Genomic DNA, 288,358 nt, shown 5'->3' with positions numbered 1-288,358 from the left:
AAAACTTGGTAATTTTCAGCTAATCCCCTGTCTTCCATAATGCTATGTGCCCCTGTTGTGCATATGCTTTATTAAAGAAATGCTGTTCTATACTATATTACAGAGAGCCGCTCGTAGATCACGTGACCACCTGCCGCTCTCATCCCCTCCTCCCGACTGACGTCAGCGAGGGATTCTCAGCCCCTCCCGCTATAGCTGTCAGATTGAGAGAGGAAACAGTGGGCAGTCACGTAAGTGCTAGGAAATGAGGTATAGAACGGCATTTTTTTAATAAAACACATACACAGGGCACATCACATTATGGAAGACATGGGCATGCCTGAAAATTACCAAGTGGGTTTACAACCACTTTAAGTAAAATACTTTAGCATTGTCCAGCATGCATGTTGACGGAGCCGACAACCCTGGATGCAAACCAAGTTAAGGCTTGGACAGTGGCAGTGATCACATGTAGCCAGTAATTTGCACACAGTAGACACTTGGACCCCTCATCTCTCAGAACTTTAGATTACATATGTTACCGTAGTTGGTTTGAAAAATACCTTATTTGGAATTTTGTGGGGACCAGGAAAAAGCTTGGCCTGCATATCCACTGGCACTAGTCTGGATGTGAGGGTGAGCCAGGTGTATGTACATATTACAGTATGTGTGTACTTAATCAGAATATTTCTAGAGGGTGGGTGCAGTGCTGGCACAAAATAACTTTCTGTGAGCAAATTATGCACAACTGCAGCTAAAAAAATGGCACTGTGGCGAGGAATGGTTCCCAAATCGAATCTCTAGTGTGTGCAGTGAGTGCACAGAGGGCCCCTCCATCTTGGGCCCATGTGTACTGCAAACATTGCACACATTATCAACATGCCAATGGACATCTGGTCAGCCTTAAGCTGGCCATAGGCATTCGAATATCAGCCGGTTCAGCATGGACCTCCCGAGATTTGAACCATGTATGGGCAGACTAATTGTATCCAACTTGATCCATCGATCGACTTGGGTACAATCAGCTTGCTGGATTTTTACATGCAATTATTGCCAGCGTCTATAGCCGCTAAGAAATATCACTGTGTTCTCCCAGCAGGGACAGCTCTGTGCCCTCCCCTGTACACATTACACTTCTGAATTATGCACCTTCTAAATTATGTCAATGAAACATTCCTTGGATTGCTTGTGAAATCATTCTTACACAATTGGGGAGATTTACCAAAACTGGAGCACACAGAATCTGGTGCTGTGCTGCATAATAACCAATCAGCTTCCAGGTTTCATTGTCAAAGCTTAATTGAACAAGCTGAAGATAGAAGCTGGTTGGCTATCATGCACAGCTGCACCAGATTCTGTGTGCTCCAGTTTTAGTATTTCTCCCCCACAGCCATTCCTGTGTGCTGTCACACAGGCTTTTGATATTTTGATTAAAACATGGGATCATTGTTTTTTAAGCCATGTATGTATGCAATGCCCTTAGAGATAAAACGTATCTTCTGATGTGTGCAAACTGCTGAAGATAAGGCTGCTGCATTGATACCATATCATCTATATCTTAAAGTGAAAGTTCACCCTAGAATTACTCTATGAACATTAAACAACCATATAATACACATACCTTGATAAATACATAACACCATTTTTTATTTCCGTCTGTGCTCCTGTTTTCAAGCAATCAGCATTGGAAAACTGCTGGTATTACCAGTGACACGGTGCAGCTCATGATGTTGCTCAGTCCCCCTTGTCCTATCTACATCTTTGACAGCATTAGGGCACAGAAAAAGCACGTTCAAGCAGTTTACAGTTAGGCTTTAGGACATAGATAGCATGAAGGGGACTGAGCAGCACCATGAATTGCATGTTGTCACCGGTAAAATCAAGCAGTTGTCCAATGCTGATAGCTTGACGACGGGAGAACAGCCATAAGTCAAAAATAACAATATGCATTTATCAAAGTACATTTGTTATATGACTGTTTGATGTTCATGCAACATACACTATATTACCAAAAGTAATGGGACGCCTGCCTTTACACGCACATGAACTTTAACCACTTTACCACCGGAGGATTTTGCTGTCTTACGTCCAGACCACTTTTTGCGATTCGGCGCTGTGCGACTTTAACTGACAATTGCGCGGTCGTGCGACGCCGTACCCAAACGAAATTTACGTCCTTTTTTTCCCACAAACAGAGCTTTCTTTTGGTGGTATTTGATCACCTGAGCGATTTTTACTTTTTGCGCTATAAACAAAAAAAGAGCGTTTATTTTGAAAAAATAACAATATTTTTAACATTTTTTTATATGAAATTCCCCCCAAAAAAGATGTAAAAAACAATTTTTTTTAAAATTTTTGGCCAATTTGTTTTCTGCTACCTATGTTTGGTAAAAAAAATCACAATAAGCGTATTTTGATTGGTTTGCGCAAAAGTTATTGCGTTTACTAACAAAGGGAAAGATTTCTGTCATTTTTGGTGTTTTTTTTTTTAACGCGTAATGGCGGCGATCTGCGATTTTTTTTGCGGTACTGCGACATTGCGGCGGACAGATCGGACCCTTGACTGACATTTTTGACACTTTTGGGGTTACCAGTGACATTACTGCAGTAATCAGTGCTATAAATATGCATTGTTACTGTAAAAATGACACTGGCAGGGAAGGGGTTAATTTTATTGGAGAGGGAGGGGTTAATGTATGCCTGGTGCTTACTGACGTGTGGGGGGGGGAGGTGACTGTGTGAGACAGGGACAGATCGGATGTCCAGCTATGCTGAACACTCCGATCTGTCACTCCCTGTCACTTGGGAGATCCGCCCGCTTGTGTTTACACAGGCGGGCGGATCTCCACACTAGATCCCCGACGATCGGGGAAGAGCTGCGGCGATCGCCGCTGCTCCTCCCCTGGCCCGACTCCCGCTGTGACCGAAAACAGCGGGAGCGAGGCCTCCGGCGGCGCGCAAGCGCCGCCCAGAAGGGGGAGTGTCTGACGACGTAGTACTACGTCGTCAGACGATAACGAGCCACTCTGCCGCAGTAATATTACTGTGGGCGGTGGTAAAGTGGTTAAAAGCATCCCAGTCTTAGTCCGTAGGGTTCAATATTGAGTTTGCCCACCCTATGTAGATATAACAGCTTCAACTCTTCTGGGAAGGCTATCCACAAGGTTTAGGAGTGTGTCTATGAGAATGTTTGACTGTTCTTCCAGAAGCTCATTTGTGAGGTCAGGCACGGATGTGGATGAGAAGGCCTGGTTTGCAGTCTCTGCTCTAATTCATCCCAAAGGTGTTTTATCGGGTTGAGGTCAGGACTCTGTGCAGGTCAGTCAAGTTCCTCCACCCCAAACTCGCTCATCCATGTCTTTATGGACCTTGCTTTGTGCACTGGTGCGCAGTCATGTAGGAACAAGAAGGAGCCACCCCCAAACTGTTCCTACAAAGTTGGGAGCATGAAATCGTGAAAAATGTCTTCATATGCTGATGCCTTAAGAGTTCCCTGGACTGGAACAAAGGGGCCAAGCCCAACCCCTGAAAAAACAACCCCACAGCATAACCCCCCCCCCCCCCCCAGATGAGCTAATTTGGGCCTGCACAGTCCTGACCTCAACCCAATACAACACCTTTAGGATGTGAGCCTGTGAGCCAGGCCTTCTCATTCAACATCAGTGCCTGGCCTCACACATGCGCTTCTGGAAGAATGGTCAAACATTCCCATAGACACACTCCTAAACCTTGTAGACAGCCTTGCCAGAAGAGTTGAAGCTGTTATAGCTGCAAAGGGCGAGCCTGAATATCCCTGTAATTAAATCTCCTAACTTTCTGAGATGGCAAAGAGAACAAAGGATGTATCCAAAAAACACAGTGCTGCTACACCCCCTCTTACATGGAGCATGAGGGATTATTGCACAAAAAATAATTAGTTAAACCCACACAAAATAACCCAAAATGACAAAATCCATTAATGTAATGGCTGTATGAAGAATGTAAGGGTCAATTCACTAGGATGAATCCGTATTCATCTTTGCCATAAAATTAGTCATCTGATTATTATCCCAAATGTAGTAATTCACTAAAAAATTGTGGTACTTAAATGTGTTAAATGTTTGTTTTGCAATATTTAGCACTTAAATCTAATGTTATTATGTTGTTTTATTGCAATTTGTTTCACAGGCTAAACCCTACATCAGAGGAAGATTGTTGAATGAAGGACCAATCATTATGCATGAGGCCTCAGACCCCACTCACACTGAATGCAGCTTCGAAATCGCGCTACTTCAGCGCGATTTCAAAGTTGCTGGTCAGTGCGGTTTCATGCGCAACATCTGCGCAACTTCATACATAGATGTTTATGCAAGCCGCACATGAAATCGCCAAAAACAGTGCAGGAACCTTGTTCAAATCAAGTCTGTGTCACACTGATTTGAACCGTTCCAAAGGCACATACAGGATTCAACTTGCCATGCGATTTTAAAGCGGAGTTCCACCCAAAAGTGGAACTTCGGCTTTAGGTAGTCCTAACCCCCTGACATGTCACATTTGGCATGTCATTTTCTTTGGGGGGGGGAGCGGGTACCTAGTTTTGACAGGTACCCGCTCCCACTTCCGCTCGGCGCCCTGAGCAGAAGTTCTCCTCTCCCCCTCCCTCCCTGCAATCTTCTGGGACATGTCAGAGGTCCCAGAAGATTGCCAGCCAATCAAGACGCGCAGCGCAACTCGCGCATGCGCATTGCGTACCCGGCTGTGAAGCCGCAAGCTGTCACAGCCGGGTTCCCACACCAGTGATGCGCCGCCGAGACCAGAGGGAGAGGTTTGAGGCTTCGGGCAGCCGCATCGCTGGACCGTGGGACAGGTGAGTGTGTGTTTATTAAAAGTCAGCAGCTACACTTTTTGTAGCTGCTGACTTTTAATAAACACAGAAAAGGCTGGAACTCCGCTTTAAACTGTCAAATCGCAGGAAAAGTGAATGGAGGCTCACAGAATGATCTCCTTCTAGTAAAATGTTACAATTTATATACATTCCAGAGCTCAGGGCAGAACCTTTCCACACAGATACATTGTATATTTTGAACTTACTGGCCAGTGCAGATTTTTTCTCATTGTTACTTTGTATATTCCTAAAATATCGCCTGCCTGTACCATAGTATAAATAAGACTCCATTCACACCTTAGCGTAGCGCAGTGCCAGCTGCTGTGGCGTTTTTTAAAAATCTTTTTTGTGGAGCATTTTTTGAGTGGCGCCATTCATATAAATAGGCCTCCCTTTGATCCAAAAACACTCCAAAGAAGCTCATGTACTAAATTTTGGCACAGAGCCAGAAGCATTTGGCGTCGCAATTTATGCGGCAATTTTAGTGTGTTTTCTCACTTAACAATCGAGGCAAAATCGCAACACGTTTGGGGTACCATTAAGAATTAATAGCATCACAAACGTGTCCCACGTTTTGCCATGATTCAGGAGTCGCTGGCAAATTTGTGGCAGTTCCGCCAGCGATTCAAACCGCCTAGGTGTGAACAGAGCCTAAGGAATGCATTTATCTAATTTTTTTGAGGCATTTACATTTTTAGTGAGTTTGCGGTAGGGATTGACCGATTATCGGCAAGGCCGATATATCGAGGGCCGATATGCACTTTCCCCCATATATTTCGGAATCGGCCCCGGAGGTTACCAACATTGTCGATATTGTTGTGACGTCATTGCGTATGTTGCGCCACGCACCTCCGCGCACTGGGAAATATTCTGCCTTCTTAGGCCGCCTCCCTCAGCCTCGTCTTGAGTCGGGGAGTCTCAGGACAGTGAGTGTACAGTGCACACAGTGTGTTTAACACAGCCGCCACATACATACACCCACCCACCCACAGCTGCCCGATACCAGCCAGTCAGCAAATCACACACCCACAGGCCTGTACCAGCTAGCCAGCCACAGGCCCTGCCTGTACCAGCTAGCCAGCCACAAGCCCTGGGCCTGTACCAGCCAGCCACCCACCACACAGGGTGCCAGCCAGCCACCCACCAAAGAATACCAGTCAACCAGCCACCCCCCCGCCACAGGGTGCCAGCCAGCCAACCACCCACCACAGGGTGCCAGCCAGCCAGCCACCCACCACAGGGTGCCAGCCAGTCAGCCACCCACCAAAGGGTGCCAGCCAGCCAGCCACCAAAGGGTGCCAGCCAGCCAGCCATCCAACACAGGGTGCAAGCCAGCCACCCACCACAGGGTGCCAGCCAGCCACCCACCAAAGGGTGCCAGTCAGCCACCCACCACAGGTTGCCAGCCAGCCACCCACCACAGGTTGCCAGCCAGCCAGCCACCCACCAAAGGTGGGTTCAGTAACAGATTTGTGTCGAAAATTGTGTTTATTTTGCAAAACTTTAATTGTGCAAAATATCGGCTCATACTGATATGCAATGGCCAAAATATCGGTATCGGCAACGAAAAACCGTTATCAGTCGATCCCTAGTTTGCGGTATTTACCTTAAATTCAATATTTTACTTTGATGAATTAACTTTTTTATTATTACATGCGATATTTCCAAAGGAACACAAATATCACATGCGATAATCGTTAGTGAATTGACCCCTTAGTATTGTGTCAGAGTGTCAGAAATAGGCCTGGTCTATTGACCTGTTCACACCTTAGCATTTTTCAGCTCGTAAATTGCTCATCTCTGAAGTCTCAAAACGCCCAACAAGCAAAATCCCATTCATTTCAATGGCCCCTGTTCACATCTGAGCATTTTGTCACCTGAAGCAAAACGCCTAAAGCTCAAAAAAGTACATGAGCTTCTTTTTTGGCAGATTACAAGCATTTCCTGAAAAAATGCCAGAAAACGATACGATCAGGTGTGAATGAAGCTTAAGTGGTTAAGGAGATTCACCCACTCTATTTGTTCTGTTTACCGTTAGCATTGTGTGTAACACATTATTTATTATCCCCCTGCCAGGATTTGAAATGTGGCAGTTCCCTTAAGGTCAGCGCAGATTTGTTTGTTTTTTTGAGTACCTTTATCATTGAAAGTGAAAGTAAAAGAAAATCCCAAATTTTTAGTTGTCCCTAGAAAAATAATAGAGGGGAAATCTTCCAATGGGGACATTAGTTCTGGTCAGTGGTGGCCCGTCCATTGGGGCGCAGGGCCTCCCCCCCATCCATGCATCTGGCCCCCTAATCTATATGTTGGGAGCCGGACGCATAGATTCCAATGGGGTTTTTTTTTTTTTTTTTAAGCACCTGATAAGAGCCAGAGGGTCTAATAGGCTTCAAAAAAGGTTGGGCTGGGGGCGCAGAGCACAGCGCCCTGAGCCCAACCAGTTGTGTGACAATAGCGAATGAATATTCGCTATTGCCACACTGATTCTCCTTCCGGCCAATCAGGAAGAGGGTCCTGAGACCTGTTTCCCGATTGGCCAAAAGGAGAAGGCATGCTATTGGCAAAGAAGGGGGGAGGAGACGGCCGCCGAGAAGGGACATGAAGGAGCCTGATGGGGAAGCCGCCGCCGCCTGTCATTCCGGGGGAACAAGGTAAGTAAACAGACTGACTGACTGGCGGGCAGAGAGATGTGGTGGTGCAGGCTGGAGTGATATGGGGGGGGGGGGGGCAGCGCCACTGGTTCTTTGTGAGCTGGGAGTCCCCAAGAAATTCCCTTAATTTGTAGAGATTTCTGCTCACTTCCTGTTTGGCTATGGGACAGGAAGTGAAGGTAAATCTCAGCAATGGGACACAGATGGTGAAAAAAAAATCGAACAGGGGTGATAACCCTCTCTTGCTCTAGTCTATTCAAAATGAAAAAAGATACTTTACAAAGACCTATACGTCAGCCATGTTAGAGGGGAAGTAGGGAGTGTGCGGTGGAAAGTTGGCTAGTGAGGTGTCTTGATGGTGGGGTTACCAGAAATAGATGCGTGACATCGTAAAAGTTTAAAACTGTCCTTTACCCTCATGTAATGTGAGCAATGAATGCACTTAATAACGCCATTTAGCTTGCACCAATCTCCTCATCCGCCTTCATCTCCTCAATAAAGCTAGCACAATCACAATGATTAGGGCATGTTACATTGTACATTCCATTTGACAATGCGTCTCCAAAACAAGAGTGTGTTCTTCTCTGCCTCTCTCTATTTTTCTCCATCACTCATTCTCTCAACCCACAAACAGGAAAAGGATGTGATGTCAGAGGAAATAACCACCAAAATGCATAGCAATTTAACGCACATAAAAACGCATGTCAAGAGGCATTAAAATGCATGCCAATGCACATAAAAGTGCGTGCCAATAAACGTTAATAGAAGGCAATGCACATTTTTCAAGCATTTATATGCTTACTGCATGTTTATGTGTGAATAGGACCTTAGAAGAGTGCATGTGTATTACAGCAGGCCAAATGTACAGGAGAAGATTGCAGAGAGTATTACAGAGGGAAACAATGTGCAGCAGAGGGTATGACTGTAGGCAGTATTTGCAGAAGAGGGATGCAGAATGTTTGAAATTGGGTAGCACGTACATTAATCGCCCACCGACCAGCCACTGTAGTTTTACTGTAGAAGTTCGGCTCTGTCCTGCGAAACAACGTACCTGTACACCGCTAGCGGGGGCGTGCGTACCCATCGACCACAGGGGGAACCAATCTGCGGGTCTAGCAGCCGCAAATTGCCACCGGGCACCCGTGATCGCTCCCCGTGGAGGCAGAATAGCGGTCTGCCATTGTAAACACAGCAGACCGCTGTTCTGTCAGTAATGTACATAGGGATCCTGTGTTCCTCTTATTTAGAAACACAGGTCTCTGTGTTCATGCAGCAAGTTCATACCCCCCCAACAGTTAGAAAGCACCCCCTAGGGACACGTTTAACCCTTTGATCGCCCCTGATGTTAACCCCTTCCCTGCCAGTGTCATTAGTACAGTAACAGTGCATATTTTTAGCACTGATTACTGTAGCATTGTCACTGGTCCCCTCAAAAATGTCAGTTAGGGGTTCGATCTGTCCGCCACAAGGTCACAGTCCCGCTAAAAATCACTGATTGCTGCCATTACTAGTAATAAAAATATATAAAATGACATAAATCTTTCCCCTAGTTTGTAGACGCGTTAACTTTTACGCAAACCAATCAATATACGCTTAGTGGGATTTTTTGTTTACCAAAAATATGTGGCAGAATACAAATTAGCCTGAAATTATGAAAAAAATTGATTTTTAATTTTTTTTTATTGGGAATGTTATATTGCGGAAAGTAAAAAATATTGTGTTTTTTTTTCAGAATTGTCGCAGCTTTTTTGTTTATTGAGCAAAAAAAAAAAAAAAAAAAGGTGATCAATTACCCCCAAAAGAAAACTCTATTTGTGGGAAAAAAAGGACATCAATTTGTCCATTAAAGTAACGCAGTGCCGTATCCAAAAAATGGCCTGGTCATTAAGGGGGTAAAACCTTCCTGTCCAGAAGTGGTAGAAGGAATCTGGAGGATATGACAGATGCCAGGATGTGAAATATTTGTTGTTTATAGCCTCATTCATCCCCCGATCCACACAAATATTTGCAAAAAACCTTATGAAGCCCTCCTAAAAAAGGCCCTCCCCAGACATTCGGAATGAACGCTAGCTTCCCATATTTTTGCGACAAGCAGGCTAATTATAGCCAAAGCATGGAAAACCCCAACCCTTCGCTTTGAAGACATTATGATAAATGAAAAGCTCATTGCTATTATGAGGACACGCAAACTAAATATACCCAAGTCTGGCAACCTTGGATCTCCTATTCTCAACCCCTGTCCTTTGACTAATCACTTTTATCCATCTAACGATAATAAGAGTGTGCGCCCCCTTGGTCTCCTCTACCCCCCTCCCTTTTTCTTATGTTTGTCTTTTCCTACATCTTATACTCCGCCATGTCTCTTCCTTCTTAGCTACTCCACTTCTCTTTATTCTTTCTTTATTTTGTCTAATTGTGAAGTCATGATTGTTATGTATCAATGCCTCCAATCAGGACGACTTGTTTTTTGTACTTGTTTGATAAATACTATCAAATATTTAATATATGTAAAGTTATGTAAAGTTCCCCGCTGACAGCTGAATGTAAAAAAACAAGAGTTGACAGCAAAAAAAATTTGTGAAAAAAAATGGCGTTGAGTCCTCCCCCAGCTCCATACCAGACCCAAAGGGATTTGGAGGGGAGAACCCACAATTTAAAAAAAATGGCGTGGGATCCCTCCCAAAATCCATACCAGACCCTTATCCGAGCATGCAGCCCGGCAGGTCAGCAAAGGGAGGGAAAGAGCGAGTGCCCCCCTCCTGAACCATACCAGGTCACATGCCCTCAACATGGGGGTATGGTGCTTTGGGGCAGGGGGGCCATGTTGATGGGGACAAGGGCCTCTTCCCGACAACCCTGGGCTGTGGTTGTCGGGGTCTGCGGATGGGGGGGCTTATCAGAATCTGGAAGCCCCCAGATCTCGCCCCCCCATGTGAATAAGTATGGGGTACCTTTTCAGCAAAAGTAGTGTAGTGTGACAAAAGAAAAGAAATAGTTTTTGATAAGTCCTTTATTAAAAATGTCTTCCTCTGGTCTTCTTAACCCCCCCCCCCCCCCGCGCTTCTTCCTCCAGTCTTCTTCCTTCTCTGGTGTTCTTCTCCGCCGCCACTCCCATAGCCAGAAAATAAAAAAAACTAACCTTTGACGCTGCGAATAACATCATAAATATACCCCGCCCCCTTGTGGACATCACCACCTGGGGAATGATGGGTTTGTGATGTTACAAGGGGGCAGGGTCTCTGGATGACACAATCTGATGGCCACGCCCCATAGTTATATATGAAATGTGTGAAATCCATGCAGACAGATCGGCGGGGCGCAGCATCACAGGAGGGTCTTTTTTTATATTTTCAGCAGGTCAGCGGAGAGAGAAGAAGAATATCAGAGAAAGAAGCGGGGGAGAAAGAACACCAGAGAAAGAAGAAGATCGGAGGGATCAACGGGGGGAAAAGAAGAAATTTTTAATAAAGAACTTTCTATTGTCTTTTGTCACACTACACTACTTTTTGGGTGAATGGGAAGGGGTACGATGTACCCCATACTCATTCACATGGGGGGGGGCAGAGTCTGGGGGCCCCTTGTTAAAGAGGGCTTCTGGATTCCAATAAGCCCCCCACCCACAGACCCCGACAACCACAGCCCAGGGTTGTTGGGAAGAGGCCCTTGTCCCCATCAACATGGGGACAAGGTGCTTTGGGATGGGATGGGGGGGCTGAACCCCCCTGTCCCATAGCATTGCACTCCCCATGTTAAGGACATGTGGACTGGTATGGTTCAGGAGGGGGGGCACTCGCTCCTCCCCTCCCTTTCCTGACCTGATGGGGTGCATGCTTGGATAATGGTCTGTTATGGATTTTGGAGGTGACCCCACACCATTTTGCGAATTAGATCTGATCCAAAAAGCATAGATTCGCATATCATCTAAAAAAAAAAGCAATATTTCCAGTGAAGGCTGTTTACATATATGCGGTGCAAATTTGACCCAGTTCAGTGCCAGTTCACACTTATGCGCTATGAATTTGGTGCATTTTAAAAGCAGTGCATGGTGCAAATTTGCATTGCAATTTCTGCTTGCCATGTGCGATTTTAATGTCAATTTAGTGCGAATTTGTGAGGGGAGTGGTCACATCTGTGATTTATTTCTATAAATCTAGGCAAAAAATGTTTTTTTACAGCATTTCAACTCCAAGAACTTCTATGGGATCGGGTTAAAACTGCAGTCTAGTGTTCGCATCGCTGCAATTTTTTTATTTTTTTTGCCTAGATTTGGAGAAATAAAATCGCAGATGTGACCACTCCCCTCACAAATTTACACTAAATTTGCATTGAAATCGCACATGGCAAGCAGAAATTGCAATGCGAATTCGCACTGTGTACCTCTTTAAATTACCACTGAATTCATAGCGCAAAAGTGTGAACCGGCACTGAAGGTAGTTGTATCGAACGTGGGAGGTTTTTTCAAGATGGAACATTAATTTAACTACTTAAGGACCGCCCGCCGCAGATACACTGTGGCAGACCTCCCCTCCTGCGTGAACCGACGTAGCTGTACGACGGTCGCGTGACTGCAGCTAGCTCGCGCCCGCCCCCACTCGGCAGCGGGGACTCCGATGCACGGGGCAGGCGATTTCGATTGCCGTCTGACACCCACAATCATTCCCGCTGAGAGAGAAGGACAGCCTGCTGATGTAAACCGACCGCTCTTCTCTCTGGAAAGATCACAGAGCCCATGTGATCCTTCTATATAGGATCACAGGTCTCTACGATCATTTCGAAAGCCCAACCCCCCCACAGTTAGAATCACTCCCCACGGCTTACATTTAACCCCTGATCACCCACTGTGTTAACCCCTTCCCTGCCAGTGTCATTATTACAGTAACAGTGCTTATTTTTAGCAATGATTACTGTAGTAATGTCACTGGTCCCCCCAAAAGTGTGAAAAATGTCAGTTATGGGTCCGATCTGTCCACCACAATGTCACAGTCCCACTAAAAATCACAGATTGCCACCATTACTAGTAAAAAGAAAAAAAACAATAACAGTGACATAAATCCCGTAGTCAGTAGACTTAACTTTTGCAAAACCAATCAAAATATGCTTTTTTTTGTTTACCAAAACTATGTAGCAGAAAACAAATTGGCCTAAAATGTTAAAAAATTTAGATTTTTACATTTTTTGGGGGGAATGTTATATAGCAGAATGTGAATTTTTTTTTTTTTTTCAGAATTGTTGCTCTTTTTTTGTTTATAGCGCAAAAAATAAAAATCGCACGGGTGATCAAATACCACCAAAAGAAAGCTCTATTTGTGGGAAAAAAAATTAAAAAATCATATTTTTTTTTTCTTCAATTTAGACCAATATGTATTCTGCTACATATTTTTGGTAAAAAAACAAAAAAAACCCACAATAAGTGTATATTGATTGGTTTGCGCAAATGTTATCGCGTCTACAAACCAGGGGAAATTATTTATGTAATTTTTATTTATTCATTTTTTTACTAGTAATGGCGGCGATCAGCGATTTTTAGCAGGACTACGACATTGCGGCGGACAGATTGGACACCAAACTGACACTTTTGAGGGGACCAGTGACATTACTACAGTAATCAGTTCTAAAAGTATGCACTGTTACTGTAATAAAGACACTGGCAGGGAATGATGCCTAAAATGATGAAAACATTTTTTAATTGTTTTTTATGTTTTATAGCAGAAAGTAAAAAATAGTTTTTTTTTTCAGAATTGTTGCTCTTTATAGTGCAAAAAAATAAAAATTGCACAGGTGATCAAAAACCACCAAAAGAAAGCTCTAAAAAAGGTGAATCAATTTTTTTTTGGGTACAGCATCACAAGACCGGGCAATTGTCAGTTAAAGTAACGCAGTGCCGTATCGCAAAAAATGGCCTGGTCATTAAGGGAGTAAATTCTTCCAGTCCAGAAGTGGTTAATACACACATGGCAGGGGTTAATGCTTTTGAAGCAGATCACTACAATATTGCAGAAAGGTCACTATGGGCGTTAAGCTTATAAGCTGAGGGTGGGTGCCTGAGGAATTAAAGACAACGTAAGGCTAACATTTTTTTTTTAAAAAGTGGTTGCAAACCTCCTCTTCTCGGGTCCCCTGCTGAAGCTCCTGGCCCCTCCTCTCTGTCTAGTGCCCTATAGGAAACCACTGCCCATAGGGGCACTCATGCAGGCTTGCTCCCAAGACTCTGCCCCGCCAACTGCTCCCTGGTCACTGGCTTTGATTGACAGCACAATGGCTCCCGATGCCCCAGGATAGCCAGTGAGACCAGGAAGTGAGGGGAGAGAAGAGCTGCAGACGTGCACACCGCTGGATCGAATGAGGGCTCAGGTAAGTAAAGGAAGGTGAGGGGGGATGCTGATGCCTAAATTTTTTTTACCTTAATGCAAGGAACAGATTAAGATAAAAAATATTTAGGCTTTGCAACCACTTCTTTTATGGCACCTGATCATTGAGAGGTTAACGCACATACACTGCATACCGGTGACTGATAGCCAGCAGCAAAGTGCATGCATTAACCTATGTGTACCGGAGGGACCATTCCACTGCTTTAAAGTGGTTGTAAACTCTCCAATACAACTTCAGCACATTGCACTTCTCATAAATAAACCCATTGATCACTGCCTGTGAAATTCTCCTTACTTGTTTCATCTGCTTGCAATCCATAATGTAAAGTTTGATTACATCACTGGCGCATGCGCTTCCCGTCCTGTCATTTACAGCACGCTCTGTGTGCTGTTTCCTCATCCAAATGCATGCCATGTACGAGAGTTCCGTTGTCTGCGGCACAGCTATGCAGACACGTGACACTGGGTTTTTATTCCCTGATTCCTGATTCTCCCCTTGTGACTGTGTGACGTCACAAGGGGAGTAAACCTATACTGACAACCATCTAAAGAAAGAGGCTTGGTTAATAAACAATCGCCCATGCGCACGATTTTAACAGAGGAATTAACCACTTGCCGACCACCCGCCGCAGATATACTGCGGCAGGCTGGCTCGGCTGCACGTGCCCCCATTAGGCAGCGGGGAAGCCGATCCATGAGGCCGGCGGCCTCGATTGCCGCTGGGCACCCGCGATTGCGCCCCATGGAGAGAGAACGATGGTCTGCTGTTGTAAACAAAGCAGACCGTTATTCTCTCTGGAATGAGCACAGAGCGCCTGTGATCCTCCTATTTAGGATCACAGGTCTCTGTGTTGATTCCACAAGCCCCTCACAGTTAGAAAATACCCCCTAGGCTCACACTTAACCCTTTGATCGCCCCTGGGTTAACCCCTTCCCTGCAAGTGTCATTATTACATTAACCACTTGCCGACCGCCGCAAGTACATATACTGCGGCGGTCAGCCCCGGCCAGGCAAAGTGACGTACCGGTACGTCACTAGCCTGTGACTGGCTTGTGAGCCAATAGCGGGTAGCATAAACAAATTGGCCGAAAATGTTAAAAAATTTTGATTTTTAAATTTTTTTTGGGGAATTTCATATAAAAAAATGTGAAAATATTGTTATTTTTGCAAAATTTAGGCTCTTTTTTTGTTTATAGCGCATGATCAAAAAATCGCACAGGTGATCAAATACCACCAAAAGAAAGCTCTATTTGTGGGAAAAAAGGACGTCAAATTCGTTTAGGTACAGCGTCGCACGACCGCGCAATTGTCCGTTAAAGTCACGCAGTAAAAAATCGCAAAAAAAACCCAGGTCAGGAAGGGGGTAAAATCTTCCGGGGCTTAAGTGGTTAACAGTGCATTTTTTTTTAGCACTGATTACTGTAGTATTGTCACTGGTCCCACTAAAAGTGTCAAAAACGTCAGGAGTCTGATCTGTCTGCCGCAATGTCGCAGTTCTGCTAAAAATCGCAGATCGCTGCCATTACGAGTAAAAAATAAATTAAAATGACAAGCGCAAACCAATCAAAATATGATTATTGGGATTTTTTTAACCAAAAATATGTAGCAGAATACAAATTGGCCTAAAATGATGAAAAAATTAGATTTTTACATTTTTTTTTTATTGGGAATGTTATATAGCAGAATGTGAAAAATATTATTTGTATTTTTCAGAATTGTCGCTTTTCTTTTATAAAAAATAAAAATCGCAGAAGTGATCAAATACCACCAAAAGAAAGCTCTATTTGTGGGGAAAAAAGGACGTCCATTTTATTTGGGTACATCATCGCACAACTGCGCAATTGTCCGTTAAAGTAACGCAGTGCCGAATGGCAAAAAATGGCCTGGTCATTAAGGGGGTAAAACCTTATGGTTCAGAAGTGGTTAAGGAAGGGCAGAAATTACATCCAAAGATGAGTCAGAAAACAGTACACAGGATGGTGCAGCCTGAATCCTGGACGAGGAATTTTTTACAAACTACTAAAAAAACATAAGTAAGCAATGATTATGTATACAATATACTGTGCAAGGATTGCAAATACGTTTTTATATCACATAGAATGAAAAGCACAAAAAGGAATGCAGAGTTTACTTCCTCTTTAAGGTTCGGATCAAATTGGTGCGGGAACCCTGCGAATCCACTGCGGGTTCCCGCATCGCACCCGACTCACAGGCAGTTCACACTGCCATATATGAACCGATGGGAGTGTCAATACAAAGTTAAAGGGTAACTCCACTTTCGTGGGCAAATAAATAAAGAAAAAATATAGCGTATACAATTGCAACACAAGTCACATTGTAATTGGATGTTATTAAAAATTACCTTTTCTTTTCAATTTGCAGCCGCTGTAATTTTCTGAAAATGCAACGCAATATGGCTACCTGGAGGCATTCTGTACACAGAATGTACAGTATACTAACCACACCCCAGAAACATCATTTCCTGCTTGTGTGATTGGCTCACTGATTTTCTCAGAAGTCTGCCTGAGGCTGCATTCACACTTGAGCGTAGCTTTTTCGCGCGTTTTTTTACCGCAATTTTTACCGCAATTTTCAGGCGTTTTTGGAGGCAGGCATTGATATCTATCAAAAACACTGGTAATCAGCCCAAAAAGAAGCTCATGTACTTTTTTCAGCTACAGGCTTTTGCTTCAGGCGTTAAAACGCTCAGATGTGAACAGAGGCCATTTAAATGAATGGGGTTTTACTTGTTGGGCGTTTTGGAACATTTTTTTTTGAGTGTTTTTGGAGCTGAAAAACGCTAAAAAACGCCCAGGTGTGAATGGAGCCTTAGATAGAAAGTCAGATTTCAGGCATCCCCTGCAACAAAAATGTCATTTTTTTGTGAGATACACCCAATAGGAACACGTCTAAAGGGATGTAGGTCCAGCAGCTTCCTCATTAGTGCTCCGCAGGTGCACAGCTGTTTGATAATTATGAAACCACTCCAATTAGACCCACTCAGCGCAGAGGAACAAACAGGGATTTCTTCAGAATAACAAAAGGTAGGAATCTGCAACAAAGCTTGTAATAATCCTTATAATGTACAGAGATCACTAAGAGGGGAATGTTTTTTTCTCAACAAAAGTGGAGTTACGCTTTAACCACTTCCCCACTGCTCACTGTGCTGCTACTGCGGCACAGTGGCTCGTTATCGTCTGGCGGCGTAGGTCTACGTCACCAGACATTCCCCTCTATCGGAGGCTCGCTCCCGCTGTCTTGTCGGTGGTGATCGTCGCTGCTCTTCCCCGATCGTCGGGGAATCTAGTTTGGAGATCCGCCCGCTTGTGTAAACAGAGCGGGCGGATCTCCTAAGTGACAAGGAGTGACAGATTGCAGTGTTCAGCATAGCTGAACATGTGATCTGTCCTTGAGTCACTCAGTCACCTCCCCCCACACACGTTAGTAAGCATCAGGCATACATTAACCCCTCCCTCTCCAATAAAATTAACCCCTTCCCTGCCAGTGTCATTTTTACAGTAACAGTGCATATTTATAGCACTGATTACTGCAGTAATGTCACTGGTACCCCCAAAAGTGTCAAAAATGTCAGTCAAGGGTCCAATCTGTCCGCCGTAATGTCGCAGTCCCGCAAAAAAATCGCAGATCGCCGCCATTACGCGTTAAAAAAAAACACCAAAAATAACAGAAATCTTTCCCTTTGTAGTAAACGCAATAACTTTTGCGCAAACCAATCAAAATATGCTTATTGTGATTTTTTTTTTACCAAAAATAGGTGGCAGAAAACAAATTGGCCAAAAATTTAAAAAAAATTTGATTTTTAAATTTTTTTGGGGGGGGGAATTTCATATAAAAAAAAATATTGTTATTTTTTCAAAATAAACGCGTTTTTTTGTTTATAGCGCAAAAAGTAAAAATCGCACAGGTGATCAAATGCCACCAAAAGAAAGCTCTGTTTGTGGGGAAAAAAGGACGTAAATTTAATTTGGGTATGGTGTCGCACGACCGTGCAATTGTCAGTTAAAGTCGCTCAGCGCCGAATCACAAAAAGTGGCCCAGATGTAAGACAGCAAAATCCTCCAGTGGTAAAGTGGTTAATGACACCCCTAGATCAGTTCCCATATTGCAGTGTGAACTGTCAATTCGGACAGGAATCGGATTGCATGGGTGTGAACCCCCCATGCGATCCAATTCTGGTGCGGACCAAAAAAAGGGTCTTGCATGAGTTTGGTCTGAATGCGATGCAAATTCAGCCATACGTTCTGTATGTCGCACAGACATCGCATGTGATTTGCACAGCAATGTCTGACATCGCTACAGTGTGAACCGACCCTAACGAATACCTGAAAGGGAGTGTGTGCAAGATACAAGAGAGGTAAATGAAGGTCCTAACACACCCAAACACAATTCTGGATCCACAGAGTTCCACGCAAAGCAAGAATGAGCAGCTCACTTCCAGAGAGGAGAAAGGGAGGAGAGACTGCTGCTGATCTGAGCTTCACTCTGATTGCTGAACCGCCAAACTGTGCGTCTGGGCTCAGCGTGCGATGTCTGTAAGGAAGACATGGACGGGGTCCAATATACTATTTGTGTGTGTGGGAGAGTGTGAATGTAGACGGGAGCCTCTGGAGGAGAAACTGGAGATTGTTTGTGCTACAGGAATTATAGAGCGGAAAGACCAATGTGTGTGCTGGGGGGGGGGGGGGGATCTCACTGGAGAAATACCAATCTGTGTGCTGGAGTCATGGCTGTGATGTCACTGGGGGGGAAAAAAAGAAGAAAAAGGATGATTTGAACCATGGTACAATGAAAGTAACGGGATATATAAAATACAGGATAGGATGATGGTGGCAGATAATATGAAACCATGCTTCTACATACTGTATGTATGTATATGTATCATGCATGATCGTGTGATATCATAAGGCCCCTTTCACACAGGTGGACCGTTCAGATCCGCCTGTCCGTTTTTTTGGCGGATCTGAACGGTCCCCCCATGCATCTCTATGGGGTTCAGATGTCAGCGGAGACATGTCCGCTGACACCTGATCCGATCCGTCAAATCTGGACGGATGGAAACCCTATTTTCCATCCGTCCAGCGGATCGGATCGGATGAGAACGGACCGACGGTCCGTTCCCATCCGATTTCCCCCATAGAGATGCATGGGGAACTGACAGCTGTGTCTCTACACACAGCGCGGAGACACAGCTGTCATCCTCCTGCTCAGCGGGGGATCGGCGGCTCGATTCCCCGCTGAGAAAAACGGAGTCCGTCCGACGGACGGATAGTGTGAAAGGAGCCTAAAGGAAAGCTTTATTGAGAGAAACACACAGCTGCCTTTGAGACTTGCAATGCTGAAATTGACCTACTATTTATTAAACAGTAGAAATTTTTTAGCATTCCTATGCCCCCCCTAAGGTCTAGGACAGGGCTTCCCAAAATTTTGGGCCGAGATCCACTTTTGAATACCGTTATTTATCGGGACTCACTTGCTTGTAATTGAATATTGTAAAGGGCTACAGAATTTGTTGGCGCTGTATAAATGCAAATAATAATAATAATGCATATTTTTAACCACTTTACCACCGGAGGATTTTCCTGCTAAAAGACCAGGGGTTATTTTGCGATTTTTTACTGCGTGACTTTAACGGACAATCGCGCGGTCGTGCGACGCTGTACCTAAACGAATTTCACGTCCTTTTTTTCCCACAAACAGAGCTTTCTTTTGGTGGTATTTGATCACCTGTGCGATTTTTTGATCACGCGCTATAAACAAAAAAAGAGCGTAATTTTTGCAAAAACAACAATATTTTTCACTTTTTTTTATATGAAATTCCCCCCCAAAAAAATGTAAAAATCAAAATTTTTTAAAATTTTCGGCCAATTTGTTTTACGCTACCTATGTTTGGTAAAAAAAATCGCAAAAAGCGTATTTTGATTGGTTTGCGCAAAAGTTATCGCGTTTACTAACAAAGGGAAAGATTTTTGTCATTTTTGGTGTTTTTTTTTTTAACGAGTAATGGCGGCGATCTGCGATTTTTTTTGCGGTACTGCGACATTGCGGCAGACAGATCGGACCCTTGACTGACATTTTTGACACTTTTGGGGGTACCAGTGACATTACTGCAGTAATCAGTGCTATACATATGCACTGTTACTGTAAAAATGACACTGGCAGGGAAGGGGTTAATTTTATTGGAGAGGGAGGGGTTAATGTATGCCTGATGCTTACTAACGTGTGTGGGGGGAGGTGACTGAGTGACTCAAGGACAGATCGCATGTTCAGCTATGCTGAACACTGCAATCTGTCACTCCTTGTCACTTAGGAGATCCGCCCGCTCTGTTTACACAAGCATCAGTGCTATATATATGCACTGTTACTGCAAAAATGACACTGGCAGGGAAGGGGTTAACAGTATTGGACAGGGAGGGATTAAGTGTGTCCTAGGGGCGTGATTCTAACTGTGCAGGGACAGGTCTACTAGTGTAAAAACAAAGATCAACAGTTCTACATAGTAGAACTGTTTGATCTTCACTTTTACACAGGGAGAACTGACAGGTGGCTTGTTTACACAAGCCGCTCTGTCTTTCTCCCGCTGTACCGGCGATCGTAGTGTGACCGGCGGACATCGGGTCCGCCAGTCACACTCCCGCACTCCTCCGTGAACGAGCCGAGGCGCGCGCCCGCCCACTATTGGCTCTGGAAGGAGTGACAGGCGAGCGACGTAGACCTACGTCACTCTGCCTGGCCGGGGCCGACTGCCGCAGTAAATATACTGTGCGCAGTCGGCAAGCGGTTAAAGGGAGGGGGATGTTAAATGAAAAATATCAATTTACTACTTTTTAATTTATTATTGAATACACTTAATTCATGTATAAATAAATGTGTTGTTAAAGCGGAGTTCCGGCCACTTGCTTTTGGTCACCTGACAAAGAAATGGATAGTTACGATTTTTTTTTGTTTACTTACCTTGTTATTGAAGAAAAATATACTCACCTTTCTTCCACTTCCTCCCTCGGCGGCCGCGGCCCGCGCCGTCACTTCCTCTTTGCATTGATTCCTGGGAGCTGAACGTCATCGCTCCCAGGAATCAATGCGCCTGCACAGGCCCCGCTCGTCACTTCGGGTGCGGCGCCGCATTCCCTGCTAAACAGCTTCTGGGCATGCCCAGAAGCTGTGGAGGGATGACGCACCCGCACCGGAAGTGACGAGCGGGGCCGGTGCAGGCGCATTCTGGGAGAAGAGGACACGGAAGAGGACGCGCTGGCTTCAGCTGCCCACATCCGAGATGGCAGGGCTGGAGAAGAAATTTTGAAGGTAATTATTTCTTCTTGCAGGTAAGTGCGACCCGAGACAGTACAGAGGCTATCCATTGGAGAATGTACTAGCCCTGACTGTCCCGGGGGTATTTTTATTGAAAATAATATTTTGTGGCCGGAACTCCGCTTTAAGAGCCCAGCACACCTCACCCAGAGTCTCTATAATGAGGAGCTCTGGTCTTGGTGTCCTGGCTCTTCTCCTTCAGATACTCTACTGGGGTCACAGAAACTGCCATGAACTCCTGACAACGCTGGGCCACCTGGTCCTCCTATGACATGAGACTGCCGTCTCTGCCCGCTATAGCTGAGAGAATCCCACCGCCAGAAGGACCGAGGAGCTGGCTCTGCACCCTATGAACATATCCTACATAACAGCCCACATACATACACACTGATGCAAGTATCCTCCTCGTGGGAAATGCAGACCAGCCTCCGTAAACTGCGTGGGCGGGTTCCTGAATCCATTGCAATTTGACTGCTCTGGCTCTCTGTAATTTGCGCAGGCTTGCACAGCACAATTTTAGCGGGCCCGCTCTCAGTGATTTCCGGCTCAGCGCGACCCACTGAAACGCAGCTCGCGAACCCACCAGTGGGTCCTGACCCACAGTTTGGGAACTCCTGTGCTTTAACCTCCCTGGCGGTATGATTCTTTTGGATTTTAGGTGCTGAAAGCGGTACCATTATTTTGCATGTAATTCTTGTGAATGAGCAGCCCAAACCAACTGTATACATTTATTATATATATAATATATATATATATATATATATATATATATATATATATATATACATACATAATGTATACAGTTGGTTTGGGCTGCTCATTCAGAAGAATTACGTATATATATATATATATATATATATATATATATATATATATATACACGTGTGTGTGTGTGTGTGTATGTATGTATGTATGTATATATACATATATATGTGTGTGTGTGTGTATATATATATGTGTGTGTGTGTGTATATATATATATATATATATATATATATATATATATATATGTGTGTGTATATATATATATATATATATATATATATATATACGCGTATATATATATATATATTTACATAAAAAGTACAGTAAAACTGCAGGAAAGGGCACTGGGGGGCAATGTAATGTGATTTTTTTTTATTTTGAATGGTATCAGTGTGTTTGGTGTGTTTTACATTTGAATTTGCCGCCGGTTCCACCCCCCTGCGAACGTCACGTCGCCGGAGACGGAAGCCGGGGCTCGCAGACGATCGGGAGGAAGCTCCGCCGCCGCATACCGCCCGCATACTTCGCTGGATCCCGGAGAAAAGGTAAGTAAAGCCTCTTCCAGCATCCAGCGATCTTCCTAGCGCTACCCTGAGTGTGGCTCGGGGTTACCGCTTTTGGCTCTAAAATCTAACCCCGAGTCACGCTCGGGAATACCGCTAGGAAGGTTAACTGTTAGTGGGGAAAAAAAATAAGTATCATGTACAGTACTCAAATATGTTGTTGCAAGTGGACTAGTTCAGCTACAATTACCCTAAACAAGCTGTATGTAAATAAACTAAAACACTTAGGCTCTTTTCACACGGGTGGTTCATCCCACGGGAGTCCATTTTGCTCAGTGGGGATCGATCCGCCGATCCCCGCTGAGCAGGCAGATGACAGCTCCGTCTCCCCTCTGTGTGCAAAGACGGAGCTGTCCCCGCTGTCCTCTATGGGAGATCAGATGAGAACGGCCTGCCTGTCCGTTTTCATCTGATCTTATGCGATCAGATCCTCCAGACGGATAGAAAATACAGTTTCCATCTGTGCGGATTTCACGGACAGATCTGATTGGATAGCAGCGGGTGTCAGCGGAGATGTCCTCGCTGACATCCGCTGCTCAACAGAGGTGCATTGAGCATCCGATCCAGTTCGCCTGAAAAACTGACAGCAAGTACATGTAAAAACTCACTTTGTAAAACAACCCATTCAGTTTGAAATAAAAATGAAAGGCAAAACATTTGTGTATACATATAAAAAAAAAAAAAAACATTTTAAAAACAGTTTCCCTCTTTTTTATTATTTTTATAATTAATCACATAATCTTTGTTCTCAGCTGCATAAAGAGCTCAGAGGGCTAGGGGAAATGGCAGCACGCTGGTCTTCCCAGTGAATGGCTATGCAGGGGGGTGGGGGGGCTGTTAGGACAAGTCTGATCATTGGAGGAGAGCAGGCTGAGTTCTCATCACAACTAGAAAATTTGACCACGCTGTGTTTTCCTGCCTAGTGTGGTCAGTTTTAATAGGAAAGCAGGAGTACTGGTAGGAACACCAGTGATTTCACACAAAGGAAGCGATACAAAGAGAAAAGGATATTTTTTCATACATGTACAGTCCCTTGAACTTTTCGACCTTTTGCCACATTTCAGGCTTCAAACATAAAGATATAAAACTGTAATTTTTTGTGAAGAATCAACAACATGTGGGACACAATCATGAAGTGGAACGAAATTTATTGGATATTTCAAACTTTGTTAACAAATTAAAAATTGAAAAATTGGGCGTGCAAAATTATTCAGCCCAGGGGTGTAACTACAGGGGATGCAGGGGTTGCAATTGCAACCGGGCCCCATGCTCCAGGGGGCCTGTGCGGCTCCCCTGTGCACCTGGATAGGAGGGTTGGCGGAGGAATCATGTAGAGAAATCACTGTCCTCCTTTTTCCTCCTGTAGCTGCAGGAGGAAAATGGAGGAGATTGGTTCCTCTGTATGCTGCCCCCACTCCTCCTATCCAGTTCACTTGTGTTCTGCTGTCTCTGGGCCCCTGTGTGCTCCCCTGGTCCCCCCCGCTGTACTTCCAGCTTCCTCCCTCCCCTCTCCTGCCTGCTGCTGCAGGGGATGTGTCACAATAGAGAACCGGGAAGGGGTCGGTAAATATGTCATTTACCAGCTCCTTCCTTTTCTGAATGGACAGAGTCATAGTCAGTGACATTGTAAAAAAATAATACAATTAAAATACCAAAAAATAAAAAATACTGACACCAGTGGGTGAACTTCCAGGATCGCAAAGGTCCCACTTGAGACCGGGCCCTGGCATTCCACCATCGTGGGGAGGCCCTAAGATGGCAGGAAGGGGGCCCACTGAAGAACTTGTGAAAGGGTCCCGCTGCAGGACCGTAATAAAGGGCCCCGCAACAAGAAAAAAGGGCACCAGTATCGGTGGGAAGAGCCCCAGGCTTGAAGGAAAAGGCACCAGGCAGGGGTCCGGGGGGCCCTTCATGGTTTCTTGCAACGGGGCCCTGAAGGTTCTAGTTACGCCTCTGATTCAGCCCCTTTGCTTTCAGTGCAGCAAACTCTCTCCAGAAGTTCAGTGAGGATCTCTGAATGATCCAATGTTGACCTAAATGACTAATGATGATAAATGGAATCCACCTGTGTGTAATCAAGTCTCCATATAAATGCACCTGCACTGTGATAGTCTCAGAGGTTCGTTTAAAGCGCAGAGAGCATCATGAAGAACAAGGAACACACCAGGCAGGTCCGAGATACTGTTATGGAGAAGTTTAAAGCCGAATTTGGATACAAAAAGATTTCCCAAGCTTAATACATCCCAAGGAGCACTGTGCAAGCGATAATATTGAAATGGAAGGAGTATCAGACCACTGCAAAAGGTTGCAAAGTTCAAGGGGGCCGAATACTTTCGCAAGGCACTGTACATGGTATAGCAGGCACATATCTGAAATATCAAATGTTGAATTTACATATTCTTGAAAGTATGTCTGTGCTTTAGCCTTGCAGTGAAATGCAATGGGTACACTTTAATACCCGGCTATACTTGCCTCCCATTTTATTCCTTGCAGTATGCAAGAGGAATGTCTCCCCGCCCAAATGTGAAAGTGTTGGGTGGCTGAGTGGCTAATCTCTGGCACTGTAACTTAAAAGGAGTCCTATGATCCCCCATACCTGGAAGTACTGTACTAGGCATGTCCTTTCATTTTTCTGTGTGAACAGAGGAGCTGGGGAGTGAAGGGAATGTGAATGTAAGCAGCTGCGGGGGCTGACATTAAAGGAAATATGGATGAGCAAAAGCACAGGTTCACCTAAATATATGTTCAAATGAAAGGAGGAATTTAACCACTTGGCCTCCTGAAGATTTACCCCCCCCCCCCCTCCTTCATGACCAGGCCATTTTTTTAACTGCGTTTTTTTAACTGACAGTTGGGCGGTCATGCGACACTGTACCCAAATAAAATTTCCTCTATTTACCCACAAATAGAGCTTTCTTTTGGTGGTATTTGATCACCTTTGCGGCTTTGATTTTTTTGTGCTATAAACAAAAAAGGACAGACAAGTTAAAAAAAAAAAAAAAAACAATATTGTTTGCTTTCTGCTATAAAACACATCCAATACAAAAATTTTAAAAAATCTAATTTCTTCATTTATGTAGGACAATATGTATTTTGCAACATATTTTTGGAAAAAAAAAAAACAATAAGCGTACATTATTTGGTTTGCTTAAAAGTTATTTCGTCTACAAACCATGGGATTTTTTTTTTTTTTTTACTAGTAATGGCAGCGATCAGCGACTTATAGTGGGACTGCGATATTGCGGCAGACAGTTGGACATTAACAGACACTTTTTGGGGACCAGTGGCACTAATACAGTAATCAGTGCTAAAATATCTAAATGATGCCCTTTCACTGTACTAATGACATTGGCTGGGAAGGGGTTAACATCAGGGGCGATCAAAGGGTTATATGTCTGCCTGACCAGTGTTTTACTATACTGTGGGAGGTGCTTTTAGTTTGCAGGAACACAGGACCAATGCCTTCACTGCTGGCAGAACGGCGACCTGCCTTGTTTACATAGGCAGACTGCTGTTCTGCCTCTGTACCGAAGGATCAGGGGGTGCCGGTGGCCATAGAGTTTGTGTTACCCACCTATCAGCTCCTGCTGTGTATTATCACTGTGGGAGCAGGCTACTGGCAGCTCGCCTGCGTGTCCCCTACCCGGAAGTGTTGGATCACGTACAGTAGGGAAAATAATTATTTTGATTAGTTTTGCCCACTTACAAAGAAATGAAGGGTCTATAATTTTTAAGTGTATTTTAAATGATAGAGACAGAATATCAACCAAAAATCCAGAAAAAAAGCACATGACACAAATGTCATAAATTGAGTTGCAGTTCAGTGAGTGAAAAAAGTTTTTAATCCTCAAGCAAAACATGACCTCGTACTTTGTGGAGAAACCGTTGTTGGCAAGCACAGAGGTAGGAAGTTTCTTGTAGTCAGTGACCAGGTTATCAAACATCTCAGGAGGGATTTCGGGCCACTCTTCTTTACACTCTTTCACTCTTCTTTCTTCTCTAAAGCCCCGTACACACGCAACGATTGTTGGCCGTGAATTTTCGGCCAACGTCCGATCGGCCGATTGTCGGCTTGTTAGTATGATGCTTCCGACAACCGACTGCGACTTTTCGGCCAAAAAAAATCTGGTCTGCATGCTATAAAATTTTTGTTGGCCGTCAACAGAACGGCCGATTGTTCGTCAGTCAGTACAGATTTCAGCAGACAAAAATCAGATGAGCAAGACTGGGCATGCTCAGAGAAGAAACAACACACGGAAAGTAAACCAGCACATGACATCACTTCTGAAGTTGGTTGTTGTTGGCCGAAAAAATTTGTGTGCAGTCTAGAGCACATTTCAACCAACACAACAACACTGGACAAAAGACGGCCTATCGGTCGGCCAACAATCGTTGCGTGTTTATGAGGCTTAAATCCTTAAGGATTCTAGGCGGTCACTTGGCAACTCAAAGTTTCAGCTCCCTCCAAAAAATTTTCTAAAGAAATAAGGTCTAGCGACTGACTAGGCTGCTCCATGACCTGAATGTGCTTCTTCTTGAGCCATTCCTTTGTTGCCTTGGCGCTATGTTTTAAGTCATTGTCATGCTGAAAGACCCATCCATGACCCATCTTCAGTGTTCTGGCTGAGGGAAGAAGGTTCCCATCCAAGATTTTACAATACATGGGCCCGTCCATTGGCCTCTTAATGTGGCAAAGTCGGTCTGTACCTTAAGCAGAGGAACAGCTCCAAAGCACCTTCATGCTTTACTGTAGGGATGGTGTTCTTAGGGTCATAGTCAGCATTTTTCTTACTCCAAACATGGCGAGTCCCCCTCCTCAAGAAGGCACATGTACAATCATGCCAATGAACATCTAAATGATTCAGAGAAGGATTAGGAGAAAGTGCTGTGGTCAGATGAGACCAAAATTGAGCTCTTTGGCATTAACTCAACTCGACATGTTTGGAAGAAGAAAAATGCTAACTATGAACCTGAGAACACCATCCTTACAGTCAAGCACTGAGGTGGAAACATGATGCTTTGGGGCTGTTTCTCTGATAAATAGAACATTTCTTTTTTTTACCTTAAAGTGTTACTAAACCCAGATCCTGCATTCATTATATCTGGTCTCCTACAGTACACAGAACATGCAAATGCTATTATTTGAGTAAATGTAAACGGATAAATACCTTTTCTCGTCAGCAGTATTAAGCATTTAGACTAGAGCAATCTTGTGACTTGTATCAATGAGTGCTGATAGTTTGTAGGAGTTTTCATTTCTCCCACGATTGTCCTATCAGGCTTCAAGACCCTTAATTCTCTGTCTGAACATGTCTGGACAGTGCTGATTGGCCCTGTGCTGATCACATGTACCCTCCCAAGAAAAAAAAAATCATCAATCAAGATGTGACATCCCACCCACTGTGTTCCTTTTTTTTAGTTACTGGGCATGGAGGCGGAGGGAGGGACTTTGACTGTCATTTAGGATCTGTATACAAGCCCAAATGTGTGATGTTCATACCATGTGACCTGGTTAGCTCGGCTAAAACCAGGAAGTGTTCTCTGAGCAATAGAGACCAAACTGAGTATGTGCAGCTGAACTACACTAAGGCTCCTTTCACACGGTCCACTGTCCGGTGCGGTCCATTCTCTGCTCAGCGGGGGATCGATCTGCCGATCCCCCGCTGAGCAGGCAAGTGACAGCTCTCTCTCCGCTCGGGGTGAGGAGAGGGAGGTGTCAGAGCCCCGCTGCTCACTATGGGGGAATCGGATGAGAACGGACTAAAGTTCAAAATGAACTTCTGAACGCTGCAGAAACAATTGCCAAGATTTCTCTGTAAGATTTGCAGTATCGAGAAATGTGTCATAAGTGTTATGTGATTTTGGTAGAGTATTGGAAACACTCTGTCCCACAGACAGTGAATAAGTAAAGCACTCTTTTTAGCAGAAGGTAAGTTCTCCTGGGCAGTAAGTATGTGAAAATCCAAGAAGTAAGGTCTCATTTACCAGCCAAGGGAATGGTTGATCCGTGTGTCTAACCCCCCAGCCACCGTCCCTTAACCTAACATGGTGACCAGAGGGGTTAATACACATGCAACGGCAAAAATTATAGCACTAATCAGGTTTGTTGAGCAGTAACACTGACCAACACAACCCATTCAAGTGACTGAGTCCATGCTGCAACTTCACTGCAGCCATGTATAATGCATGTATAAATTGTGCTGCTGGTGTCTTTCAAGTGTTAAAACAGGCTTCCTGGAGGCGGGCATATCGCTTGTCAAATGCCTCTACAAGGCAATCCACTGAAGATTGCTTTTCAGAGGAGCAGTAAGGACAGCTGCAAGTTTAAATGAGACCTTAAAGCTGTAGTAAACCGAAAACCAAAAATGAAATACATGGCAGCTTCCCAATCATTGGATCTGGTGGCTGCATTAGTTTTTTTCCTCCCTCTGTTTTCACTTGGTGGTCTGGCCAGGAACACATTTCTTGTATTTGGGTTCCAACACTCTGGAGCAACAGAACCTTTGGACAGCAGCACTGTGTCAGTCTTGGGTGAGACGAGTGTTAGTTGCACTAGCAGATTTAGATACACTAATTCATTGAAGACAAACTCCAGCTAATTCTTTTTAAGCAGTTACAGAAAACCATTTAATTCTATTTGGATTGTTATGTGTGAGTGGTGTAAAAATAAAAGCTGACCATTGTAAGCACCTTTGTTGGTGTTAAATGGTTTGTTTCAGCCATCTGCAGAACAGCTTGTTCTTTCTAATAACAACAGAGTTGCTGGAAGAAAACACTGAGCAAAAATATAGGAAAGCAAGCCTTAAAAATGAAAAGGAATTCAGACATCACATTTAGGAATTGATAAGCTGTAATATGATAAACCTTTGCTTTTGGGTTTAAAGTGGTTCTAAAGGCAGAAGGTTTTTTTTCTTTTTATCTTGATTCATTCTATGCATTATCTACTGAAACCTACCTGAGCCCATCTTGATCCAGCAATGTTGTAAAAGAGACTCGGCTGCCCGGGACTCTCCTTCCTCATTGGCTGAGACCGCAGTGAAGTGCCTTTGGCTCCCGTTACTATCAATTAAAATCAGTGAGCCAATGAGGAGAGAGAGGGGGCGGGGCCTGGCCTTGGCTCTGTGTCTGAATTGACACATGGAGCTGCCATTCAGCTCAGGTGCCCCCATAGCAAGCTGCTTGCTGTGGGGGCACTCAACAGGAGGGAGGGGCCAGGAGTGTCGGCGAGGGATCTGAGAAGAGGAGGATCCAGGCTGCTCTGTGCAAGACCACCGCACAGAGCAGGTAAGTATAACCTGTTTGTTATTTTTAACCTAGAAACCCCCCCCCCCCCACCCAAAAAAAAAATGAGACTTTACCATCACTTTAATAACGCTTTAAAGACATTGCAGGCTTTAGAAACAGAATGGGCTAATTGACAATCACTTTAGGATCAATCTACTTTGCAAGCGCTTTAACAAATGTTATTGCAGATTCCTACCTGCTTCAGCTCTGAAGAAATAGCTGTTTATTTGACCATGTCCTTTGAATAATGATTCTAAATGTGGGGGTCTGAATAATTAAAATCATCGGATACACTGTCAGTGGCCTGATGAGAAAAGTTGATATGTCTGCATGCCTTTAACTATTTCCAGACTTTGGGCATGCTACACATGCCCAAAAAAGGTCATCACTGTACACAGGGTGTGTGTAGCACGTCCAATCCTTCTGCCCTGCTCCCCGCTCCCAGTACATAGCAATTCAGCTCTGATTAACCACTTAAGCCCCGGAGGATTTGGCTGCTAAACGACCAGGGGGTATTTTGCGATTCGGCACTGCGTGACTTTAACGGACAATTGCGCGGTCGTGCGATGCTGTACCTAAACGAATTTGGCGTCCTTTTTTTCCCACAAACAGAGCTTTCTTTTGGTGGTATTTGATCACCTGTGCGATTTTTTGATCATGCGCTATAAACAAAAAAAGAGCGTCAATTTTGCAAAAATAGCAATATTTTTCACATTTTTTTATATGAAATTCCCCCCCCAAAAAAATGTAAAAATCAAAATTTTTTAAAGAGGTTGTAAACTCGTTAAAAAATTTTTTTTTTCTTTTACAACCTGCAAGAAAAAGACATAATGAGCTAGTATGCATCGCATACTAGCTCATTATGAAATACTTACCTTAGAACGAGCCCCCGCCGTGCCGCTCTCTTACCTGTATGACGAGCGACATGTTCAGTCGCCCGTCTTCCGGGATCGCGGCATCCGGCCATCGGATTGGCCGGAGCCGCGGTGACGTCACTCCCGCGCACGCGCGCAGGAGCCGACGGTCACGGCACGGGGCTCTGAAGGAACGGCACGATCAGCCGTTCCTTCAGAGCGCATGCGCCAGTGACGTCACTGGCTGCATTAAAGGTAAATATCTCCTAAACCGTACATGTTTAGGAGATATTTACAGTACCTATAGGTAAGCCTTATCATAGGCTTACCTATAGGTACAACTTCCTGAGGAGGGTTTACTTCCTCTTTAACATTTTCGGCCAATTTGTTTTATGCTACCTATGTTTGGTAAAAAAATCGCAAAAAGCGTATTTTGATTGGTTTGCGCAAAAGTTATCGCGTTTACTAACAAAGGGAAAGATTTTTGTCATTTTTGTTGTTTTTTTTTTTTTAACGCGTAATGGCGGCGATCTGCGATTTTTTTTTGCGGTACTGCGACATTGGGGCGGACAGATCGGACCCTTGACTGACATTTTTGACACTTTTGGGGTTACCAGTGACATTTCTACAGTAATCAGTGCTATACATATGCACTGTTACTGTAAAAATACACTGGTAGTGAAGGGGTTAACTTTATTTGGGAGGGAGTGGCTGTGTGTGTCCCTAGGGGCGTGCTTTCTACTGTGATTGGCTGTGGATTGAGCTGTAAGGACACTGATCAACGGATCTACATAGTAGATCCGTGTGATCAGTGTCTTTACACCGAGGAGAATCACAGGCAGCTTGTTTACAGAAGCTGCCTGACTTTCTCCCTCTCCCACGCCGATCGCAGAGTGGCCGGCGGACATCGGGTCCGCCGGTCACACGCGCGGGGGGGCCCGTGACCGCGCGGGAGCGGGAGCGCGCCGCTGGCGGCGCGCGCTCGCTCCCCAGACCCTCCCAGGCTAGTGACGTACCAATACGTCACTCTGCCTGTGAGGGGCTGACCGCCGCAGTATATAGTCGTGCGGCGGTCGGCAAGCGGTTAATCAATTCCTATACAATTGCTTTGTTCACAGAGAAGGGGCAGCTTTCGCTGTCAGATTTTTTTTTTCACTATTTGTGTCCTATTGTGGAGATTTCCCTTCCTGTCCCATAGCCAAACAGGAAGTTGAGTTGAAATCCCTAAAAAAATTAAGGGAATTCTTTGGGGACCCCCAGGTCACCAGAACTAGTGTCCCCAGTGGAATATTTCCCCTTTATTACTTTTCTGGGGACAACCCAAAAATGTGTGATTTTTTTTACTTTCACTTTCACTTTCAATGATAATGGTAAACAGGACAAATAGAGAGGGGGAATTTCCAGGACACAGACAGCAATAAAAAGTGACAAGTGTTCTAATCCCTCTTCCCTGTATCCAAAACTAAAAAGGAAAGTTTTTAGTTACACTTTAATTACATATTATATAACTAGTTACATATAACATTTGAATCATTGTGTTCATTCATCTGTAGATTATGTCAGTTAAAGCAACCTGACAAGTAAAAAAAAGGCCGTTTTTTTTTTTTTTTTTTTTATAAAATGTTTCTCGGTTTAACCCCTAATTAACTCTTACTTTACTCTTATCAGCCCTAATTAACTTCTTGTTCTCCTTATCCATTCAATTATTATAATTTTTTGTTTGTTTCTATTTTAATAACCAATAATATTTAAAAACTTGTTTGTTTTGTTTGTTAATATTTTTACACATTTAACAAGTAGTTACCTGTTTTGACATTTAAAAAAAGTACAAATTGAATAAAAAAACAAACACTTTGTAATGCTTTGTACCAGAATCTTGATTTTAGCATCATTTTAAACAGGACAATGTACAGAATAAAATGTGCATTTGTTTATCTACAGTAACACTAGTTTTTTTTTTAAATAACACTGGTCCAAAAAAAGTGCATTTTTTTTTTTGTTTTTTTTTTTTTCGTTTGTCTAAAGATTACAAAAAACTAACAATAGTTGCAAGAAAATTATTTAAAAAAAGCCTTGTTTGCCCTTAAAGTGGAACTTCACTCTCTCAATCAACATGGATTATTTTTCATGTTTATGCTGCTAGCATTAGTAAATAGATAGGAAAATAAATTTACATTTTTTTAGTTACTTCCTGGTTTGCATGCCTAGGCAAATGATGTCATACATCCCAGGTGTCTTTAGGAGAGATCAGTTCTCAGTTCAACCTATCCCTGAGCTAAGGGCAGATGGATTCCATGAAGTAAATGATACATGAATCATCTGCCCTTACTCAAGATGGCCATGACCAGAAATGCTAGGGGGTGTTTTCAAAATGATTTCTTAGCAAAATAAAGCATGAGGACATGGATTGATGGTGGAGATTTCTTTAAATAATACAAATGAATTAAACAGCATTTTTGGTTTGTAGTGATCAGAGGCAGTGCAGTTCCACTTTAAGAAAACAAGTTATGTATTACCTTGTTATCTTTAGTAATGACAAACTTATCGCAGAATAAACAAGTCCATAGAAGCAGAAAAATAAAAATTGCTCTGTAGGGGGTGAACAGGTGTGAGAGGCGAAGTAAATAAACAAGTATTTCAGATATAGATATTTTCACATAGTTACATTGGTTCAGCTTGCAGGAGCTAGCGGTGGAGGGGGAGGAGAGAGAGAATTATATATATATATATATATATATATATATATATACAGTGGGTACGGAAAGTATTCAGACCCCCTTAAATTTTTCACTCTTTGTTATATTGCAGCCATTTGCTAAAATCATTTAAGTTCATTCTTCTTCCTCATGAATGTACACATAGCACCCCATACTGACAGAAAAACACAGAATTGTTGCAGATTTATTAAAAAAGAAAAACTGAAATATCACATGGTCCTAAGTATTCAGACCCTTTGCTGTGACACTCATATATTTAACTCAGGTGCTTTCCATTTCTTCTGATCATCCTTGAGATGGTTCTACACCTTCATTTGAGTCCAGCTGTGTTTGATTATACTGATTGGACTTGATTAGGAAAGCCACACACCTGTCTATATAAGACCTTCCAAATCACAATGCATGTCAGAGAAAATGAGAATCATGAGGTCAAAGGAACTGCCTGAAGAGCTCAGAGACAGAATTGTGGCAAGGCACAGATCTGGCCAAGGTTACAAAAAGATTTCTGCTGCACTTAAGGTTCCTAGGAGCACAGTGGCCTCCATAATCCTCAAATGGAAGACGTTTGGGACGACCAGAACCCTTCCTAGAGCTGGCCGTCCGGCCAAACTGAGCTATTGGGGGAGAAGAGCCTTGGTGAGAGAGGTAAAGAAGAACCCAAAGATCACTGTGGCTGAGCTCCAGAGATGCAGTCAGGAGATGGGAGAAAGTTGTAGAAAGTCAACCATCACTGCAGCCCTCCACCAGTCGGGGCTTTATGGCAGAGTGGCCCGACGGAAGCCTCTCCTCAGTGTAAGACACATGAAAGCCTGCATGGAGTTTGCTAAAAAACACCTGAAGGACTCCAAGATGGTGAGAAATAAGATTCTCTGGTCTGATGAGACCAAAATAGAACTTTTTGGCCTTAATTCTAAGCGGTATGTGTGGAGAAAACCAGGCACTGCTCATCACCTGTCCAATACAGTCCCAACAGTGAAGCATGGTGGTGGCAGCATCATGCTGTGGGGGTGTTTTTCAGCTGCAGGGACAGGACGACTGGTTGCAATCGAGGGAAAGATGAATGCGGCCAAGTACAGGGATATCCTGGACAAAAACCTTCTCCAGAGTGCTCTGGACCTCAGACTGGGCCGAAGGTTTATCTTCCAACAAGACAATGACCCTAAGCACACAGCTAAAATAACGAAGGAGTGGCTTCACAACAACTCCGTGACTGTTCTTGAATGGCCCAGCCAGAGCCCTGACTTAAACCCAATTGAGCATCTCTGGAGAGACCTAAAAATGGCTGTCCACCAACGTTTACCATCCAACCTGACAGAACTGGAGAGGATCTGCAAGGAGGAATGGCAGAGGATCCCCAAATCCAGGTGTGAAAGACTTGTTGCATCTTTCCCAAAAAGACTCCTGGCTGTATTAGATCAAAAGGGGGCTTCTACTAAATACTGAGCAAAGGATCTGAATACTTAGGACCATGTGATATTTCAGTTTTTCTTTTTTAATAAATCTGCAACAATGTCAACAATTCTGTGTTTTTCTGTCAGTATGGGGTGCTATGTGTACATTCACGAGGAAGAAGAATGAACTTAAATGATTTTAGCAAATGGCTGCAATATAACAAAGAGTGAAAAATTTAAGGGGGTCTGAATACTTTCCGTACCCACTGTATATATATGTGTGTATATATGTGTGTGTGTTTGTATATAATGTTTTTTTCTTTTTCTTTCTCTCCTCCCTCTCCACCCCTAGCTCCTCTTTGGCAATAGCTATTATGTATTTCTTTAACCTAATGATCATTGTGAACAAATGTAACCATGTTCCTTGATGATTTGTAAATTATACATATGTACTTTTTTATCCTTAGAATGTATACTTTTTTATCCTTAGAATGTATTCCTTTGGTCATGTTTTTTTATGTGGGAGATAGGAGGTCCTGAAGAAGCGGTGATCTCCACGAAACGAGTTGACCTAAATAATGTTGACCACTAGCCATGCATGTTGGCAGTGAATAAGGATTGTTGGTATTATTATGAAAGCTTTGATACACAATGTGTTTTTAGATATTTTATTGGTAGAAATAAGGTTTTGTATTTTTTTTATATATATATAATTGTATTTGTGTGATCACTGGGTCGGGTATTTAAAGTCCTTCTATTTACCCTTTTTTTGCTATACATTACTGTGACAGTGATGGTCAAAGACATCTAGTAAGCTGTTCATTTCTCCTGCACTTTTCCAATGGTGGATTGAAATTGGTTTTACACACTGGGTGACTGGAACAATTGCTTTTTTGCTGGACTCCTTTTTTTATTTGCTGTTGATTACATTGAGAAACAAGCACCTTGCACATTGGATGCTTTCATCCTGTTTTTTTCTGGGACTGTTTTTTAACTTTTAGAACTTTTTAAACAGGAAGTGACACACCAGGATGCACCAGGTGCGTCATTTAAGGTTTATTGGTCATATAGAGCGTTTAGGGTCCGGCCACCACGCCTATGAAGACGTCATTGGCTGACGAAACGTGTAAGGTGGGACGGACTGTTGGACGTAAGCACGCTACCAGACGCGGCCTATTTTCATGGTGTACACACGCTTTTTTAATCTGATAACTCTGTAAGTGTAAAATGTTTTAAATAAATGATTGACTTGTTTGGACATACTCCAATCTGGAAGTCTGTTTGCTATCCTGAGGTGATCCTGTTCCTGAGGGGACTTGTGACGGTTTCACGATATCATCATTGTATTCCCATTGATTGAGACGGACATCTTTAGGTCACTACTGGAACAACGCATAACCCTATGTTATATGCTGGCATTGACCTCTCTATAATATGAGGGTGAACACTGGTTAGCAGTTTACCTTATATTCACGTGGTGCTTGGCGATATTTTATTCATATTTTATTTGATTCTATCCCAGTAAATTTACACATGTATTATGCGTTTTTTTGCAAACATATGTATATTCTTGAACTTGAACACATTTTTCTGTTTTGATTTTACAGATCTGAACACAGCAAAATCTTTACACACCGTGTGCCTGAGCCCATAGAAAACAATAAAACTGAATTTAGATCCATAAAAAATGCATAAGGGTTCTTCCAGACAGACGGTAAGCTTACCGCCCTCTGAAAAGTGATCCATGCTGGATCAAATTTTAGAGGGTGGTATAGCAGCAGCTGACAGGCATTCAGGTGATGCCACTTCAGCCTCCTGATGTTTGTTTTATTTTTAATCCCCCAATGGCAGATTTACATTGTTGCTCAACTGTCAGCCAAGCATTTGGCTCACGATTGCGGTGTTGCCCCATTCATGTAAATATGGCATTTGACAGGCGTTGCCATCTGTCAAATTCTGCAGCCCAAGTTTAAAATGCTGCTGATGCTGTGAAGTGTGTAGAGCCCTGTCGTGTTAGAATTCAGGTGGATGGCAAAACCGTGGCTCAGCTGTCTGTTTTTACTGGCCCTTGGTCATTCAAAGGGCCCTTACTTAAAACCAGTGGCATAGCGTGGGGGGTGCTGGGGGGGCCAGCCGCACAGGGCGCAAAATCTGGGGGGGCGCATCCTGCGGCCGCCGCTGCCATTTAGGAGCCCACTCGCTCAGCCATCTGCTCAGCCATCCTGAACGGCGGGCGGCGGGAGGCTAATATCAGAGCCAGTACAGCTCCGGATGGAGGGCGGGACTTCAAGTTAACCCGCAGGTGATTGGTTGCTAGCAACCAATCACAAGCTGGTTACCTAGAAAAGTTGTGCAGATCCCGCCCTCCTTCCAGAGCTGCCCTGCTTCTGATGTTAGCTTCATGCTTGCTGCCGTCCATGCGGAGCTATCCAGCTGCTGCCTGCTCTGTGAGTATTGTGGAGGAAGCTGTGAAGGGGGAGCAGAGGACAGGGAGCTGAAGATAGGGGAAGGCTGAGGACAGGAATCTAAAGATGGGGGGGGGGGGGACTGAGGACAGGAATCTGAAGATGGGGGGGGGGCTGAGAACAGGAATCTGGAGATGGGGGGGTGGTGTGAGAACAGGAATAATCTGAAGATGGGGGGGGGGGCTGAGGATAGGAATCTGAAGATGGGGGGGCTGAGGACAGGAATCTGAAGATGGGGGGGTTGGAGGGCTGAGGACAGGAATCTGAAGATGGGGGAGGGGCGGAGGGTTGAGAACAGGAATCTGAAGATGGGGTAAAGCTGAGGACAGGAATGTAGGGGTAGTGGGGGACAGGAATGTAAAGGGGTACTGGGGGACAGGAATGTAAAGGGGTACTGGGGACAGGAATGTAAAGGGGTACTGGGGATGAGGACAGGAATGTAAAGGGGTACTGGGGGACAGGAATGTAAAGGGGTACTGGGGATGAGGACAGGAATGTAAAGGGGTACTGGGGGACAGGAATGTAAAAGGGTAATGGGGATGAGGACAGGAATGTGAAGGGGTACTGGGGGACAGGAATGTAAAGGGGTACTGGGGATGAAGACAGGAATGTAAAGGGGTACTGGGGATGAGGACAGGAATGTAAAGGGGTACTGGGGATGAGGACAGGAATGTAAAGGGGTACTGGGGATGAGGACAGGAATGTAAAGGGGTACTGGGGATGAGGACAGGAATGTTAAGGGGTACTGGGGATGAGGACAGGAATGTTAAGGGGTACTGGGGGACAGGAATATAAAAGGGTAATGGGGGTGAGGACAGGAATGTAAAGGGGTAGTGGGGGACAGAATTGTAAAGGGGTAGTTGGGATGAGGACAGGAATGTAGAGGGGTACTGGGGATGAGGAGAGGAATGTAAAGGGGTAGTGGATGAGGACAGGAATGTAAAGGGGTAGTTGGGATGAGGACAGGAATGTAGAGGGGTACTGGGGATGAGGAGAGGAATGTAAAGGGGTAGTGGATGAGGACAGGAATGTAAAGGGGTAGGGGATGAGGACAGGAATGTAAAGGGGTAGGGGATGAGGACGGGAATGTAAAGGGGTACTGGGGATGAGGAGAGGAATGTAAAGGGGTACTGGGGATGAGGACAGGAATGTAAAGGGGTACTGGGGATGAGGACAGGAATGTAAAGGGGTACTGGGGATGAGGACAGGAATGAAAAGGGGTAGTGGATGAGGACAGGAATGTAAAGGGGTAGGGGATGAGGACAGTTATGTAAAAGGGCAGTGGATGAAGACAGGAATGTAAAGGGGTACTGGGGCTGAGGACAGGAATGTAAAGGGGTACTGGGGATGAGGACAGGAATGTAAAGGGGTAGTGGATGAGGACAGGAATGTAAGGGGGTACTGGGGATAAAGACAGGAATATAAAGGGGTACTGGGGATGAGGACAGGAATGTAAAGGCGGAAGGGAGGTGATATAAAGGGGGCTAAGGACAGGAATGCAGAGGGGGGCTGAGGACAGAAATGTGAAGGAGGAGGGGCATGATATAAAGGGGCATAAGGATAGGAATGTAAAGGGGGGGGTGATGACAAGGATGTGAGGGGAGGAGGGGGGATATGAAGGTGGGCTGAAGACAGGCAGGTGATGTGCAGGGGGGACTAAGAACACTATTGTAATGACAGGATTGTGATGTGAAGGATATGAGCCTAGCTTTATAACATTGTTACCTGTGTTCTGCATGTAGGCAGCCCATTGATTTAATTTTGTGTAATTAGGTTGGCCAGTGTAGTGGTCAGGTAGGTCTCTGTAGGTGTCAGTATAGTAATCAGGTAGGTTAGTGCAGGTAACAGGTAGATCTGTGTAGTGTTCAGTGTAATTGTCAGGTAGGTTTGTGTAGTGGTCGGGTAGGTCTGTGTAGTGGTCAGGAAGGTCCATGTAGGTGTCAGTATAGAAATTAGGTAGGTCAGTGTAGTGATCAGGTTGGTTAGTGCAAGAATAAGGTAGGTTAGTGTAGGAATAAGATAGCTCAGTGTAGGTGTCTGTGTAGTGGTCAGGTAGGTCAGTGTAGGAATCAGGTAGGTCTGTGTAGTGGTCAGCTAGGTCAGTGTAGTGGTCTAGTTTATTTGTGTAGGGGGCGCAAATTACTTAACTTGCCCCGGGTGCTGACAACCCACGCTACGCCACTGCTTAAAACGCTTTTTTTTTTTTTCTTTCATTTTGCTGCAGTGTGCATAACCCCCAAAAGCTGGACTACAGAATGATATAAACAAAAATACCATTGAATAAGGTTATGCATTCCTTTAAGAACTATATTTATTTGTTTTACAACTAGCATTAGGCTTGCCATACATGTTCAATTCTCTTGTATAATTTTCTGTTAGATTTACCAAAAACCATATATTATGAGGTCAAAACTAAACAACACTTTCAATTGTATCCAATTAGGCAGGCATTTGTACTACATAGTTAAAGATAAATCTAAAGAAAATTGTAAGAAAATAGTATAATGTATGGCCAGCCTTAGTAAATAAATTGGTCTTGCTATCCGCCTCACAGTGGTCAAAGGAGAGGAAACACTAGGAGCTAATTAGTCGCTATTTAATGCACGTGCTGATAGTGAACACTGAACATGCTCACAGTAGTAGGAGGGCAGTAAAAATACATGGTTGAACTGCATTTTTACTGCCCCTCATAAGCTCCCCCCTTAGGACCATTTTACGCACACTGCTGAGACCAGTGTTTTTCTGCACTGAAGAACGTGCAGTCCAGAGGTGCTCTGAATTTTATCGCAGCATTCCAGGCAGGATCGCATGTCACTGTACATAAATGAAGTGTCACTTTGTACACTTCAAATAACTTTGGGTCAAAAAAAAAAGCGAACTGTGTGATGCGCTGAAATGTGCATTACGCTGCCCCTACCACCATCTTACTGCAGCCAGAATAGACAGCTAAAGTTTAATGTATGGCAGCTTGCTGGCCTTAGCCTTTGTAAATGGGCCTTTAAGCTGCAAATGCAACCCATCGTGGTTGTGGTGCACTGGTGCAGGGTTTAAGGGATTAAAACAGACGGGAAAGACAATGCAACGTCTCCTTGTTGCCTGCTAAGTGCCCTATAAAGAGCAAGCAATCAAATACGGCTCACTCTTCAGAGGGAAATATTGTAAACGAGGACTAAGGGCAGGGGCTTATTGGCAACTTTCGGCCCAGGGGCAAGTACAAACCAGAGGCCCATGGTGCAGTGACTGGGACCCCCTCCTACTCTTCCAAAAATAGAAAAAGATGGTCTGAGCACTGTTAATTGCAAACACCTCCATCTCAAATTTACATAGGAAAGCAAAAGAGAGCGCCCAGTGGGACTTTGAATGAGGTGGATGCAACAAATAAATAACATAAGTATGCAATAGCAGATTTATTAAATACAAATCATGTAATACATATAAAAATGCATATGAACAACAGACATCAATACATAGCATAAAAGCGTAGTAACGTAATAACATAAATATAGAAAATAGATGACATGCATAAACTCATATCTGGAGTGTAAACTCAACGCGTTTCTTGGGTCCTAGATGCCCACTCATCATGAGTGTGAAAGAGTATGCCTATACAGGAAAAAATGGAATAAATTAAAGAACGGAATGAGTCTAGTGTTGATATGCATGAAAATAGCCAGCAGGTGTGAGATTTCAACATGAATATGTATACCCCAAGTGGGGAAATCGCACTTACATGCAGCTGAATGGAAATTAAAAAATGATGGATGAACGCTCGTACCAGGGTAGAAATCAAGTCTGGTCCGGGAGCTGACGGGACATGGATGCACGGCAACAGAATGGAGGGCAAGGTGAGAAAGCGTGAGTGATGGGTACCACAGCCTGCTTGATGATATGACACTGACTGCAAAAATATATAAATATGTATATCAAGATATCGCATAATGATATCAAGGAAGGTATATAGAAATCTATATGGAGTAGCAGTGTAAACGGATCTGTGCCAGTAGAGGCAAAAGATGAGAGCAGGGAAGAGAGGGCTGTGAACCCACCAGTGAGTGCTGAGCTGAAAAAACCATAGAACCAGTGGAAAAGAAAATAATAATAATGAAAGAGAAACAGGGATAGGGAAAGTGGGGTTGGAGTGGATTGCAAAGGGCGCTGTCCAGTGGTGTATTTTGGTTTTGTGCTGCCCTAGGCAAGACTAAAATTGGGTGCCCCCTTTCCGACTCCTATGTAAATTTGCCCCACTCCTTCCTTTTTAACGGATGTGACTCCCTCCAAAATAGAAGGACTCCAAGTCCCAGCATGAACCCCTGAGATCTCACGAGAGGGGGGGTGAAAGAAGTTGGGAGAGAGAGGGAGGTGAGGGAGGGAGAGAGAGAGAGGGGGATGAGAGAGAGAGAAAGGGGGTGGGTGACGGGGGAGTGAGAGAGAGAGGGGGGAGAGAGAGAGAGAGGGGATGAGAGAGGGGGGAGTGAGAGAGAGAGGGGATGAGAGGGGGGAGTGAGAGAGAGAGGGGATGAGAGAGGGGGGAGTGAGAGAGAGGGGGGAGTGAGAGAGAGAGGGGATGAGAGAGAGGGGATGAGAGAGGGGGGAGTGAGAGAGAGAGGGGATGAGAGAGGGGGGAGTGAGAGAGAGAGGGGGGAGTGAGAGAGAGAAGGGGTGAGAGAGGGGGGAGTGAGAGAGAGAGGGGATGAGAGAGGGGGAAGTGAGAGAGAGAGGGGAAAGTGAGAGAGAGGGGGGAGGTAAGAGAGAGGGGGGGGGATGAGAGAGAGAGGGGGTGAGAGAGAGAGAGGGGGTGAGAGAGAGAGAGAGAGAGAAAAAGAGGGGGTGAAACAGAGAGAGAAAGAGAGGAGGGATGAGAGAGAGGAGGGATGAGAGAGAGTGGGGTGAGAGAGAGAGAGAGAGAGAGGGAGGAGGGGGGAGAGAGAGAGAGGTAGGAGAGGCGGCTCTAGCAACCAGAGGCCAAAAGAGTCTCAGGTGGAGGGGGGGTGGCTTTTTTGCTGCCCCCCTGCAAAGTGCTGCCCTAGGCCTGGGCCTTGTTGGCCTAGGCCAAAATACAGCACTGGCGCTGTCACAGCCTATGCCAATAAGTATAAAACATGTGTGCTGTATTGCCAAAATGGTAACAGCCAAGTGATATAAATATACATAAAATGTATTGTATAAAAAATATATATATATATATACTATTATGTTATTTATTTGTTGCATCCACCTCATTCAAAGTCCCACTGGGCGCTCTCTTTTGCTTTTCCTCCTACTCTTCCCGGCCTCCTCCTGACCCCTATTCCAGGCTGAAGCTCCACTCCAGGTACTCTCTACTCGTTGGCCGAATTCGGGTTCCCAACCTGGCCAGCAGGGGGCAGTTGGGGGAGATCTGGGACAGCTTGGTTGGGGCTGGCTGGGGGAGAAGAGTCTCCAGTGGGGCATGGACCCGGTCTCTGCTCAGACACAGTTTACACCATCCATGCTGAGGGGGGGGGGGGGGGCTGCACTCTGTCCTTGTCTTCAACCCCACACTAAGTAGGTCAGCAGCAGGGACTTTTTACTTCTCTTCACCAGGAATCCTTTAGGCATGTCTTTGGCAGAAGCAGTGCAGGCCCTTTATGGGGCATCAGAGCAGCCCAGGGGGCAATTTCTCCCCTTGCCCCCTGGCCCAGTCCTCCCCTGCCTTGAGGGTTCATTCACACGGGCAGCCAGGGATGGTAAAAGAAGGTTGCTGAGGGATGGTTTTACCATCTTCCCAATTGCCAACCTAAATAAGGGCAAACAGTCACTCAGGGCTGTACACACGCATAAAAAATGAAACTGCAGGTTGCATTCTAGCTCATTATATGTTTTTCTTTCAGGTATTAGTTTTTAAAAAAAATAAAAATCGGAGGTTTACAGCCTCTTTAAAACAGTTAGTAAGGAGGCAACATAGCTCAGTCAAGTGTATTTAAATTGTATATTTAGCTGTTTGCTTTGAGTTTTACTTTAGAGGTAATATCTAAACAATTCCTTTTCATGTGATTTATTGTATGCATTTTAAACACAATTCTGGTTGCTGCATATATGGGGCAGTACAGCAAGTTTATGTTGCATTGGGATTAAAGTGGACCTATAATTAAATAACAGACTTTAGGTTGAGCATTAGCAAACAGGTTGGGCCAGCCAGGGTTCCACTTAAAGGTACAATAAAAAAAAATACCCTAAGGCCCCTTTCACACAGGTGGACCGTTCAGATCCGCCTGTCCGATTTTTTGGCGGATCTGAACAGTCCCCCCATGCATCTCTATGGGGGATCGGATGTCAGCGGAGACATGTCCGCTGACATCCGATCCGATCCGATCCGTCAAATCTGGACGGATGGAAACCCTATTTTCCATCCGTCCAGCGGATCGGATCAGATAGGATCGGATGAGAACGGACTGACGGTCCGTTCCCATCCGATTTCCCCATAGAGGTGCATGGGGAACTGACAGCTGTGTCTCCGCACACAGCGCGGAGACACAGCTGTCATCCTCCTGCTCAGCGGGGGATCGGCGGCTCGATCCCCCGCTGAGAAAAGCGGAGTCCGTTTGACGGACTGCTGTGTGAAAGGAGCCTTCTTCTGAAAAAAGAATCCATACTTATGCACTACCTGATGGCCCTGTAATCTAGTTTTCGTGAATTGTTTCTACTATAGGTTTCTGCCTCCTTGTAATATCTTCCGTGAGCTCTTGCACCTCTCCTTTCCACCCTCACGTCTGTTTATCTGGAACAAGCATTGCACGTTAGTTGCAGTAATGTGTACTGCTTTATGTACATTACACATCTAGTAGTCCATAGTCCATCTCTGGAGTGGGCAAGAGAGGGTGGCTACATCCCTACATACAGTAGGACCATGGAGAATGAACGTAGCCACCCTCTAATAGGCAGTCAGATCACAGCAGCAAAAAAGTAATTTGGAGATTTGGAGGAGGCTGAGAGCTATAGAAGGGACCTATTTGAAAAGACATACTTTGCTCAGTGTGTGTAGAAAATGTGCTGGCATCAATGGGAGTACACAATACCCCATCATTGGCATTAGTGGGAGAATTGGTGTTCCAGTGTTGCTATCAGGGGCGGAAGGAGTAGTGTCTCATTGCAGGTATCAGGGGAAGGAATAGTGCCCTATCCTTGGTGTCAGTGGCAGGAGTTCTTCCCAATTGTTGATGTCACTTGGAGAAATAGTGCCCCGTATTAGTGGGAGAAACACTGACCAAAGGGCAGCATCTGGCGCTTTGGCCGCAGTTTTGGAGATCGCCGTCATATATTTACCTTAGACCAGGGGTCTCCAAACTTTCCAAATACAGGGCCAGTTTACTGTCCTTCAAACTTTAGGAGGGGGGGGGGGGGTGCACTATGGCCAGTAGGAGAAGAAAATGTCCTTGCATCAGTGGGAGTAAACAATGCTCCATGATTGGTATTAGGTTGTAATAGTGCCCCATCATTTGTATCAATGGAAGCAATAGTGGCCCATCATTGGTATCAATAGGAATAGTGGCCCATCAATGTAAGGAATAGTGGTCCATCATTGGTATCAATAGGAAGAACAGTGGCTCATCAATGGGAGGAATAGTGCCCCATCACTGGTGTCAATAGGAATAGTGGCCCATCAATGGAAGGAATAGTGGCTCATCATTAGTATCAATAGGAAGAATAGTGGCCCATCAATGGGAGGAATAGTGCCCCATCATTGGTGTCAATAGGAATAGTGGCCCATCAATGGAAGGAATAGTGGCTCATCATTAGTATCAATAGGAAGAATAGTGGCCCATCAATGGGAGGAATAGTGACCCATCATTGGTGTCAATAGGAATAGTGGCCCATCAATGGAAGGAATAGTGGCCCATCATTAGTATCAATAGGAAGAATAGTGGCCTATCAATGGGAAGAATAGTGCCCCATCACTGGTGTCAATAGGAATAGTGGCCCATCAATGGAAGGAATAGTGGCCCATCATTGGTATCAATAGGAAGAATAGTGGCCTATCAATGGGAGGAATAGTGTCCCATCATTGGTGTCAATAGGAATAGTGGCCCATCAATGGAAGGAATAGTGGCCCATCATTGGTATCAATAGGAAGAATAGTGGCCTATCAATGGGAGGAATAGTGCCCCATCATTGGTGTCAATAGGAATAGTGGCCCATCAATGGAAGGAATAGCGGCCCATCATTGGTATCAATAGGAAGAATAGTGGCCTATCAATGGGAGGAATAGTGCACCATCATTGGTGTCAATAGAAATAGAGGCCCATCAATGGAAGGAATAGTGGCCCATCATTGGTATCAATAAGAAGAATAGTTGCCCATCAATGGGAGGAATAGTGCCCCATCATTGGTGTCAATAGGAATAGTGGCCCATCAATGGAAGGAATAGTGGCCCATCATTAGTATCAATAGGAAGAATAGTGGCCCATCAATGGGAAGAAAAGTGCCCCATCATTGGTGTCAATAGGAATAGTGGCCCATCAATGGAAGGAATAGCGGCCCATCATTGGAAGGAATAGTGGCCCATCATTAGTATCAATAGGAAGAATTGTGGCCCATCAATGGGAAGAATAGTGCCCCATCATTGGTGTCAAAGGGAGAAATAGTGCCCCAATTATCGGTGTTAGTGGGAGGAATAGTGCCCCATTGTTGGTGTCAGTGGAAGGAACTATGTCAGTAACATTGGGGGGAATATTGCCCCAAGGGCCTGACAAAAGCACGAAAAGGGCCTCGTCTGGTCCTCAATTTGGAGACCACTGACTAAGACGATCTTGGTCCAGCCCCGTGCTTGAGAGCCATTGGCTCCCGATGCTGTCAAACAAATCAATTGACAAGAGAGCAGGGGACAGGGCCGGGCCAAACTATGTGTGTCAGAAGACCGAACCAACACGAGTACCCCCTCGGTAATTGGCTTATCAGGGGTGAGGGGTACTTGAAGGAGTGTCAGCGAAGGACCCCAGAAGAGGGGGGGTGAGGGCAAAACCTTTGCATAGAGCAGGTAAGAAAAATAAAAATCGAACCTTTAATATCACTTTAAATGGAAACTACCTATAATAATCATGGTCAATTTCCTAATTGATATGTTTTTACTGTTACACTTGTTTTATCTTTGTTTTGTAGATTAACAATCTGCTTCTTTCCGCAAATCTCAACACTGAAAAAGTGAAAAGCAGACCAGCGCACCATCTGGATGGATAAAATCATGCATACCATTAATATGCAATGTTTTCACATTTTATCTGAAAAAAAAAAAAAAAGATAAATATTATGTTTTCCTGGACCATAATAAAGAAAGTAATACATTTAATGAAATGAAATAAAAGTAATGAATTTAATAAAATAAATAAAGAAAATCTGTACAAAGCTATACATTCCTTTTAGGCTTGGTTCACATCCATTATATGCGGTGCTGGAAACCCAGCAAATCCTGTGTGTTTCCTGCACTGCATTGAAATCGCACGGCATTTATGCAGGTGTCAATGTTACAGTAACGACACCCCAAAAAGGTTTGAAAAATGCAGTGCATTTGACAGAATCGGATCGCATAGTTGTGAACACCCATGCAATCCGATTCCAGTGCAGTAAAGGAAAGGTCCTGTGCCTTTTTTTTTGTGCAGATGCCGTACAATTTGAGCCATATAAATGAATGGCTCAAATCGTACACTGCATAGATATTTGAATAGGAATGCAGTTCAATTCCTATCTGAATCACATGCGGTGTCCCGCACCGCATATATGTGAACCAAGCCTAAGGTTCATGCACATGAAAGTATTAAGCACAAATCTGCTTTATCATACAATCCTTGGAATTTCTTTTCTACGTCACAGCCAGCAATAAAAGTAAGAAAAGTATATATAGCTGCACTTAGTTAAGCTAGCACTTAGGCCATGTTCACACTGACCTGACGCAAAAGTCGAATGACTTTTGATCTGACTTTGCCCTGCAACTTTGGATCCAACTCCCATGCGACTGTAATGAATAGGATCCAATTTTGATCCGACTTTGGAATGAGTGCAACTTGTCCTTTGATCAATCAAAACGTTTCCTTGGTCTCTGGAATAAATTAAACCTCATGCCAAATTTATAAAAAAAAATAACAATGTGCCCCCCCCTCCCAATCCATAACCGGCCCTTTGGGTCTGGTATGGATCTTGAGGGGAAACCCCAAGCCAAAGTAAATTAAAAAAAAAAAACACTAAAACGGTTTGGGGTCCCCCCCAAAAACCATACCAGACCCTTTTCCAAGCATGCAGGTCCGGAAAGGGGGGGATGAGCAAGCAGCCCTTCTCCTGAACCATATCAGGCTACATGCCCTTAACATGGGGGGGTGGGTGCTGTGGGGCAGGGGGGTTCCCCCCCACCCAAAAAGGATCAGGAGCTTTTTTTGGGCGACAAGCTTCACGCAATGCAATTTGCCATGATTGCGATGCAATAAATCACGGCACAACCTCAACGCATTTTAGATGCCATGGAAAATAATGGCACCTGAACCTGGGTTTTCTGATCGTAGTTTGTTTTGAGATTGCAGGCAGAATTGCAGCGACTCTGCCATGATCCCAAAACGCCCCAGTGTGAATGGGCATCATGGGAATACGTGAAAAAAGCTCAACATGAGTGTTTTACAAGCGTTTTAAAAGCATTTTGTTGCATGTTTTATTGTAAAACAGCAGCTCTCGACCCCTAATATCCCCCCCAGTGCTTTCTATTTTCTAAAATAAAAACACCTGAAGTTTGAATACACTCGTAAAATGCTTTTGAAGTGATTCTAAAGACAGAAGGTTTTTTTTTTAATCTTAATGCATTCTATGCATTAAGAAAAAAACCCTTCTGTGTGCAGCAGCCCCCCAATACTTACCTGAGCCCACCTCGATCCAGCGATGTTGCAGGAGTGTCTTGGCTGCTCGGGACTCCCCTCCTCATTGGCTGAGACGGCAGCATGATGCCCATTGGCTCCTGCTGATGTCAATCCAAGTCTGTAAGCTAATAAGGAGAGGGAGGGGGCGGGTCTGGGCCACGGCTCCGTGTCTGAATGGACACGGGGAGCTGCAGCTTGGCTGGGGTGCCCCCATAGAAATCTGCTTGCTGTGGGGGCACTCAGCAGGAGGGAGGGGCCAGGAGAGCCGAATAGGGACCCGAGAAGAGGAGGATCTGGGAAGCTCCAACCGCAGACTAGATTAGTATAACATGTTAGTTATTTTTAACACACATACAGTAATATGCTTGCATAATTCAGAACTAAAAATGCCTAAAAACCGCTCTGCTCAGGTGTGAACAAGGCCTAAATAAAATATTTATAGCAGGTCAATTGTGCTAATAAAATCAGTATTGATTAATTGCTAGGTTTAGCAAGTGAACGCTTAACATATGTAACAAATGGCTCCCTGTGGATTACATTTTCCAAGCACAACGCAGTTTGTAGCAATCAAGCATACATGAATGAAGCAAAGATTGCCACTAAATGCTTTTATACTTGTACTTTGCTCCATAGGGATCATTTATTCCAGATAATGATCATGACTACTCTAAGAACCCTTTCACACCATTAATGTGCAATGTTAAGGAGTAACTCCACTTTTGTTGAGAAAAAACATTCCCCTCTGGGTGATCTGTATATATTGCAAGGATTTAACCTTGTTGCAGATACCTACCTTTTGTTATTCTGTAGAAACGTGAATCTGAATGGGGGGTGGTTTTTTTTTATTATCAATCAGCTGCTGTATCTGCAGGGCTCTAATGAGAAAAGTGTCAGGCTCTGCATCCCTTTGGACCCGATTTTCTTTTGAAAAATCTCACCAAAAATTACATTTTTGTTGCAGGGGGTGCCTAAAATCTGACTTATCTCACTGCAGACTTCTTGGAAAATCAGTAAGCCAGTGTAAATTTGCTGTCCCCTCAAAATACCTCAACACACAGCCATTAATGTCTAAACCACTGGCAACAAAAATGAGTACACCCCTAAGTGAAAATGTCCAAATTGGGCCCAAAGTGTCAATATTTTGTGTGGCCACCATTTTTTTCCAGCATTGCCTTAACCCTCTTGGGCATGGAGTTTACCAGAGCTTCACAGGCTGCCACTGGAGTCCTCTTCCACTCCTCCATGACGACATCATAGAGCTGGTGGATGTTAGAGACCTTGCGCTTCTCCACCTTCCATTGGAGGATGCCCCACAGACAGATGCTTAAAAGGGTTTAGGTGTGGAGGCATGCTTTGCCAGTCCATCACATTTACCCTCGGCTTCTTTAGCAAGGCAGTGGTCATCTTGGAGGTGTGTTTGGAGTCGTTATCATGTTGGAATACTGCCCTGCAGCCCAGTCTCCAGAGGGAGGGGATCATGCTCTGCTTCAGTATGTCACAGTACATGTTGGTATTCATGGTTCCCTTAATGAACTGTAGCTCCCCAGTGCAGGCAGCACTCATGCAGCCCCAGACCATGACTCTCCCAACACCAAGCTGGACTGTAAGCAAGACACACTTGTCTTTGTACTCCTCACCTGGTTGCCGCCACACACGCTTGGCACCATCTGAACCAAATAAATTTATCTTGGTCTCATCAGACCACAGGACATGGTTCCAGTAATCCATGTCCTTAGTCTGCTTGTCTTCAATAAACTGTCTGCGGGCTTTCTTGTGCATCATCTTTAGAAGAGGCTTCCTTCTGGGACGACAGCAATGGAGACCAATTTGATGCAGTGTGCGGCGTATAATCAGAGCACTGACAGGCTGAACCCCCACCCCTTCAACCTCTGCAGCAATGCTGGCAGCGCTCATACATCTATTTCCCAAAGACAACCTCTGGATATGACGCTGAGCATGTGCGCTCAACTTCTTTGGTCGACCATGGTGAGGTCTGTTCTGAGTGGAACCTGTCCTGTTAAATGGCTAAATGGTCTTGGCCACTGTGCTGCAGCTCAGTTTCAGGGTCTTGGCAATCTTCTTATAGCCTAGGACATCTTTATGTAGAGCAACAATTCTTTTTTTCAGATCCTCTGAGAGTTCTTTGCCATGAGGTGCCATGTTGAACTTCCAGTGACCAGTATGAGAGTGATAACACCAAATCTAACACACCTGCTCCCCATTCACACCCGAGACCTTGTAACACTAACGAGTCACATGACACCGGGGAGGGAAAATGGCTAATTGGGCCCAATTTGGACATTCACTTTTGAGGGGACAGCAAATTTACACTGTTATACAAGCTGTACACTCACTACTTTACATTGTAGCCAGGGCAGCCATAAGAAATTCTGGGGCCCCTTGCAAAGCTTTAGGTCTGGGCCCCTCTGGGCCTGACAACTAAAGCCCCGTACACACGTACCGATCGTCGTCATACAAACGTTCGTCTTTTCTCCCCGGGATGTCGATGTCTGTTGAAAAGTGCAAAGACAGCACAAGAATTTTGTCCGCCGACTTCAGCTGACTGCAGAAGTGATGTCATGTAATGGTTAACTTTCCCTGTGTTTTTTCTTTTCTGAGCATGCCCAGTCTTGCAAATCTGCGGTCTGTCGGCTGATTTCTGTACTGACTGGCGAACAATCGTCCGTTCTGGTGTCGGCATACAAAAATTTTTTTGTTTGCAAGAAAGACTCTTGTCCGCAGAATGTGCGCAGACAGCTGTCGGAGGCACCATACTAACAAGCGTACAATCGGCAGATCTTTCGTCCGCCGACATTTGTATGACGACGATCGGTACGTGTGTACGAGCCTTAACATTCCCCAGGGCCGTTCCTCTGGCCATCCCACCAAATCTGCCCGCTGGCAATCTCACCGAGTCCTTCAGTGCACCCATTTTTATTTAAACACTCTTACAACTTAATATATGAAAATGAATACAATCCTCCAAAAAGATATCCTCATACATTCAGCAAAGAGACATCTCAATCCAGCAAAGAGACAGACTCATGTATTTAGCAAAGAGACAGCCCAATCCAGCAAAGAGACATCTCTTCAGCTGCATCAGCTTACTCTGCGGCCATCCTGCTTTAGCAATTGCTAGTTACTACAGCAGCAACAACTTGATCTCGTTGGTTAGGCTGGGCAGCTGGGCCCCATGGAACACCTGGGCCCCCTACATGTGTATGAGCTGTCCCCCCCTGATGGCTGCCCTGATTGTAGCAAAGTGTAATTTCTTCAGTGTTGTGACATGAAAAGATATAATAAAATATTTACAAAAATGTGAGGGGCGTACTGTAGTTGTATATAAAATGCAATTTTTTTTCTTTCAGGGCTGGTTCACTCCACAAAAACGCATTCCAGATCCGTTCTGGATGCATTTCTACATGTGTTTTTAATGCGTTTGTGATACATTCTGGTGCGTTTTTTGGTGAGTTTCTGGAAGCATTCCTGATGCTTTTTTTCTCCCTGTTTTTTTTCCCCACTGTACTGGGGTCTGGTGTATTTTTGATCCATTCCAGTGCTGTCTGGTGCATTTTTTATGCACTTTACTGTGTCCAGTACAGTCCAGTACAGGAAAAATATGGTATGTTCTACTTTTTTTTATCTGGAACTGACTACACTGGTGTGAACTATGCCATTGGAGACCAAGTAACCTACTTTCCATGCATTTTCTATGCAGAAAAAAAAACGCACTGGACTGCACTGGTGTGAACGGGCCCTCAAAAAGTGTTTCCCAGTGCTAAACCTTTTATCCAATTTCTAAATTGCTGCATTTGTAAATTTCAAAAGCCGGTATAAAAGAATAGTAGTGGAAAAAAAAAAAACTTGTGGGTTTAACAAATCTTTTTTTTTTGTATAATACTCCTTTGAGGGGGAGTGGCAGGGCGTGTCTCCTATGCCTACATACTTTTTTAACCACTTTACCACCGGAGGATTTTGCTGTCTTACGTCTAGGCCACTTTTTGCGATTCGGCACTGTGCGAATTTAACTGACAATTGCGCGGTCATGCAATGCCGTACCCAAACGAAATTTACGTCCTTTTTTTCCCACAAACAGAGCTTTCTTTTGGTGGTATTTAATCACCTCTGCACTTTTTATTTTTTGCGATATTAATAAAACAATGCAAAAATTTTGAAAAAATAACAATATTTTTCTACTTTGACAGTTAAAAAATATCCAATATATTAAATTTTTGTCATATATTTTTGCCAAAATGTATTTAGCTACATGTCTGACAAAAAAATTCTCAATAAGCGTATTTTTAACAGCTTTAAGACCGGAAGATTTTACCCCATTCCTGACCAGGCCATATTTTGCGATTCGGCACTGCGTTACTTTAACAGACAATTGCGCGGTCGTGCGAAGCTGTACCCAAATAAAACTGATGTCATTTTTTTCCCCACAAATAGAGCTTTCTTTTGGTGGTATTTGATCACCTGTGCGATTTTTACTTTTTGTGCTATAAACAAAAAAAAAAGCGACAATTTTGAAAAAATAACAATATTTTTCACATTTTTAAATATGAAATTCCCCCCAGAAAAAATGTAAAAATCAAAATTTTTTAACATTTTAGGCCAATTTGTTTTCTGCTACATATTTTTGGTAAAAAAAAAATCGCAATAAGCGTATTTTGATTGGATTGCGCAAAAGTTATCGCTGCTACTAACTACGGGAAATTTATGTCATTTTTATTGTTTTTTTTTTTTTAACTAGTAATGGCGGCGATCTGCATTTTTTTTGCGGGACTGCGACATTGCAGCGGACAGATCGGACCCTTGACTGACATTTTTGACACTTTTGGGGTACCAGTGACATTACTACAGTAATCAGTGCTATAAATATGCACTGTTACTGTAAAAAAGACACTGGCAGGAAAGGGGTTAACTTTTATTGGCGATCTAAGGGGTTAATGTATGCCTGGTGCTTACTAACGTGTGTGGGGGGAGGGGACTGTGTGACACAGGGACAGATCGCAGGTTCAGCTATGCTGAATCCTGCAATCTGTCCCTGAATGTCACTTAGGAGATCCGCCCGCTTTTTTTACACAAGCGGGCGGATTTCCACACTAGATCCCCGATGATCGGGGAAGAGCAGCGGTGATCACCGCCGCTCCTCCCCTGGCCCGACTCCCGCTGTGACTGAAAACTTTGCCGCAGTACGGTCAACGTGACCGGTTGGCAAGTGGTTAATTGGTGTCCCTCGTTCCCATCTCAAAAAGTTGGGATGTATGGAATAATGTTGTGGCCCAGTCATACCTCCGTGGGGTGAGAGTCCATTGTGGCTTTTTCCATGGCTTGGATGTCCTCTGCAATTCTGGGTTTCTTCAGCAGCATCACGACTACATTCACTGATCAAGCTGTAACTCTTGGACCCACCGGTACCCGTGTTCCCTGCTCCCTGGGCTCTAGCTGTCCCCTTTTTTTATAGCATGGGTAGGCTAGCTAGGACCAAAAGCCCGGGAACAGAGTTAAAAACAATTAACCCTTTCCTCAGCCTGGGCCAGCTGCTGGCTAACTAAACTGTACACATTTTCAACCTGCCTTCATACAGAACAGGGTGGTGTGGATTAAAAAATATAAAATGCAGTGCAAAGCATAAGATGGAATGGAATATGGGGCTTCTGTCCAGTTAAGGCTGCCTGCCCCAGTACCTCTCTGTTTTTTTTTTATGGTACTTACAATCAGGGCCAGGACAAGGGGTGGGCGGAAGGGACAGCTGCCCTGTGCGCAATGGTTTACTGTAAAGATGGGGGTGCCTTCCTTCTGTTACAAAGCTGGGCAGTTTGGCATCTTTGCCTTGGGCACTTGATGACCTTGTCCCAGCACTATTTACATGCCTGTAGTATCTAAGGTCGGAAAGGCAACTGCAGGAGCAGAAGTAGCCAGCAGCTACGTTTTAGTGTGGTTATTCTCTGCCCGCTGTAAGTCAGAAGAGCCAAGTGATAGACCTGGGAAGCACCAGGGCCGGTGCTAGACTATTTTACGCCCTAGGCAAGACCAGCTACTTGCGCCCCACCCCCCCAAAAAAATAAATAAAAAGGGAAGGGGTTAAAAACTTCTCTATGTCCTACCCAGTGACCCTGATCTGATGGTTCCTCCATGTTATGCTGTCGTACCCAGTAACCCCCATATTCCTCCATGTCACACCTGGGGACCCTGATGTCCCTCTATGTCACACCCAGGGACCCTGATGTTTTTCCATGTCACATTCTGGGACCCCAATATTCCTCCATGTCTTGCTGTCATACCCACTGACCCCGATGTTCCTCCATGTGGCACCCAGGGACCCCCGTGTTCCTCCATGTCATGCTGTCACACCCAGTGACCCCAATGTTCCTATATGTCACCGTAGGGGCCCCTGATGTTCCTCCATGTCATACCTGGAGAGACCCTGATGTTTTTCCATGTCACGCCTGGGGACCCTGATGTTCCTCCATGTTACACCTGGGGACCTCAATCCCCCATGGCTTTCCCAGGGACCCCAATTCCTCATGGCACACCTGGTGACCCTGAACCCCTGTTACACCCGGTGACCCCTATCCCCCATGTCACACCTGGGGACTCTGATTCCCCATGGCACACCTGGTGACCCCAATTCCCTTTCACACCAGGGATCCTCCATGTCACACCCAGGGGACACGGATCCCCTGTTCTGGGGACACTCACTGGGCAGAATGAAGAGTGGCCTGCACTCTCCCCTTCTTCACTGTGATTCCTTTTCCCAGGACATTCCTCTTCTGGACCACAGTGCTCACCACAGCTCCAACAGGCTCCTGGTGGAGGAAGAAGCAGCAGTCAGAGAGCTCCGCACATCCTTCATCACCAACCTCCTCAGACCATTCCGGTGCCTTGTCGGCCGTCGCTTCTACTCCAGTAAAGGTGTCGCCCTCCAGTGCCAAGCTCCGGCTCAGGTTCAGCTCTCCTCCGCTCCCTGCTTAGTACCGACCCAGGGAAATGACGGCTGCCCACCAGCTCAGTGCAGAGAATCACTTCCTGCCCGGGGTTTAGGCCGATCAGCTCCAGCCGAAGAGGATCATCATGCAGGCAGCACTCTGGTGGGCTCCCTTCCTGCCTTCTGGGCCCCCCCCAAAGCCAAGGCTGGGTAGTTCCGCCACTGCCCCAGACACCTGGCATCTTCCTCTGTCCCTTCTTCCTCCCCCACTGCCGCCCCTCCCCTCAGCTCACAAGGATCATTAATAAAGGAGAGAGAGTGCCGACTCCTGGCTGCGCCCCTAGGTGGCAATGCGCCCTAGGCGGCTGCCTAGTTTGCCTAGTGGAAGCACCGGCCTTGGAAGCACCAGCCCTTCATTTTATAATTAGTGTCCTAAATCAAGAAGTACAGTGAGACCAGGGCCTGTGCAAGGGTTTTTTGTCTACTTAGGCAAAGGTGCAATTTACTGCCCCCCCATCCTAGCACCCTAAGGCAGCTGCATAAGCACCTTTAAGCCTCCGGGATATGTACGCAACTGCTGCTAACTGTCCCTACTTCTAGTAAAAGTCTGTGGTTCGTGCAAGGTCCCTTGGCTGATCCCTGCAGCTGGATTCCTCCTGAAAAAAAAAACTCTCCCCCCTTTCCTTTTGACTTATTGTGTTAAAGTTCCCACTGTGCCCCTCCCCCCCCAAACTCCTGTTCCTCACTGTACCCCCCCATGCACACCTGTTCCCCACTGTACCCCCCCTGCACACCTGTTCCCTACTGTACACTTGTTCCCCACTGTACCCCCCTGCACACCCGTCCCCCACTGTACTCCCCTGCACACCCGGTCCCCACTGTACCCCCTGCACACCTGTTCCCCACTGTACTCCCCTGCACACCTGGTCCCCACTGTACCCCCTGCACACCTGTTCCCCACTGTACCCCCCTGCACACCTGGTCCCCACTGTACCCCCCCCTGCACACCTGTCCCCCACTGTACTCCCCTGCACACCTGGTCCCCACTGTACCCCCCCTGCACACCTGTTCCCCACTGTACCCCCCCTGCACACCTGTTCCCCACTGTACTCCCCTGCACACTTATTCCTCACTGCCCCCCCCTGCACACCTGTTCTCCACTGTACCCCCCCCCTGCACTGCTGTTCCCCACTGTACCCCCCCTGCACACCTGTTCCCCACTGTACCCCCCTGCTCCCCACTGTACCCCCCCTGCACACCTGTTCCCCACTGTACCCCCCTGCACTGCTGTTCCCCACTGTACTCCCCTGCACACTTGTTCCTCACTGTACCCCCCCTGCACACCTGTTCTCCACTGTACTCTCCTGTTGTTTTTTTTTCCGTGTGATCACTACCATCGGATACAGCCACCTATAATGACCACTGTATTCTGGCGGCGGGGAAACCACCAGCTGTCAGAATACAATAGCGCAGTGGGAGGAATTCCCCCATCAACAATGACTGTTTTGATAGGGTGGTTAAAAAAATTTGCATGATCTATGGCCATCTTTACATACCACCTTCATCATGATGATCTCTTTGTCTGATGAATGGAACAATATTCAAGCAGTGTGGTAAAAAAAAATCTTTTTTAAGGCTTCTTGTAGCTATTTTTTAGCACATGAGATAACCCGCATGCTCATTCACTCAAATAGTAGCTGATTATTATAAGAACTCTGATGTTCATGTTGTATGGTGTGTAGTCAGGTATCAGATGTGCTCTTTTCACATAGTGAAGATATCTACAGCAGAGTAAGGAGGTCAGTACTGTATTAGAGACAGGCAGCAAGCAACAGCAAAGTGCTGCACAGCAGAGAGAAGAGGTGTGGCATGTAACAAAAACAGGGGGCGTGGTACAACAGGGGGCGTGGCACTTGTCACAATCATAAGGGGTGGTAAATGTCTCATCCAAGGGGGAGTGGTATTTAAAGGAGACCCAGGCTGAAATAAGTCTGCTGCTGCAGCCGACCTCCTTCGGAATATGTTAGCTCTCTGTGGCTGCAATACTAAACGAAAGCAACTGGAAGTGGATGTAATCCTAAACTGAATGGAGTTTCATGTGTGAAAATAGAGTGAGGTGAATGTACTAAGACTGGAGCAGCAGGAATCTGGACCAGCTTTGCATGTCAACCAATCAACGTCTAGCTTTTATTTTCCTTAAAGTGTAACTGAACCCAGGATCCTGCATTATCTGGTCTCCCATAGTACACAGAACATGGAAATGCAATTAATTTAGTAAATATAAACTGATAAATGCAGTTTCTCATCAGCAGCAGGGCAATCTAATGTGATTTTATTTTATTTTGTAATGTATCAGTGTGTTTGGTGTGTTTTTACATTTGAATTTGCCGCCGGTTCCACCCCCCTGCGAACGTCACGGAAAGACGGAAGCCGGGACACGGAGAGGATCGGGAGGAAGATCCGCCGCTAGACACCGCCGAGACACATCGCTGGATCCCGGTGACAAGGTAAGAAACCTCTTTTACAGGATCCAGCGATGCTTCTGGCGGTACCCCGAGTGTGGCTCGGGGTTACCGCTTTTGGCTCTGAAATTTAACCCCGAGCCACGCTCGGGAATACCGCTAAGAAGGTTAAAAGAGATGTAAGGAATTTGCTTTTTTTTCATACTTACCTAGGTGGATGCAGCATTGGTCCGATGCCGGCTCTAACACTGACAACGGAGTGATCAAACACCACCGATCGCTCGATTCTAACAGCTTCATGATTGACAGTCACCAGTGCTCTGTTCTGCCACCCTCCCCCGTGCTCACTGGTGCTCTGGGCTGTGGGTTACGTCATCGGAGACCCGATTGAAGCCGCATCCGGCTTAGATCGGGACTCCATCCAGCTGGCGGACGTGCCGGCTGGGTGCTCGGGTCTCCCGGTGGGGTAACGATCGAGCGGCTCGATCGATCGAGCAGAAAGCCGACCGCCGGCTCTAAACAACGGTACCGAGGTGATGCCTCTAGCTAGATAGTATAACCCCAGCCGACGAAAATATATGTTACTTTGCAGTAAGTGGTTAAGAAAACTGTGAGCAAACAGCTCTTTATTGCAGAAAAGACAGGCAATGTCTCTTCTGCAGTAACAAATACTTACCTGCCTGCTCACAGTCTTCTATTGAATGCACACTGGGCTGCGCATACACAGCTCAGTGAGCATTCTCAGCACACTCTGGCTGTGCCGGAATGACAGACTTCTGTGCACGTGCATGGGATGACGTCATTCTGCCATCGGTCAATCAAGAGGGCTGAAATCCCATCACCTGGAAATAGCCAGGGAGAAGATGACAGCAGTCATATAGGGATTTAAAGCGGTAGTAAATCCAGAAAAAAAAAAAACTGTGCCCCCTGCAAAATAATGGCATAATGTGCTAGCATGCATCACATACAAGCATAAATTGAAAGATTTACCCTAATACGAAGCCCTCGAGTGGCATGCTATCACCACTAATAGGGTTTTCCTCTTTACCGGTCTTCCTTCCAGGTTTGAGGGTGCCAGCCGTTTGAATGGCTGAACCATGATGACGTCACATGGGAACTATGATCGTGGCACAGTGCTCTGAAGGGATGCCGTAATCAGTATGCTGTCCCCTCAAAGCGCAGTGTGCATGCGCCAGTGACGTCATCGGCTACAAAACGGGAATATCTCAGAAAAGATGGCGGTTTAGAAGATATTACTTAAAGCGGAGTTTACTACTTACCACCACATCGCTGGAATGAGGAGATCAGTAATTTGGTGACTTTAGTTCCACTTGAAAGCACTTGTGGACATACAATGTTATAGACATTTTCTATACAGTTGTAACTCTGCAGGCACCATAACTGATTTTCCTTAGCTTCAGAAATTATTGTTTTACTGCTTTACAAATATAAAAAATTTTCTTACAGTGGGTACGGAAAGTATTCAGACCCCCTTAAATTTTTCACTCTTTGTTATATTGCAGCCATTTGCTAAAATCATTTAAGTTCATTCTTCTTCCTCATGAATGTACACATAGCACCCCATACTGACAGAAAAACACAGAATTGTTACAGATTTATTAAAAAAGGAAAACTGAAATATCACATGGTCCTAAGTATTCAGACCCTTTGCTCAGTATTTAGTAGAAGCCCCCTTTTGATCTAATACAGCCAGGAGTCTTTTTGGGAAAGATGCAATAAGTCTTTCACACCTGGATTTGAGGATCCTCTGCCATTCCTCCTTGCAGATCCTCTCCAGTTCTGTCAGGTTGGATGGTAAACGTTGGTGGACAGCCATTTTTAGGTCTCTCCAGAGATGCTCAATTGGGTTTAAGTCAGGGCTCTGGCTGGGCCATTCAAGAACAGTCACGGAGTTGTTGTGAAGTCACTCCTTCGTTATTTTAGCTGTGTGCTTAGGGTCATTGTCTTGTTGGAAGGTAAACCTTCGGCCCAGTCTGAGGTCCAGAGCACTCTGGAGAAGGCTTTTGTCCAGGATATCCCTGTACTTGGCCGCATTCATCTTTCCCTCGATTGCAACCAGTCGTCCTGTCCCTGCAGCTGAAAAACACCCCCACAGCATGATGCTGCCACCACCATGCTTCACTGTTGGGACTGTATTGGACAGGTGATGAGCAGTGCCTGGTTTTCTCCACACATACCGCTTAGAATTAAGGCCAAAAAGTTCTATTTTGGTCTCATCAGACCAGAGAATCTTATTTCTCACCATCTTGGAGTCCTTCAGGTGTTTTTTTAGCAAACTCCATGCAGGCTTTCATGTGTCTTACACTGAGGAGAGGCTTCCATCGGGCCACTCTGCCATAAAGCCCCGACTGGTGGAGGGCTGCAGTGATGGTTGACTTTCTACAACTTTCTCCCATCTCCTGACTGCATCTCTGGAGCTCAGCCACAGTGATCTTTGGGTTCTTCTTTACCTCTCTCACCAAGGCTCTTCTCCCCCGATAGCTCAGTTTGGCCGGACGACCAGCTCTAGGAAGGGTTCTGGTCGTCCCAAACGTCTTCCATTTGAGGATTATGGAGGCCACTGTGCTCTTAGGAACCTTAAGTGCAGCAGAAATCTTTTTGTAACCTTGGCCAGATCTGTGCCTTGCCACAATTCTGTCTCTGAGCTCTTTAGGCAGTTCCTTTGACATCATGATTCTCATTTGCTCTGACATGCATTGTGATCTGGAAGGTCTTATATAGACAGGTGTGTGGCTTTCCTAATCAAGTCCAATCAGTATAATCAAACACAGCTGGACTCAAATGAAGGTGTAGAACCATCTCAAGGATGATCAGAAGAAATGGAAAGCACCTGAGTTAAATATATGAGTGTCACAGCAAAGGGTCTGAATACTTAGGACCATGTGATATTTCAGTTTTTCTTTTTTAATAAATCTGCAACAATGTCAACAATTCTGTGTTTTTCTGTCAGTATGGGGTGCTATGTGTACATTCATGAGGAAGAAGAATGAACTTAAATGATTTTAGCAAATGGCTGCAATATAACAAAGAGTGAAACATTTAAGGGGGTCTGAATACTTTCCGTACCCACTGTATGTGACCATGCATCTTTTCTTCCTGACAGTAGGGGGCAGGGGTTACAGGACACTGTGCAGACACCCCATGTGCCTGTACTCTATAGTCTGCTCAGTCTGAGGCAAGATGCTAACTGAGCTTGAGCAGGGGGCGTGTTCAAGAGCAAGCTGGGAGGGTCTGTGTGCCAGAGGTAGGCTGTGATTGGTTGGAGGGTGTGGTGGCTGAACAGACTACAAAATATGAGCATGCTGAGTGTCTGCACAGTGCCCTGTATCTCTCAATGTCCAGTCAAAGGATGAAAACTGACCACGCTAAAACAGATCAGGTTCTTTGCTTTGTGTGGTCAGTTTAGAACAAGGAAGAAAGGTGATTGTTAGGACCAAACTAGGTACTTCAGATGAAAGAAGTACACAAAAATGAAAGAGACTACGATTTATAAAATACACACAAAAAAATCTTAAAGTAGTACGAAAGCTCATATTGTTTTTTTACCTTAATGCATTCCTTGCTTTAAGGTTAAAAAAAAAAAACATTTTATATTTCTATGCCCTCCCCCTTCCCTGTGTGAAGGGGAAGGGAGAAGAGATCCAGCGATGTACACGTCTGCATCTCTTCTCCCCTCTCTTCATCTTCAGGCAAAGACTTAAAAAAGGAGCAGAAGCCATTGGCTCCTGCCTGCTGTCAATCAAATACAGTGAGAAGGAAATGGACCCTGCTGTGTCTATGGAGCAAGCAGACACCGTGTGTCCCCATAGAAAACAGTTTTCTATGGAGGCACACCAAAAAAAGGATAAGCCAAGATTGCCAGTGGGGGACTGGAAAAGAGGAGGGCTTGGGCCGTTCTGTGCAATAACATTGCACAGAACAGGTAAGTGTAACTTGTTTGTTATTTTAACCACTTCCGGACTGCTCACGCTGCTACTGCAGCAAAGTGGCAGCCCTGGGTCCAGCGAGGTAGGATTACGTCGCTGGATTCCTCCCTGTCTGGCTCGCTCCTGCTGTGTTTAGACACAGCGGGAGTCGGGCCGGACAAGGAGAGGTGGCGATCACCGTCTCTCTTTCCCGATCGTCGGGGAAAGAGTGAGAAAATCCGCCCGCTTGTGTAAACAAAGCAGGCGGATCTTCTCCGTGACAGACAGGGACAGATCACAGGATTCTGAACCTGCGATCTCTGTCTCTGTCACAGAACCCCCTCCCCCCACACACGTTAGTAAGCATGAGGCACACATTTAACCCCTTGATCACCAACAGTGTAAACCCCTTCCCTGCCAGTGTCATTATTACAGTAACAGTGCATATTTTTAGCACTGATTACTGTAGTAATGTCACTGGTCCCCCCAAAAGTGTCAAAGATGTCAGTTAGGGGTCTGATCTGTCCGCCGCAATGTCGCAGTCCCGCAAAAAAAAAAAATCGCAGACCGCCGCCATTACTAGTAAAAAAAAAAACAATAAAAATGACAAATATTTCCTGTAGTTAGTAACATTTGCGCAAACCAATTAAAATAAGCTTATTGTGATTTTTTCTACCAAAAATATGTAGCAGAAAACCAATTGGCATTAAATGTTAAAAAATTTTGATTTGTAAATTTTTTTGGGGAATGTTATATATCAGAATATGAAAAATATTGTTTGTTTTTCAAAATTGGCGCTCTTTTCTTCAAAAATTAAAAATCGCACTGGTGATCAAATACCACCCAAAAGAAAGCTCTATTTGTGGGGGAAAAAAAAAGGACGAAAATTTCATTTAGGTACAGCGTCGCACGACCACGCAATTGTCAGTTAAAGTAAAGCAGTGCCGAATCGCAAAATATAGCCTGGTCAGGAAGGGGGTAAAATCTTCCAGTCTTAAAGTGGTTAAAAATACGCTCATTGAAAATTTTTTTGTCAAAGACATGTAGCTAAATACATTTTGGCCTAAATATATGACAAAAATTGAATATATTGGATATTTTTTAACTGTCAAAGTAGAAAATGTAAATTTTTTCGCTAAATTTTTTCTCTTTTTTTATTCATATCACAAAAAATAAAAAAAAATCGCACAGGTGATCAAATACCACCAAAAGAAAGCTCTGTTTGTGGGAAAAAAAGGACGTAAATTTTGTTTTGGTACAGCATTGCATGACTGCACAATTGTCAGTTAAAATCACGCAGCGCCAAGTTGAAAAAAGTGGCCTCATCATTAAGCAGGAAAATCCTCCGGTCTTAAAGAGGAAGTAAACTCTGCATTCCGTTTCAAGTTTTTCATGTACAGTCCTTATAAAACATATTTTCAATCATTGCACAGTGTAATGGATGTAAAAACACCTCTTACTTGCTATTTTTTAGTAGTTTGTTTTCCGGGATTAGGCTGCGCCATCTTGAGTAATGTTGCCTGCCTCCCCTCTGGACGTAACTTCCGCCCTTCCTTCTTTCCCCTGCCGAAATCTCATCACACGGTCACTTGAGAAGCAGCAGGGATCGGGGAATGACTGCCAGTATCGCGAGAGTTCTAAGCTGTGCCACTGAGAGCGGAACTCACATACACGGCATGATGTCAAGTGGGAGACGTCACACAGAGCGTGCCGTGAATCTAAGGACGGAAAGCGCATGCGCCGCTGACGCAATCAAACATTGCAAGACGGATTGCAAGAAGATTAAACAAGTAAGGAGATTATGACAGGCAGCGATCAATAGCTTTAAAAATTAGGATTGCAATGAGCAGAAGTTTTTATGGCGAGTTTACAACCTCTTTAAAGTGGTTAATTTAAAAATATTAACCTTTTGTAACAATTTAAGGGAAAAATACACTTTAAGGCCCCTTTCACACAGGCGGACCGTTCAGATCCTCCTGTTCGTTTTTTTGGCGGATCTGAACGGTCTCCCCGCGCATCTCTATGGGGCATCGGATGTCAGCAGAGACATGTCCGCTGACACCCGATCCGATCCATCAAATCTGGACGGATGGAAACCCTATTTTCCATCCGTCCAGCGGATCGGATCGGATGAGAACGGACCGACGGTCCGTTCCCATCCGATTCCCCCTGTGACACCTGTGTCTCCGCACACAGCGCGGAGAGCAGCTGTCATTCTCCTGCTCAGCGGGCGATCGGCGGCTCGAAAAGCGGAGTCCGTTTGACGGACAAACTGTGTGAAAGGAGCCTAAAGCCCCATACACACGTGCAGATTATCTGCAGACTTTTGTCTGCAGACTTACCAAAACCATATACAGTAAAACCTTGGTTTGAGAGTAACTTGGTTTAAGAGCGCTTTGCAAGACAAGCAAAATTTTCAAATAAATTTTGACTTGGTTTACAAGCGATGTCTTGATATACAAGTAGCTTCAAGTCACAGCTGAGTATAAAAGAGAAGAGAGGCGCCTCTAAGTGTAGCAATATGGTTACATTTAATGAAGGTACAACATTTATCAACTCACATGGTTGAGGATTGGAACAGGCACATCTAAGTATGCAGGTATCCGGGGTAAAGCTGTCCACATAGACCATCCTCTGCACCACCATCTACGTCATCCCTTCCATGCTGCCCCTCGCTTTTAGATCGCTTTACTGCAGCAGTCTTCCCGGTCAGGATTACAGACTGGCAGCCGGCGGTGCAGAAGATAGTCCATGTGGACAGCTTTACCCCGGATGCCTGCATACTTAGATGTGCCTGTTTTATTCATCAACCATGTGAGTTGCTAAATGTTGTACCTTCATTAAATGGAACCATATTGCTACACTTAGAGGCGCCTTTCTTCTCTTTGATACTCTGTAGCTCCAACTAGATTTTGCTTCTTATCCCCTTGTGGAAGTGGCTATTTGTGGATGGACATTTTATGGTTATATAACCTATCGCAATGCTATAATCTTTTTATATAGACTATAAACTGAAGGACTTGTGGAACGAATCATCTGAGTTTCCATTATTTCTTATGGGGAAATTTGCTTTGATATAAGAGTGCTTTGGATTACAAGCATGTTTCCAGAACGAATTATGCTCGCAATCCAAGGTTTTACTGTAATATGAGGTCAAACCTAAACACTTTCAATGTGTATGCAATCCGGCAGGCCCTTGCACTACATAGAAAAGGTAAGTCTGCAGACAAAAGTCTGCAGATAATCTGCAGGTGTGTATGGGGCATTAGACTATTTAGGCGTATTGCTGGAATTCCACTTTAGGTCTAAAGGTAGAGAAATAAACTGTAATACCTCCAGGAGGCCCTAGCGATCGCCCCTTCTCTCTGATCAGTGTTGGGGTAGTTACTCAAAAAATGTAACTAGTTACTAGTTACTTCTGTAAATTGTAATGAGATTACTTTACTAGTTACTGCATTTGAAAAGTAACTTCACTACTTATTACGTTACTTTCCTCTTTCTTAATTGACCGTGTAGAAAAAGATACATGACACTCTTTCTGCATAGAGTTTATTGTATAAACACAGGCTTTGGGAAACATGAGAACAAAACCTGAAAAAACAGAATAAAACATAAAGTGCAACAAAAAGTCATAAACTTCATCCTTCTCTATTCTTCGAAATAACGATTGTATCGCACGGCTTGGGTAACGCAGGAAAGCACGTTCCTATAGCCTAGTAAAGTAGTGTAGTTACCAATATTAGTATTGTAACTAGTTACTTTACTTAGTTACCAAAAAAAGTAATTTAGTTACTGTAATTAGTTACTTTGTAACTCGTTACCCCCAACACTGTCTCTGATGCTCTGGGTTGTGGGTGTGCCTTTGCCATCCTCACATACAATGTAGGACTTTTGGTCCTGCATTGTACTTGATGATGTCACTGTGCAACTGCCAGCTTCAGCACCTTAGAGAAGAGGCTTTTGGAACCAGCAGCACAGATGGAGGGAGCCTGCTGGAGTCAGTAAAAAGGTAAATATTACAGCATATTCCCCTTCCCCTAGACCAGGGGTCTTTAAACTATGGCCCTCCAGTTGTTCAGGAACTACAATTCCCTTCATGCCTAGTCATGTCTGTGAATGTCAGAGTGTGTAGTTCCACAACAACTAAAAGCAGAGATCCACCCTGAAAAACATTTTTTAGATAAAAATACCCCCGGACAGTCAGGGCTAGTGCATTTCAGCAACGATAGCCTCTGAACTGTCCCCGGGTTCACTTACCTTTTAGAAGAAATACTTACCTTGAAAATGCCTTGTTCGGCGCTGCCATCTCAGGTGTGGGCAGCTGAAGCCGGAGCGCCCTCTTCGGTGTCCTCTTCGGTGACGTCGGAGTCCCACAATGCACTGCACCGGCCCTGCTCGTCACCTCCGGTGCAGGCACGTCATCCCTGCACAGCTTCTGCATATGCCCAGAAGCTGTTTAGCAGGGAATGACGCGCCTGCACCGGAAGTGACGAGCAGAGCCGGTGCAGGCGCATTGACTCCTGGGAGCGATGACGCTCATCTCCCAGGAGTCAATGCAAGCAGGAAGAGACGGCGCGGGCTACGGCCGCAGGGGGAGGAAGAGGAAGGAAGGTAAGTATATTTTCTTTAAAAACAAGGTAAGTAAATAAAAAAAAATGTAAATTATCCATTTCTTTTTCAGGTAAAAAATAGCAAGCGGATGGTGCAAAGTTGTTTTTGAGGCTGGAACTCCGCTTTAAGGGCCGTAGTTTGATGATCCCTGTCCTAGACCTAAAGAAGGAGCAGTTAACCCTTGCGGTGGATGGGGGCACTGCAAGAGTACTTTTTTTTTCCCTCTCTAGAGTAGGGCTTTAAAATGGAATTCTGGCTTCATCTTAACTACTCTTAAAACTGCTCCCTCCCCCTTCCTAACACCTATACTAATTGACCTTTATAACAAAGATGTATATACTTACCAATTTTCAGGTCACGTGATCCCGCTCCCCTTTGTCAATCAGTGGTGGCTGCAGGGGAGAAGAGGGAGCGCCAACAAAGCAAAGCCTATGGGTGATGTCACTGCTCCAGGCTTTACTAGCTGTTGCCGAGTGCTCTCTCTTCTCCCCTGCAGCAGGTATTGGCTGACAAAGGAAAAAAAAAAAAAGAAAAAAAAGAAAAATCTGTATACTTACCTATTTTCAGGCAGCTGCAGTCTGGTCACGTGATCTCTCACGTGACCAGACTGCAGCTGCCTGAAAATAGGTAAGTATACAGATTTTTCTTTTTATACTTATAAAGTTTATTAGATACAACCAGATACAGGCAATACAGAGAACCTTGGTAAGAGTTTGGCATCATCATATACATAAATCAACTTTCCCCTTAAATACCGCAAAGAAAAAAAAAAAGGCCCTCTCTGGTATGCAATTTTTTTTTGTTTGTTAAGTAGAGTCTACCATTAAGAACAAATAGCAAAGAAAAGAAAAGAAAAAAAAAAGTATACAGATTTTTCTTACACAGGTTAGTTAGCATGGGGGTGAGGAGGGGGGAGCACTCGAAGCCTAAGTCTAAGCCAGAATGTTTGATCTTTCAGGCCAGTGGATGTGAAGTATGAATGGCAGAGGATCAGCCAGGAATTAGGCATTTTCAGGAACAGTCCATTACACTCTGTGTGCTGGTCTCCTTTAATACTGCAGGGGGCGTGGTCTTCAGTAGTAACATGGGCGTGATCCATAACAAGAAGGGGGCGTGTCACATAACAAAGGACTGGAAGCACGTCTTCTATGGCTGCAGTGCTTGGCTCGGGGAAACGTCGGCCGTGTGCTCACCAGCGGTAATCACAATCAGGCTCTATAGTGAGGGATGAAAAGCTGTTTTATCGGGGGAACATGGAGGCGTGGCATGCAGACGGCAAAGGGTGGGGCTTGCGACAAAAGTAGGAGTCTACCTAACACGCCCATTTAATTAGTGAACGGGGTCGGCTTTCATTGTTGAAAGAAAATAAATATGAAAAGCACACGTGACTCCGATCCGCAAACCGAATCTAATCGGTAAACAATGATCTGCGTAGGATAATAACAGCCAGGGCAGTGTATAGAGAAATCGTCCCGCTGATCCGAGCCTTCCAGCCGCACATCCCCGGACCCGAGGAGCTCATCACATCTCTAGATTCCGAGGCATTGGAGGCAACAACAGACATCGGAGGGCGGAGCATTCCACACGAGGGTGTGTCCCAGAGAAGGCTGTCATAGGGGGATTTTTCCGAGGGGCGGGCTCTCAGAAGAAGGCGCGGCTGGCTAGCAGCTGTCACCGAGAGAGAGGAGAAGAGAATGGGCGCGGCCGAGACGCTTCTGTCAGACGGAGGGGGTGTGTCTTGGGGGGCGGGCCAGCGGTGAGCTCTGGCTCCTGGATGCCCGCGCATGCGTAGATGTTTGTTTTGACTGAAAATGCCGTCGGTTTCGAAAACGGCGCTGAGCGGGTCACCGCAGACCGAGAAACCGACTCACTACACGTAAGTGTGCGGTACGGGGCGGGCGGGTCGGCTTATCCTCAGCAGCTATTGCAGCTTTTTTTATTTATTTATTTTTTTTGCAGCAGTACAATACACTGATAGCTTAGCGAGCAAATGGCGCCACAGCTGGTGTGGTGGCCGTTCTCTCTCCGTGTGCAGGCGGCGGCGGCTCCCCGCTGCTCCTCCCGCTCCAGCTCGTTGTCTGTGTGTGTGGAACCGTTACGTCAATGTCGTGGCGTAGCTCTCCCCTCACACAGCGGAGCGGCGCCTCAGGTTGGCGCAAGACGTGTTGAAGAATAGCGCTGCGAGCGGCGGCTGCTCATTCCTGGACACTCAGTCTCCTCTCCTCCTCCTCTATATAAATAAAAGGCCGCCGGTCCCCTCATGTCTCCTTCCCGCCTCCTCACCCCGGGGGACGGCGAGGTGTCTCCATATTCTATTCTTCACACATTCCATCGCTGCATAGAAGCCCAGACAGGAGGAGGGACCCCGCTCCTCACATATGTCACAGGTGGACTCCATCCCTATACTTCTCTATGGGTGCAACTCCTCTTCTACAACTTCTCACAGTGACCCCTAGCTCTACAATACCCCTATGGGGTCACCTTACCTGGTAACACCCCCTTCACATCTGCCTGCCTAGAGCGCACATAAAATAGGCCCCTGTAAGGCCGTGTTCACATCTTTACATAGCGGGAACGCGTTTTGTATGAGGCGGTCCATTCACTTGAATTGGGCTTCCCTACACACACCAAAGAAGCTCCAGAACCTTTTCAGGTAGGCATTTATTCAGTGCACATCTGTTAACTGTGCCTGGGGTGCCATGAAAGATCAACGGCACGGCAAGCGCCATGTGCATTTCCAGTGAGTTTCCAAAACAGGCGGCAATGCCTTTTTTTTTTTTTTGCATGCTTTGTGTGATTTTCTGGAAACGCCAAATGTGATTGGTGCCTAATACCCAGTACAGATGATGAGATGATTGAACGAAAAATACCGCTTTCCAAGCGATTGCAGGATAATCTGATCATTGGTACACAGCTTTCGAGAGCCAATCATGACAACTCATGCAAAATTATCCAAAAGGGACAGACACACAAATTCTTCCCGTGCTATATCACATCGTGCGATTTTTAGATAGGTGGCACTGATTGGCAGCACTGGAGGGTACTGTTGGGACTGCACTGATAATCAGTACACGTCTCTTTTAGGCTGGGTTTACACTGAGGCGACACGACTCCTTACTACTTCGGGGGCGACTTGTGCATTACCATGCACCACGACTTCGGAGCGACTTGCAGGGACTTCACATAATGGAAGGCTATGCAAGTTGCTCCGAGGTCGCCCCGAAGTAGTACAGGACCCTTTTTCTAAGTCGGAGCGACTTGTGTCACTCCTATTAGAACGGGTCCTGTAGCGGTCAATGGACCGCGAGGGAGCGCAAATTGTCAGGCTGAAAAGTTGCGCTAGTGTGCAGCCGCGGATCAGGCAATGTCTCACTGCCTGTGATTAGTAGAGTGCAGTGTCGACGTCCTGGCGGGATCGGGCACGTACAAACTGGAACGTGCCCCAGCCCATCTCTGTTCCTAAATAATAATTTATATGACAGGAGATAGTGACCGGCTCTCAATATAGCCGGTTCACACATCTTTGGAGCGGCTGCGGAGTGAGCTGCACAGAGGTCCTGTGCATCTTTGGTTCCGTTTCAGATCCGAATCAAGCCTGATTTGTCCTTGAAACAGAGAACAGGGAGGCCCCGGACCCCTGCTGTCAGCCACATTCGTCTGCAGTGTGAACCCAGCCTTATGGGCCATACACACTATAAGATTTTCTGAAGACTTTTTCCTTTAGACTTACCAAAACCATATAATAAGAGGTAAAACCTAAACACTTTCAATTTGTATGCAATCTGGCAGGCCCTTGCACTACATAGAAAAGGTAAATCTGAAGGAAATCTAACCACAATAGTTGTATAGTGTGTATGCAGCTTTAAGCTGCATACACACTATACAACTTTTGTTGGTAGATTTCCATTAGATTTACCTTTTCTATGTAGTGCAAGGGCCTGCCAGATTGCATACAAATTGAAAGTGTTTAGGTCTGACCTCATATTATATGGTATTGGTAAGTCTAAAGGAAAAAATGCAAAGAAAATTGTATAGTGTGTATCCAGCTTTAGAGAATCTGGTTATCTGCTCTCCTCTCCTCGTGCTGTCAGTGTGAGAAAAGGATGGCCGATAACCGGCTTCTATGTACATCCGTGATCAGCTGTGACAAAGCTGATCATGTGATAAAGAGCCGCTGATTGGCTCTTTACCTCAATCTGTGATCAGCAGTGTCCTCTGGCTGCACTGTAGCTGTTTTTAGGCTATAGCACAGTCAGCGAGTGGTTAATCAGTACAGAATTAGTCTGAAACAAATAAAATGATTAAGACCGCACATGCTCGGAAAAGAAAGAATATATGACATCACTTCCAAAGTTGTGTTCTGTCATATGAGAAATTTTGCAGCTTTAGTAACCTAGCAAAAAAATAAAAATTGGATGATTATTCGTCCGATATTCTCATCGTGCGTACGAGGCTTTAGTCCTATGTATCAAATTCACATCTATGCACTGCGTTTTTAATGCCCTTTCACTCTAGTGAACTTAAAGTGGTTTTAAACCCTCACATATACCCAGTGAGGTTACTGGCCTTAAGAGGTACACAGAGATGAAACTAATCCTCCTACACAAGTTGTACCTGCTTACCTGCAGTGTTCTCCTCTCTGCAGCCTTCAAAGTGCAGAATTTATAAAGCTTGTCTGATGGTTCAGAAAAATTTGGCAGAGAGCTGAAGTCACACTGCAGAGCTCAGGGAGGAGAGCTCTGAGAGCTGATTGGAGGGAAGGGACACACCCCCTTCGCACAGCACACAGGAACAGAGCTGAGACCAGTCACTTCCCTGGGTTATATGTGAGAGTTTACAACCACTTTCAGGCATTTCTGTCTTGGCCTTTAGAGAACAATATCATCTGTGACATCACTTGTTGCTGTGTGGACATATCGCCCTAAAAACACACATGGAACGCGTTATTTGTGCACACCAGTGTAGTTCTTTGGGATCCAGAATGCATCAAAACACTGAAGTCTGCTCAATATGAGCAACAAAAGAAGCTCCAGATCTACAGGCATTGTGTTACAATGGTTTGCATGTTTAGGTGTGAAGAAGCCCTATAGAGCATAATAGATTTTTTTTATGTTTGAGCATTTTGTACTCGGGTGTGAATGCAGCCGTAACGCAACGTGTATACATTTTAGATGCATTTTGTGTGTTTTTAATGCATTTTGATTCCTTGTCACCTGAAAAAAAATTGACATATGACTCAAGCACAGTGTGGTGAGATCCTGTAGACCAGGGATATGCAAACTGTAGCCCTCCAGCTGTTGCAGAACTTCAAGTCCCATGAGGCACAGCAAGACTCTGACAGCCACCAGCATGACACCCAGAGGCCAAGGCATGATGGGACTTGTAGTTTTGCAACAGCTGGAGGGCCACAGTTTGCATATCCCTGCTGTAGACTTTCAATGGAAGCAAGTTGTTGGTGCATTTTTTAAACTGGGCACCATAGGTCCAGCATGCAGCACTTTTTAAAACGCAGCGCAATGATGTGAACAGTTAGACCATTAAAGTAGTTCTAAAGGCAATATATGTTTTTTTACCTGTATGCAGTCTCTGCATTAAGGTAAAAAACTTTTAATATTAGTCCACCCCCCCCGCCCAACTCCACCATAAACACTTACCTGAGTACATTCTCAACCCAGGGCTGACCTGTCTGCAGCAGCGCTGTTGTCTGTTCCTGGTTTCACAGAACAGAATGATAGCAGTAGGAGCCAATTTAGTGTGGGAGGGCGGGGACACGTCACGCTGTGTGAGTCTATGGACACACACAGCCCAGCTCGGAAGCAGGCACTCAGGGAAGAGGAGTATCAGAGAGCACAGCATTGCACATAGAAGTTAAGCATAACATGTTTTTTTATTTTTAGGGGAAAAAAAGTAGCTTTACAACTGCTTTAAAGGGGACATTTTTTCATGTGCTTTTGTTGCACTTGAAAGGGGTGTTTTAACCGGTTCCCGACCGCCGCACAACTAGATACTGCGGCGGTCAGCCCCGGCCAGGCAGAGTGACGTATGGGTACGTCACTCGCCTGTCACTGACTTGATAGCCAATTGCGGGCGGGCGGGCGGGCGCGCGCCCGCCGCGGCTCCTTCACTGACAAGTCAGTGCGTGTGACCGGCGGACCCGATGTCCGCCGGTCACACTACGATCGCTCCGGTGAAGGGAGAAAGGCGGAGCAGCTAATGTAAACAAGCCGCTCGTCATTCTCCCTGGTGAAAAAATGAAGATCAGACGGTTCTACTATGTAGGACTGTTGATCTTTGTTTTTACACCAATAGCAATGTCCCTATACAGTTAGAATCGCGCCCCTAGGACACACTTAACCCCTCCCTCTCCAATATAGTTAACCCCTTATCTGCCAGTGTCATTTTGCAGTAACAGTGCATATGTATAGCACTGATTACTGCAGTAATGTCACTGGTAACCCCAAAAGTGTCAAAAATGTCAGTCAAGGGTCCGATCTGTCCGCTGCAATGTCGCAGTACCGAAAAAAAAAAAAATCGCAGATCTCCGCCATTACGCGTTAAAAAAAAAACACCAAAAATGACAAAAATCCTTCCCTTTGTTAGTAAACGCGATAATTTTTGCGCAAACCAATCAAAATACGCTTTTTGCGTTTTTTTACCAAACATATGTAGCATAAAACAAATATGGCCGAAAATGTTAAAAAATTTTGATTTTTACATTTTTTTTGGGGGGGGGAATTTCATATTAAAAACTGTGAAAAATATTGTTATTTTTGCAAAATTGACGCTCTTTTTTTGTTTATAGCGCATGATCAAAAAATCGCACAGGTGATCAAATACCACCAAAAGAAAGCTCTGTTTGTGGGAAAAAAATTTGTTTAGGTACAGTGTCGCACGGCCGCGCAATTGTCCGTTAAAGTCACGCAGTAAAAAATTGTAAAAAACCTCCCTGGTCTTTTAGCAGCCAAATCCTCCGGGGCTTAAGTGGTTAAAAGGGCATCATTGTGAACAGGGCGCTGCACTTTTGAAAAGGCTTGCTTGCTGCGTTTTCAGTGCGTTTTGGGAAAATCGCACCTTCCATTATAGCCAATGATAGTGCACAAATAAACTCAGCACATTTTTTTTTTTTTTTGAGTCGCGTCCATTTTCCCAGGTGACTAGGGAGGAATACGCATGTAAAACTAACATTACATTGAATTTTAACATAACATAATAAAAATACGCTATTTGTTTTTTACAACTCAATGATGTGATTAGATTCTCACTTACATTATGTGCAGAGAGCTGTACATCATGAAAAATGAGGGCTGCCTGTACTGATCAGCGATACTAGTAACTGCACATCTGTTTACATATGTACAGAGGTTTAGTGGCCTGGATTCAGACCCAGAGGTGTACGTTCATCCCCGTACACGCCCAAACACTTGGATGTGCAGTTGCTAGGGTCAGTGATCTGTACTGGTGGCCATATACAATCACCTGTCACTCTCAGGCACAGAGATACACTCACCACTCACTGTACAATTCTCTATAGGACCGCTTACAGCAAAATAACTACTCTGCTGCATGCAGCCCTCCTCCTCACTCAGCAAGCGTGTAAGGTCTCGTTCACATGGCTGATTACTTGCATGCCCTGTGCAGGGATGTGTTTTGCTGACATGGGGATGTACAGGTGTTGTGTGCTTCCCTGTGCTGTCACATAGATGTCTATTGGGGCACGCGGCTGCACAGACACATTTGCTGTGTCCCAATTTGACATCTGTGTGGATGCATGTTCCTGGACTTGCTCTGGTTGTGTTAGGGGCTGTACACCTTCAACTGCATGGATGTCACATTGGGACACAGTGGTCTTGTCTATGCAGCCTCATGTCCCAGTAGACAACACTTGTGCATCTTGGTGTGGGCAAAGCATGGCCCTGCACAGTGCACAAAAGTAATTGCCCGTGTGAACAAGGTCTAAATCCAACATTATTTTCTTTCTTTTTCTTTTCCCCCTCCTTGCTTCCATTCTTGCCCAGGCGAGGATGATGTCCGCCCTGCTCCAGGAGCCTGTAGGAACCAGGAGACATTGGCATCCAAACAGTAGCTGAAGGGGTAGCTGGGGAGGGGGCCGGCTGCAAGAACTTGGAAAAGACAACCAGACCCCAATGATGTAAGGAAAGAAGATGGCAGCATGGGACTCAGAATTCTGCAAAGGATCACACCAGGGTTCACTGGGCATGTGAGTATATTACTTAACAAAGGTAGGAGGGGGTTAAAAGTAAAGTTAAAATGGAACTGAAGGCATTGTAATAAAAACATGCAGGAAGGCTATTTATTGCAGAAGAGACAAGAAATGTCTCTCTGCAATAAAATACACCTACCTGCCTGCTTGAAGTCTTATGTGGCATGTAAACTGAGCTGTGTGCCATAATAAATGACTGCATCCTGCACCAGCCAGTGAAAATGCCCAAGACCAGCACCTGGCAGGCACCAGGGAGAATGTCAACTATGGACCCCTTTGCAGACTTGTTTGGAAGAACAGGTAAGTTTTGTGACTTTAGTTCTGCTTTATCCCTTGCAGGGGGGAAATGGGTCAAGTTCTTTTTATGGCAAAGTGTCCATGCCTGTTGGTCTGCTTTTGTGCAAGCTCCCTGCTCCCCACCATTGTAAGTGGCTTTAAAAAGCTATTTGTAAACCAATAGGTTACTTGAAGAAAAAAAAAAAAACAAGAAATGCATACCTCAATCCCGGCCTAAAATGCATTTTGGGAGGCTCAAGGAATGCCACCGTGCTTCACCAATGCCTCCTGGGAAACTATCCCAGGAGGCTGTGGTGAAGCACGGTGGCATTCCTTGTGCCTCCCAAAATGCATTTTAGGCCGGGATTGAGGTATGCATTTCTTGCTTAAAAATCCTGTGAGAATGCACTCTTGCAATGAGCTGGAATGTTTTCTCATGGAATATTGAGCTCATGGCTCAGTTATGACAATGGCCATTTGATGGCTTAACAGTACGGTTGAGAGCACAACCAGTGAGACAGTTGCAGTACATTCCTAGGATGTGGCGGGAATGTAACTTTTTTTTGACTCAGTGAAATCGATGGGTATAGTTACCGTATTTTCCGGCGTATAAGACGACCCCCTATTACACAATCTACTGGTAATACTTATACTTAGGTTACCTTGGAGATATTCTACTCGGCGTATAAGGCGACCTCCCATTTTTGGGAGATTTTTTTGAGGTTCAAAAGTATATTATACGCCAGAAAATACAGTATGTTTTAACATGCAAAAGGAGTGGCTGGGGATGTACACATGTACATTTTTGTGGCAAGAAGAATTCTACCTCCAGTTAAAGTGGTTGTAAACCCCCCTCTAATGTTTGTACCTATAGGTAATCGTTAATATAGGCCTACCTATAGGTACTGTAAATATCTCCTAAGCTTGCACCATTTAGGAGATATTTACTGTATACTGTGCCATTGACGTCATCGGCACATGCACTCTGAGGGAACGGCCGCCCATGCCGTTTCTTCAGAGCCCTGAACCGGTAGCTCCTGCGCGCATGCGTGGGAGTGACTTTACGCGGCTCCGGCCGGTAGCAGTTTCCAGCCCACAGTACAACATTGTTTGCTGGAGACCAATGATTTGATGCACAGTTAGATCACATCTGATTTTTCCATTTTCCTGAGATTGTTTTTGCAGATTTACCATATCTTCTAAAAGTCATGCATTTTATGAAGCATGATTGGCTGGGCAAATATTAGGAATGGAATGACCAGTCAGTTTGCTCATCAGTAATTTTCTCTAACTGCTCTTGAGGCCTCGTTTCTTTAGATACATGGCCTCAAGGTCTAATAATAATAATAGACTCTGTGTTATTCATTGCTGTGAATAGAGCTCACTTGATGCTTGGGTGTTAATTAAATTGTTATATGGTTGTTTTTTATGTGACTGCACCTTATAGCGATTATAAATTTAGCCCAGCTTTTGTTGCTTCTCTTTATCAGTCTATTAGCAGCATCTCGTTTCTTTGCTTAGCTGTAAGAATGAAAGGTTAGCACATGCACTTATTACTGAAGGGCATTTGAGGTAAACTGACGTGTGTGGGCATAAGAGATTATACAGCACATTGGTGGTGAATTTTAGTAATTGCAATTTACAACCCTTTATCTGAGAGACATGGGTCATATAACATTTCCTGATGATGTGAGCCGCAAAGTGATGAAAGGAGATATAACCATCTTCATCTGGAAAACAGCTGGAGCTTTAATTCACTATAAAACCTTAGATGCCCATTTACACCCCTTTGTGCGTTAAGGTATTTGCCTACTTGATTTAAAGTGTTTTTTGAATGGGCTCCTAACCTTGAAAAATACAGCAGCAGAATGTTTGATGGCACATTACATCTGTACAGTGCAGGACTGTACACAAACACGTGCGGATTCCTCCAGAATGTTTTAATTGTCAGCACACGGCGGTGCCATTCATTTGAATAAGGCCCCCAATGCACATGCGTTGTAGCGCATCAAAACACAATTATATTTCCTGCCATGCATTGTGTGCTGCTGTGAAAAGAGCTGCCAAACACAGAAATTGCACTGTTTTAATTATATATTTATATGTTGATAATTATGTTGCCTAATTATCGACATATTATCGATCGATAACAACATAAATGGTACATTTTTCGTCAACGACTTTACACGCACATTAACTTTTATGGGATCCCAGTCTTAGTCCATTGGGTTCAATATTGGGGTGCATCAATCTGACTTTTCTAGTCCCGATACCGATGCCTGGCTTTGCGTATCTGTCGATACCGATTCGGTACTATTGTGTTATAACAATTGTGCATTCAAAATCTAAAATATTATGTAATCAAAGTCAAACTCAAAATTAAAAAGAAGAAAATGTAGCCACAAGAAAAAAAAAAAACAGTGCTTTGCTGTAATACCACCTCCCCTCCGGATTGGCTCGTGGATCTGTTAATTTTTACCAATCCCAGATCCAGCTATTTTCCCAGTATCGAGGCCGATATCCGATCCTAATATCGGATCATTGCATCCCTATTCAATACTGAGTTGGCTCACCCTTTGCTGCTAGAACAACTTCAACTCTTCTGGGAAGGCTGTCCACAAGGTTTAGGAGTGTGTCTATGGGAATGTTTGACCATTCTTCCAGAAGCGTATTTGTGAGATCAGGCACTGATGTTAAATGAGAAGGCCTGGCTCACAGTTCCTGCTTGAATTCGACCCAAAGGTGTTCTATCAGGTTGAGTTTAGGACTCTGGGCAGGCCAGTCAAGTTCCTCCACCCCAAACTCACTCATCCATAACTTTATGTACCTTGCTTTGTGCACTGGTGCGCAGTCATGTTGGAACAGGAAGGGGTCATCCCCAAACTCTTCCCACAAAGTTGGGAGCATGAAATTGTCCAAAATGTCTTCTTGGTATGTTGACCCCTTAAGAGTTCCCTTCACTGGAACTAAGAGGTGAACCTCAACCCCTTAAACAACCCCACACCATAATACCATCTCTACCAAATGATTTGGACCAGTGCATAAAGAAAAGTCCATAAAGACATGGATGAGCGAGTTTGGGGTGGAGGAACTTGACTGGTCTTCAGAGTCTTGACCCCAATCTGATAGAACACCTTTGAGATGAATTAGAGTGCAGAATACAGACCAGGCCTTCTCTCCAACATCTGTGCCTCACCTCACAAATGTGCTTCTGGACGAATGGTCAAACATTCTCATAGACAAACTCCTAAACCTTCACAGAAGGGTTAAAGCTGTTATAGCTGCAAAGTGTTGGCCAACTCAATATTGAACTATATGGACTAAGACTGGCATGTCATTAAAGTTCATGTGCGTGTAAAGGCAGGCGTCCCAATACTTTTGAAAATATAGCGTATCAACAAATTCTGTGTGGTGTAGTCGTTTCATTGAAAGATTTTAGTCATTATGAGTTTCTGTACTTTATGCCCTATGCCTGTTCATATGTTAGTGACAGTTGTATACAGCATCATTATACCTGGCTTTGAATTTAAGAATTTGGAAACATGAAATTTTTTAGAAGTAATCCTTTTGATTTTTCCTTGTCACAGGTATCTGAAGGAATTTCGGACCGAGCAGTGCCCACTGTTTTTACAACACAAATGCACCCAGCACCGACCCTTTACCTGTTTTCACTGGCATTTCCTTAATCAGCGGCGTCGCCGACCCATTCGAAGACGTGATGGGACATTTAACTATAGCCCAGATGTTTATTGTACAAAATATGATGAAACCACAGGAATGTGTCCAGATGGAGATGAGTAAGTTTATTGCTGTTCACCTTGTGTTTAATTTGTTGTAAACCTATATACGCTAAATCTGTTTTAAAGGGAATCTGGCATGAAGATATACCTGTGTCAGAAGCTTCAGAAATAATCTGCCATTCTTTTTCCTGTGCTGCATGCGGCTCCGAACCTTTCACCTTGACAGCAACATCACTATCCCAGAACAAGAATGCAGCTTGTGAAATAGGGAACAACTGCTTAAATCTGAGGCTTCTCACATGGATGATTTTCTTTTGTAGCACATTTCCTTAAAAGGAATCTATTGAACAGAAATATGGGAGCCACCACTCTTGCCTTGCTTTTAAATTGCAATCTCCTGGACTTTTCATCTTTTGCATTAACTAGTGGGTTGTTGACTGGGGCAAGCATGCACCCAGTAAAGTGTTGGGACACCTTATATGCATTAATTTCACTGACTTGCCAAATAGTGAAGTGTGAAGCAAGGGTAAGGACTAGAGGTGCACCGAATTTAAATTTTGGTACCGAAAATGCAGGATACAGTTGTCCGAAAACCAAAAATGACCGTTTTTTTTTTTTTAAAAATATATATATTTTTATATATAATTGTATTGTTTTGGACTTTTTAATATAATCAATTTAAAGGAATGTAAATTTGTCAGCCCTTATTGGCACCTTTTAGCTCAAGAAAAACGAATCCCTTTTAAATTCTATGTATGTCTTCACACTGGTCCGTTGCGCTTTCCTTGGGGTGTTAAAAATCCAGCTTCCTGCATTTTTGGTCAGTTTAAAAAATCGCACCAAGAAATGCATTAAAAATGCCTCATTAATGCACCTGTGTTACGTTTTTGATGCGTTTCTTAAGTTTCATGACCTATAAAAAACAAACCAGAAGCCCCTTTTTTCTCTGATCGGCAGAATGCCAATTTCCCCCCCAATATGTTTTGGTTGCCAAATTTTCAGTGCATCTCTAGTAAGGACAATAGCTTGCATTTTCAAAATCAATTCAGCTTCTATACAGTGGGTATAGAAAATCACATTTTGTTGCTTTGCAGCCTGAGATGAAGACATAGTTTTTTATTTTATCCAGCTGTATTTACTCAGTACAACTTATAACATCCAAGTGAGAGGTATTCCACCAACATGACAGAAAAAAAATAAAAAAGATTCAAAAACAGAATCACCCCCCCCCCCCCCCCTCCTAAAAATGACTTGTAAACTCAATCAGGTGTAGGTAATCACCTTCTCAATGACACTCAAAGCCATTTGACTTTCAACTTTAAAGCAGAGTTTTGGCCAAATTTTTTTTTTTAAGCAAAAAATACCCCTAGAATAGCCAGGGCTATTTCATTTAAACAACGATATCCTCTAAACTGTCCCCTGTTTAGTGTACATGCAGCATGAATTACTTAACCTTGTGAAGTTCTTGTCCAGCGTGGCCAACTGTGGTGTGGGCAGCTGAAGCCGCAGTGTCCCTCTTCCTGGATTTCGGGAGTCCCAGAATGCTATACTCTCGTCACTTCCGGGGCAGGCGTGTCATCCCACAGCTGGTTCCGCATCATTGCGCATGCCCAGAAGCTGTTCTCCATCCATCGGCAGAGAGTGACGCGTTGACTCCTGGGATTGATGACACTCATCTCCCAGAAGTCAATGTAAGGCAAGAAATGACGTCGGCGGCCGCGGCTGCATAAGGAGGAAGTGCAGTGATTATTCATTTAAAAATAAGGTAAGCTAACCAAAAAAAAAAAAAGAAAAAAAAAAAAAAAATATATATATATATATATATATATATATATATATATATATATATATATATATATATATATATATATATAATCTATCCAATTTGTTTTTAGAATGTGATAATCTTATGTATGATGGGAAGCTGAAAATGTGTCCGGAACTCTGATTTAATTAGCAGCGGTCATTTTTGATCAGCTTAGCAGGAAAATAGCTTTTCTGGAGCATTTCAGGCACAAGTCGGGAGATGGATACAAAACGATTTCAAATGCTTTATCAATGCCTAGAAGCTCAATTAAATCTTTTATTATGAAGTGAAAGGTATTTGGTACAACACAGACCCTCCCTGGATCAGGACATCACTCCACACTGGATAAAAGAGCCTGGAGGAAACTGGACAGAGTTACTTCCAGGAGGCCTAGGGTAACTCTGAAGCAGTTGCAGGAATTTGACAGAGTGGGTCATTGTGTGCTTGTGACAACAATATCACAAATTCTCCACAAATGTGGCTTGTATGGGAGGGTTGAAAGAAAAAAAGCCACTCCTCATGAAAAGCCACATGCAGTCACAACTGAGCTTTGCCAAAACACACTTTGAAGATTCTGAGGCCACATGAAAAAAGATGTTCTGGTCAGATGAGACTAAAATTGAATTATTTGGCCTCAACGCCAAACGATATCTGGCGGAAATCCAATACTGCTCACTATCCAAAAAAAAAAACATTCCTACAGTAAAGTATGGAGGTGGTAATATCCTGTTATGGGGTGTTTCTCTGCAGCAGGGACTGGAGCTTTTGTCAGGCTAGAAGGAAAAATAGGTGGGGCAAAATACTATCAAATTAAAGAAAATCTTCTGCCTTCTGCCAGAAAGTTGTCAATGGAAACAAGGTTTGCTCTACATTGCAAAAATGACCACACAGTGGTTGAAGGAGAAAATGGTGAATGGCCTAGTAAGGGCCCAGACCTAAACCCCATTGAAAATCTGTGGAATGACTTGAAGACTGCAGTCCACAAATGGTCCCCATCAACTTTAACTGAAGTTGAGCAGTATTGCAAATTTTAGGTGTGCAAAGTTAGTAGAGACATCCCAACAAACTAAAGGCTGCAATTAAAGCAAAAGGTGGTTAAACAAAATACTGACACAAGGGGGTGATACTTTTTGCAACTTAGTGATTCTGTTTTTGAATTTATTTTTTTATAATTTTTCTGACATGTTGTTAGATTTTTCAGTTTGATGTTACAAGACGCAGTGAGTAAATACAGCTGGATAAAACAAAAACCGTTTCTTTCTTCATTTCAATCTACAAAGTAACAAAATGTGATTATTTTAGAGGTGGGGGATTTTTTTTTTTTCTATACCCACTGTTGCTTCCATATTTCTAATCTGACATGTTCCTTTAAAGTTGTTGTAATCACACTATATAAGTTTTAAAAAATGCTGTGTAAACACACTTTTTAAACACACTTTTTCCTAGCTCGTGAACATATATTCAAGGTGAACACAGCTTATTTTATCTTTGTTTAGTAAATCGGTGTATTCAGCCTTCTACACTGTGAAATCAGCTCTGTCTCAAACGCTTGGGCCTCTTGGACATTAGGGGTGTACAATATGAAATTCTGGCTTTTTTTCACACCCGGAAAGTGGGGTTACCCTTTAAACCTGGCTGCAATGGCTGCCAGTAGGGTTTATGTATGAAGTGCACATGTAAATGTTAGCATAAACTTAGCAGAAATTATGGCCCTGGACACGTTTGTTGCTGCCAGGTGCAGCTGTGTGAATGGGCCCACAGGCTTCTATACTGCTATGTACAGATGTGTAGAAAACTATACATTGCACACATCTGTACACTCTGAAAGCCCATGTAAATGAGCCCTGAAAGCTCTAATTTTCCAGGTCTGCTTGCTTTATTCATTGACTCCGAATGCATTGAGAAAAGACACACCAAGGTAATTAGCAATTTCAGGAGGTCAGCGATTGAAGCCCCTGTATTTATTTTGTTATAGGTTTGCTTTAAAGGAGAATAAGGCAAGTGGACCTGACTATAAAAAATACTAGCAGTGACTCAGAAGCATGTTAATGTAAGCGTAGAAGGATCCTAAAAGGATTGGCAGTTTGCTTTAAGCATTTGTTCCCAAAAAAAAAAAAAAACAGATACTGTTTCCTTAAAGCATGTTATAAAGCACACTGCTTGTGCTGTGTCATTTGGCCTCTTTAACACCTAAGAAAAACCTGGCTGATCCTGCCAGTTTCTACCCTCCTCCCTGTACACTGACTATGGTATATCATGGATGCTTAGCCTTGACACTGTGGTCAGTGTACGTGCCTCCATCATCCGCAGCCCTGCTTTGTGTCCTGTGTACTCAGAAAGCCTGCCCCCCCCTCCCCTCCCCTCCCCGTCTGCTGTGTCAGTGCCTGCCCCTCCACTCCTGCTTCTCTCATATTTATTATAAAATAATCTTATCCCTTCTGTATTATAGCACTAAATGCTCCTGTGCCTGTCTTATAGAAAAAAGATGTGATCTGTACCTACATCACAGCGGCTCCCAACGATCATGTGACCGCTCTCTGTCTCTCCTCTCTTCCCCTCCTCCTCAGCTGACGTCACCTGCAGTGCTCAGGCCCGCCCACTGGAGCTGTCAGCCGGGCAGAGAAGAGAGCCGAGGGTTCAGCTGATCGCTGGGAGCAGCTTTGATGTAGGTACAGATCGGCATAATTTTTCTAAAAGACAGGCACAGGAGCACTTAGTGCTATAATACAGAGGGGATTAGAATTTTTTTATAGTAGTGGCTGAACAACCACTTTTAAGTTGAATGTGAGCTGTTCTCTTGTCTTCATACAGTGCCTAAAGTAGGTAAGAAGGTAGCAATGATTTACATTACATTGTGTTTACAGGAAATTCCCTATAGTCAAATGCTAGGAAGTGGGGAAGGAAAACCTCACAATTTCAGATGACCGTTTTTAGAAAATGAACATTGGCATTTGTTCAGCTGCTGCAGGCAGTACAGACAATAGACTTTGTTGTACTTTGCATGTATGTTTCTGAAATTGACTAAGGGCTCTTTCACACAGTCCGCATTCCGTTGCGCACCGTGCTCTGCTCAGTGGGGATCGATCCGCCGATCCCTGCTGAGCCGGCGGATGACAGCTCCGTCTCCGCACACAGTGCGGAGAGGGAGGTATCAGAGCCCCGCTGCTCTTTATGGGGAATCGGATGAGAGCGGACCGCTTGTCCGCTCTCATCCGATCCCCAGGACGGATGGAAAATAGGGTTTCCATCCGTCCGGATTTCACGGACAGGATCGGATGCGGATGGCAGCGGGTGTCAGCGGACATGTCACCGCTGACATCCGCTGCTCCATAGGGCTGAATGGGGCATCCGATCAGATCCGCTTAAACTGACATCGGAACGCCCGTGTGAAAGAGCCCTAAAGAGCAAGTCTACCTAAAATGATATATGGGCTTTGGTTGTATCAGTAAGTGTTTTGGCTCCATTTGACTTTTTAAGATTGGTAGGGAAATCTCAGCACTAAACCCAGGAGCCTGCATTCACTATATCTGGTCTCCCACAGTACACCGAACATGAAGATGCAATTATTTTAGTAAATATAAACTGCTAAATACCTTTTCTCTTCAGCAGTTAGAGCAGTCTTGTGACTTCTATCATTGTTGCAGCCAAGCACTGGTTAAAGCTTGTAAGAGGAGTTTTCTGACTGTCCTATGAGACTGCAAGAACACTGACCCTCTGTTTGGACAGTGCTGATTGGCCCTGTGCTGATAACATGCTCTCTCCTAAGAAAAACAAAAACCTCTCAAGAAAAACACACCAAATGGAGCATGTGCAGTCTGACTCTATAGATTCTGTGTTATAAGGAAATTATCAGGGGACAGTGGAAGAAGGGGAGGATCAGAGAACACAGCTTTTTTTACATAATGTGGATGATTATAACCTTAGGTTCTACAGTGAGTATAACAAGCGTCCTTTACTGCATATACACACTGATTTTACTGTTGTGGGTTTAGTAACACTTTAACGTTGAAAAAAAAACTTTAATGAAATTACACTGATTAGCCATAACATTATTACCACCCACCATGGCCACCCATGACCCTGTTCCCGGTTTGCCAGTTTTCCTTCCTCTGGCTACTTTTGTTAAGTCAAGACCACTGTAGACAGGGAACATCGCACAAGAGCTGCAGCTTTGGACTGACCCAGTTATCTAGCCACTACAATTTGTCCAAAATTGCTCAAATCCTTATGCTTGCCAATTTTTCTCTGCTTTCAACACATCTACTTCAGGGACAACATGTTCACTTGCTGTCTAATATATCCCACCCACTTTCAAATGCCATTGTAACAAGATAATCAATGTTATTCACTTTATCCATCAGTGGCAAAAATGTGATGGCATTTTCCTCTACAACCACCAAAGATATATAAATCTACTTTGTGTCTACCGCATGCTGTTAAAAATCCAAATATTACCTTGTAAAAGAATCAACAACATCATCCCTGTGTTGGACATAGCCTGGGCAGAGAGCAGAGCTGTTGAAGGGACCTAGCAGGCTCCACCCACTACAGGCTGCCTGCAGAAAACCACATGAGGGGGCCGATACAAGACTAGTCACCCTGCTCAAAGACAGTGACTGGTCTTATTGTGTGTGTGTGTGTGTGTATATATATATATATATAATATATAATATATATATATATATATATATATATATATATATATATATATATTATTAAAAGATGACAATAGTAGAGCAAAACACTACGTACCTGCGCTGCTTATAACCGAAACCCTTAATATCAATTAAATAATTGTGCTAGCTTAATATTTAAAGTGCTCGTGCAAAAGCTGTGTTTTGTGTAATAATGATACAAACAATATGCATTCAAGTATTGTGCAAACAAACTGAATATCAACAGTTAAATAACAATAAATAGTGAATAAATGACTGCAAAATCAATTTCATGTGTATAAATTATATAGTTCATAAATTCTTCTTCCAATAATCTTAAAGTGAAAGTTTCTGTGCTCATAAAAGTGCCACGTGCTTAAATAAAGTGCCGGTGCTCAGTCCTAGTGAGTAGGTGCTCCCCTCTGTTCCCAACTCACCGGAAGCTGAGTATTAATTCGCCTTATAAGTGGTCCTGGGAGATAGGCACCTCTATAGGCCGTCAGCAGAGGGAAGATAACGATCCACTGCCCCACACTTTAGCCAGATATTGCTCCCCAAATTCATGTAAAGAAAAGGGCCATCATCGTGTAGTATAGTCAACAATTTATTGTTCACGCAAAATAAAGATACACTTACAGTATACAAAGAATCAATCCCGCGGATTGCTGCTGGAGCATGTTACAGCCTACATATGGGTGTAAAGTGTAACATGCTCCTAAAGGTGAGCTTAGCCTTTAAATTAGTTGCATTGTGCAAGGCACATAGGTGAACTCTAGCTAGACTCCCCCTGAGGACCAACATTCATTTCTGATTGGGACCATCAGATTAGAAATAACAGTTTCAGTAGACCGTCCCTTCATAGATCCAATCTGTAATCCTATTTGTAATTTTTCTTAGGTAATCATGCTTGTATAGATGATGGGTGTGTGTGGGTGCGCTAGTGACATTTAAAAGCAGAAGATTTGCTAATATTTGCCTGTCATCTTCCAACAGCGTTGCTAAAATGTTTCTCTGGTTTCTTGGTGTTTTCTACTAGGGGTGTAAAATGGCTGCTCAGTGTGCAGTGCTGATTTCCATCAAACATTCATTCAGGTGGCTAATATTGAGCTAAAAGGCTCAGTAGACAGCAGTGAAAAGTTTCCTTTGTTTGATGATGGTTTGTGTCAAACATTGTCTGCAACTTCTGGCCCTCAACAAGTGCTGAAGGATCATGGGTTGATTTACTAAGACTGGGGAGTGCAAAACGTGTGTGGTGTAGTTCTGCACGGTAATCAATCGGCTTATAAATTCAATTTGTTCAAGTAAAGTGTTACTAAACCCAGGGCCTGCGTTCACTATATTTGGTCTCCCTCAGTACACAGAACATGGAAATGCAATTATTTTAGTAAATATAAACTGATACCTTTTTCTCATCAGTGGTATATAGCAGTCTTGTGACTTCGATCAGTGTCCAGCCAAGCACTCGTTAAAGCTTGTAGGAGGAGTTTTAATTCTCCTCTGACTGTGCTATGATGCTGTATGACCTCTGAGCCTCTATCTTGACAGTGCTGATTGGCCCTGTGCTGATCACATGCACCCTCCCCCCCCCCCCCCCCAAAAAAAAAAAAAAAACTCTCTAGCAATGCACACCAAACTGAGCATGTGTAAAGTGCCCCCAAAGGCATTGTTGTGTCAGCAGATGGATTGGGAAGAGTAAAAGAAGGGGAGGAACAGAGAAGACAGGATCAAACAGCCTTTTTACACAATCAGGGGATTAACCCCTTAGGTTCCACAGTGAGTATAACATGCATGCATCACTGTATATACAGTACAGACTGATACAACTCATTGTACTGTTGTGTGCTTATTAACACTTTAAGCTTTACCAATAAAACCTGGAAACTGATTTTGCACTCTCTAGTTTTAGTAAATCGACCCCCCCATAGTCTTTCTTTGCTTCCTCTGAAATCGTGCAGGTTCTGGATGTGTGTCAGTCCTAGTGCCTGTGCATTCAAGAAATGCTATGTTTTTGTTCTTAGCCTAAAGACGGCCATAGACTGAGTCTCAGCCGGTTCAGCAGAGGCCGGCCGAATTTCAAAACCTGTATGAGAAGGCTGCATGTACTCAAGTTGATCGATTGATCAACTTTGGTACAGCCAGCCTACCGAAATTTATATGCAATTATTGCTAGCAGCTGTTATAGCCGCTAGCAATATTCGCTGTATATTCCTAGCTGGGACTGTGTTGATGGTGGAATAGATTAATCTTTCTCTCCTGCAATCCATCTATGGCAGGCTTAACATAGTTTTTCCTTTAGCACATATACCAATTCAACTTTTGCATAAATATAAAAGAAAAAACACTCCCAACGATTTTTTTTTTTTTTTTAGGATATAGATATATATTTATATAAATTTTTTTTTTTTTTTTTAAAATGGGCATTTCTTACATTTTTGCATTGAAGCTTGCAGAGCATTCACAATGAATGCCACCACAACACACCTAGAACATGTGCGTTGCCACAACACACCAGTGTGAATGGGCCCTAATTGTTTCCATAGGGACCAAATACTTCATGCATACAGCTTCGTAATATCTATTTTGATAAGTGTTTTGTGTCTGCAATTTAAATTGTTAATTGGCACTTTTATTGTTTTGCATTGTTGTGGCACAATTAGAGGGGGAAAGAAAAGCAATGAAGCATTGTAATTAGATGCTAAAATTAGTATGCATGTTTTATTTTTTTCTAGTGAGAAAGCAATGCACAGAGAAGATGTTTAGTACTGATTATTAAGTGGCTGAATTGAAAAGTAAATGCATTGATTTTTGAGTTAGCAGGAAAAAGGTGCACACAAGTTGGATTTGCCTAAACAGTGAAGGAGTGGAAAGTGTCTTCATATCAGGAGGATTCTACGTGGCCTTTTTCTTGCATGGCTTATAACCAATGCTAGCACAACTGCCCTTTGTCCCTCCATTGCTATTAAACTTCATGTGAAATGTTACCATCATGACAATTTGTGTTGTCTTTTTCACATCTATGGAACAATGAATTACATTTTTTTTTTATTTCAACTTTGTATAGAGTGGGGAAGGATTGAAATGCAAATTTAGATTTTGTATGTGCCCTGTTTGGGCGGATTTTCTTTACTTCCTGTCCATGGAGATGAGAGGAAGTGAGAGTAAATCTCTTTAAAGCCCCGTACACACGTACCGATTGTCGGCCGTAAATATTCTGCCCACGACCGATCGGCCGATTGTAGGCTTGTTAGTATGATGCTTCCGACAGCGCATTTTCGGCCGAAGAGAATCTGTCGTGCAGGCATTAAAATTTTTGTTGGCCAACACCAGAACGGCCGATTGTTCGCCAGTCGGCCGACAATCGGTACGTGTGTACAGGGCTTTAGAGTCCATTCACGCTTGTAAGACTTTAACCCATTCCCATGCAATTTCCAAAAGATGGCTACCGCACGCGCTTACTTTGCCAAGAGGATGTCCATGGATGTGATTGCGCTGCCCGCACGCCACCTGTGGCAAGTGGGCAGCGGGCTATGTGATCAATGAGTTCTTCGGAATCAGCTGATCACAGATCGGGGTAAAGAGCCAATCGCAGTGGCCCTTTACTATGTGAGCAGCTTTGTCCAAAAACAGCTGATCACAACGTAAACACAAGCCGGTTACCGGCTTTTCTTTCCTCACGTTGCCAATTTGTGCCCACCAGTGCCGCCTATCAATGCAGCCTCATCAGCGCACATCAGTGAAGGAGAAAAATTTCCTGTTTGAAAAATTTTAGAACAAACATGAACATTTTTGTTTTATTTTTTTTCTAAATTTTCGGTCATTTTTAATTTATTTAGCAAAAAATAAAAAAAACTCAGAGGTGAATAAATATGACTAATAGAAAGCTCTACTTGTATGGAAAAAAAAAATTATTTGGGTACAGTGTTGCATGACTGCGCAGTTGTCATTTAAAGTGTGATAGCGCTGAAAGCAGAAAATTGGCCAGGGCAGGAAGGGGGTAAAAGTGCCCAGTAGACAAGTGTTTAACTCGTGACTTTGTTACGACTTAGGCTTTGACCAATGTGGTTGTTGGTTTTTGTTTATGCACTACAAAGTTGCTTGACATGTGCAGAACGGAAAAAAGTGTTTAGTTCCGTTTTTGGTTCCTTAATTTTCTTACAAATTCCAAATTAAGCATGATTCGAATGTGACTCAGTTGAAAGTTGATTCACCGATTCCGAATTCTGTGTGAAGAAGAGTTGGTTGTTAAGGAGCAGGCTGGGAAGTCGGCCTCTGCGTCCTTAACTGATTTCCCCACTGACAAATGAATGCTGGCAATGAAACAAAAATTAAAAAAAAATAAAAATAATGGCGTATCCCTCCCCCCCCAATGCATACCAGGTACTTTGGGTCTGGTATGGATTGTAAGGGAAAAAATCTCTTAACAGACCCTGACAGGTCAGGAAAGGGGGGAATGAGTGAGTGTCCTCTCCTGAACCATTCCAGGCACATGCCCTCAACATGAAGGGGTGCTTTGGACCATGAGGGTGGGCCCTGCCCCACCACAGCACCTTGTCGTCATGTTGAAGGGACAAGATCCTTTTCCCCACAACCCTGGCCTTTGGTTGTGGGGGTCTGCAGGCAGGGGGGCTTATCGGAATATGTAAGCCTCCTTTTAGCAAGGGGGACCCCCAGATACTGCCCCCATGTGAATGAGTATGGCGAACATAGTACCCCTAAAGTGTAGTGTAAAAAATGAGTAGGCAGTTTCTGACAATTCCTTTTATGTAAAAATTTAAAAAAAATGTCCCCCAACCTAGATCCATCATCAATCACAACGCCTGCCGCCCTCACCACCAAAAAAAAAAAAGTGGGCTCTCGCCATCTGACAGCTTTGCCGTCTGACAGTCCTTAAATAACCAAAGGGGCGGGGCCACCCAATAACCTCACCGGATGACTCTGCTCCATTGTGATGTCATCTAACCCGCATGCCCCAGTTGCTGATGTCAAAAGGGGCGGGGTCATCTGGTGATGATATTGGGCCCCGCCCCTTTGTTTTTTAAGAATAATCAGAGGGCAGTAGCAGACCCCCCTTTTTTGGGGGACTGGGATCTGGGGGCCGCCTTGTTAAAGGAGGCTTCCAGATTCTGATAAGTTTCCTGCCCGAAAACCCCCACAACCACCGGCCAGGGTTGTGGGGAAAAGGCCCTTGCCTCAATAAACATAGGGACAAGGTGCTTTGTGGGCGCGGCAGAGTCCTCCTGCCCCAAAACACCCTCCCCATGTTAAGGGCATGTGGCGTGGCATGGTTCACCCCCTTTTCTTGCCTTATGGGCTGCATGCTTGGATAAAGGTCTGGTATAGGTTTTTGGGAGGACCCCGTGCCATATTTTTTTGCCGCAGGGTTCCCTTTAAAATCCATACCGGACATAGGATATGGGGAACCCTACGCTGTGTTTAAACTTGTCTTTCGTTGTCGGCATACTTTTCTCACACAAGTCGCATGTATATAAAAGCAGGTGCGACTTCCATGTGACTTTTTAAGGGTTTACATTGATGTCTGGCCCTGATCTAGGGCTTATGGTTGCATGAGAGTCAGACCAAAATAGTGTAAGAACTACTTTAAAGTCGCTGCGACTTGAAGTTGCACAGATATGAATGGTACTCGTGCGACTTGTCAGGCAACTTTGGGGTCCAAAGTCACATGAAAAGTTGCACAAGTGTGAATGGGGAATTTGTCCCCAAAATAAATGTCCCCTCTTTTGCAGTTCTGGGGACAACTGTAAAATTTTTGATTTCCCATTCATTTTCTGTTTTAATGACAAAAGCAAAGAGAACATATTGAGACGTAAATCTTCCCTGTGGGATATAGACAATTAAACTTGGCAGGGATTCTAACCTTTCCCAACTCGATCATAAAATGTGAAAATGTATAATGTGTTTGCATGCCGAGTGTGTCTGGTATGATGATGTTTTTCTTAGAATTGCTTAATTTCTGATTCTTGGAAGATCTATTTTGGTCTGATTTCTGTGAAGCAATATGGGCATTTTCAGACCTTTTTCATAAATAATGACATGGGCCTAAAGAGTTTAGTGGGTATCCCAGCTATGGAATGGACCTTTTGCCGATTGGAACAATGTTTTTTTTTTTTATGTCTCTTGGAATCATCAGTGATGGGATGTTCCTCGGGAATTTCTGATTCCTCTTCCCTATCTCCGCTCTTTCTGTTGAATTTTCAGTAATGTGCAATAAATGACAACACACAGCTCACAACATCAGGTTTGCATTTATAAAAACGGAGCATGGTACAATTTTTGGCACAATAGAACAAAGCATCATGTCAAGCAGCTCAAGTATAAAGATAATAAAGGGCATATCAGCTCTGTCCGGTGATTTAAATCAGCTCTGTGCACTGACTTTGGACTTAATAATAAAATGCAGTGGACCAAAACCAGCAGATGACATGGTGCCCCAAATCATCACTGACTGTGGAAAATTCACACTGGACCTCATGCAACTTTGATTCTGTGCCTCTCCACTCTTCCTCCAGACTCTGGGACCTTGATTTCCAAATGAAATGCAACATTTTCCACAGTCAGTGATGATTTGGGGAGCCATGTCATCTGCTGGTGTTAGTCTATTGTGTTTTATCATGTCCAAAGTCAGTGCAGCCCTCTACCAGGAAATTCTAGAGCACTTCATGCTTCCCTCTGCTGACCAGCTTTATGGAGATGCTGAATTCATTTTCAAGCAGGACTTTGCACCTGCCCCCACTGCCAAAAGTACCAATACCTGGTTTAATGATCATGGTATCACTGTGCTTGATTGGCCTGCAAACTTGCCTGACCTAAACCCCATAGAGAATCTGTGGGTTATTGTCAAAAGGAAGATCAGAGACACCAGACCCAACAATGCAGACGAGTTGAAAGCCACTATCCAAGCAACCTAGGCTTTCATAATATCTCAGCAGTGCCACAGGTTGATCGCCTCCATTCCATGCCGCATTGATACAGTAATTCATGCAACAGGAGCCCCAAGTATTGAGTGCATACTATACTGTACATGGACATACTTTTCAGTAAGCCAAGGCTTGACAAATTTGCTTGGAATCTAGGAGCCAGCTAAAAAATTTAGGGGTGAGTTTTTTTTTCTGTGCATGCCGAATGGCCGGCTTCTGTCGGACCGGTTGCCATACACAGGAGCTGAATTGCTGGCAGTTTTTAATTAACCGGCTAATGCTGCCCGGCATTTGGCCCATGTGCACTTGGCTTGATGGTGTGATAGGGAAGTAAGCTGGAGGCGATAGGAGATCCAGTAACTCATGCCACCTTAGGCCCCTTTCACACGGCGGGCACCTCCGCTAAGCAGAATCCGCTTGCTCAGCGGGGATTTCTCTGCTAATCCCCGCTGAGCAGGCGGATGACAGGTCTTGTCCTCTCCACTATACAGAGTGAACATGTACACTCTCCTCTATGGGGCTGTTGGATGGAAATGGACTGTCTGGCGATTTCCATCTGATCCGATCCGTAGGACCACCATTCGTCTGTTTTTGGCGGGCAGGATCGGATGGTGATGGTTGTCAGCGGACATACGCCGCTCCATAGAGGAGACTGGAGGGTCCGATCAGGTCCTCCTGAACTGACCGGTAGACCTGGTCAGACAGCCTGTGTGAAAGGGGCCTTCGGCTGTATGGCTGTGGCATGACAGGGAGAGACTGAAAAATAATAAAACATGTATTTGAATGGAAAATAGAAATAAAAAACTGTCTCCATCCTTGTGGGGTTGTAAATGGAACTGAGGCTGTTCCGACCAGCTGCCCCACACTCCCTGTCCACTCACCGGTAAAGACAGGGGGCGCCAGATCAAGCCCTCGACATCTTCAACCTCTTCTCTTGGGAAAGAGATTGGCGGGCAGTGAGAACAGGGAAACCCTTAGCGCTGCCAGTGACCGATTTGTTGCAGCCCCGGCCACCACAAGAAGGTGCCAGTTCCCTGATATAAGCATCTCGCTCCAGCAGGCCGCAAAGCTGCCACCTCAATTACTGGTTGGCGCGGCATCTTAGTCCGCATGGGGACAAGACACCTGCCTCAGTTGTAGCCAAGGCGCCAGGCCGCTAATTCTAGTCGCCAATGTGACCTGGTGTCTGGGGTTTGTCGAACCCTGCAGTTAGCCAACATTTCTGTATTAAACATTCCTTTTTTTTTTTTTTTTTATTGGTCTTTTGTAATTAATATTCTAAATTTCTGAGAAACTGAATTTTGGGTTTTCTCTAGCTGTAAGCCATAATCCTCAACATTTAAAAGAATGAAATGCTTGAAATGTATCACTCTGTGTGTAACACATCTATATAAAATATGAGTTTCACTTTTTAAATTGATTCACTGAAATACATTTTTGATGATATTCTGTACCTGTATAGTGTACCAGTGGTAGTGTTAAATAATTTCTTCTCTTCAGTCTTCACAAAAGAATCGGGGGGCTACACTAACCCAGCTTGTAAGGCCAAACTAAATAATACACCTCAGGAAGTACCGCCATGGCTAACAGAAGATAGACTTTTAGAACTAAACTAGAGAAACGTAACATAAATAAATCACCGGGACCGGATGGCTTGCACCCGACGGTTCTTAAAGAGCTCAGCCAGGTGATTGCCAGACCATTATTCATGATTTTTAAGGATAGTTTACAGACGGGTATGGTGCCAGCTGATTGGAAAAAAGCCAACGTGGTACCAATATTTAAAAAGGGGCCGAGATATATCCCGGGTAGCTATAGGCCGGTCAGCCTAACATCTGTAGTCTGCAAGATTTTGGAGGGGATGTTAAGGGACCACATACAAGACTTTAGTAATGAAAATGGTATTATTAGTAGTAATCAGCATGGATTCATGAAAAATCGTTCTTGCCAAACCAATCTATTAACCTTCTACGATGAAGTGAGCTGCCACCTAGATAAAGGTAAGCCTGTGGATGTGGTGTATCTGGACTTTGCAAAGGCCTTTGACACAGTTCCCCACAAAAGCTTACTGTTCAAACTAAGGAAGGTAGGTATGGACCATAAGGTGAGTACCTGGATAGAGAACTGGTTCCAGGGGAGAGTGCAAAGGGTGGTGATTAATGGGGAGTACTCGGATTGGGCGGGTGTGGAAAGTGGGGTCCCCCAGGGTTCTGTCCTGGGGCCAATCCTGTTTAATGTATTCATAAATGATCTAGAGGAGGGGATATCTAGTAGAATCTCAGTATTTGCGGATGATACTAAACTAAGCATGCCAATATCTTCTATGCAGGATGTGGAAACCTTACAAGCGGACCTGAACAAAATAATGGGGTGGGCAACTACATTGCAGCTGAGGTTTAATGTTGAAAAATGTAAAAAGTAATGCACTTGGGTGCCAGAAACCAGAAAGCAAGCTACTCACTAAGGGGGGGGGGGGGGAACCTCTGGGTGAGTCTAGGATGGAAAAGGACCTGGGGGTACCGGTAGACAACAGGCTTGGAAGTGGCATGCAATGCCAAGCCGCTGCAAGCAAAGCCAACAGAATCCTGGGATGTATAAAAAAGGGGATTCACTCCAGAAATAAAAAGATTATTCTCCCGCTCTACAAGAGTCTGGTCCGGCCACATCTGGAGTATGCTGTCCAGTTCTGGTCACCGGTCCTCAGGAAGGATGTGCTGGAACTGGAGAGAGTCCAGAGAAGGGCAACAAAAATAATTAGGGGAATGGAGAACATCAGCTATGAGGAAAGACTACAAGCAATGAACTTATTCTCTCTGGAGAAGAGACGATTGAGGGGGGATATATCAATGTACAAATACTGTACTGGTGACCCTAGCATAAGGAACAAACTATTCAGAGAAAGGCATTACAAGAAGACACGTGGCCACTCACTAAAACTAGAGGAAAGGCGGTTTAACCTTAAAGTACGTAGGGGGTTGTTTACTGTCAGAGCAGTAAGGATGTGGAATTCTCTTCCGCAGTCGTATCAGCAGGGAGCATCGATAGTTTCAAAACCTTAAAGACCACAACATAGAGGGGTATACAATGTACGGTTAACAGCAAACACACACACACATCATAGGTTGAACTTGATGGACTGATGTCTTTTTTTCTACCTCACTAACTATGTAACTATGTATGTATATGTGATTCTGCACTTCCTCCTGCATGGGATGCTTTTGCTTTGAATATTCTCAGCAGAAGCCGATCTGCGGCGCTGGGCACTTGATGTCCTCCGAGGCTCCGACACCTGTCGATCGTCAGTAATACACACAGAATGGGGATCTGCCTATGTAAATGGGCAGATCGCTGTTCTGACAGGGAGGAAGGAATGGTTTCTATGTTTCTGCAAAGCAGGGACTAGAATCCATCTCTTCCCCTAATGAAAGCACCACGCTGTGTACACAAAAACACTGGGTAAGCACACAGTTAACCCTTTGAGCGCCTTAGATGTTTAACCCCAACCAGTGTCATTAGTACAGTGACCATGCACTGATCACTATATTAGTGTCACTGGTTCACGTCAAGTGTCTTCGTCCACTTTTCTGTCTTAATATCACAGTCTAGCTATAAGTTGCTAATCACTGCCATTACTAGTATAAAAAAATAAAATTACATAAATATATCCCATAGTTTGTAGATGCTATAACGTTCACGTAAACCAATCATTAAAAAATAAACACAGTGGTGATGAAATACCACCAAAAGAAAGCTCTTTTTTTGGGGAAAAAAATGACATAAATTTTATGTGGGTACAGGGTTGCTATTGTCAGTTAAAGTAAAGTGGGGTACACAATAATAGAAAATCTGCCGAAAATTCCCGTCCGAGGTAAAATCGTACGATTTTCGGCTAGTGTTGTGCACAACTTTCAGCAGCCGATGCCGACATTTTCAACGAAAAAAAACGGAGGGACAAACAACCAAAATTTTTTATCGTCTGTCCCCAGCACGACTAATTTTAGTTTAATGTGTATGCAGTACGTCCATGAAAAATCAGATACGAAAGACCGCGCATGATCTGAAGTTGCTGACGACCCAGAAGTCTAGGTACAAACGTCCCAAAGAAAAGAAAAAAATCAGACGAGAAATTTCGTGAACATTATGCACTGTCAAATAAAAACTGTTATGACCGCTGAGCATGAGAGAGAAAAATTGATTTTTCGTCCGATTTTTGTCAAGTGTGTACGAGCCTTTAGTCTTTTCAGAGTGACTGAAGGCCTGGGTCATTCTGCTCATGCATGAAGGACTGACTTGTAAACAATAGTGTATAATCAGAAGGCTAAACTAATTACGCACAGTTAACATGTACGCTCTGTGTGAGTCATTCATGTGGTGATAGCGCATGTTCAGAATGTACGCATCTCACCTTATACAGACATATAACATTATTGTTTTTTTTTTTTTTTTTTTTTTATTGGTTGAGCCAGATGGACTTGTGTCTTTTTTTAACCTGACTAATTATATTTACGAGGTGTATAATTTCAGGTGCAGTACAGACAACCTTTTAGCAAGATCCTGCTTTCAAACAGTACCGCATACGTTCTAATTATTTGCAGATGAATCGAATATTTAACAATGTGCATTTGCTTGAATTTTTTTCATGAGCTAGTAAGTTATTTAACTGGCTTTCATCCTCTCACAATTCATTTTCACCAATACTTGAACATGGTTACACCAAAACGTGTGTGATGGTTGCATGCACAGAGTTGGGAGACATTTGAAGCACATGAGGATTGTTCAGCTTTGTCTGTTAACCGCTTGCCGACCGCCGCAAGTAGATTTACTGCGGCGGTCAGCCCCTGCCAGGCAGAGTGACGTTAATTAACGTCACTAACCTGGGAGGGTCTGGGGAGCGAGCGCGCGCGCCCGCGCGGTCACGGACCCCACCCGCGCGTGTGACCAGCGGTCCCGATGTCCGCCGGCCACTCGGCGATCGTCGGGGGAGAGGGAGAATGTCAGGCAGCTTGTGTAAACAAGCTGCCTGTCATTCTCCTCGCTGTAAAGACACTGATCACTCGGATCTAGTATGTAGATCCGTTGATCAGTGTCCTTACAGCTAGAGCCACAGCCAATCACAGTAGAAACCATGCCCCTAGGGACACACACATCCCCTCCCTCCCAAATAAAGTTAACCCCTTCACTGCCAGTGTATTTTTACAGTAACAGTGCATATGTATAGCACTGATTACTGTAGAAATGTCACTGGTAACCCCAAAAGTGTAAAAAATGTCAGTCAAGGGTCCGATCTGTCCGCCGCAATGTCGCAGTACCGCAAAAAAAAATCGCAGATCGCCGCCATTACGCGTTAAAAAAAAAAAACAACAAAAATGACAGAAATCTTTCCCTTTGTTAGTAAACGCGATAACTTTTGCGCAAACCAATCAAAATACGCTTTTTGCGATTTTTTTTTTTTTTACCAAACATAGGTAGGATAAAACAAATTGGCCAAAAATTTTAAAAAATTTTGATTTTTACATTTTTTTTTTTTGGGGAATTTCATATAAAAAAATGTGAAAAATATTGCTATTTTTGCAAAATTGTCGCTCTTTTTTTATTTATAGCGCGTGATCAAAAAATCGCACAGGTGATCAAATACCACCAAAAGAAAGCTCTGTTTGTGGGAAAAAAAGGACGTCAAATTAATTTAGGTACAGCGTCGCACGACCGCACAATTGTCCGTTAAAGTCACGCAGTGCCGAATCGCAAAATACCCCCTGGTCTTTTAGCAGGAAAATCCTCCGGGGCTTAAGTGGTTAACATTGGTGCGTTTTTTTTTTTTGTTTGTTTTTTTTTTTATTGGGTGGGGGGTATTGTTACCATGGCTGTAAAATTTCTGCACATTCCTGGTTCCCATCAAGTGGGGCTTCAGAAGCTCAATAGGTTATTGAGCCATAAAGACTCTATGCACAACAGTGCAAAGTTTTTATTTTATTTTTAATCACAAACCTGGCGCTCCTGGGGTGCCTTTTATGGTGGAGGGATAGAAGTAAGCCTGTGAGGCTCCCCAGTGTTTTTTCTGCTGCTAGCCAACAAGCATAGGAAGGGTGCTGATATGGACAAAAGTGCGCTGCCTTCCTCGTGTACTTTTATTTTATTTTTGCCTAGAATATTGCTGAAATTTTGCCCCCCCCCCTTAGATGCTGCAGGACTGCAACGTTTGGCCCCTGTTAGATTCTGCAGGGCTGCTGCTTGTGTTTACCACACTTCAACTTGTTCAGGTGTTTTTTTTTTATTTTTTATTTTTTCTAGCTCTAGGCTTCCAGATGAACACCACCTGTCTATTATTTATGAGTACATTTATTTAACACAACAGAATTTTTTTGTGTACAACTTGCTAAAAAACTAAAATCCTCAAACGTTCTTGCAGGGTATTCGAGTAACAGACGTGGAAAATGCAGCTCATATGACTTGTTTTGTTGAGAGCCTGCCTTGCATTCTGTGTCCCTGATTGCTTCATGTTTTTGGCACGAATTCCTGTTATTTTCTGGCTGCAGTATAAAATGAGTGTTTTTAAGAAGGCTGTGTGCTTTGTTTGCAGTGCGAGGAATGCACACACCCCCCTCGTGTACACACCCCCTTCAGCCATGCTTTACGTGTTTGAAAATAAAGCTAACTAGGAAGTGATGCAGATGAAGATCGACATACCTCTGAATTATTATCACCCACCCTCAACGGCGCCTGTTTAGTTCCTTAGTTTATGGGGAGGTGTGTTTTGAAAAAAAAAAATTAGTGGAATGGGGATACTTACTTACATATGCTGATATGCAGAAAGTTTGGAGTTGAAGTAATGCACTTTATTGGTCAACTTGTAATAAAAAATGTAAACTTTTGGGATAACCCAGTACAAAATTTTACTACTGATATGTTAGTATGCATATGTGTTCATTTTTTTTCTTTTTGTACTCCTGCACTGTAAACCTCAGTTGTGGTCAACACTTAAAGACGAGTCCCTAATGTGGAAAGTCGGTGTGGTGTGCCTGAACCGACGTAAGGGGGGTAGCCTGTAAATAAAGAGGGCACCCCAAAGGTAAGAGGTTGAGAAAAAGGGGGTGAAGGAGGGTGGGATGACGTTCAGCGCAGCAGCAGGCCGGCATAGCGGAGGGGCGGCGCTATATAGCCCGCTAGCTCCTCCCACAAATACCGGCCTGCGGCCGCACACTTGTGGTCAACACTTAAAGACGAGTCCCTAATGTGGAAAGTCGGTGTGGTGTGCCTGAACCGACGTAAGGGGGGTAGCCTGTAAATAAAGAGGGCAAAAGAGGAAGCAAAACAACACACTTTATTCAATACAACTTAAGTCACAAGCCTATGAAATGCCAGTCTCAACTCCTTCTCTGGGTGAGGAATATAGACCTGGAAGGCGTCTGACTCCCACCGACCAAGCCTTTTAATGATATGGCCTGGCGTGTTATTCCCGGAGGCAGCCGAAGCCGCACCTATCCGGAAGGAGTGACCAGAGTGTGCTGCAGGGTCCCAACCCAGTCTGATACAAAGAGTCCGGATGTAGAAAATGAACTTGGACGTGGTGAGGGGAACGCCCAGTAACGTAAAAAGTGGAGCATGGCTGGGAGAGCGCCGGGACTGGGCCATGAACTCATCCAGCACTTTGACCGGACACCAAAGATTCCCTGATGGGTAAAGCGGGATGGTAACGGGGCAGCCCACCTGCCTGGTCTTAGTACACTGGAGCGTCAAAACATAATGATCCCCCCGCTTGACCAGATCTCGTTTGTGGAGACAAGAGCGCCCCTCTGCTGAGGAAGTAACCGTAAACTCCCCGGGCCTGAGAAAGCCGTAGAAGGCTAGGTACATGGCAGCTTTCACAACCGTATTAGTAAGTGGCTCAAAAGGGGCCGAGTCCAGCAAGTTGGAGAGAGCCCGGAATTTCTCCCCATCAATCGGCAGCCGCCTGACCGGGGTATGGCGATCCACCTTGCCAATACCCTTCAGGAGGCTCTTGAGGGGATATGCCCTGAGAAAAGGTAAGGAGTTTGGCTGGTGCGTTAGGACAAAGTGTTGGACACCCGCCAGATACAGTTTGACAGTACTGGCGGACAATTTGAGCTGGAGGTGGCAAAAGGCAGCAAAGGCGACCATCGTCTGCACCGAATGGTCGTCCAACCCGAATTCCCCTAAGAACCTTTGGAAGATTGACCAGGCCCGGTCGTAGGCCTTCCTGGTGTTGGCTGACAGAGCCATGCGGGCCAGCTCCCGTCCATGCGCCACGATCCGGGCTAGTCCAGTACCAGTTCCTCGAACTCTGGGGTCCGCGTGGGGCATCTGTCGGCCGTCGGGTGAAGGGCGAAAAACACCTGCAATTTGGACCGGGAAAGCGCATCAGCGGCTGAGTTAGAGTGGCCCGGGATATGTTCACAGTACAGAAAAAACTGGTGAGTGGCAGCAATCAAGGTCAGCCTGCGAACCAGCCTCATGATGGTCAGGGATGATGACCGGCCCCTATTGACAATGTCACAGGCCGCCATGTTGTCACTAAAACATTTGACTGCCATCCCTGACCAGCACCTACCCCAGGTGACAGCAGCCGCCACAATAGGGTATAACTCAAACAAAGCTGAGGTTTCCTGGAAAGCTGGTAAGGCAAGTGATTCAGCCGGCCAACTAGCCCTGAACCAGGAGTCCCCAAAGATGGCCGCGAACCCGGAATTGGCAGCCGCATCCGTCCAAAACACGGGGGACTGGGAGGAGATGGGCGGGATGAACATGGAGATGCCGTTCCAGCTTTCCAGGAACTCAACCCACATACCCAGGTCCGCCCTGGCAGGAGGATCCAGGTGGGAAATGACGCCCTCCGGAAGACCTGGCAACAGCCGCAGCAACCGGGAGATGAAGGACCTGCCCTGGGGGATGATGCGCATGGCAAAGTTCAATGACCCGATCAAGGACTGCAACTCTTTCCTCGAAAACGACCCTAGTTCCAAAAACCTGCCAACTACCTCGCGAATGCGATTAAGTTTGTCCTGAGGGAGGCTAGACTGCATGGACACGGAATCCAGGGTAATCCCCAAGAAATCCAACCTGGTGACAGGACCGACCGTCTTGCCTGGTGACAGAGGGACCCCCAAGGTGGAAAACAAGGCCATGGTGCTCCTCAAACTGACCGGCGTGCATTGACTTCGCTCGACCAATAGGAAATCGTCCAAGTAATGCAACACCGTGGGGCACCCGGATATGTTCAGCAGGAGCCAGCAGAGAGTCTCTGCGAATGTATCGAAAATCCTCGGGCTGCTTTTGGACCCAAAAGTCAACCTGATGGCAAAATAATATTTCTCCCTCCACTTAACACCGTGGACATGCCATAAGGAGGGGTGAATGGGCAGGAGCTTGAAGGCATTGGCGATATCCGTCTTGCTAAGCCAAGCGGCCCTACCTGCCCCTAGAATGGCCTGGATGGCGTTGTCCACGGTGGTATAGTGGAGAGAGAACTCGGCTGATGGAATAAGGGAATTAAGGCTAGGGTTGGTGGAAGAATGAGGAGCCGACATATCGATAATCAAACGCTTTTTATTTGTATATTTGCTCGTAGAGATCCCGATGGGGTTGGTACGCCAGGAGGAGAAGGGGGGGGCCGGGAAGGGGCCTAACATGAACCCCTCCTGCACTTCCTTCTCGAGCAAAAGGTCCACCGACTGCGGGTCCTCCCTGGCCGACAGCAAGTTGGGACATTCCAATGTCCCAGAAGGAAGAGACACCAGCCCCGTGTGGAACCCTCCCGAGAACCCCTGAACCAGATACTCCACCAGGTGAGGAGAAGGATGAGCCTGCAGGTAGAATTCCAACACCTCAACCTTGACCCCGGCTAGTCATTGTTTAGGGTTGATCCTGGACGGGCACATGGATTTGGTGTGGGCCCTAACAAATGGAACAAACGTGGAGCAGCCTGCAGGCACTGAAGCTGCATGCACCCCCGTTAAAATTGTTACAAACCTGGGCCTTACCTAGGAAAACGATAGGACGACCCAGCTTATCCCTAAGGCCACGCTGTTCTGACCTGCCAGCTCCCCCCCCCCCTGGAACCCCGGCCGGGGAGGATTCCGCCTCCACGGGACACAGGCTGGCAGAGTGTGAAGTGGAGGAGCATGTGGCACAGGAGGGAGGTGCCAAGCCTGCAAAGTGCCTGCAGAACAGCTCGGTGTCCAAAAGACTCCAATCGACCCGTACGTTAAATTGAGCCAAGGCCGCTGCTGCCTTGGCCGAGACTGACTTGTGGAAGTCAAAGAAGGTGAACCCTCCGTACTTGTGCCCTAGATCCACGATTTTATGCAGGTAAAGATCTAACTCCTCCCGCCGCTGTGGGTATACGGAACACAATACGTCCCTGTAGATACCGAAGGCCAGGACAAACTCTGGGATCGTGAGTTTCTTATTGAGCCTGGGGTCCCTGGCCTTCATAACAACGGACAAATCCCCGTAATTATAGATTTTATTCTCCACCATATCCTGGGAGGCGATAAGGAGAGCCACCAAGTTTACATCCTTCCCTTCCAAGATATCCTTGCGGAGAGCTGGGGGGACCATGTGGGCCGGGGTGATAATAGGAGAAACCGTAGAAGAGGGGAAAAGGGAAACTGGGGGCCTACCCTGATCACTGGCGGGAACTGGGGACAACACCGGCAAGGGAGGAGGAGGACCCCTCTGAGCTGGACTGGCGTCTTCCAGCTTAGTCAGCCTGTCTCCGATGGACTGCAAGGAAGACAGGATAGAGTCCAGGGTCCCCTGCATAGCTAACGTACAACCCTGAGAGCTTGTGCCCAATCCCGGATCTTCTGGATGTTCCGTCATCAGCCTAAAAAGTTCCGCTTTCCTTGCCGTGGCTGGGAACGGGATCCCCTTCTGGCGTAGCGCCGCCGAAATTCTCGGAACAGTCCAAGACCCATATGAACCCAGCGAGGGTGGAACCCGACGACCCCTGGGGGTACCAGATCTGGCGGGGGTGCAGGGCCTGGCTGGCGTGGAGGGGGATGAAGATCCTTCTTCCAGGACGGCTCCTTGAGGCCCGCTGTTGAAGAAAACAAAGAACAAAAAGCCCAAGTCCGATTAATACCGTGACGTGCTGGAAGAATCACTGGCTGGCTAGCTAAAGCCCAAAGGCGAAGAACTTAACTACCCCGTGACGGGTGAGGCCCTGCTAGATGCCAAGCGGCTGATGAGAGGCTCTACCTATGATTCTGGCCGAGGGGCATGAGCCACTGACGTGGTGGCGGGACCGTTGGCCTCTCGGTGACAGTACAGAATCAAAACGAGTGGCCGTGACAGGTGAGGCCCTAGCTATAAACCCATGAGAAGGGTGGAGCGAGGCGCTAGCTTTGATTTGGCCCGAGGGGCGGGGAATCTCCGACGAGATGGGGAGTTGGCCTCGCGGGACCGGCTATGAAGGGGGGGGCTAGGGGCCAGCACCTGAACCCTGACAGCCAGTATGAACTCGCCCTGCGGGGGAGGGGGGGGGGGACAACACGAGACAAGAACAACACAGTTTGGAGTGCAACAACGACAGTGCCAACAAAGAGGACAACGACATGAAGTGCGGTATGCATAAGTGGTGATGAAGCCGTGACGGTGCCCAGGCACCGATGCATCACCAGGTGGATCACAGAAGAGTGGAATGAGCCTGAAGAGCAACCGGCGGGGGCCTAACCACCGGGCGCGAGCCAGACCGAAGACTAAGTGAGTGGAGGAAAGGGAAGAAGTAGCCTAACGGTGACTATGGGTGACGCCAGCGGCGTCTGTGAAGACTAGATAACCGGAACCGTGTGGTACACAAAGGAACCTGGACCTGACATAGTACCTGATGCCGGCATTGAAGGACATGATGAGTACCTGCAGGAGAAAGGCAACGGTCAAGGGGGGGGTCACCCATACCCCCCACCGGAACATGACATGGAACCAGGAACAACACAACCCTGCCATGCCAAAGAGGCCCCCCCCGACCCCCGAACACCAACCCCCCCCCCCCACGCAGGGTACCTAAGTGACCAGGAGGGCACCGAAATGCAGGAGGACGTGGGCAGAGGTACCGAAGCTGGCAGGAGGCAGTGAGTGCACAGAACATAAACACTTAAAAAGGGAGAAGCCGTGGCTTGACAGGGGGCAGCAGCGTGTGCGTGAGCCAGACGGTGGAATAGCCGTGGCCTACATGGAGGCAGGCAGTGTGTGCAAGGAGCCTGTGTGGTTTAGCCGTGGCCTACAGGGAGGCAGGCAGTGTGTGCAAGAGAGTCTGCGTGGTTCAGCCGTGGCCTACAGGGAGGCAGGCAGTGAGTGCAAGAGAGCCTGTGAATAGCCGTGGCCTACAGGAGGCAGGCAGTGTGTGCAAGGGAGCCTGTGAATTAGCCGTGGCCTAGAGGAGGCAGGCAGTGTGTGCAGAAGACTTCCCCCCCCCCCTCTTCCCCCCCCCATGCCCTACAGGTACCTGATCCCCTGCTGAACAGCGGGGAGAAGCAGCCACGCAGCGCTGGCAGCTGGACAAGCAGGCGGCGGCCGGAAGCTGAGAAGATGGGGCGGATGCCCGAGAAGGCTGCCCCAGTACAGGCAAGGAGTAGCTGGGATGCCGCAGGACCAGCGGGGCTCGGAGCCAGCAGCGGTGACTCTCACGTCCTGCCCGGAAGTCCGGTCCACGATCCCGCGATATCCGGCCGACGTCAGGTGACCACCAAAAGACACCTGACCAGCCGAATGACGTTCAGCGCAGCAGCAGGCCGGCATAGCGGAGGGGCGGCGCTATATAGCCCGCTAGCTCCTCCCACAAATACCGGCCTGCGGCCGCACACTTCCTGTTTCAGATACCTACACTCTTCTACAGTTTCACATGCTACAAGCAAATGTATAAATTAACTTACACATTGCACTCTCTTCCTTTGCCTACGTAGAAGTGCTGTTTCAGGTTGAGTGTTTTTGTTTAGGGCAGAAAAGACATTAGGGTTGATTTTATTAAAGACCTTGAGGTTCTTCACCTTAAGGCTTAGTTCACCTTTCGGACCAGATCACACCCTAGAGATGCAGTTTGGATGCATTCCAGATGCTTTTCTGCATGCGCGTTTTTGATGCGTTCCAGTACGTTTTTGATGCAGTCCAGTGCACTTTTTCCCCTTTTTTTTCTTCACCTTCAATCAGGATGTGTGCTAGTACATTTTTGGTGCATTCCAGTGCGTTTTTGATGCATTTTACAGCGTTCCAGTGCAGGAAAAATGCAGCATGTTCTACTTTTTTTTCTGGAACTGGAATGCATTGGAACTGCAAACGCTGGTGTGAACTATGCCATTAAAAACCATATAACCTACTTTCTATGCGATTTTGATGCAGACAAATGCAGTGGACTACCTGTGGTGTGAACTGGCCTCTTTAGATTATGTTTACACCCTTATTAAGGGTGTAATATGTTCCAGCACCCCCTGAGCCCCCCCTTCCCCATGAGCCGTCCCTACAGCCGGTGTCACATTTTAATTTTGGCGTGGCTGTGCAGGGCTCCTGAAAGAGATGAGTAAAGCCCCCCCCCCCCCCCCAGCCTTCCTTCTGCACCAACATTTGCAGTGTTGGTTGGTGTCCGATGCTTGTAAAGAGGTGACATTACTCCCTCCATCATGTGACTGTCCTCGTTTCTAGTGATTGGCTCATAGACGAGCACTGTCACATGGCAGGAGGTTACATGTTTTGCTATACCTAGCTATTTTCCCAGCTGAGCTAGTGGAAGGAAAGGCAAGGAAGTGCTGGTAAGGTATCAGTGATTCAAGGGGGCCCTTTACCCAGACAGTTAGTTTGCTTGCTATAACTAAAGTAAGAGCTTTAGCAGGCCAAATCATTTTTTAAGACCGCTCAGTTGTTTGTCCAGAATGCATAAGTTTATTTTAGAAAATGTTATTAGGTGTCTATGAGAAGGCTACACAAATGTTAAAGGAGTACTGTGACGAAAATGAACAAGGGACAGCATAGTGGCCTAGTGGGTAACACTCCTGCCTTGGGGCACTGTGTTCCTCTGCTTGAATCCCAACCAAGACATTACTTGCATTGAGTTTGCATGTCCTTTCTTTTGTCATTATGGCCGTCAGGGAAATCTTGTACCTAAACTGCAATATCTCACTGTATTGTCATAATTGACATATGTGAGATGACGTGCGTGATGTTGTGCATCTCATTTTGCTCATCTCATCCTGACCTAGGCGAATTCAGGAAGGGGAGGGCTGTATCAGTATATAAGAAAAATAAATGTATTTTTTTAGTAAAATTTAAAGAATATATCCCATTGTGTAAGAAAGAGGGAGGAAGGAAGAGGAAGAGAACTAGTACGTTTAAGACTCCATTCACACTAACGCGACTTGTCAGGCGACTTGGTCGGACACAAGTCGCTCCGACTTAGAAAAAGGGTCCTGTACTACTTTGGGGCGACCTGGAGGCGACTTGCATTGACTTCAATTATATCAATTATATGAAGTCCGTGCAAGTCGCGCCGAGGTCGCGGTGCATGCTGTGCACCGCGACTTCACAGGTCGCCCCACCAAGTCGTGTCGCCGCAGTCTGAACGGGGTCTAATGGGTGAAGGTTCACTTTAAGACTAGAGTGGAACTAAAGGCAAAACATATTTTTTCCATACTGGATAGAGTAGGTAGAGTTACAACACTGTCTGTCTCACTGGGGAGATTTCCCTTCACTTCCTGTCCCAAAGCCAAAACAGGAAGTGAGAGGAAATGCCTCTAAAGTGAGGGAATCCCTGGTAATCACCAGAACTGATGGCTGCCTTGAAGATTTCCTCCTCATTTCTTTTCTGGTGGCCACCCACATTTTATATTTTTCTCAAAGGGGTGGGGGAGGACACGGTCATTAATAAAAACCTGATAAGTGGTTCTGACCCATCTCTCATCTATCCAAAGCTATAATAAAAGGTTTGCTATTAGGTATAATTTATTCATAGGTGATAAAAAAGAGCACTCAGCATGTGTCCAGTGTGAGCACAGTGACTACCTAACTGTGGGTGAACGTGTGTATTGAGCCAAAGAACTTGGCACATACCAATGCTCGGAAAATTGTTTGCTTTGAGCAGCTTTGCATTGTCTCCAACACCATCTGTATTCTTGTCTGTAATGTTTGGCTCACCTTGCAGGCCCATTTCATACAGTGGGTTGTTATGGTGGCAGGGCCTTGGAAAGCCAAGTGGAACACCACATGTAGTAATGAAGGAGCTGAATGTGACCCTCTACCCACATTATACTCGTAGAAAAGGCCTTAAGTCTGGTGAGGAAATGTAAACAGTGAGTTACTAAACATAAGTTCTGGCTCCGAGGTCTTCTGAGTAAAGCATTAAACTTTTAAAGATGAAGCTTTATTTCAGCTTTGTTTGTTGTTCCTATCAATTTATTTTACACTGTTTAGAAAGAGAGAAGGGCATGGTTTTTGTAGGCTAGTATTAATTATTAACAACACATGCGGCAACTTATCTTAATTGCTTTATTAGAGAGATTTGTATGACTAATGCGTATGTCAGGTTCACATTTTACATGTCTGAACTGTAATATATGCATAGATCGCTATTTGTTTTGTGTTTTGCATGTGGTTATATGAAGATGTAGCCACTTCCATTCTGACTCTGTCGTTATGGAAATATGTTTTAAGTTTTATTTTGAATGCACTAGGGATCTAGGGAAAATGTGTGGTTGGGCTGTGAGATACGTACTGCACAGGCAAATCTGGATCCTTATCGTGCTAGAATGAGTAAAACAGTTGGGAATCATCCTTTTTTTTTTGTCTTGCTTGGTTTTAGGCCTCTTTACACGGGGCAGACTCCGTTAGGTGGATCCGCCTGCTCAGCGTGGGATCTCTCCAATGATCCCCACTGGGCAGGCAGATAACAGGTCTGTGTCTGATACGCTATGCAGAGCGCACACGGATGCAGTCCGCTCTCCTCTATGGGGCGGTTGGATGGAAACGGACTGCTTGTCATCCTATCCGATCCACTAACCAGATGGGGGGGAACGTATCCCTTTAGCGGCCCGGATCAGATGCTGGCAGGTGTCAGCGGACCCATGTCCGCTGATATCCAACACTCCATAGAGAGCAATGGATGGTGTGATCGGGCCCACCTTAAAAAGTGACAGGCAGACCCAATCGATCCATCAGTGTGAAAAGGGGCCTTTTTTGGCGACCCAGATTCTGGGACAGCAGGGCAAACATATACTGATAGTACAGGCCTGGGTTTGTAGACCTTACGTGTACTAGAGGGAAAGTGTACCTAGGGAGAAGACCCAATCCAGTGCAGATTAAAAATTAAAACTTGTGTTGAGACGGAAACCCGGGGAGACTCCGACTTCCCTTCCTTCATAATCCTCTTCAGTTCCTATATTTTATCTATTTCTTTCTCTTCTATCACACCACTCATGGTACCCTGATGCACTTTATTTCAAGCCTCCACGCTTTATCATCTCCGTATCTATAACCATCACCAGGACGATCGATATTTACCTCAAATACCCTTATGCCTTAGTTGGTGACTAACACGTGATGTGCTTAGTCTCCCTTAGGCCCATTGCGCGTGGGATTTCTAGTTCCTGAGCATGCATTTTTAGTGTTTTAGTGCACCAGGGAGGAACCGGTGCAGCGCAAGCCCCACTGTCTGCAGCCTTTCAAAGTCTATAGCAGGCGGATATATGGACTCAATACTGTTCCAAGTGGCACTCCTATTTAGGGCGCAATGCGTTCAGGAATGAATACCTGGAAAAAAAACAGATATACTGCATTCCAGACTTTTGTTCTAGTGGTGCACCGAAATGAGAATTGTGGACTGAACCTGAAAATTCAGAATGCTCTTGGCCAAAAACCGAAACGGTCAGTTTAAAATAAATGAAAAAAAAAAAAAAAAAGAATATATATATATATATATATATATATATATATAAATTTAATTTTCTTTAAATAATAGCTTTTGAAGTGCACGAAAAAAAAGTGCACGAAAATCTCAAAAGAAAATGAATCCCTTTAAATTCTATGTATGTTTTCACACTGGTCGATTGTGCTTCCGTTGCAGTGTTAAGAATCTTGCTTGCTGCATTTTTGGTGCCTATTCGGTCAATTACAAAAACATGCCTTCCCATTAAAATGCATTGAAAACGTTGCAAAAAGTCTCCTTGCTGCCCCACACAAGCAGAAAGTTTGATTTTAAAATGCATTTGCCCACCTTTAAAATGCAAATGGGTTTTGTTAAAATAGAAATAGGATGTTGCACTGCACAATCTTCAGCAATGGCACTCCCAGTGACCCTGTAAGGTGTTAGTTGAATTTTGGTTTTCAGTGTGTTAGGGCCCTTTCACACAGGCGCCTCTGTGAAGAGGGAGCTGCTTGCTCAGTGGGGGATTTCTCCGCTGATCAGGTGCATGGCTGGTCCGAGTCCGCTCCGCTTTACAGAGCGGACATGGACACCGCCGACTTTCGTCTATGGGGCAAACAGGTGGAAACAGATCACCTGTCCGTTTCCATCCGATGCCATCCGATCTTTCAGACAGATGGGGAGTAGGTTCCCCATCAATCTGCTTTTGGTGGACAGGATCGGATGGCGGCTGGTATCAGCAGACATGTGTCCGCTGATATGTGATGCTGCACAGAGACTGGAGAGTCAGATCAGGTCTGCCTGAAAAACTGACAGGTGGGCCTGATTGGTTCGCCCGTGTTAAAGGGTTCTTAAGACAGCCATACATGAATCAAAATTTGGCTGGTTCAGCAGGGACTGGCTGAGATTTGATCCACCTGTGGGCAGGCTGATTGTACCCAAGTTGATCCCATGGTGGAGGGAAAGTAAATGAAGTAATCTATGAGCTGCTTTAGGCTGGATTCACACCTTTTGCGGCTTCAATGCAGCAGTCCAGTGGGTTTCTATTCACCGGTTTAGGTGCAAATCTGGTGTGAATTTTTTTTACCTGAAATCGCACCTGAACCAGACCCAAAAATGCACAGGACCCTTTTTAAAACCACACCGCGGCCACCCCACATGTGTGAACTGGCTGCATTGAAAGCTATTCACATGTTATGCGATTTGGATGTGGTTAAAAACGCATCCAGTTCACATATACACTATATTACAAAAAGTATTGGGATGCCTGCCTTTACACACCTGAATTTAGGCCCCTTTCACACTTGTGCGACTTAAAAGTCGCGTGACTTTGCCGCAATTGTGACTGGACGTGAAGCAATGCTTATGTCTCTATGGACCTCAAAACGCATCAAAGTTGGACCAAAGTAGTGCAGGGACTACTTTGAAGTCGTTGCAACTTTAAGTCGCACAGATATGAACGGTACTCATTGGAAATCATGGAGTACAACTTTGCAGTCCCAAATCGCAGGACAAGTCGCACAAGTGTTAAAGGTGCCAAAATGGCATCCCAGTCTTAGTCCGTAGGGTTCAATATTGAGTTGGATCACCCTTTGCAGCTATAACAGCTTCAACTCTTCTGGGAAGGCTGTCCACAAGGTTTAGGAGTGTGTCTATGGGAATGTTTGGCCATTCTTCCAGAAGCGCACTTTTGCGGTCAGGCACTGATGTGGACGAGAAGGCCTGGCTCGCAGTTTCCGCTCTAGGTCATCCCAGAGGTGTTCAGTGGGGTTGAGGTCAGGACTCTGTGCAGGCCAGTCAAGTTCTTCCACCCCAAACTTGCTCATCCATGTCTTTATGGACTTGGTTTGTGCTGGTGCGCAGTCATGTTGGAACAGGAAGGGACCGTCCCCAAACTTGCATGAAATTTTCCAAAATATCTTGGTATGCTGACGCCTTAAGAGTTCCCTTCAGTGGAACTAAGGGGCCAAGCCCAACCCCTGAAGGACAACCCCACACCATAATCCCCCCTCCAGCAAATGATTTGGACCAGTGCACAAATCAAGATCCATAAAGACATGGATGAACAAGTTTGGGGTGGAGGAACTTGTCTGAAGCCTGGGATACATAGTGGGGGCGCACGGGAGGTGTGTGAAAGCATTCGGGGGGCAGCGCAGCCAAACAAATTCTTCCATCCAACAAGTAAACTGCCTGGCGCCCTGATCTACATGTCCTGGGCATTGGTTGATAAGAATTGTGCATCTCTGCACTTGGTGACAACAGTGAATGGGCTTCCCTTCGACTCAGGCGCCTAGGATTTATCAAACCCTGAGGTAACCCATTTCACATACATAATTTAGAGCAGTAAGAACAATCCAAGCAGACTGCTAAGAGGTTGCTCTAAATTACTGCATTGTTCCTATTTAAAATAGGCTGTTACATTTCCTAAATAACTGTGTAGTTTTCTTTAGAGTATGAAGTACGTGACCTGTGTCAGAAGTATTTATTCTTTTCTAACCACATGATCCTTGTTAAAAAGGAAGTTCAGTTCTAAAAATGACCATGCTGCTGATCATCTTGTTCAGTTTGGCTGTTCAGACCCCATGATGCTCGGTTTGTAGGAACTCTCTGCAATCGAATTGATCCGACAGGAAGTTCAGCCTTGCTGATAATGAGTACATGTAGGAACCAATTCTATAAATGCTCAAAAATATAAAAACACACTTGCTCTCAATTTCCCTGCGGATTAATGGCGCTTTATTTTACTGTAACTTGCTTTCTTTGTGCTGAATTTATTGAATGTTCCCTAGAATGGACATTGACATTACCCCCCTCACCGCAATGCACACCTCCCAAGAAAGCGCCTACATAGGCTCAGTTAGAGCCCATTCACACTTGGGGTTTGCAGCAACACGTTAATGCACTGCGACAGATCGCTTAAAGCGGAGTTCCAGCCTCAAATACCTTTTTCAACTAAAAATACTCCCATAATACTAATTCATCACACTTTACAGAACCGCTATTCTCATACTTACAAGGTTTACAGTATTGGATTTTAGTCAAATTCTTACTTTTAAAAATGCTGTCTGGGCGCAGCCATCTTGGATGTGGGCATCTGAAGCCGCAGTGTAATCTGCTGTGTCCTCCCTCATTCCAGGGAGTGTTCTGGGAGTTCTTCCTGATTCCAGCCTCCTGGGAGTGATGACAAACCGCTCCCAGGATGCAATGCAAAGGTGTAAGTGATGTCGGTGGCCGTGGCCACAGAGGGGGGAAAAGGAGGAAGTACAATCAAAAATGCCCTGCAAATAAGGTAAGGGACCCCTGAAAAAAATGTGAAATGCCCCAATTGTTGATCAGCATAGCGAGCACTCCAGGAATCACTAAAGTTGCAAAATAGGCGGAACTCCGCTTTAAGTGTGAATGAGCTCTTATGGTTGTGTAGCGCACCCCCTAAGGAGCCGCAAGTAAACTGTGATTCCCCCACCCTGCACAGCCAGGCACACTAAACTCTGACAGGCACTCTTGAGTCAGAGAACAGTCCGTGACTTTGTTTTTTTCATTTTAGTGAGTGTAAAAACTTGGATAGGGATAGGAGATTATGGGATGCCCATTTGACTTCAGTACAAAACTTCAGGGACAACTCTTCCCATATACATTGTATATATACAACACCTCTTCTTACTCCAGCACACACTTGTTTGCAGAACCCAGCTACATCACCCTTTAGTATTTTTGTAGCAAAGGCCCATTACAGGCAGGGACTCGCAGCCGCTATACTACCAGATAGGGTGACACAGCTCACACGTTCTCAGTACTTCCTTTCTGTGGTCACTGCTCCCAGCCCCACCTCTTCAGGCACTGCCAACCCACCTGGCCTGCAGCTGCCCCTTTCACTAGTCCTCCAGGCTAACTTCTCCCTAGAATCATTCAGACTGACACTCACCAGCCCACCCAACTGACTCTCGGCAGATCTCCCGGACGTGCTGGCCTGCTCCTGCTGTCCTTTCCATGCTCCCATGCCTCCAGGAAAGGTTTCCTCTCTGTTTTTCAGGGGGAATCTTGCAGCACCCGAGCCCAAAACCCAAAGTCACCCTCCAGATTGGAGGCACCCTGAAGGGCCACCGACCACCTCCTTAGCACTCCATCACCATCTTCCACCCGACCCCCCCCCCCTTGCTGGCATGGCTCATATCTATTTGTGAGGTGTCCTGCCGTCCTTTCCAGACCCTTTTTGCTGGGGATTGGTTGAGGTCCTCGTAAATATGCATGGCAGCGCCTCCTTATTACCACCCTCCAGCTCTGGATGTTTCTACCAACTTCCAGACCAGGGGGAAGTAGCAGGAAGACCAACTAAATTAAAAAAGATAAAGAATTCTGCCATAAAGGTCCTTTTTTAGGCACTTTCTGTTTTAGGATGATAACTTTTTTGTCCCCATTTCCCAGTCTTGTACCCAGACATGTACTTTAGGGCAGTTGCCCAATTCCACCATTTTTAAACCAAAAGACAAGGGGCCTGTGGCAGCAGAGTGGGCATCAGTGAGCAGAGGTGGTGAATATCAGTTAGATCTTACCTGCATAGCGGATTGTACTTGTGTCATTGAACAGTTTATTATTGCTGACATTTCCCCACAATAGTATCTGTCCTTTCCTGAATAAACCCACAATGTAGATGGCCTAGCACTCTCACAGCTGTACTTTTTTTTTTTTTTTTCTTGTACTAGAATAGTTGAAGATGGTGGCGAAAAGTTTGTGAATGAAAACATTTGTAGAGCAACCTGTTAGAAATGCAGTTATCTGCACTGCTGGTCATGAACTTCCCTATGATTGTCTTTTGATGTTTACTTCCATGTTTACATTCGACAAATTCCTATCTTGAAGAAACTTTAGCAATCTCTCGGTTTACAGGCCTTCAGTAGCTCACGTCTACAAATAGTGCTCTAAAAATATTTGACTAGCTCAGCCGGATTCTCTCATGTCTCTTATGAGAACATTTTATTGCATAATAATGACTTTGATTATTACCATTTTATGGCCAGCATACTTACTTGAATTGGTATTGCGTTCCTGTCGGCAGCACAGTATGGTTTGTAACATCGCACATCCAGTGTATGACAGTGGAAGAAAATCTGATTGGTGCCTGGATCAGTGTTGTCGCTAAGCTGCATCCTAGCCTGCTGCACGTTTTCTTGTGCAATTGTTGAATTCATGATGTCCTGGGGTTTCATGAATATTTGACTTTGTCAGCCCAAATTGAAGCTGCTTCCCATTTGTGTTGGGGACCTTTTTAAAAATACCTTGGCCTTAAAGCTCTTCTCTAATGTATATGTAGTTCACATTTTTGGGTCTTACTGCCCTCATGCACAGAGATGTCAGAAATGAAGCATTTAGATTGCACAGTGTTTTTTTTTGACGGGTGTGAACACAGCTTTGTCTAATCTAATATGTCCTTTTCTCATGGGGTAAGAGTGGCTGCCAGCTGTTTTTGCAGAGACTGCCATATCTCAAACAAGTAAGATGCAGGCACACCCCAAGTCTTGGACCAATACTTCCGTTATACTTTGCTGACCTCTAGCCACGAGAAATACGCATCCATGGCAGGTAATTCATACTGACCTAGATGCCCTTTAAGGACCGTTTAGGACTAGGGATGGTAAAGAAATCAGGTGCGCTGCCCTAGTGCATATGTGCAACATACAAAATGATGTAAACAAATAAACCAAAAATGCAATAATAATGCAAAAAAATGAAAACGTATGCAAATCGTGTAAAACAAAAAATGTCCAGAAGGTGACTAGTGATACACCAATGTGCAATAAACGTCCATATTATAAGTCCATAAATAAAGTGCAAAAAATGGTGACAAAAACTTCCAGCTTGGGGAAAGGTGAACTGTGATTGGAAGGTGCAAAGTCCCACCACCAGCTTGGCCTCTTACCAGAAGTTAAACGTTAAGGGCATATATGAATATGACCGCTCCAAAGGTCATGCAGCCAGGTAGAAAAGTTCCCATAAAAATCCGGGCAAACTGAAGATTATTGTAATCGAGAAGTATCAACCCCACTGGCGGGGGAGTAATATGAAAAGAGCAATTTCCAGAAGGGAAACCTTCTGGATCTATGAGCTCAGAAGTTACAAGCCCCTAGGACACAACATTGAATGGGACATAAATGCGTTTATTAATAACAGCTGACATTTATGTCCCATGCTCCCTTTACTGGAAATTTGACCCATTTCCTTCATGTTTCCTCTATTAGTTAGAAGTGTGTGGGTCTCTGCATGGAGCTACAACATTTGTGACTAGGATCTTCTTCCACATTCTAATAGCTAGTTTTGAAGAAATTCAAATCAAAAAACGTTTTCCTCCTTTTTAATTTTGATTTTATTTTATTTTTTGAGTATACTATTTTAAATTCCAATTCCACTTTTGGTAGGAATTTTTATTCATTTTTCTTTCAGAATTTTGTGTTTTAATACACCCAAGCTGGCGGGAAGCTTAGTAGTTACCCCACAGCTTTTTTATGATTTTTTATAAAAGCATTTTACACCATCATACACTAGAAAGGGTTAAGTAGCCCGGTCAATTCAATGGAATTAAAAGTTTGTATGTTTTAATGTTTTTTCAATGTTCCTCAAGGCTCCTATCTATTTCGCTGCAATGATATGAAAGTTTGTAGAAGATATGCGGCATAACAATATTCTGTATATTAAGTAGTAGGTGGAGATCATCCGCTTCCTCTTCCTATTGGCTGTTATGCCTGTGGGGGAGAGGAATACATACTCTGCTTACACAGGAAATGCCCTTGTCATCAGCACAGGAAGCAGCATCATTTCCTGCTTACACAGGAAATGCCCTTGTCATCAGCACAGGAAGCAGCATCATAGATATGAGACGACAGGAAGTAAACAAAGCAAGTACTTCCGGTGGACATCCCGACCTTCCAGACTGTAACCACACATCATAACAATATTTGGTGATGCCCAAGAGTCCCCTTATCCCCTTTTGGTTGATTTGGACTTTGCTATTAAAGAGTATGATAAGTGGCCAGTCTACAGGTAAGAAGGGGAGGGTCCCGAACCCCGGAAGTACTTGCTACAGGGCATATATAATGGCGGTAGTGATGGCGCTGGCTCTACCTCCTATCTAAGTGGATGCCCTATCGGGAGAAACGCGTCAGAGAGGAGGCGCCGCGTCATCACATCTAGACCAGGCAGCGGTCCGCACTGCAGGCGGACCCCGCCATACAGCTCCTCCGTGAGGGAACTCGCTATTATTGTCTTCACAACTGTAAGTGCAACCATTTGTTTTAATAAAAATCTACTGTTGGTAATGCACCATTGCGGTCCCCTCTGTTGTGTCCCCTATTATTGAGGTCGACCAGACTAAGGAGTTACAGCAGCCAATCAGAGTCTAGCCACCTTTGGCAGGATCTTCTTTCGTCAGGCTTTCTGACTGGGTCTGTTCCTCTTGGACACAAGCAACTACATCAGCCATCCTAGAGTCCAGTAACCCCCGGCAGGACCACTCATCACCATAGAACCAGGCTTCTTGTTTGGCTTTTGTCCGGTAAGAGTCTAGGGAGCACGAGTGTGTCAGAGTGCCTTCTGTATTTCTGGGAACTTTTCTACCTGGCTGCATGACCTTTGGAGCGGTCATATTCATATATGCCCTTAACGTTTAACTTCTGGTAAGAGGCCAAGCTGGTGGTGGGACTTTGCACCTTCCAATCACAGTTCACCTTTCCCCAAGCTGGAAGTTTTTGTCACCATTTTTTGCACTTTATTTATGGACTTATAATATGGACGTTTATTGCACATTGGTGTATCACTAGTCACCTTCTGGACATTTTTTGTTTTACACGATTTGCATACGTTTTCATTTTTTTGCATTATTATTGCATTTTTGGTTTATTTGTTTACATCATTTTGTATGTTGCACATATGCACTAGGGCAGCGCACCTGATTTCTTTACCTATTCTACAACATACACTCTAAGGTAGCAGCACACCCTATATTGAATCAGCGCACTTTCCTACCCACCACATTCTTTTTTAATTTTTTCAAAGTGCAGCAGATTCCACTACCATGGACATCTTTGAATATCATAGCACCAGAAAATTAACGGTGGAGGATGTGTTTGTGAAAACCATCACTGACCCCACTGATCTCAGAGGCATTTTTATGCGCCTCAAAAACATCATGGTATCTGAACTTCATGCATCCTGGGACATCGTCTTCCTGGAGAAATACGTCCAGGAGAAGATGGTCCCAAGGAGCTTGAGGTGGAACATCAATCCTGACCAGGGAGAACCTGAGATCCAAGAATGGTTCCAATTTTTCAACGGAGCTGGGATGAGTCTTTTAAATTTTTTAATTGACAAGAGGAGGAAAAAAGTTATTAGGCTAAATAAAGAGATTCTAGAGATCAAAGAGAAACTAACTCCCTTTATGCAAGAGGAAGCATATAAGGTTTACAATCAAGAGTTAAGAGAAATTCTCGCTATGGAAGAAGAAGAACAGAAAATTAAAAAGAGGAAAAAATATTTCCGGGACCTGGAAGACTATAATACGTCTAAAGTCTTCAAATGGGAACTTAATTTAGTATCCGAAACTCCAACTGAAGGAGCTGTTACCATCCCTTCAGAAATGGAAGTGGCGGAAGAAAGGTCAAGACAAATCAGCATTGCTGAACCAGTCGCAAGCACTAGTGGGAATGTTACTTCAGGGACTTCCCTAAAGAGGGATACAGAGCGGAAAGGTCCCAGTAACAATATCAAGAAATTTAAACCCCTGAGAGAACAGCCATCTGGACATCAGCCCAAAAGGAAGTCCAGAAAAGATGAAAGTAGGAATAGGTATGAGAATGCCGCATACGAACACCCTAGGGGAGAAAGAAGGAGAAGGGAGTCAGACTATGAAGGATACTATAGAAGATCCAGGTCCAGATCTCCAAGAAGAGGTCCCAGGGAGCATTCTGATTATTACCCAGCAACCCCTCAAACCCCGAGGAATTTTTACCCTCCTGTGGAAAATAGGTATGAGTCTCTTAGGGACAACCAAGATGAGGAGGAGGAATGGATAAATGAGTACCCAGAGCAATCGCAAACCCCCATCAGCACCAAACCGCGGGGTTTTTTAGGCCGGGGCTCTGCCAAAGCCAAAAGAAAAAAACGACCAGGGGCTGCAGGGGAGGAACGTCCAAGAAAAAAGAACAAATAGAGGCAGGAGGCATCTTCAATCTGAGTGGGATTGACCTTACCAGCTCAGAAAAACGGACTCTGGGGAAAGGATTGAAATTTGCCCCCAAAAAATCCTTAAACAAGTTCGAGACGTTTTTTGGACGTACACAAATATATTAGAAAACTCAACATCAAACGTCATTTCCTCGACAAGGCCCACGAGAGAAACTATGTTTCTTACAAACAGCCTACATGTATACCTACTAATCTGAGGAATGCTTCCCTCTTTAACCCCCCTGGGAAATCCAGCCACCATATCAAGATCTTCAGAGATGTTATTCTCAAGGAGTTGGAACAAAAAGATGCTTCCATTAAACCACAAAAAGATCTATGGAATGGTATTAAAGCTCTATGTGATAAAAAGGATTTGGTGATCCGCCCAGCGGACAAAGGCGGGGGTACAGTCCTATTAAAGAAAGAGGACTACATGGAGGAAATGGACAATTTGTTGTCTGATAGAAGGACATATGAAATCCTAAAGAAGGACCCTACCTGGAGCTATAAAAAGCAGTTAGAACGCATTGTGTCCAAAGGTCATAAGGATGGCATTTTAAGTAAAAAGGAGAAAGAACACCTAATACCTCTTGCACCTCGAATTCCTACCATATACTACCTACCAAAGGTCCACAAGAGCCTCATAAAGCCACCGGGGAGACCGATAGTTAGTGGCATTGACTCGGTTACATCCCGGATAGGGAAGTATGTGGACCATTTCCTCCAGCCGTTAGTTCAGGAGACACCGGCGTTCCTGAAGGATACCACCCAGTGTATCCAAGAGATCACTGAACTCCAAGTTCCAGGGAATGTGATAATGGTCACAGCCGACGTGGCCTCATTATATACCGTTATTCCCCACGAGTTAGGCTACGAGGCTGTCAGCACCTTTTTAGACCAAGATTATCACATCCCGTTAAATCAGAAGAAATTCATTTTAGAACTTCTCCAATTTGGTATGGAACACAACTATTTTTACCATAATCAACAATTCTACCTACAGCGGACTGGCGTGGCTATGGGGGCCAAATTTGCCCCCAGCCTCGCCAACCTGTTCATGGCTCTATGGGAAAATAGGAACATCTTCGCGGAGAAAACTAACGAGCTAGTGATGTGGCGGCGTTACATTGACGACGCCCTAATCATATGGAAAGGAGAGGAAGCAAGCTTACACCAGTTCATGGGGAAGCTAAATTGCAACAACTGGGGTATACGTTTCTCCTACCAATGGAGTACCACCTCTATAAGCTACCTTGACCTTGTGATATGGAGGAAAGGAGAAAGATTCATTACCAGCTCATACCAAAAACCGACAGACCGAAATGGCTTCATCTCCATCGACAGTTGCCATCACCCCATGTGGTTAAAATCTGTGCCCAAAGGGCAATTCAGGAGAATTAGACGCAACTGTACGGAAGATGAAGACTTCAAAACACAAGCTCAGCTTTTGAAGAATCGGTTTATTGAGAAGGGATATGACCGGAATGAATTAGAAGGAGAGATACGTGAAATTGCAACTCTCAAACAATCCGAATTATCTGTCCCTAGGGAGAAAGATAAATCAAAAGATGCTATGGGAAAATTTGAGTTTGCCTTCACAACTCAATTCTCCAGCCACTATCGATGGCTGAATCACATATTTCGGAAGCACTGGGGAATCTTACAACAAGATCCGTTATTGGGTCCTTCGCTTCCATCCAAACCAACAATGATCTACCGAAAGGCTAAGAACCTAAAACAAATTATAGCTAGGAATCCCGTTGAAAAACCTGCAACTCCTAAATTTTTCCCTAACCTTCAAGGATACTTCCCGTGCCGGAGGTGTAATATCTGTCTAAATGCTACTACCATTAAGACCAAGCAATTTACCTCTACCACCACAGGAAAGAGCTACCCCATTAGGGATTTTATCACCTGTCACACCAAAGGGGTAGTGTATCTGGTCACCTGTGAATGTGGGAAGCAATATGTGGGGAGGACGATTAGGACTGCCAACATCCGAATAGGCGAACATCTGGCCAATATTCGGAAAGGTTTCCCTGGTCACAGTCTTTCGAAACATTTTGCCACCCACCACCATAAAAATCCGGGCAAACTGAAGATTATTGTAATCGAGAAGTATCAACCCCACTGGCGGGGGAGTAATATGAAAAGAGCAATTTCCAGAAGGGAAACCTTCTGGATCTATGAGCTCAGAAGTTACAAGCCCCTAGGACACAACATTGAATGGGACATAAATGCGTTTATTAATAACAGCTGACATTTATGTCCCATGCTCCCTTTACTGGAAATTTGACCCATTTCCTTCATGTTTCCTCTATTAGTTAGAAGTGTGTGGGTCTCTGCATGGAGCTACAACATTTGTGACTAGGATCTTCTTCCACATTCTAATAGCTAGTTTTGAAGAAATTCAAATCAAAAAACGTTTTCCTCCTTTTTAATTTTGATTTTATTTTATTTTTTGAGTATACTATTTTAAATTCCAATTCCACTTTTGGTAGGAATTTTTATTCATTTTTCTTTCAGAATTTTGTGTTTTAATACACCCAAGCTGGCGGGAAGCTTAGTAGTTACCCCACAGCTTTTTTATGATTTTTTATAAAAGCATTTTACACCATCATACACTAGAAAGGGTTAAGTAGCCCGGTCAATTCAATGGAATTAAAAGTTTGTATGTTTTAATGTTTTTTCAATGTTCCTCAAGGCTCCTATCTATTTCGCTGCAATGATATGAAAGTTTGTAGAAGATATGCGGCATAACAATATTCTGTATATTAAGTAGTAGGTGGAGATCATCCGCTTCCTCTTCCTATTGGCTGTTATGCCTGTGGGGGAGAGGAATACATACTCTGCTTACACAGGAAATGCCCTTGTCATCAGCACAGGAAGCAGCATCATTTCCTGCTTACACAGGAAATGCCCTTGTCATCAGCACAGGAAGCAGCATCATAGATATGAGACGACAGGAAGTAAACAAAGCAAGTACTTCCGGTGGACATCCCGACCTTCCAGACTGTAACCACACATCATAACAATATTTGGTGATGCCCAAGAGTCCCCTTATCCCCTTTTGGTTGATTTGGACTTTGCTATTAAAGAGTATGATAAGTGGCCAGTCTACAGGTAAGAAGGGGAGGGTCCCGAACCCCGGAAGTACTTGCTACAGGGCATATATAATGGCGGTAGTGATGGCGCTGGCTCTACCTCCTATCTAAGTGGATGCCCTATCGGGAGAAACGCGTCAGAGAGGAGGCGCCGCGTCATCACATCTAGACCAGGCAGCGGTCCGCACTGCAGGCGGACCCCGCCATACAGCTCCTCCGTGAGGGAACTCGCTATTATTGTCTTCACAACTGTAAGTGCAACCATTTGTTTTAATAAAAATCTACTGTTGGTAATGCACCATTGCGGTCCCCTCTGTTGTGTCCCCTATTATTGAGGTCGACCAGACTAAGGAGTTACAGCAGCCAATCAGAGTCTAGCCACCTTTGGCAGGATCTTCTTTCGTCAGGCTTTCTGACTGGGTCTGTTCCTCTTGGACACAAGCAACTACATCAGCCATCCTAGAGTCCAGTAACCCCCGGCAGGACCACTCATCACCATAGAACCAGGCTTCTTGTTTGGCTTTTGTCCGGTAAGAGTCTAGGGAGCACGAGTGTGTCAGAGTGCCTTCTGTATTTCTGGGAACTTTTCTACCTGGCTGCATGACCTTTGGAGCGGTCATATTCATATATGCCCTTAACGTTTAACTTCTGGTAAGAGGCCAAGCTGGTGGTGGGACTTTGCACCTTCCAATCACAGTTCACCTTTCCCCAAGCTGGAAGTTTTTGTCACCATTTTTTGCACTTTATTTATGGACTTATAATATGGACGTTTATTGCACATTGGTGTATCACTAGTCACCTTCTGGACATTTTTTGTTTTACACGATTTGCATACGTTTTCATTTTTTTGCATTATTATTGCATTTTTGGTTTATTTGTTTACATCATTTTGTATGTTGCACATATGCACTAGGGCAGCGCACCTGATTTCTTTACCTATTCTACAACATACACTCTAAGGTAGCAGCACACCCTATATTGAATCAGCGCACTTTCCTACCCACCACATAGGACTAGGGATGCACCGAATAATCGGCGGCCGAACATTATTCGGCCGAAAATAGAAAAAATAGCACTTTCGGTGTTCGGCCGAATAAGTCAAAAGGCCGAATAATTTTGTGCCGAATAATAGGGCTGAACGATAGTCGATATGATATTGACTATCGTTCTGTGGCCGTAGGCGATATTCATATCGCCGAGGTCACGATATTTACAGGGGGAAGGGACTCGGAGGAGGACAGGAGGACTCACAGACTTCCGTGTTAGGCAGGGGAAGCCGGGACACTTCAGCGGTGAGCATACATACATTACTCACTCGTGCACTGCAGCCCGCCCCACACATTCAGTGAGTCTTACTCTCCTCCCTAGTTTTTTCAATGGCACATTCAGGAAGCCAATCACGCCGTGATTAGCTGCACAGCGAACCAATCACGCGTGCCTGCACACCTGATTGGTTCGGCTGTGCCGCTCCTCACGGCGTGATTGGCTTCCTGAATGTGCCATTGAAAAAACTAGGGAGGAGAGTAAGACTCACTGAATGTGTGGGGCGGGCTGCAGTGCACGAGTGAGTAATGTATGTATGCGGCTGTGCTCCTTTCCAGGCTCCTACTAGTCCACCTCCAGCCTCCTACTACCACCACTATGAGAGACTGTCTGTCACTGTATAATCTGATCGAGTCCACACTGACACTGACTGACTCTCACTGAGTAATTGATGTTACCACATTAACCCTGACCTGCCCAGTGCCCTGTATCTGCAATTAAAATTTACAAGGCTGCCTGCATGCTTCCTGATTTCCATTCCCAGCATCATTCCCAATCCCTACAGTGTCACTAACATTAACCCTATGGTACAAGGCTGCAGTGTGCACTGAATCCCATTCCCTACAGTAACATTTAGGGAGAGAGATAGACATGAGAGGACAAGAAAGAGAGAGAGAGAGACATGAGAGGACAAGAGAGAGAGAGACTGAGAGGACAAGAGAGAGAGAGAGAGAGACACGAGAGGACAAGAGAGAGGACAAAAAATTGGCAAAATAAATGGAAAAAATGCAAAACACCGCGTTCGGTATTCGGCCTTCGGCCTTCGGCCAAACATTTTATTATTATTCGGCTTCGGCTTCGGCCAAGAATTTCATTTCGGTGCATCCCTATTTAGGACCAATCTTGGATCACTGTGGCGCCCACAGTCCTGCCGTCCACCAGCCACTTTCTATACTGTTTTCTTCCCCAGTGAATCATGTTTATGTGAGATTTGGCATTCCTTTTTCGGTTCTATACCGTTTTAATCAACAGACCAGCTACCTTTAGAGAAGGACTTCCTTTGGTACAATTAGTGTATTGAACTCTGGTTGACCCCTGAAGAAGGGTGTTACACCCGAAACGCGTAGGGTCCGGTCCGGTTCTCTCCACCAAGGGTCCTTAGGAGTCTTCTGTACAGCAACTGGTCTGTTATTGCATGCATTTTTTAATTGTCTGTATATCCAGCGTCTTGCTGGGCATATACAAAGTGTCAATGTTTTTTGATTTTTCTTATGTAATAAAATTGATATTTCTATACTTTTTTGTCTAAGTGTTTCAGTGCATTAGTGGCATATAAAGTCCCAAACCATTGGGGGTACCTCTTTTTGTTTTCTCATGGGGTTGTTTAGCTATGTTCACTAAAGCAGGGTTTAGAGGCATAAAAACTGAAACGGAGTCCCACATTCATGAAATAGTAATTTAGCAGTTTTATATGCCTTAATGTGTGCAAGCAAGTGTACATACAAATGTATATGCATACATTTAATTTAAGAGCTAGAATAAATGAATATTCTAGGTGTGCAAGGCTCTTAGACCACTTAGTACAACGTTTGGCCCTGTCTAATCGCAGTCTTCCATAGACTTTGACAGGCTATAGGCTGGGGTTGGAGGGTGCACCTGTCCCTCACTGAATGTCTGGGAGGGAAGCACAGCAGCTAGATGCCCAAAGGTGCAAGGAGCCCTATGACTACTAAGCCCCAGTTCACACTGCTGCGACTTATCATGCAACTTTTAACACAGAAAGTCGAATGACAAGTCAAGACATTTATTTCAATGGGTGCCGTCTTATTCAGTGTGACTCGGCATCGCAGCAACAAAAAAAAGGTGCCTGCGGTACTTTTCTGTGACTTTGATGCAGCTTGTGTGCCATAGACTACAATGTAAATGACAAAACTCCATGTTTTCAAGTACAGTTCATATCTGTGTGGCTTAGTTCCTGCGCTGATAAACCAAATATTGCAGCGCTGCTAATAAATAAATAAATCAATAATAAAACAACAATATTCCTGTGTGTTCTTGTGCAAAAATCTGTGTGCAAAATCACACACTAATCGATCAATCAATCTTCATAAATTCAAAAAACGCAAATCATATATAACAAGTCCATATAATGTCCATCAAATGCAAAACCAAAGTGCTTCTGTGCTTCAGTGTGTGCAGGGATGGGGATGACCCCCTCGTGGTTGTCTACTTACCACAACACACTTGGTCTCAGGCATTCAGGGAATGTTGCTGCAGTGTAGTCATCACCTTTCTGCTAGACTGGACTGGTATCCTTAATCATGTGGAGAGATCCTTCCTGGTGGTCTTTTCACATCCAGAGTCCCCTCATTGGAAAGAAAAGGCCATCCATAGCGAAGTATGTTAAATCAAATTTATTTTCGCCATAAAAGAAACTACTTACAAACGTTTAAAAATTGTCCGCATATAGAACTTGGCTTGGTGGTTGCTGCTTCCACAGCGTGCGCCTCACCGACCGGAAATGACGTCCGGTCCGCTCAGCCAATCGCTAGACGCGTTTCGCCGTCCAATCACGGCGTCCTCTGTAGTCTTGTTCCTGCGCTACTTTGGTCCAACTTTCATGGGACTTGAGGGCCCTAGACTTCAATGTCAACTCTCAAAAGTCACATAAAAGTCACATCTGAATGTTTTTAATGCGTCCGTTTTGTCTGACTTTGCAGAGGCACAACGCGAGATTGTTAAGGAGCTGGTGGCCGCCACGTCCTTAACCGAAGACCCATCCACTGTCAGCAGGGAAAGTTAACCAAAAAATGCAGGCATTAGAAAATAAAGAAACTTCATCGGCAGGCCAGGAAAGGGGGCGGGGGAGGGGGGGATGAGCCCTCCCCCTCCAGAACTAGGGGGGGTGGTGTGAGCCCTCCCTCTCCAGAACTATACCATTTTAGTGTGGTTTTCCAGACCCAAAGAGCCTGGTATGGATTGGAGGGGACCCCCATGCAGTTTTTATTAATGCCTGCATTCTTTATTTTCTGATGAGTCATCGATTGTTAAGGACACGGCAGCCGTCCACTCCTTAACAATCCGTATTCACTAGTTGTTAAAGACGCCAGTGGCTGCCAGCTCCTTGATTATAAGTCGCACCCATGCAAAGTTGCATCAAAGTTGCAATGGCATTCACATGACTTTGGAGTTGCACAAGTGTGAATGGAGCCTAAGGTGAATATGCAGTCAGACTGTATGGTTTGCTTTGTGTGGATGCCTCAGATTCGCACTTGTATCGTTGCTGCAACTAGGAGCAATTTTTCTTGGTCCTGGCACATTGTCCAGTTTAAAACACAGATTTACAGTATTATGTCTGTTGAATCGTGTGATTAGTTATGGGTCAATGACCTTGGTGGAGAGGCAAATAAAACCTGGCTGTTTACTCATTCATGAGCCTAACAAGGAAACTTGGCAAGTCTTTTACAGCTTTTGAATTAAACATTGTTCTCTGTTAATTTGCTTTATAATTATAACAAACAGTCCTGCAGAGGTTGTTGGATCGTGCATAGCTCCAGTTTTCTTCCTATTAATACTAGCCTGGAAATACAGTGTGTTAACAAATGTAGCAGAAAATCTGAATATTTGCATAAGGTCTGGGGAAGGGATTAAATTGACTGATTTTCAAGACAAAAATGTAGCATGTAGAAATGCCCCACCACAGCTCTGGCCTTCAATACACAGAACACAGAACAACACCAAACCTACTACTAGTGGAATGTTTCCACAGTCTTTGATATTGTTCATATACAGTAGCTAAACTTTTGTCTTTTAACCCTAGGTTCACACCTATGCTTGTTTTAGTGTGTTTTGAAGTATACAGAAACGCACTTCACTCCATTTAACATGTTTTCCTATGGTACACATTCACATTCATGCGTTTTTAAGCCGCTGCGTTTTTTTTAAAGGGTTAAGGACTTTTTCTTCCCACAGCAGAGGTGTTTTGCGTGTAATATGGCACTTTTCCACTGCAAGTACCGACTTGGCTCTACCCGGCCCTGCTTGGCCCGGTTTGCTTTTCCACTGCTGGTACAGCATGGTACGGTGTTGGAACGGTTCTGTACGGTACGGTATGGTATGGTTTGCTTTTCCACTAAAGTAGTACTAAAGTTAAGTGGGTGGGATAACAACGGGGTGGGTGGGATTCTCTGACCAATCAGTGGCTAGTAGTGACTGCATGCAAAGGATTGTGGGATATGGTACCGGGTATGGTACCTCTTGGAACCAAAATCGAGGTGGTACTGTTTTTGAGAGCCGTACCGTTCGGTTCCATGCAGTGGAAAAGCGCCGCCGTACCGAACCGTTCCTACACCATACCATGCGGTACCAGCAGTAGAAAAGCACAAAAGCGAGCCGAACCGCTCGGTTCCATGCAGTGGAAAAGCGCCTATAGACTTCAGTGGCCCCGCACCAAAAATGCAAGTGTTGCACTCTTGATGCATTTTTCATACCTTTTCCAACTTGTGTTTTGCGTATAGTGTATAGCTGGTTGCTAAGGAGTGGCCCGGGAAGCCGTCCGCCACGTCCTTAACAACTGATGAGTCATCGGCTGTCAGCTGGCTTCCCCGCTGACAGCTGAATGTAAAAACAAGAATTGCTGGCAATAGAAAAAAAAACGCAAAAAGAAAACAGCGTGGGACCCCCCCCCCCCCCAATCAATACCAGGCCCTTCGGGTCTGGTATGGATTTTGAAGGGAACCCCACGCCAAAATTAAAAAAAATAAGGCATGGGGTTCCCCTCCAAATGATACCAGGCCATTATCAGAGCATGCAGCCCTGCAGGTCAGGAAAAGGAGGAGACTAGTGAGCGCCCCCCTCCTTAACCATACCAGGTCACATGCCCTCAAGGTGGGGGTGGTTTGGGGCAGGGGGGGGTCTCTATATTTTTGTGTTGGGAAATTTTATTTTTGTACATTCAGCTGTCAGCAATGGCTCCCGCTGCTGTCAGTCAAATCCAGTGACACGGGCCACTGTCTGTGTAAATGGGCGCAGCAGCGGTACTTGGGAGCGAGCCTGCACGGGTGCCCCCAGTGAAAGCAGCTTTGAGTGGGGGCATCCAATGAAGAGGAGGGATCTGGAGCGCTGGTGGGGTACCCCAGAAGAAGAGGGTTGGGGCTGCTCTGTGCAAAACAATTGCACAGAGCAGGTAAGTATAGACATATTTTGTTTTTGTTCTTTTGTTTTTTTTAAAAAGGGGTTTTACAACCCCAACTGCGTTAAAGGACAGTTTGTATCATATTGTCCACATTTATTGTGCCATTCAGCTCTGTGTACCCTTTAGGTCTTGCTCTAATGGGAGTGTTAACAGTCCTGAAAGGTTTTTTTTTTTTTTTAACCATTCTATTGAATCATTATGTTTTTACATTAATGTGAAATCACTGTACTTACATTGGGTTTGCTCATCAGTTTAACAGTTGTGGCTGTGTTATTTTATTATTTGTTTTATCTATCGCCTACCATCAGTGGGTTTGATTTACTGGAGGCGTATAGACTGTTCACTTAGCAAAGTGATTTTTCACTTTGCAAGGGAATTTTCAATGAGGTTAGTGCTTGTGGGGGAAATGTAACTTTTGTAAAGAATACCCAATCACATGTAAAGAAAATAAATTAAAAAAAAAATATATATATATAATATTTGCTAGCACGTGATAGGGTGGTTGAGGTCAGAAGAGCTCATTTACTATGCTGAGTGAAAATCCCCTTGGAAAGTAAAAATTAATTTTGCTAAGTGATCTGCCTTTTCTCCTTTGGTAAATAAACCCCCGGTGTGTCAGCTTACCTTTTGAGTCTATAATCCCAGTCACTGTTTTTCTCACTGTTGATCTCTGTGTTTTCTATCTCGTTCTCTATAATATGGGTCCTTTCACAGCTCCTCCCTATGCCTTTGTAAACAATGTTACATAAAAAAAAACATGTTGCCAAGCCTCCAGGAATGGTTCGCCTTTTATTTTTACTTTTAGAGTCTGCAGCCCAAGATAAAAAAAGACGCCTGGCAACCTGCCATCAACAAGCTAATTCTTAGTTGCCATGACAGCATTGATGTGATGAAAATGAAATGCTGCTCTGTCTATGCACTCACCTGTTTAGAGCTGATGTATTATGCAAACCACTTGTACCCTGCAAGATGCTTGTTGTTGGCTTTTTGTTTTAGTGCCTTTTCAGAAATGTAGAATTCCTGGAAGTGTCTCTCTAGCCTAATGTGAATGGTGAAATCAGACATCACAGATAAGCAGCTGATTAAACAGTGACTGAAGAAACTAAATTAGATAAATGTTTTAGCATCTCCCAAGTGTTTGTAGCTGAATAGGTAGGTAAAGTTGCCCAATCTGTATTTGTCATTGCTGTAATTGCAGGTTGATAAAGGCAGCTTTAAGGACTGTAAAGGGAGACCATATTGCCTCAGGCATATTTGAATGACAGTTTCCACTTTATGCACGCTCCACCACCTTTATCAGTTACCCTTTTACACTGTATGACCAAAAGTATGTGGACAGCCCTACAAATTTAGTTCAGCTGTTTCCAGTGAAGGGTACTCTGTATGCTATAGTATAAAGATATTCCCACGAAGATCTTTGTGTCTTGATGCAGACGGAAGACGCAGACACACCATTCAGCCCCACTGCCGGCAGCCTGTAAAACTGAGAGGCTGAAAGCAGGTACGGCTGGACAGTGCACATTGATACAGCATGTGCCCAGGGACAAATTCCAAAAATTCTAGAAGCCTGCGTTTGTGACATTTGTCCTTGGTCCCATAATATCCTAAATGTTAGTACCACTTGGTGCATCGTCCAGCCACAGCAGCTGTCAGCCGCCTCTGTCGTTTTTCACGGCTGGCTGCAGCAGGATTGAGTGGGGCACCTCTGCCTTCTGCTCACACCTGAACACCAGGATCTCATGCACTGAGGCTAAATGCTCATTGTACTTGAGGTCTTAGACAATGTTAAGCTTCCAGGATCGTGGAAATAGTTTGGGGAAGGACCTTCTCTGTTCCAGTATGACTGTGCCTCTTTGCACAAAGTCAGCCCTTCAAAAGAGAAGTACAGCCAAAGCTTGTTTGTCTGTACTTTTCCTGTAGATTTCAGGATTTCAGTTTATTCTGCGCGCCTGTGACCTGTTTTCAGTGAACAGCAGGGTGAAGCCCACCATTGGCTGATGTCACAGAGCTGGCCCAGGCTGTGGAAAGATTGCGACCATATAGCTGGGATCCACCCAGGAGCCTGGACCAGCACCTGCTTGGGGGGGGGGGGGGGGTGCAGAGCAGCTGACAGTCACCAGCTCCCTGCTCACGGAGCACTAAGAAGTTAGCGATCAGCAGTCATTGTTCTCAGACACTGAACGATGCTGCATCCACCTAGGTAAGTGTGATTTTCTAAAAAAAAAAATAAAAAAAAAACTTTTTGTAGGGTCCCCCTGGTGACTCATGGAGCTCTCCCCACCTGATTCCCCTCCCTGAGGCTGTGGGGCCCTCCAGGTCCCAACCATCCATCGATGCACTGCTGTCGGTCCTGGAGCCCTTTGTGTCCCAGGCGATGGGCTAGCAAAAAGGGCCCCCCCCCCCCCCGGCCTTCCCCTGCCTCATCTGTCTCATCAGATTCTGAATCTGATTTGGCTGCCACGGCCGTGGGTCACCCTGCTCGGTCTGCAACCATGCACCTGGAATCCTCTGATAGTGAGGATGACTCCTCAACGTCTGCAACCAAAATGCACTGGTGGAAGCACTGATTGTATCTGTACGTGAGACCTTGGAGGTGGATGCAGCTGCGACTGAGGCACAGGTACCCTTTTTGGCACACTCACAAGCCATCCAGAGCGGCAAAGGTGTTTCTTTTCCCTGCCTATTTTGACAGATTAAAGAGTGGGGACAACCAAAGCATCTCCGTGTGGTCCCTAAGCGCTTTACTAGGTGTTACCCCTATGAGGAGTCCCTTCTTAAGAAGGGGACTGTTCCACCGGTGGTGGACCCCCTGGTTTCCAGATTGAACAAGGCAACTATGATTCCGGTTGAAGAGTCCCCTGCCTTTAGGGACCCGCTGACAGGAAGGCGGAGGCTGTGGCCCGTAATATGTACACTCTGGCTGGTGTCGCAAACTCTGACCGAGTGGGCTAAGCTTTTACAACGTGACCTGGAGGGAGAACAGCTCCCCCTGCCTTTGCTTAGCCGGCAGACCAGCTGGTCCAGGGGCTGCAGTTTATCTGTGATGCCTCTTTGGATGCGGCTCGGCTCTCTGTTTTGGCAGCGGTCCTTCGGCCTGTCTTTAGGCTCAAATGCTGGTCTGCTGACCAGACTTCTAAAAAGGCATTTACTGATCTTCCCTTTCAAGGAGATAGCCTGTTTGGAGCTACCCTGGATGGCATCATAAAAGGTTTCACAGGGGGGAAGAGTACCTTTCTTCCGCAGGTACTAGGGGCAAGGAACCTTGTCGTAGATGTGGGCCTTCCTTTTCGGCTCATAAGAAGTTTTTCCGTCCCTCAGGGTCGACTGACAAGGGCTCGAAGCCTTTCAGGGCCTCCTCTGGAGGGTCCAAATGAACCTGGTCTGGCAAGCCAAGATTGCTCCTCGCCGGGCTTGGTCATTCTTGGAAGCTTCCTCTCAGGGAGGCTCTGCTGTCCCAAGAACCGATCTTCCATCCTCTTTCACTGGCTTTGATGCCTCGACTGTTGAATGCCAGGTACTGAAGGGTAGGGGTTTATCTGCGTCGGTGATTTCTACACTGTTAAAAGCTAGAAAATCTACTTCTAGGAGGATCTAATATCGTATGTGGAAGACGTACATTGTGTGGTATGAGTCTCTTGGGGTTCATCCTCTCGGTGGCTCGGATCTTGACCTTCCTTCAATGGGGGATTGAACAGAAATTTGCCAGAGTACCATGAAGTGCCATGTTTCTGCTTTGGTGGTCTTCTTTCAACCACCTTTTGCCACAGTGAGTGTCTGACATTCGGTTACTCCAGTGCGGGCTCCGGTGCCGCTTTGGGACCTCAATTAGGTGCTGCCTAGAAACCTCCCATAGAGAATCTTCGGGAGATTCCCCTGCTTACGCTGTCCCAGAATGTGGCCTTTTTAGTGGCTTTCACTTCTACGCTGTCGGTACTGGCGACGTTTTCCTGTCGCTCAACTTACCTGGCGATTCACAGAGATAAGGTTCTTCGCCCCTGTATATCGTTCCTTCCAAAGATTGTCTCTGATTTTCATTTGAATGAAGACATTGTGTTGCCTTCCCTGTGTCCCAGGCCTAAATATCTGAAGGAAATTGCCTTGCATGCCTTGGATGTGGTCCGGGCAAATAGGGTGTACCTGGCAGCTACGGAGTCTTTCAGGAAGTCTGACTCTCTCCTTATGCTCATGGATGGGCCTTGTAAAGGGTTGTACGTTTCCTCTGCGACCATTTCCAGATGGATCAGACAGACAGTGATTGGGCCTATTCCATCAAGGGTCAGGTTCCTCTTTCCCTGTTAAGGCGCACTCTACTCGGGCGCTTAGTGCTTCCTGGGCTTTTCGTTTTTAGGCGTCGGTGACGCAGGTTTCCAAGGCGATCACTTGGCCGTCTGTGCACACTTTCACAAAGTTTTATGAAGTGGATGTGTTAGAATCTGTGGATGCTTCTTTTGGCCGCAAGGTTTTGCAGGCTGCTGTTGAGAGGACCTAATCCTCTTCAAAGGGTGTATTGTTTTTTTCAGGAGGGCTTCAGTTGTTTTGGTTGACCTCCTGTTTCCTGGTTGGCTACTGTTTAGCCTTAGGAATTTTTTTTGCTGTTCCCACCACTCATGTTTAACACTGCTTTGGGACGTCCCAACGGTTATGAAGATCTGAAGCTGTGTCAGTCAATGAATGAAAGAGAAAATGGGATTTTTGACTTACCATAAAATCCATTTCTCTCATGTTCATTGACGGACACAGCACCCACCCCTCTGTGGGGTTGCAATTCTTATGATACTGCTTGTAACTAAACAGAGAGACTCACTGAGACACCTCATGGGTATAGTCTGACTTTTTTTCTGCCTTGTGTTCCACTCCTGTAGGGGGGCAGTATAACCCAACGGTTATGAAGATCTGAAGCTGTGTCCGTCAATGAACATTAGAAAAATGGATTTTATAGTAAGTCAAAAATCCCATTTTCTCTTACTGTTAAAGTCTATGGGATCAAATCTGCCTGAAAAGTAGCTCATGTACTTTTTTGAGCGACAGTCTTTTTTCTACAGACGACAAAGCGCTCAAATGGCAACAGGGGCCATTGAAATGAATAGGGTTTTGCTTGTTGAGCGTTTCTGAGTGTCAAGCTGGTAAATGCTAAGACTCCATTCACACCAGAGCAGATCGATTTTACTGGCGTTTTTTTTAAAGTGGTTGTTAAACCACTGATATAAAATCATCCCATCCCCTCTGTAATATAACAATAAGTGACACTATGCCTGTGTTATAGAAGAAAAATTTAGATCAGTACCTATATCAGAGCGGCTCCCATCGATGACGTCAGCCGAGAAGGAGGGGAAGAGATAGAGCCGAGCGGTCACGTGATTTCCGGGAGCCTCTCTGACATAGGTACAGATCAGCATATTTTTTCTATAACACAGGCACAGGGGCACTTATTGTTATATTAGAGGGGATGGGATGATTATAAATTTAAATATGAGAGCAGCAGGAGGGGAGGGAGCGAGCACTGACACAAGCAGACAGGCAGAGAGGGGAGGGGGAGAGGAGGACAGAGCAGGGCTGCGGATGACGGAGGCATGTAAACTGACCAGTGTCAGGACTCAGCAGCCATAATACACCGTGGTCAGTTTACAGAGGGGAGAGTAGGAATTGGCAGGATCAGCCAGGTTTTTTTAGGTGATATAGGGGGCAAAATGACACAGCACAAGCACTGAGCTGTATACCATGTTTTAAGAGAACAGGTTCTGATTTTTTTTTTTTTTTTTTTTAAGGTAACAAAACGCTTTAAGCTTTTTTTTGCAGCTTTTTACAAGCTTTTTTTTTAAAGCGTTCTAGAGATGTATTACAAGCATTTTACAGCTTTAGGCATTTTTGTTTAGCCAATATAAAGCACTAGGGAGAGAAGAGGGAGGGAAAATTAGGGGAGGAGAGCTGCTAGCTCCTTTGAGCATTTTACAAGTATTTTATAGGCGTTTTACGAGCATTTTTATGCTCAAGTCAGGCATTTCTATTGAAGTCTATGGGGCCAAAAATGCATGTAATTGGCTAAAAAGAAGCTCATGTACTTTTTGAGCTTTAGGTGTTTTTTAGGCGACAGAATGCACATATGTGAACAGGGGCCTTTGAAATGAATGAGATTTTGCTTGTTGAGCGTTATACAAGTTGTACAACGCTCAGGTGTGAACAGGGCCTCAAGTGTGATCGGGGTCTTACTGGGTCTCTCAATGGAAAATGCGTAAAAATCTTTTTCTTCCAGTCCATTGAGGGACGTACATTTAACCCCACTGCTTAACAAATGCCTCCACCCTGTGGTTGGATCGCTAACAATGGCTGCAGAGCTTGGGAGATGACATCACCTATAAGCTTACTATGGGGCATCTGTTTTCAGCTGTCCCTCGTCTACACTGAAGCTGCTGCTGACAGCGGATTATGTGAGTAGGCCCGGATCGCTTTCAAAATAGGTAAGTTTACACCTCTTCCTTTCACAGGGCTAGATAGAACTGGGTTTAGAAGGGGTCGGGAGCTGATTTAAACTTCGTTAGAAATAGGCTGAACTTCCACTTTAACGTGGTTGAAGAGTGGACAGGCAGCACCACCTACCAATCTTGCCTATTCCAGTCCATTGGGCTAGGCTGCAACCTTGAGATAAATGGTTGGCTCCTGATTACATTGTGTTCCTTCCATTAAAAGTCTCCGGGTAGCAAAGAAAATAGCCTGGGTTGCCTCTTTAATGCCTGGAAGGCACTGCTTAGCCTCCCTCTTAAAATTGTTTCCCTGTGGACAGCTTTTCAGACTGCCCCAGCGTGAATTTAGACTGATTTTTCAATAAGATTGCAATGTGTATGGCCAGCTCTATTGCTAGCCTTCTTTCAGAATTGAGCACCAGTATTGTTGCTCAAATATAAGCTTGTATACACCTAGCCATTCCTTTGCCTTTCACCCAGCTTCTTTAGTTCTGGTGGCAGATACTACTTGGGTAAAGTATACTGTTATCTTTTACTAAATTTGTGTTTCTGACCTGTAAAGAACAGTATAGAATGCTAGATGGAATGCAGAGCATCATATCCTAATGCTGCCTGGGTGTTTGTCATACCCATCCAACATTGTACTGTAGTAGAAGGATCCCAGCATGTCAATTGTCCTACCTGTTATGTGACCGCATGTCAAGGCAACAACTTTGGGTTTGTTTGATACATTGTGCTTTGTCCTTGCGCTATGTGAGTGGGATCATGTTTTCATTCTTTATTGTACTATAATGTCACTGGACAAAAGGGTGCTTTAAAATGTACGCACTCCATACAAATGGTCTTTCAACAGTTTCAGCTTTCTGTCCTTGACTAAGACTGCAGTTGTTTCAATTAATTTCTGACCTGATGATTCTAGCGCAAAGGCTGTAGAATAAATATATACATTTATTTTTATATATATTTATTTTATTTTTTTTCAAGTACACTTGTATAGTTTCTGGTCTCTGGCTTCTTTCCTTTTAACTGATTTAGTCAATTTAAAGTGGAACTCCAGACAAAGCCTTTTTGTTTTTGATAGAGCAGAAATGATTAGATCCGATGTCATATGTTTATTGCTAAAATAGTATATTGCTACATTAGGGAGGTTTCCCCTTCTTACAGGAAATATCACATAGTGACACAGACAAGAGTAAAAATGAATGTCCGTCTCTAATCTTTCCTACAAAATCCATTTTTTTTTTCAAATTACTGTTGATCCTGAATATCTTTCCCCATTGTCACTAAAACAGGAGCTCAGTGAAGATCTCTTTTAGACTGATTCTCACTAGCGCGACTTGTCCATTGACTGCTACAGGACCCGTTCTAATAGGAGCGACACAAGTCGCTCCGACTTAGAAAAAGGGTCCTGTACTACTTCGGGGCGACCTCGGAGTGACTTGCATAGACTTCCATTATGTGAAGTCCCTGCAAGTCGTTCCGAAGTCGTGGTGCATGGGAATGCACAAGTCGCCCCCGAAGTAGTACAGAGTCGTGCCGCTCCAGTGTGAACCGACTCTTAGGGATACAAACATAAAAAAAAGCGGCAAAGCATCTAACCCTTTTCTATTCTTTAGGAAGCTGAAAATAATGTCTGAGCTCCAGTATAAGGGCGCATTCATGCTATTTGTGTTGACTTCCAGTTTTCCACACTGGATAAACACATGTCCCTGCTAGGGCAATTTGAATGCAATTGTTTTCTGTGTGTCTTTCTCAAACAACATGTTGAAATGATTTTCACTGTGGAAAAATGGAGCAAGTCTGCATTTTTCTGTAGTGCGGTGGATGGTGCCACATGTCACCGCAAAGCAGTGTAAAACGCGGGTGGAAGGAAAGAAAATCGCTAGATTCCCCCCTCATCAACACAGTATGTGTTGATTGAGAAATGCCTCCCACAGTACTACTGTGTTCTGCCGGCCAGCAGAGCACAATAATCACTGCTAGCGGCTATAGCCATCGGCAGTAATCGAATGAAAAAAATCCGAAAAGGCTGGTTATACAATAAGCCTGCCCATGCATGGATCAAATCTCGGTCGGCCACTACTGAACTGGCCAAATTTCGGTCCATGTATGGTCAGCTTTAGCCGTGCTTTCGGCGCTCTTTGTCTACTTTAGAATATACAGGAATATGTATTGTTTAGACGCCTTTTTGTGGATTGCTCTTTATTTTTAGGCTTGGAGAAAATGGGATGTTGTGCGCTTCTGACCAAACAAGAGGAGGGGGGAATCCACCGCAGTCAGGGAGGCGCAGGGGATGTCTCCGAGTTCTTGGTGTGAACTGTCCAGGATGGCTGGGTACAAGGCAGCACTGGCAGGAAAAACTCCGAAGAATCCGCTAGCAGAAGTGAGAAGAGAAACAGGCGCCACTGTAATAAGCCAAAGGTTTTTTATTGCACAAAATTACATAGTAAGTTACACAGTAGTAAGCTCCAGTCCGTGTAGCAGCATCCCCAGCCGCACGATCCGGCCGTCCACCGGCCCGGAAGTGACGTCACAGGAAGCTGGTCCGAGGAGCTGGTTACACCGGAAACCGCAATGGGACGCAGGCTACCGGAAATGACGCAACGCGTTTCGGAGCATGCGCACTCGGCTCCTTCCTCAAGCGCTTGAGGAAGGAGCCGAGTGCGCATGCTCCGAAACGTGTTGCGTCATTTCCGGTAGCCTGCGTCCCATTGCGGCTTCCGGTGTAACCAGCTCCTCAGACCAGCTTCCTGTGACGTCACTTCCGGGCCGGTGGACGGCCGGATCGTGCGGCTGGGGATGCTGCTACACGGACTGGAGCTTACTACTGTGTAAGTTACTATGTAATTTTGTGCAATAAAAAACCTTTGGCTTATTACAGTGGCGCCTGTTTCTCTTCTCACTTTTATTTTTAGGCTTAACCACACAAACCAACTCCCACACATTTTACACCGGACTGTACAACCTTGTTTAGATTTAAAAATTATGTAGTGAAATGGTCTGCCTGACTAGGCCTCATGTACACTGCTGCTGAAAAACGAATGTATTGGAGCAGTTGGGTGTTTTTTCAGTAGCCCCTGAACTCTCCTCTGTTATCTGTCCATGTACACTGAGTCGTTTAGAGGCAGTTGAGTTTAGTGGCATTTTTTTAAAGCGTGTTTGGAGAGAAGTTTATTGGCTTTTTAAAAGGCCAAATGCTTGTAACCGCGTCTAAACGCGATAACTTGGTTTATCAGCGTTTAGTTTATAAGTGTTTTCAATGGAGATACATTTCTGATCATTTTACAATGTAAAAACGCTTCTAAATGCAAACGCCGCTAAACGCACATAAACGCGGCAAAACAGGCGTTTTTAACCATGTACACATAAGCATCTCGTACATGAAGCCTTAGAATAAAATGAAATGGAGTCCTCATGTTGCATTTCATTGTATTGTACTGTAAATCTAAAGAAGATTGCTCAGAGATTGCACACTAGACAGTAATTTATTTGCACAACAGTAGTTGGCCACACACGCTTACTTAAATTTTAGGCCTTGCTCATATGTGTGGCCCTGAGGCTGTTAAAAACCAGCAGTTCAGGCATGGTTTTACTGCCCCATGACCAAAAGATAGCATGCAGCTAAAATTATACCCTCATCGTGTTCAGTAGGTAGCACTGACCCTGAACCCAACCCATTCACATAAATGGAGCCATGCTGCAACACAGTATTTAAATACAAAATCCCAATTCAGTTGTAAAAAAAAGAGACCGCATTGCCTCCTGAGTGCCTGGCAGCCACTGCTCTATCACCCCCTGAAAAGCAATCCATTCTGAATTGCTTTTCTGCTGTGGGGTATGGGCTACCGCAGGTCTGACAAGCCCTTATTCTGTCATGGCTTTTCACATTCTATCTAGTTGGGTGAAAACACTTTCAAATGTATCTAACAACACAAACCTTTTTTTTTTTTTTTTGTATTTCCATTTTTGCAGCCAATTTGGGAAGAAACCTACTTTATACAGTATTTGTTCCCATTCACATAGCATACCTTTAAAAACAAACATTTCTACTCAGCTTTTTATTTTGAGAAAAATCTTTTATATATTTCCTCTCTATGTAATGTTAAAAAGGGGACTCTGGGGAATTAATGGTTCCCATAATTAACTATGCGTGTACTGCGCTGGCATATTGTTAATACCAGTAGTAAACTAAATGTGCGCCATGTTCATCCTAACAAACGTTTAAAGGGTTTCTAAAGGTTCCAGGTTTTTTTACCTTTAAAAGAGAAGTCCAGGCAAAATGTAACTAAAGCTAAACCTGCTCTGTGCCACATTCTAACCCTAATCTACCTAACCCTGTAAAGCAAAAAATCACTGTACTTATCTATTCTGCAGCTGATCCAGTCCGGTCCTAGCATCCGTTGTCAGCAGTGGCTTCAGCATGGAGGGGGGTGCAGCAGAGGCACTCGACAACAGAAGCCCCATAGTAAGTCTATGGGTGACATCACTTCCCAGGCATTTCACAGCCGTTGTCTGTCCTCTCCTGCACACAGCTTCCACTGCTGGAGGCCGGACTGGATCGGCTGCAGAATAGGTACGTACAGCAATTTATTTTATTTATTTATTTATTTTTTGCTTTACAGGGTTAGATAAATTAGGGTTAGAATGTGGCACAGAGCAGGTTTAGCGTTAGTTAGGTTTTGCCTGGACTTCTCCTTTGATGCATTATATGCATTAAGGTAAAAAACCTTCTGGGTGCAGCTTGCTATTGGGGCACTCGGCAGGTGAGAGAAGCCAGGAAGGCCAGCGAGAAGAGGAGGATCCAGGCTGCTCCGTGCAAAACCACTGGACAGAGCAGGTAAGTATGTCATGTTTGTTATTTGAAAAATTTAAAAATGTTTCCTTTGTTAGAATCACTTTAACCACTTGCCGACCGCTCACATGGAGCGTGCTGCGGCAAAGTGGCTCGTTATCGTCCAGCGACGTAGACCTACGTCGCTGGACTCCTCCCCTTGTGGGCGGCGCGCGCCCGCTGTATTCAGACACAGCGGGAGTCAGGCCAGGGGAGGAGAGGCGGTGATCACTGCCACTCTTCCCTGATCGCCGGATCGAGTGAGGATATCCACCCGCTTGTGTAAACAAAGCGGGCGGATCTCCTATGTGACGGGCAGGGCGGATCTCCTATGTGACGGGCAGCATAGCTGAACCTGCGATCTGTGCCTGTGTCACACAGTCCCCTCCCTGCCACACACGTCAGTAAGCACCAGGCATATATTTAACCCCTTGATCACAATAAAGTTAACCCCTTCCCTGCCAGTGTCATTATTACAGTAACAGTGCATATTTATAGCACTGATTACTGTAGTAATGTCACTGGTACCCCCAAAAGTGTCAAAAATGTCAGTTAGGGGTCCGATCTGTCTGCCGCAATGTCGCAGTCCCGCAAAAAAAAAATCGCAGATCGCCGCCATTACTAGTTAAAAAAAACAATAAAAATGATTAAATTTCCCGTAGTTAGTAGCTGCGATAACTTTTGCGCAAACCAATCAAAATACACTTATTGCAATTTTTTTTTTTTTTTACCAAACATATGTAGCAGAAAACAAATTGGCCTAAAATGTTAAATTTAGATTTTTTACATTTTTTGGGGGGGAATTTCTTATAAAAAAATGTGAAAAATATTGTTATTTTTTCAAAATTGTCGCTCTTTTTTTATTAATATCTCAAAAAATGAAAAACACAGAGGTGATCAAATACCACCAAAAGAAAGCTCTGTTTGTTGGAAAAAAGTACGTAAATTTCGTTTGGGTACAGGGCCCCATGTTAAATGAAACATGGAGATCAGCTTTAACCTGTTAGGATTAACAGTGTGCACATCTAGTTTACTACTGATAATGACAATCTGGCAGCATAAGTACACAATGCACATGGTTAATTGTCCCCTACAGAGATGAGCAGTAATAAAACCTGATAGAGGTTCTAACTCTCCCCAGTACTTTTAAAGGAAAAAAGTTTAGCCAGACTTCGCTTTTCATTTTGGAAGAAAGGCAAAATTCTCCTTTTGTTAAATTCTAGTAATGAGATGTCGCAGAGTTTGTTTTCCTCTTATGTGATGCTTCAGAAAAATTCAGTGTTGGCTATTTTTAGATGCTGAAGTAAAGTAATAAATTCCTCTCTCTTTCTCCCTCCCTCCCGCATTAAGTGATGCCACAATCAATGTTGATCTGATTCTTCATGCAGAAATAACTGTATTGACTAAGTGTTTTCTTTATTTTTCTATTTCAGTTGTCCATATTTGCATAGGACAACGGGTGACACAGAGAGAAAATATCACCTACGATATTACAAGACCGGCACTTGTATTCATGAAACAGATTCTCGAGGACATTGTGTGAAGAATGGACCCCATTGTGCCTTTGCCCATGGTCCTCATGACCTTCGACCTCCTGTCTATGATATAAGGTAATGCAGTCCTGTGTGCTAAGCTTTTTCCATTACCTCAGTGCCTGTGGGGATTTGTCAAACTTTAGCTAAAACAGTTTTTGTTTTTTATTTTTTTGATAGAGCAGCATCTGTCAGATTTTAAAATGGACTATATTCTAATCTTGGGAAATATACCCTCACTTCCTAAGTGGCCATCTGGTCAGGAAACGAGAGGAAATCTTTCCAACTGGGATACTGCCAGCACTAAAAGTGTTCCACATGCTACCTAAAAACTTGGTCTGATGTTTAAAAGGATTGTGTAGTGCAAGGCTTGGAAAACCCCAGGTGCCAGGTCACCTTGGCAACAAAAAGTTTCATCCTGGCGACTGGACTGCCCCCCGAATGCTCCCTACACCTCATGCCCTCATGCCCTCCTGCTATGTTAACCGGGCTCCGCTTGCCCATCTGCAGGCCCAGGACCGGCACAGCGGGTGCCATCGGGTAGAGGGGGCAGGGAATGGGAAGAGAGCAGACACGTGTCCACTCAGCTCCCCTTCTAAATGTTTACGCCGCACCTCACTTCCGGGTCCCCGTCAAGGCTGGGAAAGAATGTAATGCAGCGCGATGTGCATTGCATTACATTCAGTGTAGCGCATGGTAGACATGCAGGGTCTTTTAGAACCTGGATGTCTCATTAAAGAGAACCTATCACCCAAAAAAATCATCACTATGTGATGGGGGGAAAGTAAAACTTAGGTGAATGAAAAAAAAAATGTATTTTAATTGTAAAAAAATGTAGGTTACACCCAAACACATAACCCCCCCCCCCAAAAAAAAAGAAAAAGAAATTGAGGCTCTCCCCCCCCCCCCCCCCCCCCACCACATACGATGCATGTACAAGCATGAACTCACGCAGGAGGGCCCCGACACCTGATTGCGATACACATTACACATTGCCTTGCACGCCAGAATGAGAGCAATAATTCTAGCACCAGACCTCCTTCGTAACATTAAACTGATGACTTATTGGCATCGCCAATAGAAAATATAGGATACCTACATGCTTAATGTTTGACATGTTGAGTATCTATTTTCTTGATGCAACCTCGGCTTTTATATTTTACCTAAAAAAAATTGGGTAATTAATTGCATTTTTAGCTTCCCCTAAAACTAGTTTTTAATTCCTTTCCTAGACCTTTGCAGTAATAACAAGTGACATAAAAAAAAGAAACTCACACCATTTTATTCTCTAGGGTGTCTGCTTTCAGAAAATATATAATGTTTGGGGTTTTATTTAATCTTCAGGCCTAAAATTATTTTTTATACGTGTGCAAAAAACTCAGAAACTGCTTTGGCTTATAAAGGAGAAGAATAAAAAAAAAACTGGCTCCCAACCTTTTTAGCTGGCTCCTAGATTCAAAGCAAACTTGTCAAGCCCTGGTGTAATGGTTCTGCACATACAGTATTTTTCTTCTTTATCATGGAAGGAAAATGTATACAGTCTTCTATCCAACCAGCGGATGATGCTGTAGTATCATTTCACATATTTAGCTCTTTCAGCTTTCACCTTTCTGTTAAACAGACGATTGGTTAAAAACCTTGAATGAGTCATCACAGCACTGACTTCTTCCTTGTCGGAGGACTCGGAGAGGATGTTGTAGTCAGAAGGGTGCTGCAAAGTAAGCTTCAGTTGCTGCGCTGACATTTTTGCTTACCCATAAACTCAAAAAAGCTGTGCGCAATTTAGAATAGAGCTGCAAATTTGCTTCCGAGTGATCATGTATATATGCAGAAAAGTGATTAGTATACTGTACGTGCATGATAAGATATGTTCAGTTAGCACTGCAGAGAGTCTATTTTTAATAATGTGAGAACTGGCCCGTGAATATGCAAGGGTGGGGAGCAAAAAAATGCAACCCTCTGTTCAGTACAATTAAGCATCAGGAGAAAACGTGCTTATGTTAGAAGCATACATGACTGCTTGTGTGTGTGTGTGTGCGTGTCTGTGTGTATGTATGTATATAAGTGTGTGTACATTATATATAAAGTAGATTAAAAAACACTTCTTATCATGTGCAGAAATTTGGAGTAAACGTGACCAGCACTGGGCCAATATAGACACATCACCTCGTATCCATTTAGTTTGATAATTTATTTTTCTTTGATTGGTGCAACAGGGAAATCCAAGCACAGGAAGCCTTACAGAATGGGCAGCTTGGGAGTGGTGAAGGGATTCCTGACTTGCAGCCAGGAGTCTTAGCTAGCCAAGCAATGATAGAGAAGATCCTCGGAGAGGACCCAAGATGGCAAGGTAAGTTTAGGAATAACACCGGTCAATACAAACATGTATATGACTATTACTGTATCATTGAAAGGCCAGTAAACCTAACTCACAAGCTGAACTATAAAAATGAGCTATTGATGCAGTCATTTGCAAAAGTAACATGCGTAATGGAAATGTATTTTTTTTTTCAACATATTTGAACAGGGCAACATTAGAAATTTTTATACAGTGCTTACAGTTAAACATAATATACTTTTTTTTTATACTATATTGTTTTTACAAAAATATCATTATGTGTAATGGTGTACTGTGAAAAAAGTAAGTACATTCCTGGCCTCAGAAGACGGTATTGTGTCCTTTATCAGAAATGACTTGTAGATGTTTTGCTAACTGCCCACCAGTCTTTGACATCGACACTGTGAAATTTGTGACCACTAACCTATGCAAATAGTTACCTCCGTAATTGGCATACCACAAATGACATCCCTTGGTCTGGCGGGAGCTGGGCTTTGTGGCCTAGGGCCTCTATGCACCCTAGAAATCGACAGAATCAGATGTGCCTAGCAATGTAGTAAATATGTCCTTCACCGCTGGCAATAGATCCTTCCGCACCCTTTGCCTCTGGCAAACCCCACAGCCTAATGTTGTTCCGCCAGTTGCGATTATCTAGGACGTCATGAAGCAAGAAGAGGGTATGGCTATGAGCTTCATGTGAGTCCATGAGCTGCTCCTGAGTAGCCACGGTGTCTGATAGAGGGTGGCAGGTTTGATCAAACTCCGATGTCTTGGAGCAAGCTGCCTGCATTTCAGCTTTGAAGGAGCACAGCACAGAGCGGTACCCCTGTCCTAGGTCTTGAACATAGGCTTAAATTTCCGTTATGATGGGTAGGGCCCAGATGTAGTCCCACAAGTCCCAGTCTATGTCTGAGGTTTAAACGTTATGGTTTTTACCTTCATAATCTTAGGCCCCTTTCACACGAGTGCCTCCGTGAAGTGGAACCCGCTTGCTAAGCGGTAGATCGGATGGTGGCGGGTGTCAGCTGACATCCACCGCTCCATAGAGACTGGAGGGTCCGATCAGGTCCGCTTGAAAAACTGACTGAAAGGATCCATAGGCTTGGTGCACATTGCTGCGACTTGGGATCCGACTTGTGAGACCCCAAGTTGCAGTACATGTGAAATCCAATGTTAGTCAATAAGAGCTGAAGCACGACCTTTAGTCAAAGGTCCCATACTACTTCAAGGCTTCTTCTATCTGACTTGTGCCCATAGACTATTGAAAGTCGCCTCCAAGTCAGATCCTCATCTATAATAATGAGATTTGGATCCGACATTACAGGAAGATTACCCAGGCAGTGACTGGCATTTTCCTGGGTGCTGTTATCGCTCCATACCTGCACAAGACAAAGTCGCTTCAAGGTCACATAAAAGCAGTACTCATGTTGCATCAAGTGTAAAAATTGCCAGGAAGTCGCCTGGCAAAGTCACACTGTCACGTGACTTGCAAGTCTTGTCAGGTCACAGTATTGTGAACCAAACATTGCACAGTAATGTGGACCATGCGATGTGATTTTCAGCCCATTCATTTGAATGAGCTAAAATTGCACTGGATTGCATCAAAAGTAGTGCATGCAGTACTTTTCAAAACGCACTGCAATCGGATCGCAAGGTACTGTGGTACCATGTGATCCGGTGCAGGCAAAGGCAATCTGCATTTAGGGTGTCATTGTGAATCTATTGACCCTCAGAAGATCGCAAACCCAGTGTGTTTGGAATGTGGTGCGGGAAATGCGCCTAAGAAGACACCTGATTTTTATTTCATGTATTTGAAGTTGTAGTAAATGTATGGGTGTACTTACTTTTTCCACGTGACATATCTGCATTTTCATTTATTTATATTATTTGAATGAATAGACTTTATCACCATATCCGCATATCACCATTATCTGTATGCTTTTTCTGAATGAAGATTCAATGTTTGCCTGTTCAAATATTTTGAAAAAGTCATGAATTTCCATTGGGGTATTCTTGAATACTTTTTCACATGACTGTATATTAATGTTTTGGGGTCATGTGAACTGAAATATTTTTCCTGTTGGACAGCCCCCATGATTTAACATTGCAGGAAGACTTTGCTCAGCCTATGTTTTTTTAGAGGAATTTTATGTAGGGCAGCTTGTTTTTTAGGTTACATGGCCCTTTATAAGACGTATATGAATAAATGAGTTAATAAGCATTAAACATTATAGGTAAGGCCAGACTGCAGCAGTGTGGGTATATGCACATTCGTTCTCATGTGTGTTGTTGCAGTCTCTATGACCGTTGGCTTTTTATATTCTGTGTTGTGAATGCTTTGCTGTTCTTTTTGGCTACAGGTTGATCTAGCCGTGTGAATGTTCTAATTCTCTGATTGGCTACAGGTTGGTTTTTAAAATGCCCATTTTGAAGTGTGTTACTTGCATCCATAAAGAAAATGATACAGTTAACAGAATTGTTTTAAAAAAAAAAAAAGCGTGTTATAATAGCAAATATTTTTTTTTTAATAATTCTTCCCAACCTGTTTTGCTTCTCTACCCTAAATAGCCCATATAATGCAGAATGCCACATTTTAATAGATTGTTGTGCAGTGTAGTAACTATTCTGAAACATACTTCCACTATTCCATTCATACTGCTTGTAAACGAGGCTGTGGTACGTGGGGTCCGCTTCAATCCAAATCCCCAGGGCTCCTCTGGACCGCCCTGCCATCAGTATGCAACTCCTCACCTATTAAAAGCTAAGGCCTAGGAATAGTGCCCCTCACCCCGCCCCCCACTTTCAGTGCTTTTACATATACAACTAAGGCTGGGTACACACAGGCCCACAGCTTTATTTCTTGCGACCAGCTTCTGCCGAATGGGCATGCTGGAAAACCAGCATCCAATCAGCCGTGACAGCCATTGGCTGCCAGCACTGATTAGTATGTTCATGTGGGGGAATCCCTCTGGCACAACACAAAAGCACAGCAGGGGAGATTGCCACACTACCATCGCTTGTGTTAGTATGGCGATCTGTCAGTTCTTTTTCGTTCTGCCCGCTGGGTTGAACAAAACAAACTTGTTTACACACAAAACGTGTGTAGCCAGCATTAGGCACTGTCCTTGCCTTTTTGTGATAAAATGACCTATTCTATGGCTTTCATGAGTGCGATATTTCCATAATAAAAGCGGTAGACTCTCAGAGCAATTTGGATCCACTTACTGAAAAATGAAGAGTATGCACTAGAGCAGTGGTCCTCAACCCTGGCCTACAGGGCAAGATAACTGAAATACATCCCAGGTGATATCATTTGCTGCTCAGTGATTGCAGTACTCTAGTCTGCATCTCCCCAAGGTAATACTTAAAATCTGGCCTGTTAGTGGGCCCTGAGGACCGGAGTTGAGGACCACTGCACTAGAACCTTATAATGTGACAACTTGCATGGAGATAGTGGTTTATACTGCTTTTATTATAGCAATGTTTGTGTTAGTAAATTGCTCCCAATACCAAGTTTTACCTGCAGTGGGTGTTGTGGAATGAACTTGAGCATATAGCTCCTTATCGCATCAGAATATCTATCAATACAATAGTTAAACGCTATTTAACACAACATGTTTGGTGATATTTCAGTAAAATAGGAAAATCAAGCAGTGAATACTTTAATCACTTCAATGCAGGCCACTTTCACCCCCTTCCTGCCCACGCCAATTTTCATCATTCAGCTGTCACACTTTGAATGACAATGCATGGTCATGCTACACTGGTACCCAAACTAAATTTGTATTATTTTTTTCCACACAAATAGAGCTTTCTTTTGGTGGTATTTAATTACAGCTGGGGTTTTTTTAATTTTTTTACTAAAAAAAAAGACCATTTTGAAGAAAAAAAAGAAATAAAAAATGATTTTCTTAATTTCTGTCAGTAAAATTTGTAAATAAGTAATTTTTCTCCTTAACTGATGTGCGCTGATGAGGAGGCACTAATATGCCACACTGATGGGCACTAATGGGTGGCACTGATAGGTGGCATTGATGGGCACTGATAGGCGGCACTTATGGGCACTGACGGGCTGCACTGATGGACACTGACGGGCGGCACTAATGGGCAGCACAGATGAGCAGGCACTGAGTGGCAGCACTATGGGCACTGATTGAGGTCACTGTGGGCACTGATTGAGGTCACTGTGGGCACTGATTGGGTTCACTGATGGGCATTGGTTGGTGTGTCTAATGGGTGACTTATGGGCACTGTTTTTACTTTACTGTAATCAGTGCACTGCTGATCAGTGCCCTGATTACTTGTCCTAGACTCCTCTTTGAGGAGGAGCCACTGATCGGCTCTCCTCGCCACACACTCTGACAGCGAGAGCTGATAAACGGCACTTCCTCATTTACATGTGACTGATTGTGATTGGACACAGCCGATCACATAGGTAAAGAGCCACGCCACGTTTCTAAGACACGGCCCGGCTGCGATCGCTGCGCCCCCCCCCCCCGCGGGCACACAAGAGCGGCCGTTCTGGGGCGCCGTCATATGACGTCACCCCAGAACGAGAGCCGCACTGCTCCGCTGTCATTTGACGGCGGGGCAGCAAGTGGTTAAAGTGGGACTAAAGTGTATCAGAGCACCACAACCTGAAAAAGCTATTTAATTTTAAATATTCACAGCAGTCTCCTCCATCCATCCATGCGTCCATGGATGAAGACATTTGAAACCCCCCCTCCCCTCGCTAGCATTTCTCGACCAGGCGATCGAGTAAAGACAGGGGATTAATGTAGAATTTACTTCCTGGAATCCATCTGCCCTTAGCTCATTCATACAGACAGATGGGCATGCTTAGCTTAGAAAACTCCTCCTGCAGATGAAAGAAAAAATAATGGTCATGAAGTCTTGTGCGACGTATGACATCATTTTGAAGTTTTGAAAAGATGGGAGCGCCACACTAGCTTGTACAAACTTTTAAAAGATTTTTATTTTGGTACAACCGACACGTTTTGGGGGCTCAGCAATCCCCCTTTTATCAGAGCTAAAACAGGATGATGCAGGCACTTGGATTGGAAAGGCCTGTTTAACTATTGTATTGATTGGCCTTTCCTGAATCGTCCTGTTTGTCGCCCTGATGAAGGGGGAGTGCTGAGCCCCCAAAACGTGTCCGCGGTTCCAAAATAAAAATCTTTGTACAAGCTAATGTAGCGCTCAAATCCTTTCAAAATTTCAACGGACCCCTCTGGGGCTGCAGCAAGACCCCACAGTTGCTGGTGAGCAGCCCCTAGGACCACAAACCACCTCTCCCATCAAAATATATGCGCGTAAGGTTCACCGCTCCTACATTACAAAGATTGTATGACCTCATCGTGGCCTAAACCGAAAACCAGGAAGCAACTAAAGAAATGTAAAAAAAAAAAAAAAAAAAGTTTAAAACAAGTAAATGCCTTCCTATCTATTTACACGTATTAGCAGCATAAGGATTAAAATAGTAGTATGAGAGAGTTAGTTCCGCTTTAAATTCTTCTGTATGAGGGCCGCATTGAATTTTCCATTTAATCAGTTGGCTGTTTAGATTTTTGTCAGTAGACAAAAGAATATGTCTAGGTTTACAGTGTTTTAGATGATAATGAATAGCGACAATTCTGCATAGAGTAGATTCTAAAGACTTCCAGATGGTACGGCGCAGATGAGACCTTCTGAGCCAAAGCCCCATGCAGAGAGCATGATACGCACTCTGCAACTTGGAGGTCTGCTCTGCTGCTATTGTTTCCATACAGTATATGCACAATGAGCTGGTTAACCTGCCAAAAAATTCTCAATTTAATGCAGCCCCCTCCCATAGTACACTACACCAAGCTGACTCTATGTTTTCTCCTCTTAATCAATTCTGTAATAAAAAATAGTACATAAAAGTATCCTTTACATTTATGTGTTGTTATAAAGATTATTAAAATAAGACGTGCCATGAAATAAATATAATAGTTTACAGATTGAAGTATCTTCTGTGTGCATTATGTTTGGTCTTTTGATTTCAAACATACTGTACTTATGGATGCCTGCCAGGCTTTCCTGCTGCCACCTGGTGGTTAGATACTATAATGCTTTCATATTTTACATCCCTGATAGTTGCAATGATCAGCAAATAAATATTCTTCTTTGACTAAGCAGAATTGGTAATATTATATCCTTGTTTCCTATTTTCTAATGGTTACATAAGAAAAAATATAATTTATCATTTATTTTTGATTTTAGCTGAGTTGAAACATGGTTGGGTCTCTTTCTTACAATGTCAATGATTCCTAAACAGAGCTATTTTCAGAAAAAATATTTTTAAACTGGTTTCTGTAATGTTTAATAATTTTAGCTTGCTGAAGGTTCCGTAGGATTAATATTTCATTTTTTTTTTACCCCCAGATACAAATTTTGTACTAGCCAGCTATAAAACTGAACAATGTACTAAACCACCTAGACTTTGCCGCCAAGGATATGCCTGTCCACATTATCACAATAGCAGAGACAGAAGACGCAACCCAAGAAAGTTCAAATACAGGTGCAATAAGTTTGAAATATTTTATTAATCATATTTATTATTGTATATAACGGTTATTCAGCTTCCTGCAGCTTAATGCTAGCAGCCATTTTTTAGTGAGATTCACCAAAGTGAGATTCAGTGTTCTTCAATATTATTACCAGGCATGAAGGTAGCTGTGCCTAGAAGAATGTCTCATTATGATTTTTAGCTATTGTTCATTCTGAGAAACTATAGAGGCTTTTAAATATCGGCTTATGTTAAAGTTAAAACCAAAAAACTTTCTTTCAGAATTAAAAATACACATGCCTCCTGGTTTTAGGCTATGTTTACTTATTCTGGAATTCAGCTTTAATTAACTATGTTTTACACACTAAGAGAAATTAATAAATTGAAAAAAAAAATTAAAATTCCAATAGTGCCACCCTTGCCTGTATGTTTTGATTGGTCACCAGTAAACAAAATGGCAATGTCCAGCACTAAGGACCTTAGATCGCAGACTTTGTCAGCTAATTGAGCTGATGGTTAATTGAACTGCTCAGGCTCTGTTGCCTGGATATTGTGACATCAGACATAGTATTTCAGAATGGCAGCTTCCATCTTAAGCTAGTTTAATTTTACTGAAACAATTTTTTCTTTGAGATGCTTGTCTACTAGCAAATGCTTTCTTATCCATCTCTTTCAGATCCACACCTTGTCCAAGTGTGAAACATGGAGATGAGTGGGGAGAGCCATCAAAATGTGAAAGTGGGGACAGCTGTCAGTATTGCCATTCCCGCACTGAGCAGCAGTTCCATCCTGAGGTGGGCTTGTAATCCCTGTGACTGCTATAATACAAAATGTTCTCCCAAAGCAGGGAATGCAATATATATATATATATATATATATATATATATCAGTGGCCTGTGTTTTTGTCCTATTTGCAAAATCCTAGTTGGTGTAGTACCTCTTAATCGGAAAAATCCCCATTTCTCTATCGTTCATTGACAGACGCAGTTCCTGATGCATATTAGTAGGGTTATACTGCCCCCTACAGGAGTAGGACGCTAGACAGAAAAAAGTTCTGGCTACGCCTTTGGGCAGTCCCAGAGGGTACACCCTCCCTCTTCCTGCATAGGATGTCAGTTTTAATCTGTCTAGTTAGGAGTAAGGACCTAGTTCCCTGCTGGGATCTCTGGTCCTGGCAAAGTTTTTTGTAGTTTACATTTTTATTTAGCTTTTCTCCGGAAATATTCTTGTGAGATCTACAAGCAATTATGCCGAATCTGGGCCACGGGCTAGATGTATAGATCCAGTGGTCACCCCAGCCGGCCAATGAGCGCGCGCAGGCCTTAGCTCCACGCTGGGTCGGCCGCGACATAGTCCCACTGGATGGGGGACTGGCCCTGCGAGTTAAACGTCTCGCCATGTCGCATAGGATCGGGTCTAGGCCCGAGTCGCAGCGGTCCTATTCAGCCGACAGCTTACCCCCCCCGCTTCAGCGGAGAGGGGTCCTGTCAGGAGATGGCGCTCGCCTGTGTTCCTGGTATAGTGAGTAAATGTTCCCCCCTCTTTCCCTGGCAGATTTTGGGGTGGACGCGGGCCCTCCCTGGGACGGTCGGACCCTCACAATCCCGGGTTTCCTGGGGCTGGAACAGAGTTTCCCGGCCGAATGGGGGATCATGGGGGGGTTGCACCGGGGGCGGCTGGTGAATGAACGTGCAGGGGGGTGGGTCTCGGTCTGTACCTCCAGGGCCCCTCTGCTGATCGATCCCGATGTGGAGTCTGGGGGGTCCCCCTGAGAGTCCTCGTTTGCTCTGCAGGCCACGCGGGGCCACCATTTTCTTGTAGCCACATGTGCTGAGGAGATCGGCGGCCATCTTGGTACACTCAGCACGGCCATTTTGCGGTGAATTCTTCTGCTAGGGATCTGTATGGGAGTTCCTGGAGGCATTGTTCTGTGGGTGGAGCCCCTCCCTATACCCTGGACAGTTTCTCAGCTCATTTCCTTTTGGATCGAGCTTGCTAGTGACACGTGCAGATGTTCTGGGGCCTTCTGCTGCATCTTGGTGCAGTGAGTCTGGGGGTCTCCAGCGCGATTGCCTGACCTTCGGGGGGCGCTGCAGCACAAAAAAACTGGACTTAAAAAAAAAAACATTTCTGTCACTTCTTCAGCTTTTTGCTGACGGGTTCCCCTGGTGCAACATGGACCCTACAGATCATGTGTCCCCACCTGCCCCCCTCGGGTAGGCCACAGGGCCCTCCGGATCCCAGTCTACTGATGCAATTTTGGCAGTCCTGGAAGCGTTTTGTGTCCCATGTGGAGGTGGTCTTTAAAGGCGAGGTGCTAAGAAACGCCCTCCGCCTAACCCCTGCCTCAACTGATGCTTCAGCTTCTGAATCTGATGCCACCGCAGACGCGAGTCTCCCTGCCGGGTCCGCTACCTCGCCCCCTGTCTCCTCTGACAGTGAGGATGACATTTCTACCTCCGCTGCCGTGCAAGATAAGGCGCTGGTGAACGCACTAGTTGTTTCTGTGCGTGAGACCCTGAAAATGGAGGACGCAGCCACGGCTGCGACTGGGGCAGAGGTTATGTTTGGCACTCACAAACCATCCAGAGCGGCAAAGGTTTTTTCCTTTCCTGCGTATTTTGACAACATGCTCAAAAAAGAATGGGACGGCCCAAAGCGTTCCCCTGGGGTGCCTAAGCGGATTGCTAGACACTATCCTTTTGGGAGTCCCTTTATAAAGAAGTGGCTTGTGCACCTATGTGCCACCCGTATCTGGGGTGGGGGGGGGGGCGTCTTTGCCAGTTCCCGGGCCTGTGCCTATCCCTGATACCAGACAAATGGGTTCAAGAGGTCATACGGTCCGATTACAAGATCGAGTTTCGATCAGTCCCTCTGGTAAGGTTTACAGGGGGTAAAAGTTCTGGTTTCCGTGTGTGGAAATTTTTTCAGGGCTTTTATTCAAACCTGTTCACGCTTCCCAGGAGGAAGACAAGGTGTGTCCAATCCTGGAAGTGAAAGCACTAAATTGCTTTGTGCGAGTTCAGGCCTCCATAGACATCAAAGATACCTACCTTCACATCTTAATATGTGCAGGACACCAACGGTTTCTACGTTTTGCTGTGGGAGAGGATCACTATCAGTTTGAGGCGTTGCCCTTTGGTCTCGCCTCTGCTCATCGGGTCTTCACAAGGTGTTGGCCCCGATCCTGGAGCTGTTGCGGAAGCAAGGGATATCCGGCCTGTGTTACCTGGACAATCTGCTTCTCCGCGTGGAGTCTCGTACAGTGCTGAAAACAAATTTAGCAATCACCATGAGAACTCTGGTGGATTCTGACCCTTCAGAAGTCGTCTTTGGTCCCTTCCATGAGACTGGATTACCTGGGCCTGACTTTGGACTCATCCTCAGCCAAGGGAGCTTCTTCCTCAGGGAAAACTCCAAGAAGTTCAGACTGCGGTTCAGCTGTTGCTGATCAGCAAATGGTCATCCCTTTGGAGCTGCATGAGAGTTCTGGGACTGATGGTGTCGTCCGTCCAGGCGGTCCCCTTCGCTCAATTTCACACAGGGATCCTCCAGAAGGAAATCCTTCTCAATTGGAACAAGAATCCAAATTCCCTGGACATTCAGAACCAGCTGAGCCAGGCGGCCAAAGAGTCCCTGATCAGGTGGCTTTGATGCTCAAGCAAGGGAAATTCTTCCTCCCCATATATTGGACAATTGTCACCACGGATGCAAGTCTGTCCGGATGGGGGGGGAGTTCTTGGCAGGTTGTCTGATCAAGGAGTCTGGTTCTTTGAAGAATCCAGGTTACTGATCAATGTTCTGGAGCTGAGAGTGATCTGGCTTTGCCTAGTCCACTGGACAGAGTACCTGCAGGGTTGTCCAGTGCGCATTCAATCAGACAATGCCATGGCCGTGGCTTATGTCAATCCCCAAGGGGGAACCAAAAGTGCCCTTGCAGCCTTGGAAGTGGCGGGCATCCTTCATTGGGTGGAACGCTTTGTTCCAGCTCCCTCTGCAGTTCGCAGGCGGATTACATCAGTCGACAAGCCTTTGATGCGGGGGAATAGTTCCTCCATCCGGAGGTGTTCCAGCAGTTGTGCCTTCGTTGGGGCACTCCAAATGTAGATCAATTGACGTCTCGGGTCAACATAAGAGGTTTGTTGCCCACTCCCGGGACCCTCCAGCACACACGCCCCAGATGCGCTGGTGGCTCGTGGGGTCAGTTTTAGCTGTTGTATGCCTTTCCTCCTCTCAAGTTGCTGCCAAGACTTCTTCGCAGGATCAAGGCGGAAGGGTTTCTGGTCATTCTTGTGGCTCTGGACTGGCATCGCTGAGCTTGGTACGCCGACCTGGTCGGACTAGTCGCAGATGCTCCTTGGAGACTTCCTCTCAGGGAGGATCTACTGTCTCCAGGGCCAATCTTCTATCCTGCTTTATGGTTGCTGGCTTTGACGGCTTGGATGTTGAAAGCCAGGTGCTGAAGGACAGGGGTTTGTCTGCTTAAAGCAAGGAAAGCGACTTCTAGGAAGATTTATCATCATATGTAGAAGACGTATATTGCGTGGTGTGAGTCTCTTGGAGCTCCACCTCGCTCTTAATCGGTGGCTCGGATCTTGGCTTTCCTTCCATGGGGAATTGATCAAAAGCTGGCCTTGAGTACTATCAAGGGTCAGGTCTTGGCCTTGGCAGTTTTCTTCCAAAGGCCATTGGCCACCCATTCCCTTGTGCATAACTTCATCCAGGAGGTGCGACCCTTGGTACCTCCGGTGCGACTTCTGTTGTCACCTTGGGACCTTAATTTGGTGCTGTCGGTTCTCCAGAAACCTTCCTTCGTAAGTATTGGGGGATTTCCCTGCTCACCCTATCCCAGAAGGTGGCCTTTTTGGTGGCTATCACTTCTGCACGCAGGGTGTCAGAACTGGCGGTGTTGTCCTGTCGTTCTTCCTACCTGGTGGTTCACAGGGATAAAGTGGTACTTCGTCTAGCTCCGTCCTTCCTTCCGAAGGTAGTTTTCACTTAAATGAGGACATCGTGTTACCCTCTTTGTGTCCTAAGCCAAAAAACATCCTAAGGAGTTTGCACTGCATACTCTGGCTGTGGTTTGGGCAATCAGAGGGCGTTCTTGGCGATTACGGAGTCTTTTCCAAAGTCAGATTCGCTTTTTGTTCTCACGGACGGTCCAAAGAAAGGCCTGCCTGCATCTGCTGCGACTATTTCCAGATGGATCGGACCGACAGTTGTACAGGCTTATCCAATTAAGGGTCAGGTTCCACCTTTCCCTTTTAAGGCGCATTCTACTCGGGCGCTTAGTGCTTCCTGGGCTTTTTGCCATCAGGCACCTATGCTTCAGGTTTGCAAGGCGGCTACCTGGTCGTCTGTTCACACCTTTACCAAATTTTATAAGGTGGATGTGCTGGCATCTGCGGATGCCTCTTTTGGCCGCAAGGTTTTGCAGGCTGCTGTTTAGGGGCCTTTTGGCCTTCCTTGAGAGTGTTTACTGTTTGTTTCAGGTGGACCTCATCTTGTTCTGATGAGTCCTATGTTGCCTGGTTGGCTATGTTTAGCCTTGGGGACTTGTTTTTTTTCTGCTGTTCCCACCCCTCATTTTATGGCACTGCTTTGGGACGTCCCTACTGATAGGCATCAGGAACTGGGTCCATCAATGAACGATAGAGAAAACTGGATTTTTGACTTACCGTAAAATCGTTTTCTCTTAAGTTCATTGAAGGACACAGCACCTGCCCCTCTATTTTGAGTTGGGTTGGTATTACTTCTCTGACACTACTTTGATACAAAACTAACATCCTATGCAGGAAGAGAGAGGGTGTACCCTCTGGGACTGCCCTTAGGCGTAGCCAGAACTTTTTTCTGTCTAGTGTCCTACTACTGTAGGGGGCAGAATAACTCTACTGATATGCATCAGGAACGGTGTCCGTCAATTAACTTAAGAGAAAAGGATTTTACGGTAAGTCAAAAATCCAGTTGTTTGCCTAGTGCTCAAAAATAGCATGGTGGTTTTCTTATTTATTTATTTTTTTCTTATCAAGCTTTGTTTCACAGTACACTGTGAAGAAATATTAAGCAAAGTATATTGAAAATGTGGTGTTTTACAGTATAATACCATTGGAAAATATCATCCCTGATATGTAGAATTGATTTTAAGATCAATTTTTAAGATAAAAAAATGGGACTTTAAGTATACCACCAACAGTAAATGATACAATAAGTCATTTAGAATAACACGGTTTTCTATTTCCACATTTTAAAAGGAGTATAAACAGATAAAATCACTTTTGATGGACTCCAATGCTGGAGTTGTGGAATCCTCAGAGACCACTCTTCTAGGTCGACGCGTTTTGCGGGAAAGCCCACTTCATCAGGACCTCTGATCTCAGTGTGAAACCAGGATTATCACAACAACAGTATCAGAAAACACATGTATACTGTGTGTATATATATATATATATATATATATATATAATTAGAGCCATTCAAAATAATCGTTATAATAACGTTGGGGAATTTTATTATTCTGAATAAATTGTAAAATGTGTAATGCAATGTTGTTATAGTGAATATTGTGAATGTGTCTAATGTGTATATATATTTTCTGATACTTTGATGCAGTGATCATACTGAGTTAAGAGGTACTGATGAAGCGGGCTATCCCGCAAAATGCGTTGACCTGTAAGAGTGGTCTCCACAACTGAGGCTTCCAGAACTCCAGCTCCTTTGCCATATAATAGCATTGGTGTCCATCAAAAGTGGTTTTATCTGGCTAAACTCCTTTTAAATGTATAAAAATAAAAGCGTGTTATTTTATATTACTTAATGTATCATTTACCATTGGTGGTGGGCTTAAAGTCAAATTTTTAAAATTTTTTAAAAATCCATTCTGTGTAGAAACCTTTGTGTCCAGTCTCAGCAGAAAGATGCTGCAACAGAATGTTTAGACAAATTATTTTTGCCAAACATCGGCATTATGTGTTTAATGCTGTTACTACCTCCTCCTTAAATTGTCTCTGTCTTCTCCCTGATGGTTTGTCATCTGTACCATGAGCTTGTATACCCAGAAAGCAGATGTTGGAAATGGAGGTCATTGCATTTTAAAAAAAAAACAGCTCAATATCATGTGCTTGGTTGAGAAGTAATTGAAGCAGAACATCAGGCAAAAACCCTTTAGGCCCCTTTCACACTTGCGGACCGTTTAGATCCACCTTTTAGATGCGGACCGTTTAGATCCAGTTTTCAAGCGGATCTGAATGGATGCCCCATGCATCTCTATAGGGGCATCAGATGTCAGTGGAGACATGTCTGCTGACATCCGATCCGATCCTGCTCGTCAAATCCTGACGGATGGAAACCCTATTTTCCATCCATCTGGCAGATCAGATCGGATGAGAACGGACAGGCGGTCCGTTCTCATCCTATTCCCCTATAGAGGAGAGTGGGGATCTGACGTCTCCGCACACAGAGTGGAGACAGAGCTGTCATCCGCCTGCTCAGCGGGGGATCGGCGGATCGATCCCCCGCTGAGCAGCATGGCTCCGTCGACAGAACGGAGCTGTGTAAAAGGGGCTTTACTGTCCTTTTTCTGTTCCATACATAGATCTCCTTTCTGCTGCAGTTTTGGGTATCCTGCATAAGCACAGTTGGGTGCTATTTTGTTCTCCCCCACTTCAAAAAATGTCAAAGTCTGTATTAAGAATATTGGGGAGACTGCCATTGTGGACAACCTTTTAAGAATATTTGTATCCTTGCTCCATCTGGTTTCCCACCCAAAGCTCTACAAAGTCTACTGAAAGTTTGTGTTTTATTGTACAGTACAGGGCACAGTGCTACATATATATATATATATATATATATATATATATATATATATATATATATAATATAATTTTAGCAAAGACTCTGGCGAATAAAATGGCGGACGTTGCAATATTTTCTGTCACGCGGTATTTGCGCAGCGGTCTTTCAAATGCAATTTATTTGGAAAAAATAACTGCGTCTGGACCTGCTCTCTCAAGCTCCGATATTCTACCCTGCTTTGCAGTCTCTAAATTTGATGGCTTGGCTATTGAAGCTTTGATTTTGAAGGAGCAAGGTATATCTGGCCCTGCATTTTCTACCCTGATAAATGCTAGAAAACCAGTCTCTAGAAGCATTTATTACAGAGTCTGGAAATCTTAGGGTGAGGTCAGGAAATGGCATCCCCCCAAATATGTCATCGGGAGGATTCTAGCCTTCTTGCAAGTAGGGGTAGGTATGAAATTAGCCTTAGGCACTATTAGGGGCCATTTTCAGCCTTGTCGTTTTTTATCCAGAGACCTATCACTTTGCATTCCTTGGTTCAAATCTTCGTTCAAGAAATGTTACGTATGCTTCCACCATTGAAGCCACCATTGTGTCCTTGGAATTTAAAATTGGTGTTGGCAGTTTTACAGAAACAGCCTTTTGAGCCCATTGGGCAAATTCCCCTGGCTCTTTTGACCAGAAAATTGGTGTTTTTGATTGCGATAACTTCAGCCAGAAGATTATCAGAACTAGCAGCTTTCGTGTAAAGAGCCATTCTTGATTTTATATCAAGATAGGGTGACTCTACATCCACACCCAGGTTTTTTGCCCAAGGTGGTGTCTGCCTCTCATTTGAATCAGGACATTATACTGCCTTCCTTTTTTCCAGATCCTCAAACAGAGGAGGAAAAGTGTTTACATTCTCTTGATGTAGTACGTGCTCTTAAGTTTTACTTGAAAAGGTCAGCTCAGATTCGTAAGACAAATCTTTTGTTTGTGCTGCCAGAAGGGCCCTGGAAAGGGCAGGCGGCGTCTAAGTCTATGATTTCTCATTGGCTTTGCCAGCTTATTATCCGGGCGTATGATTTGAAAGGGAAGGTTCTACCTTTCCGGTTAAGGAAAACTCTACCAGAAGAGTAGGTGCCTCTTGGGCAGTTCGCCATCAAGCTTCTATGGCTCAGATTTGCAAAGCCGTGACTTGGTCGTCGGTGCATTTGTTCACTAGATTCTATCAAATTTCGAAAGAAAAGAATTCCCCTAGAGGCGGGACTTTGAAGGCAGCCACCCATTCAACAAAAGTGTTCTACAAAATTTTAAAAAATGATATAGTCTATTTAAACATAGTAAAATTGCATAAAGTGGTACATCTACATAAGAAGTGTGGTCCCCGGGTTAACCATGGAGTCCCCTGGAGCATGTTTCACCGCCTTACCCCCTCTCAGAGGTTGCAGGGCCCTCTGGGTCCCAGTCCGCTCTGTCTGCTATGACGGCGGTCCTAGAGTTGTTAGAAAAGCGCCCCCTGCCTTCACCTGCATCCGCCGTCTCCTCAGATTCTTTGGTTACACGAGTATCCCTACTGGGTCTGCGTTCACACACTGAGTGCTCTGATAGTGAAGATGATTCCTCTTCCACTACGGCCGTGCACAAAAAAGGCGCTAGTGGATGTACTGATTGCATCAGTGCGGGAAACTTTAAAACTGGAGGACGCAGCTGCTGCTGCTGCATCAGAGACACCAGTACATTTCGGTACCCACAGATCCTCAAAGGCGACAAAGGTATTTCCTTTTCCCGCCTATTTTGACAAAATTGTCGCGAGTCAGTGGGGTTTTCCCTGAACGCACTCTCCAGACCCGGAGTCAAGCCCTCTTCTGCCTGAAGGGGGGCCCTCACCTGTATCTGGGGTGGGGGGGACGTCTTTGCTTCTTTCCGGACCCATGGACCTCCTTGATTCAAGTCAGGTGGGTCCACGAGCTGATTTGGTCCGGTTACAAGATCTAGTTTCGGTCTTCACCTCTGGCAAGTTTCTTTCCTGCCAATCTACGTTTGTCCCCAGATTGCCTGTGAGGTCTCTTCGGGCGGTGCAGGGTTTGCTCTTAAAAGGGGTCATTGTTCTGGTTCCGGAATCTGAATGCTTTCAGGGGTTTTATTCAAACCCATTTACTGTTCCCAGGAAGGAAGGCAAGGTTTGTCCAATCCTTGACCTCAAGGCCTTGAACTACTTTGTGCGGGTACAAAAATTCCAGATGGAGTCCATTCGCACAGTAGTGGCATCTCTTCATTAAGGGGATCTTCTGGCCTCTATCGATATCAAGGATGCTTACCTTTATATTCCAATATATGTTGGGCATCAGCGTTTCTCTATCGCTCATTGACAGACGTAGTCTTCTTGATTCTCAAGAGCTGGGTTATGTTGTCTCCGCAGGAGTAGGACTAGGCAGAAAGACAAAACGTTCTGGCTCCACCTTAGGGGCAGTCCCTGAGGGTATATCCTCCCTCTCTCTGCTACAGGGAATCAGTTTTTTTCTGTCTAGTCAGGAGTAAGGACCTAAGTTCCTTGCTGGGATCTTTTTGGTCCTGGCAAGATTTTTTCTTTAGAAGAAATATTTTTTAGGTAGATTTTTCTCCAGTGTTTTTCCTGTGAGATCTTCAAGCAAAAACGCCGGACTGGGCGACACTAGTGGTCACCCCAGCCGGCCTACGAGCGCGCGCAGACCATTGCATTGCGCTTGGTCGGCCGCGACACATTCAAGTAAGTATGCGGGGCCGGGCGACGGGCTGGATGTTGAGATCCAGTGGTCCCCCCGGTTTCTGCCTACGAGCGCGTGCAGACCAGAGCTCCGCGCTGGGTCGGCCGCGACGGAGTCCCAGTGGAGGGACTGACCTTGCGAGTTAAAAGTCTCGCTTGGACGCCAGGAACCTGAGAGTCGAGGCGTCCAGAGTGGTCCACAAACCCCCACCCCGGTGGAGAGGGTATTGTGAAGAGAGGGTGCCTGTCGGTTCGGTATGGTGAGTAAACGTTCCCTTTTTTCTTTCCTCGTTATGAGGCAGTATGAATTATGGGCCCCTCCATACATGGTCAGTATATATCTGACACTAAAAGTCCCCCTTGTAAATACAGTATGTGTTTGTGGGAAGTGGACTTGGTTTGAGAGCTAACACTCTACCCAGCAGACTGTAGCATTACAGCAGACATAGGAGGTATAATCCTACCTTATTTGTAGTGTATCTCCTGTAGATCAATCAATCGCCACTCAGCAGAGATGCAGGTGGATGTGCTGGGAAAAACGATTTTGGCGGTCCGCCGCCATTTTGCCGTAGACCAGGTGCATGCATGTCCTCAGGTCACGCCGGCCGCCATGTTTTTGGAGTCTAATGTCTCCTGTATGGGGGCGGCCATGTTTCATGAGCCCAGCTACCTCGTGGAGAGCTGGGAACGCCGGAAGGCGTACACAGGGGGCGGAGCCACGTCCTTCTACCCGGGAAAAAGCAACAGCTCCTTCCAGTCTGTAAAAAACAGACGCTGACTGCAGTTGGTTGGAAACTTCACTGCATCGGTTGGTGAGCCTTGGGGGTCCCTCTCTCTCTCTGTGGGATCGAGAAGCAGGTACTCTGAGGGGCGCTATTGCGCTAGGGGGAGACACATAAAAAAAAAAAAAATTTAAAAAAAAAAAAAAAAAAAAAAAAAAAGTTTTTTTTTTGTGTTTTCTGGCAAAGGTGTCCTGAATCCAGCACCCCACTGACGATTGAATCATTGTCCGCTATTATGGAAACTTTTGTGTCCCGGGTGGAAGTGGCTTGTCAGGGACAGGGCGCAAGTAAGCGACCCCCGCCTAACCCCTTATTATCTGAAACCTCGGATTCAGACTCTGAGCCTATTTCTGCAGTTGCAGGTACTTCCTCTGGTATTGGTGTCTCGTGTACTGTCTTTTACAGACAGTGAGGAGGATGTTTCGGCATCAGCCATAGCCAGAGAGGAAGCGTTGGTAAACGCACTCAAGAAACCTTAAAATTACAGGGTATTCCGTCAGAAATAGCTGAAACTGAAATCCCTTTTGGGACTAAAAAACGCATCAAAGTGGCGAAGGTTTTTCCATTGCCCAAATGTTTTGGCAATCCAATCAAAGAAGAATGGAGTCTGCCAAAACGCATTTCTACTATTTCTAAACGCATTAACAGGCGTTATCCGTTTGAGGAAACCCTCATTAAGAAATGGACAGAACCACCTGTGGTGTATTCACCAATTGCTAGATTGAATAAAGCCACGGTTATTCCTCTAGAAGACGCTCCGTCTTTTAAAGATCCAGTGGATCGCAAGATAGAAGCTATGTCTCGCACCATGTTTACCTTCATTGGATCAGCTTTCAGACCAATAATTGCTATTGGTCTGGTTTCGCAGGCTGTAACTGTATGGACCAAGTGGTTACGCCGGGACCTAGAAGAGGTCCCTCAGGCGGTATCAGATTCGTTGGAACAAATGATACAGGGGTTACAGTTTGTGTGTGATGCGGCGTTTGACGCCACTTCATTATTGGCGCGAGCATCTGTCTCAGCGGTGGTTCTCAGGCGTACACTGTGGCTAAAAGGTTGGTTAGCCGACCAAGGTTCCAAAAAAGCATTGGCTAATATCCCCTTTTTAGGAGAGCGTCTATTTGGAGCCAACTTAGATGAGATCATTAGGATCTCACGGGTGGAAAGAGCACCTTTTTACCGCAAAATTTTAAAGGTAAAGGAACTCGTCTAAGACGAGGGCCTTCTTTTTCTGCTCACAAGAGGTTTTTTTCGTCCCGCGGGTGAAAAAATTAAGTCCTCCAAAGCTCCTGCAGGAGGCGTCAGGGGTCGTTGGTCGGGCAAGCAAAAGCCCGCCCCCTCTAGACCTGAAGATAAACCGTCCAAAGCCTGAAGGTGCGCCCCCACCCATAACTGGGGTGGAGGACGTCTTCGCCGGTTCCCGGATCCATGGCTTTCCAGAATCCCGGACAGATGGGTTTGCGAAGTCATAAGGTCAGGGTACAAGATCGAGTTTCGATCTCTCCCACCGGCGCGATTCTTCCCTTCCAATAGCCGACTATCCCCGGATCGTTTAGACGATCTGCGGAGAGCAGTCACAGATTTACTACAACAAGGAGTAGTAGTCCACGTTCCTTGGACAGAACGGTTTCAAGGGTTTTATTCAAACCTATTTACAATACCCAGGAAAGAGGGTAAAGTGCGTCCAATTCTGGACTTAAGGGCACTCAATTCTTTTGTCAACATAAGAAGATTCAGAATGGAGTCCATTCGCACAGTAGCAGCCTTTCTGCATCCAGGGGATGTCCTAGCGTCCATAGACATCAAGGACGCCTATCTTCACATTCCCATTTTCGCAGGACATCAGCGGTTTCTACGCTTTTCCGTAGAAGAGAACCACTATCAGTTTGTGGCGTTACCTTTCGGTCTCGCCACGGCTCCGCGGGTCTTCACGAAGGTGTTGGCCCCAATGTTGGCACTTCTGCGCCAAAGAGGCATATCGATCCTTGGTTACCTAGACGATCTTCTGCTTCATACAGAGTCTCCTCAGACCTTGCTACAAAACATAGAAATTACTATGATTTCTTTACAGGAATTCGGGTGGCTGGTGAACCAGCAAAAGCTTCCGGTAGGGAAACTCCGAAAGATTCAATCAGCAGTCCAGTTGTTACTATCCAACAGCTGGTCTTCCCTTCGGACTTGCATAGGGTTCTGGGGTTGATGGTGGCTTCCTTCGAAGCAGTCCCATTTGCCCAGTCCCATACCCGAATTCTTCAGCAAGAGATTCTTCTCAGATGGAATCGGAATCCGGAATCCCTGGACAATCAGATCCGATTGAGCAAACAGACCAGAGAGTCTCTGGTCTGGTGGCTTCGGTCTCCGATGCTCAGCTAGGGAAAGTCATTTCTGCCAATATATTGGACGACAGTGACCAAGGATGCCAGTCTATCCGGATGGGGAGGAATTCTCGGTCAGTTATCTGTCCAGGGACTTTGGTCCCCGGAAGAATCCAGGTTACCGATAAATGTATTGGAACTGAGAGCGATCAGACTTTGTCTGATTCACTGGACCGAGCAGCTCCAGGGCAGCCCGGTTCGGATCCAGTCGGACAACGCCACGGCCGTGGCTTATGTCAATCACCAGGGGGGGCACCAAGAGTGTCCGAGCGGCCAAAGAAGTGGCTTGTATTCTTCGCTGGGCGGAACGTTTTGTTCCAGCAATCTCTGCGGTGTTCATTCCGGGGGTGGAGAATTGGCAGGCAGATTATCTCAGCCGTCAGACTCTGGATCAGGGGGAATGGTCCCTCCATCCAGACGTTTTCCACCAGTTGTGCCTACGATGGGGCACCCCGGATATGGATCTGTTGGCATCTCGATTCAACAGGAAAGTTCAGAGATTCGTGGCTCGCTCCCGCGATCCTCTAGCAGAAACCGCAGACGCACTGATCGCCCCGTGGGGGCAATACCAGCTAATGTATGCCTTCCCTCCTCTTGGGTTACTGCCAAGACTTCTTCGCAGGATAGAGGAGGAAGGAATTCCAGTAATCCTGGCAGCTCCGGACTGGCCTCGTCGAGCTTGTTACGCCGACTTGGTCAGACTGATGGCGGACGTCCCGTGGAGACTTCCTCTCAGGGAGGATCTACTGTCTCAGGGACCGATCTTCCATCCTGCTTTACGATCGCTGGTTTTAAACGGCCTGGTTATTGAGACCCAGGTGCTGAAGGACAAGGGATTGTCAGCTTCAGTTATTCCTACTCTAGTTAAAACAAGGAAAGCGACTTCCAGAAAGATTATCATCGTACATGGAAGTCTTATATTGTGTGGTGTGAATCCCTTGGGTTCCATCTACATCTTTATTCGGTAGTCCGAATATTGGCTTTCTGCAACAGGGAGTTGAGCAGAAGCTGGCCTTGAGTGTTATCAAGGGTCTGGTTTCAGCATTTGCTATCTTCTTTCAGAAGCTTTTGTCTACTCATTCCTTGGTGCAGAATTTCATCCAGGGGGTGCGACACCTGGCTCTGCCAGTGCACGCGCCGTTACCATCCTGGGATCTTAATTTGGTGCTGTCGGTTCTTCAGACACCTCCCTTTGAAAATATCAGGGAGATTCCCTTGCTTACTTTATCCCAGAAGGTGGTCTTCTTGGTGGCTATCACTTCTGCACGCAGGGTGTCAGAACTGGCTGCATTATCCTGTTGTTCCCCAGATCTGGTGGTTCATAGGGATAAGGTTGTTCTTCATCCGAATCCATCCTTCCTTCTAAGGTGGTTTCAAAGTTTCATTGTATAAGGACAGTGTATTGTCCTTCCTATGTCCTTAGCCCAATCATCCTCGAGAATTTGCATGGCATTCCTTGGATGTAGTTCGGGCGATCAGGATATACTTGAATACTACGGATTCAATTTGTAAGACGGATTCACTGTTTGTGATCACGGATGGCCCTAAGAAGGGGTTGCCTGTTCTGCTGCGACCATCTTTAGATGGATCAGACAGACGGTGGTATAGGCTTATTTTATCTAAGGGTCGGGATCCCCCGTTCCCTGTTAAGGCGCATTCTACTCAGGCGCTTAGAGTTTCCTGGACCTTCCGCCATCAGGCGTCAGTGGTTCAGGTTTTCAAGGCGACTGTTTAGTAGTCGGTTCATACCTTTACAATATTGTATAAGGTTTATGTGATGGCATCATCAGATGCCTCTTCTGGCTGCAAGGTTCCTGCAGGCCACTGTTTGAGGAGACTTTTGGTCTACCTCGAGGATTTGTGGGGTAGGTCTCATCTGTTTACTCGATGAGTCCTTTGATACTTCTGGTTGGCTCCGGTTGGGCCTTCTAGATTGGATTTTGATTCTGTCAATCCCACCCCTCATTTTGTGGCGCTGCTTCTGGATGTCCCAGCTCTTGAGAATCAAGAAGACTACGTCTGTCAATGAGCGATAGAGAAAAATGGATTTTTGTAAGATCTTACCGTAAAATCCTTTTCTCTTAAGCTCATTGACAGACGTAGTACCCGCCCCTCTATCATTGAGTTGGGTTGGGTTAAATTCTCTGTACTGCTTTAAAACAGAACTGATTCCCTGTAGCAGAGAGAGGGAGGATATACCCTCAGGGACTGCCCCTAAGGTGGAGCCAGAACGTTTTGTCTTTCTGCCTAGTCCTACTCCTGCGGAGACAACATAACCCAGCTCTTGAGAATCAAGAAGACTACGTCTGTCAATGAGCTTAAGAGAAAAGGATTTTACGGTAAGATCTTACAAAAATCCATTTTTTCTTCACTTTGCCCTGGCCTTGGAGCATTATCAATTCGTGGCATTACCCTTTGGTCTAGCCTCCGCTCCTCCGTTCACAAAAGTTTTGGCCCCGATTTCAGCGTTGCTGCGGCAGCGGAGGATTACGGTACTGGGGTATCTGGACGATCTCCTTCTGTGCACAGAGTCTCCCGACTGCCTTGACAGACAACCTGGACATTAGTGTGCAAACCTTGCAAGAGTTCGGATGGAAACTGAATTTCCAAAAATCTGGGGGGGGGGGGAAGCCCCCTATTCTCTTTCAGTCACTCGAATCTTGCAGTTTCTCCAAAAAGGTGTAGATGAGCGTTTGGCCTTGGGAACCATCAAGGGCCAGGTTTCAGCCTTGGCGATTTTCTTTCAACGCCCGTTGGCTATGCATTCCCTGGTTCACACTTTTGTTCACGGGGTCTGCCACTTGGCTCCCCCGGGGACATCTCCATTGCCTCCGTGGGAGCTCACTTTGGTGCTGTCGGTTCTTCAGAAACCGCCTTTTGAAGATATTCGTGAGCTTCCTCTGCCTACTTTGACACAGAAAGTAGCCTTTGTGGCTATTACTTCTGCATGCGGGGTGTCGGAGTTGGCTGCGTTGTCTTGTCGTTCACCTTATTTGGTGGTTCACAGAGACAAAGTGGTGCTTCTTCATGCCAGTCGTTCCTTCCTAAGGTCGTTTCTGGTTTCCATTTAAATGAAGACATTGTGTTGCCTTCCTTGTGTCCTAAGCCTAAACAACACCCTAAAGAGATTGCCTTACACTCTTTGGATGTGGTTCGGGCAATCACGGTGTACCTGGCGGCGACTTAGTAGTTTCAGAAATCTGACTCGCTATTTGTCCTCACAAATGGACCTCGTAAAGGGCTGGCCGCGTCTGCTGCGACCATTTCCAGATGGATCAGGCAGATGGTGGTGCAGGCCTATTCTGTTAAGGGTCAGGATCCTCCTTTTTTTTTTTTTTTTTTTTTAATACGGTCACTTTTTTAAAATTGGCTCCATTGGCAGCCGAGTAAACTGGGAGTGACATTGTGACGTTGCTTCCGGGTTACTACATCAGAGACCTGATCAAAGCCGAATCCGGTTTTGTTCTGGACTTCAATCAGCCGGCTGGTTGCTCGGGATCTCCCGGTGGAACGGGAGACCCAGGCAGAGCCTTGGAAGGCGGCGGGAGGGAGGGAACGTCCCCTCCCGCTCGCTGGGATGATGGCCGAGCGGCTGCTATCTCCTAAGTCGACCACAAACTGTACCGGTTTGATGCCTCCAGCTGCAGGCATCCCGGTACAACCACTTCTGCAAGCCGACGTACAAGTACATCGTTTCGTGGGAAGTGGTTAAAATTTTGCACCTGGTCTTTAAACTCAGTCCCCACTCCCGGACGTCTCCCCTTACCGCCTCGCGTACTCTCCATTCTTCAAGGAAAGAAGCAAAGTGGAATGCTACAACCCCTATCCCACTCATAAAAGGATGAGATTATATGGATATTTGTACTTGCCTGGACACACACTGTACTTATTCACAGAATCAGAGAAAGATAAAAGTCTGGCACCTGAGCAGCTTGAAGTAAAATCATAGACTTTATTATAGATCCATCAAGACATAAAGGGAATCAATTCCTACAGTGAGATTGACTTGGTCTAGCCACCTATACAGACCTTAGTCATATGACTAAGGCCCATGTAAGTGGCTGAAACAAGTCAATCTTACTGTAGGAATTCTTTTTGTGTCTTGATGACTCTAAAATACAGTCTACGATGTTACTTCAAGCTGCTCCGGTGCCGGACTTTTATCTTTCATTGATTCTTCTTTTTATTAACAAAGAAAATTGTCAGTCCCTTTGGCAGACCTGATGGGGAAAGTGTCTGCTCTCATAGAGACTGCAGGACGTGCAAGTTGTTGTCCAACTTGTCAGTTGCTGTAACCTTGCTTGCCAGTGAAGAGGAGGAAGGGTAAGGAAGAGGAAATGGAAGGTGAATCCTCAGAATCGGAGAACTCTGCTAGGGAGGATGGGCAGTCACCCTTGACATTTTCTAAGCTGAAAGAAACCATTCGGTTTTGGTGAAAGAGGTAGGCTCCTTCTTAAAGTTAGAACTATTGCCACCAGATGGACCTAAGGTCACCAGTATTGGATCCCTTCCGAAATCTTGTTTTCCCAAAAGTACAGGATGTTTTGTGCGAGGATTAGCCTCGACCAGACAAATACGCTTACGAAGGAGGAGTCGCGCCGTCAATCACCTTCGCCGCGGCTTGCACTGCAGGCAACCGCGGCTTCAAATAACAGAACCCGAAATCGTTTTGTTCCTGTAAGTGCATTTGCTATTATTTAATAAATATATATAGGGGATAATGCACTATTAGTCTCTTTCCTTCTTTATCCATGGTGAACCAACACTTGGGTTTGAGCTAGGAGCCAGGAACATTAAGGAGTCCCTCATTCAGAATGATCTACAGAGAGTCTGCATAATTCAATGCTTGGAAACAATGGGATCTGTTAAGCAGCCCCCCCCCCCCTCTTCACGTGTGGGTGAATTCCAGCATAGCACTCCCTCTGGTACATCATAGAGGTGCCCCTTGACCGATCTTTCTGTTTATCTGCCCTTATTTACTTTTCATCTGGTAAGCTGTGAATTCACAAGGTGGTGAGAAACCTTCACATCACGATTATCAACTTTCCAGCAACGCTTATTCATTTCTCAGATTTCACCAGTTTGATATTCCTTTGGAGTTTTGAGAACATTGGACTTATTTACACATTGGATGTTTAAGTTCTGGTGGAGATTTATCCCGATTATTGACACTGGTTCACAGAAAATACAGTGTATTTTGTTTTCACTTTATTTCTGTATATTGTCACTATCAGTTGTACACGTTTGTATATTGTCAATTCCAGTTGTACACATTCACATTTGTAGCGCACCAAACCCTTTTATTTCCTCCCTTTTGGCCTGTTCATGGCCCTTGGGGCTTCACCTAGGTGCATGTCCCTATTCTTGGGCTGTTGTTTTCTCTGGTAATCCACATTATTGATTATCTGGACGACCTCTAACGAAGGATCTCTCTTCATCCCAGCGCTTAAAGCTGTTGTACAGGAGACAATACAGGCACACTTCAGAGCTCCTAAACCTACAGAAATTTACATTGTATCCAGCCCAGCACTTGGAATACCTAGGCCTAGACTTGATAAAGTTCAAAAAGAAGCAAAACTCCTCACAGTATTCAACCTTTTAATAGTGGGTGCTTCAAGTGAATGCTATAAATGGTGCCATGCCAGAACCAAATGCAAAGATGCAAAGTCACATGTTCATTGTGAAGATCATGTCACATAAAGCATAAGAAACAAATGTTTCCGGGCCTCCCATGTAGCCTTGCGAAAGGACCCTGCGAGGCCCTGAAACTTCTGTTTTGTATGCCTGTTCACTATGCAGCAGGGAAGATGCTTGGCATGGAACCTGGAAGACAAAGGTGATCACTGTATTAGCATCAACTATAATTATATAATTCTCCGCTTCCACAGGGATCCCATATTTATGGCATAATTCATATTTACATTGGACAAATCAATGGAACTATGCAAAAAATGATGAGCTGTGTTCACAGCAAAATTGCTCATTCTGAATAACACAAATCTGGCAAATAAAACCGCTTGTGTGTATATATTGCAACTGTGTGTTTAGCTACATGTTGTTTTTGCTTTGGCATGTAACCCTAGTGTAACCATATTTTTAAATATTTTGTTTAGATTTACAAGTCTACCAAATGTAATGATGTGAGACAAACTGGGTACTGCCCAAGAGGTCCCTTTTGTGCTTTTGCACATGTTGAAAGTAAGTAAAACATTTTCAAAAGGGGGAAACAGAATTTTTCCAGCTCACTTTTTTTATTGGGACCAGTGCTGCAAACCAAACAATCCTTACCATCTATTTTAGGAATTCCCTCTACTGAAGAGACCATGAATGTGATGATGCAATCAAGTCATTTAAAACAAGCCCCTTCCCTCTACTCTTCAGACTGTTTAGGCCTTTCCAATGACTGGAACACTAATATGAGTTGTACAAATAACATTCTGAACCACAATGAACAAACCACAAATGTAAGTATTTTTTTTTTTTTTTTTTAGCTCACAGGTTTTTGGAGATTTATATTTATTATAAAGAAAGTTATGTATTTTGGTATTGGAGCTTGAAACTACGGGTATGCTTTTTTTTTTTTTTGTTTTTTGCCTGGTGACATATTCACTTCTCTACAATTACAAGAAACGTAAGTAAAAATATACAGGGATTTTAGTAGCTTATAGTTGCACACAGATGTCTTGCTTTTCTAATAGAACGGAAATTCTTCATGAGATTTGTGCACAACCTCTTCAGTGGAGGCTGGCTGAAAATATGCATTCATGTAATTATTCGGTATGTTAAAAAAGGATGAAAATGTGCTGCACAACAGCGCAGTATACTCATATACAAATAAGGAATGGGTTTTCCCTTTTGGTTATAGGAAAATGAAGAATCCGCACACACTAATAGAAAAAGCAGCTAGCAATGATAAAGTCAACACCCATCTATAAAAAGTGTGTGTGTGTGTGTGTGTGTGTGTGTGTATATATATATATATATATATATATATATATATATATATATATATATATATATGTATATATATATATATATATATGTATATATATATATATATATATATATATATATATATATATATATATATATATATAAATAAAAATTGCAGGGCTGTTAATAAAAGTCTTAGCTGGGCAGTACTCACACCCTAATTCAAGGGAAGTCCGCACATAGTCCAAGGTATATATGACTGACAAAATAGAGAGTCCACAGAAATAATTCCGGTGTCAACGTGTGAATAAAAAACAACAAAATCCACAATAGTGTGATAATGCGATGAGCAGATATAATGAACAGGGGACCTGGTCACACCAGTGATGGAAGTCCTAGAGTAACACCACGTGCATAGCTCCTTCTTCCCCACATGTAGTGCAAACTCACCAGATTAAAATCCAAAAAGACTTATCCAGTATATCATAATCCCCATCATCATGGCTCCATCTCTGACACTCCACACGAATATTCACATGTGTATTCAATAGAGGAGACACCAGTATTAACATAAAAGCAAATCCCATTTATTGGTTAAAATAAAATTACAAAAAACATGGTAACTCACATGCGTGTGCAAACATCACAGCAGCGCAACCAGGAATAGCCACCACACCCAACGCGTTTCCAACAAGTGTTGATCATCAGGGGCATATTAAAATACCTTCAATGTGCCCTTTATATATCTGGCAGTCATAAAAAGTCAATTTCCTGTGTCACAATCACCAGGAGGAGGTCTGACGTGTCACTTCCTGTTTCAGCACCATCTTCCCTTAATCTAGCGTGTAATTTCCTGTTTCTGCGCCATTTTTCCTTAGCCCAGTATGTCACTTCTGGTTTCAGGCACCAGATTACCGTAGTCTGACCGCAGTTTTAATACAGAACAGAAGTGCAAAACCAAGAGCCTCCTCCAGAAATGGAATATTAACAAATGAACCCTCATCAGCTCAAAGGATTTAAAATGTGGAATCTTCAATTCAAATATGTTAGCATATAAAATATATATAAAAATGTGGAACTGTATGAAAATTAAATATCATAAGCAATGTTGGTAAAACATCACTTAAAACGAAAGGGATGTGTAACCAGAATGGAATTCAGAAATGCCCTTAGTCAATAATTAACCACTAGCCGACCGCTCACGTTGCTGCTACTGCAGCAGAGCGGTTCGGCTGGGTCCAGTGATGTAGACCTATGCCACTGGATTCCTCCCTCTCTCTGCGGCGCGAGCGGGAGTCGGACCAGGGGAGGAGAGGCGGTGATCACCGCCGCTCTTCCCCGATCGTCAGGGAAAAGAGTGAGGAAATCTGCTTGTGTAAACAAAGCGGGCTTATCTTCTCTGTGACAGGCAGGGACAGATCACAGGATTCAGCATAGCTGAACCTGCAATCTGTGTCTGTGTCACACAACCCCCTCCCCCCACACATGTCAGTAAGCATGAGGCACACATTTAACCCCTTGATCACCAACAGTGTTGACCCCTTCCCTGCCAGTGTCATTATTACAGTAACAGTGCATATTTATAGCACTGATTACTGTAGTAATGTCACTGGTCCCCCTAAAAGTGTCAAAAATGTCAGTTAGGAGTCCGATCTGTCCGCCGCAATGTCGCAGTCCTGCAAAAAAATCGCAGATCGCTGCCATTACTAGTAAAAAAAAAAAAAGAAATAAAAATTAAAAATCTTTCCCCGTAGTTAGTAAAGGTGATAACTTTTGCGCAAACCAATCAAACTACGCTTATTGTGATTTTTTTTTTTTTTTTTTTTACCAAAAATATGTAGCAGAAAACAAATTAGCCTAAAATGTTAAAAAATTTTGATTTCTAAATTTTTTGGGGGGAATGTTATATATCAGAATGTGAAAAATATATATATATTTTTTTTTTAAATTGTCGCTCTTTTTTCTCTATCGCTCATTGACAGACGTAGTCTTCTTGATTCTCAAGAGCTGGGTTATGTTGTCTCCGCAGGAGTAGGACTAGGCAGAATGACAAAACGTTCTGGCTCCACCCTAGGGGGCAGTCCCTGAGGGTATATCCTCCCTCTCTCTGCTACAGGGAATCAGTTTTTTTCTGTCTAGTCAGGAGTAAGGACCTAAGCTCCTTGCTGGGATCTTTTGGTCCTGGCAAGACTTTTTTTTCTTTAAGAAAAAGACATTTTTTAGGTAGTTTTCTCCAGTGTTTTTTCCTGTGAGATCTTCAAGCAAAAATGCCGGACTGGGCGACACTTGTGGTCACCCCAGCCGGCCTACGAGCGCGTGCAGACCAGGCATTGCGCTTGGTCGGCCGCGACATATTCAAGTAAGTATGCGGGGCCGGGCGACGGGCTGGATGTGAGATCCAGTGGTCACCCTGGTTTCTGCCTAAAAGGCGCGTGCAGACCAGTGCGCTGAGTCGGCCGCGACGGAGTCCCAGTAAAGGGACTGACTTTGCGAGTTAAAGCTCGCTTGGACGCCAGGACCAGAGAGTCGAGGCGTCCACAAACCCCCACCCCGGTGGAGAGGGTATTATGAAGAGAGGGTGCCTGTCGGTTCGGTATGGTGAGTAAAACGTTCCCTTTTTTTCCTCATTTATGAGGCAGTATATATTATGGGCCCCTCCATATATGGTCAGTATATATCTGACACTTACAAGTCCCCCTTGTAATACAGCATGTGTTTGTGGGAAGTGGACTTGGTTCAAGAGCTAACACTCTACCCAGCAGACTGTAACATTACAGCAGACATAGGAGGTATAATCCTACCTTATGTGCAGTGTATCTCTGTAGATCCATATGTCACCTCTCAGCAGAGTGCAGGTGGATGTGCTGGGAAGACGATATCGGCGGTCCGCCGCCATTTTGCCATAGACCGAATACATATATGTCCTCAGGTCACGCCGGCCGCCATGTTTTTGGAGTCTTATGTCTCTTCTATGGGGGCGGCCATGTTTTGTGAGCCCAGCTTCCTCGTGGAGGGCTGGGAACGCCGGAAGGCGTACACAGGGGGCGGAGCCACGCCTTCTGCCCGGGAAAAAGCAAACAGCTCCTTCCAGTCTGTGTAAGACAGACGCTGGCTGCAGTTTGTTGGAAACTGCACTGCATCGGTTGGTGAGCCTTGGGGGTCCCTCTCTCTCTCTCTGGGATCGAGAAGCAGGTACTCTGAGGGGCGCTATTGCGCTAGGGGGAGACACACAAAAAAAAAAAAAAAAAAAAGAGTTTTTTTGTTTATTGCTGGCAAAGTGTCCTGTATTAACATGGACCCTGCCACTCATGTATCTCCTCCGGATCCCCTCGAGGGGTCTGCGGGATCCTCCAGCACCCCATTGACCATTGAATCATTGTCAGCTATTATGGAAATGTTTGTGTCCCGGGTGGAAGTGGCTTGTCAGGGACAGGGCGCAAGAAAGCGACCCCCGCCTAACCCCTTATTATCTGAAACCTCGGATTCAGACTCTGAGCCTATTTCTGCAGTTGCAGGTACTTCATCTGGTATTGGTGTCTCGGGTCCTGTCTCTTCAGACAGTGAGGAGGATGTTTCGGCATCTGCCATAGCCCGAGAGGAAGCGTTGGTAAACGCACTCATTGTATCTGTTCAAGAGACTTTAAGGTTACAGGGTATTCCATCAGAAATAGCTGAAACTGAGATCCCTTTTGGGACTAAAAAGCGCATCAAAGTGGCAAAGGTTTTTCCATTGCCCAAATGTTTTGGCAATCCAATCGATGAAGAATGGCGTCTGCCAAAACGCACTTTTAATATTTCCAAACGCATTGACAGGCGTTATCCGTTTGAGGAAACCCTTATTAAGAAATGGACAGAACCACCTGTGGTGGATTCACCTATTGCTAGATTGAATAAAGCCACGGTTATTCCTTTAGAAGACGCTCCATCTTTTAAAGATCCAGTGGATCGCAAGATAGAAGCTATGTCTCGCACCATGTTTTCCTTGATTGGATCAGCTTTCAGGCCAATAATTGCTATTGGTCTGGTTTCGCAGGCTGTAACTGAATGGACCAAGTGGTTACGCCGGGACTTAGAAGAAGTCCCTCAGGCGGTATCAGATTTGTTGGAACAAATGATACAGGGGTTACAGTTTGTATGTGATGCGGCGTTAGACGCCACTCCATTAATGGCGCGAGCATCAGTCTCAGCAGTGGTTCTCAGGCGTACACTGTGGCTAAAAGGTTGGATAGCCGACCAAGGTTCCAAAAAAGCATTGGCTAATATCCCCTTTTCAGGAGAGCGTCTATTTGGAGCCAACTTAGATGAGATCATTAAGGATCTCACCGGTGGAAAAAGCACCTTTTTACCGCAAAATTTTAAAGGTAAAGGAACTCGTCAAAGACGAGGGCCTTCTTTTTCTGCTCACAAGAGGTTTTTTCGTCCAGCGGGTGAAAAAACTAAGTCCTCCAAAGCTCCTACAGGAGGCGTCAGGGGTCGGTGGTCGGGCAAGCAAAAGCCCGCCCCCTCCAGACCCGAAGATAAACCATCCAAAGCCTGAAGGTGCGCCCCCACCCATAACTGGGGTGGGGGGACGTCTTCGCCGGTTCCCGGATCCATGGCTTTCCAGAATCCCGGACAAATGGGTTTGCGAAGTCATAAAGTCAGGGTACAAGATCGAGTTTCGATCTCTCCCACCGGCGCGATTCTTCCCTTCCAATATCCGACTATCTCCGGATCGTCTAGAAGATCTGCGGAGAGCAGTCACAGATCTACTACAACAAGGAGTGGTAGTCCACGTTCCTTGGACAGAACGGTTTCAAGGGTTTTATTCAAACCTGTTTACAATACCCAGGAAAGAGGGCAAAGTGCGTCCAATTCTGGACTTAAGAGCGCTCAATTCTTTCGTCAACATAAGAAGATTCAGAATGGAGTCCATTCGCACGGTAGCAGCCTTCCTGCATCCAGGGGATGTCCTAGCGTCCATAGACATCAAGGACGCCTATCTTCACATTCCCATTTTCGCAGGACATCAGCGTTTTCTACGCTTTTCCGTAGAGGAGAACCACTATCAGTTTGTGGCGTTACCTTTCGGTCTCGCCACGGCTCCGCGGGTCTTCACAAAGGTGTTGGCCCCTATGTTGGCACTTCTGCGCCAAAGAGGTATATCGATTCTAGGTTACCTAGACGATCTTCTGCTTCATGCAGAATCTCCTCAGACCTTGCTACAAAACATAGAAATTACTATGATTTCTTTACAGGAATTCGGGTGGCTGGTGAACCAGCAAAAGTCATTTCTGGTTCCCACCCAGAGGCTCGAATATCTGGGTCTAATTCTAGACACAGTCAGGACGAGAGTTTTCCTTCCGGTAGGGAAACTTCGAAAGATTCAATCAGCAGTCCAGTTGTTACTGTCCAACAGCTGGTCTTCCCTTCGGACGTGCATGAGGGTTCTGGGGTTGATGGTGGCTTCATTCGAAGCAGTCCCATTTGCCCAGTCCCATACCCGAATTCTTCAGCAAGAGATTCTTCTCAGATGGAATCGGAATCCGGAATCCCTGGACAATCAGATACGATTGAGCAAACAGACCAGAGAGTCTCTGGTTTGGTGGCTTCGGTCTCCAATGCTCAGCCAGGGAAAGTCATTTCTGCCAATATATTGGACGATAGTGACCACGGATGCCAGTCTATCCGGATGGGGAGGAATTCTTGGTCAGTTATCTGTCCAGGGACTTTGGTCCCCGGAAGAATCCAGATTACCGATAAATGTATTGGAACTGAGAGCGATCAGACTTTGTCTGATTCACTGGACCGAGCAGCTCCAGGGCAGCCCGGTTCGGATCCAGTCGGACAATGCCACGGCCGTGGCTTATGTCAATCATCAGGGGGGCACCAAGAGTGTCCGAGCGGCCAAAGAAGTGGCTTGCATTCTTCGCTGGGCGGAACGATTTGTTCCAGCAATCTCTGCGGTGTTCATTCCGGGGGTGGAGAATTGGCAGGCAGATTATCTCAGCCGTCAGACCCTGGATCAGGGGGAATGGTCCCTCCATCCAGACGTTTTCCACCAGTTGTGCCTACGGTGGGGCACACCGGATGTGGATCTGTTGGCATCACGATTCAACAGCAAAGTTCAGAGATTCGTGGCTCGCTCCCGCGATCCTCTAGCAGAAACCGCAGACGCACTGATCGCCCCGTGGGGGCAATACCAGCTAATATATGCCTTCCCTCCTCTCGCGTTACTGCCAAGACTTCTTCGCAGGGTAGAGGAGGAAGGAATCCCAGTAATCCTGGTAGCTCCGGACTGGCCTCGTCGAGCTTGGTACGCCGACATGGTCAGACTGGTGGCGGACGTCCCATGGAGACTTCCTCTCAGGGAGGATCTACTGTCTCAGGGACCGATCTTCCATCCTGCTTTACGATCGCTGGCTTTAACGGCCTGGCTATTGAGACCCAGGTACTGAAGGACAAAGGTTTGTCAGCTTCAGTTATTCCTACTCTAGTTGAAGCAAGGAAAGCGACTTCCAGAAAGATTTATCATCGCACATGGAAGTCCTACATTGCATGGTGTGAACCTTTGGGGTTCCGTCCTCGGTCTTATTCGATTAGTCGAATATTGGCTTTTCTGCAACAAGGGGTTGAGCAGAAACTGGCCTTGAGTACTATCAAGGGTCAGGTCTCAGCATTAGCCATCTTCTTTCAGAAGCCTTTGGCTACTCATTCCTTGGTGCGGAATTTCATCCAGGGGGTGCGACATCTGGCTCCGCCAGTGCACGCGCCGTTACCCCCCTGGGATCTTAATTTAGTGTTGTCGGTTCTTCAGAAACCTCCCTTTGAAGATATTAGGGAGATTCCTCTACCCACGTTGTCCCAGAAGGTGGCCTTCTTGGTGGCTATTACTTCTGCACGCAGGGTGTCAGAACTGGCCGCATTATCTTATCGTTCACCATATCTGGTGGTTCATAGAGATAAGGTGGTTCTTCGTCCGAATCCATCCTTCCTACCAAAAGTAGTTTCAGAATTTCATCTGAATGAAGAAATTGTATTGCCTTCCCTGTGTCCTAAGCCCAGTCATCCTCGGGAATTTGCTTTGCACTCCTTGGATGTGGTCCGGGCGATCAGGGTATACTTGAAAACGACAGACTCGTTTCGCAAGACGGATTCACTTTTTGTGATCCCAGATGGACCCAAAAAGGGGTTGCCTGCATCTGCCGCGACCATTTCCAAATGGATCAGACAGACGGTAGTACAGGCTTATTCTATTAAGGGTCGGGAGCCCCCGTTCCCTGTTAAGGCGCACTCCACTCGGGCACTTAGTGCGTCATGGGCCTTTCGCCATCAGGCGTCAGTGGTCCAGGTGTGCAAGGCGGCTACCTGGTCGTCGGTGCATACCTTCTCTAAACATTATAAAGTTGATGTAATGGCATCGTCTGATGCCTCATTTGGCCGCAAGGTTTTGCAGGCCGCAATTTGAGGAGACCAGTGGTCTACCTCGAGGGTTTTTTTCCGTTGGAAAATTTTTTCTTTAAGTCTCATTCTTTGTTTATAATGAGCCTTTAAAACTTCTAGTTTGGCACCGGTTGGGCCTACTAGATTGGATTTGATTTTGTCAATCCCACCCCTCATTTGTGGCACTGCTTCTGGATGTCCCAGCTCTTGAGAATCAAGAAGACTACGTCTGTCAATGAGCGATAGAGAAAAATGGATTTTTGTAAGAACTTACCGTAAAATCCTTTTCTCTTAAGCTCATTGACAGACGTAGTACCCGCCCCTCTATCATTGAGTTGGGTTGGGTTAATTTCTCTGTACTGCTTTAAACAGAACTGATTCCCTGTAGCAGAGAGAGGGAGGATATACCCTCAGGGACTGCCCCCTAGGGTGGAGCCAGAACGTTTTGTCATTCTGCCTAGTCCTACTCCTGCGGAGACAACATAACCCAGCTCTTGAGAATCAAGAAGACTACGTCTGTCAATGAGCTTAAGAGAAAAGGATTTTACGGTAAGTTCTTACAAAAATCCATTTTTTTCAAAAAATAAAAATCGCACAGGTGATCAAATACCACCAAAAGAGAGCTCTATTTGTGGGGGGAAAAAAAGCACATAAATGTAATTTGGGTACAGCATCGCATGACCGCGCAATTGTCCCATAAAATAACACAGTGCCGAATCGCAAAATATGGCCTGGTCAGGAAGGGGGTAAAATCTTCCGGTCTTAAAGTGGTTAAAAATATGCTCATTGAGAATTTGTTTGTCAAAGACATGTAGCTAAATACATTTTGGCCTAAATATATGACAAAAATTGGATATATTGGATATTTTTTAACTGACAAAGTAGAAAATGTCAATTTTTTTGCAAAATTTTTTCTCTTATTTTATTAATATCGCAAAAAATGAAAAGCGCAGAGGTGATCAAATACCACCAAAAGAAAGCTCTGTTTGTGGGAAAAAAGGACGTCAATTTCGTTTGGGTACAGGGTTGTATGACCTCGCAATTGTCAGTTAAAATCGCGCAGTGCCAAGTTGAAAAAAGTGGCCTGGTCATTAAGCAGGAAAATCCTCTGGGGCTAAAGTGGTTAAATGACATTTAACCAGAACAAAATTCAAACATAACATAATAAAATCCAACTTATTAGTAATAAGAACCATATATCGCCATCTAGTGGATGAATTTTAAACTAATTTCTCATACTCTCCAAGATAAAGACTCAGAGACATACACTCACCCTCAGCCATGAAAAATAGATAAATAAAAAATACAGGTATATATAAAACTAAACATAAGTAAGCGACAGAGAGAGCATAGTAGAGGGAGAAGGTGTAACACATAAGCAGAGATCAATGTACACATTTTTTAGCTAGTGTCTATAAAGCAGTTTATGTCCCAGTCTATGTTGTGTCCATGTGGGAAAAAAGATCTTAATTCATATACCCAGTACATTTCCAATCTAGAGACCTCCCTAGTTTGATTACATCCTCTCCATTGTGGTTTATTCAGTGCAATCGCAGCAAATTTTAGACCGTTAGGATTTCTGTTGTGACACTGCCTATAATGTAACGATAGGCTGTGTTTCCTATATCCTGTCTTGATGCAATAGACATGTTCTCTAAGTCGGTCTCTTAGCCTCCTAGTAGTGCGGCCGACATACTGTTTGCCGCATCCACATTCTAGCAAATAGACCACATACCGAGACTCGCAGGTAATGAAAGAGTCAATACTATGTTTTTCCAGTATCATTCGATGAAAAATTAGTGATCTTCCTCTTTCGTTTGTGGTTCAGTGTGCATATTACACATTTATTGCATGGGTAAAAACCTTTTAGGTCCATAAATACTGATATTTGAGTTCTATGTGGATCTACCACATTATCTACTAGTTTGTCTCTCAAATTGGGGACTTTTCTGAAAATAATCTCAGGTCTTAACGGCAGGAATTCTCTCAAAGTGTGGTCAGATCTCAAAATATCCCACCTTTTGTTTATTATATGTTTAATCTTATAAGATTGAGCAGAAAAGGTGGTAATAAAGGGACATACTAGCTTTTTCTGATCACGTTCTGCTTTGGACAGTAAGGACTTCCTATCCATGTCACCCACTTCTTGTATCACCCTTTCCAACGTAGTAACATCATATCCCTTCTCCAGAAATCCATTTCTATGGATGTTATTTTGAGTATGGTAATCCTCTGAATTGGTACAGTTTCCCTTGATTCTCATTAGCTGACCTTTAGGGACATTATGGAGCCAAGATGGGTAATGACAGCTGTTAATAGGAATATAACTGTTCCTGTCAAGTTGACTTGAAGAAAGTTTTAGTTTCTAGTTGCTTATTCACCATGATAGTGAGATCTAGGAAATCCACTTGTTTATTGCTGGAATTGACGGTGAGTTGGATGTTCCGCTCATTGGTGTTCAGGGAGTTCATAAAGTGCTCCAATGACGGAGCATCACCCTCCCAAATGAGCATAACATCATCTATAAATCTCTTATAGAAAACAAGGTTGGTCCATTTATTGTTAAAAATCCCCTCCTTCTTCCAATGTGCCATGAAGAAGTTTGCTAGGCTGGGGGCAAACTTTGCCCCATAGCAACACCTCTTTGCTGTAAATAGTAACGATTTTGGAACTAGCAAAAGTTATGTCTCATGGCAAATATTAGAAGTTCAATGATAAATTTCAAGGGAATATTACCATCTTCCTTCAAGTAATGTTTCACTGCTCTTTCCCCATCATCATGTTTAATATTCGTGTATAGAGATGTAACCTCTGCAGTCACCAGTATCATACCCTCCTTAAATTGAAAATTAGCAAGTTCAATAAGGACATGCTTAGTGTCCTGCAGATATGCCAGGGTATTAATTACCAGTGGCTGCAGAAAAAAATCTACATACTCACCAATCCTAGATGTAAGGGAACCTATCTCACTGATGATGGGTCTTCCCAGGGGGTTATTCAGATCTTTATGGATTTTTGGCAAGCAGTACATTCCAGAAGGAATAAGATATAGTTTTTCCTTCTTTGTCAAAATGCCCTGCATATAGCCCTTAGATATCAAACATTCCAGGTCTTTCAAAAAAGGATTAGTCTGATTTTTTGAAAGGGGAGGTAGGTTTCACTGTCATCAATAATGTTATGCATTATATTTAGACATTGTTGTTTATCCAAAACCACTACCCCACCTCCTTTATCCGCAAGTCTTATTATCAGTTCTTTTCTGTTAGTTCGTTTTTTCATACCTGAGAAGAGTCTCCTCTCTTCAAAGACCTTTTTAGATTTGAGTTTATCCAAATCTTGAATCAGTAGTGTGTTTGTAGTTTGTAGAGGCCTGGGATTGGATATGAATGGGGTTTTGCATAAAGTGTCTCTTTATACTCAATTGTCTCACAAACTTGTTTATATCTATAAATGTCTGAAACTTATTGAGGCCTTTTTTTAGGGGCAAATTTGAGACCTTTGCTTAGAACCTCCAACTCATCCTTATCTAACGACACGGAGCTCAGATTGAAAATCCGTTTATTTAGTCCCTGATCTTCCGCTTTTTGGGTCTATTTGTCTTCCTCCCTCCTCTTTTTTTCTCTCTTCCATCTGTGTTTCTTTTTCTAATAAGTTGGATTTTATTATGTTATGTTTGAATTTTTGTTCTGGTTAAATGTCATTTACTTATTGACTAAGGGCAATGTATTTCTGAATTCCACTCTGGTTACACGTCCCCTTTGTTTTTAAGTGATGTTTTACCAACATTGCTTATGATATTTAATTTTCATACAGTTCCACATTTTTATATATATTTTATATGCTAACATATTTGAAGATTCCACATTTTAAAGCCTTTAAGCTGATGAAAGTTAATTTGTTAATATTCCATTTCTGGAGGAGGCTCTTGGTTTTGCACTTCTGTTCTGTATTAAAACTGCGGTCAGATTACGGTAATATGGTGCCTGAAACCGGAAGTGACATACTGGGCTAAGGAAAAATGGCGCCGAAACAGGAAATGAAACGCTAGACTAAGGGAAGATGGTGCTGAAACAGGAAGTGACACGCCAGACCTCCTCCTGGTGATTGTGACACAGGAAATGGACATTTGTATGACTGCTAGATATATAAAGGACACATTGAAGGTATTGTAATATTCCCCTGATGATCAACACTTGTTGGAAACGCATTGGGTGTGGTGGCTATTCCTGATTGCGCCGCTGTGATGTTTGCATCGGCGTGAAGCATGTGATTTACCATGTTTTTTGTAATTTTATTTTAACCAATAAATGAGATTTGCTTTTATGTTAATACTGGTGTCTCCTCTATTGAATACTCGTGTGAATATTCGTGTGGAGTGTCAGAGATGGAGCCATGATGACGGGGATTATGATATACTGGATATGTCTTTTTGGATTTTAATCTGGGGAGTTTGCACTACATGTGGGGAAGAAGGAGCTATGCATGTGGTGTTACTCTGGGACTTCCATCACTGGTGTGACCTGGTCCCCTGTTCATTATATCTGCTCATCGCATTATCACACTATTGTGGATTTTGTTGTTTTTTATTCACATGTTGACACCGGAATTATTTCTATGGACTCTCTATTTTGTCAGTCATATATACCTTGGACTATGTGCGGACTTCCCTTGAATTAGGGTGTGAGTACTGCCCAGCTAAGACTTTTATTAACAGAGCTGCAATTTTATATATATATATATAATATATATATATAACATTGGGTTATACTGCCCCCTACAGGAGTAGGACACTAGCCAGGAAAAAACTTGACTACGCCTATGAGCAGTCCCAGGGGGTATACACCCACTCTCAGCTATAGGCACTCAGTTTTTTATGCCTAGTCAGGAGTAAGGACCTGGTTCCTTGCTGGGATCTCTGGTCCTGGCGATTTTTTTTCTTCCTTTTTTAAATTAAATTTTTTGTTCCAGAGAGAATCAACAATCAATTGCCAGACTGGGCGATGGACTGGATAATCTAGATCCAGAGGGTCCGTGCTAGGTCGGCTGCGACCTAGCCCCACTGGATGGAGGCTGGCCTGTGAATTAATTGTCTCGCGAAGACACATACGACCTGGCCTCAGCCTTGGTTGCAGCGCTTCACCTGGCCGACAGCACCCACATTATGATGGAGCGGTGGTCTGTCTGGAGCGGTGCCCATCCTGTTCCTGGTATGGTAAGTAGCTGCCCCCCCCTTCCTGGAGGGTTTTTGGGTGAACGTGGGCCCCTCCCTGTGACGGTGGGACCCCCAGGTTCAAATCCTTCCCCCCCCCCCAGCCCCACTACAATTTCGGTGGTCACTGTGGGTCCTTTGGCCCCTCCCCGCTCCCTGGGTGAGGTTATGAGCTGGCTGTTGCCACATGCTCTTAAGGGAGGCTGGTTGGTTCCCTGCCAACCTTGGGGGTTGGTGACTGGGGCAGAGATGTCCTCTGGGCTCCTGCGGTGGTTGTTGGGCTGGGGGAGCAGATAGTTTAGCATCCGTGGGTATGCGCCTCATGAGGCCGGATCCGGCCAAAAATTTAGACCGCGGCTTTGCGACCTACTAGTTGGAAACTATGTGAGACCGTATCTGTGAGGGTGGCTGAAGTTACTGCCTCCCGTGTGGGCATCCGCCTTCCCCTCCCCTGTCCCTGGGTGGTCGGCTTCCCTTGGGCTTGTGTCCAAGCGGTAGGGTGCCCGTAAAAATTTACGCTGCGGCCTACTAGGCCATGCAGCCGAGTGGGGCGCCTCCATTTGGGGGGCGGCCCCAGTGTGTTTAGCTGAAGCCTCCACTCTTCCTTTGGGCATCTGCCGGGCTGGGATCATTGCACTTGCGGCTGATCCTCCCCAAAAATTTAGGCTGCAGCTTGCGGCCTGCTAGGCACTGTGTCAGCTTGGAGCGACCCCCTTGTTTTTTACAGGGTCCAGTAGGTGGTCCATTCGTGGGCCCTTGGTTAGCGTCCCCTTTGCAGGATCACAGTTGGCGGGCTCCCCTGATTATGTTTTCCAGGTGAGCTTAATATATAGCCAAACACCCTGAGTGCTCAGATAGTGAGGCTGATTCCTCTGCTCCTATAGCCGTGCATGAAAAGACGCTGATGGATGCACTGTTTGTGTCAGTGCGTGACACTTTAAAAATGGAGGTTGCAGCTGATGCTGCATCTGAGCCGCCCGTCCCTTTTGGCACCCACAGGCCCTCCAAATTGGCGAAGGTGTTCCTTTTTCTGCTTACTTTGACAATATTGTCACAAAACAGTGGGGTTGTGCACAATGCAGTGGGGTTCCTAAGCGCTTTTTGGTTGCGGTGTCCTTATGAGGAGTCTCTGGCCTTTAAATATCCAGCTGATGGGAGGACGAAGGCTCTGACCCGCCATATGTTCACTGTGCGGCACTGGTTTGTCACTTAGGCCGATATTTACGATTGCCCTGATGTCGCAAGCTCTTACCGAGTGAACTAAACTTTTACGCTGGGGCATGGAGGGGAAACTGCTTCCCCCTGTCTTGCGGAGCTGGCGGAACAGTTGGTCCAGGGGCTATAGTTTATACGTGATGCCTCTTTTGATACGGCTCCTTTCATTTTTAGGCTGTCTGTATCAGCAGTGGGCCCTCAGTGTATTATCTAGCTGAAATACTGGTCTGCGGACCAGACTTCTAATATGGCCTTATCTGATCTCCTCCTTGTAGGGGATTGCCTGTTTGGAGCTTCCTTGGATGACATTGTTAAGGGTCTCACAGAGAGGAAGAGTACTTTTCTTCCACAGGCTACCAAGGGCAACAAGCCTCATCATAGACGTGGGCCATTTTCCTCGGTTCATAAGAGGTTTTTTAGTCCCTCTGGGTCTTAATACAAGGGATCAAAAGCCAGGGCCTCCACCAGAGGTTCCAAGAGGACCTGGTTTGGAAAGCCACGAGCAGGCTCTTCCAGACCTGTGGACAATGCTGCCTCTGCATGAAGGGGAGACCTCGCCCATATCTGGGGTGAGGGGACATTTTCGCTGGTTTCCAGGTCCATGGACCTCCCTAGTATAGGACACGTGGGTCCACAAAGTTGTGTGGTCTTATCCTCCGGAAAGGTTCTTCCCTTCCAACTTGCACTTGTCCCCAGATCACTTATGGGGTAGTGCAAGACTTGTTCCTTCAAGGGGTGATTGTTCCGGTTCCGATTCAGGATGTTTTCAGAGATTTTTACTCAAACCTCTTTACAGTTCCCAGGAAGGAAGGCAAGGTATGTCCAATTCTGGACCTCAAGGCACTAAACTTTTGTGCGAGTACAGAAGTTCAGTGTAGAGTCCGTTTACACGGTAGTGGCGTCCCTACGGATTTCTTCTAGCTTCTATCAACATCAAGGACGCCCACCTGCACATTCTAATATGTGTCGGTCACCAATGCTTCCTCTGTTTTTCCTTTGCGAGGAGCATTATCAGTTTGTGGACCTTTGGTCTCGCCTTCGCTCCTCGGGTCTTCAAAAAAGTATTGGCCCCGGTCCTGGCATTGTTTGAGTCAGCGGGGGCTCCCGGTACTGGGTTACCTGGACAATCCTCTCCGAACGGAGTCTCTAACTGCTCTGATGGACAACTTGTAAATTACTCTGCAAACTCAGAGGGAGTTTGGTTGGATTCTGAACCTTCAGAAGTCTGCTCTAGTTTCGGCCACAAAACTGGACTATCTGGGTCTGACTGCCTCAACCAGAGTGCTTCTTCCTCTGGAAAGACTCCAGAAATTGCAGAAGGCAATTCAGCTTCTGTTGTCTGGCAGACGGTCATTCCTCCAGGCATGTGGGTGCTGGGCCTGATGGTGTCTACCTTCGAGGCGGTTCCGTTTCCACAGTTCCACACGAGATCTTTGCAAAAAGCGATTCTGGTGAAATGGGACAATAATCCACAGTCTCTAGACAATCTGATCCTGTTGAGCCGGGGTAAATTCCTCTCCCCCTGTACTGGACAGTTGTCACCACGGATGCCAGCCTGTCTGATTGTGCTCAGGGGGTCTGGACTCTGGAAGATCAATGTACTGGAACTACGAACGATCAGACTTTTTCTGGATCATTGGACAATTCATCTGCAGGGGTGTCCGGTACGAAATCAATTGGCTAGTGCCACTGCCGTGGCCTATGTCAATCACTAAAGGGGCATTAGATGTGTCCTGGCTTCTCGGGAAATAGTCGTTGTTCTAAGGTGGGCAGAAAGATTAGTTCCAGCCCTCTCTGCTTTACACATTCCAGGGGTGGAAAATTGGCAAGTGGATTACCTCAGTCGACAGGCGTTGGACCAGGGGGAATGGTCACTTCATCCAGAGGTGTTTCATCAGGGTTCCTCTGGCCAATGCCACAGACGCATTAGTGGCTACTTGGAGTCAGTATTGTCTGATTTACGCCTTCCCCCCCCCTCTCAAACTGCTGCCAAGACTCCTGAGCAGGATCGAGGCAGAAGGGATTCCAGTTCTTCTAGTGGCTCCAGACTGGCTTTGCCGGTCTTAGTACACCGATCTGGTTCTGCTGGTCGCCAATACTACTTGGAGACTTCCACTCGGAAGATCTGCTGTCCCAAGGCCAATCTTCCATCCTGCTTTACAGTCGCTGGCTTTAACGGCTTGGCTGGTAAAAGCCAGGTGCTGAAGGATAGAGGTTTGTCTGAATCTGTGATTCCTATGCTGTGAAAGGCTAAAAAATCTACCCCTAGGAAGATCTACCATTGTATGGGAAAGACGTACATTGCGTAGTGTGAGTCTCTTGGGGTTCTACCTCCCTCCTTTTCCTTGGCTCAGATCTTTGCTTTCCTCCAATGGGGGGTTAAGCAGCACCTGGCCTACCATCAAGGGCCAGGTTTTGGCCTTGGCGGTTTTCCTTCAACGTTCATTGGCCACACATTCCTTTGTGCGTACCTTTTATCCAGGGAGTTCGACACTTGTCTCCTCCCGTGCAGTCTCCATTGCCGCTGTGGGATCTCAATTTGTTGTCAGTTCTCCAGAAACCTCCCTTTGAAAATATTCAGAAGGTTCCCCTGCTTACTTTGTCCCAGAAGGTGGCCTTTTTGGTGGCTATTACTTCTGCACGCAGGGTGTCTGAGCTGGCGGCGTTGTCTTGTCGTTTACCTTACCTGGTGGTTCACAGAGATAAGGTGGTTCTTCGTCCCTGTCCGTCGTTCCTTCCAAAGGTCGTCTCTGATTTCCATTTGAATAATGACATTTTTCAGGTGAGCTCTAGTTGTTTATGGTTGAGCTCCATGTTACCTGGTTGGCTACAGTTTAGCCTTGGGAATTTTTTCATGCTGTTCCCACCCCTCATGTTTGACACTGCTTTGGGGCGTCCCAATAGTCAAGACGATAAGGAGCTGTGTCCGTCAATGAATGAATGAAAGAGAATATGGGATTTTTGACTTACTATAAAATCTATTTCCCAGATGTTCCTTGACGGACACAGCACCCTCCCCTCTGTGGAGTTGGCTTTCTTCTGACCCTGGTTGTAACAAAACTGAGTGCCTATAGCTGAGAGTGGGAGTATACTCCCTGGGACTGCCCCATAGGCATAGTCAAGCTTTTTCCTGCCTACAGTAGTGTCGTACTCCTGTAGGGGGCAGAATAACCCAATGGTCACGTAGATAAGGATCTGTGTCTGTAAATGAACATCAGAGAAATTAATTTTAGGGTAAGTAAAAAATCCCAATTTTTATTTTGAAATTCCAACACTCCTGGCGCAAAGATTACTCACATTTACGTTGCGTTTATATGCGATTACTTGCATTTACATGCAGCTGCGTTTAGCTGGAGTAGTAAATTCTTTCCTTTTTGTTTAGCAATTGTTTGTTTTTTTCTTTGTACTGCAATTAACTGCATTTATATACAGATAGCTGCAGTATATCGCTCCTGAACGCTGTCAACTTTATTTTTCTTAAATGTACAAAACCATATGTTATGAAAATGTTGTTAAAGCAGTGTGGGGCCATAGGGATGCATTTGTCTGCATTTAGCTGCGGTAAATAAGTTCCTCTATCCGCAGCTAAAAGCTGAAAAAGGAACTGCTCGTGTGAAAGGGGCCTAATACTTCCTCATCCAGTCCTCATTTGCTCTTCTCTACTTTACAACTGGACCCTGTTTCCTCTCAACTACTACACCCTCTTTCCCTATCCTATCCTCCCTCACATCATCAATCTCTCCCTCTCTGCCGGTGCCTTCCCCTCCCCTCTAATCATCTCCATACTTAAAAAGTCCTCACTAGACCCCACTAGCCTGAACAACTTAAAGTACAACTAAATGCAAAACCTTTTTTTGAGTTTTGGGTGGTGTGGAGAAGGATTAAAACACCTGTCCGTTTTTATCGCTGCCCTTGGCCTCTGTGATACTGCTCTTTCCAGGTTCTCCTACCTATCACAGCGTTCCTTCAGTGTTGCTCAAACTCTGTCTCCTACTCTCAACTTCCCCTTTCTGTAGGGGTCCCCTAAAATATTGTCCTCCGGCCCCCTTCTCCCTCTGCACCTCCTCCCTTGGTCACTTAATAAACTCCCATGGCTTCCAATACCATCTGTATACTGATGACGTTCAAATCTTGATGAACTCTTTCTACTTTCCACCTCATCCCTTCAGTCTCCTCTTGCATTACTAACTTATTAAGTGACATAGTATGGATGTCTCGCCACTTCCTCAAACTCAATCTTTTTAAAACCAAATTTGTAATATTTCCCTTAGACGGTGCTACCTCCCCATAAGATTCAATAATACAATTATCAGTCTCTCCCCTCGTGCCAATGTGTTAGGTTTAATCCTGGACTCTGGATATCTTGCAGACTTCAACTCTGTAGCATCTCATAAATACACCCCTTTTTAACTGATGAAACCAGTAAGCAACTCATCCACTCCCTTGTTATCTCTTGCCTTGACTATTGTAACTCCCTTCTCATAGGCCTACCTCTACGCAGGCTATCCCCCCTTCGGTCTATTGTAAATGCTGCTGCCAGACTCCTCCACCTTACCAGGTGCCCAGTGTCACCCAGCCCTCCTTTCCAATTCCTCCACTTGCTTCAGATTTGCAAACAAAATTCAGAATACCAGCAACATACAAAGCCATTTACAACTCTGCCCCGAGCTACATCATTAATCACCCTAAAACTCATCTCTTCAGGGAATCCTATCCTGCCTTCAGCTAAGGGTCCATTCACACTAGCGCGACTTGTCAGGCGACTTGGTCGCCTGACAAGTCGCGGTCGGTCGCTCGCCATTGAATAGTACAGGACCCGTTCTAATAGGAGCGACACGAGCCGCTCCGACTTAGAAAAAGGGTCAACCTGGAGGTGACTTGCATTGACTTCAATTATATCAAGTCCGTGCAAGTCGCGCCGAGGTCGCGGTGCACTTCACAGGTCGCCCCACAAAATCCTGTCGCGCCAGTCTGAATGGGCTGGAACACTTCAACTTGCCCCTCCCTATTAGATTGTAAACTCTCAGGAGCCGGACCCTCCTAACCCTCTTGTATTAAAGTGATACTAAACACACACTTTACATTGCCCCTTCTTTTTCTGTATATGAAGGATGGTACTGTAATTATTTTAATAAAAAAATCAAAGTACCTTTTTCCTAATTGATATACAGCTGTCACATGACCCAGCTCTTTCCCAGCCTGTCTGCCGGGAAGCATAAGCAGGAGGAGTTTCTAGACCTCTGCTACTGGTCACATGTTAAAAAAAAAAAAACAGCCTTTGGAATACAGAGTAAAAATAATTAATATCAATAAATTGTTTTAAATTGTCATACAAATATATATTTGAGATAAAATCTTTATAATTTTTTGAAAATACCATGGTGTGGGTGGATTTCTGTCACACAGGCTGTGTCACACCCCTCCAACATTTGTCTTAGAATAAGAGAGAGGTGAAGTCTCCATCAATCTACATGTAATATCCCTCCCCTTTTGTGTTCAGCTAGTTAGTGGGCATGAAGGGTGAGTGAGGCAGTGGGCTGTCATTTTACCACTGTGTGTACGCCCACATGTGTGACTATATTCACATGGGCTGCCCAGATGTGATAGAGAGGAAGTACTCCGCATGGGAACTCAATAAAAATTGAGCATGTGCAGAGTTGCCACCACAGCTGCAAAATCCCCAGCTGAATTGGGGACATGGACAGAAGGTGAAGATGGAGAGCAGCAGGATCAACCAGGTTTTTTTGCAGAATACAGAAAACTAATCCTATAGTGACTGAGTGAATTTAAACCGCATGTAATACAGCGTTTATTGATAGTTTTTTATAATTTGGGTTTAGTGACACTTTAAATTGTGTTGCTACTGTACTGTCTCATTTTACGTTTAACCACTTGCCGACCAGCCGCCGTAGTTTTACGGCGGCAGGTCGGCTCTGTCCCGCGAAATGGCGTACCTATATGACGCTTCGTGGGTCCGCTAGCAGGGGCGCGGGGCCATTGGCCACAGGGGGGAGCGATTACCGCTGGGCACCTGCGATCGCTGACTGTGGGGACAGAACCGCGGTTTGCCGTTGTAAACACAACAGACCGCTGTTCTGTCAGTTATGAACACAGGAATCTTGTGTTCCTTTTATTTAGGAACACATGTCTCTGTGTTCATGCAGCAAGCCCATCCACCCCACAGTTAGAAAGCACCCCCTAGGGACCGATTTAACCCTTTGATCTCCCTTGGTGTTAACCCCTTCCCTGCCAGTGTAATTAATACAATAACAGTGCATATTTTTAGGACTGATTACTGTAGTAATGTCATTGGTCCCCCCAAAAGTGTCAAAAATGTCAGTGGTCCGATCTGTCTGCCACAATGTCAGTCCTGCTAAAAATTGCTGATCGCCGCCATTCCTAGTAATAAATAAATAAAGGACATAACTGTTTCCCCTAGTTTGTAGACGCAGTAACTTTCGCGCAAACCATTCAATATACACTTATTAGGATTTTTATTTACCAAAAATATGTAGCAGAATACAAATTGGCCTAAAATAATGAAAAAAATAGATTTTTAATTTTTTTTTATTGGGAATGTTCTATAGCAGAAAGTAAAACATTTTTTTTTTTTTTTGTTTATAGTGCAAAAAATAAAAATCACAGAGGTGATCAAATACAATCAAAAGAAAGCTCTATTTGTGGGGGGAAAAGGACATCAATTTTATTTGTGTACAGCGTTGAAAAACCACGCAATTGTCATTTAAAGTGTCACAGTGCCGTATCGCAACAAATGGCCTGGTCATTAAAGGGGTAAATCCTTCCGGTCCAGAAGTGGTTAACATTTTTTTTATATTGAGCTTTTAAAAAGATAGCACAAACCAGGATGGTATAATATGTCCCAATTTACAGTACAGCACACAACGAAAGGATCAGGTGCCAGTTGGAACGAACAGACTCTGGGAATATCCTCACAAGAAAAAGTCTATAGCTGCTAGAGATGGCCCTTGGAGGGGGTTACAGAAATAAACACATCCAATAATCTCCGTAAAAGAGCTTTTATAGAGCTTATTGGATGTGTTTATTTCAATATACAGTACAACAGCACATCTAGTACTGCTGTATTGAAATTATAAACAGAAACAGTCAACATAGGGTACCCATAAGGAAATCAGAAAGCCTTAGTTTACTCTCTGCTACCCAGCAGTCTAGTCAGGTCAGCAGTAAACAAGAACACTAGTATGGCATATGCCAAAGGTGAACCAAACTGGGGACCAAATGAGCGTAATTAGGAAGAGAAGTAAAGTAGCTAGTGTAAAGACGGCAAGAAGGTCATACATGCTACAAGGGTAAGGTGGAAGAAAAAAAAAAAAAAAAGGGATGGGGGTATATATCCATGTAGATCCCAGGCTCAACCCAATATTTAATCCTTGCCCTATACGAAGGATGTAAAATTTGAAGAGAATCAACAGTGGGACCACTGTCTCCCTTTATATTGTAAAGTGCAGCGCAAAAGAATCTTGTATAATAATGTTGTGACCAGATATTCAAATCAAACTCCTTATGCTCATCCTTGGCTATTACATAATACAGTCTAATTGTACTCTCTACAGGCCTGGAAGAGTCCAGAGCTCCTGCTCCTTCACAATAATGTCACTTTAGAACAGAAAAGTCAGAAAAAGAAATCACTAAGATACAGAATGTTTTGGTAGAATAGACTTTTTGTGTCTCTTCAACCATAAGAAATTATTTGCCCGGTTGCCCAGTAGCGGAAGAAAGATGTCCGATGTAGCAGAGGAGATGGTAGTGGTAACAAGGGTAAGTGCACCCTTGTCAGCTCTAGAGGAGGATGAACCAAGAGTGAAGTCTGCCATAATGTGCAAAAATGCAGTGCAAACTTGATCCCCTGCGATACCCCAACATTTACTTCTCTAATAAAAGAACCTAGCAATGAGAGAAGTATGGAAGCTGCTATTGCTGACCTCCTTCTTCATACAAATTGTAAAATACTCCTTTTAGGTATTTATGAAAAAGTAATCCACTCTTCATCAGATGTTTGTTAAGGGCAATACTGATGTACATGTACTTTTTAAACACAGAATCATAGCACAGAATTATTTGTTAATTTACGTTTAGATTTTGGCATAAATAGGAAGGCTGATTATAAGTCGGCCTGAATTTGTAGGAGGAGTCTTACACCGTAAATACCTGCGCCCAACCCACTCATCTTGTCGATGTTACCTTTCACATTGCTGGTTTCGCTTACGGATTCTGGACGTCAGGACCCCGACACTGCCACGAGGTTTCCTACACTGCGTTAGTCTGCACGACTCTTCTACGGAAAATTCAAATTTTCCCCGAATTGGGCACTGGTTTTGCCACGATTTTTTGCTGGTTAATACTATCGAATTGCTTCATTCCTGGTACACTTGCATTTCATTGTTTTTGTTTCAGCATCAGTATGTTATGAAAATATTGTGTTTTTTTGCAAACGGATTTCTTCTCATCTACCTTTTCACACTATCCGTTCATAGGATTCGAATGTTCTACATACAGTATTGTTAGGCTAAACACAACCACCGTTACTTCCTTTACTTTATAGCTTCAACCTCCGTGAACTCTTTATTAAGCGTTTATCAAATTACGACTATGTCAATATTTTCGTCTGATTTCTTTTTTTGGTACTTATGATATTCATACATCATATTTATGCATCTGCATCTCACTTATCTCTTACTTTTTGGTTATATCCGTTCCATTTGATATGTTCCTCATGATAAACTCCACAGACACGACGTGGTTCTGCACTCTATACTTTATTTTCTCCTCCACACTAACTAAACAGGAAGGGGAAATACATCATAGAATAGGAGGGAACACTGAAAAAGATGCAGTAACCGAAATGACCACAAGATGGCAGTGTATTAAACAACTATATCCCTTGTACATGAAGTTAACAATCTCACTCTCTTCTTAAGATAAAAAAAAAAAGAACGGGTGAGTTTGACATAAAACATTGTCACACCAAAATGATTTTCAGAACACAGTAGCATTCAAGTGAGTTTGCGTGTTTAAACCAACAAAAAAAATACCAAGATATATGCTCAATGGACCAGATTTTACAGTTTCCATACACCCTCATACAGCGCTTTAAGAAGCATAAGAGAGGAAGCACCTTTTTTTGTCAAACAGTCAGCAAGTTGTGACTTGGCTGTTGACCAACGCACTTCTTTGATTTTATTAGCATGTATGAGCTCTTTGACACCGCTTATTTCTAATCTTAGTCTCTTCTCTGTGACCTGTTTTGTAGGCTTAAGAGCGTCAAACAGGGAATGGTTATCAGTAACACAGATAAGAGGAAGAGCATTAAGATCAGCTTTACCAGTAGTGAGTTCAGAGTAGAGCATAGCCAAGAACATAGCATTGTCAATACCATCTGACATGGCAAGGGTTTCTCCTGCCAGTGTGCTTCTTACCACACGTCTAATTTTTTTAGATTGCCAAAACAGTGGGGAGAACTTTCCTGATTTTTCCATTAGGGGAATTAGAGCCCCACCCTGTGTACCTCCATCTGGAAGATTGCCCAGTGAAGCATCACTGAATACTACCAAACTCAAATCCTCACTGTTACCCAAGTATTGAAACTTAAGTGTTACCTTCTCTGACTTAAGTTTACGGACCACTTTGTTCACTTCATGTATGGACTGAACAGTAGCATTCTTAATGTTGGATGCTAGGCTACATGTGTCAAACATAACATCTGGTCTTGTTTGTTTAGCAACCCACAGAACCTGTCCTATTTTGGATCTGAGTTGTTCTCTTTCTTTCTCATTCAGTGGGGCCTCTCTCTGTACAGCACGTGTTGCCTGCAAATGAATTGGTTGTAGGTTTTCAATATAACTGTGCTGATGCACCTGTACTACACCACCCACAGTAGCAATGTTCATCCCCACATATGAAAAACTCTCACACTCTTCACGACCCACTTGAAATGCAGATTTAAGCACAGGGATGACATTGGTTACAAAATGCTCTGAACCTGCCCAAAAAAAATCATCCACATGGCATGCCAGTACTCCTGTTACCTCAGACTGCTCATTCTGCCAATAAAACACTGCAGGATCAACCCGTGACATTTTACCCCCACTTTTCAGCATGAGTTCTTTGACCTTGTTGTACCAGTAGAGGGAAGCATCTGCAAGTCCATACACACATTTCTTTAGCTTCCACAACACATTGTCCACGCTCGCTTCTGGTGGGGGACGAATGTAAATGTCTCTTGAGAGTTCCATTCCCTGCAAAAAAGCAGACTTAATATCCATAGAGTTCACTTGCCATTTGTTTTGACAAATAACCGCTAACAGTAGCCTGAGTGATTCTGATGCACATGTGGGAGAATCTTTCTGTAATTCATGCATATTGACTTCTTCAAAACCTCTCGCCACAAGGCGGGCTTTGGGAACAACACCACTAGAAGTTTCCTTTAACGTACAGACCCATCTAGTAGAGATACATTTCTGACCTTTGTCTGTGACTTCTTCGTAAACATTATTATTTTGCCAGTTGTCAATCTCTTGCTGTTTAGCAGCATCAAAAGAGATGTCTTTGGTAATAAGTACATCGCCATCGGTGTTCTCACATTCAGTGAGAAGATCATCAACTTGTGACATGTCTAAAGCTTCGTTTTGACCCTCGTTGCCATTTGGTTCAAGATACTGCACATTGTACCAGTTTCTATATTGCCCTTTTGCTTTCCCTGCTCTGCCTAAAACTCTGGCCGTGTGTTTTGTCTCATCATTTCTGTTTGTAAATGTCACTGTCTGACCTGTTTTCAGTTTGACACCCGTGGAACCCACTGTATTAGTAGCATCCCTCTCATTAGTTTGTCTCACATCTTCTCTATCATCTGTTTCTGTGTTTTCATGGATTTGCACTTCTCTATTAACACTCATTTCATCATCTGAATTTTCTGACATATCAGTGTGTATTACATTTTCTTTTTCTGTACTATCTCCAGGAATATCAGATAGTACAAGTGTATCCTCATCCTGTGCATTAACTTTATTCAGCCTGGACTGGTGTACTCTGACAAGGATACCACCATGTCTGACAAACACTACAGAGCCATCTTGACCGATAACTACAGCAGGACCTTTCCACTCTGTACTGTCTGCTCGTTTGTAGTACACTCTGTCTCCTGTCTCATACTTTTCATCTGTAGGCCTAAGCTGCTTTCGTAAAGCTCTTTTTATTCTTTCTGAGCATTCCACCTCTGTGAATGCTATTCTGGAAGCATGCAATGCTGCTAGGTGCTGTCCTACTCTAGTACTCATAGAAGTGCCTTCTAGAGCAGGCAGTTTATTAACCAAAATGGAGGGAAGATTAGGACTGTGACCAAACACCAGCTGGTGTGAACTATAACCATGCACATTAATCATACTGTTCTTGGCCATTAAAGCCCAGTCTAGAGCAGTCTGCCAGCCACACCCGTTTTCCCTTTTCACCTTCAGAAGAATCTCAGTCAGAGTCATGTTGTGTCTCTCCAGCAGCCCGTTGCTCCAAGGACTGTATGCCGCTGTGGTCTTCATCTCAATGTTGAATTTTTCTGCCATCTCTCTTATCTCCTCATTATTGAACTCGCCACCGTTGTCAGTGTATATCCGTTTTGGGGCACCATGAACACTTATCCACGAGTGAATGAAAGAGTTGACAATTTCAGAGGCTTTCTTTGTTCTCACAATGTTTCCACCGCTGAAGCGTGTGAAATGGTCGATGATGTGAAGGTACCATATGCCAGGTTCCAGCTCATGTAAATCCATTGCCACCGTCTCATTGTACTCTGAGGCTAAAGGCAAACCCACAGCAGGCCTGGGCTTGGTCCTATTATATCTTTGACATACCTCACAGTCACGGATAATCTCTTGCAGAATAACTGGATAGTCTTTGTCAGTATTTCCAGAGCTGAGGATAAGCCTCTGCAGCCGGTCTGCAGAGGCATGGCCAAACTGTTTGTGAAGCTTCAGGAGAACTTAACGCTTCTCTTTTGTAGACATCTCTGCTGTGATGACAAGAACTTCACTTTCATTGATGTCCACTTCAGTATTACCATCTCTAATGTCGACACAGTAGTGTCCCGAACTAGTGAGCTCAAGAGGCACTGGTTGCTTGAACATGACAACTTTGTCATTCTCCATTTCTAAAACAGTTCCTGCTCTCTTTAGAGCCATTTTGCTCAGCAGTAAAGGGATATCAACAGGAACAACTTCCGTTTCAATGTGACATTTTGTTGGTCCGATCTTAGCGGGAAGCTTTACCTTTCTGTAGGAGTGTACCACCTGACCATCACCAAATCTGAAAGGTCTACAGCTTGAAGATTCTGTTTGCATCAGTTTGTTTATTTGGCTTTGGCTCAGGTCTTTCATGTAACTATCCAGCCACTTTTTACTCCCAATAGTACGTGTGCATGCTGTGTCAATGATAGCTGATCCCAGTGATTCAGTTAGGAAGATCTCCGAGTCCGTCATAACTTTTGTAAACAGTGTAATGTTACACTCTTCGACATTTTCATCTTCTGCTAGCTTTACTTCATTTCTCTGAGGAAGGACAGTCTTTGGCCCAATGGTACGTGCTCTGACAAATTACGCATTTTGTTCGCTTACCATATTTGTCGAGCGGGTTTGTACCTTGCTGTGGCTGCCACTGTCTATTCTGTGACTGGCTGTTGTTCCGTCTGAATTTACCTGGTGGCCTCTGCTCCGTAAAAAAAGCCGCATCTTGAGTCAAGCTGCCTCCACTTGCTCCACTGGTTTTTCCTCCGAAAATCCGTTTTAACGCTGACTTCATGGATGCAAATGTTAAATCTGTGCACGCTGTAAGTGCTAGCTGCCTACTCTTCTCTTCAAGACAAGCCGTGTCCAGTAGTTTAAACGCTAACACAGCGTCAGGCAAGGTCATGTTGTATTTCTTCATGCGGTTGTATCTCTGCTCAAAGTCTATGATGTAGTCTGCCATGGACATCGCGCTGTCTTTGGAAATCGAGTCGAAATGAGAGTACGCTTCATAAGCGCGGTCTTTTTCTTCTCTCAAGGATACAGAGTCCAGCTTAGCTAACAAGGTTTCCATACCATTGTCTTAATTCAGATCGCTCGCGGGTATTTCCAAAGCGGTCTCTCTGGCTCGCCCCTCGAGCCCTAACACCACCGCTAGTGCCTGCTTCTTCTTGTCCAAATCCGTAACAAGTTTCCAAATACTAATTTCATTTTTCCAGCACTCGTATGGTCTGATTTCGTCAAACTTAGGTGGTACTCTATAGTTGGAAACCATCCTCTGCTACCATTGATAAACTCCACAGACACGACGTGGTTCTGCACTCTATACTTTATTTTCTCCTCCACACTAACTAAACAGGAAGGGGAAATACATCATAGAATAGGAGGGAACACTGAAAAAGATGCAGTAACCGAAATGACCACAAGATGGCAGTGTATTAAACAACTATATCCCTTGTACATGAAGTTAACACCTCAGTATATACGATTTAAACCTTGTGACATGTATCTTGTTGTAACATATTAAATGTACTGTTTTTGTTAAATATCCAGCAGCAGTTACGAATACTCTCACTTACACTGTATATTGGTCATACTTCACATATACTGTCTAAGTAATTAGACAGTTGCACTGTGGGTAGATCTTGTTACTTGACCTAGGGCCCAGGTAACATATTGACTGGGCGGTGGTTTTCTTTTGATTCCTATTTCCCATAGTTCTTGTTTCTACATATCCACTGGACTTACAAGTCCAAGTTTCGGTGCAGTCAATACAGGTTGGTATTTCCTCAACCTTTATAGTCACACATTATAATATATTCAAAACTTTTGCTTCTTATCACATATACATCAATTTTGTTGTACATACATAATTTATCGTGTCGCTTACGGCGTTACACCACTACAGTTGTCACCCGTCACGCTTACGGGTACCTACGGATTGAGATGTTCGTTCTTAAATTGACTTGGTGGGTGGCAAGTCTCCTCATCTGTTAACACATACATCATACGTTTACGACATATCCCAAACACCTTACTTCTTACCTGACACGTTTTCAGGTAACTAAGGCCTGAGTTTACGTTGTTAATTTACCTGGTGCGCCTCAGGTAACTCGTCCTCTAACACACTCAAGGACTAACATGCTTTCAGTCTTGTACAACTTGAGTTTTCATTTGCTAACTGACCCACTATCACCATAGTGAGTCCGCTCGTTGCACCACATAACTCACACTTGTACACATTTGGAAAAAATAAAAAATAATTTTTTAAATATACATATATTCACAATAGATTTGTTCTTAGTTACAAAGGTCATGTCACAGGCTTCGGACATCAAATAATTTGCCTCCGTTCCACCATCTCCTGCCAGGGGATCAGAACAGACTTGAATTTAGTGCTTTACTACAACATTTAATACCTGCTGGCTGCAGGGCTAGAGAGTGGGCGCGCAATCGTGCACCCGAGACCCGCTCTCGCGAGGCGCCGTACAGGTATGGCAATTTGCGCAGGAGAGTCAGCCTGCCGCAGTATACCTGCGGCGGCTGGTCTTTAGGCAGTCAAAGCGGTCATTAATTGTTTTATTGTGGATTCTCCTCTTTTTGGTATTTTATAGAGTTTCACAAATAAACTTTTTATTATTCCATTTAAATTTCCAGGCCATCTTTCCTTAAGAAATTTGTTTTTTTTCCTTCAATCTCTTTGTTCTCCTTCAATAGTATAAAAGGAATGTATTGCCTAACTGTATTATATACTAGTAAAGAGAAATGGACAGAGGGCGCACCAGCCTAGCGCATTATCTTTAAAACAATTTATTGTAATAGACATGTATACACATTATACTCACAAAACGATTATGAAACACGAGCAATAAGCAATGAGGGACCACCAGGGGTCTCCACTGGGCATCCTCAGCTGCCGCAGGACGTGGAAGGATGTAGACCTCCAAAAAACCGCTTATGCGTTTCGGGGTGTTCCCCCTTCATCAGAGCCCATAGATTTACATTGGCAACCATTTTTCCTTGGCTTAGTCCTATTTTGGCCTCTAGTGGCGTGACATCATTTCCTTTCTCCAGGCAGTCGGATCGAGCTACAAGCGTGGTATTGTACAGCTGCACTTCTGGGGGGCTTTTATGCTGTTTTTTGCTGTTTTTTTGGTATAATACCTGGCTGGCAGTTATTTTATTCAGTATTTAGTAACAAAGGCTAGTCCTCATTGCGGCGGAATCCGCCGCTGTCGCTGATTTAAAGGGCCAGTGCCATAAAAATTTTTTAGTGCGTTTATGGAGTCCCAGGACAGCAAATTCCCCCCAGCTCTGGTGGAGCGTTCAGGTACGCCTGAATTCTCTGCGATAGGCTCCCTTACTGCTGCACTTGAGACTTTAGCGTCTAAAGTGGTCCTGTTGATGTCTGCGCGGGCTTCTAGAAAAAGGCCCAGGTTTTTTCTTAATCTTCTGATTCAGAGCTAGATATGGTTGCCATGGACAGTGACCCCCTGGGTCGGCCAGTGAAAGCGCTGCAATGTCTGCGTTCATTAGTTCTATCAAAGATACGCTACATTAAGAGGATGAACCCCACCCCCCGGGTAAGCAGTCTTCTTTTGGGACCCGCAGAACCCAGAAGTGGCTCAGGTATTTCCCTGTCCCGCTGAAGTGTCACGAAATGGTGATTGTGCAATGGCGCTATTTAAAGCGCAACCTTATGGTACCTAAGCGGTTTTCAGTGCCATTATCCTTTTGCGTTCCCGGTGGATTCGCGCTGGTCTGTGGTCCCTAAGGTGGACCACAAGGTATCCAGATTAAACAAGGCCACTCTGATGCCCACGGAGGCTTATCCGGTGCTTAGAGACCCGGCGGATAGGCGGGTGGAATCTCTTACCCGCCGCTCCTATATGGTGGCAGGTTCCTTGATGGCGCCTGTGTTCGCCTCAGTAATGGTCTCTCAGGCTGTGGTGGAGTGGACTAAGGTGCTCAGACGCACGCTTGTGGTTGATTCCGCCCCTCCTGCTACTTTGGAGATGGTGGACAAAATTATTCAGGCTGTTTTATACCTGTGTGATGCGGCCTTGGATGAGGCCCCTTTAGTCTCATGTTTATCTGCTGTCGCAGTGATAATCCAGCGCCTTGTATGGCTGTAGAGCTGGTTGGCCAACCAGACTTCCAGGAAGACGGTGTCTGACATCCCTTATGCAGGGAATCGCCTTTTTTGGGGACTCCCTGGACGAGTTGGATAAGGGGGTCACTGGGGGTAAGAAGCACTCTGCTGCCCCATGTGTCCAATGGAAAGTTTTTTCCGCAGTAAGCGGGCCCTTCCTTTAAACCTAACCAGGGGTCCTTTCGTGCCTTTAAGGCACAAGACAAGGGTAAATCCTTCAAGGCCTCTGGTGGCCAGAAGAAGCCTTGGGCGGGCAAGCCTAAAGCTGCCCACACTGGCACGGCGGCCCAGTCCGCCGGCCCGAAGGGGCACCCTCACCCATTTAGGGGTGGGGGGGGGGCACCTGTGCTGTTTTTCCCAAACCTTGGCTGACCCGGATTCAGGACAGGTAGGTTCAGGAACTCATTCGGTCGGGGTTCAAGATCGAATTCCGATCGCGCCTAGCAGACACATTTTTTTCCCTCAAATCTTCATTTGACCCCAGATCGTTTTCACGATCTTCAACAGGCGGTTCAGGATCTCCTCACCCAGGGGGTGATCGTCCCGGTGCCACATCGGGACAGATTTCGGGGGTTTTTACTCGAATCTGTTCGCTGTGCCCCGGAAGGGGGGCAAGGTGCGTCCGATTCTGGACTTACAGTTTCTAAACCGCTTTGTGCGGGTTCAAGAATTCCGTATGGAATCCCTTCAGGCGGTGGTGGCCTCCCTGAGCCCGGGAGATTTACTGGCTTCCATCGACCTCAAGGATGCGTATCTCCGCATCCCTATATTCGAAGGTCATCAGAGGTACCTCCGATTCGCAATCGCGGAGGAGCACTATCAGTTCGTGGCGTTACCTTTCGATCTCGCTTCGGCTCCAAGGGTGTTTACCACGGTGTTGGCTCCTGTTCTGGCCCTGTTGTGGGCGCAGGGGCTCGCAATCCTTGGATATCTGGACGAACTCCTGTTAAGGTCGGGTTTCAGTCCGACTCTGTTGCGCACTCTGTCAACCACGGTTCAGGCGCTCCAGGAGTTCGGGTGTACCTTTGATTTTAAGAAGTCGACTTTGTCCCCTTCTGTTCGTCTCCCTTACCTGGGGATGGTTCTGGACTCCGCCCATGCTAAAGTTTTCCTGCCGGAGGACAAACTCCAGACTCTGCAGAACGAGGTCAGGTCCCTTATGGACAACGAATCCTCATCACTCAGGACCTGCATGTGGTCCCTTGGATTGATGGTGTCAGCCTTCGAGGCGATACCGTTTGCACAGTTCCACAAACGATCTCTGCAAGCGGAGATCCTGGCCAGGTGGGACAGGCATCCTCAGTCCTTGGAAAGGAGGATATCTTTGAGTCACCAGGTCAGATGGATCTTCTGTGGTGGCTCCAGTCTCCGGCTCTGACGGAAGGGTAATCCTTCCGGCCGTTGTTAGGAACGGTGATCACCACGGACGCCAGCCTGTCGGGCTGGGGTGGCGTTCTGGGCAATTTGTCTGCCCAGGGCACTTGGTCGGAAGAGAAATCCTCCCTACCGATAAATGTCTTGGAGCTGCGAGCGATCAGTCTATGTTTGCTCCGTTGGTCGGATCATCTTCGGGCCGCCCTGTGCGTGTGCAGACGGACAACGCAACTGCGGTGGCTTACATCCATCACCAAGGGGGCACCAGGAGTGCCCGGGTGGTCCGGGAAGTGACCAAGATTCTGTCTTGGGCCGAGACACAGGTCCCGGCGCTTTAGGCAGTTCACATCCCAGGTGTGGAGAACTGGCAGGCCGACTATCTGAGCCGTATGACCCTGGACCAGGGGGAATGGTCCTTACACCCGGAGGTGTTTCAGATGCTGTGTGCGCGATGGGGATCCCCGGACGTGGATCTGTTTGCTTCTCGTCTAAACAACGGGGAAGGTTTGTGGCAAGGACGCGCGACCCTCTGGCAGACGCCTCGGATGCGCCGGTAGTGCCTTGGAATCGGTATCACCTGATTTGTGCCTTCCCCCGATTCTGTTGTTGTCCAGGTTCCTTCGCAGGTAGGTCTCGGAACCGAAGTTGGTGATTCTAGGGGCCCCCGGACTGGCCGCGCCGGTCTTGGTACGCTGAAATCATGCAGCTGGTCGTCGAGCCTCCCTGGCGGCTCCCGTTGCGAGACGATCTGCTGTCTCAGGGGCCGATATTCCATCCTGCTTTACAGTCGCTGGCTTTAACGGCATGGCTGTTGAGAGCCAGGTCTTAAGAGATCGGGGTCTCTCGTCGGCGGTCTTTCCTACCCTGCTCAAGGCTAGGAAGGCCTAGTTCTGTACGATTTATTACCGTACCTGGAAGGCTTGTCCATCCTTGCTCCTTTTTCGGTGGCGAGGGTGTTAGCCTTTCTGCAATCTGGTGTGGTCCAGCGTCTTGCGCTGACCACTATTAAGGGTCAGTTGTGGGCGCTGGCAATTCTTTTCCAGCGCCCTTTGGCGTCAAGTTCCTTGATCCGTACCTTTATTCAAGGGGTGCGTCATCTGGCTCCCCCTGGGAGGGCGCCTTTGCCTCCTTGGGACCTGAATTTGGGTTCTGTCCGTTTTTTGCAACGTCCTCCATTTGTGACCATCGGGGAGATTCCTCTGCCTGCGCTGTCATGGAATTTCGCCTTTCTGGTGGCGATCACTTCTGCTTGCAGAGTGTTGGAGTTGGCGGCCCTGTCTTGCCGCTACCCCTACCTGGTGGATCATATGGACAAAGGTGGTATCCGATTTTTCATCTTTACGAGGACATTGTCTTGCCTTCTCTGTGTGCGAATCCTGAGCATCCTACGGAGTTTGCCTTGCATTCCTTGTATGTAGCCTGGGCGATCAGGTTTTACCTGTCGTCTACTGAATCCTTCACAAACAGTCAGATTCTCTTTTCGTCCTTCCTGAGGGACCTCGGAAGGGTATGGCTGCGTCTGCTATGACCATTTCTGAATGGTTCAGACGGACGGTTGTACAGGCTTATTCGCTTAGGGAACTGATTTCGGCCTTCCCTATCACGGCGCACCCTGCTGAGCGGTGGGTGTGTCTTGGGCCTTTCGCCATCAGGCGTCGGTGTCCCGGGGGTGCAAAGCGGCGACCTGGTCGTCCGTGCACACCTTTACAAAATTTTGCAAAAATTTACAAACTTGATGTTTAGGCATCAGCAGATGCCTCCTTTGGCCGCAAAGTTCTGAGTGCGGCAGTACTTTGGGGAGACATGGCGTTTTTAGCCTGTCCCCTCCTGTTGGGGTTTTTTTCCCCTTGGTTATTTTGCCTTCCTGGGTTTGTTCGCTCCTGTTAAGCTTTCCTGTTACCCAGTGGGTTACCTTTCTGGTTCAGATACGGTTATTTTATCTGACCTTTGGGTGCTGCGTTGCCTTTGAAACGGTTGCGTTTCCCACCCCTCATGTCTACACTGCTTTGGGACATCCCATAAGTGAAGACTGTATGAGTGGGCGGTGACTGTCAGAGGACGTAATAGAAAATAGAATTTTTGTAAGAAATTACCGTAAAATTCTTTTCTCTGAGTCCTTTGACAGTCGCCGCCCCCCACCCCTCTTTTGGGGTTCATGGACTATCTACTGCTTGCTACCAAACTGAATTGGGAATGAGGCTAGCCGGGGGGATTGGACCAGAGGGACAGCCCCCTGTAGGTGTGTCTATGCAAAGTTTTGTGAATGTTTCTAACAAAATCTTCTGCCTAGCTTACTCCTGTGGATAAGACCAATACCCATAAGTGAAGACTGTATGAGTGGACGGCGACTGTCAGAGGACTCAGAAAAAATAATTTTACGGTACGTTCTTACAAAAATTCTATTTTTTTTTTTTATTATACTTGTATCTGCACTAGCAGTTTTCTTTTTGTCCCTCTGCAAAGTCTAACAAATACCTGTTGATCCTGCCACTGAAGTTCACCTAAAACAGCTTTCTGTGATGGTGTGGCAACGATGCTGCACTGTTCCTGAATTCGGAGCAGATTTGTTGCACTCATGTAGGCTATGCCTACTTTATAGATAAGATGTTGTAGTGAGTGTAGCCATCAGCATTGTCACTGCTGATTCACAAACCTGTAGTTTTGTCAGTTTGCCTGACCACACCCAGTCCTGCCCACTGCTTTCTGGATTGACAGCACTTCCTCTGTTACTGAAACCCTCCACTGTAAACTGATGTGGGGGCAGGAGATCCAAATAAAGGAAGATATTTGGTTTCATTGGATTCGGGGAAGGTAAAGGAAGCTTTTTTTTTTGTTTTTATATACTTTTTTTATAAGGCTTTTGCATCCCATAGTAACTGGATTTGGTACTTTAAACTGTCATACAGGATCCTTTAGTTGTACTTTAAATGCCTTAAGTTCCTCTTTAAGAGACACTTCAAGAATGTTTTGTTTTCTTTTTTACATATTAAAAAATCACCAGGCATACACATTACTTGTCTTCTGTATTCATATTCTTCTTTCATGCTGTGGTAGTCCAATGGTTACCTCCAGCTCAGGGAGCAGTAGCTCCTTCTCACCTGTTGGCTTTGGAGGAGGATAAAATCATTAGCAAATGGTTTGTGTTTTGAATAAACTACCTCGGTGTCTCTTCACCAGGCTCTATCTATCCAAGGGCACCAGGTTTTGAGCGTGAAGACCAGGTATGTGGCAAAATAGGCTTTGGGGCTTGTTTGTGTGTATATGTATGTATGTATGTACAGTGCCTTGCGAAAGTATTCGGCCCCCTTGAACTTTGCGACCTTTTGCCACATTTCAGGCTTCAAACATAAAGATATAAAACTGAAATTTTTTGTGAAGAATCAACAACAAGTGGGACACAATCATGAAGTGGAACAAGATTTATTGGATATTTCAAACTTTTTTAACAAATAAAAAACTGAAAAATTGGGCGTGCAAAATTATTCAGCCCCCTTAAGTTAATACTTTGTAGCGCCACCTTTTGCTGCGATTACAGCTGTAAGTCGCTTGGGGTATGTCTCTATCAGTTTTGCACATCGAGAGACTGAAATTTTTGCCCATTCCTCCTTGCAAAACAGCTCGAGCTCAGTGAGGTTGGATGGAGAGCATTTGTGAACAGCAGTTTTCAGTTCTTTCCACAGATTCTTGATTGGATTCAGGTCTGGACTTTGACTTGGCAATTCTAACACCTGGATATGTTTATTTGTGAACCATTCCATTGTAGATTTTGCTTTATTTTTTGGATCATTGTCTTGTTGGAAGACAAATCTCTATCCCAGTCTCAGGTCTTTTGCAGACTCCATCAGGTTTTCTTCCAGAATGGTCCTGTATTTGGCTCCATCCACCTTCCCATCAATTTTAACCATCTTCCCTGTCCCTGCTGAAGAAAAGCAGGCCCAAACCATGATGCTGCCACCACTATGTTTGACAGTGGGGATGGTGTGTTCAGGGTGATGAGCTGTGTTGCTTTTACGCCAAACATAACGTTTTGCATTGTTGCCAAAAAGTTTGATTTTGGTTTCATCTGACCATAGTACCTTCTTCCACATGTTTGGTGTGTCTCCCAGGTGGGTTGTGGCAAACCTTAAACGACACTTTTTATGGGTATCTTTAAGAAATGGCTTTCTTCTTGCCACTCTTCCATAAAGGCCAGATTTGTGCAGTATACGACTAATTGTTGTCCTATGGACAGAGTCTCCCACCTCAGCTGTAGATCTCTGCAGTTCAACCAGAGTGATCATGGGCCTCTTGGCTGCTTCTCTGCTCAGTCTTCTCCTTGTATGAGCTGAAAGTTTAGAGGGACGGCCAGGTCTTCGTAGATTTGCAGTGGTCTGATACTCCTTCCATTTCAATATTATCGCTTGCACAGTGCTCCTTGGGATGTTTAAAGCTTGGGAAATCTTTTTGTATCCAAATCCGGCTTTAAACTTCTCCAAAACAGTATCTCGGACCTGCCTGGTGTGTTCCTTGTTCTTCATGATGCTTTCTGCGCTTTAAACGGACCTCTGAGACCATCACAGTGCAGGTGCATTTATACGGAGACTTGATTACACACAGGTGGATTCTATTTATCGTCATTAGTCATTTAGGTCAACATTGGATCATTCAGAGATCCTCACTGAACTTCTGGAGAGAGTTTGCTGCACTGAAAGTAAAGGGGCTGAATAATTTTGCACGCCCAATTTTTCCGTTTTTTTATTTGTTAACAAAGTTTGAAATATCCAATAAATTCCGTTCCACTTCATGATTGTGTCCCACTTGTTGTTGATTCTTCAAAAAAAATTACAGTTTTATATCTTTGTTTGAAGCCTGAAATGTGGCAAAAGGTCGCAAAGTTCAAGGGGGCCGAATACTTTCGCAAGGCACTGTGTGTGTGTGTGTGTGTATATATATATATATATATATATATATATATATATATATATAATAATATATATACACACACACATATAGTTATATGTATTATTTTATTTTTACCCCTCACATTTTTGTAAATATTTTATTATATCTTTTCATGTGACAACACTGAAGAAATGACACTTTGCTACAAAGCAAAGTATTGTGTATACAGCTTGTATAACAGTGTAAATTTGCTGTCCCCTCAAAATATCTCAACACACAGCCATTAATGTCTAAACTGTTGGCAACAAAAGTGAGTACTCCCCTAAATGAAAAAGTTCCAAGTTGGGCCAAATTAGCCATTTTCCCTTCCCGGTGTCATGTGACTCGTTAGTGTTAATAACCAACGAGGTCTCAGGTGTGAATTGGGAGCAGGTGTGTTAAATTTGGTTTATTGCTCTCACTCCCTCATACTGGTCACTGGAAGTTCAACATGGCACCTCATGTCAAAGAACTCTCTGATGATCTGGAAAAAAAAGAATTGTTGCTCTACATAAAGATGGCCTAGGCTATAAGAAGATTGGCAATACCCTGAAACTGAACTGCAGCACGGGGTCCAAGACCATACAGCAGTTTACCAGGACAGGTTCCACTCAGAATAGGCCTCGCCATGGTTGACCAAAGAAGGTGAGTGCACATGCTCAGCGTCCTATCCAGAGTTTGTCTTTGGTAAATAGACATATGAGTGCTGCCAGCATCGCTGCAGAGGTTGAAGAGGTGGGGGGTCAGCCTGTTAGTGCTCAGACCATACGCTGCACACTCCATCAAATTAGTCTGCATGGTTGTCGTCCCTCCCAGAAGGAAGCCTCTTCTGAAGATGATGCACAAGAAAGCCTGCAAACAGTTTGCTGAAGACAAGCAGACCAAGGACATGGATTACTGGAACCGTGTCATGTGGTCTGATGAGACCAAGATAAACTTATTTGGTTCAGATGGTGTCAAGCGTGTGTGGCGGCAACCAGGTGAGAAGTATAAAGACAAGTGTGTCTTGCCTACAGTCAAGCATGGTGGTGGGAGTGTCCTGGTCTGGGGCTGCATGAGTGCTGCCGGCACTGGGGAGCTACAGTTCATTAAGGGAACCATAAATGCCAACATGTACTGTGACATACTGAAGCAGAGCATGATCCCCATCCTTCGAAGACTGGGCCGCAGAGCAGTATTTCAACTTAACGACCCCAAACACACCTCCAAGACGACCACTGCTTGCTAAGGTAAAGGAGATTAACTGGCCAAGCATTTCCAGACCTAAACCCTATTGAGCATCTGTGGGAAATCCTCAAACGGAAGCTGGAGGAGCGCAAGTTCCCTTATGTTGTCCACCAGTTCCCTTATGTTGTCATGGAGGAGTGGAAGAGGACTCCAGTTGCAACCTGTGAAGCTCTGGTGATCTCCTTGCCCAAGAGGGTGAAGGCAGTGCTGGAAAATAATGGTGGCCACACAAAATATTGACACTTTGGGCCCAATTTGGACATTTTCACTTAGGTGTGTACTCAGTTTTAAGAGATTGAGTTAAATGCGCAGTCAGATAGCAGTAGTCTGAGCGCATATGATTGTAATTAAGTGCCACATCCCAAATGAATTAGAAAATGGATCGATTGGAGAAGCATGGACTTTGAAGGCACTAAATATTTAAAATAATCTGTCACTCATCTTGAGATTCTCGTGATGTGATGTATCTATTAACTACTGTAATAATCATTATATTTGTCTGCTTATTATACACTGCCTATTGCCAATCAGCTATATTGGTTACCTTGACTACAATTGCCTCTGTTGAGGCACCATGTTCATATTGTGTACTCAGTTTTGTTGCCAGCAGTTTAGACATTAATGGCTGTGTGTTGCGTTATTTTGAGTGGACAGTAAATTGTACACGGTTATACAAGCTGTGCATTCACTAATTTACATTGTAGCATAGTGCCATCTCTTCAGTGTTGTCACATGAAAGGAAACCATAAAATATTTGCAAAAATGGGAGGGGTGTACTCACTTTTGTGAGATACTGTATATACATTTACCAAACCAATAAAGCCCGTTGAAGCAAGGACACCACTGGACTTCTGTAGATATGCTATGGTATAGGGCATTAAGCCATCAGTAGGAGTTCCTTGAAGTTCTGTAAGTTGCAAGGTGGGGCCTCCTTGGAGCACATTTGTTTTTCCAGCACATCCCACAGTTGATTAATTGGATTGAGATCTAAAAAATTTAGAGACCAAATCAACACCTCAAACTCATGTTCCTCAAACTGTTCCTGAATTCATCAGATTAAACAGAGTAAGCCACTTTCTTTCCTTGCTCCGTGGTCCGCTTCTGATAATCACATGCCCATTGTAGGCACCTTTTAGCTGTGGACACAGGTCAGCATGTCCAGTCTGCAAATACGCAGCCCCCTTTCTATAGGAACCAGCATTAACATTAAGCAATTTTAGCTGCAATAGCACTTCTATTGTATTGGACTACCTGGGCCAGCCTTCGCTCCCCACATACGTCAAGGAGCCTTTGCCTCCCTTGACCCTGTCACTGGTTTTGCTTCCTTGAACCACTTTTGGTAGTTCCTGACCACTGCAGAACAGGAAAATCCTACAAGAGCTTCAGTTTTGGAGTTGCTCTGACCCAGTTATCTAGCCACTACAATTTGGCCTATGTCAAAGTCACCTAAATCCTTACGTTTGTCAATTTTTCTACTTTCAAAACATCAACTTGGGGGGACAACATGTTCACTTGCTGCCCAATATATTCTCCCCACTTTCAGATGCCCTTGTAAAGATACAATCAATGTTTTTTTTTTACTTTACCTGTCAGTAGTAATAATGTTATTTCTGATTGGTGTGTGTGTATTTATATATATATATATATATATATATATATATATATATATATATAAATATATACTTATTTATTTATGTGCGTGTATATATAATTACAAATGCACATTACTGTAAATCCTATAGTGAACCTGAGTGGTCATGGAAAACGGGGTCTTAAATGTTTTTGAATTATTATAGTACTTTGTCTTAGTAATATTCTTTTACTATTTAAGGAGAACTATAGACCAATTCTGAAGAACAGAAGCGGTATTCAGTGGACTGGAAGACCAGCCATGAAACCACCAAAATGTGGGACTTTAAAGGTGTATGGTAATGACACAGACAGGGCAATTGAAGATGAATAAAAAATCAACTTTAATATTTAACATATTACATTAAAAAAGGTACAATAATTGTACCCGAACATTGGTGGTCAAATATATAAGACAGACATTACAGTAGATATACAGATGAATACTACGTTCATTAGAAGCCGAGAAGATGCAGGGGGTCACCGAGGTCCTACATGTTTCGCCATTTCATTGGCTTCATCAGGGACTAAGTGACTTGTGACCTCTCGCAGTGGCTCTAAATACTAATAAATAAGAATGTTACTAGTGTTCATATGTGCATATAAACGCACAAAAAACCAAATCAATATATTAGCATTTAAGGCATATAAATACAGATAAGCATTTCAAACTTACCAAAGCGTAATAAACATAGACACAGCAACTGTAAACTGCATGACTGGGCGTGTGCATAACATGGTGCCAGACCTCCCCCCGAAAGTCCCGGATGGACGTGGGGTGGTGAGTACCTTAAGAGGCCAACCAATGCTGGACCGGACTGGGACACAGTGATCGGCTAATTTGTCAAATGCGAAAGGGTAGAATAATAGGTTCCAACCTCTGAAAGGGGAAAGGAGGGGGATTAGGTTGGAGACTCATTAGAATATGTATTGGATCAAGCATATTAAGCCTTCAAGCAATTAGGCAAAAGATAAAAAACATATATATATGTATATATATGTTCCACATCAATAACGGGAAAGTTAGAGGGTCCACAAAGGGAGACTATAAAAAAGAAGAAGAACCAAAAATACCAGAATAAGTGTGAGAAACAGAATAAGTGTAAGTGTAAAAAACCAATAGAAGACCTTGTGCCGCAACACGTGCATGCAAAAGGAATCACGGAAAAGCAGTGATGAGCCAAAGAAAAAGGGAAAAAAAGGTGAGTAGTAAGGTAGTGTATGGGTAGTCCCCTATTGATTTAGGGGGCGCCATGGAACAGAAACTGAAAAAAGGGGGGGGAAAAAAAGAGAGATGGAACATGGGTGCCGATAGAGAGGAATTGCAACATGTGAACAGTATGTACATATACCGGTGGACTAATAGAGAGGGAGTGAAAAAAGATAGCCCAAGTGCAAAGTGTGATGGTTTGGAGAGGATTACCAAGTGATCAGACCTTTAGTGTGGAGACCAAGTAAAACCTAAATAATCAAGGGAGAAAAGAGCCCCAGGTAGAACTGAACAAAGAAGGAAGAAATAGCGAGTACAAAACAGTATTCCTAGACAACAAGATGAGCCTTACCATAAGCCTGAATTAGATTTGCATCCGTCCCGCGCAGCGCAGCGTCAGGTAGTGGTGACCTGATCAAACTGCGCCGCAATCGGTCCTTTTGTAGTCCGGTCCCACCGGAAGTGACACGGCCAAAACCGGCCTCTATAGGTCACTTCCGGTGCGGGCGCCAACTAGTGGTCGGAAGAACGCACACCGCGCATGTGCGGGGAGCGTCAACATCCGGCCAAAACATCCGTCCCTCGAAAGGGCGGATGCGGGAACCTCAGGGGGAGGAGCGGATAACTCCGCTAGAACACCCCCCTAGCCCCCGGCTTGGCGCCCGAGCACTGGCCAAGGGCCAAAGGGCAACTCGATAGGTATTGGCAACCAGAAAAACACATTCCATTGAAGATGCAGTAGGCAGTTTTACATACAGAAAGAACAATTAAAACAAATTAATAGAACAATCACTTGTCAATTTGCGTCACTAAGGGCATATCCCTGAGACAGCATAGCTGTATCAGGGCGCAATCAATGCACATGTAATTATATAGAACAAAATTCAATGCAATAGTCGCATGGGAGTAGCGACTGAGAATTGATTAGAAACTAGTGAGAAATCATTAGAAAAAAAGGAAAGGAAAGGAGGAAAAAATAAAAGGAAGAAAAGGGGAAACGGAAAGACTGGAGGGGGAGAGAGAACTGGAGGATCAAGAAGGAGATCTATATCAAAGCTCAATGTGACCAATCTATTCCAAAAAGGGCTTGTAGGATATAGCGGTATTTAAACCGGGGTATTTAGTGGCCTGAAGTCTATAGATCCACTTAACTTCATTTTTGAGTATATTGTTATCAAAATTCCCACCCCGTGGATTTTGTTTTATTACTTCCAAGACAGAGAAGAGGATGGTATAGGGGTCAAACTTGTGGCGAACGCCAACGTGCTTACAGATGGGGGTGTACATTAGGCCCGCATCGATGTAATACAGGTGGTCATGTATACGCCGAGCGAAGGGCCTTTTCGTCTTTCCGACGTAAAAGGCCCCACATATACAAGTGGCCAAATATACAACCCCTTCCGTAGAGCACGTGGCATAGAATCTAGGCTTGAGTGTGCCCCCCCGGGGGAGAGGCAAGATATAACCTTCTCTAACCCAGGGGCATTCATCGCAGTTACCACAGCGAAAAGTTCCAAAGCCCCCCGTAGCGCCTAGTTCCGCCTCCACTGGAACTGAATAATGGCTATGCACCAATTTATCCCTTAGGGAGCCCGCCTTCCTGTAGACCACCTCAGGGTAAGGTTTGACATACTTTGAGATGATGATATCATCTGTAAGAAAGTGCCAGTTTTTCGCCAATACACTTCTTAAGCTTTGGTGATGTTGGTTGAATCTGGTTATCATCTTGGTGGTGGTTGAAGTTTTTTGTTTGCGGGGCCCAAAGATTAGACCTTCTCTGTTTTGATTATTGGCTCTATTATACGCTTTCTTTAAGATACTTTTTGTATAGCCCCGTTCCAGTAAGCGTACTTGCAGGGCCTTGGCTTCACGTTTGAAATCTGCATCTAAAGTGCAGTTTCGTCGTATCCTGAGATATTGAGAGTATGGAATACTCGAAACTAAAGAGCGTGGGTGGGCACTTGTATAGTGTAATATGGTGTTTCCCGCCGTACTTTTCCGGTACAGGGAAGTATACAAACTACCATCAGGGTCAAGAAACACCAAGGTGTCCAGGAAAGGCACTTGGACATAGTCAAAATGATACGTGAACTTGAGATTGAAGTTATTATTGGAAATATATTTTATAAATTCCGAGAGTTCATTTGGTGAGCCTGTCCACACGACGATAACATCATCAATGTATCTGCGCCACAAGGCCAGGTGGCGCAGATACATCGAGGCGGAGTCGTCGGCGAACAGTTCTCTCTCCCATCCCCCCAGGTACAGGTTGGCGTACGATGGGGCACATGAAGTCCCCATCGCCACCCCCTGTACCTGGAGGAATGTAGTGCCTGCAAAGGTGAAGATATTTGTCCTAAGGATATGGTTCAACAATTGTAAGGTGAACTCAGCCAGTGGCCATTTTTTGTGGGTTTGTTCCTTTAAAAAGGTCGTGATCACCTCCATACCGTGATCATGAGGAATACTTGAATATAGTGCTTCGATATCTAAGGTAACCAGCAGAGAACCCGCCGGCACCGTTAGTCCTTCCACTACTCGAAGCAACTCTAGTGTGTCCTTGAGGTAGGAGGGAAGACGTGTCACATGTGGTCGAAGCTGATCGTCCACAAATTGGCTGGCTGGTTCTGTTATCGAACCCATCCCCGAGACAATGGGGCGACCAGGGGGTCTATCCAAAGATTTGTGCACCTTAGGCAAGGCATAGAATGTAGGTAGAATTGGCCACTTAACATTGAGGAATTCGTATGTCTCCTGATCTATAATGTGAGTATATAGAGCATTTATCAAGATATTATTCAACTGGATTTTAGACTCCTCTACTTTCTCCTGTGGTACTGGGACATACCAGTCAGCGTTGGTGAGAATGTCCATGCACATGTTTTCGTATTGGTGCCTGTCCATAACGACCACATTGCCGCCCTTGTCAGAGGGTTTGATGACAATGTGGTCGTTATGGACTAGACTGTCCAAAGCACGTTTTTGGGAGACAGACAAGTTGGAGGTCCCATATTTTGGGACCGCCAAGTTGTCTATGTCCCGTTGGCTTTGTTTGAGAAAAGCCCAAACTGCTGGGCATGTTTGAAGCTTGGGGAATTTGGTGGATTTTGCCCTAAATTTGCGAGGGTTAGGTGCATGATTGTCCTCACCGTCAGAGTCAGACTCCGAGGATGAGGAACCATCGCATTCCATCTCCTCGTTTTCCTGTAAAAGTTGCATAAGGGTTTTAAGATTCCTAAAATCCTGTACTTTAAAACCTTTATAGAGATCCTCGTCCCGTGTATTAGTTTTGTATTTGTCTTTGTCAAACAGGTACTTATACGTCAGGCTTCTGGCAAAAAGATGAAGGTCCTTAACGACCTCAAATTTATTGAGGCCTTGGTCTGGACAGAAGCTAAGGCCTAACTGTAGGACAGATCTTTCTTCCTCTGATAATAAGTAAGACGATAGATTGATAATGTCCAAGGCCAAAGGGTTGGCCTGCACAGCATCATTTCCGTCGCTTACCCGGGACGTGGTCTCAAAGGTTTCAACTAAATCAACATGCGCATGGTTGGTGTCCATAGGACCCACACCAGGAGATGAGTCTATATGTTGGTGATCATGATGAGTCACTCGGGTTGGATAAGGGAGTTTCTTAACATGTAGGTGTCGAGGGGTCCTATTCTTTTTTCTTTTTCCTCCGGGTAGGTTGGGGGAAGTGGTGTGCCTAAAGGGGGTCCTAAAGGGAGATCCTTTGGGGGAGGAGGGTTAGTATCAGACGATCTGATTGTTTTGGGAATTGCACCCAGATCTCGGACCGCATGCATGTTGGGGGAGCATTTTGCGCTCGGTGCCGATTGAGGGGACAGTAAGCGTTTCCGGTTACTCCTCTCATCGACACCTGATGCGCTACTGTTGCCTTCATCGTTCTGTTTTTGAGGTTTCGTACCTCCTTTGCCCCCAGGTCTATTACGACCAGTTTTGGTGTGGGGTTTAGAGGATGATGCTGATGATATTAATGATATCTCAGAATCCGAGCGATAGTTATTAGAAATCCGATCTGTGGGAAATCTAGATGGTTTCTGTTTGCGCGTATAGTTGGGACGTTGCCACCTGTACGCGTACCCACCGGTAAAGGCAAGTTTGTCTTTATAAAACTTTTGATCTTTTTTAATTAAGATGTTTTTGTTGTAGTTCTCCAAGTGTATTTGCAAGTCCTGCTCTTTTTTAATAAAGTCTGCGTTTCTACTTAAGGATCGATATTTGGTTTGTAAATTTTCAATGTCTTTATCAATCCCTATCAGATCAGATTTATATTTATCCCTTATCATTTCCATCATGGTGGAAGTACACTGAGTCAGATTCTTCTCCCACTTATCTCTAAAGAGGATGTCATTCATCTCAAATGAGGGAAAAATCTGAATCCGTAACCCCATGGGGTTAAAACCCTCTGTAATATATTTGTCGAAAAATCGGATATGCCAACCTAAGTTGGATTTTCTCTCCAAGAGTCGTTTAAACTTTTGGAAAAATACCTCTAACCCAACGTCCATGTGGGTTTCCATGGTGCACGTCCTTTCAATGGTGTCAAGGAAATCATTCCATTTATCCCCACTGAATTGAGCCATTTTTCACTTAAGGGAGATGCTATGACAGAGATTAAAGAAGAATTTATTGATTAGAAGATGCACAAATGAGAGAGTAACCCAAAGGGCATATACACCTAGGTGGTAGGGAATCCCCCTAACAAACAAACCAAAGAAGGAGGGGAAGGGAAAAAGGGGAGGGAAGACTACTTCTTTGAATCCTCAGTCTAGACTAAACCATCTGTGCTAGATGGAAAATTAACAAAATGTACATTTCAAGATAATCAGCATGTGTACAGAAAAAAATTAATTAAGAAAAAAACTGTCTGGGTGAAACAAAAAGTCAGTCATCCAACAAGGATAGGGGCTCTTCACCCCAATGAACTAAATACAAAAAATTGAAATTGGGTGACTGACAAAGTTGCACCTAAAGCCAACCAAAAACACCACATCCCTGATACAAAATATGAAGAACAGAAGCGGTATTCAGTGGACTGGAAGACCAGCCATGAAACCACCAAAATGTGGGACTTTAAAGGTGTATGGTAATGACACAGACAGGGCAATTGAAGATGAATAAAAAATCAACTTTAATATTTAACATATTACATTAAAAAAGGTACAATAATTGTACCCGAACATTGGTGGTCAAATATATAAGACAGACATTACAGTAGATATACAGATGAATACTACGTTCATTAGAAGCCGAGAAGATGCAGGGGGTCACCGAGGTCCTACATGTTTCGCCATTTCATTGGCTTCATCAGGGACTAAGTGACTTGTGACCTCTCGCAGTGGCTCTAAATACTAATAAATAAGAATGTTACTAGTGTTCATATGTGCATATAAACGCACAAAAAACCAAATCAATATATTAGCATTTAAGGCATATAAATACAGATAAGCATTTCAAACTTACCAAAGCGTAATAAACATAGACACAGCAACTGTAAACTGCATGACTGGGCGTGTGCATAACATGGTGCCAGACCTCCCCCCGAAAGTCCCGGATGGACGTGGGGTGGTGAGTACCTTAAGAGGCCAACCAATGCTGGACCGGACTGGGACACAGTGATCGGCTAATTTGTCAAATGCGAAAGGGTAGAATAATAGGTTCCAACCTCTGAAAGGGGAAAGGAGGGGGATTAGGTTGGAGACTCAATAGAATATGTATTGGATCAAGCATATTAAGCCTTCAAGCAATTAGGCAAAAGATAAAAAACATATATATATGTATATATATGTTCCACATCAAAAACGGGAAAGTTAGAGGGTCCACAAAGGGAGACTATAAAAAAGAAGAAGAACCAAAAATACCAGAATAAGTGTGAGAAACAGAATAAGTGTAAGTGTAAAAAACCAATAGAAGACCTTGTGCCGCAGCACGTGCATGCAAAAGGAATCACGGAAAAGCAGTGATGAGCCAAAGAAAAAGGGAAAAAAAGGTGAGTAGTAAGGTAGTGTATGGGTAGTCACCTATTGATTTAGGGGGCGCCATGGAACAGAAACTGAAAAAAGGGGGGGGAAAAAAAGAGAGATGGAACATGGGTGCCGATAGTGAGGAATTGCAACATGTGAACAGTATGTACATATACCGGTGGACTAATAGAGAGGGAGTGAAAAAAGATAGCCCAAGTGCAAAGTGTGATGGTTTGGAGAGGATTACCAAGTGATCAGACCTTTAGTGTGGAGACCAAGTAAAACCTAAATAATCAAGGGAGAAAAGAGCCCCAGGTAGAACTGAACAAAGAAGGAAGAAATAGCGAGTACAAAACAGTATTCCTAGACAACAAGATGAGCCTTACCATAAGCCTGAATTAGCGGAGTTATCCGCTCCTCCCCCTGAGGTTCCCGCATCCGCCCTTTCGAGGGACGGATGTTTTGGCCGGATGTTGACGCTCCCCGCACATGCGCGGTGTGCGTTCTTCCGACCACTAGTTGGCGCCCGCACCGGAAGTGACCTATAGAGGCCGGTTTTGGCCGTGTCACTTCCGGTGGGACCGGACTACAAAAGGACCGATTGCGGCGCAGTTTGATCAGGTCACCACTACCTGACGCTGCGCTGCGCGGGACGGATGCAAATCTAATTCAGGCTTATGGTAAGGCTCATCTTGTTGTCTAGGAATACTGTTTTGTACTCGCTATTTCTTCCTTCTTTGTTCAGTTCTACCTGGGGCTCTTTTCTCCCTTGATTATTTAGGTTTTACTTGGTCTCCACACTAAAGGTCTGATCACTTGGTAATCCTCTCCAAACCATCACACTTTGCACTTGGGCTATCTTTTTTCACTCCCTCTCTATTAGTCCACCGGTATATGTACATACTGTTCACATGTTGCAATTCCTCACTATCGGCACCCATGTTCCATCTCTCTTTTTTTCCCCCCCCTTTTCTCAGTTTCTGTTCCATGGCGCCCCCTAAATCAATAGGGGACTACCCATACACTACCTTACTACTCACCTTTTTTTCCCTTTTTCTTTGGCTCATCACTGCTTTTCCGTGATTCCTTTTGCATGCACGTGTTGCGGCACAAGGTCTTCTATTGGTTTTTTACACTTACACTTATTCTGTTTCTCACACTTATTCTGGTATTTTTGGTTCTTCTTTTTTATAGTCTCCCTTTGTGGACCCTCTAACTTTCCCGTTTTTGATGTGGAACATATATATACATATATATATGTTTTTTATCTTTTGCCTAATTGCTTGAAGGCTTAATATGCTTGATCCAATACATATTCTAATGAGTCTCCAACCTAATCCCCCTCCTTTCCCCTTTCAGAGGTTGGAACCTATTATTCTACCCTTTCGCATTTGACAAATTAGCCGATCACTGTGTCCCAGTCCGGTCCAGCATTGGTTGGCCTCTTAAGGTACTCACCACCCCACGTCCATCCGGGACTTTCGGGGGGAGGTCTGGCACCATGTTATGCACACGCCCAGTCATGCAGTTTACAGTTGCTGTGTCTGTTTATTACGCTTTGGTAAGTTTGAAATGCTTATCTGTATTTATATGCCTTAAATGCTAATATATTGATTTGGTTTTTTGTGCGTTTATATGCACATATGAACACTAGTAACATTCTTATTTATTAGTATTTAGAGCCACTGCGAGAGGTCACAAGTCACTTAGTCCCTGATGAAGCCAATGAAATGGCGAAACATGTAGGACCTCGGTGACCCCCTGCATCTTCTCGGCTTCTAATGAACGTAGTATTCATCTGTATATCTACTGTAATGTCTGTCTTATATATTTGACCACCAATGTTCGGGTACAATTATTGTACCTTTTTTAATGTAATATGTTAAATATTAAAGTTGATTTTTTATTCATCTTCAATTGCCCTGTCTGTGTCATTACCATACACCTTTAAAGTCCCACATTTTGGTGGTTTCATGGCTGGTCTTCCAGTCCACTGAATACCGCTTCTGTTCTTCATATTTTGTATCAGGGATGTGGTGTTTTTGGTTGGCTTTAGGTGCAACTTTGTCAGTCACCCAATTTCAATTTTTTGTATATAGACCAATTCTTTTTTCATTTTGGACCGCCTAAGGGAGTGTTATAACCTCTATTTTCTTTTTGCCATCTATGACCTATTGGGGAGATGTAGCTTCACTTCCTGCCCCATAGCCAAATCAAATTGTGAGAGGAAATCCCTGCAAATCTAGATCTATTATGTGTAATCTGCTGGGGACAGCCAGAAATTTCAGATTTTTTTTTACTTTCACCTTTAATGACAACGGTAAACAGGACAGAGGGTGAATCTCCCTAACTGGGACACAGCAATAAAAAACCTAAAAGATGTTCTAATCCATCTCTGCTCCATCTAAAACTTAAAAAAAAGAAGTTTTGCCTTTAGTTATACTTCAAATGCATCCAATTACAGTTTTCAGTTGATATTTTGCTTTTAAGCATAGAAGCATTTCAAGTTCGTCTAAAGCCCAAACCTTTTTTTTTTTTTTTTGAGTATTACAGTGCGTTTTTGCACTTGCACTACTTTTGGTGCGATGCAGTGCAATTTTAGCTCATTTAATTGAATGGGCTGAAAATTATATCCCACTGAATTGCACAGGATCAGACCGTGTTCTGTGTGATTCCTGGTGTGAACCGGCACTAACAGAGTATTTCCCTGTCTTGGAGAAGTTTTCTTTTTTGTCAGGAAGGGAAGGCCCAGGAAAGAAATGAAGAAACAGATCGGTAACAAAAAAAGTGTTGGCTGTATATATACCTAAACTCATTTTCCTTGGCTCAGGAAGCCAACCTTCTCTTCAGATGAACAAAACAAAAACATTAGGAATTTTAAAAACATAATTTGTATAGGATTCAATTTTTCAAGTTTGAACCATAATTCCTTGAGTAAATGAAAATTGACTTGTTTAACCACTTAAGCCCCGGAAGATTTTACCCTCATTCCGACCAGGGGGTATTTTGCGATTCGGCACTGCGTGACTTTAACGGACAATTGCGCGGTCGTGCGACGCTGTACCTAAACGAATTTGGCGTCCTTTTTTTCCCACAAACAGAGCTTTCTTTTGGTGGTATTTGATCACCTGTGCGATTTTTTGATCACGCGCTATAAACAAAAAAAGAGCGTCAATTTTGCAAAAATAACAATATTTTTCACATTTTTTTATATGAAATTCCCCCCAAAAAAAATGTAAAAATCAAAATTTTTTAACATTTTCGGCCAATTTGTTTTATGCTACCTATGTTTGGTAAAAAAAATCGCAAAAAGCGTATTTTGATTGGTTTGCGCAAAAGTTATCGCGTTTACTAACAAAGGGAAAGATTTTTGTCATTTTTGTTGTTTTTTTTTTTAACGCGTAATGGCGGCGATCTGCGATTTTTTTTTTTTGCGGTACTGCGACATTGCGGCGGACAGATCGGACCCTTGACTGACATTTTTGACACTTTTGGGGTTACCAGTGACATTTCTACAGTAATCAGTGCTATATATATATATATATGCACTGTTACTGTAAAAATACACTGGTAGTGAAGGGGTTAACTTTATTTGGGAGGGAGGGGCTGTGTGTGTCCCTAGGGGCTTGCTTTCTACTGTGATTGGCTGTGGCTTCAGCTGTAAGGACACTGATCAACGGATCTACATAGTAGATCCATGTGATCTGTGTCTTTGCAGCGAGGAGAATGACAGGCAGCTTGTTTACACAAGCTGCCTGACATTCTCCCTCTCCCCCGCCGATCGCCGAGTGACCGGCGGACATCGGGTCCGCTGGTCACACGCGCGGGGGGGTCCGTGACCACGCGGGAGCGCGCCTCCGGGGGCGCGCGCTCGCTCCCTAGACCCTCACAAGCAAGCAACGTAGCCCTACGTTAGTTTGCCTGTGAGGGGCTGACCGCCGACGTAGATAGTCGTGCGGCGGTCGGCAAGTGGTTAACGCTCATTCAAACTTCTGCAAATTAAAAACATGCACTTTTTTAATGCTTAATGTTGTGTTTTGATGCACTTTTCATCATTTTCTTATGCTGAAAAGGGTGCATTCCATATTTTTTGAGCATCTGCATGCATTAAGTCTTATGTAAAATGCATATACAGGGCTTCTTGCATGGTTTTGGCTGTGGTTTCCAGCACCCACATCTATTAGTACCACATGTAAAACAGCATCAAGTTTAGTTTTTGAAGAATGCACCTCAAAAATAAATGAAGGTTATGCTGAAAACGATACTCTAAGCGCTTTTTTTATTTTTTGTAGTCCGCCTTGCATTAAATCACATTTAAAGCACAGAGATACAAATCGAAACAAAATAAATTGCAGCTTACCAGTTGTTAGATGAGGTGGCATTCAATTTCTTTTTCCAGCTTTTTTTTCTTTTTTTTAAATCAGAGAAAACTTTTATTGAGAAAACTCAAACCATTACAACGGGTAAAATGTACATTTAACTTCAGCATTGAAAGTTTTTGCCACAAAATTCCAATCTCATCTCTTGAAATATAGGTACACAATCCAAACCACATTGCCTATTTAAAACCACACAGATAAATAAAGCCTTCCCCCACCCCATCACCTCTAGGCAATTATAATGGCCCCGCTAACACTTCAGTAAAGTAAGTTAAGTTAACAATCGATCCTTGATAAGGTAGTTTTTTTTTTTTTTTTTTTTCTTTAATTTTGCTTTGCTTTCCTGGGGATCCTGCCAATAATTTAATTCCTGTCCAACATTCACTCACTCACTTGTAGTTCACAGAAGGTAGCTTAGAAAGCTAATACAATTGTTTGTGATGTTGGCCTAGCCCACATGAATTTACAAGAATGCTGGATTTCTGACTTGCAGAAGAAGTACTTGGCCTAAGTGCCGGTTCACACTATTGCGATGACAGACATCACATGTGATTCGGAGCGCACTGCTCCTAAAATCACATGCGATGTCTGTGCGGTGCAAATTCAGCTATACAGATTGTATGGCTAAATTCGCCCTGCAATCACATTGAACTTGCACAGGACCCTTTTTTTGGTCCACAGCAGAATCGGATCGCATGGTGGTTCACACAAGTGCGATCCGATTCATGCACGAACTGTCAGTTCGCACTGCGATATGCGAGCTGATCTGGGGGTATCGTTAACTTTTTGACACCCCCAGTGATTCGCATATGTGCTGCGAATGCGATACGGGAACACGCAGTAGATTCGCAGTGTTCCCGCATCGCAATATTGTGAACCAGGACTTATAGAAAAGAGAGAATAAAACACCCAACACATCAAATGACTAGTAAGCCACAGTGTGTAACATTTTTGTTCTTGGGCTTGGATATGCTTTAAAGTGACACTAAACTACATGCTTCTTGAAAAATAATTCATACACATTCAACACTTAAAATGGAGCTCCACCCAAAAGGGGAAGTTTCGCTTTAAGGCCTCCTCCCTCCTCCTCTTCTGCAAACGGCACTTATTTTTTTTGGAGGGGGGAGTTGTGGGTACCTGGTCTTGGCCTGATCCTGGGACAGGTGAGTGTCTGTTTATTAAAAGTCAGCAGCTACATTTTCAGTGACAAAATGCCCGGAGCTCCTTTTTAACAGGCCAGTAATCTATTTTTCATGAAGTAATTTTTTACAGTGTTTTTCTGCTTCCTCGTAACTATGAACATAAGTTCCCAGGCATAGTCCCTAGTCCATCTCGGGAGCAAACAAGAGAGTGTGCCTATTTTCCTACATACAGTGGGACCATGGAGAATGAACGTAGCCACTCTCTAACAAGAAAAAGAAAATTGGAGGTTTTGGAGGAGGCTGAGACCAATATAAGGCACTTTTCAGAGTTAAGAATGCATACTTGAGTAGAATTATTTTTTAAACCTGAGTTTAGTGCTACTTTAAGGTTAATGGAGTCAAGAGGAAAATAAAAATCCCTGAACTTCTGTCCTATAGACTTGCTTTTGATTATTGCGCTCTGCCCTCATTTTAAGAGAGGTTTTGCCAAGTCCACTTTTCTGTTTTTTATCCATCTTCTTTTGTTGTAGAATACTGTATTTAGCTTCTTATCTTTATATTGTATTGTATTTGTTGTGTAGTTTGAATAATTCTAAACTTTTACATTTTCATGATAAGTATACATTATAACAAAGTATTGTTCTTTTTATTTTAAAAAACTAGTAAACATATTTTATATGTTGCTAATATAGTATGTATTTCTAATTGTTCTTATGTTCAGCTTTAACAGGTCATAATAACACGTTGGCAAGAATAGTTTGCTGCAAATGTTATGTTGTTAAACCACAATAAATTGATATTAAAGGCTTTTTTTGAAATAACAAGCATGTTATATACATACTTACCTGCTCTGTGTAATGGTTTTGCACAGAGTAGCCCCAATCCTCCTCGGGACCCCCGCTGTTGCTCCTGGCCCCTCCCTCCTGCCGAGTGCCCCAAGAGCAAGCAGCTTGCTATGGGAGCACCCAAGCAGGCTTACTGCCAAGCCACTGCTCTGCATGCCTATTCACACAAAGAGCCGTGGCTCTGCCTCTCTCCTCATTAGCTCACTGGCTGTTATTGACAAAAGCCAAAGAGGAGGGAGAGTCCCCGGAGAGCTGAGGCTCTTGTTCACATCGCTGGATCGTGATGGGGCTCAGGTAAGTATTGGGGGAGGGGGGTAAAAACCTTAAGCCTTTAGAACAACTTTAAAATAAACTTTTCATAATAGACCCATGTAAAGGCAATGGGAGGTCCCCCCTCCTACTCGACAAAAGCCAACCAAGAGACTGCTCCTCTTATCTGAATGGAACAAGAAACAAACCACAGAGAAGATTGAAAGCCCCACCCCACATCGCCCTCTGTTCCCCCCAGTGGTTTTTCTTTCCCTATCTAAATAGAATGTGAAGACTATTCTTGTTGGCCCATGTTATGGTTTTTGTTTCTTGGCTCCTCATGGAGTCAGAAGTTTTTCCTATTAAAGATTTTAAAATTTACTTGGCCATTAAAACGTTGGCTTTACAATCTTCACTTGGGAAGATTCCTGAGCATGCACTTAGTCTATAGAGCAGACAGAGGTTCCTGCAGCTGAGGCAAGAGTGAGGCAGGTTCTGGGCATTTCTTGAAGTGTTCTTAGAGGAGACGGTGCCTTCATTTTACCAGGGCAGCACCAGAACATGGCTTTTGGTTGGCCACATGGTCGTAACCTTAAGTGCTTGGAGCACACAACTACTGGAAGTGATGTAGTTTCTGGCACTTTACTCCAGATGATACTGGGATAGGTAAAGCTTGAGTTACAGATTACTCACTTCTGTCCTACCAAATTTGTGCCTGGAAACCTGAATCTGCAAGGTCATTGAGCACTTTTTCCCCTTCCAGTCAGTGCTTTTAAATTAAATAAACAATATACTTTCCTCAAATTTTCTTAAGGGAATTAAAAAAAAAAAAAAAGTATTTCCTTGTCTTATACCTACAACTTTTCTTTTCTGACACCTTAAATTGGTCTTGTAGAAACGTTACCCATTAGATTTATAAGGTAACATCTTAGCCAATTTGTTCAGTTTTGAGTTTCCTTATGCTGGCCATACACGCACAGAATTTCGGCCGAAAATGGTCGTTTTAGGAAAGATCGTTCGAAAATCGGGCCGTTAGTGAACAAAAGTTTGCCGACGAATTCGATCGTGTGCTCGGCTAATGTCGATGGATCCATAGCGAAAACTTTTATCGTTTCTACGAAAGTTTTTATGTGTATGGTAAAATTGAAATGAAAATAATATTCTGACTCATATTGTGCATGTTATCAAACGATCATTATGATCATGAAAACGATTATGTAAAAGAGTTTATTCTGTAAGTTAGTGGCCAATTCGCTTTCGACCGAAGAATAATCGTTCAGTCTGCAAACGGCCGAAATTCATCGGTTGGCTGATGTGGAGAAGGAGAGGGAAATCTGGGATCACTCTTGTGTTTCAAAACTCCTCTATGGCAACCTGTATTCTGCTCAATACCATAAGTAGGTTCTATTCAAACGCTGAGAAGATGAGGGTGGGACTTAAATCTTCTCTGTATGTTTCCTGTCCTGATCGGATGGGAGGGGCAGTCTTGGTCGTCTGTAATTGAGGAGTCCTAAAATAAGATTACCAGTAAAACTGGTCAACATGGAACGAAATTCGTCCGGTTCAGCAAGGATTCCCTGAATTTCAATACATGTATGGGCAGGGAGGTTGTACAGAAGTCGAACTTTCCCTGCTCAACCTGAGCTGCAGGCTATAGTAGCCTGCAACGCTGATCAGTGTTTTCTGATGGCAGGAAAATCTCCCAGCTCTCAGAATACAATATCTTGAATGTGTGGATGAGGGAATCAAGTCCATTTTCTTTCATTCAACCCCCTGACCCATTTCAAAAATGCACTGATGGAAAATGCAGGGATGTGAACCTGGCCCATAGGAATCCATGTTGAACAGACTCTGATGTGTTTCTGCTAAAATGAAATGCACTGATAAGCGCATAGGTGTGAACCAGGCCTTAGCGCTCCAAGGCACTCTTCTGCAGCTAGATGACATCTGTACTTGTCACTCCTTCTCGATCACTGGCATCATTTCTCAATTGTTTTACAGGTTTGGAGTCCTTAGCCATACAGAGTTTTTCTTCTGCCACAAACCACTACCTGCCAAGACTTTAGCTCTGTTTTATTTTTTATTTTTTTTTTTACCAGGGGCACCTTTATAGGTCAATACAGACTATATAAATGTTTAAACTCAGTGACTAAAGCTGGCCATACACAGATCAAAACGCAGCCAGTTCAACATTGACCTACCAAATTTTGAATGGTGTATGGCCAGCTTTAGCCATTGGCAGAAACCCACAGAATTTGATCAATGTGTGGCCGTCCCCGCTCGACAAAAGTCGATTGGCTGCTGTGCCTGCTGTAAAAATACAATGTCCTGGTAGTGGGGGCCTGATTTGTGTGGATGGAGGAATTTATTTTCATTAACCCAGCAGGCTGACAAAAAAGAAAAAGGAACAGTGTATAGCCAGCTCAAGTATTAAAGCTTGAGGATGAGCAGGACAGCTTGGATTGGTATAGAGTTATATAGGTATAGAGATATATAGTTAAAAAGCTAGCAGTTTGGTGTAGACGTCGAACACAGTGCTTGTGTTTCTAAAATAACTTTTCATGTTTTTTTTTTTTTTTTGTCAGATTATGTCGGAAATTTATGCAAGCCCTAATGTGTAACTTGTACTAAAAATATATTTATAGTCCCCAAAAAAAAAAAAGTGTAAAATCACATTACTATTTCTGCATTCGTGTTTGATGGATACGATATTGATATGTTTTTTTTATTACCAAGGAAAGATTTACTATGTTAACTTAAATGTGTCATAGAATCAAGACAGTTAATCCTTGTATTCTAAACCTGCATTATCAAAAGTTTATTTTATTTTTTAGGCAAAACACAAGTGCCTGTCTTTGGATAGCAATCATAAAATGAATGATCAAGAAAGTAAACAGGTAATATATATAATAATATATAATATATTTATATGCAGGTAATAACGTAAATATTGTTAAAGGGAAACTAAAAGGATTCTGCTTAATTAAAAAAAATATACATATATATATATATATATATATATATATATATATATATATATAATATACACACACACACATTAATTGGATGCATTTCACACCCATCTATGCCAGCTGGACAAAATTGCCCCATATTTTTGATAATATGCTTTTTTTTATTTTTTTTCTGAACTACCTTGGTGAGAAACGTAAACCACATTTTAAACACTAGATTGAGCTGACAATTATAGAAATTAACCACTTAAGCCCCGGAGGATTTGGCTGCTAAAGGACCAGGGGTTTTTTTGCGATTTTTTACTGCGTGACTTTAACGGACAATTGCGCGGTCGTGCGACGCTGTACCTAAACGAATTTGACGTCCTTTTTTTCCCACAAACAGAGCTTTCTTTTGGTGGTATTTGATCACCTGTGCGATTTTTTGATCACGCGCTATAAACAAAAAAAGAGCGTAAATTTTGCAAAAATAACAATATTTTTCACATTTTTTTATATGAAATTCCCCCAAAAAAAAAGTAAAAATCAAAATTTTTTAACATTTTTCGGCCAATTTGTTTTATGCTACCTATGTTTGGTAAAAAAAATCGCAAAAAGCGTATTTTGATTGGTTTGCGCAAAAGTTATCGCGTTTACTAACAAAGAGAAAGATTTTTGTCATTTTTGGTGGTTTTTTTTTTTAACGCGTAATGGCGGCGATCTGCGATTTTTTTTTCGGTACTGCGACATTGCGGCGGACAGATCGGACCCTTGACTGACATTTTTGACACTTTTGGGGTTACCAGTGACATTACTGCAGTAATCAGTGCTATACATATGCACTGTTACTGCAAAAATGACACTGGCAGGGAAGGGGTTAACTTTATTGGACAGGGAGGGGTTAAGTGTGTCCTAGGGGCGTGCTTTCTACTGTGTAGGGACATTCCTATTGGTGTAAAAGCAAAGATCAACCGTTCTACATAGTAGAACGGTCAGATCTTTACTTTTACACAGGGAGAACTGACAGGCAGCTTGTTTACACAAGCTGCTCTGTCTTTCTCCCTTCACAGGAGCGATCGCAGTGTGACTGGCGGACATCGAGTCCGCCGGTCACACGCACTGACTTGCCTGTGAACGAGCCGCGGCGGGCGCGCGCCTCGGCGGGCGCGCGCCCGCTCGCTATAGGCTCGCAAGTCAGTGACAGGCGAGTGACGTACCGATACGTCACTCTGCCTGGCCGGGGCTGACCGCCGCAGTATATAGTCGTGCGGCGGTCGGCAACCGGTTAATCTAGTACAAAATTACGGGAAAATTTGTCAAGCCTGCACAAATGTGCGTATGTGACGTTTGTCCAACTAATGCTTTATAGACCCTTCTAAATCTTAGTAGGTGGCCCAGAATGTCTCAAAGTAGCTGTAGACCTTTGCATACCAAGCACTGGTATTGCAGCCTAATGATTTTCACATATTCAGATACATCTTTGTAAATAGAATTATAATCTGTATTTTTTTTTATTTTTTTAGGCTAAGTTTACATCTAGGCCTCCCAGATCGCAGACGGAATCGCTGTGATTCTGCCCGCGATCCCAAATAGATGTGAACAGAGCCTTACGTGCATATATAACTTCTTGAGTTTTAATTTGATTTCATGTCTGTTGAACAGAGCCACCTCAGTGTTTTCTCAGTGGTGAACCCATTGGCTTCCAGTATAACATCCAGTATCACATCTAGCCTGGCATCCAGTATTGGTTCAGACAGTTCATCCCCTACTGCTCTCTCATCAAGTGTTAATGCCAAAGCACTCCCTTTCTACCCTGCCAGTAATACTGTTGAATCAGTAATAGGTAAGTTTCCAGATTCTTGAATTAGTAATTTTTGTATTAAATAATTAAAGTGCCTCTGCAGTTTTTTAGCAGATATGATTCATAAACCATAACAATGGGTACTACCACAGTTCATTTATGCAGTTTCTACTAGGTATTGGAATGGCAGTGTTCTGTTTCTTGTACGTTTTTACAATTTAACTTCATGTATATTAAGCCCTCCTCTTTATAAATGCATGCTGCGGCGGCAGATGTAGGAGGTTAGTGATTGTTGCTTTTGGTAGTAGTAGTAGTAGTAGTAGTAGTCTTTCCATTCTTCAATTGTGAAAAATTATTGGTGCTTTTGTGGTGTGCTGCTTGGAAGCTTTCCTCTGTATCCAGTCCTCCTCCTAAACAATTCTTTCCTATTGCGATCCCAGCTCTGCTATGTTCAGATATATATTTTTTTCTTTTTATGTTGAATAAGCAAGGTCTTTATTAAAGTATTTTGTATACAAAAAAAAGTGAAGTATTAAAACCTGGCCGAAGTGTGATCTACAATATATACACATGAAAATGGTCCAGGACCTATCCATAGTTGTGTGGACATTAGTAATACTTACAAAACCAAATGTACATCAAAATGCTATACCAGCGTTCTAGGCATGTGAAATACAAGGGTATCAGTGGTGGAAGACATAGGGCAGGTTAATACTATGACTTACACTGGGAGACCATTCAGGTCATAAACAACAAAGCTCATAAATTTACACAATCATAAATCATGTGTAGAAAAAAGGGTGGTGACCTTTTCGTTACAAGAAGAAAAAAAGCTCAACTAGGCAATGTGACATATAAATTAAACCCAAGAGTGAGGGGTAAGATTTTTAAATTCTCATCTGTTTCTCCAGGTTACTGGGCTTTCTTTTCAGGTTTCTTGTAGGGGAGAGGGGCATTAACGTCTGCTAATCAGGAGTGTAATGTGGGAGGAAGTGCCTCCTCGGGCTATTTTCACTGTATAAAGTTTTGTGTAAAAAATGTTGCCATGTAATTATCAGTATCTGGATCCAGGAAAAGCCCAAAGCTTCACTGTTTGATTTCCAGAGTCGGGGGCGAGCCTGACAGTCTGATCATTTTTGTAAAATTGAAGACTAGTATAGAAGGTGGAAATTATTTTTTTGAAATGAGTACTACAATTAACTTCCAACAGCGGAACTGGGGTCAATACCTTATTAATCTCTGAGAACTGGGTACGGAAGGCATGGCAGAGCTGAAAATATCAAAATAACATATTTTGAAGAGAGAACATTTCCTTTAGCTTCTGAAATGTTTTGGGTCCAATGCGAGAAAGTACATGGTGCAAATATACTATTCCCTTAGAAGTCCACAGGCCTGAGTTTGGCAGTCATAGAAATTTGTGTAAGTGGTTGTTGTAGGGGTGTATAGGCGTGAAGAGAAGGGGTATTGTTTTTGACCATTGCCAGCCAGCTCCTAGATTTGCTGGTGGTGGTGGTAGACCTTGCCTCTCCGATCATAGACTTCCCTCGAGCCTTGCACCCCCATAGAATAATCTGTAGAGATGGGAGGCAAAATGAGCAGTGGGTGTACAGACAATGGTCAGGTACCACAATCATCCGCCTTATCCAGATGGTACAAGTGGGAGAGCTGGGCCGATAAATAGCACACGTTAAGATCTGGCAGGGCGGTTCCCCCAAGGTTCGTGGGATTTTTAATGGTAAGAAAGGGTAGCTTACAATGGCTTTTTCCCCAGACGAAGGTGTTAAGAATGAAGCCCATCGTTTTGAAGAATTTAGGTGGTAAATAAAAAAAAATTTTTTTTTCAGTGGTTGGTTGGTTGGGAATCTTCCTACTCCTTTTTAGTCTCTCCATTAGCTTGTGATGTTGCCTTCTTATCCTGCCCCTACATTACTGCATATATGTAAATGTAAACTGCAAGAGCTGCTGATCACATAACATGGACATATTTTTCATAATGCTGTTTTGGAGAAATATCCACTCATCTCAACCCTTCGACTGCAGTGACTGCCTCCAAGACTAACTGGCAACCCGACTCCACTTTGCTATAGTTGTGCAGGGGGAAAGATGATATAGAAGTAGAAATCTAAATATTCAGTCTGAAATAATTAGTGTATGCAAGCTATATATTTGCACTATTTAGCTATGCTTACTTAGACTTGTCTAAGTCTGGCAATTGGTATGTGTGTTGAAGTGAATTTTGAGCAAGGACATTTAGGTATTTCCATGTTTTAAACAAATCGTAAATGAGCTCTAAAACTACCTTGATTTTTCTCACAGTCGGTTCAAAGATCAACATGTGGTGCTGTAGGGTGGGGATAGCATGGGAATGTCTTCTGCGGGAGCTGAGGAAGTGCTCCCCATGGATGTGGAGCATCACATAAGAGAACCTCAAAATATTTGTAAATCTCCATTGAGAACTGATTGCTAGTATATCTAGCGATCCCAAATGGAATCTGTAAAAGATGTTATACATTAACTGCTAGTTACATCACAAGATAGGGAAAAAGAAACCCAGTGCAAACAATATAAAGGTTAATGTTTCAAAATGCACATATGACAATAAATATTATTGCAGGGTAGAATGAATAGACCATGAAAACCAAGAATGAGATGTGAGTGAGCATATTGCCAGAACACAAAGAAGTAATAAAAGTATATAGACGATATGGAGCCATAGTCAAATAAGTCCCCAGGGGATTGGTATCCGTCACTCCTGAATTGGGAACAAGCAAAAGGCAATAATAAATTAAATTGACCAAATATATTACCTCATTGCATAGCGAGGGGAAGTGCCACACCTGAGCGATGGGATTCGCACAGGCATTGGCGCCAAACCTCCTTCGTGGAGTGAGCGCCAGAATGGGATCCAACACACCGGCGTCATGACGCCATGTGAGTTGACATCATATATTCGGTGCGGGAGATGTGGTGTCAATGCGAGTCGGGATAAGCCCACCTGAACCCCCGCGTCCAAAAGGATCAAGCGGGGAGGGCTCCCGGGACACATTGCAGCTCCCGGAAGCAGACAAAGGCCAAACAATACAACCAAATGTAAACAAGAGGAGCCAAGAAACTATGGATCATGAATATAGAGCATATAAATGTGCATATATACATACAATAGTGCCAAGAAATTGACACTAAACTACATATATGTCACAGACCCACACAAAGGGGGCCAACCATCTGAACAAATAGCCATCGGCTATTTATAGGACTACCCACTATAACAGCACATCTCCATCCCTGGATCAGTATTGCAATGGGGAAAAGGTGGTTTTAAAGTGGTTGTAAACCTCAGACATTATGTATGAACAAAGCATATCCCTCTATACTGTGTACTTGTCTTAATCCATTGCACGAAGTGTCACTTTTGTCGGCTGCTTTGTTCCTCTGCTATCAGCATGAATCACTTCTGAGAAGTTTTCCTGACACCAAGAGAAAAATGGTGACAGAGGAGGGAGCTTCAGCTAATTGACAGCCTCCGCTCGGTTTCTGTGAGCTGTGTGGAGAGAGGTGTGTCCCTTCCCTCCAATCAGCTGTCAGACCTCTCCTCACTGAGCTCTGCAGAGTGTAACTTCAGCTCTCCGCGCTCTTTCTGAACTCTGAGACAAGCTTTCAAATTTAGCACTTTGAACAGATGTAGAGAAGAGGGGGCTGCAGATAGACAGGTACATCTTATATAGGAGGATTTGTTTCATTTCTGTATATCACCTGAGGCCAGTCACCTCACTGGGTATAAGTAAGGGTTGACACTTAATACTAGCCCATGGATCTGGCGCTGTCCTTACCTGGGTCGGTTCTTCATCAATCTTTGGGTACCCGGTGCTGTCTTGTGGAAAGACCGCTGTATTTCCTGGTGTTTCACAGCCAGTTTTCCACTGTGCATGCGTGAGATGCACTGCGCTTTCCGTAATGCCCCTGCAGTCTTCTTGAATGTGTGACATGTTCCAGGAGGTTGTGGGCAGGGAAGTGGGGGTGGGTACCTGTTAAAAATAGGAAAAATAAAAAAGTTTACATTTTTGGCAGAGGTGGGGCAGAGGAGAATGAGAGAAACTTACTTTCTCTTACGTCCTCCGACAGTCGCCTCCTCCTCTAAGTCATCACTATTGGGTATTGAACAAAGTCATTTGCATATACACACCCATGGGGGCTGTCCCACTAGGTCAATACCCCCTGCAATGACCACTCCCAACTCAGTTTCTTTCTGCCTAGCGTCAGGAGTAGTTAGGCTTCCCTGTGCTGGGGCTACAGTCTCAGCCTATCTAATCTTTTTTTATTTGATTTTCTTTGAAAATGTCAGTTTTTTCTTACTTTACTAGCTGTTTATTTTGTCAGCTTAGTTTTATTCGACTCTTCGGATGAAGATGGATTCATGCGGTGCTGGGATTCGGACTGACCGCCCTGGTTCTCCAGGGCAGAGGGTCAGATGGACCCCCAGCCTGCCATCAAGCGTTCAGCTGTGGTTCGTCCTGGCATTATGAACGACCCATCCCTGCTCGCAGCAGGGATGCAGCCGTGAGGTGGCTACCTCACTGGACACATCTGCGATACTGCAGTGTAATGTCCCTGGCTAACGGCATTTCCTGTCAGATGAGGACAGCGGCTTTCCGTTCTGGGAGGCTCCCCACGCCATCTGGTACAGGTAAGTACTTCTGTGTGGGGCCTCTGTCTGGGGTGGCAGTCCTGTGTTGCTGTGTGTCCCCATGTCTGTGCCTGTGTGACTCCCTGATGCGGTCCCTGCGGGGATCGTTTGTACATGCGCTGCGGTGCTGTGTTTTTGGGGGTCCCCTTCCCTGTGTCACTTCAGTGTTTGTGGGAGTGCAGACTGTGTGTGTGGCGGCCACAGCGGGGTAAAACCGCGAACCCATTTTAGGTATGGGCAAGCATGTTTGGCATCACTATGGGCAATACTACATGCTGTTTTGCGCCATCCGACGCCATTTTGCGGTGGCAGAACGATCGTTCCGACCACATGTTCGGCGGCCATTTTGCCGGAGCCTTCCATTCAGTCCTATGGGGCAGCCATTTTCCCTGAGTCATGCAGCTTATAGTTCAGCCTACTCTGACAGCACTTCCTTTTCCTCTGAAGCAGCGACATCTGTGGTAACACTCTGTGGGGCTCTGCAGGCTACCTTCTGTATTGTCATTTCTGGCTCAGTTTTTTCTTCTCCTGTTTGGGGGTCCTTGTCACTGTATCTGTAGCGGTGGGCTGCGCACTCCGCAGCGGTTTTAAAGGGGCAGTACAAAATGTATTGCACTGTTGTTTCATCTTGGGCAATGGATTCTCAGGACAGCAAATTCCCCCCAGCTCTGGTGGGGGACCCCAGTTCTCCTATGGCCCCTCTGAGACCTGATTTGGCCGCTGTAGTTCCAACCTTGGTGTCCAATATGGAAATGCTGATGGCTGAACGTGCTGCCAGGAAGAGGCCCAAATTGTCTCTCTCTTCTGATACAGATGGTGATATGGCTGCTGCGGCTATTTGCTTTCCTGGGCTGTTGCTCCTGTTGAGCTTTGTTTTCTGTTGCTCAGAAGGTTCTCTTACTATGCGTGTAAGGTTCCTTTCTCTGATGTGGGTACTGCGTTGCCTTTTCTGCGGTTGCGTCTCCCACCCCTCATGTATACACTGCTTTGGGACATCCCAATAGTGATGACTTAGAGGAGGCGGCGACTGTCGGAGGACGTAAGAGAAAACTGGATTCGCCGCCCCCGCCCCTCTTTTGGGGTTGTTGTCTTATTACCTACTGCTATGCTACCAAACTGAGTTGGGAGTGGTCACTGCAGGGGGGTATTGACCTAGTGGGACAGCCCCCATGGGTGTTTATATGCAAATGCCTTTGTTCTTTTTGACTAAGTATTATGCCTAGCTACTCCTGCGGAGCGGAAGTCAATACCCAATAGTGATGACTTAGAGGAGGCGGCGACTGTCGGAGGACTCAGAGAAAGGAATTTTACAGGTAAGATTTTACAAAAATTCAGTTTTTTTAGATGAAGTTATGCTTTAAACAATTTTAGTGCTCCTACTGTGATCTGTTAAGGATACATTTCTGTATAGAGATTAGTGGGGGCTTTTTTATAGCTTATTTACAGCTAGGAATATAGAGAAGCTTCACACAAAAATTCTTGTTGTGTTCACTTTACATTCCTACTCATGTGCAGATGAAAAAATAATAGTTATTTGCTCTTTATTTGATTGGATATTTAAATTGATTTAAATTTATTGAGTACAAATTCTCAGCGTCTTTAGTAAATCAACCGGATTTATGTGAATATGCATAGTCTGTCCACAGGTTCACTTTAATGATCAGAAGGCAATGCTAAACAGACGCAATGATACAGTTTGTTTTATGACAAATTTACCACAATGTTACAGTTTAAAGTGATTGTAATCCCTTGCATATACCCAATAAAGTGACCTCAGGTGATACCTGTTTATCTGGGGTCTTCTCTTCTCTACATTCATTCAAAGTGCTGAATTTATAAAGCTTGTCAGAGTTCAGAAAAAAAGGGGATAGAGAGCTAATACTGCACTCTGCAGAGCTCCGTGAGGGCTGATTGGAGGGAAGGGACACACCTCCTTCACACGGCACACAGGAACAGAGCTGATGCTGTCAATCTGCTGGAGCTCCCTCCCCTGCCACCAATTTTCTCTTGCTGACAGGAAAACTTGTCAGAAGATATTCATGCTGATAGCAGAGGAAGAAAGCAGCAGACAGAAAAGACGCTCAGGGCTCTTAATTGAGACAAGTACACACTATAGAGCAGCCTTTTTCAACCAGTGTGCCCAGGCACCTTGGGGTGCCTTGAGGTTTCTTCAGGGGTGCCTTGGCAAAATTCCTAAAAATTGCCCAAAAATTGTATACAAGCTGGCGTGTGGATGAAGCCTGCCTTTTAGTTACACAAAGCCACAGGTTTTCATTGTGCACCATTACAACCTTCTAGCTGCCAGATTTCTAACGACCAATAACATCATCAGCTGATAAGGAGGATGTCAGTCACCTGTATAGCATCCTGTTTTGGCCCTCTCTTGCCCCTCTCCATTAACTTTGGGGTCATATTAGCTGAGTGATTGATAAAAACTAAGGGAGAAGAGAAACATTGGAATACTAGTCTGTACCAGTGTGCAAAAGTGTATTTGCTTTGGAGAATACATCACCTATAACGTTGGGTGCACCTTGCTGCATTATGTAAAACTATTAGAATCATTTTTACATTTTAGAATGAGGTGCCTCGAGACTGTCCATGATTTTAAAAGGGTGCCTCGAGATTATCCATACTTTTTGAAGGGTGCCTTGACTGAAAAAAGGTTGAGAAACACTGCTATAGAGGGATATGCTTTGTTCATATTTCATGTCTGAGGTTTACAACTACTTTAACCAGTTCTCTACCGGCACATTGTAAAATTACGCCAACAGTAACACACTCTCCCTCTGGGCAGGCGTCATATTGTAATGTTCTGGTACCTTTGGGTACCCTAATTACTCTTTCATAAGTGTATGCGCCCCACCATTCTCTTTTGGTAAGGTGCGCATACACCTTTAAGACTGATGCTGTCATCACTGAGCGCCGGACTGGATGGCTATTTAGATCGCCGGCTCTCACTCACATGTGTTCGTTCAAACTGCTTTGTGCCTTGATGCTAACCGGTCTTGAAGCTCACATGCTTGCAAGCATAACTCGCTGTCGGAACCACGCTGCGCTGATCCCTGTATCCCGCTACCGGATCATCCGCTCTTGCCGAACCTCTCCTCTGCTACATTGCTATTAGTGATAAGTACCCCACAGGGGAAACCTCTATAACCTTTATACTAAAGCTTACACTATCTAGCTCTGCATACTAAGGACTATTACTACATCTGCATTATCTAAGATTGCTAGCTCTTGAGCCTACTACCACCTGTTCTTGCACTGGGTTGATCTCTCTTGTATGTCCACCTGCTACTCTGTCATCTACTACCATACATGATTGCTAAACCTATCTGCATCCCATCTGCTACTATCTTACTTTCAAGAACATTTCCTTTCAAGTGTCTGTCATCTACCATCTCTACCCAACCTGTCTCTTCAGCCTATCATCACTGTGTTACTATATACATAAGTCACTCTAGGAAACATCTTATTGAGTGTGTGTATTTACTTGCTGAATTGAGATCATCCACACATGATGAGTCATTGAGAGTTGGGAATGGTGTCTAAGCGTTTCTCTACATGACTACTGAAGTGGAATATTTCTGCAGCTGAAAATCCACATCATACGTAAAACGCAGGAGCGTTACAGATTGAACGAACCACAAATGGATTCAGCAGAAATAACCACTCAGATGACACAATTAAAACAGCAAGTAACTGCGTTAATACACGCACTTGCTGAATTAAAAGAAGACAATCAGGCTCTGTCGCAGCAGGTAATTAGACTGACACAACTTACCTCTGCTCAGTCCCCTGAACCCAAAATAAATCCTCCTTTGGTATTTACAGGCGATCGCAAAAAATTTCGCGAATTTAAAAACGCATGTGAGTTACTTTTCTTGCTAAAACCCCGTACCTACCTTACTGATCACATTAAGGTTTGTACTATTATTTCTTACCTAACAGGCGATCCTCGGGCCTGGGCAGACTCTCTTTTTGAGAAAAACGACCAGCTTCTCAACTCCTATGCCTTGTTCCTAGCAGAACTCACTAGCCTATATGATGATCCCAATAGGCAGAGTACTGCCGATCTTCAATTAAGATCCTTGAAACAAGGTAGGAGACCTGTAGAAGACTTTGTCGCAGAATTCAAGAGATGGACCCTTGATTCAGAATGGAATGATGCATCTCTGAAAACCCAATTTAGGCTTGGCCTATCAGAGGCCGTTAAAGACGAGCTCGCCCGAGCGGATCTGCCAAAAACCCTGGATGCATTGATACAACTCAGTATCACCATAGATAGAAGACTAAGAGAAAGAAAGGCTGAGAAAATGGGAATGCCATTATCCAGTTCTTCTCGGATTTCGGCCGTTGACCCCGTTCCTATGGAGGTAGGAACCATACGCCCACCTCTATCAACTATGGAAAGAGCCAAAAGACGATCTGGTAATCTCTGCTTGTACTGTGCATCCCCGGATCACAAGATAAACGTCTGTCCCCTAGTCTACAAAAAGAAGGGTGAGTGTTCAAATGTCCTCCTAGGGGGATTGACAACTTCAATCACTAACCCTTACCTTTCTGTTTGCTTAACATTACAGTGGGACCAGAACAGGATTACTACTAAGGCCATGATTGACACAGGATCTTGTGGAAATTATATTGACATACGTTTTGCTGCTTTAAATAAAGTTCCTATTATTTCTAAACTTAAACCTGTCTCAGTAAGTCTTATTAACGGTGTTCCTTTATCCTCTGATCCGATCACTGATCAGACACAGGCACTCCTAGTCACTACTAATGGGTCTCATGGAGACCACTACCTTCGATCTAATACCTTCACCCCACTTTCCCATTGTGTTGGGACTTCCCTGGTTGCACACACATCAACCAACCATAGATTGGAAGGAACGGACCCTGGCCTTCCTCTCTTGCTATTGCGAGGGTACGTGTAACCTCCCGTCTTTCGGGAAGATCCTGTCTGTGGTGACAGATGAGATTGCACCACTATATTATCAGGATCTCTCTGAGGTTTTTCTTGAGAAAAATGCTCAAGCACTACCTCCCCATCGAGACTATGATTGTAGCATTGATCTACTCCCAAATAGCAAATTGCCGTTCGGTCATGTTTATCCTCTTTCACAGGATGAACTTTCCCATCTCAAAGACTATTTGGATGAGAATTTGGAAAAAGGTTTTATTAGACCTTCCACTTCTTCCACAGCAGCAGGACTCTTTTTTGTCCGCAATAAGGACTCAAGTCTCAGGCCTATCATCGACTATAGGCAATTGAATGCTATTACAATAAAAGATCGCTATCCTCTACCGCTTATCCCTGAGCTCATTGAGCAGGTGCGTGGAGCTACCTATTTTTCAAAATTGGACCTGAAAGGAGCATACAATCTCATTCGAATCCGTGATGGACACGAGTGGAAGACTGCATTCAGAACCAGATACGGATTGTTCGAATATCTTGTAATGCCATTCGGGCTATGCAACGCCCCTGCAGTTTTTCAACGATTTATAAACGATATTTTGAGACACTTACTAGATGTCTGTGTTGTGGTATATCTGGACGATATACTTATATATTCACGATCCCTGTCTGAACACATAAGACATGTAAGACTAGTATTATCGAGATTGCTTGCACACAACCTTTATGTGAAACTGAAAAAATGCTTGTTTCATAAAGAAGAGGTACTCTTTCTAGGCTACATCATATCCAAAACAGGAATCGAGATGGACATGAGTAAGATATCCTGCATTCAGGATTGGCCTACACCAACCACACGCAAGGCGCTACAGCGATTCCTTGGATTTTCGAATTTCTACAGGAAGTTTATTAGAAACTTCTCTGCCATTGTGAGACCCCTCACACAGCTCACTAGCATTAAAAAAACATTCAAATGGTCAGATGAAGCAAATAAAGCTTTTCACCTGTTAAAGACAAGGTTTACTTCTGCTCCCATATTACGCCATCCAGACCCATCCCTCCAATACATTCTGGAAGTAGATGCGTCAAACATGGCAGTAGGAGCAATACTCTCCCAACGACCAACTCACACTTCACCACTTCATCCAGTCGCCTTTTTTTCTAAATCCCTAAGCAGTCCTGAGATAAATTACCCCGTGGGTGAAAAGGAACTGCTTGCTATATAATTGGCTCTGGAGAATTGGCGACATCTACTCGAAGGCACCCAATTACCAATACTTATATACACGGACCATAAAAATCTCCAATATCTTCAGACTAACAAAACTCTCTCGCACCGACAGGTACGATGGTCACTATTCTTTTTAAGGTTTAACTTCCTAGTGACCTACACATCTGCAGATAAGAACAAAAAGGCGGATGCACTATCACGACTAACTGAAGAAAACTACTTTGAAATCCCTTCCGTTCCTATAATACCTCACAAACGCATTATTGGAGTTGTCCGTTCCTTGAAGGAAGAGGTTTTGCATGGTATAAGTTTGGATTCACCCCCACCACAACTAAATACTGATGCAGAAGGCTTCCTCTACTACAACGACAAACTTTACATACCACCTACCATACGCACCAAGATCTTGGAATTATCGCATGATGTGCCTATGGCAGGACATATGGGTATGACAAAGACTCTTAATCTGATTACCAGGCAATTCTGGTGGCCTGACATGAAAACATCTATACAAAAATTCGTCTCTTCATGCAATGTCTGTGCCAGGTCCAAAATTGACACTACGAGACCATCCGGTCTACTATGCAGTCTACCAATACCCCAAACTCCATGGGAATTTGTGTCCTTGGACTTTATAGTGGAATTGCCTCCTTCCAAAGGATTTAATACCATCTTAGTGTCAGTGGACCATCTGACAAAAATGGCACATTTCATTGCTATTCGCAGACTACCTTCGTCCAAACAAACGGCAGAACTCCTGATGAAACATGTCTTTAAGTTACATGGTATCCCAAAAACTCTTCTGTCTGACCGTGGATCACAATTTATTTCCAAGTTCTGGCAAGAACTGTGTCACATACTACGGATCGAGCGGAAGCTCACTTCTTACCATCCGCAGACCAACGGACAGACTGAAAGAGTCAACCAATGCATCAAGCAATATTTACGTTGATACACTTCTTACCAACAGGATGATTGGGTGGATCTTCTCCCTCTGGCAGAATTTGCCTACAACAACGCAACCCACAGTACGACCAAGCAGAGTCTGTTCTACTTGAACTATGGGTTTCATCCCTCTATTCTTCCACCACGCATCCTTCCTTCAAATAACCCAGTAGCTTCAGACTATTTTACCCAAATAAAGGACTCTCTGGGTTTGCTTAATACTACCATTGCACACGCTCATAGTCAACAAAAGAAGTACTATGATCTTCGCAGAAGACCTTCTCCTCAGTACGCTATCGGGGACCTCGTTTGGCTCTCAACAAAAAATTTAAGACTGAAAATCCCTAGCAAAAAGCTTGGACCTCTGTTCTTGGGACCTTTCCCAATCAAGAAACTTATTGGAAAAGCTGCAGTACAGCTTACATTGCCAATAGACCTCAAAATACATCCCATTTTCCATGTGTCGCTACTGAAGCCCCATGTTCCTGACCAAGGAATAAGGCCTACTATCCCACCTCCTCCTCCTGTACAAGTTGAAGGTGGAGAAGAATACGAGATAAAAGAGATTCTGGATTCTCGTATCCACAGAGGAAGACTTCAGTACTTGGTTCGATGGAAGAACTATGGGCCCCAAGACGACACCTGGCTAAACACCTCTGACATACATGCCTCTAGATTAATCCGCAATTTTCATGCGAAGTACCCAGACAAACCAGCTCCAGAGGCCTTCAGGAGCTGGCCTTAAGGGGGGGGTACTGTAATGTTCTGGTACCTTTGGGTACCCTAATTACTCTTTTATAAGTGTATGCGCCCCACCATTCTCTTTTGGTAAGGTGCGCATACACCTTTAAGACTGATGCTGTCATCACTAAGCGCCGGACTGGATGGCTATTTAGATCGCCGGCTCTCACTCACATGTGTTCGTTCAAACTGCTTTGTGCCTTGATGCTAACCTGTCTTGAAGCTCACATGCTTGCAAGTATACCTCGCTGTCGGAACCACGCTGCGCTGATCCCTGTATCCCGCTACCGGATCATCCGCTCTTGCCGAACCTCTCCTCTGCTACATTGCTATTAGTGATAAGTACCCCACAGGGGAAACCTCTATAACCTTTATACTAAAGCTTACACTATCTAGCTCTGCATACTAAGGACTATTACTACATCTAATAAATAGTTGTCACCACCAGATGTGGCTTTGCAACATTCCAAGGGGACAATTCACTAGATTAAGACGCAATTGCGCTTCGGATAGTGACTATCAAGTACAATCAAAGGTTTTGGAAAAGCGTTTTCTTGAGAAAGGATACAAAAAGGACCCCATTAGAAAAGAATTGGAGGATGTGGGAAGGAGTAACCGCGATACTCTCCTGAATGGAGACAAAATTAATCCAGTGGATCCAGGTTACAGAATAATTTTTGATTACAATATACACTACAAAAAAGTAGAACGTATTGTTAAAAAGTATTGGCCTATCCTTAAAGAGGACAAAATTCTAGGACCCCATCTGACAGAATTCCCTAAGTTTATCTACCGGAAGGCCCCTTCACTGCGAGATAAAATCGCGCCTGGGGTTGTTGACCCACCTCGTATCAGGGAGAATCATATTTTTTCTTTTCTTTCTGGCACCTATACATGTGGGAAATGTGCTACCTGTAAGAGCTGCAAGAAGAACCTAAAGAAACGAAAAGAATTTGTAGCTACTGCTACTAATAAATCATATAACATCAAAAATCTGATCACCTGTAAAACGCAAGGGGTGGTGTACATGTTACAGTGTGAATGCCGCCTTCAGTACATAGGACGTACCTCTCGTGCTTTACACGTCAGGGTGGGCGAGCATATCACTAATATCCGTAAAGGTTTAGAAACGCATAGTGTCTCAAGACATTTTAAAAAATTCCATCAAAAAAATCCCAGTGGGTTGCAATTCTGGGGAATAGAGAGAGTCCACCCACACTGGAGAGGTGGGAATTTTATTAGACAGTTGAGTCAACGGGAGTCTTATTGGATTTTTGAATGTAAAGTTTTAACGCCATTAGGACTCAATGTTGAGTTTGATCTCAACTGTTTTATTTCTGACCGATGAGATATTTTTTGCCTTTTTAATGTTCCCATATTCTTATATTTTATATTTTATAGGGAATATATTTATTGCTTTGTTCTTTGTCTTTTATAGTATTCACATTGCGGTTTATATTTTGTAATTTTAATAATTTTATGTGCATTATTGTGTATATGTCACTTATTGTTCACATTTATGATTAGGCAATGCTCAGATACGCCATCTAGTGGAGAGTTGAGATTTAGCCGGAGTCACAATGACGATTACCACCCATTGAATCCTTTGGATTATGGGAAGATGTATTATTTTAAATTTGGGCATAGTATATTTATTAAATTGTATTTAATGTATTTCCACAAGCTGGTTCTTGTGGAAAGTTTTTAAATTGCCCGTACACACTGCATATAAGAATACAGGCTGGTCCTGGCTTAAGGGTCATGCAGTGTTTACTTCCTGCCCTTAGTTTACATCACTTCCTGTGTACATCACTTCCTGTGTACATCACTTCCTGTGTACATCACTTCCTGTTTCCTGTTTCCATTTGGAATCATACTGATTAGTTAATTGAAGACAGGAGGTCGGCAGATCATATTGTCATAAAAGACGGGTCCGCAGTATGGTACGTGACCCTTGCTGAAGAAGTCCCGCTTATTTTCACGGACGTAACGCGTACGAGGGATGTCACGTGACCCGCGGCTGCCTCTCACTCTTCCGGGTTGGTGGACCTGATGCACGCCTGCTTGCAAACTCTGCAGATATGCGCTGTTATTTTCTTCAAAAATGTGAGTTGTTTTCTTATATGGATTAAAGAGTGCTTGATTGCATACAGAGAGCATTAGATCGTTTTTTCTTGTCTCCTACACATATTGGTAACATTGTTTGAGGAGCTGACAGTGCATCGGAGGTGTAATCATTTACTACGCTTAAGGAAGAAAGTGTGAGGATGCTTTGATTTTGAGATGAAATGCTGGTTGACCCTGTAGGGTCTCTTTGTTAAGGTGAGCGGCAGTGTGAACAGGTGGTGGGATTGCATGAGCACTCGTGGAGACAAGCACCTTATGGAATTGCCCTAGGACCACTTTACACTGGAGACTTTTATCTGTTTATATGGACACCTATTAACACTGGGACTCTGCATGATTTTATAATTTTACCACTAGGATTGCGCTGCACTATTTTTCTATTATTTTATATTTTCTACTATTACTACATCTGCATTATCTAAGATTGCTAGCTCTTGAGCCTACTACCACCTGTTCTTGCACTGGGTTGATCTCTCTTGTATGTCCACCTGCTACTCTGTCATCTACTACCATACATGATTGCTAAACCTATCTGCATCCCATCTGCTACTATCTTACTTTCAAGAACATTTCCTTTCAAGTGTCTGTCATCTACCATCTCTACCCAACCTGTCTCTTCAGGCTATCATCACTGTGTTACTATATACATAAGTCACTCTAGGAAACATCTTATTGAGTGTGTGTATTTACTTGCTGAATTGAGATCATCCACACATGATGAGTCATTGAGAGTTGGGAATGGTGTCTCAGTGTTTCTCTACATGACTACTGAAGTGGAATATTTCTGCAGCTGAAAATCCACATCATACGTAAAACGCAGGAGCGTTACACATATGACATTTGGCCGTTCTCGCCACTCCTGCCGTGCATCGCAGCGATTGGGGATAAGGTGTGTCACAGCCCATCCCCAATCAGGGTAAAAAGCCAATCAAAATGGCTCTTTACCACATGACCAGCTGTGCCGGTCATAAATGTCAACAAACCGCTGTACTGCCATTACCGGGTTCTCCTCTTCAGTGTATGACGAGGAGACCTAGAAAAAAAAGGGTTGCAGCAGTACAGCGATGTGCCCCGATTTGCCCCCAAATAGTATCTGTCATCAGCCCATCTGAGTTCCCGAGTACCTGTCTCCAGTCCATCAGAGTACCCGAGTACCTGTCTTCAGCCCATCAGAGTACCTGTCTCCAGCCCATCAGAGTATCCGAGTACCTGTCTCCAGCCCTACAGAGTACCCGAGTACCTGTCTCCAGCCCATCAGTACCCGAGTACCTGTCTCCAGCCCATCAGTACCCGAGTACCTGTCTCCAGCCCATCAGTACCCGAGTACCTGTCTCCAGCCCATCAGTACCCGAGTACCTGTCTCCAGCCCATCAGTACCTGAGTACCTGTCTCCAGCCCATCAGAGTACCCGAGTACCTGTCTGCAGCCCAAGCCTCATAGATTATGCAAAATGGGGTCTTTATGTGGGTAATTCCACTGTCCTGGTGCTCAAGGACCTTCAAAAGCGTGATAGGTTGTCAGAAAATTAGATGTGTAGTTTATGCTCCTAGAACGCCTGTAGGTGCTACTTGAATGTTGGGCCTATGTATGTGGCCAGGCTGTGTAAAAGTCTCATTGCCATACTCAGGAGGAGTAGCAGAATGTATTTTGGGGTTTAATTTTTGCTATGTACATGCTATGTGTTAGAACTATCTTATAAATTGACAACTTTGTGTTTTAAAAAAAACGTTATATGTTAGGGTGTTTGCGTTCAAAAATGGGGTCATTTTGTGGGTAGTTCTTTTGTCCTCGTGCTCCAGGGCCCTCAAAAGTGTAATAGGTCATCAGGAAATTAGATGTCTGACAGTGCTCCCTGCATGTTGGGCCTCTGTATGTGGCTAGGCTGTGTAATTGCAAGTATGCATATGCTGTATGTGAGAAATAACTTATGACATTTTGTGTAAAAAAAAAAAAAAAAAATAATAATAATTTCTTTGTTTTCTCAAGAATTGTAGGAAAAAATTACAGCTTCAAAAAACTCACCATGCCTCTTACTAATTACCTTGGACTGTCTTTCCAAAACTGCGTCATTTGGGGGTATTTGTACTGTCCTGACATTTCAGGGCCTCAAGAAATGAGATAAGCCGTCAGTACATCAGGTGTGATAAATTTTTAAGGATTTGCACCATAGCTTGTAGACTCTATAACTTTTACACAGACTAAATAATATCCACTAATTTGGGTTCTTTTTACCAAAGATATGTAGCAGTATAAATTTCGGTCGAAATTTATGAACAAAAATTACTTATTTGCACTTTTTTATAATCAAAACTAAAAATGTTTTTTTTTTTTTCAAAAATTTTCACTTTTTTTACTTATATCTCAAAAAATTAAAATCCAGTGGTGATTAAATGCCACCGAAATAAAGCTCTATTTGTGTGGAAAAAAAAAAAAAATTGTTTGGGTACAGTGTTGTATGACTGTGTAATTGTCATTCAAAGTGTGGGAGCACTGAAGGCTGAAAATTGGTCTGGGCAGGAAGTGGGTGAAAATGCCCTGTATTGAAGTGGTAAGTGGTTAAGACATGAATCCTTCTGTCATTTCTCTATCGTTCATTGACAGACGCAGCTACATATTCTTCTTAACCATTGGGTTATGCTGCCTCCTACAGGAGTAGGACACTAGGCAGGAGAAATCTTTACCACACCTATGGGGCAGTCCCTGGGGGTAAACACCCACTCACTCTGCTATAGGCATTCAGCTTTTTTCCGCTTAGTCAGGAGTAAGGACCTAGTTCCCTGCTGGGATTTCGGTCCTAGCATGTTTTTTAGGTAAAATGGGAACCTTTTGTCTAAATTTTTTTTAGCTAGTTATGTTCCTCAGAGAACTACAATCATCAGCCGGACTGGGCGTCGGACTGGATATTCTAGATCCTTATGGTCTCCCAGTCTGACCAGCAAACGTGTGCAGGTCGCAGCTCCGCGCTAGGCCTCGCCACGATATTGCCTCACTGGGCGGGGCTGGCCCACGGGTGAAACACCTCACCGGAACACACACGGCTTGGTTTGGCTTGAGTCGCAGTGTATACCTTGGCTGTCAGCATTCCCACCCCGGGTGGAGAGGTGGTCTGTCCGTAGTGGCGCCCACCCGAATATCGTTGGTATGGTGAGTAGTGTCCCCCCACATCTCTTGCGGTTTTGGGGTGGACGTGGGCCTCTCCCTGGGATGGTCGGACCCCCGGGTTACCCCCCATACCTCCTTGTATGTGGGGTCCATGGGGACCATCGACCATCCAATGCTCCCCCCCCCCCCCCCCGAAGGCCATCCTTCTCACTATTTCATAGGGGTTCCTTCTTTAGTCAGGTACGGTGCAGGGGCTCTAGCAGGCGATGGGGGCCCTCGGGGAAGGAGGGGGGGGCGCCGATTCCGCTGATCGTGCAATCCACTGGAGGAGGGGGGGAGTCAATCCTGGTGGGGGTCCCGACCCCCTGTACCTGATTGATCCTTGGACCCCTCAAGGGATCCTGTAGACCGCATGGCGTGCCGAGGGCGCCGCCATTTTCTTGGAGATCAGCTGTACAAGGCTCGGCAGCCATTTTTTAGTAGTTTCACATTGAAATGCATTGGGTGGCCATTTTGTTGTGGTTTCCCCATTGAAATGCATTGGGTGGCCATTTTCTCGGAGCCTGAGAATGCTGTACAGCAGTTAGTGGCAAGGCTATATCTCTGGTGCTGACCCAGGTACTTCCTCTTCCTCTGAGGATTGTTTTCTGAAAACTTCAGGCAGGCTCTTCTCTCCCTAATATCGGGCGGTGGTGAGTCTATTGAGGTCCCTATAGGTCGCTCCCTCTCTCTGCTATTTTTCAGCTTGGTGTGCTGGGACTTGTAGTACTGCTGATGCAACAGTGTGGGGCCGTTTTTTGCAGTATTAATGTGACACTGTGCTGTCCCCGGGTTAGCATGGAGTCCAAGAAGCATGTATCACCTACTGATCCCCTCTTTGGTGTTGCGGGGAACTGCCTTAATGGCGGTTTTTGAAACCCTGGTGTCAAAAGTTGTTATGGTAAAAAAGAGGACTAAAAAAAAAGCTCCCACTGCCCTCACTTGCCTCATCTGTTGATATGGCCACCACGGACGCAAGTTATCCTGAGGGCTCTTTGTTATTGCACTCTGATTCGGATGGCGAGGATGATATATCCTCATCTGCAGCCATGCGGGAAAAAGTGGAGACACATAGTGTCAGTGCGGGAAACTCTAAAAATGGCAGATGATTCTACAGCGTCAGGGATGCAGGTGTCTTTTGGCACCCGAAAAACTCAGAGTCGGTCAAGGTTTTCCCTTGTCCGGAACTTTTTGATGGAATTGGCATTGAACAGTGGGGACGCCTTAAACACATGTTAGTGGTGCCGAAGAGTTTCACGAGATGCTATCCCTTTGTGGACGATGTGATCAAAAAATGGACCGTTCCACCGAAGGGGGACCACCCAGTCTGCAGACTAAACAAATTCACTATGATTCCGGTGGAGGAGTCTACTGTCCTTAAAGACCCTGTTGATAGAAGGATGAGACTCCCACCACTTACATGTGATAGTGGACTCAATACTTAGACCGGTCTTCACGATCGCTCTGGTGTCCCAGACAATTACGGAATGGGCAAAGCTCCTGAAGAGTGATTTGGAAGCGAGAAAGCTTCCCCCTGACTTTGCTGAACTGGCGGACAAATTGGTCCAAGGTTTAAAATTTATATGTGCTGCGTCTTTATATACAGCCCACCTTTTGGCTAGAGTATCCGCGGTAGGGGTAACCATGAGATGCATGGTGTGGCTAAAAAGCTGACCTGGGGACCAGGCTTACAAAAAGGCTATGTCAGACCTGCCCTTTACAGGGGATCGCTTAATTGGTTCTTCTTTGGATGAACTTATCAAGGGTCTTACTGGTGGGAAGAGTTCACTTCTTCATCAGTCTGCTCAGGCAAGGCACCTCGTCATGATGGGGTCACTCCTTTTCAGCATACAAGCGGCCCTTTCGTGCCTCTGGCACGCAGATCATCTGGGGATTCCTAGAAGATGTGGTCGAATAAGCAGAGTGCGGGCCCCTCCAGTTCTGCAGTTAAGCCCTCTTCTGCATGAAGGGGCGCCCTTACTCGTAACTGGGGTGGGGTGACTTCTTCGTTTCTTTACGGAACCATGGACCTTCTTGATTCAAGAGGAATAGGTCCATGAACTGATTCAGGTCTCGACCGTCAGACAGATTCTTCCCACCCAATCTACACCTATCTCTAGACTGGTTAAGGGATCTACGAGAGGCTCTACAAGATTTGCAGTTGGTGTGATTGGGCCGGTTCCATCTCGGGAACGCTTTCAAGGGTTTTACTCAAACCTGTTCACTGTGCCCAGTAAAGAAGGCAAATGCGTCCTATCTTGGACCTCAAGGCTCTGAACCGCTTTGTGCGGGTACCGAAGCTTCGAATGGAGTCCATTTGCACGTTAGTGGCGTCCCTATACCAAGGAGACCTTTTGACCTCTATCAATATTTAAGGACGCCTACCTTCACATCCCTATTTACGTTGGACACCAGCATTTCCTTCGCTTCACTGTGGGCGAGGAGCATTATCAATTTGTGGCGTTACCCTTTGGTCTCGCCTCCGCTCCCAGGGTCTTCACCAAAGTGTTGGCTCTGGTATTGACATTACTGCAACAGCGGGGGATTGGGGTACTGGGGTACCTGGACGATCTCCTCTTAAGAGCAGACTCCCATTCAGCCCTGCTGGCCGACTTAACCATTACTGTGCGGACTCTGCTAGAGTTTGGTTGCAACATCAATTTCCAGAAATCTGCTCTAGTCCCATCCTCCAAACTGGATTATCTGGGACTGACTCTGAACTCTGCTTCAGCAAGGGTGTTTCTTCCTCTTGAAAAACTGCAAAATTTGAAGAGGGCGATTCACCTGCTGTTATCCAGCAAACTGTCCTTTCTATGGACTTGCATAAGAGGGCTGGGCCTGATGGTGTCTACCTTTGAGGCGGTTCTGTTCGCACAGTTCCACACGAGACCTCTGCAAAGAGAATTTCTTGTCAAGTGGAACAATGATCCAAAATTTTTGGACTATCTGATCTGCTGAGCCAAAAACACGAGAAGTGTTCTGTTGTGGTGGCTCCGCTCCCTGACTCTACGTCAGGGCAAGTCATTCCTTCCCCTGTATTGGACTTTGGTTATCACAGATGCCAGCCTGTCTGGTTGGGGGAAGTACTTGGAAAGATGTATGTCCAGGGGACCTTGACTCTAGAGGAGTCCAGACTACCGATTAATATTCTTGAACTCGGAGCAATGAAGCCTTGCTTGCTTCACTGGACAAATCCCCTTCGAGGGTGTCCAGTTCGGATTCAATCAGACAATGTCACTGCGGTGACTTACGTCAATCATCAAGAGGGCACCAAGAATGTCCTGGCGGCTAGACAAGTGGCCGAGATCCTAAAATGGGCAGAAAACTTTGTTCCAATCCTATCCGCCGTGCATATCCCCGGAGCGGAGAATTGGCAGGCGGATTCCCTGAGTCGTCAGGTGTTGGATCAGGGAGAATGGTCCCTTCACCCAGAAGTGTTTCACCAGCTGTGTGTCCGGTGGGGGACTCCCGATGTGGATCTGTTGGCCTCTCGGCTCAACAGGAAGGTACAGAGGTTTGTAGCCCGTTCTCGGGATCCTCTGGCCGATGCTACAGACACACTAGTGGCTCCTTGGGGACAGTATTGGCTGATCTATTAGTTTCCCCCACTATAATTGCTGCCGAGGCTTCTGCGCAGAATAGAGGTGGAAGGGACTCCAATAATTCTGGTGGCTACAGACTTGCATTGCCGGTCTTGGTCTTGCCGATCTGGTGAGATTGGTCGCTGATGCTCCTTGGAGAATTCCTCTCAGGGAAGATCTGCTGTCTCAAGGGCCGATCTTCCATCCTGCTTTACAGTCGCTGGCCTTAACATCGTGGCTGTTGAAAGCCAGGTATAAAAGGATAGGGCTGCAACAAGAAAGGAGAAACACAGCGCCTGGTATGATCCGATATATAGGGGGATGCCTGTGCTTGAACCTCAGCAGCTCCTTTTGTTGACTCCTGGGGTAAGAGTCCGTTCATTATAGAAACGGAAAGAGAAGGAAGCGTTTCTGGTTAAGGCTAACTCCATAAAGTCACAAATTATTGTAGTGACAATACGATGTAGGTGAGGATATCACAAGTGAAGCTCCGCTCCAGGATAATTTTAAGATAATTCAGTTTGATGCAATAAAAACATCAAAGAACAATGGTAATAGGAACTTGCACTGGTAAAGGTGTCAGGCTGAGCCCGCTTACTTACCCCACTGTATCTGATTGCTGTAGCCATAGTCCTTGTGGAGAGCAAACATCCAGGCTCCGGCGTGAAGGCTGTCCCTGGCGGTGGATGCGCAGTCCTTCAGGAGAGATGTAGCGATGCGGTGTGCATCTACGGGTGGCTAGTGAAGCCCGGGCGGCGCAGCTGATGACTTTCTTTTACCCGCGCTCAAGGATCAGACTCAGACAGACAGCTCCACACGTGTGACTGCAAACGGTCCCCTCACCATGGCGACATGTTTCGCGCTCCGCGCTTTGTCAAAGTCATTTATTTGTGACTGTTGCTATATTGAAGGATAGGGGTCTTTTGGCTGTGATTCCCACACTGTTGAAGGCCAGAAAATCTACCTCTCTGAAGATTTATCGTCTTACATGGAAATTGTACATTGCATGGTGTGAATCCATTAAGGTGCATCCATGCTTATTTTCAGTGGCTCGGATATTGACTTTCCTCCAAAGAGGGGTTTAGCAGCAGTTGGCCTTGGGTACTATCAAAGGCCAGGTGTTGGCTCTAGCAATGTTTTTTCAATGCACTTTAGCCACATATTCTTTGATTTGCACTTTTATTTAGGGTGTTCGTCACTGGGCTCCCCCGATACTGTCAAATCTTCAGAAACCTCCTTTTGAAAACATTAGGGAGATTTCTCTGCTTACACTGTCACAGAGGGTAGCCTTTTTAGTGGCTATTTCCTCTGCGCGCAGAGTGTCAGAATTGGCAGTGCTATCCTGCCGCTCACCTTATCTGGTGGTACTTCAACCTAATCAGTAGTTTCTTCCAAAGGTGGTCTCAGATTTCCATTTAAATAAAGACATTGTGCTACCTTCTTTATGTCCTAAGCCCAAGCATCCTGAAGAATTTTCCTTGCATTCCTTGAACATGGTTAGAGTAATCAGGGTTTACGTGGCGGCTACTGAGTCCTTCGGAAAATTTAGACTCGCTTTTGTCCTCACGGATGGACCTCGGAAAGGATTGGCTGCGTCTGCTGCGACCATATCCAGATGGATCAGACAGACGGTGGTACAAGCTTATTCAATAAGGGTCAGGCTCCACCTCTCCCTGTGAAGGCGCATTCTACTAGGTCGCTGAAGGCCTCTTGGGCTTTTCGCCATCAGGCGTCAGTGATACAAGTTTGCAAGGCGGCAATTTGGTCATCTGTGCACACATTCACAAAATTCTACAAGGTGAATGTGTTGGCATCTTCGGATGCTTCCTTTGGCCGCAAGGTTTTGCAGGCTGTTGTTTAAAAGAGAATTTATTTTCTTTGAGGGTGTATGTTGTTTCTAGGTGAGCTCCAGTTGTTCCTGGTTGGGCTCCATGTTACTTGGTTGGCTAAGTTTAGGCTTTGGGAATTACATTCTTTTCTGAGTTGTTTTCCCACAACTCATGTTACTACTGCTTTGGAATGGTCCCGATGGTTAAGAAGAATATGGAGCTGCGTTTGTCAATGAACGATAGAGAAAACTGAATTTTTGACTAAGGCTCCTGTCACATGGGCGGTGCGCCCGACAGAGTCCGTTATGCTTTTGATCCCCGCTAAGAAGGTGGATGACAGCTCTGTCTCCGCTCTGTGTGCAGAGACAGAGCTGTCAGAGCCCCGCTCTCCTCTATGGGAGATCGGATGATAACGGACCGCCTGTCCATTTTTATCTGATCCGATCCGCCAGACGGATGGAAAATAGGTTTTCCATCCGTCCGGATTTCACAGACCGGATCGGATTGGATAGCAGCGGGTGTCATGTCTCCGCTGACATCGGCTGCTCCATAGGGCTGTATGGAGCATCTGATCCGGTCCGCCTGAAAAACTGACAGGCAGACCAGATCGGAAAGCCTGTGTGAAAGGAACCTTACCGTAAAATCCTTTTCTCTGAAATTCATTGACAGACGCAGCACCCGCCCCTCTATGTATGAGTTGGGTTGGGGTTATTTCCTTCTGACACTACTTGCAACAAAACTGAATGCCTATAGAAGAGTGAGTGGGTGTATAACCCCAGGGACTGCCCCATAGGCGTGGTAAAGATTTTTCCGGCCTAGTGTCCTACTCCTGTAGGGGGCAGCATAACCCAATGGTTAAGAAGAATATGGTGCTGCATATGTCAATGAACTTCAGAGAAAAGGATTTTACGGTAAGTCAAAAATCCAGTTTTTAAGAAGCATTGTGACAGAATAAAAACTGACTGATTGCTTCCTAATTAGGTGTCTGTTTTGGCAAGATTCACACTGTTTTGGTGCATTATTGCAAGCATGTGAACATTCGGAATGCTACTGTGATAATTTTTTTTGTAATGCGGTGTACCCACAATACATTACTGTTCGCTTTGGTGTACATTGGTAAGATGCATTGGGCTAATATTAGGCTGGGTTCACACTGCAGGTGGATGCGGCTGACAGCAGGGGTCCGATGCGTCCCTGTTCTCCGTTTCAGGGACAAATCCGGCCTGAATTTTTGGCTGGATTTGGACCTGAAACAGCCGGATGCACAGGACCACTGTGCAATTCGCTCCGCAGCCTTTCCGGAGATGTGTGGACCAACTCCATTGAGAGCCAGTCACAATCTCCTATCATGCGAATTGGATGCGGGGAAACCCGCATCAAATTCACACCAGTGTGAACCCAGCCTGAAGAATGAATGGCAACACAGCACACAAATGTCAATATACATGTTACTGCAATGTACAGGTGTCAATCAAGCCTTAGTGTGAAATTCTATCTCACCTTCAAGGATAAATCTGTCTCAGAACTTTTGCATATCTTTTATAGTTGGCTGCCTTAAATTCTGAAGTTAAAGTGGTTGTAAACCCACCTTTATAACTTTTACCTATAGGTAAGCCTTTAATAAGTCTCATGGACTTGCTGATCACAGGGAGCGTGCAGGCAGCTTATGCACGGGAGGATGTACATGGCAGCTTCCTGGCAATTAAGGTCCACGCTGTAGCCGTCTTTCGGCTATAGCACGGACCGGAAGAGGTTAAATTGGTTTAGCGCTGCACTCCTTTCTGTATATGTATTTTTTGTATGGTTGATTGCTCTTAGTGCTGACAGCTTTTATGTATACTCTATTGCAGTGTTTCTCTTTGTTTTTTTGCAAGAAAAGTGCATGAACTAGTGCAATAAATATATTTATTTAAATGCAAAAAATAAAATGTGATACATTCTTAAACAGGGTCCAAAATAGCCTGGCCAAATCTGTAAGTCCTGCAACTGCTACTTCCCTCACACATGCTACTGGGCTCGTAAACTGGAGGGAAGGAGCTGCATGCAGCATCTGTTGGCTGGATACACAAAGCTCGTGGAGGGCTTTGAGCAGGTAGAGTGTGGCAGGTTGCCATGGAAATGACGAGTTTAAAGGGCATAACCCCTTTCCAAAGTCTTGAGAGACCACTCTCCTCCTTTCACTTTACCCAGGATGTCGTCCTACCATCTTTCTGTCTCCTAAGCACCCAAGAGAGGTCTCTTGTCACTGTGTGTGATTCATGCTGTACATGTTTAGCAGCCAGCTACGACCTTCTTTAGGCTGGGTTCACACTAGCTGCGGCCGCAGCTCACAGCAGGCGGTTTGGTGCGTGTCTGTTCACCTTTTCAGGTGCGAATCAGGCCTGAATTTGTGGTTGAATTTGCACCTGAAATGGAGCAGAAGACACACAAGAGCTTTCTGCAAATCAGAATGTGCCCGTCTTGGAGGTGTGTGAACCGGCTCCATTGAGAGCCGGTCAAAAATCTCCTGTGTCGTGCGATTGAATGTGGGGAACCCACATCCAATTCGCATCAGTGTGAACCCAGCCTTAGACTGACAGATTCTATATGTTGTCCCCGAAATCTCTCTCAGAGAACATCCTGCTTCTTTTTTTTGTTGTAAATTTGGCAGGTCATTGTTCAAGCCTATTCCCAACAGGATTACCGCCTACTCTACTAGATCTCTAGGAGTTTTTCTTTGGGGCCTTTCAGCATCAAGCATCTGTTTTACAGGCTACCAGCTGATCCAATGTCAACTCGTTTACAAAATTTTACCAGGTGGATGTTCAAGCGTCTCCTGATGTAGGCTTTGGCCGTAAGGTGCTACAAGCAGCTATCTAGCTAGGGTCTTATACCATTTTTTTTTTTTTGTGGGTCTGTTGGCATTTGTTTGCTGTGATGCCCACCCCTTTTTTTTGTGTATTGCCTTTGGATGTCCCAGTCATCTTCAATTAAAGCTATGCCCTGTACCCTACAATTGAGAGAAATATTTTTTTTGACTTGCCTTTAAAATTTGTTTCTTGGAGTGCAGTGCAAGGACACAGGACACTCTGCTCTGTCTTTTTAATCCTTTGTTGATTGCTAAAGATAGTGCTAAAGATAACCATCAATGGGAGGGGTTATATGGAGGTCCCAACAGTTCTATTTGCCAGCATTTCAAGAAGGGAGGAGCATATCACCCAGTCATCCTTGAATAAACCTGTGTCTGTCCTCCACTGTACTCCAAGAAATGCATTTTACAGGGAACTCAAAATCCATTTTCTTTTTCTGGTCTTGGACGAGATGATGTTAAGGGATAGAGCCTAATTTTTCCCAAAGATGGTTTTGGCCTTTCCCTTTTTTTTGCCTGTGTTTTATTGGATGCAGCTTGAGTTGTGCTTGTTTACCTTGCAAACGCTTCCTCCTTTTAGTAAGACTGACTTTTTTTGTCAACGTTGATGGTCTTCATAAGGGGGGGCATCTTAGTTCACCCTTTTCTGGTGGCTCAGACAAATCATCATACAAGCTTTATGGGTTCCATTCTTTTCTGTCAAGCATTACTTTACTAGATCTGTAGGTGCTTCTTGGACTTTTTGGCATTGGACAACTGTTTCCCAGATTTGCATTGCTTCTTCTGTTCACACCTTCTCTTAAATTTACCACTTGGATGTTCAGTCCTTTTGTGATGCCAGCTTTAGGTGTTCGGTCTTTCAGTTGTTTTTTGAGCTGCAGGCAAGTTCTCAATTTGTTTTTAGTTAGGTCTGTTAGGAATTGCTGTGTTGCCCACCCATCAGTTGAACTGCTTTTTGACAATCCAATCCCTCAATGAATTAATGGGAACTTTACATAAAATCCTTTTCTTCAGGTTTATTAGTAGGCAGAGGTTGCAGCCTTTCTGTCTTGTTCTTGGCACTACTTTGTTGCAAAACTGAAGCATGCTGGGAATGGAAGGTGTTATACCAGGCTGGTCACTTTTTTTTTTGTCAATGTGTGAACCATATATCTCTGACTTGGGGCACTTTCACACTGGTTTGCTTTAAAACTGCCAGTAAAATTTCTCTGCGTTAATGGTGTGCTTTTGCGGCACTTTTGGTGCAGTTTTTAAAGGGCATGTGATTTAAAAACTGCACCAGAAGAGCTTAGTGGGGGCATTTTTAAGTCGCTTTTGAGACTGTTCCCAATTATTTCAATGGAGAAGAGCGTTTTGGTGCGTTTTTTTAACCCCCCAAAACATGCATTCAACATGCTGTAAGAAGGATTTATTTCACCGCAACAAAAGTGCACCACCCCAAACATTTATTGATTTTAAAAGGAAAGCACTTTTTTTTTTTTTTAACACAAAAGCGTTTGAAAAACTCCTCCATGTGAAAGGGCCCTCATGTGCCCTCAATTACCTAGAAGAAGAGGATTCTATGTTAAGTACTAAACCTTTTTTTTTTTCTACTGAACTGACATTCTTCTTTTTTTTTTTTTTTTAACAGTGCTATCTAAATATTTATGGAAAGTACAGCAAACAGAGAGTTTTTTTTCAAACCAGTTAGGTTGTACCTTTCAAATAAAAGCGAGCATTTGGTTGCTATGTGCAACAGCTTCAGTTTTGCACCAGTTGTCATAGGTCAGCCCCACTGACCTCTCCTTAGTCTGTACATTTTGCAGCACTGGCACTTTCAGGCATTCTGCAGAGCAAAGAGCACAAGGATCTCACCTGTGATGCACATAGGTCTCTGTGATACTGCAAGTCCTCCTTTATGCCTGGAAGCGTATGACATCCTCCTGATGTGACTGTGGTCACATGATCGGGGAGCTGCTGTGATTAGCTGCTTCAGTACAGTGTGTGAGCAAAGCAGGGAACTGCAGGCAGTGAGTCAGCACTTACACAGCTGGTAAGCACAACTATGTCTGCATTTCTTTTACTCTTCACTGCGAAACAACTCGGCTTCCTTTTAGATCTTCAATGCATTCATACACTGCCATTCATTGCTCACTTACTGACATCTTAAAACCTTTATTTATCTGGCACAGATGTTTGGGTCTGCAACCAACTTTGAATATTCAGTCACTGTTCTTAGCTGGGTAAATTGTACTTGTAGGATGAGATGGCATCAGGCTGGTGACAAAACTAGGTTGCTTTATGGTAAAGCTTACAGCTTTACAAAACGCTGCAAGTTGCATCTGTAAGGTTATGAATGAGTCGTTCATGGCAGATGCATAGCTGCATGTACACACATCCCACCAAAGTTAATTCTGTCAGTTTTCATTTAATTTTAGGATTTTTCTTATGCAAAATTATTTAGGACAATATGTTGTCGCAATAAGGAATCTGGTTTGTGGCAGGGGTATGGTTTGCATTTGTATGTGTACTTTGGAATGTATATATTATACATGCACACAGGCATTTAATGTACTTTCACAAACATTTTACTGTTCTGCCTCTCCCACATATTACATAATGGATGTACATATATCTTTATAAGTTGATCAGCTTGCTAAGACACCACATTGACTATTGGTTCTATAGAAATGAAGATGTAGTTGTAGATGTGAAAATGAAGTTCTAGTCATAGCTCAATATTCTTGTTTATTATGTTTTTCCCATGTTAATTAATGGTTGTATGTTGCTTTGCTGCATTGTGCTTTGTTAGTAAAAAATAATTTTTTTCCACTGAGACACTGCTGGCTCTGGGGACAGCTGTAAATGGACTAGTCATCCATGCTACACAGAAAAGAAGTGAGACGAGTGCAGCTTCAAAGCTGTCTAAAATATTATGACAAAATAAAATTTAGACTTAAAGAAAAACGCATAGAAGAAAGGGTTAAAGGTGGAGCTTGCTGGTCTTCCCATGTTAAAAGCCTTGCTCTGACTCTCATGAGAGTCAGCATGGGAGAATTCTTGTCTCTTTACATGAATTGGTGAATGGCTCTGATGGATGCACATCTATTATACTGGGCATTTCAAACATTTTAGGTGCAGAGCTGTTGATCTTTTTTATCATTGACTTCGGGTTGTCTTGTGAAATGTGGTTACTTTTGAAAACTAAATGTGTCACACTGGTCAAAACAATGCTGATCATCACCCTTTTAGGCTTATTATGTGAGTAAAAGAACAATCTGCTAACAGTCATATTCCATTACAATTATTCTGTTGATGCCTAGTATTAGCACACAGACGCCTTGCAGCACTGGTTGATCAGGTTTTGTTTTCACCTGAGATGCTGTCTTTATTGAGTTTTTATGTTTGCAGGAATTTCCTCTGGGTTCTCGTTAAATTGGCTTCTATTAGATCTGCCCATAATCCTATAATAAGTATGTATATGACTGTGGTAGGAGCACTGTGGGCTCCTTAGAGGTAGGTGAAGTTTAGTCCTTGCGGATCAGATTTCTTTGGGTTTAGTAGTTTGCGTATCACTATCGCTTTTTGCACTTCAATGGTCTATTTGTTTTTTTTTTGTTTTTTTTTTGGAATACAGTTTATTGGTATTCATATGTCCATTAATAGACGGTTGTGTTTTGCAGGTTCTGCTCTAGATCTTCATTTTAGCAATATAAATGTTGCATCTCTAGACAAAGAATTAGACGACACAGACAGTGACCTGGGATTATCAAGTAAGTGTATTTACCTTATTCTTATTTCAGTTTTGGTTTCAGAAGGTTTGTACATGAGATTGGTTTGAATTTTGTTGGTGTGTAAATGTGCATACACCTATTTATTAATTTATACAACTCTGTCTTGTATGTCTAAAGCACTTTAAAGTGGACATTGAACCATTGTTATCAGTGTCTGTCCCTGAAGGAGCTTTCAGAGTAATGGTGGGGGAGGGAACTCTGAATCCATTTTGTTGTGTGGATGCAGGGATCTGTCTGTGTATAGTCTGCCTAACTGTATGCAGATAGTGATTGGAAACCCAGGGAGCACAAAACTCTATGTAGATCATCTCATTGACTCCATCATGAAGTCTGTTTGTTTATTGACCCCCCAATCATTAATTGAAATAGTTTGTTATCCACTTTACCACCGGAGGATTTTGCTGTGTTACGTTGGGGCCACTTTTTGCGATTTGTCACTGTGCGACTTTAACTGACAAGTGCGCGGTCATGCAACGCTGTACCCAAACGAAATTTACATCCTATTTTTTTAACCATAAACAGAGCTTTCTTTTGGTGGTATTTGATCACCTGTACGATTTCTACTTTTTGCGCTATAAACAAAAAAAAAGAGCGACAATTTTGAAAAAATAACAATATTTTTCACATTTTTTTTATATGAAATTCCCCCCCAAAAAAATGTAAAAATCAAAATTTTTTATCATTTTAGGCCAATTTGTTTTCTGCTACATATTTTTGGTAAAAAAAATCGCAATAAGCGTATTTTGATTGGTTTGCGCAAAAGTTATTGCGTTTACTAACTAAAGGAAAGATTTCTGTCATTTTTGGTGTTTTTTTTTTTTTTTTAACGAGTAATGGCGGCGATCTGCAATTTTTTTTTTTTTTTGCGGGACTGCGACATTGCGGTGGACAGATCGAACCCTTGACTGACATTCTTGACACTTTTGGGGGTGCCAGTGACATTACTACAGTAATCAGTGCTATAAATATGCACTTACTGTAAAAATGGCAGGGAAGGGGTTAATTTTCATTGGTGATCAAGGGGTATGCCTGGTGCTTACTGATGTGTGTGGGGGGAGGGGACTATGTGACACAGGGACAGATCGCAGGTTCAGCTATGCTGAACCCTGCAATCTGACCCTGCCTGTCACTTAGGAGATCCGCCCGCTTGTGTTTACACAAGCAGGCGGATCTCCATACTCGATTCCCCGGCGATCAGGGAAGAGCGGTGGTGATCACCACCTATCCTGCCCTGGCCCGACTCCCGCTGTGACTGAATACAGCGGGAGCGAGCCTCCGGCGGCGCGTTCGCGCCGCCGAGAGAGGGGAATGTCTAGCGACGTAGGTCTACGTCGCCAGAAGTTATCGAGCCACTTTGCCGCAGTAGAGCTCTAGTGAGCAGCGGCAAAGTGGTTAAATACTATTTCAGTACTACAAATATTATTAGACAATATCAATAATAATGTGCAAAAGTGAATATATCGGCGCAAACAATTGGCTGTATGCAATCAACTAAAGGTGCTAAAATAAGCTGCTATACCAACTGAGTTTACCACTACAAAGCAATTCAATAATCCAAAACAACGGTACAGCACTAATGAGGTGCATTCAGTGATAATATGTAAAAATAAAAGAACATGTATCTATGCAATATTAAGGTGCTATAATACATAAATCTGTGCAGTATTAAAGTGCCATAGTACAAATAACTGCGCAATATTAAGGTGCTATAATAGAAATAAAGTGCTTCTAATAAATCAAATTCATATAATATATAAATAAATAATTGATAGATCCAAAGAGTCCAGCGATCTTTTGCTAGAATTGGTGCAAAATGAGCTTGATGACGATAAATCCAGCCAGTGTTTTACAAGTGAATCTGTGTGTCTTCCAACACCTAAGATAATTGGCCTCTCACCTGAAGTTTTGACCTGTGTTTCACCACAAGGTCAAAATAAGCAAATAATCACCAGCAGGGATTAGCAGGCTCTCTCACAGCCTCTCAGTAGACACACTGCTGCCCGAAGATAGCCAAACATAGGGACACGGATATGTACAGGCACTACTGATAGTGCATGGAAACCTCAATTATAGAGCAGCAAACTAGCTGTAAGCTTCCAGGTTGCCGGTGAAGACTCCACCCCCCTATACGCGTTACGTCATCTGTCAATCAGACGCTCGACTTCCTCACTACTGCCAGTTTGATATTCGAACACCTGTGAGATTTTCCACATTAGGAAGTCGAGACTCAGCAAGGAGTATTGGTGGATGAGTAGTTTACCAGGAAGTGGATACTATACTGGACCATTTATATGTCAATGCGATTCCAGCTTAGTCACGAGAGTGAGTAAGCATGGTGTTTTGGTGAGTTGCCATTTCTACACTATCCCCGGCACTTGGTGGTGAAGATTGAGGTGATCCCGTCTACATTTCACTGATATTGGGACTCCTGTTGGAACACACATCATTTCTCCTGCACTTTTGGCTGAAGGACTGTGGGACATTCAGTGGATTGTTTTTTAACATTCTCTTTCACTGGGGTTGTCATCCTTTATGCCTGATTTATGATAATTTAATATTGTCATTCTTTTTCGCTACTAATATTTGTATATGGTTTGTTTGCTTCCACGATCAAATGTTATTTTATTATTGTCTCAAAACAGTGGTGGTGCCCAAAACGCACCTTTCCAATCCCTAAGCGTTTTGCAATGCAGTACCTTTCCAAGGAGTCCCTCCTAAAAAAAAAAAAAAAATGGACGGTATCTCCTGTAGTGGACTCCCTCGGTTTCCAGGGTAAATAAAGCCACTGTAATTCCAGGAGAAGAGTCCCTGGTCTTCTCAGACCCGGCTGATAGGCAGTCGGAGGCCGTGACCCGCCATATGTTCACTGTGGTTGGGTCGGCACTTAGGCCGGTATTTACTATTGCCCTAGTGTCACAAGCTATGACTGAATGGGCAAAAATTCTACACCGGGACCTGGAGGAGAAACAGCTCCCCCCTGCTCTTGTGGAGCTGGTAGATCAGTTGGTCCAAGGGCTACAATTTGTCTGGGACGCCTCTTTTGATGCCGCTCCCAGGCTTTCTTGATTGTCTGTCTCACCAGTGGGCCTAAGGTGCATTATCTGGCTTAAATGCTGGTCTGCAGACCTGGCTACTAAAAAGGCCTTGTCCAGTCTTCAATTCGTGGGGGATCGCCTGTTTGGAGCTTCCTTGGAAAAGGGAAAAGAGTACTCTTCTTCCTCAGGTTTCCAAGGGTAAGGAAGTCTTGTTTGGGCAAACCACGAGCGGGTTCTGTCAGACCTGCGGACAAACATTTTTCTGCATCAAGGGACGCCCTCATCCGTATCTGGGGTCAGGGGATGTCTTTGCTGTTTTTCGTGAACCTACCTGATCCAGGACAAGTGGGTCCACAAAGTCATTCGCTTCGGCTACAAGATCGAGTTTCGATCATATCCTCCGGAAAGGTTCTTCCAATTCCAACCTGTACCTGTCCTGTCCCCATATCACTTAAAGAATCTCTATGGCACGGTGCAAGACTTGTTACTTCAAGGGGTGATTGTTCCGGTTCCAAAGGCAAGGTGCTAAACTGTCTTGTGCGGGTACAGAATTTCCGATTGGAGTACATTTGCACGTTGGTGGCGTTCTTACGACAGGGGGACTTTGTCACTTCCATTGACATCAAGGATGCCTACCTTCACATCACAACATGTGTCACCCATCAGCGCTTCCTCCCCTTTGCCGTGGGCGAGGAGCATTATCAATTAGTAGCATTACCTTTTGGTCTCGCTTCAGCTCCACGGGTCTTCACGAAAGTGTTGGCCCCGGTTCTAGCATTGCTGCGTCAGCGAGGGATTACAGTACTTGGGTACCTGGACGATCTGCTCTTACGAGCAGGGTCTTCAACTGCCTTGTTGGAGATTACTCTGCAAATTCTGAGGGAGTTTGGTTGGATTCTGAATTTTCAGAAGTCTGCTCTGGTTTTGTCCAGAATCCTGGACTACCTGGGCCTGACTCTGGATTCGTCCTTAGCCAGAGTGTTTCTTCCTCTGGAGAAACTTCAAAAGTTGCAGGAGGCAATTCGGCTTCTGCTATCTAGCAGACAGTCGTCTCTTCAGGATTGCATGTGGGTGCTGGGCCTGATGGTGTCTGCCTTCGAGGCTGTTCCGTTTGGACAGTTCCACACGAGATCTCTGCAAAAGGAGATTCTGGTAAAATGGAAGTCTCTGGAAAATCTGATCCTGTTGAGCCGAAGTACGAGAGGGTCCCTGGTTTGGTGGCTTCATTCTCCGGCACTTCATCAGAGAAAGTAATTTCTCCCCCTGTACTGGACGGTTGTCACCACATATGCCAGCGTATCTGGGTAGGGAGGTGCCCTCGGCATGGAGTGTGCCCAGGGGGTCTGGTCTCTGGAAGAGTCCAGGCTACCAATCAATGTACTTGAGCTCTGAGCGATCGGACTTTGTCTGGATCATTGGACACAACGTCTCCAGGGGTGTCCTGTACGAATTCAATCGGACAATGCCACAGCTGTGGCCTATGTCAATCTCCAAGGGAGCACAAGAAGTGTCCTGGCGGCTTAGGAAGTAGCCTGGCATCTAAGTTGGGCAGAGCAATCGTTCCTGCCCTCTCAGTTTGTACACATTCCAGGGGTGAAAAATTAGCAAGTGGATTATTTCAGTCGACAGGCGTTAGACCAGGGAGAATGGTCACTTTATCTGGAGGTGTTCCATCTGTTTTGTCTCCGGTGGGGTACTCCCCAGGTGAATCTGTTGGTCTCTCGCCTCAACAGAAAAGCTCAGAGGTTTGTAGCACGATCTCGCGATCATCTAGCTGACGCTACAGGTGCTCTAGTGGCTCCTTGGAGTCAATACCGTCTGATTTACGCCTTTCCTTCTCTTCAGCTTCTGTCGAGATTCCTACGCAGGATCAGGGCAGAAAGATTCCAGTCATCCTAGGCTCCAGACTGACCTCGCCGGTCTTGGTATGCCGATCTGGTACGGCTGATCGTCAAAGCTCCTTGGAAACTTTCTATCAGGGATGATCTGCTGTCCCAAGGGCCAATCTTACATCCTGTTTACGGTCGCTGGCTTTGACAGCTTGGCTGTTAAATGCCAGGTGCTGAAGGTTAGAGGGTTGTCGGATTCCTACGCTGTTAAAAGTAGTGATCGACCGATATTGTTTTTTTTAATACCGATATTTTGGTCATCGGATATCGGTATCGGCCGATATTTTCGGACATGTAAACAAAATGTTTTTTTTTCCCCCCAGGTACTCCTTGTGGAGGGATCTGGGGGTCTAAAAGACCCCAAACCCCTCCTCGGCACTGAAAAGCATTCAAAAGTTTGGCTGTTTTGAATGCTGTCAGTTTTTTTAATTTGGCGCCTAGTACCTAGAAGTGATGTCATGACATCACTTCCGGGTATTTTACATGGAGACCCGATCAAAGCCAAATGAGGCTTTGATCGGGTCTTCGGCGGCCTTGCAGGTAGGTGCCCGGGTCTCCCACTGGGACGGGAGACCCAGGCGAGCAGCGGGAGGTGGTCCCCCTCCCGCTCCTTGTAATGACAGCCGAGCGGCTTCTCAGCCGCATCGGTTGTGTCAATACAAGACAGCCGATTGTCAGGTATGGACGCCGGTACCGGGGTGATGCCTCTAGCTGCAGACATCACTCCGGTACAGCACTTTCCCAAAACATTGGCAATATCAGTAACCTCGGGCCGATAACAATATATCGGGGAAAGTGCATGTCGGCCTCCGAGATATCATTGGTGCCGATAATCGGTCGATCCCTAGTTAAAAGCTAGAAAATCTACTTCTAGGAAGATCTATCATTGTACGGAGATGACGTACATTGCGTGGTGTGAATCCCTCAGAGTTCATCCTTGTTCCTTTTCAGTGACTCTGATCTTGGCTTTCCTCCAATGAGGGATTGAGCAGCGCCTGGCCTTGGGTACCATCAAGGGCCAGGTCTTTTTTTTTTTTTTCAAATATGAAATTTATTCAGGATTTTCAAACAATACATACATTTATCATTTTAGCATAATGGCTATCTCTATTACAATAATTATCGTTACACCTTTTCTTTTATATCTTATTTATCCTATAATCCTGTACTTTTTCCCACTTTTTTCCATTTCCCTCCCCTACCCACCCTAAAACAAAACAAAAAAAAAAAAAAAAAATAATATTTATTTTAATCTAAACCCCTTTGATCCACGGCTGTCGATTAGGAGAACTCGTCTTCACCTCAAATCTATTCCTCCTCCCTTACCTTATAACAAATTGTTTCCCTCCTCAGAAACCATAAAATGATTCCATGGATCCCAAATTTTCTTGTATTTCTCCTGTCTATTTTGTGCAGAAGCAATTAACTCTTCCATTCTTCTAATTTCTTCTACTCTATTTGTCCATTCTGCTAATGAGGGTGGTTGTATTTTTTTCCAGTTACCTGGGATGCATGCTTTAGCCGCATTAACCAGGTAGGGAATAACAGAGCTTTCATATCTCCTTACCGGTATGTCTGATAAGTGTAACAAAAAAAATGCCGGGTTTTCTTCTATTTTATATTCCGTAAATTTCTGTATAATATTCCTAACCCCTCTCCAGAATGGTCTTATATCAGAACAGGTCCAGAAGATATGATAAACAGTGCCTATTTCTTTTCTGCATCTCCAACAATTATTTGTTTCCCTCGGAAACCAAGCATGCATTTTCTTGGGTGTAATGTACCATCTTGTTATAACCTTATAATTCAGCTCCTGAATCTTCGTACATCTAGCTGTCTTAAAGGCAAGTTTCACTATCCTCTGGACCTGCTCCTCCGACAAATCCCTCTCCAGATCTCTTGCCCACTTTTCCACCCATGGGAGCTGCGGTTGTTCCTCTGGGTTTATTAACATGTCATAGCTAATCGATAGTGTACGCAACATATTTCCTGATTTTACGCAATAATTTTCAAATCTTGTTAATATTCTACCAAAGCTACTCGGGTTTGATATTGAGGCCAGATAATGATGTAATTGGACCGCTTGCCAGAAGGGTATATCAAATGGTCCATTTCTATCAGCCAGTTGATTAACTGTGGGCCATTTGTTTTGTATTAGAAAAGACGAGGCTTGTTCCTGCTTCCTTTCCCTCAATGTTGAAAACTGTCTAGTATCTAGGCCCGGGATGAACTGAGGGTTCCCCAGAATCGGGAACAAAGGTGATTCTTTCCCTGTCAACTTATTATATGTGTTTGATTGTGTACATACTCGAAGTGTGTTTCCAATTATTGGGTGTTGTTTCAGACCTTTAGGCAGTGATTCGTAGCACCACATAGCTCTTTTCAGGTCTACTTCCGTTTGGGCCTGTTCGATTTGTACCCATACTTTGTTTTCCGATTGATGCCACCAATCTAATATTCTGCTCACCTGTGCTGCCTGATAATATATGTAAACGTCAGGAAATGCCAACCCACCCCTCTTCTTTGGTAAGGTTAAAGTTCTACGTGCTATTCTGGGTTTTTTACGGGACCATATATATTTCAGAAATAGGGAATGTGTTGCCTTAAAAAAGGCCCTTGGAATTTTCACCGGTAATGCTCTTATCAGGTAAAGGAATTTTGGTAAGATCGTCATCTTCACCAGATTACATTTACCGAACCAGGAATGGAGACCTCCCTGCCACTGTTCCAATAGCTTCCTAGTCATTTTCAACAAAGGTGGGAAATTTAAGTCATAGGCTTGTGATATTTTTGCCGGTATATATGTCCCTAAATATTTTACTGCTTCCTCCTTCCATTTAAAGCCGAAGTTGCTTTTCAATAGGTTAATTTGGGATACAGGCATCCCCACCCCCATCGCTTCTGATTTCCCATAATTAATTTTCAAATAAGACATGGTCCTAAATTTTTTGAATTCCTGTATCAGGTTCGGCAGCGAAATACCGGGGCTAGACAAAGAAAATAATAGGTCATCTGCGTAAGCCGCTATCTTATATTGTCTCCCTTTTAACTCTACACCTTTAATATTTTGATTTAGTCTGACCCTACACAAGAAAGGCTCTACTGTCAAAGCAAATAACAGGGGCGACAGTGGACACCCCTGTCTTGTACCATTCCTTATTGGGAAAGCATCTGACAGAAGCCCGTTGACTTTCACCCTTGCCGTTGGTTCTGTGTATACTCTAGCTATTCTATCCAACATGACCTCTCCTAATCCGATGTATCCGAGCACCGAGAACAAAAAGGGCCATCCCACCCGATCAAATGCCTTCTCAGCGTCCGTGCTCAGGACTACACAGGGTAATTCTTTTTCCTTCACTACTTGTATTAAGTTCAATATTCTTGTAGTATTGTCTCTTGCTTCCCTCGATCTTATGAAGCCTACCTGGTCAAGCTGAACTATACTTGGGAGGATGCTTGCTAGTCTATTTGCTAAAATTTTAGTATACAGCTTTAGGTCTACATTTAATAAGGATATAGGCCTATAGCTGCTACATTGTGCAGGGTCCTTACCTTCTTTTAATATTAGTGAAATGTGAGCTGTAAGAGTATCCCTGGGCAGGTTACCCTCTATATCTACTGCGTTATACAATTTTTCCATATAGGGACCTAAGATGTGAATCAAAGTCTGGAAATAGCATGTTGTCAGGCCATCAGGTCCGGGTGCCTTCCCTTGTTTCATTGTTTTTAGTGTTTGCTGTATCTCCTCTATAGTGATCCTCGTCTCTAAATACTCTCGATCTTCCTCCTTTAATTTGGGTAATTGCGATTGTGCTAAGTAACTTTCCATATCTTCTTGCCTAGGCGACGTTTCTTTTAAATTGTATAACGCAGAATAGTAGTTTTCAAATTCCTCTAATATTTGTGCTGGCAGTGATTTCTTAATGCCTTTAGCTGTAGTAATGTGGGGTATATATGACCTTGATTTCTGCCTTTGAATGGATCTAGCCAGCGCTTTTCCACATTTGTTACCGGATTCATAGTTTAGCTTATGCCCTTTTTGTATTGCGGCCTTCGCTTTATACTGCAAAAGGTCTGTTATTTGCCTTCTGACTAACTTTAATTCTGCTATTGTTTTATCTGCAGTGCTTTGTTTATGCTCTATCTCTAAAATTCTGAGTTTTTCCAAAAGTTGTGACAGCTGTTTATTCCTTTCCCTCTTAATGCGTGACCCATGTTTAATAAAAATGCCTCTAACTACTGTCTTGTGCGTCTCCCATAACGTTCCTATACTACAGCTAGGCCGATCGTTTATCTCGAAAAAGACTTTCATCTCTTCCTCTACTTCTTTTAATATCTCCTCTCTCTGTAGCAAGCTCTCATTTAGCCTCCACACATTCCCCCTCTGAGTAGGGTTTGTTCCTAGGCTATATATTAACGTTATAGGTGCATGATCAGACCACGTAATGCTTTCTATTCCAGTTTCTTTCACCGCCTGAAGCTGGCCATGAGGTATAAAGAAAAAGTCTATTCTGGAATAATTCCTGTGTGGTGTCGAGTAAAATGTGTAGTCCTTTTCAGCTGGATGTTGTAGGCGCCAGACCTCAATCAGTTGGGCATCATATAAAGCCTTTAAAATCCTTTTGTTCATTCCCCCTGTAAGTGTTGAGGACCCTGATGAAGTATCCATTTTTGGTGACATTGGTACATTAAAGTCTCCACCTATAATTAATTGGCCCTCTGTAAAACTTACCAATTCACCTAAAGTTCTGGATATAAGCCTGTCTTGTCGGTTATTCGGAGCATACACCGTTGCCATTGTTACTTGTATATCGCCAATTCGTCCTTTAACAAATAGAAACCTCCCCTCAGGGTCCTGAACACTATCTTGCAGGGTCCATGGGATCTCGTTTGCTATTAGTATAGACACCCCCCGTGACTTCGATTTTGAATACGTGGAATGATATACATATGGGAAGTGTTTATTTTTTAAAAAGGGTAGTTTATCTGTCCTAAAATGTGTCTCCTGTATAAATGCAACACTGGTGCGTAGACGTCTTAACTCTGCTACTAGCATATGTCTTTTCTCTGGTACATTTAGCCCTTTGACGTTATATGAGACAATTTTTAAATCCTCCATCGACAGCCGTGGATAATAAAAAAAAAAAAAAAAAAAAAAAAAAAAAAAAACCCCCCTCCCTCTCCCTCAGATGACGTGTAAGAGAGACCGGTCTTACACTAAAGGCCGCTTCTCTCTCCCGTCACCTTGGATAAATATTTTATCCCTATTTCACACGGCACTTTATAGGTGCCACCTGTGTGACTTTCTCCGTGGGTCTATATGCCCCGGAGTGTTTCTCTGCGGGCTCTCTCGCGCCCCCTCCCGCTCAATCTATCTTCAACCTTTCAATTTATGAAGCCCAAGCCGGTTTCCCTTCTCTCTAAGTATAACAGCCCCTAACTTCAACATAATGATGCAAAAAAATAGTTACAACGTGGGAGGGGGGGGGGGAAGAAGAGAAGAGAGGAGAAAGCCAAAAAAAAAAAAAAAAAAAATTTTCTCTTTGCTCTCTCCTCTTCCTCCCTCTCCCCCCTCCTGGCTATGGTAGGCAGCGGGCGAGGACACTTAAATATATCTTCCCTCACCCCCCGCTCCCACATGCTTCCTCCTCCCCCCTTTCTAGGCCCCAACTCCAGAGAGACAGCAATTCCCTTTCCTCTCTTCCTCCAATTATCTTGTGGATAGGAGATTCTCCTGAACCTCTTCACATTTCCCCCACCCACCTCTCCCCTTCATTAGGGGAGAACAGAGGGTAAAAGGCGGCAGCCGGGGGAGGAGGGGGAGGGACCCCCGAGCAACTGGAGCTCAACCTAAACCAGCTTTATGGCATCGGTAGACACCATCTCATATTTGAGCTTGCTTCTGATTTCCCTCCCCCTCCTCCCCACCTATGCCCCCGCTCAGCCTCTCCCCCAGTCCCCTCAAAAAAAAAAAAAAAAAAAAACCCCACAAAATAAATAAATAGCTATACAACAATATCTATCAGCGCTCTTGCTCAAGTTGTTTAGAACAGTTGTACTGCAGTTAATTAGAATATATTAATCAAAACAAAACCGAATGTGCTGGATCAAAAAAGGGGGATTCTCTTTTCTTTTCTCTCCCTCTTCCTCCTTCTCTTTGTCGAGGAAAAAAAAAAAAGAAAAAAAAAAGGGATTTAATAAATAGGTCTTGTGTAGTCAAAATATAGGAGAGGTCCAAAAAAGAACCATCCTTTAAGTGGAGTAAAAAAGGGAAATTTTATCTTATGTGATCAAAATACAGGGGAAGGTCTAACAACAGTACCCTCCTTAAAGTGAAAAAAAAAAAAAAAAGGAATTTAATATTTAAGTCTTGTGTAATCAAAATATAAGGGAGGTCCAAAAAAGAACCATCCTGGAAGTGGAAAAAAGGAAAAAAAAAAAAAAAAAAAAAAAAAAAAAAGGGAAATTTTTATCTTATGTGACCAAAATACAAGGGAAGGTCTAACAACAGTACCCTCCTTTAAGTGCCCCAAGAAAAAAAAAAAAAAAAGGGGGGGGAAACAATAAAACCAAAAAAAACGCAGTTCAAAGGGTATATTATTCCTCAAAACTTTCGGGCGAAAATGAGGGATAAGCGACAGTACTTAGATCACTCAGGGGAAATCCACAGCTTTTACGGTTATTCGGGGTCTACTCCTCTCTCTTCTTGCTGTTGTAGGTACTCCATGCCTCTCTCCCACGGAATTCGGCCTAACCAGTTTATCACCTCTATCGGATCCGTCTCTATGAATCGGAAAAAAGCCCCTCTATCTTGATAGGTTTTAAGGTTAAAATAGCGGCCATTTCTACGGAAAGTCACAGAGAAGGGGAACCCCCATCTATATGTACACCCCGCCTTCTTCGCCAGATCCAGCAGGGGTCTTATAATAGCTCTTCTCCGTAGCGTTCCTTTGGATAAATCTGAATATATTTTCACTGGCATTCCTTCCACTAATATATCCCCAATTTCCCACGCTGCTCTCAGTATGGATTCCTTATGCGTATAGCGGTGTATCCTACAAATCACATCTCTTGGTCTCATTAATTCCATTCTTCTAGTGCCGGGGACTCTGTGTATCCTCTCAATTTCAAAGTTTTCAGGGTATTTTTCTTTTAACACTTGTTTAAAAATCCCTGTCGCTATCCCCTCCAATTTTTCACTGCTTACGGTCTCCGGTATCCCCCGTAATCGCAGGTTACTACGGCGACTCCTGTTCTCTATGTCTTCTAATTGCAGTTGTATTTTATCTTCCATTTCTCTCTGGGTGTCATTTTTTGCCTCTAATGCTACTAATCTTTCTTTTATTTGGCTGGTGGTGGCTTCCTGTTCTGCTAAATGAGTTTTCATGTTTTGTAAGTCCTTTTTAACTCCTTGTAGTTCCTGACGCTGTTTTTCCTCCAGCCTGTTTATCATTTTTTCAATGTCTACCTTTGTTGGTAATACTTGTAGCATTTTTTTAAGTTCAGAGATCTGTGTGAAAGACTGTGTAGGGGTACTTGGAGCTGATGACTCTCCTTGTCTAGAACCTGGGCTATTTGCACTATTCTCTGAAGTAGGGGAAGTGAGCAAGGAGTTGGGCTGGTCACCAGCATCTAAGCTTACTGATGCCATTTTTGCCCCTTTAACCGAATTCTGGCAGTTGGTAAAAAATCGACCTATTTCACCTTCCAACTTGCTTGTATTTGTCTTTTCTGTATTTTTCTTTCCTTTCCTCCTCTTAGTGAGGGTCATCCTTTCCTGCCCTTCTCCTGTATCCACCGTATGAGGACCTTTTATTCTCCCGGTATACTATTCACGTAATTCTAGAGAGACAAATTTCTAGCAACTGATACCAGACTCTTTCCGAACTTAGCCTATTTTAGCTCATTCCCCCACTCTTTTAAAGTGTATAGCCCTCGACAACAGGAACACACAGTATATTACTTTCACTTTAGTTCCACATTACACAGACCCCAGTACTCACGAGACCAGATCTCTCCCGAGGATCCACTTTTGTCAGCCGTATTGCTCCTGTCCTCTGTGAACTTACTCCTTTTTACAGTTCTTTACCTAAGGGGCTATTGCTCCCCTTATCCTCTTAATTGTGTAGCTTTTCAGGCGGGGTTACCAGGGTTTTCAGGGGATTCGTGGCTACCAGGCTGTATCTGGGGATCTTGGCCCCGCGGTTCCACTTCCCTCCTCTCAGCCGATAGTATAGTGCCTGGCTGCTCCGGCCGACGAGACCTTCCCGGATCTAATGCCTACCGCTTTGCACTTCGGCTTTCCTTTGCTACCAGGGCAGAGCTGGTGGATGCCGCGAGGCAGGTGGCGGTACCGTTCCGCGTCTACCGTACTCTCGGGAAGACCCGCCGATCCGTTCTTCCTGTCCCCCGTCCCGCCGCTACTTCCTTTCTCCACCCGCTCCGTGGGACCTCCTTGCGAGGGCGGTTTATCCGAGGGTTGGAAGTCTGCTATCCCTCCTTAACTGGCTGGCTTGGCTTCAGCGTCTCTGGAAGCTCGAGCGGGGAGAGGTGCGCGCCACAGCTGAGAGCCTCGCAGAGCACTCAAGGGCCAGGTCTTGATGGTTTTCTTTCAACGTCCGTTGGCCACACACTAATTGGTGTGTACCTTTCGACAGGGCGTAAGGTGCTTGGTTCCCCCAGTGCAGTCTCCATTGCCGCCAAGGGACCTCAATTTGGTGTCAGTTCTCCAGAAGCCTCCCTTTGAAAATATTAGGGAGTGTCCCCTTCTTACATTGTCTCAGAAGGTGTCTTTTTTGATGACCATTACTTCTGCGCGCAAGGTATCTGAACTGGCGGCGCTGTATTGTCGTTCACCTTACCTGGTGGTTCACAGGGATAAGGTGATTCTTCATCCATGTCCATCGTTCCTTTCAAAGGTCGTCTCTGATTTTCATCTGAATGAAGACATTGTGTTGCGCTCCCTGTGTCCCAAGCCTAAGCATCCTAAAGAAGTTGCTTTGCACTCCTTGGATGTGTATCTGGCAGCTACGGAGTCTTTTTGAAAATCAGACTCACTTGTCCTCCCGGATGGACCTCGCAAAGAGCTGGCTGCCTCTGCTGCGTCCATTTCCAGATGGATCAGACAGACTGTGGTTCAGACTTATTTTATTAAGGGTCATGTTCCTCCTTTCCCTGTCAAGGCGCACTATACTCTGGCGCTTAGTGCCTCCTGGCCCTTTCGTCACCAGGCGTCAGTGATGCAGATTTGCAAGGTGGCCATTTGATCGTCTGTACACATATTCACAAAGTTTTATAAAGTGGATGTTTTGGCATCTATGGATTCTTCCTTTGGCCGCAAAGTTTTTGCAGCCTGCTGTTTAGAGGACTTGTTCTATTTGAGAGTGTTTTCTTAGGTGAGCTCGAGTTGTTGACATTTGAGCTCCAAGTTACCTGGTTGACTAGGTTTAGCCTTGGGGAAGTTGTTTTGTTCTGCCCCTCATGTTTGACACTGCTTTGGGACGTACCTACGGTCAAGAAGATGAAGTGCTGTGTCCGTCAATGAATGAAAGAGAATATGAGATTTTTGACTTACCGTAAAATCAGTTTCTCTGATGTTCATTGATGGACACAGCACCCTCCCCTCTATGGAGTTGGGTTTGTTCTGACACTGCTTGTTACAAATCTGAAGACCTATAGCAGGAAGTGGGAGTATACCCCCAGGGACTGCCCCATAGGGGTCCAAGTTTTTTTTATCTGCCTTGTATCTAACACAAGTAGGGGGCAGTATAACCCTACGGTCAAGTAGATGAAGTGCTGTGTCCGTCAGTGAACATAAGAGAAATGGATTTTACGGTCAGTTTTAAGTCAGAAATCCCATTTTTTAATACATCCTTTTCCAGATGTTTTCAGGCTGGGCGGTTTCTGTCCTCTTACCTAATTTTTAGACCTGGCTTTCCCTGCACTCACAGTATGTCCTCTCTCTTTCTGGTTAAATGTTGCTTGGCAACATTCAATCCCCAAAGGTTGAGAACATCTAGTGGCAAAAAAATAAATCTAAATAGCTGAAAGGATCAGCACTGAAAAGGAGGTGAGTATTGCAGCAAGAGCTGTTTTTTACTTATTTTCATTACTGTATACTTGCATTTTTGAGATTGTGGCTTTAAACTGCATAATGGCTTCTTTCATGGACATTTGTGGTAAGACTTTGAGTTTTCACATTTGCACATCTGCTCTGGCGATCATAATTAGAAGAGGCACTCTCAATGCTAGATTTTGAATTTGTGATATACTATGAAGAATGCAACAGGAGGGGTGCTGATACCAATCTCTGAACAAACAGCTATATTAAAAGGATCTTGTGTTAAAGTCCCTAAAAGAAATACAAAGCTGGTGGGTTTCTTGCCTTACCAAAACCAATCTAGACCTGAAATTTTTTTGTGTGGAAATATTTTTGTATTTAGGTAGATAGGTTGAATGCATTTTAAAAATTGTAATTTCCAATCACATCGTTTTTATCCTTTTTTTTTTCTAAGTTTCACAAAAAAGCAAACCGAGTATGGTTGTTTGGGCAATACTGACAAATATTCTTTCAAAGACTTCTAATTCCCAGAAGCCTACTGTGTTGTGCACATATTTTGGATCTTGGTTGTATTCCCCTAAATACTGGAGGTTGCATCAAAACCTTTGTATGATCCATGTATCAGTTTGTTTGCAATAAGATCCTACAGTAACCATTTTTTCCAAATTCCAGTCCTCATTTTTTAGGGGAAATTTTAATTTGATGTGATGAATTAGCCAGAGCTTTTACTGTTCAGTGTCTGTAAATATGAAATGGTAACTGTACTGTAATGCTAATACTTTGCTTTCTGTTCTCCTGTAGGTCAGAGGTTGTTGGGAAGTTCAGCTCCAGTAAATATTCCAGGCTCTCTTGCCCGTTCCTCCTCTCTGCATTCATCCTCTTCTCTCTCAACATCTCCTTTAAGTTCCCTCTCCCAGTCACTGTCGCAGTCTTATCTGGCCTCCAGCATGGCACCACGCCAGCAGCAGGCACAGACACTGAAATCAGAGCACAGCACCTTAGGCACTTCATCCTCTTCACATAATTCTTTAGGTAAGGATTAAGATTGTGTGGAAAACCTTGGGACTATAGAAAACATGATATAATGTATTGTCTAAGGCCCTGCGCACGCTGGGGCTCTTCTAAACACTCTTCCAAGCAGCTCTTGAACGTACAAGTGATGTTTTTTTATTCTGCCTTTTAAAAGCTCTTGCCTCTATATACATATATATATATACACGCTTATGTGTGCATGGGCACATTAAGGGGTGTTTAGAGGCAGGAAAAAAAAAAGTCAAATGCCTGTAAAACAGGCTTTCTTGAGCTCAAGTGTGCATGAGGCCTTAATAACAATCTATTTAAGCTTCATGTACTTTTGGTGTAGGTAAATGTAATGAGATCTGAGCCATTATAAACAATGATGGCCTTTTCATCTTTAAATTTTCCCGAAATGTGTTTACCACTTCTCTATGTCAGCATCTGTGCTACATTTTGATAAAACAAATAGTTCAGTGGAAATGCTTGTAAAATGCATTAACTGAAGTCAAAACTTTTTTTTTAAATAGCGTGGAGAGGGATTGGAACACCTTTCAGGTTTTCATAACGGTCTGTGTCCCTGTAAGGGAGATTCACCCTCTATATTTGTTTTGGTGACCCTTATCACTGAAAGTGAAATAAAATCTGACATTTTGGTTGGTCACCAGAACAGTAATAGAGGGCAAATGTTCCAATTGGGACGAAAGATCAGACGACTACCAGTCCGGAATTTCATCATTTTCCTCTCTATTCTGTTGTGGCTATTGGACAGGAAGTGAGGGGAAGTCTTGCCATATGAAAAAAAAAAATGACAGGGACTATAACCCTCTCGTTCTACAAACTGAAAAAAAAAAAAGTTTGGCTTTCAGTTATACTTAAAAAACTAAACATGCATGTAATACAGAAAATACCCTCTGACCTTTTAGAATGCATGTAACCATTTTATACATTTCAAAATATACAAACAAGCCCTTAAAGTGAAAGTAAAGGCAAAACCTATCTAACTCTAAACCTACTCTAAACCTAATCTATCTGGACCTGTAAAGAAAATATTACTATACTTACCTATTTTGAAGCCACTCCGGTCTGGTCTCCATTGGTGCCCTCTGTGTGAAGAAAAGAACCGACAATGGCTGGGAAGGGACGTCACCCATAGGCTTACTATGGGGCTTCCATTGTCGGCTGCCTCTCCTGCACACTGAGGCTGCCACTGACAGTTCTGCCTGGGACTGGACTGGAGCAACTGCAAAAAAGGTAAGTACAGCAATATTTTCTTTACAGGGCTAGATAGATTAGGCTTAGAATGTGGGTGGAAGTAGGTTTAGAGTTATTTGGTTTTGCCTTTACTTCCACTTTGATATCACCCTTCCAAAATATTCAATTTTCCCTAAACACCTCCATTGCATAATTGTGTTTTTTATTTCCCCTTCTTGTTTCAAAACTAGAGGTGCGGTTTACCAGTAGCTGTGACTGTTAATACACAAAGACGATAGCATATCTAAATCTTTTACAGTCAAACCTAAACAGTTGCAGTAATCTAAAACTTTCCATAGCCTTGCATAAACTTACTCTGATTGGCTCTTTTTAAAGTTGTAATCTTACATCCCAAATTTTTTTTTTTTTTTTTAATTTGACAGGTTTGAATGGGGTCACAGGCAGCATCTGGGACTTTGTTAGTGGTAGTTTCTCTCCCAGTCCATCCCCGGTGTTTAGTAGTGGTCCTACAAGTTCCACCAGTACAAGCTCAAATGGCAATGAACTGTCACGTATTAGGCGAGAGCTTGATGATGCCAAGCGAAAAATAAAAAGATGGGAAGATTCCTGGCAGCAAGTAAAACAGGTAAGGCATTTTGTAGTCTAACTTGATGCTGGAAAATCTCCCTGCAGTTGTTGGCATTTGATATCACCCTTTGTTTATCCCTGAAGCAATTATTGTTCCCAGTTATAAAGGAGTTGGGTTGTCAGGCTGCATGGTTTTCAGCCAGTTGTTGCTAATCAAAGTGAATCTGTCGTAGAAATACGATTGTTGCTATTGCTGACTTCTACTAGTTTTCTGGCTGTTGTGCTCATCCTACAACTTCACTACTTTGTGTGCATCACAGTCCTGGAAAAAGCATACAGTCAAATGTCTCTACATGATTACTTTTTATAGGTCAGCTCTTCTTTTCGCAGTGAAGTCATAGGATGAGCATGACGACCAGGGAGTTGTCACTTTTATATATATATATATATATATATATATATATATATATGTGTGTGTGTTTGGCGGTTCTTTGTAAGTTTCTGGCAATTATCGCTGATTTTAACGTGTGTATGAAAAATTTAAAAATTGTCCCGGACAGCAAATGGTTAAGGGGCCCGACTGTACTAAACTTTTTGTTTGACCCTTATGGGATTATGCAATCCTGTATCAAAAATTGGGTTTCTTTTGCTGTTGCAGCGCATTTGATGCTCTTACTCTGATAAAGTGTATTTAGAGCTGAAATTTGGGAAACCAACTATTTTTGGACATATGCAATGTAAGTACAAGTTGCCATTAAAGGGATTGTAAAGGCAGAAGGTTTGTTTTCATCTTAATGCATTCTATGTAATAAGATGAAAAAACCTTCTGTGTGCAGCAGTCCTCCTCAGCCCCCCCTAATACTTACCTGAGCCCATCTCTATTCAGCAATGTTGCAGGTTTGTCTCTGCTTCCCTGGACTCCCTTCTTCATTGGCCTTGACAGCAGCACGGTGTGATTCACTCCCACTGCTGCCAATCAGGAAAGAGAGGAGGCGGGCCGGGACACGGCTTTGTGTCTGAATGTACACAGGGAGCTGTGACTTGGCTCGGATGCCCCCATAGCAAGCTGCTTTCTGTGGGGGCACTCGACAGGAGGCAGGGGCCAGGAGTGCAGAAGGGGGACCCGAGAAGAGGAGGATCTGGGTTGCTCTATGCAAAACCAACCGCATAGGGCAGGTAATTATAACCTGTTTGTTATTTTTTTTAAAACGAGACTTTACAATCACTTTTATGACTTGTGCCCCATGTGTAGCTGCTGCTGTGTTCACTAAAACTGTTAGTATCCTTATTTCTTTACACTACAGTAAGTGGCGAACATCTGGTGCTGAAATCTGGCAAAAGAACAGTTCATTGAGGTTCAATCATCCTCCATCTTCCTTATTAACAAAACATCTTATATGTTTTTCATGAACTACAAGGCATTCTGTGATTGGAGGAGAGAAGATTTTGACATTCATCTGCCCCTCCTCCAATCACAGATTGTGTGCTTCATGAAAAGAACACAAGAAGTTTGATGAATGAAGGAGGTTGAGAACAAGTGATCTGCTATATGAGAGCTGTGCTTCAGCCAGAACTGTAAGTCTCAGCAGCGGATATTTGATGCTTACTGTAGTATGCAGGAGTAATGAAGCGAATGGTTTTGGTGAACACTGTTGCAGACATACATCATGAATGGTAGCTTATTCTTACATTGTAAATGTAATGTTATGAACATGGGAGGGGATGTGTTTTGGAGTCATTTCTATCTTGAGGTAAAAGGTTGCTAGAGTGACAGTGGGCACTGTCACTCTAGGACAGAAAGTGTTACTTACAGATTTACCAGGTGAAACTAAAGGAGGAAAAGCCTGTGTAATTGAAATGAATGCAGCCACCACACCAAAGAACTAGTAAGCTACAAAATATACCATGTTGATTGATGGGTTTAGATACTTTAAAATGTCATTTTTATTTCATTGCACCAAAAATTATATCGGAAAGAAACTCTATATGACTCCATGCAAATTCTAGGAACTTTCAAGCATAATTTTATTACAAAACTATATTTGTAATCTTATTTAAATTGTAACATGTAAAGAACTATAGTACATACATGTAAAGTGATTGTAATTCTTCTATTGCATTCCAAAGGCATGTGATGCCTGGCAGAAAGAAGCCCAAGAAGCCAAGGAGCGTGCCAAGGCAGCTGATGCAGACAGACAGCTAGCATTATTACAGAAAGAGGAGGTGGAAGGCAAACTGAAAAAGCTACAAGAAGAACTTGATGTCATCCATGTATCCCCACAGTTTTCCGTATTGAGAAAATACAGTGATATGGAAAAGCTTCCTTTACCAAAGTTACATTCTCTGAAAAGTCAGCTGTGCTCTGATCTCGAAACAATTGATGGGGTAAGACGGCAACTAAATTCTGATATATGTTAATACTAGCAGGCTGGTGTTGTACTTTATAAGCCCAGGGCTTTACCCTAAAAATACATTAAAATAAACAATGTTATTGGTGCGAACTTAATTTTCCCTTAGACCCCGTTCACTTTTCAGCTCGAAGCTCAACATTCAGAAACTCTCAACATGCAAATTCCCATTCATTTTATTGACCCCTAGGGGTTCACATTTGGACGTTTTGTTGCCTGTAGCAAAACGCCTGTCGCTCAAAAATGTACGTGAACTTCTTTACAGGCAGATTCAAGCGTTTTTGTCACCATAGACTTGAATGGAAACGCATTGAAAAACCCAACATGAGCGTTTTTTTTTCTAGCTTTTTGACGTGCCCATTTCTGCTCAATCAGCAGCTTTCTGCCCCTTTTCCAGCAGCACTCCACACCTTGAAAAACACCTGAAAAAATGCCTATAATATTTGCAAATCTGCTAAAAAAAAAAAAATCGCTAAAAAAAAAAAAAAAAAAGAAAACATTCAGCTAAGTGTGCTTTCACACTGCTGCTTTGAAAAAATGTATTGAAAAAGCATGTGCGTTTTTTGGGTGCTTGACTTCCAGCATGCACGTGTGAAAAATGGACATGGGAATTTTCTAATCATTTCAATAGGGAGCTGTGTTTTTGGTGCAGTTTTGAAAAGCTCACCAAAGATGCAGCATACAGGACTTTTCAAAATGCACTGCACTCGCAGCCTAGTGGTGTGAAAGCCCCATAGGATATAAAGGGAAATTACATTCAAATTATTTAGCAAGGTAAAAACGCATCAGTGTGAAAGTAGCCCTAATTCTAACTTATCAGGGTGAAAGCAAACTGCTTCTTTCATGCTTTCTTTTAGGAACCCCACAATAATTTGTGATTCTAGTATCACACACGTTTACTCTGTAATAAAGTGATATTTAGGTTAAAATTTTTAACATTGCCGTACAAGTAAGCTTAAAAATAGTCTTACCTGTAGGTGGCTTGTAAATCGCCTGAACTTACGCCATTTAGTAGATATGATTTTTGGCTCCATATGATGACCTATTTAGCATAAGTTCAGTACCCTACAGTCATGCAACAGTGAGTGTGCTGTGAATGCAAAGAGCACCGTGCCATGATAGTGACATTATCACGGCCACTGGTTGAAGATGGAAGTGCTGAGAGCGGTGACAGTGTGTCACTGGTGGTCTCTGTTTGAAAGATAAGTCTGTTAAAATGTGCGGTGCATACTAGCACATTATGGCATTAACCTGCAAGAGGCCCCATTTTTATTTATTTTTTTATTTATTTTGGTAGTGTTTACTACCACTTTAATTTGTTTATTTTGTTGAATAAATCGTTGATATAAATAGTAATGCACAGTAGAGTCTTTTTAGAACCGAATGCACCCATGTGTCTCATTTCATCACATATCCCTTGAAATGTTTATAATTATCATTATTAATATTATTCAGGATTTATATTGCACCAACAGTTTGCACAGTGCTTTACAGGGAGACAGTACAGTTACAATAAAATAAAATACAGGAGGGTAAAGAGGGCCCTGCTCATAGGAGCTTACAATCTAATAGGGTGGGGCAAATGGTACATAAGGTTATAACTTTGGAGGGGAAAGCTGATAGAAGAGCTAGAGTTCCGTTGTTAGGTGGAGGGGGGATAGGTTTCCTTGAAGAGATGAGTTTTCAGGGATCGCTTAAAGGCAGCCAGAGTAGAAGATAGCTGGACAGATTGAGGCAGAGTTCCAGAGGATGAGACAGGTTCTGGAGAAGACCATGGGAGGAGGGGACTAGAGAGCTTGATGGCAGGAGGTGTTGGGAAGAGCGAAGAGGATGGTTTGGGTGATATTTGGAGACAGCATTGATGACGTAGCTCAGGGCGGAGTTGTGAATGACTTTGTATGTTGTTCACATTTTGAATTTAATTTACCGCGTAATTGGAAGCCAGTGAAGAGATTGGAATAGAGAGGTGGCAGACACTGAGCGGCTGGTAAGGTAGAGGAGTCTGGCAGCAGGATTCATGATAGAATAAAAAGAGGGGATAACCTATGGAGAGGTAGGACTATGAGAAGGGAGTTACAATAGTCAAGGTGAGAGATAACAAGTGAGTAAATGAGTAGCTTGGTGGTTTCATTAGTTTAAAAGGGGCAAAGTTTAGAGATGTTACAAGAGGTGAAGTCTACAAGCTTTTGACAGCAATTAGAATTTAAGCAAAAGGACAGGCCAGAGTCTAGGATTACACCTAGTACCCTGGCTTGAGGGGGGAGAGACTGATTATATTCTTGATCTTGATGGAAAAGTTGTGGAGGAGGGCAGGTGTCCCAATACTTTTGGTAATATAGTGTATGTTAAGTGGGGAAAAAATCTGTACAGTGGATGCACCCTCACGAATTGCATCAATTTTGTTTTTGAAGTGATTGGCGATCTCTTGGGCAGTTAGTGAGTAGAGGGAGTGGGGGACAAAGCAGAAAGTAAAAGGTAGAGAAGAGCCAATGACAAGTTGTTTGAGTGATCAAAGTAGGTTTGCTTCTAAAATAACTATTATTTAAAAAAAATAAAATACAAACCAATATTGTTTCCCTTTTATTTAAATGTATCAAAAATAAATATCAAATTATAATATACGATAGGATAGAGGCTTATAAAATTTCTAAAAATAAAAATGAGAAAAATAAATATACTATTCCCTTCAAAGCACTGTGATGTCTTTTTACGTTTTATTTATATATATATACATATATATATAATTTTTTTGTGTGTGTGCTCACAGTTGATATTCCAACTACATTCCAAGAAATGTGTGGTTTGCCATGAAAATGAGAGAAGTATAGTCCTGCAGTCCTGCCAGCATTACATATTATGTGAACAGTGCGCATCTAGCAAACCGGAATGTCCTTACTGCAAGACCAAAAGACTAAAATGGTGACAAGCCTTTCAGTTCATTGCTTTACCAACCCACTGCGAAATCAACTGTATCACATGATCTGACAAAGTACTGCACCCTGTGTTTTAGTATTTGATATATAAATAAGAAGATAGGTAAACATGTATCTTTTATCAGTGATAGACTGATCTCTACCCTCAAAGAGCACCATGGATGATTAGGTAAAGTTCTTACTTTTAGCTTGTTCTGGATTTACCAAATCAATCTAAGTCTCCTTTTTGCGTCTTAACATGCATTTTGACTTTTTTTTAACCTTGATCAGCTTTGTTCAGTTGACCACAGGACAAGATTGCTAGCCGAGTGTGTCATGGATCCCCAGCAGGCCTCTGCGTGCCTAGGATCAATCAAGGTGTTTGGTCCAAAAGTATTAATGTGAGAGAATGAAGAATATGTCTGCATGCCCTTATTCAGTTGGGTTCTAAAGGAAATGATACAGGACTTTACTTTAAAGAGCATCTTCACAGGCAGCTGACCAGACATATCTGTAAAAGTGTTTTGCCCACAAAGACTGTAGTTGAGGTGAATCTAGGACCAATGGCCTTCTGAAAACATGGATATTTGCCTGAAATGGTCCATAAGATTGAGCTATCTCGTATTACGCCTGGGCAAACCTTAGGAGCTTGGCTCACTTTTCCATAAACGTGGAAGATGTATGCAGTGAGCTTGGCCATACTGAAGAGTACAACAAACCGGCACATCACTTTAAACACAAACTATTCCAGAATTATTGCAGTTATGTAAAAGAAAATGCAATTTTCAATGTAGGATGAAAGGTCCGTTTTGGGTTTATTAGCAGGAATAATTGACCACTAGCTCCTTATATCTCGCAGGGAGTCCTCTGCACTGGAAATCCCAGCTCCACCCATCAGCCATGTCCAATAGATGTCATGCCCTCCCTTCCTATGCTTTACTTGTTTTACTTTACAGAAAATAAGGAAGGTGGACTAAATCTCCCTCCAGATTCTTAAGGTAAATTTGCCCGTGGAGTGGGTTGGGGACAGAGCCAGGCTCTGTACGGGATATTAGGCCACTGGAGTCCTCTGGGGAAATAAGAAGCTACTGGATGATCCAACCCAGATTTATCCACCCATAACAAAAATACCAGTGTGGATGGAATGAGCCTTAAAGGGGAGCGATCCAATGTAGAAAAAGTCAATTTTCTGAGTTCTACAAGAGACAAAGAATATACCACAGTGATATAGGGATACATTTTCAACTTGAGGTTCTCAGAACTTGTGTGTGTGTGTGTGTGTGTGTGTGTGTGTGTGTGTGTGTGTGTGTGTGTGTGTGTGTGTGTGTGTGTGTGTGTGTGTGTGTGTGTATATATATATATATATTTTGGTGCTTCACGTGACAGCAATGTTCTTCATAAAACTTGTGAGCTTGGAATCAGTCTAGCACTATTTTTTACTAGGTTATTTTGAAGAAGTTTAATTCTTGTTAAAGCACTTTGTTAACCAGGGATTATGTTTAGAGGTTATTATAAAACTGCTTTAAGCTGCTTTGTAGATTTTTTTTTTTTAATATACGATAATATTGAGCTTTTTGTGTGTACTGTGAACTGAAGAAATATTTCTTGTCAGTTTATTACTGTTAAATAGTGTAGTAAATTTATTGTTAGGTTTCATATGCTGAATTTAGTACTTAATTCAATGAACAATACTGAGTAGTGGACAATATAGTTTAGACTTTTTACAGTTTTCAGGTTAAGTGCAAACTGTTAGTATTTATAATTATAACCAGCAAATGGATGGATGTGAGAAGGCACATATTTACAGTACATTTAGAAAATCATTTTCTTGAAGGAACCATTTTTAATTTAATTTTTAACTTTTTTTTTTTTTTTAACTACAAAAAAAAAAAAACGAAAAAAAAACTTTTTTTCACATTTTATGGCAATGTGTTATGATGATTTTCTGTATTTTAATAGCTTTTTCATAACGATCTTGTTTGTATGGATCCTAACCTCATGATATCATGCATTTATAAGCTTTTTTGGAGATGTGAAATGAGGTCACATGGCCACTTTGATCAAGTGCCTATACCTTACAGCAGCTAAAGTTCTTTAATTTCATGTTTAGCAGATGTTCTTCCCCCACCCACCCCACTACTTCTTTCTGGACATGCTTGAATAATTAGAAATTATAAAATTATAGGGGCTCTATTAATATTATTAAAAGTGAACAAATATTCCTAAGCTAAAAAGGGTGCTCTTTTTGATTATGGAGTTCTATTTACTTTCTTTTTAAAAGAAACCAATATCTCTTGTTATTGGGTACAGCTTGTGCTTATAAAGTAGGTCTCTTGCAAAAAAAATGTAACCCCTTTGATATATAATCTTCTCCTTTAAAGCACAACCTAACCCAAACCAAACTTTTCTTTTATTAGAGTCTAGAATGGTAGAACTTCTATTGAAATTGTATTCTGTCTGTGGCTCCATAAGGGAAATTTTCTGCCCTAGTTACTAAAGGAAGTGAGTGGAATTTACCCCAACCAGGACACAGACTGTAACCCAAACATTGGAATATTGTTGCTGGTTTTAACTGCTGTCTGTAACTCATTTTGGGAGATCTCCGTTCACCACCTGTCCAGTGAAATTAAAAAGTAAGAAAAATCTTATCTTGAGTTGGGTTTAAACCCCAATAGTTTTACTTTAAAATACGCATTGGGCTTATTTAATAGGGCAAGGAAAAGGGCAAAGATATTGCAAATCATAGTATTGTCTGCTCGTGCATTCCCTCGCTGACACTGATGTTGGCAGCAGTGGGGGGTTTTACACACACTTCCGGCTGCTACAGAAGCTGGGAGTGCATGTAAGTCTGACAAGCCGACTGTTCGCTTTCATATGAAAGAGATCAGCAATTGTACAGTCACTGAAACACTTCCACGGACCCCCAGAAATTATCTTAATTGGCTTTAATGAGGTGTAGAGGAGACATCAGTGATCTTAGACCCCTGATGTCACTTTAAAGAAAGTAGACTGTCACTATAAACATGTTATCATGTAGGGGGCTAATAATTCCCTATGTGATAGCAAGAACAGTAAAAGAAAAAATTAAAGTACACTCAAGCACTTAAAAAATAAAAAGACCCCAAAAACTGGAGACCTATCCCCACGTACATAAACACAAACACATATGCACATGTACAAAAATGTTGATTGTGCTATACATGTTACATACCGCCACACATGCTGGAGTGAGAGCAATTGTTTTTGGGGCCATCACTGATGAATAACTAATAGGGTTACACCAATGAAAAATCAATAAATGCAACCACCCAGCGCCAAAATATTCAAATTAGGATCAAGAAATGTGAAACAAACCTTGATGACAATAGCAGCTGCTGTAAATTGTAAAGCAATATATAGCAAAAAAGGTATGGTAATAAATTAAACATACATTAGCAGCGCTTTAAACACCAATAAATTAGTGTATATAAAGGACCGAATGTATAATTTCACTGTAATGAAACAAAAAAAACATATCATTCAGATCACATAAATCCTATTAAGAGACACTGGATATGTCATTCACTCTGATGAATAGAATCAATAACTATCAAGTCCATCAATAACTAATATATAGGGAAAAAATTGTTTGTCATACATCACTGATGAATAACTCTGAAATAATGACCTAAAAGAACTTTTAAAGCATTGCCTGTGTTTGGGGTACTGAAGTTTGGCATAGCTTAATGGGTACACGTAGCTTTAATACTTGGGTAGTTTACTTCACACAATCTCTACTTTTATATTCTGAAATCAACTTTAGGATTTTTTTTTTTTTTTTTTACTGAGCATCAAGTGATCTAAAAAATTGGAACTACCCCCATTTTTTTCTCCATGGCTTTGGCTTTTAGAAAATGTATACTGTTTTGGGGTTTTAACTAATCCCCCCTGCAAAAAACGGCTCTGGCAGCGAAATGTCATTCTACAGTATATAAGGTTCTCCTAAAGCTTTGAGAATAGATGAGGTTTGCAGAGACCCAAATGGCATACAAAATAGGGGTTCCTGGGCTCAATATCTTATGCATTGTGGTCCTTTCTGGTAACTGGCAAGACTGAGTAATGTAACAGCCAATCGGAAATGTTACCTTTCTTCAGTTATAGCAGCCTGTAGAAGAGGGAAATAAAATGTTTGATTTGCTCTGGGCTGTAATTTTTCATATTGCTATTTGCCTTATTAAATAAGCCCTGAAGTGTGCCGTGTGTCCCTGAACTTTTTTGGTGCGGTCGATGGCACCCCCGATACTCATGTCTCGAGTAACAATTCCTGGATCTTCGTTGTAGGTGTAGCACCTTGTATTTGTTGATGGTAACCGTAAGGTATTGTTTATCAGATGGAAATTTGCATTAAACCTTCAAAACTCCTAAATAAAAAGACCCCCTTCTAGTTTAGAGCCATTAGAATTAATTGAAGAAATGCTGATGGAAATATTTTAATTTATAATCTCTAATAATTATAAGCAATTAATGATTGCCCACTCAATTTTATAAATCGGATTGTCCTAGGACTATGTGAATAGATCCTGGTTTGCATTCTCATGGAAAATCAAGCCCAAAGAAGTCACCATATGACCACAGATAACTAAAGTCGCTGATAGCAGAGACCCCAGTTGTTTACAGCTGTTTTAGATGTACCCCACTTTTTACACTTAAGATAAAATCTGGGCCTAATCCAAAATTTGTTAATGTCCCTAGGAAAGATTCTTGTCCTTCTTTTCTAAGTACCTGACCACCTGACACATCATTTTTGTAACTGACAATCCAGTGATAGGGAATACAGATAATGTAATGATTAGGCCATTGCAGAGTAGGTGGTCTATCATGTTGTGTAATGCTTCTTCTAGCTATAAAATATGCAGCTGCTTATCCATTGTAGTGTATGTACTCTCTGTCCCTACAGACTAAGAATTGTGGTACAGGTACTGAGGATTTGATATATGTGGGGGGGTTATGGATAGCATGGGTGCTTGGGGTTCCTTCAGATGCGTAAGTCTAACATTTTTGTAATGGCTGACACTTTTTATAAGTTGTACATGTTAACAACATATATCAGTTTCCATTGTTTAAAAAAAATGCACCAGTCATACAGGGGGAGCACATGTTAGTATGTAAACTTTTTTAAAACTTTATAATATGGATGGTTAGGCCAGTGCACTTCAGGATTCTATAGAATACTGTATTTTAACACTGTATCTAGTTACACTTTATTGAATGAGCTGTTTTCTATGTAGAGAATCAAAAGCCGCGTGATAGTTTTTTTTTTTTTTCTCGTGTTTTGATACAGTGTGACACATGTCCAGATATGTAGATGACCAACTACTGTGTTGCATAACGTATGTATTTCTGCTATTATATTTCAAAGAAGTTCATTTATAAGATCCGCAAAGATGTGGCTAGATGAGCATAGCATTTATTTCTTCTGGACTAATTACTATAAGCATTCTATGCTGAAAGGGGTGTTCTGTAACCATGGAGGAAATTAAGGATAGCAGTATGGCCCACAACAGCCAATCAGATTCTGTCATTTTTAAGAGCACTTAGACAAGGTGGGAAACCTTTTGGAAACATTTCACAATTCTTCTTTTTTTGTTTTGTGTTTTGAAGGTTTCAAGCAGCTCAAACTTCTTTTCCCATGGGAAATTAGTCACAGCCTAAATTTGCTAGCAAGGGCAGGGTATGTAAATCCTGAATAAATAGTTAATTTGTTTGTTATCCATGTATGGGCCAATTAAAAAAAAATAAATAAAAAATTATGTTTCTACTAGCTGATCAATGTCCAAAAATCTGGATGGACTCAGAACAGTTTTTGAAAGCGCTGACATTGTGCAACATGTCCTATGTAATTGAGTCTAATGTGGAGCATGGATGAGCTTCATCCTGCCTACACCTGCCCTTTTGGACAAGCTTAGAAGTGCTGACTTTCTTTGTTTTGTAAAGGGAACTCCGTAGTTGACCATAATTGGACTGCAGTTTAACCAAAATAGTTACAGTGAAAATGAAGACAAGTAGCTGAATAGTTCCTACAACCAATGTACTCCTGTCATTTTCTCCATTTTTAAATGATACCCCTGGAAGCCACAAACTGAATTTTCAAGTTACAGTGAGAACATGACAATTTGGGGCTTTTGTAAGGCTGCATTTGAAACTGGTTGACCTGCAAAAGTTTTCTGTGAAAACCATTAAAAAATGATGATTTTTAGTCAGAATTACCTTAGCCAAACGAAACCCCACATTTTGCTGTGACTATTAGTGGACTTCTACTGTTTTATTTTTGTTTTTGATATGTTATTATATTTTTTGTAGTCTTTTGCCAAAGACTTTTGGACATTAGCATTTTGGTAGGCTAGACAAAAGTGCAAAGTGACTTGGTATTTTTTATCCTTTCTTTTCAGTAACCGTGACCAAATTAGAGAAGTATTGTATGAACAGCTTTTTTTCTGATTCTTGATACTGTAGGTTTTAGTATATAGGCGATAAAAAAATGAGATGTTGGAATGATTATGTAGCTATCTAGTATAAGAGGTAACCAATATGCCTAGCATTTATTTTAATTTTTAGCTTTTTAATTTAAATATTTGAGAGTGGTTTAGGTTGAGAAGTGGCCATATGCATTGAATTTTATTTTCTTATTTTTCTTGTTTAGAAGTATTTTTTGTGGTATAGTCAATATATTTAGAATTTTTTTTATTTAGTATGTTATGCTTATTATGCACTTGGAGATCACCAGAGGTATGGTGCTTTTTTTTGGTCTTAACTTTTTTTGTATTTTTTAAGCTCTTTATTACTGATTTAAAGTTGGAACAGTTTAATAATTTAAAAAATAAAAAGTAGACCTCATCTTTCAAAGTTTCTGAACAAGGAGCAGACTGTGTTGCCTGTAGCAACCAGTTCATTTCCCGCTTTCATTTTCTAATCTCCTAGAAAGTTAAATTTCAATAAAAAGCTGATTGGTTACTCTTGGCAATACAGTTTAAATATATGATAGTTATAATTTTTTAAGAACCAGAAGGCAGGAATGTACCTAAATGTAATTCAGTAAATCAGTTTGCACCCCAGACACTGTGTGTGTGTCAGGGGGTACATGGTTGGTATGAGAAGCCACCCCTTTTGAGAGCTATCTGTAGGTGTCTAGGAATTTTGTAGCTCATCAAAACAAACATTTTTGGTCCATGGGGTGCACATGTCCCTTCTTATAGTTGCCTTTTTGTCCAGTATTTCAATTTAAAGACATGACACTTTTTTTGTAGCCCAAGGGGTGTGGTTATACACAGCACAGTCTACACAAACAATGTGCCAGTAAGGTCCAGTGGACAAAAGGTGACTACATACTACTTCATTGTATGTACAGTATGCAGTACTAACTTGTTGACTGAGTTGGGAGAAGATTATGGCCGAACCTAGCGGTGTAGCCATGCCTTTCAGGACAGACGTCTAACCATGCAGCTATCTTGGCAAGGCTTCAGACTGTCTTTTGGCCAGTTTAAAATGGATGTTAACAAAGCCTCATAGTGATGTAAATACCATGTTCAATTTTAATATTTATACATATATTTGGGCTTTTACATACAGTACAATGCATAACAGTAACCGTAATGTCTAGCCTGTTCTCTCTTTAGTAAGTACAACCTGTAATTTAAGTTTACTTATTCAAAGACTATCTCCAGTATATATTTTTTGGCAATTACGACTTCATAGATGTGAGGAAAATAACATGATTTGTTACAAGAAGCTACATTAGCAAGCTGTAGGGCAGTTTGCCATTATAGGGAAGGTAATATGTAACTGTATCATGGTGCCAACTTGTGGTCAAAAATTGATACTGGGGATTTTAGGGGCTCTGTAGTTGGAAATCATTGCCATTACAGGGATTCAGTAATTTGCTATTTGTAAGCAGATACAGTGGGGAAAATAAGTATTATAAAATTTTTATCATAGGTGTATTTGAAATGATAAAGACAGAATATCAACCAAAGATCCAGAAAAAAACACATGATACAAATGTCATAAATTGAGTTGCAGTTCAGTGAGCAAAATAAGTATTTAGAGAAGATCTGTAAAGAATAGTGGACCAAAATCCCTCCTGAGATG

At 44.0% G+C, this 288,358-nt stretch overlaps 1 protein-coding gene across 2 annotated transcripts; it reads left to right on the top strand.

Annotated features, from left to right (window-relative positions):
• Nucleotides 1–67,802: 67,802 nt before the first annotated feature.
• Nucleotides 67,803–281,143, top strand: UNKL (unk like zinc finger). Of its 2 annotated transcripts, XM_082262085.1 has the most exons (16): nucleotides 67,803–67,884; nucleotides 74,024–74,226; nucleotides 78,093–78,302; nucleotides 139,997–140,173; nucleotides 142,312–142,445; nucleotides 148,839–148,974; nucleotides 149,639–149,756; nucleotides 168,755–168,839; nucleotides 168,942–169,105; nucleotides 225,399–225,461; nucleotides 227,178–227,358; nucleotides 257,024–257,113; nucleotides 272,920–273,150; nucleotides 274,770–274,972; nucleotides 277,042–277,299; nucleotides 280,090–281,143. In XM_082262085.1, the coding sequence occupies exons 2-16, from the start codon at nucleotides 74,171–74,173 to the stop codon at nucleotides 280,243–280,245; spliced, it is 2,262 nt and encodes a 753-aa protein (XP_082118211.1). In that variant the 5' UTR covers nucleotides 67,803–67,884; nucleotides 74,024–74,170; the 3' UTR covers nucleotides 280,246–281,143. The 2 variants fall into 2 exon arrangements, with proteins under 2 accessions (XP_082118211.1, XP_082118210.1); XM_082262084.1 differs by lacking the exon at nucleotides 74,024–74,226 and having other exon boundaries at nucleotides 67,814–67,884.
• The last annotated feature ends 7,215 nt before the right edge of the window (nucleotides 281,144–288,358 follow it).

This window comes from Pelophylax lessonae (genome assembly GCF_965119305.1).
Source record: "Pelophylax lessonae genome assembly, chromosome: 6".
NCBI lineage: Eukaryota > Metazoa > Chordata > Amphibia > Anura > Ranidae > Pelophylax > Pelophylax lessonae.
Note: the sequence above shows the minus strand (reverse complement) of the source record. Positions and strands in the feature narration are given on the sequence as shown.

What these genes read in the sequence shown, in the direction of transcription:
- UNKL (XM_082262084.1), top strand. Translation starts at nt 67,820, where the DNA reads ATGCCGTCGGTTTCGAAAACGGCGCTGAGCGGGTCACCGCAGACCGAG. An exon ending in AGAGGACCCAAGATGGCAAG is followed by an intron (nt 142,446 to 148,838) that starts GTAAGTTTAGGA and finishes TTTTACCCCCAG; the next exon opens with ATACAAATTTTGTACTAGCC. An exon ending in CCAAGAAAGTTCAAATACAG is followed by an intron (nt 148,975 to 149,638) that starts GTGCAATAAGTT and finishes CATCTCTTTCAG; the next exon opens with ATCCACACCTTGTCCAAGTG.